We start from the raw sequence: 243793 nt of genomic DNA on the forward strand, positions 1-243793 counted from the left end.
GACTTGTCTAAACAGCTGCACCAGAGCAATCAGTATTCCACTCAAATCTGCCGCTGTGTGAAAATGAGTGACTCAGCTGAGTTCCTTGGGAAGCCTTTGTTCTTGTTTTAAGGCCAGTCCTCATATTCTCTTGCATCCAAAAAGAAAAAAAAAAGAAAAAAAAAGCAACTCCAAAGCCACTGCCATTAGGTTTTAGGGAATAAACTTTGCTTACAGATGTAGTATTTCGCTCTGCCTACCTCCTTTCTCCAGCTCCGTCTCCTCAACTTTCTGCCCCTCGTCTTATCCAGAGCAATTTGACATCTTTCTGCAAATTTGCACCTTGAATAGTAAGCTCTCTGAAATGTAGAGAGCGCCTGGGGAGGCACATGAGCTAATTGTCAGCTGAGTCCAGTGGCAGCAGGTATGCTGTCAGCCTGACCTTTTAGCTCAGGCGCCAGGGGGTGGGTTTCACCACTAAGTTCAGCCAGACGCCAGGAACGGACGCAATTATCCGGGCTCAGCCAGGAGTGACAATTACAAAGAAGCCACAAGAATGAAGAATTGCAGCTTGATCTTTAACCGTGATTTCACATGATTTCCTCTGTCTTAAACTCTAGTAAAACTTCCTGGAATCATGCTGTATCTAATAAAGGTACTGCACTAGCTCTAGGTCACTGTCTCTCCACCCAAGAACAGTGTCCCACCTGGTCCCAGCTTTCCCTCCTGTCTCTATGTCTATCTCTTTCTTTTTCTCAATCCCCAGTCGCCCCTACTCGGGACGTGTCCGCTCTCTAGCCGTGCTGGTCGCGGCCAAGAGAGAACACTTATGCTGAAATATAAAATTTCCTGAACCAGGCAGTCATCTGCCTAAAAGACTCTGAGATTCTGGTGGGGAGACGAAGCGGGAACTTGCTGGAAGTTTGAGTTTGGAAAGTGGCACTCCCCATCCTGATTCTCAATGTCCATTTCTTCTCAGAGCACGAATGCTTGTCCTATAGCTGGTTAAAAATGGTTATGGACATAATCAAATATGAAATGGAAGGTTCCAGAGAAAAAAACTCTCCCTCATGTAAAGGAAAACAGAACTCTGTGGTGAGAAAACAAAACAAAAGCCAGCGTTCCTGTTTGGTCTTGCTGGCTAACTCCCAGCACCATTTTGCTTAGTATTTCTTTCTTTTTTTAAAAAAATATATTTTATTGATTTTTTACACAGAGGAAGGGAGAGGGAGAGAGAGTTAGAAACATCGATGAGAGAGAAACATGGATCAGCTGCCTCCTGCACACTCCCCACCGGGGATGTGCCTGCAACCAAGGTACATGCCCTTGACCAGAATCGAACCCGGGACCCTTGAGTCCACAGGCTGACGCTCTATCCACTGAGCCAAACCGGTTAGGGCTTGCTTAGTATTTCTGATGGAGAGCCCACACCTGATACCTCTGAGAATGCTTCTTGGGTCACTGTGGATCCAGGGTCAAGCTACACAGTAAGAATGAGACCGTTTTACAGTCTCGTAAAACTAGCCAGTCCTGCACCGAAACCTTCCTTATCTACCATTCCTCTCCTTCCTATAGAGCCTGTCCTTAAGAATTTAAACCCAACCAGTTTTTCTCCTGCTCCAAGTTTGAAATGAAACTTTGACACATGCTAACAATCTAACTTATCTGAGCTGCTTGGCTTTAAATAGTGATTCAAGGTGTTAAACAAACTCAAGAGTTGGGAGGCTTTGCTAGAAATAAATGATAGACTTATTCAAAGGTCCCAGGGTTTGCAAACTGGCAACCAACTGGGCAATAGAGAGTGTTCCAAAGAAGAAAGACAAGCTGAAGGTTCTTTTAGTAAAAAGTACATTCCTTTTTTAAAAAAATATGTTAATGATTTCAGAGAGAGGAAGGGAGAGTGAGAGAAGCAGAAACATCAATGACTAGAGCTATTGATCTGCTGCATCCTGCACGCCCCCCGACTGGGGATGGAACCGGCAACCGGGTTCATGGGCGCATGCTCAACCCGAGCCACACCTGCGGGGCAAAAGTACATTCTTTTTTTTAAAAAAAAAAATATTTTATTGATTTTTTACAGAGAGGAAGGGAGAGGGACAGAGAGTTAGAAACATCGATGAGAGAGAAACATGGATCAGCTGCCTCCTGCACATCTTCTACTGGGTATGTGCCTGCAACCAAGGTACATGCCCTTGACCAGAATCAAACCCGGGACCCTTCAGTCTGCAGGCCGACGCTCCATCCACTGAGCCAAACCGGCCAGGGCCGAAAGTACATTCTTGAGAAGAAACAGTCTGCATTCTTAGCCTCTGCACTGGTCCCAGAGGGTGACCCTCCGGAAGACAGGTGGTTTGGACCATAGGTGTCAAGTGGCCTGGGTACCTGAACATCCTTTCCTCAGTCCTTCGGGGGTAACCAGAGGGTTATCTGGAGGTTTGATGTGTGTCAGGCATTGAGGCAGGACTGGAAAGTCCAAAAGTTCAAGTTCCTAGGATAGTTAAAACAAGAATAGAATCCTTTCCTCACCCCTCAACCGGCTTGATTGACAAAAGCGAGTACATTTTTCTTTCTTCACCCTATCCCTCGGAGGGGTAACCTAGGACAGGCGCTCTTACAAACAAAACACCAGATGGGAGGAAAGAACCCCAAATCGGCGTCCTATCTTTCAGTGCCTCTTAAAGCCCTGTTGCGTCTTGCAGAGCCCTTGTGGCAACAATGGGCTTGATGACTGTTTCTTGACTACAGCTGCAGCCCTGACGAAAAACGCTGCCCAAGGCACAGCGAGGGTGTCCTTGACTTACATCCTGTTTTCTGGGAAGAGATGGCCACCGCAGTAACTGAGCTGGGAAGCAGACAGATTGCTCTTGGCGACGTCCACAGCGGTTCAAAGTACCGCCGTTGACCGGAATCACACTCTGCAGTTCTCCCTCCTCCTGTGTGTGTGCAAGATGCCAACAGAGAGAGCACTGCACCAGCAGATTATCCGCAAGATCGGTGCCGGGGGTGGGGTGGGGTGGGTTGGGGGGGCTGTAAGAGAATCTCAGCCCCTGATGGAGTTACCCAAAGAGGGGGAAGGCCCGGAACCCCGAGGCCGGCCGACCCGGGACCCGCGGGCGGCGCAGGATGATTGATTTATTTACTCGGTTGGCAGCGCCCGTCGCCGGCTGGAGCCCAGGGTGACATCACGGGCTGGGGCGCGGGTCACGTGGCCCCGGCCGCCCCGCCTCCGCCCGCCCCTCCTTCTCCCGCCGCCTCCGGAGCGCAGGGTCCAGCCGCCGCAGTAGCTCGGAGCTTTCGGAGAGGCGCGCAGCCAGGGTCGGGGGGTGAGTCAACGAGGGGGCCGGAGCCGGAGCCGGAGCCGGAGCCCGAGAAGCCGAGGAGCAGCAGCCCCGCGCGGCGGCCGGAGCGACGCGCCGAGGGTCCCGCAAACTTGAGCGGCGCTCGCGCCCCTGCCCGCGGTCGGAGCGATGAAGATGGTCGCGCCCTGGACGCGGTTCTACTCCAACAGCTGCTGCCTGTGCTGCCATGTGCGCACGGGCACCATCCTGCTCGGCGTCTCGTACCTGGTGAGCGCGGAGGGCCGTGGGGACGCGCGGGCGCACCTGCGGGAGGAGGCGCCGGGGACCCCGGGCCCGGCCCGCGCCGCGCCGTTCAGGCCGCGAGTTGGCTCCGGGCTCGGCCTTGGGTTGTCTGATCCGAAGGCCGAACGCTAATCCGCCTCAAGTTACATGATTAGAAACTTAATTCTTGGCCGCGGCTGCCCCGGCTCGGCCAACCTGTGGCGGGTTCGGGTCAGGGCTGGGAGTTGGGGGCGTTCCGGGGTCCCGGGTGGGCGGGGGCGCGCGCCCCAAAGCCACGGGCACAGAGCGCGCTGCGGCCGCGGTTCCGGATGGAAGTGCGCTTGGTGGCCGGAGACCTCGGGTCTTATCCGAGGAGCACGTGTTTTCCTCCCTTTCCTCCTGACACCCGGTGGGCTTTGTGTCCCCACGGGTCTGGACGGCGCCGTGGGGTGACTGGGCACGTTAGTCACCGGTGCGCCCCAGCTCTGCCCGCACCTGGCCTCGGGCTGCTCGCGTTCGGGGCCGAGATGAAATGGTTGAGGGTTTCTGTCGCTCCGTGGACGGCTCCCCCCGCCACCCCGTCTGTTGTAAAGTCCTAGGAAGGGATTTACTTGATTTACTGCCTTCCGATCAGCCCGGGGAAGCCATTTTACACCCATTTTCCTGCTCATCGACAGGTGATCCCTATACCTTTCTTATCAGACCGCAGGCAAGTCTGATTTCCTTCTTAAGGCTGGAACTTTTAAAGATGCTGTTTGTATGGGAGCAACGATTCTCGGGGGCGGTGAGGAAACCTGAGGCTCCTCCCAGTACCTGCTCCAGGTACTCTGTGGGCACCCCTAGGCTGCGCCAACGTGGAGTGGGGTCCCCTTGCATTTCAATTTCAGGTTTTGTGACATCTTGATGGAGGGTTACACCTGAGCCGCTTTTCAGGTGAATAATACCACGGCATCACGAGGAAATACCTTAAACACGGTAGTTAAGATAGCATGCAGGACTTCGTTAGTGAGAACACAATTTTCTTAATTATCAGAGTTTTTTTGTTGTTGAAAGATATTCAGGATATATATATATATATATATATATATATCATTATATCGAATTGTGTAGTTGTGCCATTTTAAGCAAAACATTTTCTCCCAGGGACTGTGGTCTTCTCTGTGCTATTTATAGTTTCAACTTTCCTTTAGTGGGTGCCCAGGACACACAATAGAACTTTTTGGCCTTGAAAGGTTTCAGGCAGATCTTTGGTATGTGTGGGGTTTACTATTGTTCAGTGCGAATGCAGATACTAGTTAGAACCTCAGTGTCTTGACTCAACCCTACCTTTGCTACAAACCAGGAAATCCTTTAGAGAAATGTAAAATGACTGTCTTAGCAAACAGATAGGAGGAGACTTCAGAATTTTTCCTGCTCTTACTGATAATCAAGACAGACTCTTTTATACAAACGACTTGTGTCCTCCTTGCAAACATTCAGATTTGCAGACTTGCACGTACATCAGTGAATGTGATTTGCAAAATCTAGGGCACCGCATTAGGCAAATGCACTTCGTGATGTGATCTGTGCAAAGGATCAATCTACTTGAGCCCACTGCTGGCGGAGAGCCAACCCGGCGGTCTCCGCGTGCTAAAAGGAGAACACTCCGCTGGTTTCTCCACCAGGGAGCATGCTCTTTGTGGAAAGTGGTGCTTGGGGTGCATGTCTTAGCATTTGGAAATATGTGGCCCTGTGAAAGGTTAGAAAACTGCCCAGCAGGTGTAAGAATGCCACCTTAGGGAAACCTAGTTCATGGGAAACCTGGCTTAAGTACTGGTGATCGTTATTAAAAGTATTTTTTATTTCATAAAACAATTTTAGGCTTTTTTAAAAACAGTGAGAGTTTTCCTCATACTTTTACATATAATTTGCTTATCCAAAACTTTGATTTACAGGAACAGTGTTAAGCCAGGGCCACGGAAGAACAAGGCATCTCTCCCTCCTTCCCCCACCCGCCCCTCCTCTCACCAGCCACGTGGCTGGAATGCCATCAGTTATCAGGAAGGGGCAGGTTTTCAGGAAAAAAAGGGTAGGCTTCTGGGAAGATGTTCAAGTAAGAGTCCCTGGAAGGGTTCTTTCTTAAACTTATAAACCATTGCCAGGTAGGTACAATGGACCTTATGGACCTTATTCATGCATTTTCTAATTGTTTCTTACCACCACCATTTATTAAGGTTCAGTGTGCCAGGTACTATGCTAGATTTGCATAACCTTAATTTTTATGTAACCCTGTAATTATTTCATTACAATTTTTTTAAATTGATCTTTTTCTTTGTTTCTTTAGAGAGGGGGGAAGAGGAGGAGGAGGAGGAGAGAGAGAGAAAGAGAGAGAGAGAGAGAGAGAGAAAGAAAGAGAGAGAAAGAAAACAAACTTTGATCGTTTGCCTCCTGCACCCACCCCTACTGCACAGGAAGGACCACGCTCCAACCAACTGAGCCACACCACTCAGGCCTCTTCCTCCCATTTTGTAGATGAGAAAACCGAGGCCAGGAGAGCTCAGGTGGTTTACATTAGGTCCCATTGTTTTTTTTGTTTTTTTAAATAATATTTTTTTTTTTTTTTTAAGGAAATAATCTCCCCAAATCACATCATCCTATAATTCTTTTTTTTTTAAATATTTTATTGATTTTTTACAGAGAGAAAGGGAGAGAGATAGAGAGTTAGAAACATCGATGAGAGAGAAACATCGATCAGCTGCCTCCTGCACATCTCCTACTGGGGATGTGCCCACAACCCAGGTACATGCCCTTGACCGGAATCGAACCTGGGACCTTTCAGTCCGCAGGCCGACGCTCTATCCACTGAGCCAAACCGGTTTCGGCATCCCATTGTTGATTCGTAGTCTGAGGAATGTTTCAGTCCAGTGGTCGGCAAACTCATTAGTCAACAGAGCCAAATATCAACAGTACAACGATTGAAATTTCTTTTGAGAGCCAAATTTTTTAAACTTAAACTATATAGGTAGGTACATTGTTATTACCTTAATTAGGGTACTCCTAAGGCTTAGGAAGAGCCACACTCAAGGGGCCAAAGAGCCGCACGTGGCTCTCGAGCCGCAGTTTGCTGACCACGGCTCCTGTTTTCACCGTTTTACTTTTTAAAAGTTGTGTGTGTGTCTTTTGTTTTTGCCTTGGAATGGTAAAGGTTTCCTTCGGTCCAGTAACAAAGCATATTGATTCAGGTATTTATATTGGAGATATTTTTATTTGTCTTTGTTTTATTTTTTTCTTTCTTTTATTGAGGCCTAATTCACATGTGGTGAAATTCACAGAAATTCACAGTACAGTTCATTAAGCTGACAAATGCAGGTGCCTGTGTAACCCACATCCCTAGAGAACATTTCCAAAAAGTTCCCTTGTGTCTCTTCCCAAGTTAATCCCTGCCACACACATCCCCACTCCACAGCCGAGTCTTACCCGTTCATAAAAGTGGGATTAGTATTGTGTGTATTCTTTTGTATCTAGTTTCTTTCACTTATAACCATTTATGTTGTTGGGGCATATTAGTGGCTTGTTCCTTTTTATTGCTGAGTGTTACATTATTGTAGGAATATACTGCAATTCGTTTATCCATTTGCCAGACAATGGACATTTGGATCGTTTCCAGTTTGGGGCTGTTATGGATAAAGCCGCTCTGAATATTCTTGCACGAGACTTTTTGTGGACGTATATGTTTTTATTTCTCTTGAGTAAATACCTAGATACGGAATTGCTGGTCATTGAGTAGATAGATGTATGTTTACTTTGTAGGCAAGTGCCAACCAGTTTTCCAACGCAGTTCTGCCATTTTACACTCCAGCCAGCAATGTATGAAGTTCCAGTTGCCCCATCCACATCCTTGTCAGCATTTGGTGGTGTTAGTCTTTTTCATTTTAGCCATTTTGGTGGGTGTGTGGTGGCAGCCCAGAGTGACTTTAGTTTGCATTTCCTCATGACAAATGATGTGGAAAGTTTATCTTTGTTTATTGGCCAATCCTATATCTTCCTTTATGAAGTGCTATTTATAGCCTATTTTGGAGGGTTTTGTCTTTTTTATTGATTTGTAAGAACTGTCCGTGTTCAAATCTGTAGACAATTTTTATGAGTTTATTTGAGCCAAACTGAAGACAATTGCTGGGAAGCAAAATCTCAACGGATAAAACAAAATGTTCCGGAAAATGGCAGTTTTACCACTGATTTTATACATCAAAATAAAAGGGGGAGATGTAAGAGAGTTACATCATGAAATCCATTGGTGATAGATTCGGGAGGTGGGGGAAAGTAACGCAGGGAAACCTCTGGGATTGGATAAGAAGTAAAATGCATAGCCTGGCAGTGGCTGAGCGTTGATCCATCAACCAGGAGGTCCAGTGAAACCGGACAACCAGTGGGTCCAAGCTGCCCATCACACTACTTGAGCCAATTAAGCAGATGGGGTTGAATCCTGTATGAGCATTTATTCCGATAATGCCTTCGGTATGGGAGAGCAGTAGGTCACCTACAAAAATCTGCTCTCCCCCTCCCCCATAAACCAGATGCTTATATGGGTAGAAGGACAGAGATTACGTGGGAAAGTCGGAATTACAGGCCTGGGGAAATGGGCACGGTTTAATCACCTCAGGTTACAAATCGTGTGGTCTGTGGGGGGAGGGGGGTGTCGAAGGACCAGATTACAGGCTGGGTTGTAAAGAGCAGGTGCCTCCAGGACTAGATTGTTTGGGCCATTTCCATAATGATAGGCCGTTGGGGAAAGAAGGATGGGCTGCATTCTGCTGTCAGTGCTCAGGTCCCAGAGCATGCGGGTCCCAGAGCATGCAACTCTCAGCCAGGTTAGAATGTGCTTGCCCGAATCAGACCAGAACCATCCTGGTTAACAGAGCATGATTAATAGTTCTTATTTCATTTCTTATAACTAGTAGCTGGTCCCCAGTATTATATTTCTGCCCCGGACAGAGGTTCGATTCCTGGTCAGGGCACATACCCAGGTTGCCCGCAAAATCCCCCATAGGGGGTGTGCGGGAGGCAGCTGATTGATGATTCTCAATCTCTCTCCCTTCCTCTCTGAAATCAATAAAAACATACCTTTTTTTTTTTATGTAGGTGGGTACAGGATAGTTAACAGTCAACAAGGAACACAGAACAATAACTAGTAAGGGATTTGTGGTCTCCCCTATGGTGCTTTGGGGGCGGAGGAAAGGAAATTACTTTTTTGTTATTCTAACGGCTTGTTATCAGGTATGTTATCCTGATGCAAAATGACAACAAACAGACAGTTCAGGGGAAGATTGACTTTGGTTAGGGAAAAATACTGCCCTAGGACATGACCTCCTCCTCCTCCAACTGCTTTTAGAAAACTACCAGAAACGGTCCTGGTAGTTGAAAGCTTCTGTCTTTGGTACCAGGCATGGGTCATCCTTTATGCATGTTATCCTTTTTGTCATCATCCAAGTGTGTGTTTCTTAAATCCTCATTCTGAGGCTCGTAAGCCAGGACTAGGTAATAGGGAAACTGAGACAGGTAGTTGAACAGCAGTTTGCAGCCACCTAGTAAATCCTATCTTCCCTAAGCCGGGACACTTAAGAGTAAATGGTTTGCACTTCTCCTCCCCAACCACCCTATGCAGGGAGACAGGGTCAGAAATCTAATTAGTGCTATTTGCCAACCAGGCTCAAGGACAAATGAAAATAAACCTCATGTTGGTCCATCAGCATAAAGCTGATGAATATTCTGTTGAAACCTTCCCTGAGCCCTGCCCTAAGATTTCCACCTGCCAGAGAGAGATAAAAGCCTCCAGACAAAGGACCCAGCGTGTGCTCTCCTTCCCAGGAGCTTGCTCATGCCCTTCCCCCTCCCCTCTTCTGCCCTTCTCCTCCTTCCCCCACAGGCATGCACCTCCTAAACTCTCAGGGACCCCACGAGGCTTGCAACCAGGGCAGCCATGGGCAGTGGCAGGTCATCCCAGGCAACCCCCCTGAGCCTGTCCCCAAGGCCTCCTTTTCTCTGACTTCTTAGCCAAAGCAGCCTGGCCTGGGCTCCACTTCCCAGCCCTTCCTTGTTTCACGTTCCCAGCTTTAACACACGCCCTCTAAACTCACCTGGACTGCTGTTGTGAACTTTTTCCTGCACGAAGTCAAGAACCCACACACCACTGCTGGCCCTAGGCAGACCCGCTCAGGGCCGGGTCCTCTTTCTGGTGTTAATGTAAAAAACCATTGAAACCTGTAAAGAATTTTTGTGAGTTTATTTGAGCCAAACTGTCGACATATGCCGGGAAGCAGAACCTCAACGAATTGAGATAGTGCTCCGGAGAATGGCAGGGTTACATCCATATTTATACATGAAATTCATAGGTGACAGATTTAAGGAGGTGGGATTAAGCGAAGCGGGGGGGGGGGGGGGTGTGGAACCTCTGTGATAGGATAAAAAGTAAAATGATGGACACATACTTAGGTGGGTGCAGGATCAATTAACATGATAATGAAGGAATTTGTAGTATCTGTCCTGGCGCCCAGAACATTTGGTTGTGCCCCAGGGGCTCCAGAATAAGGGAAGTTACAAGTTACCCAGACATTTCAAGGGAATGTTATCTTAGAGGCAAAAAGGCAAATGGGCTCAGTAAGGATCAAAGTTGATCTTGTCAGTGAAGATACTGGCTTAGGACATAACTGCCCACCATAACTGCTTTTAGTTAAAGTTTAATTTCAGACCATCCTTTGTGGTTATTTTAGGTCTCTGAGTCTGCTAGGCTGCCACGCAGGCCTTCCCTGAGCTTGTCAGGTCAGCGTGTGGCCCCTTTCGTCCACACTGGTAACAGTTCCAGGATATGTCTGTCTGTCTGTCTGTGTCTCTCTCTCTCTCTCTCTCTCTCTCTCTCTATATATATATATATATATATATAAATTTTTTTTATTCATTTGAGAGAAAGAGAAAGAGAAAGAAAGGAACATTGATCAGTTGCCTCTGGTACACGCGACAGTAGAATTGAACCCCAAACCTGGGCATGTGCCCTGACTGGGAACTGAAGCCGCCACCTTCTGGTGTATGGGACGACACTCCAGTCAACGGAGCCACACCAGCCAGGGCTTATCCAAGTGTATTTTAGGAACTTAGTCATTCAGCAGAAACATACTGAATGCACCTCCTTGTGCCAGATACTATTCCTAGGGTCGTTGGCCACGTATCAGATGATCGAGGATGAAAGCTCGGAGTAGCTGGTCTCATTGGCTTTATGACCTGGCCTTTCAGATAATCAACTAGTTCACTTTGAAGGTCACAGCTTTTTGTGTGCCCGAGCCTGATAGGGTCTCTGTATCCCGGGAAGCTCTGGTGCAATAACGATTGATTTCTGTCTGGGCAGTAAAACTGACATCTTGTATTTGTCAAGTGATTGATAGTTGTTTTCAGTGGGTTTTCACATTTGTTCTCATTTAGGCCTCAAAGCTGCCCCTAGGGACGGGCACAGGAGATGGGGATATAGGTTCTTTAAAGATTAATAGTTTCTTTCCAGCTGTCGGTCTGGAACTAGGTCCATGCAGAATATGGACCAACGCATAGTAATTTATGTCATCCTTATTGTCTAGTGCTTCCCATATTACAGAAGATTGTAAAAGACTGAAAGACTAGGCTAAAGTCTGAACATTACTCTGTAGGTAGTGGGGAGGCCTTGAAGAATTACCCATGGGAGTGATAGGATAAGAACAGTTTTTAAGGAATATTCAAAGGGCAGGCTGTTTTAAGTAGCTGGGAAACCGGAAAGGGTATGTCACAGGCCTCTAGCTATGGGGTACTGCAGCAGGCACAAGTCTTTCCAGCACAAGTCTTTCTTTCTTTTTTTTTTTTTAAGATTTTATTGATATTTTACAGAGAGGAAGGGAGAGGGATAGAGAGCCAGAAACACTGATGAGAGAGAAACATCAATCAGCTGCCTCCTGCACAGCCCCCACTGGGGATGTGCCCGCAACCAAGGTACATGCCCTTGACCGGAATCGAACCTAGGACCCTTCAGTCCACAGGCCGATATACTCTATCCACTGAGCCAAATCGGTTAGGGCCCAGCACAAGTCTTTCATTTGCTAATGGTGCAAAGGATATGGATGGGAATTGTTACTCCTTAGCAAACGATCCAAGTCTCTGTTGTCAGCCAGACTTTTTTGATCTGCATTCAGAAATTGAATAAATTTGAATAGTGAGGGCTACCAGATTTGTGAGATATCTCCAATAAGCCCTTTATAAAAGTTCAGCCCCCCTCCCCCATACTCCTCCCCAACCTAATATAAAGGATCCAGGGCAGTTCTATAAAATATTGGCTAGTGAAGATTTCAGTGGTATTTCATATCCTTTTTATATTTCGATGCACATTATAGTAGATATGCATCAGAAAGTTTTGAAGACCTGACCAACGTGGTTCAGTTGGTTGGAGCATCGTCCTGTACACCAAAAGGTGGTGGGTTCGATTCCCAGTCGGGGCACATACCCAGGTTGCGGGTTCGATTGCCCCATCAGGGTGTGTGCAGGAGGCCGCTGATGATGTTTCTCTCTCTCCCTCGCTTTAAAATCAATAAAAAAAAATTTTTTTAAAGGAACCTTTTAAGGATGGGCTGGCCAAGAAGTAAAGATCGCCACCACAGCTGTTTTATTAACCATTTATTTGTACGCCATAAGCGTCTATGGACACAAGTGGTGGACCTTTTGAAATGAAATTCAAAATACCGTTGCAGTTAACTGGTTAATAATATTACTCTCCCTCGTACCCACTTTAACTATATCTCACTTACTAATAAAGTGTCAAGTATTGAAGTGGTCCACATGTATTTTGCACACTAGGTTGTGTATTATGTTTAACTAAATGTGCAGTGTCTTTGTTTTGCCAGTTTACTTTGAATCTTTGCCAGGAAGGACCAGGCCACAGTTAGTTTCTCCTTTGCCACCCCACCCCCTTTGGCCAGATATATTATTATGTTCATCAAGGGATAATGGAAATAATGTGTGAGCCTTAGCCGCATAATCCCTGCTTTCTCCTCCCTCCCAGCTCCATGGGCTCTTCGAGCTTCTGGAGCCTTAAGAGTTCTGGAAGAGCTATCAAGTGGTTAACCCATTTTACTTAAAGCAAAGTAAAAGTTAAGCCAAGATCATACTTCTTCAATTGTTCTTACACTTTTAAAGGTTTAGCGTTGCCTCTTTGCAGTTGCAGCTTGCAAGGAAAAGTTATTTCTCAGGGAAATAATGTGGGGGCCAAAAAATGTGTGAATGAATGCAATTTCAAATTATTAGTGAGAGTAAGTGTGAGCTTATTTCTTTCATTAGCCTTGAGCTGCTAGAATTACGTGGCTCCTTGGTTCCAGAGTGCAGAGATGGTGAAGCAGCCATACTTGGCATATAGCAGGTACTCCCATTTGTGTCGACTAACAACAGAAGGCTGAAGGGTTGCAAAAATGGAGGCATTGTAGGTTGGGGGGAAAAGAAGCACTTATGGGGTCACCCAGGGAAGACCAGATGGGATGCAGCAGAATTAGGCCCTTTCTTAGTGCATCCTCAGCCTTCCTGGACCAGAGATGGGATCTTGTATTTTGTTTATTAATGTATTTTTTATTGATTTCAGAGAGGAAGGGAGAGGGAGAGAGAAATAGAAACATCAATGATGAGAAAGAATCATTGATTGGCTGTCTCCTGCATGCCCGCCTACTGGGGATGGAGCCTGCACCCTGGGCATGTGTCTTGACCAGGAATCGAACAGTGACCTCCTGGTCCATAGGTCGATGCTCAACCACTGAGCCACGCTGGTTGAGCGCTTAATGATTTTTATTAGTGTGAAAATCTGATTCTCAAGAAAGAAAAAGAAATGAAGGTTATGACAGCCTCAGACGAGTACCTAAAAGATCATGATTTCTTCTAACCCTTTAGTGCTTGATACTTGTTTTAAATACAGTTTACGTCTCGATAGCCCATCCTAAACTAGGCTGTGGGCTAGGCCTGTCTTTTCACATTCAGAGGCCCAGAGTGTTCTTTAAGAAATACTTGTTCTCCCCTTCGCCCCCATCCCCTTCCCAGAGTTTCCCCAAGGCCCTTGGACTGCATTCCTCTTTCTGGTCTCAACCCGGGGACCATCCTTTGCCTCTGTTCGCTGTCCAGACACCTTTCCATTTATCATGTGGACCCTGGATTCTTGGAGAATATAGTGGTGTCTCAGCCCGCGAGTGAAGATCAGAATGCAGCCAAGTCCATCCAGAGATACTGCGGTAGCTGCTGCTGGGTGGCAAGTCGGTTTCCTCTTGCTTGCCAGCCTCCTGTCGCCGGGAGCGCGGCTGTCCAGAGCCCTCCCTCGGAAAGAATTCTGAGCCTGCTGACAGGTGGCTGGTTGGCAGGACCAGCCAGGGCTTGTGAATGCAATGTGGTGACTTCTTGGGAGGAGCCTGAGTTACTGGAAAGACCGTGGGTGATAGTTGTAATCAAAGGACCCAGGATCGAGTCCATAATCCTGGACCATTATATGCGCTTGATCAGGCTTTCTCTGAAGTCCAAGAGTCTCCATCTATAGCAGCGGTTCTCAACCTGTGGGTCGCGACCCCTTTGGGGGGGGGGGTCGAACGACCCCTTCAGGAGTCGCCTAAGACCGTCGGAAAACATATTTAATGACATATTGTTTTTGTGATTAATCACTATGCTTTAATTATGTTCCATTTGTAACAATGAAATTGGGGGCCACCACAACATGAGGAACTGAATTAAAGGGTCGCGGCATCAGGAAGGTTGAGAACCACTGGTCTATAGAATGGTGTCATAGAGGAGGAAGAAGTGCTTCAGTGATACAGGTGGTAGGTGTGGTGGGCTCTTCATCACCCAGGAGGAAGACATGCTGAAAGGATGGCGGTTGTGGGCCACAGGTCAGTCCAAGGGCTTTGTTGAATATTAAAATTTTGCCTGTTGAAATGGGGTTCTAATAGAGGTACAAGTTCCATTTTACTGCCTTTTAAAAAAAATATATTTTATTGATTTTTCTACAGAGAGGAAGGGAGAGGGATAGAGAGTCAGAAACATCGATGAGAGAGAAACATTGATCAGCTGCCTCCTGCACACCTCCTACTGGGGATGTGCCCGCAACCAAGGTACATGCCTCTGACCAGAATCGAACCTGGGACCCTTCAGTCCGCAGGCTGACGCTCTATCCACTGAGCCAAACCGGTTAGGGCTCCATTTTACTGCTTTATCTTTTTACCTCGGTATGTAACTTAGAGACTGCCATATTGGCTGTAATGATACTCTAACTCAGGGGTCCTCAAACTACGGCCCGCGGGCCACATGCAAATACAAATCTTGTATTTGTTCCCGTTTTGTTTTTTTACTTCAAAATAAGATATGTGCAGTGTGCATAGGAATTTGTTCATAGTGTTTTTTTTAAACTATAGTCCGGCCCTCCAACGGTCTGAGGGACAGTGAACTGGCCCCCTGTTTAAAAAGTTTGAGGACCCCTGCTCTAACTCATAGTTACATTATAGCTCTAACTTTGAGTTAGATTATAATTAGCAGAGTAGCTCATTTTTATGCTTTTGTTTCCTTGGACTTTCTCTTAACTTTTAATTCTTTTTAAAATATATATATTTTATTGACTTTTTTACAGAGAGGAAGGGAGAGGGAAAGAGAGTCAGTCAGAAACATCGATGAGAGAGAAACATCGATCAGCTGCCTCCTGCACGCCCCCTCCTGGGGATGTGCCCGCAACCAAGGTACATGCCCTTGACCGAATCGAACTTGGGACCCTTGAGTCCGCAGGCCGGTGCTCTATTCACTGAGCCAAACTGGTTAGGCTTAACTTTTAATTCTTAGTCACTTAGTCACTTAGTCATATCCTAAAATGAATTGTGCTGTAATCTTGGTCTATCAGGATTTCCAAAAGTCTCTTGCTTTCTGTTAACAAAAGTCATCTCCCTGTGAAGTCTTCTTGACTAGTGTATATAGTAGCAGAGCAGAATTCCTGTTCAGCCAGTGTATTTGACTATCTTCCCCACTAGACTATAAGCTACCTCGAGGGGTTTGCCAGAATAATGTGATGCTTAACATAATGCCAGGCATATATTTGTTGCCTAATAGATAATTTTTGAATTGATTAATATATTAGAATTTACTTGGCTATTGACATGTGTTTACCCCACTGGACTACTAATCCTTGGGGGGAAAGGACCATGTCTTATTCATTTTTGCGTAACCCAGTTTTAAGTAGAGTGTTGGACACAGTAGGTGTCTTCCTGTGTTCAGGACATTGTATTTGAAAACTGAAGAAGTGATTTGAGGCGTAGTGTGATCTCTTTATCGACTAAGGGTTTTGGTAGCTTCTGATAGGGTTCTGGCATCTGGGGATCTCCTTAATCCCAGCGCAGGATTCAGAGGATGCACAGCGGACTGTGTCTCTCTCTTTAGTCTCCTCCACTTCTGTTCACCTTCCTTCCTTGGTTATGTCCCTCAGGGTCTCAATGGCAAAGCCCCGGGAAGTCTGCCCTCCACCCCCCAGCCAGCAGGCCTTGTGCTCCAGGTTTGGCACCCTGACCCAGCAGACTGTCAGGGGTGCTGCTCAAGCCTTTGCTCTCATCATCTTTTCTGGAAATCAACAGATGCCCCCGGGGTATTGCTGCCTTGTCTTGGAATCTTGCTTCGCCTGGTAATTCTTCACTTCCTTGTCAGTTCTCTAAATCCTTCTCACAGACATTTGCTTATATTTCATCCAGATTTTCTAGTTGTCCTCAGCGAACCTAGTTCATATCACTGCAAGTGGCAGATCCCTTCATTGTTATTATTCTCTTTTACTCTGACATTTCTCCCCTATTATGCCTATTTCCAAGTTTTGACTTAAATGCCAGCCAGATTTGTTATTGGTCATCTTCTTATCACTATTGTTTCTCTGTAGAGAGTCAGGTTTAATAATAATTTTCTATAACATTTTAATAATAACATTCTGTAATATATTTAATAATAATAATTTGTAGTATATTTTGTAATAAAGCTTAAAATATCTTTGAAGCTTTAAATATTTTTTCCGGACTCTGAAAACAGACACTCTGGAAAAATATAAAAAAATATAGTGATAATTAAAGGTACAAGTCATCTACAAACCTACCACTTGGATTATAACATTGTATGTTTTAGTGTTTTTAGTCTGTTATCTATACATGTGAGCATATTCCAAATGTAAGTAATAAAATTCTAATCAGAGAACATTTTTAGACTGCAGTGTTCATTTAACATTAGAGTACTGTGAACATTTTCTCGTCGTTAGTGTTTTTTGAATATGATTTTTTGATGCTTAGTTTGGATTCTGTTATTCGGTTGTAATGTTATTTAGCCATTCTCCTACTTCTGTTTCAACTTTTCATAAAAGATAAGTCTGCAGAGATCATTTTTGGACACAACTTTCTGTGCCAATTATTGTGTCATTACTCTCAGTGGGTTTGAGTGTTCTTAAGTTTGTTTTATTGAGGCTTTGAAAAAGGGATAATTACATTTTACAGTTTCACTGGTTTAGATTCCAGCTGAAAGTGTCACTGTTCATCTAGGACAGTGGTTCTCAACCTTCTGGCCCTTTAAATACAGTTCCTCATGTTGTGACCCAACCATAAAATTATTTTCGTTGCTACTTCATAACTGTAATGTTGCTACTGTTATGAATCGTCATGTAAATATCTGATATGCAGGATGGTCTTAGGCGACCCCTGTGAAAGGGTCGTTCGACCGCCAAAGGGGTCGCCACCCACAGGTTGAGAACCGCTGATCTAGGATCTGCTATGACAAGAGTGAAGTGCACTTTGGATTCCAGGAGGATCTATGAGGAACTAGATAAATGCCGCCTTAAGTAATTGGGAGGAAGTTGAATTGAGTTACATATGGAAGTAATCATTGTCAAGAACAAGAAAAAATATGTGACACCCCAGGAACACTTTGTAAACAGAATAGGAACAGTGTGTACACCACCTACCAGAACAGACGAAGCAAGTCCAAATGTACCCTCAATGAGCACTAACTGAATGGGAAATTAAATACACCCTCTCTTGCTTTTCCATGTAGATTGGCTGTGGCCATTACATAGTCTGCTGCTGGCCGGCCTTACCATCTTCCTGGTTCTCATTTGTGGTGACATTTCATTCTTAGAACTGATGATTGGGTAATTTTCATTTTCTCTCTTTGGTGAAGTTCTTCTCACCCAGTGTTTGTGGGCCTTTCACTTTAATTGACCTTTTCCATCTGACCCTGCTCAGTTAGTTGTTTCCATGGCTTGTCCTGCCCCCTCCCCCTCCCCCCCCTTCCTTGCACAGACCTGGGTCCTCCTGGATCACCCTATCACCCTGCTGCATTCACATCACCCATGGCATGCCAAATTCCACCCAACAGTTGGGGTTTTGCATAATTTTACGGTAAATATGTGTCAACACACCCCTTCTATTATGAAATACTCTGTGATTAAAAGAGCACAGTGGTGAGTCATATGTGCTGTGTCCTGACCTTACCATCACATCTTAATTTTTTTTAAATTAATATATTTTTATTAATTTCAGGGAGGAAGGGAGGGGGAGAGAGAGATAGAAACATCAATGATGAGAGAGAATCATTGATCGGCTGCCTCCTGCACGCCCCTTACCGGGGAGTCGAGCCCACAACCTGGGCATGTGTGCTTGACTGGAATCGAACCTGGGACCCTTCAGTCTGCACGCCAACATTCTATCCATTGAGCCAAACCAGCCAGGGCCATCATATCTTCATTTCGCTTCTTTCTCTGGACTGTCTCATGAACAAGGGCACCTGGAAGGGGGCGTGGCCCCAGGACTGTGATCTATGGCTTGTGAGCACAGAGAGAAGGGCCATCGGGCTAGTGGAGCAGCAGCCAGTGATAGTTACGGGAGCAGCTAGGGCACAGCCCGGTGTCGGAACCAGGGCCCACTCTGGAGTGAGAAGAACACACCAGCCCATAGCCAGGACAGCGTCGTCAGGAATGATGTGATGTGTTCAGGACTGGACACAAGACGAGGTGGTGGCAGTCCTCTGTCAGAGCGGGAGGAGGAGGCCTGGGAACCAAAGGATGAGTACAAAGAGGATCAGAGGCCAGATGGACTTGGACGCCTGCGCGTACTCTTCAACACACTGTGTCTAGAATCCGCCTTGTCAGAGTCCTTCACACGCTCTTCCTTATTTCTGATGATGACAAGATGTATCTGGTCGCCCAGGTTTGAAATCTGAGAGTCTTGTTTGCTTCCCTTTATCTTTGCATCTAGTCACTTTCTAAGTCTCTGAAAATTCCACCTCCATGTGGACAAGCCTGGGGTTCAAACCAGGGCTCTTCCACACACAGGACCTAGCATAGTCCCTTAACCTTTCAAGCTGACGTGTAAGATGACAATTAGAGGTGAGCAGGTGCCACCTTATCAGCTCTCAGTCGGACTATTGCAGTGGCTTCCAGGTGGGTTCCTCATCCACGTGAGCCTCCCCGTCTCCTCCAGCTTGAACTTCTGATGACATAGCTCTGATCATGGCAGATCGCACCTCAGAAACCTTTAAGGCATCTTCATTAACTGTGAATAAAGCCCCAAATTCCTTCCTATCCTGGTGTGGAGGACCCTCTACCATGTGGTGCCGCTTGCATTCCTAGCTTCGCTCCCTAACTGTCCCATCCCTATACTGTGTTCCAACCAAGTTGGACCATTTGCTGTTTTTAGCACAGGCTCCTGTCCCAGTGGCCTTGCTCATATCTGAGCTTGTTCTTTATGCCTCTGAGGTTCCCACACCTTCTCTGCTTCCCGGGCCCTGTCCAAATACTACCCCGGTTGCACCTCCCAGCGACCCCTCTCAGCCATAGGCCTCAGTAATGTCTTCCTTGGAGCTTCGGCTCCTTCTCTGGATTTTTGTCGTGTTTACTGCTTGTCGCTCTGTGTTATTTGGGTCCGTGACTTGTTTAACTTCCTGTTCTCAGTCCTGGAGAGCTCTTCCTAAGCGCTCAGCAGATGCCTGGTCTGTTATAGGCAGTTAGTAAAATGTATTGTCAGTAAGCCAGGCAAGGGCATAGCAACATGCTGATTAAGGGGTGATAGGTCCCTGGGAACTGAAAGGACAGGAAAGTCCTGAATAACCCTGGCTCAGGAGAGCTGATGCCAGCCAAGACCTTTTTATATGGTTCTTGCTGAGGTGTGAAGAGGCGAGGGAAATGCCCTGGTCGGGTAGCTCAGTTGGTGAGAGTGCCTTCCCTATATGCCAAGGCTGCAGGTACGATCCCTGGCCAGGGCACATACAAGAATCAACCAATGAATGCATGAATAAGGGGAACAACAAATCGATCAGGGGGAAAAGGAGATAAGGGAACTCACTTGAGGGGCTGTTATATGCCAGTCACTCTGCCAGGCTTTTTACCATAAATTTTGCATGTGAATGCCCATCGGATCTTATTCTTCCTTAGTGTTCTCCACTGGTGCCTGTTACACTTACACAATCCATCTCCACACCCAGCCCTGTGGGATGCCCAAGTCTGGACCTTCTGAGACTAGACAAACCTTACCACCTCCTCACTTTTCCTCTTTTCTCTTCCCTTCCCTATTACACCCCTTCATGAACGCACAGCCCGTGAATCCCAAAAGTACGTCTTTCCTTTTCAGCCGTGAAGCTGACCTCATTGTGAGGGTATTTTTTTCCATTGGTTTTTCAGAGAGAGAGTGGAAGGGCAGGGGAGAAACAGAAACATCGGTGTGAGAGAGACACATTGATTGGTTGCCTCCTGCACGCGCCCCAACCAGCGCCAGGGATCGAGCCTGCAACCCAGGACCGAGCCCTTGACTGGAATTGAACCTGAGACCCTTCAGTCCATGGGCCAATGCTCTATAAGGATTGAGCCAAACCGGCTAGGCGGGCATGGGCAGTGTTCTTAACCCTGAGCCTCAGTTCTTTCATCTATAAAATGGGATAATACAGCACCTACTTCATTAGGTTATTGCAGAGAAGATCCACATAAAGCACTTAGCACAGTGCCGGAGTGTTTTCCATGTTGAATCTTTAGTAGTGATGCTATTTTTTAAGATAGAGAACAGAATAAGAAGCACAGAGGTGGGAGATCTTCAGGAAGATGATTTCCTCTCAGATGAGCTGAGCTTGAAGTGCCCAAGGGAGATGCATTCGGCAATACCTAGGAGACAAGTGTGGGCCCGGGACAGAGAGGGGCTCGTGTGCTACTGCAGGATCCAGGATCCTGGCAGTGCCGCTGAGCTTGGCCCCCCTCTCTGACCCTTTCCTGCATCTCAGAACTCTGCCTGAGCTTGTGAAACACGTCTCATCACCTGCAGACACTCGCTCATGCGCACGTACGGGGCTAAGTGCTGGAGGCCCGTTGTGCGTTTCCAACCGCCCGCTGCTGCGGGTGCTCGTGCTGGGTGCTCGCTGCTCCGGATGCGGGCTGAGCGGGCAGTGAGGTCTCTGGAGGTTAAATCCCCTGTGGTCAGTGTACTTGTCTTTGGTAGGGACTGTCCGCAGGGAACGTGACTCACATGTTTTCTTTCTGACTGCGTGCAGGTCATCAATGCCGTGGTGCTGTTGATTCTGCTGGGCTCCCTGGCGGATCCCGGCCAGCGTCGCTTTTCGAGTTCGGAGCTGGGAGGTGACTTAGAGTTCATGGATGACGCCAGTAAGTACATCAGGCGGCAAGTGTAGACATTTTGGTATTTGCAAGGGCAGGGAATCCGGCTTCCAGTCCTTCCTATTGAATTACAAGTATTGACTCGTGGGCCCATAGGAACTGATATTTAACTTCCCATCGTTACAAACCAAATCAAATAAGTCTTTGTGTGCTGCTGTCTGTGTCCTCAGTGTAGGAGTCTAAATAAGGCTTCTTTTTCCTGTTTTCGTCTTACATTAACTTGCCCCTTTTAAAAACGAATTGCTTTGTCATCATCTTTTTTACCCTGGCCTTTGGGTCTTTTAGGGAGGAGGCGGGATAGAGATAAATGGCAGGATGGAAGGTTAAAAGGCTAATGCAGGTCTTACTGCGTCTGCTATTGTTTCAGTATTTACCTTTCTTCCAGGAGGTGATCATTCTCCGCCTGGAAACCATGTTGGTGGTGATTGGGTGGATTTGAGGCCTTTTTCTGATAAATAGAAGCATAAGCCAGGCACCCAGCTTTAAGGTCACAGAAATCTGAATATTTTATTATCACAGTCTCACTGTGTCCTTTCTGTGCCTAGTCCCAGACAAAAGGTCATGCAAATGTATTTCTCACTGGCTTTGAGAAATACATTTTAAATACATTTGGGGGAAAAAAAAATTGTTGCTGGGCAAATAAGAGGGGAGGGAGAATGGCTCAAGAAGCAGTTTTAGAGACTGGGAGTATTTGTTGACCATAAACAAATAGCCAGTTATTTCTCCAGCAAAATGGGTTTATTCCAGAATAACCAGGAATTGCAATTCAAGACATGGGGTCTAATGGTGAACCACCTCAGATCCAGAGAAAGGACATCAAAACATGTGAAAAGGAAATACAAGATAAAGGAAGTTTAGTTAAAAAACAAATCATTCAAATGACAGAGCAGGAAGAGCCTTCCTCTGCGGTGCCTGCAGCCATGTGGAAAGCCCCAGCTGACCAAACTTTTTCTTTTTTTCCCTATTTTGCAGATTTTTTTCTAATTGTGCAGATTTGTCTTTCTAGTCAGCCGTATTTGTATTTTATTCACTGGGTAGATGCATCTGATTAGGAAAAGATACCGCTCCATTTATTGGAGAAAGGATGGTCTTTTCAATAAATGGTTTATGTAACATCTCATCCTCTGCTTACTAGCTGGGCAGCCTTGGGCAAGTTTTCCTTTTTCTCTAAAAGGTAATCATAGTACCTACCTTTTAAGGGTGCCATAAGGATTAAATGAAATAACAATGCCTAGTTCACTGAGGAGAATGGGGAAAAGAGAAAGCAGACCGCGTACATCCCACTGTGCTCAGAGCTTTATGCAGGACGAGCATGCGCTGGAATGGGCGTGTGTAACCCGAGACGTTCCCTTTGCATTTAAGGCATTTAAAATGCATTCACGTTTACTCCCTCCCCTGGCTCTACAAGAATGCGATGAGGCATTCATGAAATTCCCGTGTGGGTACTTCTTTCCTCACTAGAGGGAAAAGGTACATTAGTTTAGCGTTGAAATTATAACATAAACTATAAATATGTATGTATTCCAAAAGAAATCATGATCTTTTAGGTACTAGTCTGAGGCTATCCTAACCTTCATTTCTTTTTCTTTCTTGAGAATCAGATTTTCACTCTAATAAAAATCATTAGCGCCCAGCCCAGCCAGTGTGGCTCAGTGGTTGAGCCACTGACCTATGAACCAAGAGGTCATGGTTCGATTCCCGGTCAGGGCACAAGCCGGGTTTCCAGCTTGATCCCCAGTAAGGGGCGTGCAGGAGGCAGCCAATCCATGATACGCTCTCATCATTGATGTTTCTCTCCCCTTCTCTGATCCTCTCTGAAATCAATAAAAAAATTTTTTACAAAATCGTTAGTATTGTTATAAATTTACTGCATTAAATCTGTAGAACAAACTGAGGAACGTTCATTTTTTAAGATGGCAAATGGTCTTGGTTGACGTGTTTGCATTTCTGTCCTAGCATATACTTCCACCCTGTGCTTCTGTTCTTAAACCTCCTGCTTAAATGTTGAGGCTAAAGAGAGGATGGTTCTGCACTGGAATCCTTTCCTTTGGAGAAATCCCCTGTAGGAAGTCAGCAGCCTGGCTGGCTCATGGTCACTATTCAAAGGTTAGATAGAAGTGGCATGTACAGTAGAAAGAGCCCGAGATGGCAATCGTAAGAGCAGCGTTAGTCATCGTTCAGCTTTCTGTGCAAATGCTCTCAGCAAGTTACATAACCTCTGAGCCCTAGTTTCATAATCTGCTCTGTGGGAACAGTAGCATGCCTGGGAGTTAGGGCGACTGAAGGAGATGTCCGTGAAATGGCTCAGAAACTGTCGCATTGGACAGACCTTTCCTGCGTGTCATCAGTATAACAATTATTAAGGAGATATTTTATATTCTCTCCTTTTTTTTTTTTTTTTAAACTAATTCCTTGGAATCCGGAGTATACTTTAATCTTACAGCACATCTCCATTCAGATTGACCTCATTCCAGATGCTCAGTGTCCGCACGTGGCCAGTAGCTACCATACGGGCTCTCTGTCCTCTTCTCAGAGTTGAGGTCGTAGTTGTGAACAAGATGTAGAAAGCCTTTTCCCTCCCCAGGTTCCTCTAGCGGAGGGAGACAGACAACACACCACAAATGTGGGTACGATCACAGCGACATGCCATAAAGAAAATGCAGTCGTGATGTGGGCGTGCCTGGGAGGTGTTGCATCGAGCTGGGGCCTGCCCGGTTCAGAAGGCAGAGCCAGCCCTGTGAAAATCTGAGTGACGTTTCTTCCAGTCAGTGGGCGTGGCCTCAGGTGGGATGGGTGATCTTGTGTTCAATGAACCAAATGGCACGGCTGGATCTTAGAGAACAAGAAGGTGGGATGAGGTCTGAAGAGACTGGAGGAGTAGACCTGCTTTATCGTTTCTCGCTTGTTTTGTTAATCCTCACTTGAGGATTTTTTTTCCCCCCCATTGGTTTTTAGAGAGAGTGGAAGGGAGGGGTAGAGACCGTGGGAAACACCGATGTGAGAGAGACTGGGCCTGGGGATCGAGCCTGCAATCGAGGTTCGTGCCCTTGACCGGAATCAAAGCCGCAACCCTTCAGTCCAAAGGCCGAGACGCTGTAACCACTGAGCCAAGCCGGCTGGGGCTAGACCTGCTTTAGAATAAGCAGAGACAGGAAGGCCATGATAAGAAACTGAGGTTTTATATTAAATGAGATGGGAAGCCAGTGGAGGGTTTTAATAGGGGCATGAGGCACACATGAGTGTATAAAATACAAGTTAGACACCTACATATTTTAAAAAACAACAGCTATCATATAATTCAGTGGACCAGACGTCCAACTTTTTAGATCTATCTCTAACCAATATCGCTTTCCCATTTTTGAAATAAACTTATATGTAAACCAGTCTCTCACCTACAGGCATTTCTATGATTTAGGGAGAACATCTTTTGAGCCTCACTTTCCTTAACTCTCATCTTCTCAAATTCCAAAAGATCTCTGCTGCTTTACTTAGTATGAAGGGCCCTCACTTTGTAATTGGTTTAGAGACAAAGTGCCTTTGTGGAGAGACTAAAGAAATGCTTAGACAATGGATCTACTGATTTTTTTTTTTTTTTAACCTTTGGCAGACATGTGCATTGCTATCGCAATTTCTCTTCTCATGATCCTGATATGTGCAATGGCCACTTATGGAGCGTACAAGGTAAGCAGCTTTGCAGTCAGCGGAGCCTTCGGGAGGCTCAGACACAAAGCCCACTCCCGGAGGGGACTCTGGCCATGTCGCCCTGGCCCAGCGTAAATTAAGTCTAGTGAACAGGAGGGCCTCGGGCCCTGGCCTGTTGGCTAGATGCCCTCGATGCCCCATTGTTCCTGAGCTGCCTAACCAGAATTTCTTGCCAGGTGTGTTCAGCTCTTCCTCAACCCCCTGTAAGCCACTCATCCTCACTTCGGAAGTCCAATACCTCTTCCTCCCCTTTTTTTGTCCAAAATATGTCATAATACACCCAATGTTGCCTCAATTCCTCCCCATGAGCATGGATTAAAAGTCTGATTTTTTTTTCCTGTTTAAAAAAAAAAAAATGGAACGAAGCGGGGCCTTTCCTCCATCCCTTGCATGTGTGATCTGTACAGCTGTCCGTAAGGAGTCCGATGCCTTCACTCTAGGTTTTCTGAGCGGATCTTTGAGAGTGTAAGTCTCTCGTGAATATGGTGTCGTACTAGGAAAACCAATGTAGTCTCAGAGATGTTCGCTGCATTTCTTCATTGACTTCCATTTGGCTTACCAGTTGCCCTCGTGGCCTGGCTTAGTGGATGCTATTTCTCCGTTTCCCTTCAGATTAAGAAAAAGTCTCTCTGAAGGAAAAGAAATCCCGTTTGGTGATTTTGAACGTGATGGGCATTAACGTCCTGTTTTCTGTTTTCTCCAGCGACGTGCTGCCTGGATCGTCCCTTTCTTCTGTTACCAGATCTTTGACTTTGCTCTGAGCGCCTTGGTCGCCATCACTGTGCTGGTTTATCCGAACTCCATTCAGGAGTACATACGACAGCTGGTATGTGGCCGCCCCCGTCACTGCATCTCTTCCCGAGGCAAACCTGGTTAAGTAGCAGATAAGAGGTATCCAGATAGGCATGCACACATATTAATTTGTGGATTTTTTTTTAAGTCAGTATTGTAACTTTTTAAAAAATATGTGTTTTTATTGATTTCAGAGAGGAAGGGAGGAGAGAGAGATAGAAACATCAATGATGAGAGAGAATCATTGATCACTGCCTCCTGCACACCCTCCACTGGGGATTGATCCCGCAACCCGGCCATATGCCCTCGACCAGAATCGAACCCAGGACCCTTCAGTCCACATTCTATCCACTGAGCCAAATTGGTTAGGGCTAATTTGTGGATTTTTAACTTGCATCTGAGTTAGTGATTAGAGGCTTTTTGATGTTACCACGGAGATAAGATTTTTGGTTTGTTAGAGCACTCTTTGGAAAACCAACCTCCTGAGATAAGTTGGTGGCTGAGGTGATGGTATTAGATGCACCTCCCTGACTTATAAGCTGGTTGCTAATTGTCCTATTTTTGTGAAATGGAATTTGCTCAGTTAGCAGCAAAGGGTAGCTTTTTGCCTCAGCTGCTGTACGGGAAAAGTGGGACTTGGCTACATGCTGCGTCCCAGACTTATGTGGCCACAGAGCTTTCTTCCCCCAGCAGTTTTTTAGACCAGTTTTCTGCATGTCCTTTGTAACCATTATGCAAATATTGAGGGCTGGGTTTTGAGAAGTTTGGGAAGGGTGTGAGAATAGAATACTTCTGTCTTTTACATTTAAAAAAAATATTTTTATTGATTTTTAGAGAGAGAGGAAGAAGGGAGGAGGGATAGAGGGATAGAAATATCATTAATCAGCTGCCTCCTGCACGCCCCCTACTGGGGATCGAGCCCGTAACCCGGGCATGTGCCCTGACCAGGAATCGAACCAGCGACTTCTTGGCTCATAGTTTGACACTCAACCCCTGAGCCATGCCTGCTGGGCTGTTTTTATTATTACTTATTAGTTATTGTATTATTTTCCATACAGGCGACCTTTTTTTGCCCCACCCTGTGTATGACCCACAGGTTGTACAGAATCCTCTGTCTTGAAGGACGTGTGTGTTTACTCAGGGATGATGATCTGGTGCTGGGGTCCGGACGTCCCCCTCGGAGGTGTGGAGGGAGCATGATCTCCACGGAGCCTGCCATGTGCGGGCCTGGGAAAGGGGTGCTGAGTCTGTTGTGTGCTCCAGCCCATCCCTTGGCAGAGATTTATAAATAGGACCGGAGAGCCTCATGGGCAGGCCAGCGTTCAGAGCACTGCGGATACTGCCTAGACTTACTGCTGTGCCCACAGGGCTCAGTCACTCGGTACTCATTCTGGAGCTGCTGGTAGTAAAATGACGATATTGTTCATGCTGGCAGGAATTGTAATAGCAAAAAAACCCCCCATCTACTTCTATTTGTAATTACAAACCAAATAAAACAAGTGAGGACTTTGTACTTAGAGATCCGCCTGGGCTGAAAGAGTGAATGAAGCCTACAGACGGTCTCAGTGCCTGCGAGACAGTAATGAGAGGACAGTCGGGAGCCGCCGATTCAGAGGCCCTTGTTGACACGTTGAGAAATAATGAGTCCGAGAGACGGTTGTCTGAGGCGGTGGGGGAAGGCACCCACCACGCCTTTTCTGTTTACGTGGAGCCTTGTGAAATGTCGCTGAAACGAGCTGTGTGCGTGTGTGGGTCTCAGCTGGACTCAGACACCCCCGCCACTTTCCTGGGGGAATGAGCGTAAAGTCTTTATGGAAAAGGGTCCCATGCTTCCACTTTCATCCTTTTTTACGAGACACGGAAACCATATGATTTCATGTTCTCTGTGAACAGCAGCTGGTTTTATTCTTACCCGATACGCTAAGGACTCCGAAACCCTTCCGGGCTCCCCGGGAAGGGACCCGTTTCACGGGCCGATCACCAAGAATGACTTAGGTTTATTTCTTACATGTTTTGCCCACAGTGAAAGGAGACTCTGAACATCACTGAGTGGTGCTCACCCCCCGGGAGGTGGAACCAAGCCCGGGGTGGGGAGGGGGGTAGTTACGAGTTTTCTCTGGATCCTTCCTTATCATTTGGGACGACTCTTTTGTGTCTCAGGGTATGGCTAATACGGAGTCCAAATACATAGCCCTGGCCGGTGAAGCGATGAAAGGCCACAGTGCACTGGGCAGCCTTCCCGCGCCCTTTCCTCAGCCAGTTAAACGCTGGGCTTGGCTCAGTGCCGGCCGGTGTTTCATGGCAAAGCTCCATCTCCACGCCACCCCCCTCCTCCCCCTCGCCCCAGCCCCCCAGAGCACCAGATTTTACTCTTCCTGAAAACTTTCCTTTGACCTGGTGGTTAATCAGTGGAACTTGATTATTCTTAGCAAAGATTCTGCTCTTTGAGGAAAATAGCATCAATAAAAGTGGTCTATATAAAGAAGATACCAACTTTATTTTATTTATTTTAAAATATATTTTTCCTTTATTTCCGAGAAGAAGGGAGAGGGAGAGAGAGAGGCAAACATCAATGATGAGAGAGAATCATTGATCACCTGACTCCTACACACCCCCTCCTGGGGATCGAGCCCACATTCCGGGCGTGTGCCCTGACTGGGATTTGAACCATGACCTCCTGGTTCATAGGTTGACGTTCAACCACTGAGCCACACTGAGCGGGCAAGAAGACTAATTTTAATAGTTTTTTCCCCTTTGCCCTGCACAAGCTCTTGAGCCAGAATTCGCAGGCAAATCCAAGTATCAGAGGTGTGTAAAGACTACTGCCTTTCAGTTTTTTGTATAGTAGGAGGGCACAGGTATGTTTTCAGGTCTCAGGAATCTTCCTCTGATTGTTCTTTTTGAGAGTAATTGCCTGAATTATGAGTGGACTAGCCTCTCCTTACCACGCCGTTTGTAGCTTTTCATTCGGAGAAGTAGGCTAGACATTCTAGGGGTCTTTAATAGCTGCCTGCCCTCACTGTTTTCATAAGCACATGTGATTAATGCCTAGGGAATATAATTCTGAGTGTTAATGCGTTTTGCTAATGAGGCACTTTCCTTTTGCAGCCTCCTAACTTTCCCTACAAAGAGGATGCCATGTCAGTGAATTCTACCTGTTTGGTCCTTGTTGTTCTTCTGTTTATCAGCGTTCTCTTGGCTTTCAAGGTAAGAATAAAGATTTTACTTCTTGCCTTATTGTTAAACGTATTCACAAATGCCACAGAAGTACACAGACTTCAGTCAGCTCATTCTCTTGCTTAGATATCTGAACTGCTTTTGGATTTCCTGACATTCTGTTCCTTCTCTTATCTGCATGAGATAAACACTCACCAAACTTCCATAGGCCCATCCAGTCAAGGGTTATTCCAAAATCTATTAGGATGAGAAAAAAATTAATGTCATTCCTTATGTAATATCCTATATAATAAAAGCCTAATATGCAAATCGGCCGAATGCAGAAAGACCCTAGGAACGACCGATTGCTATGACGCTCACTGACCACCAGGGAGCAGACGCTCAACGCAGGAGCTGCCCACAGGCCCCAGGCCAGCCAAGGCAGGTGTGAGCAGGGCCCCCCTCCAATCGCCCTGCAGAGGGAGGCAACTGGTGGCGGAAGGGGGCAGGGCTGGCCAAGGTGGGTGCCAGCAGGGCCCCCCCCCCCAATCACCCTGCTGGTCACCCCACAGATGGGCCCTGATTGCCGGCCAGGCCTAGGGACCCTACCCATGCATGAATTTCATGCACCTGGTCTCTGGTATATTATATGCTGCAACATTTATTTCAGGGTTTTTAATTTGTTTTTAAAATGCAATATATTCTGAACATCATTGTTGAACAGTCTATTATATCAACTTATCATTATTTAATAAATTACTTGTTGGACATTGAGACAGTTTCTACTTTTTCACTTATTAATATTGCTACAATGAATGCATTTAGATACATCTTTTGTATAGTTAGGCGTTCCGCAAGATGCATTTCGTAAAATTAGAGGGAATGCATAATTCAAAGGCTTTTGACAGGCTGCCAAATTGAGCTCCACAGAAGTTGAATGACAGTACTCCTGTCAGCAAGTGTTCCTCATTTGTTTTCACCTTGTAAACCTGATAATAGACACATCACTATAATCTATTCATGTGTGCTACTAATAAGTAGAAAATTCTCAGTTTATTGTTGGACTTTGAACTTTTAATTCTTAATATCATAAAAATCACCCAATTCTTCAAAAAAAATCAAACCTCAGGAAGCTTGAGGAAGCTGTGTTTAGGGAGAAAAATCATTTTAAATAGGTAATATGATGAAGTGGCTCCTTCAAAGAAAAGGATTCATTGAAAATCATTTAGGTCTACATTTCCCCTTACAAAACAGAGTATGTTGATATTGCATGTGTAGTTTGGTAGTCAAGGATTTGGGTGCATTTTATGCACAAATGTTGAGGCTTACTGCTTCTGCAGCTCCTCCCCTTCTCTCCCCCAACTTCCTGGCTGCTCTGTCAACCCCAACTACTGTCCTTGGCCACCCGACCACCCAGGCTGTGTGTAGATATGGCAGGACCCCAGGCCAAAGGCCACAGACTCTCAAATCCCACTTAGTGCCTTTGTCTTTGAAGGGTAGATTCCCTGTAGCTTAGCTTCTGCCTGGTATTGGTGCTTTTCCCTTGCTTTTACATTATGTGTGTGTGTGTGTGTGTGTGTGTGTGTGTGTGTGTGTGTGTGTTTCTGGCTTTATCAGTTTTACCTGCAAGAAGAAGGTTCATCTGACAAGCTACTCTCTGCCATTACCAAAGGCTCAGAGGCTGGAGCCTCCCAGTGCTCGTAAGAAAGGCATTTTCATTTATATTGAAAATGCTTACTTGAGATTTTGCGTCAGAGCACCTAGATTTACCTCCTATCACTGCTATTTCCAACTGTGACCATGGCCTTGGTGTCTTCATTTATCAAATAGCAGTGGTAGTTCAGAAAACAATCTGTAGGGGACTGTGAGGTTTAAGTGAGGGAACGCACATATGGCAAGATCCATTGTTCCTTCATTTATTCAGTAACTATTTATGAAGGGTCTCCTATGTGGCTTCACATAGGAATATACCCAGGAGTGTCCCCGATTAGTGGCCTCACGACCTACTTTTCTCTGTTACTCATCGATAAGGTTTGTCACCACTCCAGTTCCCTGGGAGTCGACACCAGCACACGACAGTTGCACTTGGTCCTAGGACAGTAGAGGGAGCTATGCTTACCTCCTAGCTCTGCTGGACAGAAGTAGTCAGTGCAGGTTTATTTGGGAAATCCACTAAATTCTCTTCCAGGTTACAGAAATGTCAAATAAGAAATAAAGTCACTGAAATAATCATTGGGTTTTTAGAGACAGTAGACCCGAAGTTTCCCATTGGAATGTTTATTGAGTGAATGCTGCTGACTGGGAATTTGGGAGCAATAAATGTGTTTGGCAATTGCTACTACCTTTTCTTTCAATTTCTTGTTCTGCTCTCAGCCCCTCTCTACTTCCACCACCTACAGAGGTGGTGTGATAGAAAAAGGCTAGCGTGGCACCCTTTGCCAGAAAGGTAGTGTACCCAATATTTGTAAGTTTAAAGTCTTTTTAGTGTAGAAGAGTCAACATGATGCGTTTATAATTTATGTACATAAAGGGTTTGTAATGTGGCTTTATCTATGGTGACATTTGACGTCTGAAATTTGAAAATTAAAGATCATATAATCACTACTACTTCCAGGGTTACTTGATTAGCTGCGTTTGGAACTGCTACCGGTACATCAACGGCAGGAACAACTCCGATGTCCTGGTGTATGTTACCAGCAATGACAGCACGGTAGGTGCCACAGTTACTGCAGGGGTCTCTACATGTCTGAGGGTTTCCGCATGTTTCTAGCGTTGGCTCCGTTTTCACAGTTGTTGAAACATTATCATGAACTGCTTAGTCATGAGAGGATTGGTAGTTGAATGAAATGTTTCATTTTCCTTAAAGTATGTTAAAATTCAGATCACTCAACTTCTGGTTTATTTTAAAAAACCATTACAGATAGAAAATATATGAACCTTCTCCATATTTATGTATCTTAAACCTGAGTTATTAAACCATGGTCTATAAATAATTCTGCATAGTGTGACTATGTTATCTCACTTAACATATGAAATAAAACCTAGAAAAGTGGTGTGATAGGTGGGGAAATCAGAATGGCAGAGGAACTATGTCTTTAAAACTTGCCCTGCATAGGGAAACCTCCGTAAAAGAATTTAGGTGATCTCTGTTCTGGTCATCGTTGTGCCTCTCAAATATGATTTTTGGAGCACATGTCTTCTCTGGAAGAGTCTTGGAAATCATTTGCAGTTTATGCCATTTATTTTACACTGACCGCTCACGGTAAGGTAAAAGTGTGAGTCCTCCAGGTGTTAACATCATGTCTGTCCACCGCCTTTGCATTGAGCACAGTGCCTGGCGCTGTGATCTGTACAGGTACGAGCTCAAGGAGTAGCTAACAAAAAGGATGGGGCTGAGCATGTGGGCGGAGGGGGTGGGGGGGTGGGACGGACGCGGGGATGGGTACTATTGCAGGGGATAGAATGGACAGGACAAAAGAAGGGTAAATATGAATGGCAGGCCAACTCTAAAGTAGAATAGGGTTTTATATTTTGCTTTGTTTTTTGAGTTCTGTAACCTGTCCCTGCCTTTACTTTCCTGTGTATAAAATGGGGAGAAAACAATTTCAGACTTTATGTCAAATACAGAAGCACGGTGATGTTGCTGAGGACTCTGGGCTTTCTGAAAGCATGTTATTCACGAATAGTTTTCTTAAGTACTCACCAAGCATTTGTTGAGTTGAATCAAATATGCATGGGCAGAGGTTTAAGAAGAGGCTTCGCCTTGAACAGAGGCACAAAACCCAGCATGCCCAGGTGCTGAGGGACCCTTTCCGGGGTCTGCAGGATGCTATGCACTGATTACAGTAAACACATATTCGACTCAACTTCCTGAAGAATTTTGCTTGAATCAGTAAGCTTCTTTAAAGAAATGACTTCAATTCAAAGTCATTATAATTTTGATAAAATTGCTAGCTTAAGAGAATGTTTTTCCTTCCAAGTTTCTAGGTTTTTATTTTATCTATAAGTCTCTCTCTTTCTTCTTTTCCTTTAAATCTGTATACACATATTGTCCTGCTTGACTAATGAAAAGTCTAAACAAAGTTTGAGATTTTTGAGTTTGAGGAACCAATGAAGTTACTAAACAGGCAAGATCTATCAGAAACTTTCCCTAAATATCGTGATGGGTAGGACTTAAAAAGCTATACTATTTTAGAAGTTCCTCAGAGAAGATAATGTCCATATTGCATGTCTTTGGCATACACTTGGCGGTGGTTTTTTAGTGCTTGCTTAAGGGTTGTATGTGTATTTTTAATAGAAGCAAAGTGGAAAGACTACAAAAATACACACATTTACAATATACTTCAAATCAAAGGATATTCTGAAATTTGTAGGAATTGAGGTGCTTAGAGAACTTAAGAACTATTAAGTCCCCAAAATACATCCAAAGAACTTTTTAGAGGAAACTTATTTTTCTCCATTGGAAAGATTCACAATTAGATATGGAGGAACAGTTAAGTTTCATGTAGGCCAACATCAACTCAAAATCGTTGTGCATTTCAACGGGACATCCCCAGCTCTTCTAATAATAGACCTCTTTCCTCAGAAAGGCTTCCGGCTTGGCAGTAGCTTGTAGTAAGGAGGACGGGGGGCCGTGGACTCGTGCCAGCCCCGGTTGCTCCCTGGTGTGTTGGCATGAGATGCTGGGGGATTGCTTGAGGGTTATTGTTGGTCATTATCTCCCCAGTCATTCTGTGTCAACTTGCCCTTTTTAAGGAAGCTGAGTTGCTGCTGATAATGTGACTACTTTGTCAAAGTTCTCAGTGAGCCTTTTTAGGTTTTTAAAATTTTTTGAAGAATGGTATTCCTGGGAAAGGAAGATTTATCATGTCTCATAACTCAATTGCATTGATTGTTTATTCCAAAATATAGGGATAGGTCACTACTTGAAGTCTCAGCTCTCTGACAGTATTTTAAAATGTTTTAACAAAACACAGAATGGTATTGTGGTTATTTATTTTTTAAAAAAATATATTTTATTGATTTTTTTACAGAGAGGAAGGGAGAGGGATAGTTAGAAACATCGATGAGAGAGAAGCATTGATCAGCTGCCTCCTGCACGCCCCCTACTGGGGATGTGCCCGCAACGAAGGTACATGCCCTTGACTGGAATCGAACCCGGGAGTCTTCAGTCCCCAGGCCGACACTCTCTCCAGTGAGCCAAACCGGCCAGGGCTGTGGTTATTTTTTAAGCATACTTATATATAAAATAATTTTTATACGAGGTAATTTCTTAACATCAGAAAATACCCAGTAAGTGCTCAGATTCCTAATTGTCCCATAAATGTCATATTTTTCTAGCAGTTTCTTTGAAACAGAACCTATGGCTCAATACAGGGGGTGGATAAAAGTAGGTTCACAGTTGTGAGTCTGTGGAAGTTGATTCTTGTATTGTTATTTACTAATTATTGTAGTAACTTTCCATACAAACAACTTACTTTTGCCCACCCCTGTATGTATTTTAAGTCTCTGTAAGTTTTTTGTTAAAGAAATTGGTTTGTCCTACAGACTAGGTTTTTCTGATTGTAGTCCTTTGACTTTCCAGTAAGTTAGATCTAGAGCAGTGGTTCTCAACCTTCCTGATGCCGCGACCCTTTAATTCAGTTCCTCATGTTGTGGTGACCCCCAATTTCATTGTTACAAATGGAACATAATTAAAGCATAGTGATTAATCACAAAAACAATATGTAATTATATATGTGTTTTCCGATGGTCTTAGGCGACCCCTGTGAAAGGGTCGTGCGACCCCCAAAGGGGTCGCGACCCATAGGTTGAGAATCGCTGATCTAGAGGCTCCCCTATTCCTATTCCCACTTTTTCCCCCAAGATTACTTCACAGTTGATTATTTGTTCTTCCACCAGGAGGCATATGATACCTGGTTGACGATGTCTTTCTGGGATGTCAGCAGCCATTGCATCCTAATGCCTAGGTTCATTGGTTCTTTAGGGGTTATATTACTATGACATTCTCTCATTCTTTTTTTCACTTATTACTGGGAATGTTTATAGGGAGAAACTTTCCCTCCTGTACCAATTGGCTACGCAGTTGTATTTGTGCCATCGATAAATACACTTAGCTTTGTTCTTTTTTGTCAGTTTTCAGAATGCTAAGTTGGTTCATTATTCTCTAGTGGTAACCAGTGAGGAGCAGGGTTTTTTGTTTGTTTTTGTGAAGTGTGTTTTTCCCCCAAAGGTTTCTTTTTTAAAAAAAAAATATATTTTTTTATTGATTTCAGAGAGGAAGGGAGAGGGAGAGAAACATTAATGATGAGAGAAGCATTCATTGGCTGCCTCCTGCACGCCCCCTACTGGGGATGGGCCTGCAGCCCAGGCATGTGCCTTGACCAGGAATTGAACCAGGACCCCCTGATTCATAGGTGGACACATGGGCATGAGGTGTGTTTTTAAGTAATAAATAAACTCATAAAAAGAGGCCTATTATTATAAGAGCCAGCTGTAGAAATACAACTGTTTTGATAAACTTTATCAGTAAGCCTAAATAATTATTATTGACACTTTCAAAGGGGGAAAAGGAAAGCTTTCTCTTAGGACTTGGTACATTATAGTTGCTCAAATTGTACGACGATTAGCCCTTTGGAGCCTCTTCGGGTTGGAGCCTGGAACTTCGGACACAGTCTTCGGTAGCGCCTTGCTGTCTGGTAAGACAAGGTGTTCCTCGCTCGTCTTGGGCATTGCCTGCCCCGACACGGAATCGGCCATTTCTCCAAGGAGCGCGGCCTCCTTTTGCTGGACACCACAGCCTGGGGTTGCAGGGTGGGAGGACAGGTTTCTTTTTTTGAAGCAGGGCTCTTCGTGTTTAAAGACTGATTTAACTAGAACTAAATGGAGGCGTTCATATAAACATACTGGGGCCTCACTCTGAGATCTAAGGGGGTTGGACTGATGGAGTCCTGTCATTTTCCCTGTCTCCATAGCTATATTAAGATCCTCCTCGTGTGTAATGTACGCTTATCTTTTGTCCGGGTCTTTTTTGGGAATCTACACAGACACGGTAACATGTTGTGTCTTTCGCTTCCTGTCAGAGAGGCCAGATGGCTGTTCTCCCAGATTAAACAGTCTCAAGGTGACCTCTGTGGGGAGATCCCAGGGCTCTGGTTGGTAGACGATAAGTGTGCCCCCTTTTTTTTTCTCTATAAAACAATACACATTATTGACCAGACATATACTTTCCTAAATCCTACTCAGGGAGACTAGATAAAGAGTAATTTAATTAGGTATTGGAGAGCATGCTGTGGGTTACTCTTTCCTCTAGTTTCCCAACCAAATCAAAGCAAAAAAAAACCTTTAAAAGAAATGCCTAAGATAAAAAGGTCACTAACTCTTCTCGGTCTGAGCGCCTAGGGTCTCAGTATTTTGTTCATGGCACCCTTATGTCAAAAGAAGTACCTGACCGCTCGTGTCATTAAGCGGTCGGGTCCAGGTAAGAGTAGTAGCTAGTGTCGTGTATCACAGGTGTTGCCTTGACAATTTAAAATAATGCTGAGGGGTTCTTTGACCGAAGGACACGGTTGGGTACCCGAGGCAGGTGCACCCTTCCTTTCAGAACATGGTGGTAGACTTGACATTCGGAAAATAGCCCTCTATTTTTATTGTTTTACTTTAAAACACACACAGGACTTGACTTCTTATTTATCATAAGTGTCCAAAATAAGAGTTCATATTGAATGTGGCCTGGTTCAACCCAGAAAACTTCTCCCCACCCCTCACTCCCACCCCACACGTGCTGGGTCCCCAGCCTTGCGGAGGGGACCTCTCCGTTCTTATCTTGAGTACCTCACTCAGCACTAATGTCCCTTAGAGTTCTGTCACCACCCCCCCACCCCCACCCCTTAGCTATTTCCCCTCCAGTGCCCGGTTAATCATTCTTTATGAAACTCTCTTTTTAAATGACTGGGTGGTATCTGGCCCTGGATTGGACCCTAACCAGTATAGATGCCTAGAACGCCAGGCTCCATTTCCCCACCAGATGAACCATACAGGTCCTCCAGGGCCAGCCTAAATGACGCTTCCCCCAGCGTGTGAGTTCCTCTGTCAGGTGCTGGCCCCGCTGCGGTTACAACAGACAGGGTTCAGCTCAAGAGGAGCATCAGGACTAGAAGAAGAGCAGGATAAGTGGTCAGTGGGTTGAGTAGAGAGAAGGGTGTGTGTGTGGCGGGGGGTTGGGGGGGGCGGGTAGGGTGGTGGTGGTTGGGGGTGTAGGGATGACAAAAACTTAAAAAGAATATTTTAGTGTGTGTCTAGAAGTCAAAGGATAGATAAATGAAAATTCATGACATTGATAAACATTAACCACTTTAATGTCCATAATAGAAAAAGTACCAGGACGTGGTTTGGTTTTGTTCCTTTGTGAATATTCTTTCTCTTTTGACAAAGTATTTGAAGTGGGTGACACTTTACTTTCATCTCATCGCTGAATTCCCAAGGACGGGTACTGCATTTTATTTCAATTATCTTGCACCTACACTGCCTGTCACATAGTCGGTACATAGTAAATGTCAGTTGACTGATTAAAAGGCTAATTACATTAGTCGATAATCCTCTTGTGTTTTGTTTTCTACTCCAAGAAAGCCAGAATCAGCCGATGTTTTCTTATGCTGACAGTTCATAAACAATTACACGTGGTGGTTTTCATACTGGACATGTGAACAAAGGTTACCGATCAGTTTACTGTTTGTTTCTCCCGCCATTTACAGGTGCCATCTTGCCACTTCAGGCGCGCGTCACGCGTGTGTTAGGGACGTTATAGCACTCTCATTCTCAAGGGCCCTCATTTTACAGACGTGGAAATTGGGAATAAGTGACCCACCCAAGACCACACCGAGAAAGTGTGGCTGAGCCAGGCTTTGAGTCCAGTGACCCCCTGGCCCTGCGTGCTCCACTCTGCTGTCCGATCTCACACGCGTGGCTCCCGGGGTCACTCGGGTGCCTGCCCTGCTTGTGTGCCCACAGACATAACCCCCGGGCCTTTTCCCTCCCAGACACACAGCCTTGCACCCTCCGTGCACCGTGGCGTCCAGGCCCTTGTGAGCAGGGCGTGGAAATCTCCGAAAAGGCCACACGTCTCTTCCCATTTGCTTCTTTAACCCTTTGCGGTCGTTTGTCTGCTCTCAGCCACCACAGCAAGGAACCGTACGAATCTTAACTCTATTCATTCATGTACCAGTTCATCATTTCTCTGAAAGCTCTTAAGTGTCTAAGTGACCTTGTCACGAACCAAAACACTGCCCCGACAAATCGAAGCTATCGAAACTCAATATAAACAAGCGCGGTCGTTCCACACTCGCCATGCAAAACACCGTGGCGAGTCAGACGCCTTTTGAGAGTGAAGGAATCGACAAGCTTCGGAGATACTTCGCAGAATTTCAAATAAAGCTTTACAAATTACGTTTAACTGTAATTAGGCATTCTCGCTTGTTAAGATATTTCAAAATAATACTCCAAAATGGCAAAAAGAAAGTTACCGAAAGAAGCGTACTGCGAATCTGAAAGTAACGACGAAGAGTTTTATTTTGGCACCTTGGATACGGACTCTGACGTAGAAAGTGATAACGTTTGTAGTGATTCTACTAGTAGTGACGTAGTTCCAAAAAAGAATTAATAAATCTTGTTTATCCTTCATAATCTCGCATGTTATGTATCACTGCTCTTTCAGTGGAAATTAATTCCGACCAGTACGACACCCATGTCCAAATTGAATACGACCGCAAAGGGTTAAAGATGCCAAAAGGCTCACCCTGGCCCGGTAGCTCAGTTGGTTCGAGTGTCGTCCCCATACGCCAAGGGTGGGGGTTTGATTTCCGGTCAGAACACATACGAGAATCAACCACTGAATGCATAAATCAGCGAACAAGTAACCGATGTGTCTCTCGCTCCCTTTCTCTCTCTGTAAACTCAATAAATGAAACTTAAAAAGGATTCAGCAATCTCATCAAAGTCTGGCCACCTGCTGGAAAATTGAAATGGGTCCAGGTTATGGGAAACATTTCATTACATAAAAGTCCAATGGAAGTTAAAGCTCAGGAGAACCTACGTGCACTTTTCAACACTGACCCCCAGCTTCTCTCTCTCTCCTTAGGTGCTGTTACCCCCGTACGATGATGCCACTGTGACCAGCGCAGCCAAGGAGCCGCCCCCCCCTTACGTATCTGCCTGAGCCCGACGGTGGGCGGAGCAGAGCAGAGCAGAGCTTGGCTTTGCAGACATCGAGGCATTAGTTCTTTCTCTTCTGAGATGCGCTCTCCGAGTTATTTGTTGCTGAGATGTTGCAACTTAAATTTTTAGCGTTAAGTTGAAACCCTCTGTATTTTTAAACGTATGCTTTAGCTAGAGCACTGTGATAGGTTAGCTTCCCCGGACGCCCTGGGCGCCGATTCCCGGCAGTCTGGGTGGACTTGAGGCAGAGAAGTCTGGTTTTGTACCCCTAGGCCTCAAGTTGGGGGGATTCATCACATTTTTTTTCCTCTCTGTTCCCTCTGTCTCTTTCAAAAGTATCAAATAAAATCAAAATGAAACAATACTTTTCTTAAGCCTCTCCGGTGTGTGGAAGAAATCCTTGAGAGAGCAGGGCTGTTAATGGTGAATCAGTGCTCCAGTTGGGGAAATAGGAGTCCATTAGTGTGTCTAAATAAAACAGGAATTTCCTTAAGAGCCTTGATGGCATCAATTCAGGGACCATTTAGATTTGTCCATGGGCTAAATTGAGACTCTCTGACAATCCCCGGCAGTGAGAGAGCAGCCATGGCACGTGGCTGTTCCGGGCACCCCGGGTCAGCGGTCATGGAGGGGAGTGTCTCGTCCGAGTGACGGGGCGAACCGATGTGTTAGGCGCTGCACGGCACCCCGCGCTCCCTGTCTCCAGGTATCCTATCCCCGCCCGGCCCTCTCACTGCATGGTCTGGCCCGGCCTGCCTCCGGGATGTCCGTCTCACTTTGTCAGGGGGCACTGCTGGTGGGTACTTACAAAATCCTATAAGAAGGTTTCTTCTCTCCCCGCCAGGCACATCCTACTGCTTGGAACTTCCAGCTATGCCTAGTCATCTTTCAAAGTGAGTGTAGAATGATCTGCAGAAAAATGAGAAGGGGCGCTTTTCTAGGGACCCCCCCCCCCCACCTTGACTACCTGGATTTCAGGGGACTTTTATGTATTCGTAGATGGAAGAGTCCCAGCTCCTGTTTTGTTTTTTTTTCTGTTTTTTTTCCCCATTATTCGATGTGCTGTACATGAAGGCTTTTACAATTAAAGTGAGATTTGCCCACACCCAAGAATTGGCTCTGGCGGCTGTGCCTTGGGACCCTTTCCGCCCACATGGCCGAGCCTAAGGAGGAGGTTTATGGCTTGTTTCACACACGGGCTCTTTAATATTTCAGTGCTGATGAAATCAGAACGCCTTCGGCCAAGAGAAATGGAGACAAACAGACCTGAGCCTCCAGCATTCCTAACCCTGGCCTCTACCAAGCTCCGTGTGCTGAGCTGTTTTGCATGTGGTTGCTTTGTGTTCCGAAGTGCACTTTTAATGTGCAGCTCAGATTTTACTACAGTGGGAGGGAGATTAAACGTTAAAGAGAGGTGGGGGTGGGGGGAGATCTGTATACCTGAGAGTCAGCCTCAGTTATTTCTCATGACATACCTCTTTAGTGTTTCTGTATAAACTCAACCTAAGAAGTTCTGTTCCTTGGTGATTTATGCCCATAAGATTCACACTGAGTTCATCATAAGGGTCATTAGGGGTGGAAAAGGCCTATCAGGTCGTTTCACTGATCCCTTGTGTAAGGCATGTTGCTATCCATCATCTTCTAGCTTTTTTGCATAATTTTGCAGCATGAAGAACAGCACATGGTAAACGGAGAGAAGTGCTGATTCTGAGTCCCTGGAGGGTGGTCTGAGAAGTTCTTGTTCACGTGACAAACAGCACCATAGACGTCAGGATACCACTTCCTACTCGGGTCCCAGGTGCTGCTGGTGCGTGACCCAGGCTACGCTGCAGAGCTGCCTCTACAAAGTAAGGAATTGCCGCCACCGTGGGAGGTGGTGATGTGGAGAGCGCACTCCATGCTTCAGGAGATCGTCCGGTCTTTGTCTCGTTGCTGATCCAGATACTCATCTTTACACCCCACTTTAATATCTAGCTTCTTTTTCCTGTTGTCTATAGAGAAACAAGAATACTTACTGCCCCAATTGTTCTCATGCCTCTATACCTCTGGTCACTTTCCTGATGAGACAGGCATCCTTGGTTTTTTCCATCTCGACCCTTTCTCCATCCCCCACCTTCACCTCCCCCACCCCCCCTCCACCAATTCCTTATTTTAAGGTCATGGACATTCCGCTCAGCCCCACGAGGTGTCCACCAGCCCTCAGCCCTTGCCAGAGAGAAAGCCATAAGTAAGTCCATCTGCTGGGGCAGAGGGAAGAGGAAAATGTGCTCCTTTGGCTTAGGCTGTGGACTGTCCACCTGAGAGACCGAGCTGCTGTTTGTTGAACAAGCCAGCCAGACTTCCAGAGTGCCGGGTCCCGGGCGAGTCTGAAGGCCGATAGACCACCCCCCCCCCCCCCACCTTCCCTTCCCCTCTTTTGCACCTGCCTGCATAGACATGTGCAGGATCCCCGCCCGCCCATCTTCTCTCCTTGTCCCTGCCCCCCACCCCCTGAAAATCTAAGACTTTCCCCTTCCTTTCTGCACTCTCTCTCTCTCTCTCTCTCTCTTTTTTTTTAAATATATTTTATTGATTTTTTACAGAGAGGAAGGGAGAGAGATAGAGAGTCAGAAACTGCCTCCTGCACATTTCCCACTGGGGATGTGCCCGCAACCCAGGTACATGCCCTTGACCGGAATCGAACCTGGGACCTTTCAGTCTGCAGGCCAACACTCTAGCCACTGAGCCAAACCGGTTTCAGCTGCACTCTCTCTTTTTACTCTGTTCTGGCCCTAAACACTTTTTTAGTTGGACTGCTTAACCAAGCCACACCTAGTTTCATTTGTCTTTTCCTCTCCACCCTCAGGCCGCTAATACATTGGACTAATGATTTCCGTAAACCTTCTTTATAGACTTGTAACCATTAAAGTTGTTTTCTCCATAGAGGGATGCACTGTATTTGAAATAGCCTTCAAGACAATAATCCTGCTGTGCAAACAGAGCTTCTGTGGTAGAGGGAAACAAATGAGATTGATAAAGACATTATTTCCACTTCTGAAGAATGATGTGTTCGTTTTTGCAGCTGCCCTGGAAACGGACTTAAACACCATGAGACAATGTTTCTGCGGGTCACGTAGGCATCTGATGTCCTGGAGGGTTGAAGGCAGGGCCTTGGCCAAGGTCTGGGAAGAACTCGGGCAAAAGTGCTGCCCACCTTCAGACCTAACGGGCACCCAGAGTCGTGCCTGTGGCTGTGTGAAATGGGCGTTTGGCAGCTCAGACGCACCTTCTAAAAGGGAAGGAAAAAGGCATTGCGAGGATGTCTCCACGCCCATGGAATTCACTGGAAGTGTTTCTGCCCACTGGCCAAGTTCTCAGCCAGATGACTGGTGTGCGGAAGCCAGCCAGAGCTGCGACTTTCTGTCCAGAAGCCCGCGCATGCCTCGGACTATGGTACGCAGAGAACAGAGAGAAGCTGGCTGGCCAACCCAGAAGTTACATCAAAGCAAAAGTCTCAGCACTATACACCCATCGACGTGGTCCTAATTAGCAAGCAGAATGAAGAGTTTGGCTTAACACCATGGAATCAAGTTTTGTTTGTTTTATCCCATCTAAAACTCGCACTTAAAAAAAAAAAAAAGTCATTAACAGTACAAACACAGTTTTTCACTTAAGTAAACTTACCAAGATGGGAACCTCTTAAACTCGACAAATAAAATGACAACTAACATATAGTCCTTACTGTATGTCGGGTATAATGTTGCAAAGAGTTGGAGGGAGTTGTGTGGGCTTGAGCCAAATTTCCTGAGAGGCTGGGATTGACTGTGTCATCATCTTGTCTGCTACTTGCTGGTCACAGGCCTGGTGCTGTGACGTCTCAGCTCCCGTTATGCTTGCTCAAACTTGAAAAGTCACTTGAAGAGTGGCAGGTCCTGCATTCCTGGGACCCTAGAGTCATTCAGTGCACCGGATCTCCAGAGCCAATAGGGTTTCCACCGTGGCCTCCCTGCTTGAGGAGACCCCATCTTGGCTCCAGGGAGAAAAAGGGACAATGGGTCTGCCCTCTGTGACCAGCAGCAGTACAAAGGACCCTGTGTCCTGCACGGTGGGGACGCCTCCCTGACCCAGTGGCATTTGTGTGATGTCATTTTTCACCCAGAATTCATTTTCCCTAAAGGAATGCCGTGTTAATGACTCTTTGTCACCATTTTACTTTCATGGGATGTCTCTTAGCTTTAAGCCTTTTTATTACATTGATCTTTTCTACCATACTGGCAGCTCTGGCCCTGTTTTTGTCAATGATCCCAGTCTTTCCTATCTCAATCTATTGACATTTCATATTGTGCCCAAAATGGAAACTTGGCCTCAATTTCCCCTGCATCTGCTTCTGTGGATTTGTGTAGCTGTTGGTGGCTTCTCCCTCATTCCAGGCATCTCGGCTTGAGGCCATAGGCCTTCTTTATTCTTGTCCCTCTGTCTCTCCTCAGATCAACCCAGTCCCAAGCCCTGTGGCTTCTGCCTCTATCCGGGTAGAATGACATTTGCCATTTACTGAGCCCTTTCCATGTGCCAGCCATGCTGCTGAGCATTTTACATGTTTTAAATTATCTTACGGATGAGGATATTGAGGCCAAGGAAAATTAACTTGTTGGTCCCCAGTCATGCCAGTTATTGGCAGAGCCAGGATTGAAATGCTAATGGGTGTTTCATCCTTTGGAGATATCTATAATTTTGGGATTCTGTACATAACCTCTCACTTCTTACTAACAGCGGTTGACTTCTGATAAGAGCGATCTCTCCCGAGAAGGAAAGGAAGTCATGCGAAGCCGTGTGAGCTTTGTAAACTTGGGGTTTGCGTTACCTACCCAAGTAAAGCTATCAGTGTCCTATTTAATTAGACTAGGAAATGCTCTGCAAGCATCAGCTTTTAATGGTCACAAAGAGTTTATTCAGGCAGGAAGAAAGATCAACCGAGATGGGCCTTTCAGGGGGTTCATTGCTTCAAGTGAACAGTTTCCTTCTGAGGAACTTAGCTGACATCTTAACCCCTAGGGTGCCGGGGAGCGCCTTCGCGCGCCTCCTGTCTTTCGCCAAAAGTGCTGGGAGCACTTTCGCGCTCCTCCTGCAGTGTCACTATTAGATGCTAGTAGTTCACTCTTTATGTGGGGAAAAAAAATTTAAAAACCTTAACTCAAAATGCCTTGGCAATTTTAGCATAGTTCCTAGGATATTGATTGGCACTCAAAGGGTTAAACTGCACTGATTTATCTTTTTTGAGAAGAATATACATATTGAATTTTCAAACGGAACTCGGAACTCGGGCTAGTGAGTAGAACATGATTTGTTTGCACTGTCTTAGAGGACTAGTGGGGGCCTCAAGACTCAACTTCCTTCCCTCCGCTTCCCCTGCTGTATCCCAGTGTCTGTTTTCACACCTACCAAGCAGAATGGAGCACGCCTTTCCCTGGCGGCTGTAGGCTCTGTCCTGTGATCTCAGCACCACGTGTCCCTGAGAACCAGCTTCTTAATAGAGAATGCAGATATAACTTGGGCATCAGGAAAATTGTAAACCTGTGGGCTTTTAAAAAATTACTACATCAGTAGCTGGGCCAGTGTGGCTCCATGGTTGAGCAACGACCTAGGAACCAAGACATCACGGTTCAATTCCCCAGTAGGAGGCATGCAGGAGGCAGCCAGTTGATGGTGTTTCTCATCGATGTTTCCATCTATCCCTCTCTAAAAATCAATAAAAAAAATTAAAATTACATAAGTAATGTGTTGCAAAAAAAACCAAAAAAGCCAATAACATCCTTTTGAGTAGGGTATTTGATTTATGTTCTACCATAGCCTATCCAGTGTCCCAATCGATACACACCTTGCACTCATGGTTCCTGTCGCTTTTCTTGTCTGTATTACCCAGGAGATTAGACACGTACGGTCTGTATCTGTGTTCTGCCCTCAGCCCCTGGCACTTATCTGGCAAACAGAAGGAACCCCAAAATGGTTACATTTAGAATAAGAATAAACATGAGAGAAATTTAAGCCGCCTATACGGTTACCTGTGGCAATTGGGACAAATTCTCTAGGAACAACTCAGCAGGGTTGAAGCTTCACAGAAATCACTTCTCACAGAAGCACCCACTGGGGAAAAATCGTTTCTATAAACCGTGCAAGGACAGAAAGGGAGGGTCACTCCAGCAAACCCCACCAACGCTCAGCAGGACTGTGTTTATTACATAGGGGGGGGGGGCAGAAGGGGCCCCCTTGGCTTCTAGAGGAAAGTGGTGAAGGTGACAGGCAGAAACCAGCAACTTGGTGATAAAAAAGGATTGATCTGCAAAGAGATTAAAGGATGGCTCAGATGAGAGGCTTGCTAATGCTCTGCTTCAATTTGAAATCAAAAGGAACCAGCATACTTAGCTCTTAGGATTCTTGTGATCAGGTTCCTTTTATGTGAGCTTGATTCAGTAGGGCTCTGAATGAAGAATTAAATCACTAAATGTGCCTCTCTCTCAGAGCTCTCCTTTTCTGTTCCTAGTAGATCATTGTATCGTTAGAGCAATCAATGGCCAGACCTGAGATGCTGTGGCGTCCTGAGGACTTGGTTATACGGGGCGGGGAAATGCCGACCAGCTAACACACTGAAATAGAGTGATGTGTCCACCACTTCCTGGCCTCTGCAGCTGTAAATAACCCCTGAAAAACTATGTGTGATAAAGCATGTTTGCCTTTCCTCCTTTACAAGAACATCACAAGATCCGACACTAGTACAGAAGTCCCTGCTGATGGCTGCTACTTGTGCTGGGCTTGAAGGTGCCCAGGTGAGGCCAAGCTGTGAACAAATGTCGGCTTCCACTAGTGCCAGGTTGAGGCCACTTAGTGAGGGATACACGGCATGCAGCACGTTGAGGCCAGATGCTGCTTGTTTGATAGATTTTAGGGAAGTCTGGAGTAGGAGCTGTGACAGGCCATTCATATGGAAAAGCCACTGGAAACTAGGTGTGCCTGTGTGTTGGGTAGAGTGGGTCTCAGGTAATCACCAGGGTTGGATGAACAGGGATATCCAGGTTAATGGAGACTCAGATATGGTGCCTGCCTGCTGGCTTTGTGGAGGAAGGGCTTAGCAAGGGAGCAATGGCCTCTGCCAGCACTTCTGTCTGGGAGAAAGCTGTCTCTCCAGCTCTTGCCCTGATGCCAGACACTTCAGCTCCTCCCCATATGACCCTGGCGCCTTTTGAGTTGCTGCCCCAGTGCTGGAGCTCAGAGCGAGTGAGTCCAAGTAAGTCTGTTACTGCGCCCTTTGAGAGGAACTGCCTGGGACTCCAGCAACCCTTGTCTCACTCAAGCACAAGCCCCACTGGTTTTCACAGCCAGAAGTTATGGCGATTTTTCTTTCCAACACTGGAACCCTAAGCTGAGGGGCTGGGACTTCTCACTCTTCAAGGGGTACCTCTGCAGCTGAAATATCCCACCTGGTTTTTATCCACATGTGGTTCCAGGACCAGCCTGTTCCTGTCTCCACCCCTCCTACCAGTCTCTATGTAGCTTCTTTAAATCCCTAGTTGTGGGACTTCAATTCTGCTGGACTTCAGGTGGTTCTGAATGATGGTTGTTGAGTTGTATTACATATAACTTTTGACTCTCCTAAAACTTAACTACAATCATCCCTTTGTATCCGCAGGAGATTGGTTCCAGGACTCTCCCCACTCCCTGCCGTAGATAACAAAATCCACAGGTGCTAAAGTCTTTTATATAAAAGGTGTAGAACAGCCCTGGCCGGCGTGCTCAATGGTTACAGCATTGGCCTGTGCACCCAATGGTCATGGGCTCAATTCCTGGTCAAGAGCATATACCTGGGTTGCAGATTTGATCCTTGGCCTGGGTTGAGGCACCAATCAATGTGTCTCTCCCACATCAATGTTTCTCTCTAAAATATATTTCTCAGATGAGGATTAAAAAAATAAAAATAAATCAATAAGATGGTGTAGAACAATGCATACAGTCAGCCTTCTGCAGCTGTGGATTCCCAACTGTGGATCGAAAATACTGTTTTGATCTGCAATTGATTTTAATCTGCAGATGTGAAACCCGGGGATATGGGGGACAGACTGTATAGTTATTGAAAAAAATCTGCATGTAAGTGGACACATGCAAGTCAAACCCACGTTGCTCAGTAGTCAACTGCAATTGACTTTCAAAAATTGTTCTAACATCCTATTCTGCCCCACGTATAGGCCAGAGCTAAAGGTGAAGCAGTGCTAGTCAGTGCCCTCTGTTAGGCCTGGCCAGGGGTGCTGAGCTGTCTTAGGAATTTTGCTCTAACTAAAGGAAACTTTCTACACTTTAAAACTTTGGTTTTTGCAATATCTTTTTATTCACAGATAGTGTACTTGTAGATAGTAATGTTCTGGCACTTTCCATACTTGGGAATTGCTTTGTCAATTCTTATTTTAAATGAGTCAAGACATTTCCATTACTTCTTTTCAGAGATGCTCTACCAATGAAATTGTCCACTTTATTGCACTCCATCTTATTTTTCTCCATCTTGATTTATTGTGGCTCTCAGCAGTTCGTCCCCTTATTCTTTCTACTGGACCATCTGAAGTGTTTCTCCTTCTGTTGGAATCAGGTAATAACCATGTCCTAGTTATTTTCTTCAGCAAGAGAGACCGTGGAAAAGTCCTGACTTCTGATATTGTTGTTATTCTTCAGTTGCCATTTACTGAGCTCTGCCAGCATGCTGAAGGGTTTTATAGGACAGAAACACACACTCATTGCCCAAGTATCTTGCAATCTGATTTCATACCAGGCAGCTAATGCAGACATACTCATGCATGGCATTGCGAGAGGATAGCTGAGTGTCACAGGCATGAGACTACTGGCTTCTAACCATAGACCACTTTGATCTAACGCTAGGTTTAGGAATGAAAGAAGCAGTCATCTGTGTTGCTGATACTTCCATAAATAGCAGACTCTCCCTCGCTTCAAAAGTGGGAACTAGTCTCCAGGGAGACAGGTGGTGGTTCAGCCTTGTCAATATCCAAGAAAACAAGTCAGATATTTACTCATTCTCGCTTATGCCTTAAGGCTCCCCACTCCATCCTGTTATGCCAATTATATATATGTATATGTGTGTGTGTGTGTGTGTGTGATGATGAGAATCATTGATTGATTGGCTGCCTCATGCACGCCCCCCACTGGGGATCGAGCCCGCAACCCCGGCATGTGCCCTTGATTGGAATCAAACCTGGGACCCTTCAGTCTGCAGGCTGACGCTCTATCCACCGAGCCAAACCGGCTCGGGCCTGTTATGCCATTCTTAATAAGTAGCCTCATCAACCCGATTCCACAAACACTACAAGGCTGTAAACTCCAGGTTAAACCAACAGCAGCCCAGGCCCTTCCTTCCACAGCACAGCCCACGGCAGTATCTATCAAGTAGAAGGCCTGGCCCCTGCCCTCGGGAGCAAATGGTCCAGGTTCAGGATCACGTATAAACATCTGCATCTTCTTTGAAATACTATTGTTTTCCCAAATTTCTGACTTGCTATAGTTTTCCTCTGGTCACTCTCATCCTGTCTTTCCAAAGTGGGATGATGCTTGTTTAGAAATGATTTCCCCTGGGACAATGGTGCCATCAGCCAGCCTGTCCTCAAGGGGACCCCCTGGACACGGAGCCAGCTGTCCATGTTGATGGGGCACCCAGTACGTAAGAGAGGTGCCCCAGCTAGGAGAGCACCCCGCCCTGGGCTGCCGTGGAAACCCAGCCACTATCTTGCAGCGCTCTCCTCTCAACCCCCTATCTCCAGAGCCAACCAGTTGGCAGCTGGCCCAAAGGGAAGATGTCCCCTCTTCCAGGTGTCCTTCTACCTGAGTGAGAGGGGGAGGAGCCCCAACAGTTTATATGGGACATCACCAGTCCCCTGGAGAAAAAGTGCAAGTGAGGTGACTTGCAATTTTACATTTCTCCTCCCTCATTCAGTACAGGGTTTATCTTAGGCTAGGAGTCTGTGAGCCGACATGTCTGCTCTATGGTTTCCTTATGCTCTGATGACCTCATTTCAATCTGCCCTCTCGGAAGCAAAACACAACAGAAGGTTCTGTTGTTTACAAGGAACAAATGAACGCGTCTGTCGAAAGTCTGTATTTGAGGCCGTTCGTGAATGAGACCTGGGTCAAACAACACCCCTCCCCCTACCACCGCCACCACCAAACCCTTACTCCACAATAGACTCCATGGAGAGATAGACTGAGAGTCGAACCCAGTAGAGCTACTAAGGTGTACTTAGAACAGTTACACATTCCAACTAACTCTTGACCTCGCAGATACTTCACACCCTAATTCTTGTCTGCTTGCTTGAGTGCCCACATGAGAGCTAAAAACCATAACCACACACTTCTGAGTAAGGTTCTCTGTACACTAAGCTGGGCGCAGGCCCTCTGGCAGAAAGGGCAACTTTGGGCGTTTCCCCCGCAGCCTTTATTATTATTCATTTGTATTCACTCCAAAGGTAATCGGGAAATGAAGGCGTGGCTTTTTCTGACTCGATATTTCAATACATTGAGCTCCCTTTTGCTTCGTTTTCCTCCTGGCAGACCTGAAGATCCTTTTACAAGGTCGAACAACTCATTGACCTATTTGACTTGGCCCCAGGCGTGCTTCACACAGATTTCCTAATCTGAAGAACTGGGATAGAACTCCCTGGGGGAAGACACCCATTTTAATTGGCATACAACAGTCGTAGAATCGGTTACCACATTACAATTCCTTAATATTTGGAAGGATTTCAGAATTGCTATTGTTTTCCTGGTAAATGATTGGATCGTACCGGTTGTCTTGGAATAAAGGCAACACAGTTTAAATGTAAGTTTCCATAAACTGTAACTCACTTCCTCAGCTCCTAGGGGATTTTCCCTGGCCCAGATTCAGGAAGCGTTTTCATCAGTGGGATCCAAGACCAAGCATTTCCTGAAGACTTGCCTCTGCTTTCTGACCTCTACCTACCTCCTCCCCAAGAAATACAAAGAAACCATTTCTCATCAGTGCAGGCAGAGGCAGGCTGTGCCAAGTCGACCTAAGGTGCAGGGTAAGGAAGGGAACACGAATCCAAGATTCTTTCCTGGCATTGTGGCACCTGAGGGCTTGAGTGCGTTAACCTCTTGCTTTGCGGCTGCAATTTTAATTACCCTCCTCTGCAGCTTTTCTGAAGAACTGACTTTGTACATGGTGCCTTTTCATATTCCAGAAACCAACGATCATCACATAGGAGTGATGGTTAGGAGTCAGGGCAGCCAAGAACACTTAAACGATCAGACTCTGGCACATGCAGAGGTTTTGAAACTCATTAACTCAGTTCTGCTGCCTCTTCCCCCACAGCTTGTTAAAACCTGACCTGGGTGCGTGGGGTTATTGGTTTGGGGGTAGAATTTTGGAGCCAGTATTAGGAGACGTCCTGGCCTGTTGTGTGGAACCCAGTCACCCCATCTGGACAGGAGCAGGGAGAGCTGGTAGAGTGATATGCCAGGCCCTTTCCCTGCCACCGAGCAGTCCTCTGGTCTCCATCCCTCCCAAGTTCTGTGGGGACCTTCAAGGTCATGTTCTCCCACTTTACAAAACTGCAAATATCTTCCCGCATAATTTCAAAAGTCTTGTCTGAACTAGACTTTTTCTGCTGCTTTAGGGTAGGACTTTGCTTCCTCTCCATCCGGGGACCCTCCCTCAACGCATTCCTGGGCCTGGTCCCTGGCCAGTGGACGCTCTGTTCATGGGACTTCGCGCTGGTGGGGTGTTCTAGGCACTGCCAAGACACCTCCTGGCACTTGCCACCAATTATCCCAATTCTCATCACATCTTTCCTGGTCTTTGTCAATGGATGCCTCTTGTCAATCATGACCCCAAGTTCAGGATACAGGACCCCTGCCGGCCTCCGGTCTCCCTGGAGATGCTCTCCTGCCTTCCACGCCCCTCACCACGCCATCCAAGCTCCCCGCAGTGCTGAGCCTGCGGCGGCCAGGGACCCCTGGAGTCACAGTCCCGCCTGGGCTTGCAGCCGGGCCGAGCGGAGCCAGGTGGCGGCAGGCAGGGTGCACGGCCAGGGTGCCCGGCTCCGGGGCTGTCTGCAGGGTGGGGCCGTCCTCGCGGCCGCTCCCTCTCCACGCCTTCCCCATCCCCAAAGAGGACACCCCTTCTTCCGCCGCCGCGGCGCCGCCTCCCCCCCGCCCCCCGCCCGCCCGCGCTGGCCCGGAGCCCTCCAGGCAGCCAGCGAGCGAGCGTGGGGAGCGCTTGGGGATGGGACTTGGAGGCGGCGCCCACGGAAAAGACAGCGGCAGCGGCGCGGGCTTCTCGCGCGGCTCCCACGAGCGCTCCCCGAGGCCAGCGCGGCTCCCGACCCGGCGAGGGCCCCACGAGGAAGACCCAGGTGGCCGCTCCCCGGGCGCCGGCGGCTGCAGGTGAGCAGGGCGCGCTTCCCCGGGTTCCGCCCCGCCGCGCCGACCCGGGGCGCAGACAGACGGACCCGCCGACCGACTGACAGGCAGACCGGCCGGCAGAGCTGGGGCTCCCTGACGTCCGCGGCGGGAGCGCGCCACCCCCCTCCACCCCCGGACCCGGCGGCTCCGCGCGCCCCGAGCGCCAGGCGCCCCTTCAGCCCCGGGGCCCATCGCTTAGACCCCCCCCCCCCCCCCGGGCCGCGCGCGACAGGCTGGGCCGCGCTGCCCGGACCCCTGGCCGGGGGCAGCCAGGCCACCCCGCCGGGCGAGCTGGGCGCGTTCCTCGCAGGGCCCGGTGGGGGCGCTGTGTCCCGCCGCGGGGGCGCCCGACCTGGTCTCCGTGCGCCGAGGAAGGGAGACTTGTTGAGCCGGCCAGCCGGGTGGATTGAGCCGATCCCCGCGGCAGCTGAAGCGCCAGCTCCCCGTCCTCGTGGAGAAAGGAGAGGGAGGGAGGGAGGGCACTGCAGGGTAGTTGGCTAGAAACCCCGAGAATAGTTTGGAAGGGGCAGAAAAATGGAGACTCCCTGGCGAAGGTGTCCAGGACTGGAAGCAGGGGAGGGTGGCTCCTCAGGAACTCGCCCGCCCACCTGCACACAGTTCCCAAGCGCCGTGACCGCGGCGCGGGGAGGCATCCGCACCAGGTGCGTTTAACCGGCCTCCCAGGTGCGGGGCAGCCGGGAGACAACCACGAAGCTGCGCGGGGCTGCGGTCGGAGCAGGGGCTGAGGTTGGCCTGCCCAGGTGGCCTGGGTTAGTAACTTTGGAGCTACCCAGCTCCTCTGTCCTCAGTTTCCTCATCTGTTTAATGGGATAGTACCCACAGGGCTGTGAGGATCAGCCTCAGCACAGTTCCAGGTACACCCTAAGGTGAGGGGTGAGCTCCATCACCCGTCTTTCCAGAAAAAGCCAGGAGTTCCTCGGAGCAGTCACCCCTCTCCAAGCTCAGGAGGACGGCCTCCCCCTGCGTCCATGAAGGCGGCAGGTAAACCGCATGCGTTTAACTGGAGTTTTCCATGAGGAGTCCACGCTTGCACCGTTCCCCCTGCCTGCTTTCAAAGTGACAGCGTCACAAAACCCTGTCCAGATACCAAGATGGGTTTATGGTTTGGAAAGTTTCCTCTCAGGCCCTGACTCTTGGTGCCTTAGACTCACTCCCCCGTGGAGAAAGCAGAGGCTGGAGGCTCTTCGCCCTCTATTTCCTTCTCTGTTTATACGCTTATCTGGGCCGGTAGAATTCGGCCCCCGGCCCCCAGTTTGCCAGGCTGCAAGATTCTTGGCTTCCGGAGTCCACGGCCAGGCGAACTGGGGCCACTGGGGCCTGCGCTCACTCACTGGAGGTGCCAGCGTGGGGCCCACCTCCCAGGTCCCTCAGAGGGTGGTCGTGCCAGAAGCTCTTACACCGCTGTCAGCAAGAGGTAGTTGCAGTGAGGCCCAAGATTTAAAGAAAAGGAGATAGATAATGGACCCTTGAAAGATAGAGAAGGAATAAGAAAGTTGTTGAAAGTTCTAGAAAGAAATCCCACTGTTTGCTTAGAAACAGCACTGACTGGTGCCTAAGAGAAGGCAGAGGGTGAGGCCGGGGTGGGGAAGGGGAAAGGGTCAGGCCTGGGACAAGCAGGCCCAAGAGGGTGTGGTGGGTGCAAACGCTGGCCTTTGCAAGGTGTTGGGTATGAAGCGGGGTGGCAGTGAGAGAGGCCAGGAGAGAACCCCAGGGTGAGAGTTGAGTTTAAGAGCAGCCAATGAACACCATAAACTGATGAGCAAAAACAGAACCAGAGTCATAGAAGCATCGAATAGAGTCTGTGGTCGCCAACCTTTCAGACCTCACAGACTACCAGTGGTCTGCGGACCACCGGTTGGCGACCACTGGAATAGACTGTCCAACCTGTGAGGGAGGGCAGGGGGTGGGGGTGGGGGGTAAGAGATCAACCAAAGGACTTATATGCATGTATATGAGCATAACCAATGGACACATATGGAGGGGGGGGGTGTTGAAGGCATGTGCTGGGTGTTGGGGCGGCCAGGGAGAAGCCAATGGGGGAAAAAGGAGACTTATGTAATACGTTAAACAATAAAGAACTTAAATTAAAAAAAAAAAAAGAGCAGTCAAGTGGGTGAGAGCCCTATTGCTTTCCTGGACCTTGGTCTGCAGCACATGCCCCCTTGAGAGAGCCCTCCGCTGGGACTCCCTGTTCTTGGGGAAGCGCTGGAGCCCCCGCTGCCTATGGGAGTAACTGGGGAGGCTCAGGGGGACGGGGGGCTGAGGTGCCAAGTTGGGAGTGGACCATGGCATCACTGTTGCTAGCAAACAGGCCAGGGAAGCCCTTCCAGGAACCAGTTTCCCTTGGAGCTACAGCCATGAGGTCACTTTGAACCTTGCCCTGTGGCTCAGCAGATAGCCACCACTGCCTTACTCAGCAGGGCCCCAAAGGGGACTCAGAGGGAAAGGCAGGGCTGGGCTCCATCCCAGAGGCATCTGCTGTTGTCGTCTGGAATTAAGTGGGAATGATGGTGACATGATGAGAGGTAGCGGGGGTACAACCCAGAGCATGTTGATCTTGGCACCAGAAGGATCTGGGTTCCAGTCTGGGCCCTGCCAGTCACCACCTGTAAGGATTTTGAAAAGTTGCTTAAACTCTCTGTGCCTCCGTTTTCTTACCTGTAAATAGGGACTAGGATTGTTGGAAAAATTGAATTAGTTAACACACTAATTTAACTGAAATACACACGTGAAATGCTTCGTGCCTGGCTGAGAGTTAAGTGCTCAATATTTACTAGCTCTACATATTATTATCTGAGCCTCAGTTGTGTAATCCATCAAATGGGCGTGCTATTATCTGTGCCCTAGGATTGGTGTGAGGGTTAAATGAGATAATATGAATTAATTCACCGGTGTGTAGTAATGCTCAGGGTGAGTAGGTTGAAACTGAAAATTCTACCAGAATATTTGCATGTAAAGTCAGTGGCAGAGCAAGCATTTTTGGAAAGTTCTTCGAAGAGTATTGTCAGAGGAACCTTTATCTACTGTTGGAGAGGGCGGCTCACTCCCCACTGGAATCCCCCATTACTGTTTTAGGTTATTGCCTCAGTTTCCTATGGCTGCTGTAAGAAATTACCGTAAACTTTGTGCTTAAGCACAACACAAATCTATTCTCCTGCAGTTCTGGAGGTCAGAGTCTGAGATGGGTCTCCCAGGGCTAAAAGGAAGGTGCTGGCAAGGTTATGTTCCTTCTGGAGGCTCTGGGGGAAGTCTGTTCCCTTACCCTTTGGCTTCTAAAAACTGCCTGTTCTTCTTGGTTCCTAGCCTCTTCTCCATCTTCAAAAGACAGCAACTTCCAATCTCCCTGTCTTCCTCTCCTTTCCCCCTCCTTTCTACCTCCCCATCTTTCTCTTTCTCTCCCTCTCTCCTCTCCCTTGCCCCTTCATCCCCCTCTTATAAAGACCTTGTGACTATATTGTGCCCACTTGGATAATCCAGACTAATTTCTCATCTCAAGGTCTTTCATTTAATCATAGCTGCAAAGTCCCTTTTGCCACATAAGGTAACATATTCACCCACCCGTTATCTCAGTTGTCATAACTCAATCCAACCAGCAAAAAGTAAGGGGCATTGTGCAGAGCTACTGGGCTGGAATTGAGGGTTAATGTGTGTGTGTGTGTGTGTGTGTGTGTGTGTGTGTGTGTGTGTGTGTGTGTGTGTTGGTGGGGCGGGTTGGGGGAGAGTTGTTGAGGTTAGCATTGTAACATAGGGCCGGATTATGGGGCTTTGACTGATAAGCTAAGGAATCTAGATTTTTATCTTAATGGTATGTGGAAGTCACGGGCAGTTTTTGAGTAGGAGCGTGAGAAGCATGATACTGTGTTGGGAAGAATGAATTCAGTGCTGGTGCCAGATGGATTCCACAGGAGAGACTTAGACACAGTCTGTTAATGAGGGTTGTGTTCAGTGTCAAGTTACAGAAAAATGTAAGTGACAGTGGCTTCAAGAAGGAAGCTTATTTCTGTGTTGTGTTCTAGAAGTCTGAAGGCGGTGTGTCCGAAGGGAGAGTGGGGTCAGGGACCCACGCCCCTGTGCCTCATTGCTCTTACCATGCAGCCTGCCTTCCACTTCCATGGTGCCTCGTGGTTCAGAATAACTGCTGGGTCTCCAGCCAGGATGTCCTCATTCCAGCCAGCATCGAGAAAAAAGCAAGGATGCTCCTGTTCTAGGAGATAGTCACTGGTGTCGCCAACATTCAGGCAAATACAATAGAGAGGAACACTCGGGTTTGGCCTTGGCAGTTGTCTGGTGCCGAATTAGGGCCAGTTTGCTGAAACATTTATTGGTCTTTTTTTGTTGATTTATTTATTATTTTTATATATATTTTATTGGTTTTTTACAGGGAAGAAGGGAGAGAGATAGTTAGAAACATTGATGAGAGAGAAACATCGATGAGCTGCCTCCTGCACACCCCCTACTGGGGATGTGCCCGCAACCAAGGTACATGCCCTTGACCGGAATCGAACCTGGGATCCTTCAGTCCGCAGGCTGACGCTCTATCCACTGAGCCAAACTGGCTAGGGCTGGTCTTTTTTTGATCAATAAATGTGTTAATTCAACTTTTATCTGTCTTTTAAAAATTTATTTATAAAATTCAGCGCCCAGCATGTGAGGAATACAGGCATGACCAGGTGCAGTCCCAAGGAACAGCTCACAGTCTAAGCAGGGAGACCGATATGGCAGCAAGGAAAAGAAACCAAGTGTTCCCAGTCTGGTGGCTGAGCAGATGAGTTATCTTCACAGTGAAAGGACTCGAGAGGAAGATGACTTGGTCACTTAACTAGCTCTGAGGCTCGGAGACTGTCTTTCTGTCCATGAATCTTAGTGTTCCACCCATTAATTTGCGAACTTGTCTACCTCACAGAGTGATTGTAGGGACCAATCAAGATGGAAAATATACGAACGCCCAGATCATTGCCTGGCCCATAGTAGGCACTTAAAAGATATTAGTGTCCTCTGTCCTTTCTCTTCCTGTCCGGAGGCAGAGTTTACCGCCTCGTAGATGTCATGCCCTCCTTCTTCAGGATAGCAGGGTCGTATCTCCTCTGCTCAGCCACCAGACTGGAGACTGAGAGCCTGAGGTCTGTTCCAGGCCACGCCTCTCATTTTAAGGCTCACTAATGAAAGCCCAGAGAGTTAAGTCACTCAGCTGAGGTCACACATTGTGTGGAAACTGAGCCAGGCCTCTCCTCTGGCCTGGGGTTGGTTCTGGGGGGAATCTCCTTGCCTGTCAATGTACTTGGAACAGTGGTGCTTAGAAGAACCCACGGCTAAGAGGGTCAGAACAGTCTCTTCTCCCTTCCTGGACCCCCTTGGTAATGCTAAATGACAAGACTCATTGTCACAGGGAGAAGAGAAAAATTGCTGAAACAAAAGTCAAAGCTGTTGTATTTTTAAAAGCTATTCTCTCCATGCTCCCAAACGCTTTGTATGGAATCTGTTCAGATTGAATTAACCTCTATTTCTCAGCACAACAATTCTCCCATGCTCCTAGATGAAAAGAACTGGTTTTTGAACATCATTCTGTTTTCCAGTTAGAATTGGCTCCTGTTCTACAAATGCTACCAGTTTTAAATGCCAAACTGAGAAACAACTATTAATATCGGCTACATGCACTGACATGCACTGACTTATTTTTTTCTTGTTTCGCTGCAATTGTATTTTAAAAAATATGTTGTGTTTTTTTAGTTGTTTTTTAAAATTGATTTCAGAGAGAGGAAGGGAGGGAGAGATAAAAAACGTCAATGATGCGAGAGTATCATTGATCGTCTGCTTCCTGCACGCCCCCTACTGGGGATCGAGCCCACAATCTGGGCATGTGTCCCGACCCAGAATCGGACTGTGACCTCCTGGTTCATAGGTCGATGCTCAACTGAGCTACACTGACCAGGTGCATCACTTTATCTATCTATCTATCTATCTATCTATCTATCTATCTATCTATCTATCTATTATTTATGTTTTTGAGGGGGGGGGGAGGGAGAGAGAGAGAAACATTGATGTGAAAGTGAAATATTCATCTGCTGTCTCCTGCACACCCCCTACCAGGGATTGAGCCTGCAACCCGGAAATGTGCACCAACAAGGAATTGAAGAACTGTTACCTTTTGATGCATGGGAGGACATGTAACCAACTGAGCCAAACCGGCCAGGGCTGACATTGAATTTTTAAAAAAAATCTATCTTGTCTGATATTAATATTGCCATATTGGTTTTATGTTGTCATGAAAACAGTATCCTTGTCCCCATTCCTGTAGTTTCTTTAGGTACCTTTTTTGGAATATAACTTATATACAGTAGAATTCATCACTTTTTATTTATTATTTTTTAAATATTTATTATTGAGATTATTACTAGTACAGATGTCCCTCTTTTTAACTCCCATTGTACCCCTCCATCCGGTTCCCCCCCCCCCCCCGCCCCAGGCCTTTGTCACCCTAGTGTCTGTGTCCATAGGTAATGCACATATGCATATAAGATCTTTGTTTAATCTCTTCCCGCCCTGCCACCCCACTTCCCTTTGAGAATCGTCAGTTTGTTCCATCTCCGTGCCTCTGATTCCATTTTATTCACCAGTTTATTCTGTTCATTAGATTTCTTATTTGTTTATTTTGATTTTTAGATTCAGTTGTTGATAGGCATGTATTTGTTGCCATTTTGTTCATATTTTTGATCTTTTTCTTTTTCTTCTTCTTCATCTTCTTAAAGAATACCATTCAACTTTTCATATAATACTGGTTTGGTGGTATTGAACTCCTTTAGCTTTTTCTTGTCTGTGAAGCTCTTTATCTGATCTTCAGTTCTGAATGATAGCTTTGCTGGGTAGAGTAATCTTGGTTGTAGGACCTTGTTATTCATCTCTTTGAATATTTCTCCCATCTGGCCTGCATAGTTTTTGTTGAGAAATCATCTAACAGTCGTATGGGCATTCCCTTGTAGGTAACTAACTGCTTTTCTCTTGCTACTTTTAAGATTTTCTCTTTGTCTTTAGTCCTTGGCATTTTAATTATGATGTGTCTTGGTGTGGTCCTCTTTGGGTTCCTCTTGTTTGGGACACTATGCTTCCTGGATTTGTAAGTCTATTTCTTTCACCAGGTGGGGGAAGTTTTCTGTCATTATTTCTTCAAATGGGTTTTCAATATCTTGCTCTCTCTCTTCTTCTGGCAGCCCCATAATTCGGATGTTGGTACGCTTGAAGTTGTCCTAGAGGCTCCTTACACTGTCTTCATATTTATGGATTCTTTTTTCTTTTTGCTTTTCTGGGTGGGTGTTTTTTGCTTCCTTATATTTCAAATCGTTGATTTGGTTTTCAGAATCCTCTAGTCTGCTGTTGAATCCCTATATATTATTCTTTATTGCAGTCAGTGTATGCTTAATTTCTGACTGGTCCTTTTCCATTTTTTTTTTTTTTTTTGGAGGTTTTTAGAAGATTCTTGAGTAACCTCATAACCGTGGTTTTGAACTCTATATCCAATAGTTTGCCTTTTTCCATTTCTTTCATTTGTGACATTTTTCTTTGTCTCTGCATTTTGGCTGCTTTCCTGTGTTTGTTTGTATGTACTGGGTAGAGCTGCTATGTCTCCTTGAGTTGGTAGAGTGGTCTTGTATAGTAGGTGTCCTATTAGGGCCCAGTGGCTCAGCTTCCCCAGTCACCTGAGCTGGGAGTTCTAGGTGCACCACTTTGTGGGTTGTGAGCACAGTCTTGCTGTAGTTGAGATTTGATTGCTGTTGTTGTCACTGGGAGGAATTGACCTCCAGGCCAATTGGCTGTGAGGACCAGCTGTGACTACAGTGGGAGAACTGCTGTTCAGGAGACACCCCATATGGAGCAGGACTTGCTTCAGTGGGGCTTTGGTGCTCACCGAGTCTGCCCCTTGAGTGTGTTGCTTACGGATGTGTAAAGTTGTAATCTGGTATGGTCTGACACTGACCACTGGTACACTGGCTCTTGGGTGTCCAGGGAGGTGCAAAGTCAGCCACTGCCTGGGGCCACCCAGCAGGCCCTACAGAAAGATCAGCAGATTCCTTCTCTTTGTATCTGGTTTGGAAGTGCCCAGATGAGACCCAGCTGTGAAACAAGGCAGGCTGGTGCTGGTGCTGGGTCTTGGGTCTTTTATAGATAGGCTTGGGGCTTCCTGACCCAGCTGCAGCTTGTTTGAGAGTATTTAACCTGAGCAAGGACAGGCTATTCATATGCAAAAGCTGCTGCATGCAGTTTGGATGGGGTTGTAAATTGGATGAGGCAGGGTCTTAGGGAATTACCAGGGTGGAGCAAACAGAAATGGCTTCCAGTCAGCCCTGGGACCTGGGAGGTCCCAGCATGGGAACAGTGATCTCTGCGAGCACCTCCATCTGGGAGAAAGCTGCCCCCAAGTTCCTGCCCAGATGCCAGACAGTCCAGTTTCTTTTTGTATGTGTCTGTGTTCCCCAGAGCCTCACCCTGGTACTGGAGCTCAGAGGAAGCAGGACTTTGTAAGTTCAGTTCATGGTACCAGCCTTTTAAGAGGAATAGCTGGGTCTCCAGCAGCCTCTGTGTCACTGAGCCCCAATCCACACTGGTTTTTACAGCCTGTAGTTCTTATTGCCCATAAGGACTTCTTTTCCCAGCTCTAGGAACCCAGGCTGGGGGTCTGGTGTGGGGCTGGGACGCCTTGCTCCTGTGGGCGGCCTCTGCAGAGACGATTAAAAAAGTGGCCCTCGCCTCAGCACCTCCTACCAGGCTTTCTTCTTTACTTCTCTAGTTGTAGGACTTCCATTTAGCCAGCTTTCCAGCGGTTCTGGATGATGATTGTACTGTATTTTAGTTGTAATTTTGATGTGGTTGTGGGAGGCGGCGAGTACAGGCATTTACCTACCTGCCATCTTCCTTTTTTCCTCAGGTTAGAATTTGTTATGTACATGAGACCTTTTTACTCAACATCTGGTTTGACCCTATTCTTCTCTTGTCCCTTAGCTTCTTTGCTTGTTTGGTTGTTCCTACACCCCCCCCCCCCGCACCCCCCTTTGCCCCCAGTGTGCCGGGCACTGTTCTGAATGCTGTAGTTACATGTATTAACTCATCCTGTTAACTAATATTATCCCATATTCCCCTAAGGCTTGGGAAGGATAAGTAGTTCACCCAAGGTCACACAGGGCAGAGCCAAGATTCAAAGTCAGGTGGTCTGGTGCCAGGGCCTGAGCCCTTCACCACTGCGCCATGCTCCCTCTTAGGAGGCGGAGAGGCTGACCCTGTGTGGGAGGCGGAGAGGCTGACCCTGTGATGCGACCTTATGCCACCTATACATGAATCCCTGGGAAAATGTATATATATTAATTTGTGCCATTCACTATTATTAGACGGAAAGAATATTGTCACTTGGAGTCTTCAGATGTGGTTTTCCCTTCTTCAAATCCAAGATCGAGAATGGGACTACGAATAATTGATAATAAACTTAATTGCGAAGAAACTTCAGGATAGATTTTTTTTCCCCTTACAGTTTTCCGTTCAGTCTTACAGTGACCAAAGTGAGGAAAAATCCCAGCTATGCGTGCCCTGCTCAGAGTACCTACCAGTGGGGGTTGGTTGCCTGCGTTCTTCAGGCTCACACACACAGATGTGTTTTACATACCCGTGGCACGTGTGAAACACGAGAAGACGGGGAGGCAGCCTGCTGCACCCAGAGTCCCGGGAGACCCAGACATCTCACCCTGCCCCCTTCTCCTGTTGTGTTTGTCACAGCCACGCCCCCCTTCCAGTTCTTGAAGATGGAGAAGATGCTGGTGGGCTGCTTTCTGCTGCTCCTCGGGCAGATCCTCCTCCTCCCTGCTGAGGCCAGGCAGCGGCCACGCTCCAGGTCCATCTCCAGAGGCAGACACTCGCGGACCCACCCCCAGACGGCTCTGCTGGGTGAGTGACGGGGCACCACCTGCAGAAGCAGGCCAGCATGGGTGGGTAAGGCACCCAAGTACCAACCTCCCCTCTGTCTTTGCCAGTCAAAATCACAAGCCCTTTAATGATGAGGCCTCTGCCCCTGGACCCCCGGTTGGGTGTGCTGGGGGAGAGCGGATCTATCTCACTGGCCATGAACGCATCCTGAGTTGTACACGGGTTTTCAAAATGATACAACGTCTTTTCTAGTTCAAAGTCTTCCATTTAATCGGAAACTCATGATTTTTCTCTAAGATGCAAGGGCAGGATTTTCCATCTGTAAAGGTCCTTGTTGGACTTCTTTGGATAAGAGTGTTATGAGAATTTTTTATGGTATTTGTGCAGCTAATCTATGTTACTGATGCTGCACTGCTTGGCAGCATGGGGACCAAGCAGGGGGCGTGTGGGAGACAGGAGCGGGCACAGAGAGAGGTGGGGACGTCATGAGCCGAGTGGAACAGGAAAAGGTCAGGGGCCTTGATTCCAACCCAGTGAACATGTTTTCTTCAGGTGAATTTTCTTCTTTCTCCGAGAGAAAGAAAAGGTCACGAAAACACACAGAATACAGATGAATTGTTCCTAGTTGCAAATATGGGCTCTGGTAAGCCTAGGATGTGGGGGTAATGGGAAGGTTGGCCAGTGGAAGAGAGTGGGTTTTAGCGTAGACCTGGGTTCAAGTCCTGGCAGATAACATACACTTAGGTAGTGTGATCTCTTTCAAGTTCATTTTCCTCATCCATAACATGGGAGTGTTAATGCTGTCCTTGGAGTATTTTTCTGAGGAGAATACCGGGGTGGGCAAAAGTAGGTTTACAGTTATAATATAATACAATCCTATATAATAAAGATGTAATATGCAAATGGTCATTACGCCTTGATGCGTAACGACCGACTGGGTAACGACTCACGGATCAGCAGAAGGGTGGGGCAGCGAGCTACAAGCAGGCGGTGGAGAGCTACAGGAGGGGGCAGGGCAGCAAGCTATGAGGGGGGGCAGGGGAGCGGGAGGAGCTACAGGAGGTCAGCGCAGTGGGCGGAGAGCTACTGGAGGGTGGCAGCCAGCTACTGATGCACGGATTTGTGTGCAGGGCTACTAGTAATAAATAACGATACAAGAATACACTCAGTATTTCACATGCTTACAGCTGTAAACCTACTTTGATCACCCCTATATATGTAAATTGTACATATGCAATGAATAATAGGTTTACCAGGACTCTCATTCCGGGAAGTCATTTTCTGAAACTGTTTTACATGTACATGCTCTTGACCAGCCGCTGAGAGAACTGCCTGGTTGCCTAGTATCCTCTGTGTCCCAAATTACTTGTCTTTCTCTGACTGGCTTATTTCGCTTGGCATAATTCTCTCCAGGTCTCATCATGCTGTCTCAAAGGGTAAGAGGTCCTTCTTTTTGACAGCTGCATAGTATTCCATTGTGTAAATGTACCAAAGCATATTCCTTCCCTTGGCTCAAAAATCAATCAATCAATAAATCTCTGTCACACAAACACACACACACACACACACACTCACACCCCAGGACCTTCCCCAGTTGGTAGCATTCACTGCCATCTTTGGCCCTTAGCTCAGGCCTGAAGTGGAAGCCTCTGATGTCTCAGGTAAGAGCTAGAAGCTGTTTTGCCAAAGGCATGAACCCTACATCCGGTACTGCCTCCTGCTTCTTATTTTGCCAGAGGATGTTTTGAGGACAAATAGTAGGATGGAACATGGCACATCTCCCTGCCCCAGGGAGTGGGGCGAGGGCTCGACTTAGGAGCACGGTTGAGTAAGTGAGAACCAGGAGACTGGACGGCAGACACCGCGACCTTGGCCTGCATTCTTAAGAGCACTCTGCTCTTGGTCTCGCTCTGACAGGGCACAGGGCGCGGAGATGGAGATGCCATGCTTGTTGTCATCCTCGCCCTGAGTTTGAACAACCTTCTCTTCGTTCTTAGAATACGGTATCTTGTGTTTTATGGGTGTGTGCTTTTCTCGGCCTTCGTTTCCTGTTCAGAACATTGCTTAGGCCCTGTGGCGCTTTTTGTGTGGCTGTATTTATGATGTCCGGCGGCATAGTGCATTTCACTGGTTACTTCATTGCGAGGGTGTCTCTGAAAGTTTAACAGAGTAGAAGCGGAGTTGCATCTTAGGTTAATTTCTGTTTGAATTTTTGGATTTTATTTTTTAAGTTTCTATTTTATATCTCGATTCAGGTCGGAGTTCCTAGTAACAACCTGAGTCAATTAAGAAAATATAAGCCCTGGCTGGTTTGGCTCAGCGGAAGGTCCCAGGTTTGATTCCAGTCAAGGGCACGTGCCCGGGTTGCGGGTTTGATCCCCACTGGAGGGCGTGCAGGAGGCGGCCAATCGATGATGCTCTGTCATCATTGATGTTTCTATCTCTCTCTCCCTTCCTCTCTGAAATCAATAAAAATATATTAAAAAAAAAAAAAGAAAATATAAGGCAGTGATCTGCTCCTTCTGTGAATGGTTACAGGCTGCTCGAGGGCAGCCTGGGAGGCGGGTCCATGGGGCTTATCTCTCACTTCGTTCTGTTGTCTGGACTTTCTGGGGTTTGAAGAACAACCACCGTCAGCAAGCGCTCATGCAGTGGGGGAGGCAGGCATGTGAAAAATGGTGGCTTTGGTGGGCTGTGTGCACAACAGTGGAGGCGAGCTCAGTGACAGTCCACACTGCCTGCGGAGGACACAGTAAAAGGCAGTGGGTCTCAGACTTTTAGTCTCAGGACTCTGTTACATTAAAAAAAATGATTGAGGATCCGAAAGAGCTTTTCTGTACGTGGGTTGGAGTTCAATCTATCAGGATTTACTGGATCAGAAAGAGACACAGAGAACTTCAAAAGCTAGTAATTAATTAAAGAATACCAAGAATAAACTCGTAACATAACAACCTATCATAGAAATAAGATATTTGTATAAGAGACAGTATTTCCTAAATTTAAAAAAAATCAGTGAGAAGAATAGCACTGTTCTACACTTTCACACATCTGGTTCATGCCTGGCTTAATGGGAGACAGCTGGGTTCTCATTTCTCATCCATTCAATCTGTTATGAAATGTTGTTTTGGTTGGACTACATGAAGAAAATATGACCCCACACAGATATGTAGTCAGAAGGAGGAGGAGCATTTTAATATGTTTTTCATATAATTGTGGGTATTCTTGTTCGATGGAAACTAAAAGATGGCAAATGGTAGGTTGAAATGTGGAATCTAAACCATCATTAAACTTTTGCTACTTCTACACTCATTAGACAGGCAAACATTGGTGCCATTGTAAAAATAGTTCTGACCTCATGGACCCTCTGAAAAAGGCCGTTCCCAAAGCACAGTCGGAAACGGCTGGTTTAGGGAAGCGTTCCTGGTGAAGGTTTTGACAGTGTGAGCCCCCAGGGTCCAGGGGGCAGGAGAGGAGTGAGGATGGAACGTGGAGGCGGGACCTGGGATGTCAAGCCTGCAAGGCGGGTGGTCTGAGCTGGAGACAAGCCCGGAGGAGGCTGGCACCAGATCACGTAGGACCTAGGGTTCCCACAGAGTTCAGGCTTCATTCCGCAGGGCTGGGAGCAGGCAGCGGTGTTGATCACTGCTTACTCCCTCTCCACCCATTGTGCCTTCCGAGAGCCCGGCCTCCCTGGGCTCTGGCAAAGGCCAGGGAGAGCCTACCGTTCAGGTCACTCGGAGAATGAACGAATGAGCACTCTCCAGCCCAAATCTTTCTAGGCAGCCATGCTGGCAGGTAGAGTGGGAACAGCAGGGTCCCTGCACCCAGAACATTTGCTCATGGCAGCCTCAGAGTCTTCCCCTCTGCACCCATCCCCCATCCTTTACCAGTGGCACGGGTGCCCTCCCCAACTCCCTCAGCCCCTCCAGGTGGGGCCGACTGGAAGTCATGCTGCTCCCACACCCCTCTAATGACTGCCTGCTTTGCTTGTGCACATTCTCTCTTTATTATATCACTGACACATGGGGGTGGGTCTGTCACCAGGGCAACCAGTGAGGGCATATCAGCCTTTTTTTCTTAATCCTCACCCAAGGATATGTTTCTTTTGTTGATTTTAGAGAGAGAGGAAGGGAGAGAGAGAGAAACACTGAACCTGCAACCTAGGCATGTGCCCTGATGGGGAATTGAATCTTCAAACTTTTGGTGTACGGGACGACACTCCAACCAACTGAGCCCCCAGTGGGCCAGGGCATATCAGCCATTTAAAAAATTTTTTTTAAAAAAAATTGATTTCAGAGAGAAAGGGAGAGGGAGAGAGAGATAGAAACATCAATGATGAGAATCATTGATCAGCTGCCTCCTACTGGGGATCGAGCCCGCAACCCAGGCATGTGCCCTTGGCCAGAATCGAACCCAGGACCCTTCAGTCCGCAGGCCAACACTCTATCTGCAGAGCCAAACCAGCTAGGGCCACACATCAGCCTTTTTGAAACCTTCACCTCCTTGCCCAAACTCCCACTGTATTCTAGACTCCCTTCAGTCCTGGAATGTACACAAACCGTCCGCCACACTTCCACCGGCTGGCTCTCCCTGTTTCGTCTGTCTTTTACGAGGCCTTAATTGACATGTGTGTTCTTTTCTAAATTTTCCAACCTAGCTCATTTGATTTCTTCTAACTTCGAAACCTTTTCCTTCTGATCAGTAGCGCCCATGCAGAATTCGTGTTTGTGCAGTAAGAAAGCACTTTGTGATGCTTCAAGAAGTGGGAGGTGAGAGGAGGTCAGTGGGGCGGACAAAAGGGACATATGTAATACTTTCAACAAAAAAGATTTTTTTTTTAAAAAAAAGAAGTGGGTGGTGGAGATTTAAAAGGCCACTGGCCCCATAGTGTGGTCAGGGGCTAATGGAAGCTGAACCCCCTGCAACCCCCTCTACACACACTGCTAGGAAAAATCCAGAGGGTGGCAGTTAATCCAGAAGCCACAGAATTTAGTGACATTTCTTCACAACAGTTAATTTGTTACTAAAAATAAAGCGAATGAAGACAGCCTGAGACTCAGCTCACTGTCTGCAGCCCCGGCTCTGCTGCTTGGAAGTCACAGGACACGATGAGGCGCTTCTTTCCGTTTGTGCACCATCTCTCAGTAAGCCTGGCGTCCACACACGGGTAAAAGCACAGTGTGCTTCAAGGAGGTGAAACCTCCCCAATTACTGAGGTGATGGAAGGAGTTGGCCGCCTGGAGCATTAGGTGTGAGAGTGTCCCGTTCTGTGTGGCCAGTGCAGATGTGTGCCTGGGTTGGGAATTATTACCATTTTCAAGCATTGGCTGCTAGAGAATGAGCTGCTACTTTCTCAAACAGTCCCCTCGTTGGCATTGGTTGGCGCCCTCAGTGAGGGAGGAAGGAGGGCAGATGCTAGAAGCCAGCAGAGCTTCTGGCTCCTGGAGAGATGCCCACTGTGGCCACCAGGCTCATGCCCGGAAGCCACTTTGTCAAGGTCAGAACTTTCGCCTCCTTCCCTGAGCTTCCCCAGCGCCCTCTTCCTTCCACCTGGAATAGTTGTCCTGGGCCCAGGCCAGGTCAGATGCCACCTCCTTCTGATCCTAAGCCTTTCAGATCAGGGACCCAAGGCAAGATCCTTCCGCCCAGTGCCATTCGCGCTGATAGAGGAAGACTGAGCTTGGGAAAGCAGGGCAGAAGCTTGATTCTTTGATTGAGACTTGGAGAAGGCACCTTCTCCCCACCCTGTGCCCTGATGGGGAATTGAATCTGCTTACAGGCTGTGGGGTGGTGAGCACGTGGGTAGCTGCTCTTCGGTTGCACGCGGCCCTTTTTGCACACGATGCCATCTTCGTTTTCGCTCAGGCCCCTTGGTCTTTGTGCTTAGCCCTCTTTGTTTTGTGGTTGGAAATCCTTTTCAGTTCCTGTAAGCAAGTGTAGTTCATGACATAGTTTAGGTGTTGAGAAAAGCTAGCAGCTTTTGGATGACAGCCTGATGACACTTTCTCTTGCAGCCAGGCTGGACCCTCCCACGACCGCCCCCCATCCCCTACACGCTGGGTCCCTGCTGAAGCTTCAGCTCTGCCTGCCTTGCATTCCAAGGCATAAGGGTGGCATGTGCCTAAGGGGGAATTCCTCTTTTGGTCACTTTTGCACTCACCTCATTTTTACCGCGAGACCGTAAACCCTGGAAGATAGGGGCCAAGTGTTTTCCATTGCTCAGTGCACGCGTGGAGGGCACGCTCATTTACTGCTTAGAAAGCTGAGCTCAGAGAGGCTGAGTGATTTGCAAAGTTGTCAAGGCTTCTGCAGACTGTCCGCCAACGGTCACTGGTGCCAAATGACACCAACAGGAATCCCCAATTTGGGGGCAGTGAAAAAGGAAACTTTATTCCGTGCAAACAGCTCAACTGTGACAAGGCTGTGAAAACAGCATGGCTGGAGGTGGCCCTGGGAGGAGGTGGCCCTGGGGCCAGGCCCCTTCGGGCAGACAGCTCTGCTTTGCTGGTCTGCTCCGGCTGCTCCTGTCCACTGCGTCCTGCCCTGCTCTGTTCCCGAGCCAGTCTCCGGTGTTTCAGCTTCAGCAGGAGGAACACAGCCTTATCTTTGGTGGAAAAGTGCATTCTCTGGGCCACAGGACTCCAAATCCTCCAAGTTTGGTTGGTCCAAAAGGCACTGTCCTGATTGGTCAGGATGAAGTTGCTGTGCTTGGTCAGGAAAGATGCTGATGGAGGGGGTGGGATTGAGCTGCACAGCTGTGATTGGACAGGGAAGGCCTCAGTCCTGTTTAAAATCGGATCCCAGGAACTCCTTTATAAGGGCTGGCTCGGTGCAGGCAGGTAGTTCAGTGCAGGAGGCAGACAGCTTAGTGCAGGCTGCTCCCTGAAGTGTGGTTGGCACGACAGGCCTCTGTGTAGAAGTGACTGCTAGGCTCTGTTTTTTTAAATTTGAGCCCAGTTAGCCACCAGGAGCCCTTCTTAGTAGGCCTCTCTTTTCTCAGGGTCCACAAAACTTAGAACAGAAGAAAAGGTTACACCTCCTCCCCCTTTCCTGTCCCCCTCCTCGCCTCCCCGTCCCAGTTTTGGAAAGGGAAAAAATAAAAAAGCAAGGGTTAGGGCCAGATGTGCCTTTGAGCAAAGAAAAAGGCACCTCACACTTGAGTCTACTGATTTTTTTTCTTTTTTACATTCGCTTCATTGATATATGGGAGAGAGAGAGAAATTTGTTGTTCCACTTATTTATGCTTCATTGGTGGATTCTTGTGTGTACCCTGGCTGGGATTGAACCTGCAACCTTGGTGTATGTGGACAATGCTCTAACCAACTGAGCTATGCAGCAGCCAGTGCCTTGAGCCTACTGATTTCAGACCCGGCTTGCTCCTGGACTAGGAGTTGTGAGCAGACCGGGAAATGCCCAGCTGTGCTTAGAGGTGTTACCCTTGCTGCTGGCTGTACATGAGGTCACCAGACCTCAAGGCCTGACCATGGTCCTGCCCACAGCAAAAACTCAGTATGTGCTGAACGACTGGGCGAACAACTGATTTGGACGATTCATTTGGATGGTTTTCCAGTCTTGATTTGACTTAATTAGCAAGTGACTCTGTTCAAGTCTCCTTTCTTCTCCATTTATTCATCTATTAAGGGAGCTGGTTGAAGTCAGTGATCTCAGGTCTTATCTGGAATGTGATGACAATCACCGACTCCTCTGCCTTCCAGATGCCCCTTCTCTGGTTCCTCTGATGGGTTGGCTTTCACTCTGTCCAGGTGGGAGAGCCAAGGTGGACCCATACTCTGGAGGCCAAGGAGGGAGAAGTTTTGAGACAGAAGGGGTGGGATAGTAGAATCAGGCTGGTGAGTAGGGGTGGGGCAGTAGGATTAGGCAGGGCTTGGGTGTGGGTCAGTAGGATCTGGCAGGGTTGAGCTTTAGGCCAGGCAGCTGAGCAGTGGTTCTCCAATTTCATTGTGCATCGGAAGCTCCTGGAAGGCTTATCGGAACACAGGCTACTGGTCCCTATGCCCAGAGCGTCTGACTCAGTAGGTCTAGGTTGGGGCCTGAGAAGTTAAATTTCCGGAGACCTCAGTTTGAAGAAGAGAAATCAGGAGATGGGATGTGGATGGGCGGGAGGAAAAGATTTTTTAGGAAGAGGCACGGTGGGGCATGAGCCAGAAAGACAATGCAGGATGAGGAACATCTGCAGGGAAATTTGCAGCTGGAGAGTATAAACTAACTAGCCTGCGTCCGCCCCTTCTGACGCTTTGCAAAAAAGCCCCTAGCGTTTTCCTACCCAGAGGATTTGCCAGAGATGGACCTCAAGCCTGTACAGGGAGCCAGCCTCTCGCAGCACAGGGTTTCACAACGCATGTCTGAGGAACTGAGTGCCTGGTGTGTGTCTGTACCATCGGAACTGATTGTCTTGGCTGCTGCTCAGCCGGGGCGAGCTGTTCCCCATAAAATGCATCTCTTCATGCATAGGCTGTTGTGTGTGTAAGCCAACGTCTCTGTTAGCATTCACTTTTAAATAAACTGTACGAAGTGCATTCCTCATTCCTATCTTGTGATTAACACTGGGAGAAACCAAAAAAGCATAGTATCTGACTTCCAATAAGCCACGAGGTTAAACGCTTTCCTAGCCAATGAATAAATAAGATTCTTTTTTCAGATTCTTTCTCTCCCTTTCTCTCTTCCTTTTTCTTTTCTATGGAACTGTTTATGCCCTTTCTTTTTTGTAACTTCTTTAGCTCTTCTTTTTGTTAAAAAAAACAACACACAACAAAAAACAAGACCACAGGCTCCAAGTGGAATTGTTTATGTTAATCCCTGTCACCAAACCGAGGCTTAATTACAGTTTCAGCTCTCCAAGAAATGGAATCTTAAACCAGTCTGTCAGGAATCGCCTGACCAGCACTAGTTGGATATTCTGCCTCATAATCCCCTGCCATACCCTAAAGAAAAGCGACCTTGTGATAATCAACCAGCTTTTTGCCTAGTATAACTTCTTGTTACTGCTCCCATCTTACCTAATAATAGACGAACATGTAAATTGACCATACCTTCGCTACGCTAACCAGCCAATCAGGAGAGTATGCAAATTAACCCAACAAAGATGGCGGTTAATTTGCATATGTAGGCTCCAAGTGGCAGAGCGAAGACTGAAGGAAAGCTGGAGCATCGAAGACGGAAGACGGAAGGCGGCTCTGGCCAGAGCAGTGAAGACGGAAGACGGAAGACGGCTCCGGCCAAAGCGAAGGCCTGGGTCCCGGGTGCCAGAGGAAAACCGGTTCCGGCAGCCAGGAGAAGGGAAGGCCTATTGCACAAATCTCTTCGTGCAACAGGCCTCTAGTCTATTATAAAAAGCCTGTGCCCGTCACACCATCATGCCGATCAGCAGGAGGCTGCGTGCGTGGGGTGGGCGGGGCGGCAAGGCGCGCAGAGTCAGCACAGAGGCCTGACTCTGGAGGACTTGACTGGAGGTGCGGGTGGGTTTCTGGGTCCCACTGGGGCAGTGGGCGGGTTTCTGGGTCTCTCCTCCCGCAGCGGTGGTGGCGGCCACCGCAAGACTCTTTCTGGGTCCCGCCCAGCTGTGGGACCCTGGGTCCTGGGTCTCGCGCGATTTCGCGCGCTGGCCCCCTAGTCTGTCTATAAATGTCTTTCATTTTTGTCCAGATCCTCAGAGCTCCTTCCTATCTGCTAGAGGGGATGCTGCCCAATTCAAATTGAGTTTTGCTCAAATAAACATTAAAATTTTTCAGCTTATCTTCTAACACTCCCATACTCTCCCTCCCTCCCTCCTTTTCTTCTTTAGTTCTAGGATATTCTGCCCTCAGCTTGCCTGTGTGTTTGGTACCTGCAGCGTATATGTGTGTGGGGATGGCGGTGGTGGGGGGCGTCTCCCAGTGGGGGACATAGGCACTGTTCGCTTCTTTGATGGCTGGTGCTCATGGGGGTGACGGGTGCGAAGCTTACACGGAGCCAGTCCGTCAGGCACTGTGCTGGGCAGTTCACACGTCACTCTGTTTATTATCCCCATTTTGCACACGAAGAAACCGAGGCTTAGAGAGGTTCGATGTGTTGCTCAAGGTCATTCATTGAGAAGCCAACTTGCCATTTCCTCTGCTCGAACCCTTTGCGACAACCCTGCCTCCTCTGCCTCGGCCAGCAGCAGTGGACCCATCGTCAGGTCTCCATGAATGGAAGCATTGCTGACCTTCTTAGCTGGGGGGGTTTAATCCCCCGACACTGCCTTCCCCCAGCAGGCACTGTCCCAGCACAGCACTGCTCAGCCCACTCAGAGGTCTTCTGCTGAATTGTCTATGTTGTATCGCAGGTGTTTAGAACCGCACCAGGTACACAGCAGGCACTCAATAGACACCTAGAGAGGCAGTCAGGAGCCAACAGATGAGCCACTGGGCCAGTGATGGCGAACCTCTGACACGCGAACTCATTTTTTTGGTTGATTTTTCTTTGTTAAATGGCATTTAAGTATATAAAATAAATATCAAAAATATAAGTCTTTGTTTTACTATGGTTGCAAATATCAGGAAAGTTCTATATGTGACACGGCACCAGAGTTAAGTTAGGGTTTTTCAAAATGCTGACACGCCGAGCTCTAAAGGTTCGCCATCACTGCACTGGGCTGTGAAGGTTTCCAGAGCCAGGACAGGTGAACGACCCCAGGCTATTTAGCTTGAAAAACAACAACAAAGCAAAACAGGAGATGCAGGGCTCTCTGGCAGCTGCTGTGAGAGAGTTTAGATTATTATTAAGACTTAAAGAGGTGATGCAGCCCTGGCCAGTGTGAGTCGGTTGGAGCATCATCCCATATACCAAAAGGGGGGATGCGATCCCCAGTCCAGGCGCTTGTGGGAGGCAACTGATTGATGTCTCTCTCTCTCTGAAAAAAACAAACCACAAAAAAACAAAAACAACAGTGCCAAGCACCTGTGCTTTTCTTCTGTATGAAACTTTATAGCCACCAACGAAATGGCTCCTCAGGCATCAGGGACGTGGAAGGCCTTGGGTGTAGAGGGTTGAATACATCTCTGATCAGCAAACTCCTACCTTCCGGGAGTCTGTGGAGGTGCCTGGAGGATTCAGAAATGAACCAGAAGATGGGGACTTTCTCCTCCATTTAAAAAAAAAAGCTAAATATTTGCTTTCTAAGAAAACTGTGCCTTAGGAGCCTTTGAAATAACGTTTTTCTAAACAAGGAAGAAGTTGAGAAATTTTTAGTGACTGGCAACATATAATTTGTGGAGTTCCAGGGTTTCACTTCTGGTAATATTAAAGGCATGAAGTAATGATCACAGGTGACTTGCACTAGGTTTTCGGTTAATTCATGTAGAGCTTATAGTCAAGGAAAATCACTAAAGCTTTATTAGGCATGGCTTAATAGCTGTCATATAGCAAACTTTTAAAACGTAAGTGGAATACTTTACATTTTTGTATTAAATTTTATCGCCTTCATTTAGGTTAATCATTCTTGATTAATATCTTTTTTTCTCCTTAGCGAGTTAGAATCATTTGCAAATTCGATAAAATGATTTCTATAATCTTTCAAGCCCCCACTGAAAGTATTGAAAGAGTATTTTATATTCTTTGGAAATGATTATAAAGCTTTACTTTAAAAAGTTCATGCCCAAATATTTAAATCTATTAGATACTGATGCCCTAGCTCTGTGGTCAGCAAACTGTGGCTCGCGAGCCACATGCGGCTCTTTGGCCCCTTGAGTGTGGCTCTTCCTAAGCCTTAGGAAGTACCCTAATTAAGTTAATAACAATGTACCTACCTATATAGTTTAAGTTAAAAAAATTTGGCTCTCAAAAGAAATTTTAATCGTTGTACTGTTGATATTTGGCTCTGTTGACTAATGAGTTTGCCGACCACTGCCCTAGCTGGTTTGGCTCAGTGGATAGAGTGTCCGCCTGTGGACTGAAAGGTCCCAGGTTCGATTCTGGTCAAGGGCACATGCCCGGGTCGTGGGCTCGATCCCCAGTGGGGATCATCTCTCTCATCATTGATGTTTCTATCTCTTTCTCCCTCTCCCTTCCTCTCTGAAATCAATAAAAATAAATCAATAAAAATAAATCTATTAGATACTGAGTATACAAGGGAAGCTAGTTCAATGAGTTGCTTGAATGATCAACCAAAAACATTTCATGTATCCTTGAGAGAGCTGATAGAGACCTGAGTTCTGTATGAGTTTTCCAGGGCTGTCATCACACAAGCCCAGGCTGGTGGCTTGCACAACAGAACTTCATTTTCTCATAGTTCTGGAGGCGAGAAGTTCAAGGTTAAGGTGCTGGCAGGGTTGGTCTCCTGTCCTTGGCTTGCAGGTGGCTGCCATCTCTCCGTGTCCTCACATGGTCTGCTCTCCATGCCTGTCTGCATCCTTATTTCCTCTTCTTAGAAGGACACTAGTCATGTTGGATTAGGGCTCACCCATGACTTCATTTTATCTTTTAAAAAAATTTTTAAAAATATATTTTAATTGATTTCAGAGAGGAAGGGAGAGAGAGAGAGAGAAACGTCAATGGTGAGAGAGAATCATTGATCCTCCTGCCTCCTGCACACCCCACACTGGGGAGCGAGCTTGCAGCCTGGGCACCTGCCCTTGATCGGAATGGAACCCAGGATCCTTCAGTCCTCAGGCTGATGCTGTATCCACTGAGCCAAACCTGGTAGGGCTCATGTTATCTTAAGTACTTCTTTAAGGACCTCCATCTCTTCATACAGTCACATCCTAAGGTCCTGGGAGTTAGGACTTAAACACATTTCAGGGGACACAGTCCAGCCCATAACACAGTTCAGCTCACATGGTCTTCTCTCCATGCCTGTCTGCATCCTTGCTTCGCTTTCCACATTCCTAGACTGAGGAGGACAATATGACTCCTCTGACAGCCTAAATAGCATCCTTTCGCTTCCTGGTTCACTTGATGTTCCCGTTTCAGGATGATGTAACTGTTACTGACACGGGGAAGCATGTTCCAAGCCTTCGCAGTGCGGTACCTATTCGCTTAGCATCACATATTTCTAAGTCCTCAAAGCAGGTTGGACAAGCACAGTAGGTCGGCCTGCCAAGCTCCAAAGGCTGCCGAGGGGAACCGGTGCGATTCAGCCAGGACTTGAAACCAAGTCCAAGTTCGATTTGTCGAAAGCCAAGAATTCGATCCACTAGTTCAGAAAAGCCTTCTTCCAGTGTGTGCAGAGGAGGCTGACTTACAGGGGAAGATGAAAGGAGGGCGCTGTGTGTATTTTGGCTGCTCAGACGACAGCGGGGCTGGGAAGGGAGGAGGAGAGAGGAGTTATCATTAGCCCACAGCCAGCCAATGAGGGAGCACATCAAAGAGGAGGCCAACTGGCCAGATGTGCAAAGAGCTGGTGCAGGGAAGGGGCGGGAGGCCTGACGAATGCACGCGTGCGAGGACTCAGGCTCAGAGCCAGGAGGGGCCTGTGGAGAGAAGGCAGGAGCGGGCAGAGCAGTGCGGGCATCTGGCCGTGAGAAGCCCTAGGAGGACGAGCCCAGAGGCCTGAAGTCAGGATGGACCACGGGGTCAGCTGCAGAGGAATCCCATCTGGAGGGCTCAGCTCTGGCAAAGGCTGTGAGAAGCTGCTTGCCATCGTCAGCTCTTTTTTTTTTAAATCATTTTTTATTTTTCAATTACAGTTGACAAACAATGTATTAGTTTTAGGTGTCCACCGCAGTGATGAGACCTTATATCACTAAGTGATCGTCGTCATCTCTTAATTCCCAACCCGGACCCCCAGCTTGGTCCAGTCTACTCCATCCATCCATTGAGCAAATGTGCACTGAGAATCCATGCTCCAGATGCCATGGCAGGCCCAGTGCAAGACCTGGAATTCTTAAATCATAGGGCTGGTTGGTGGGGCGCCCAGGAGTGCATTCTCTCCTCCTAGAGGTCCCATTCACCCTTCTGTGCCCAGATGCCAGTGTCCCTGTGGCTGTCCTTGTGACTGTCTCATCCACTGAAGGAAGCAGGCTCCTCCACTCCCCACTTCCAATCAAACTTGGGTTTTCACCAAAATGAAGAGGACGAGGAAAACCATTAATTTTATCTAGCTGTTTTTCTGCACCAAAATTGTGTAGTCCTAATACACTATTTTTTTTTGTTTCATTTGCCTCAGTTTTGTCATTCGTTCATTCAACACATACTTGTCTGATATTAATATCTATAGTGTGCAAGGCATTGTTCTGGGTGCTAGGGGAGGGGGAAGGTGTCTCTGTTGACTCTTAATGTTTCCCTGTTGATTCCTGGCACTTAGAAAATATTGTAGTTTTACAAAACAGCTGTTGCTTGCCTTGTCTCCCTTTCCCTCCCAAAGCCCCTCCTTCTTTCAAATTTATTTTATCGTGTACAGTATTACAGATTTCCCCCATTTTCTCCCTTTTTGCCCCCATCCCAATCCCCGCCCCACTCCAGGCCTATTGTCTGTCCATGGGTTACGCATTTATGTTCTTTGGTTAATCTCTTGCTGTCCCCTCCCCCCACTCTACCCCCACTGAAATCTGCTGTTCTGTTCTGTGCATCCATACCTCTGGCCCTTTTTTGTCTGTCAGTTTATTTTGTTGTTTAGATTCCACTTATAAGCGAGATCATGTGATATTTGTCTTTCTCTGACTGGCTTATTTCACTTAGCATAATACTCTCCAGGTCTCTCCATGCTGTCTCAAAGGGTAAGAGAGCCTCTTTTTTTTTTATTTTTTTTTATTTTTTTTACAGCTGCATAGTATTCCATTCATAAAGCCCTTGAATGGTAGATTTTATAACAGTTCCCAATTACAGATAAGAAAAATCTGATTAGAGAAGTGACTTTATTAATGAAATAGAAATGAAGCCAGATCACACGGTTTTAATTAGAAGACAGTTTAGAGGTGTCTAGTTGAGAGGTTTTACATCTGGAGTCCAAAGGACCCCAAAGAGCCTCAGATAGACTTCAATCAGTCCATGACTTAGATGAGAAAAAATTATATCCTTCTGACTAACCTCTCTTAACTGCAGTGTCGCCTTTCCTCCTATTAGGATTACAAACCACAAACCGCAGGCATTTTCGTGGCACGTTATAGTCGACAGGGATAACTCACAGTGGTGTTCACACTCACCACTGCTTCAGAACCTACACCAGTCAGTGGACACACCTTTCATCTTGTCGTTTAGTGTTACTCTGAAAAACATATGTTGTTATATTTTCCAGTTTTTTTCTTTTTAGTATCTTGATAACTGCAGTTCAGACGATGGGCTTCCTTGCTAACCCTTCGCATGTGTTCATTATTTGTTTGTTTATTGTGGGAACATATACCTCACACACGACGCACCATTTTAAAGTGCACCGTTCAGTGGCGTTTAGTACGTGCACATTGTTGTGCAACCGTCATCGCTATTTCCAGAACTTTTTCATCATCCCCAACAGCAACTCTCCTCACATTAGGAAACAACTCTCCATCCCCTTCCTCCACCCCCCAGAAACCTCTGCTCTACTTTCTTTCTCTACAGAATTGCCTAGCCTGGATGCCTTATATAAGTGGGATGCTATACTATTTCTTCTTTTGTGTCTGGCTTTTTTCACTTAATATTTTCAAGGCTCATCCGCATTGTAGCATGTATTAGAACTTCATTTTTCAAAAATGTATCTTTATTGTTGAAAGTATTACAGATGCCCCCTTCCCCCTCCCCCCAGTAGCCCTCTCAACCCCACTCCTGTCCTTCCCTAGGCCTTCCCCGCATAGACAACACTTTGGGGAGCTTCACTCTTTAATTCTTTTTTTTTTAATATATTTTTTTATTGATTTTTTACAGAGAGGAAGAGAGAGAGATAGAGAGTTAGAAACATCGATGAGAGAGAAACATCGATCAGCTGCCTCCTGCACATACCCCACTGGGGAAGTGCCCACAACCCAGGTACATGCCCTTGACTGGAATTGGACCCAGGACCCTTCAGTCCGCAGGCCGACGCTCTATCCACTGAGCTAAACCGGTTTTGGCAACTCTTTAATTCTTGCTGAATTGTTGCTGGATACTTGGGTTGCTTGCACTCTTTTGGCTACGGTGAATGATGCCGTTACGAACACTGGCGTACAAATACCGTTTGAGTCCCTGCTTTCCATTTTTTGGATCCGTGACAAGGGTGGCATTGCTGGGAGACAGGGCAACTCGACGCTGAGCCTCTTGAGGAACTGCCAGACTCTTCCACAGCAGCTGCACTGCTCTACATTCCCACGGCAACGTGTGACAGGTCCAATTTCTCCAAATCTTTACCCACGCTTATTATTCTCCATCTTTAAACAAAAAAATAGCAGCCATCCTAGAGGGTGTTGCGTTTTATTTTATTCAGAGAAGGGGCCCTGGCTTCTCCAGCCTGCCATGGAGGGTTAAGAAGCTGGGATGAGGGAAGCAGAGCCCAAAGCTATTGCTACTCGTCCAACGTGAAGTGGAGGACCCGCCGCAGCCCAGGACTCGGAACCACGTCTCCCCCCTCTTCCCACACGGTCATGGTCATTCTCACGTAGACACTTGCCCAGCCAGTGGTCAGACTGAGTCAGGGCTGGAACGAAACCACCAGCCAGCCAGCCAGCCGCTGAGGTGAGGCCAAGCCCCAGACACGGGCGAGACGGGCATGACTCCCGTCTGCAAACCTCTGCTCCATAAAACCACCACCAACCACAGCAGCTACAACTTGACTCGCTCAACACATATACACCGAGTGCCGTGTGAGATCCAACCCCGTGTTCACTTGGGGGCTCGGGGAGACGTCCGAAGGGCCACCCCTTCGAGGTGCTCAGCTGGCAGGAGAGAGGAATAACCTGCGGATGTTCCCCTTAAGTACAGAAGGGTCTCCTGGACTGTCGCTTCTCCACCAGGAGCCTGTATCCTGCAGAGTACAGCCCCGATGGCTTCCTGTTCCTGACAGTGTCATCGCCCCATTTTCTCACTAAGCTCTGACCACGGTGACCCCTGGGCCTTCCCACACTTGTCAGCCTGGTTTTAAAAACAACAGTAGCTGACTTTTAACTAGTGTGAACTCTGGCTTTTCACTGAGTGGGCGCGAATAAATAACATCACCACTCTACACCCCAGGGGTCCCACTTGTGAAATGGGAGTGATAGGGTGCCTCCCTGGCAGAGTGGGAATGAGGATGGGAGGGGATCACGCAGATAAAGGACTGGGCCTGGAGTAGGCATTCAGCAATGCTTGTTGCTCTTACTGTTGACTTAAAGATATGCTGTTAAAAAACACTCCAGACATTACAACGTGCTGTGAACTGATCCTACTCTACCCTTTCAGACTAGGAATTAGGTCTTTTCATCTGTAGTCTAAGCGTCCACATAGTAGCCCTTCACTGTTGTGTACTGAGTAAATGAATGAAAGATGACATTCCTTAATATTAATTTATCTGTTTGAACACCTACTGTTTTAAATATAAATGGCAGTTTATTCTTTTCCGGCCTTAAATCAGATACTGGTTCCCTAGCTGGTCTGACTCAGTAGATAGGGTGTTAGCCTGCAGACTGAAGGGCCCCAGGTTCAATCCCAGTCAAGGGCACAAGTTGTACCTTGGTTGCAGGCTCGATCTCCAACCCTGGTCAAGGCATGTGCGGGGGGCAACCAATAGATCTGTCTCTTTCACATTGATGTTTCTGTCTCTTCCTCTCCCATCCACTCTCTCTAAAAATCATTGAAAAAAATATCTTCAAGTGAGCATCCACAACAACAACAAATCAGATACTGGTTTTAGAGAAAAACCTCTATAGAACTGATTGCATGAGAATTGATTACAGTATGTATAATTAGCATAACAGTTTAATAACTTTTGTTTTTAAAATGTCAGAAGTTGTAGCATCAGATTCATGCATACATGCAACACCTTTTTGTTGAGCAGCTACTCTGCACTAGGCTTGATGCCAGTGATGAAATCTCCTGGCGTGAGGGAGGGTGCAATGGCTTAAGCTAACAGTGGTTTTATTAGGACAGATTTAAGCATTTCATGAGAAGCCTGGAGGTCATTGATTCCCAGTTTGTGGCAGGGTCTCAGCTTTTAAATTGAGACCATGGCTCTTTCCAGCTTTCAGCTGTGCCATCCCAGGAGACAGACTTTCCTTCCTGAGACATCTGCTTCTACTCACAAGATGGCTACGACAGCCCCAAGCATCACACCCTTCTGTGGTCACGGTCAAGGCAAGGAGAGTACAGGTGGACTTTCATCCATGGGTTCATGCCTTTTATCAGAGCCAAAAATCTCTCTTAAAACCAGTAGACTTTCCCTTACTCTCCACTGTCCAAATCTGGATTGCATGCCCACCTCAACTACCTCCTCTGGGGAGTGGGGTAACCAGGACTCACTTCATCAGTAAAAAGTCATGTCTGGTCGGGTGTAGGGCCTGCCCTAGCAGAGCTCATGGCCCCGCCCTACTGCTTGGAATCCTAACAAGGGAGCAGGAAGGGGCCAGGAAGAGAAGTGAATTTGAAGTAGGTAACCACTGGTGTCATCTGCTCTACTGGGTTGTCATTTTCTTGAAAGTATACAAAATGGAAAAAGGGCAGTAGTAGTTAAGGTGAAAGATTGGGAAGACAAGAAAAAAATGACCCAAATGGTGATGCATGTTAAAAACAAACGAGAATGTCAAAGGGTCAAACTTTAATACATTTTTTTTTTTTTGCAATTTAAAACTTGTATGGTAAATGAAAATGCATTAAACACAATGCCAATGTCTTTAATGCAATTTAAAATGCCCTGTAAATTCTTCTAGGCACCATGAGGAACAGCCGGCACATTGCTGATTCTGTACACACTGTCCTACTCTATAGTTGGCTGAGGTCTCCCCTAGAACTTCCAGCCTTCAGGGCTGGTTTTGTGCCAAGAGCTAGCGGAGTAAACATCCATCTCCCACCTCCCCTTTTAAAATATCTGAACATTTTCTCTTTAGGAAAGTAATGTATGCTCATTTTTGTTCTCTTTTAAATTAATTTTTTATTTCAGAGAGGGAGGGAGAGGGGGAGATAGAAACATTAATGATGAGAGAGAATCATCAATTGGCTGCCCCCTGCACGCCCTCCATTAGGGACCTTGCCTACAACCTGGGCACGTGCCCCAACTAAGAATCGAACCAACCGAGACACTCCGGCTGGGTTTTGCTCCCTTTTTAAATCTATTGGAGTCTTAGAGGTTCTCTCATGCAAGAGTAGAGCAATCCTGCTTCTGCAGAATTAAAGAATATGAACATCTAGATTTAAGTGTTTTTTCCAGGACTAACATTTGACAGGGGAAAGGAGGGTTGGAAGAAATCTTCAGGGCACAGTCTGATGCTGTCCTCTTGAGTCGCAGGACCCCAGGTAGAGCCTATTCATCCATCCTTTCATCCATCCATCCGTCCGTCCGTCCGTCCATCCATCCATCCATCCATCCATCCATCCATCCAGCAAATGCCTGTGGAGGCGCCTGCTCAGGAGTGTGGAGAACACTGCAGAGAACAAAATAGGCAAAATGCCTGCCTCATGGATCATATGTTATAACATGAGAACAAACAATAAAAAACAAGTGCTATGGAGGAGAGCAAGGCAGGAAGAGGGATAGGAGTGCTGGGAGTAGGGAATGTGAATCAGAGGTCTCCCCGTGAAGGCAAGTTTTCTACACACCCTTGAAGGCAGCGAAGGGACAGGTCACTGACGCCAGGGAAGAATGTTCCAGGCCAAGGGAACAGCAGGTGGAAGCAGCCAATGTCCCATGGATCAGAGAAGTAACATGAGAGCCCTTGGGGCCATCGTGGATTTTTCTCTGAGAGAGGTGGGAGCCATCGGAGGGCTTTAAAGGAGTGAGGTGACTGCACCTGTGTCTGAAGAATCACTGGCTGCTGCACGGAGAACCTCTGCAGAGGGGCAAAAGCAAACACCGGGGAGGAGGCTAATGCTAGCATCCAGATGAGGGGTGTTGGTGGGGTGATCATCTCTGGAGCGTAAGGAAGAACTAATAATTATTTTATCTTGTGGCAAGTTCTCCGAAGCCTTCTTGTACCAGTTGCTGGGGATTTATGGAGACAGCTCACAGGGAACCCTACAGGTACAACTAGGGAACATGGATGTACTAGAAAGTCATGCAGGCTGTACCCTGTATAGTTGTGTGTACGTCTGTGTTTCCTGAAAGTTCATCGGGAAGAGTATGACTTTGAGACTCAGATTGCTGGGTTCAGCTCCTGGCTCCACCACTTCCGCACGGGTGACCTTGGGCAAGTTAAACTCTCCGAGCCACAGTTTGCCACCTCACAAAAGGTGGTTGTGAGAAGCAACAGAGCATACTAGAGCTGGAAAGGAACTGAGAGGCACCATTCAGCTCAGTCCTAAAGATCCAAGCGCCATAGGCAACAAGGAAAGAGAAGGTTGTGTGGCTAAGAGTCACCTAGCTGGTGGCAGGGTGGGGGCCAGGACATGGGTCTCTGGACTCCCAGGCCAGTGCTTTCTTTGCAGGGGCACATTGCTACCATATAGTTCGCAACACAATACCAGCTGGGCATAATAATAATAATAATAATAATAATAATAATAATAACAAAAAACATAAATGATTATTTGACTCTGTGCCAGGCACCATTATATTGCTACATATAGTCACTCATTTAATCTTCATGACAACCCTATGAGGCAGCTACAATCATCCAGAAGAGAAAACCGAACGTTGGAGAGAGTGACCGGCCCAGGGTGGAGAATGTGTGTGCTGTGGGGGAACATGGGCGTCCTGGGAGACAGAAGGCTGCCCCACCTTTGCACCGCGTGACCTTCCTTTTCCATTTGTGGAATAAGGAAATTGAATGCAGTCTTTAAGGTCCCTTTTCAGCTTTGAAATACATATCCAAGTGCTTTGCAATGGTCAGGTCTGTATGTAATTCTATTTCAGTTCATTAAACTTGCGGTCTTATTAACTGATCTTCATCTTCATGGTTAGCTGCAGGGAAGACTATTTGTAGAACAGCCTAGAAACCAAAGTCACCAAGGGTGTGAGGGATTCCTGAAATGTTATTTCTGACTTCCATAGCAACCCTCACATTTGGCGTGAAGCTTAGCGGAGTCAGCTACAGCAGCTGGGGCTGAGCACTTGCTCAAGCAAACACTGTGCGATGAGGGAACAAATTGCTGGCTCCACCGTTCTCCTTTTGTGTATTAAACCCTCTCAGTGTACTGTAGGGAGTGGAAACCTAAGCCAAGTTAAGTAAGAATGGAGGAAAGGAAGCGTCGTATCAAAGTGGGGAGAGAGGACAAGTTTCCAAATGAATGGGAGAGTGAGAGCGATCAAGGTGCCCGGGGAGGAGGCTAATGCTAGCATCCAGATGAGGGGTGTTGGTGGAGGTGATCATCTCTGTAGAGAAGCATGGAGGTAGGCATGCAGAGGTTTTGGGGGAGGGGAGGAGAGGGGCCCCATTTTCACAAAGCTTGGGTGGAAGGGGACTTTCGGGGAGCTCTGTGAAGCAGACTGAGCATGCCTAGTTGTATTTTTTGTTCCAATGTATTGGAGTTCTCAGCAGGGACTCACTGTGGATGAGTGGGGCATTTAAAGCAGAGAGACTTCAGACACGAAATTAGGTGATTACATAATTGTTGGAAAGGTTGGGGGATTTTAATATATTTTTATTGATTTCAGAGAGGAAGGGAGAGGGAGAGAGAGATAGAAATATCAATGATGAGCCCTGACCGGTTTGGCTCAGTGGATAGAGCGGCGCCCTGCAGACTCAAGGGTCCCCCAGGTTCGATTCCGGTCAAGGGCATGTGCCTTGGTTGCAGGCACATCCCCAGTGGGAGGTGTGCAGGAGGCAGGTGATTGATGTTTCTCTCTCATCGATGTTTCTAACTCTCTATCCCTCTCACTTCCTCTCTGTAAAAAATTAATAAAATATATTTAAAAAAAAAGAAATATCAATGATGAGAGAGAATCATTGATTGGCTGCCTCCTGCCTGCCCCTTCAGTCCCCCAGCTGATGCTCTATCCACTGAGCCAAACCAGCTAGAGCCCAAGTCTGTCTTTCTACAACCTTGCTTGCCTACAGAAACAGCCTCCACCCCCCTTTCTACTTTGTGAGTGCAGCTAATTGGTGTTACCTAATTCTTACCCAGAACCCTAGCTGCAAGGGAATCTGGGAAATATGGTTTTTGTCTTTAGCTTCTGCAGTACTGGAAGACTCATAGAGAGAGATAGGAGTTCACGCTGAGTGCCAACTGACATTCAATCAATAGTTATTTCATTTGAAATTGGAATTATCTCAGAAGAGTGACAGAGGTAAAGGAGTTGAACACCTAAGAGGGATGCGTTGGAAGGGTCCAATCTCTGACCCCACATCATCTGCTCCACCAGCTGGAAGTCCTTCACTTCAGGCAGACTCACTTCAGGGTCAAATAACAAAGACACTTGACAAAGGAGTTGGCTTAAAATTCTCTGGCGTCTTCTTTATTAGCGTATATACAGTGGACGTTAATTTACACCTGAGACCAGGCTGGGGTCTCGGATGGAAGGGAAAACAGGGGTGGGGCCAGGGTGGAGAGAATGAAGTCAGGGCTGAGTCAGAAGCCCTTAGAATGTTCCCTAAAGGAGGATGGGCATATTTAAAACCCTTCAGTGGCTCCCCATTGACTCCTAACTGAAGTCTGAACTTCTTAATAGAAGGCACATGCAGCCCTCCTTTCATGCCCTGTCATCCCCATCCTGTCCCTTTTTTAAAAAAATATATATTTTATTGATTTTTCACAGAGAGGAAGGGAGAGGGATAGAGAGTTAGAAATATCAATGAGAGAGAAACATCAATCAGTTGCCTCCTGCACACCCCCCACTAAGAATGTGCCTGCAACCGAGGTACATGCCCTTGACTGGAATCGAACCTGGGACCCTCGAGTCCGCAGGCTGACGCTCTATCCACTGAGCCAAACCGGTCAGGGCCCCATCCTGTCCTTTTAAGAGTCAGCCAAACCACAGCACCTGCAGCTGCCCATGTACATGTGCACCCCCTGTGCTCTGGCCTCCAGGCCTTTGCTCGTGCTGACCCTTTGCCTAAAATGCCCATCCCAACTCTGCCAGGCCAATACCTGCTCATCCTGCAATAACAGGATACTATAAAATAATATAATATTGTACATCAGCTTCTCCGGCTATCTCCCCACCCACCGTCTTGGGACCAGTGCTCTCGTTGTTCGTGTTTTTATCAATCTGCCTTCTCTACCAGGCTGTAAGCTCCTTCCAGGCCGAGCTTGGTTCTTGTCCCTTATAACCAGCACCTTGCACAAAGGGGGTTTACAGTGTTTGCATAGCTCCACCAAACCAAAATGATGGCGGGAGTGTCTCAAAGACTGGCTTTGCCCCTCCTCCTTTAGGGAGCATTCTAAGGGCTTCTGACTCAGCCTTGCCTTTGCTGGTAGAGGGCTGAGGAACCTTCTGCCCCAGCCTCCTGTGTGTCCACACCCCTCCCCTTCCAGGGAGAGACTGCAGGGCTGCAGGGAGCCAGGTGCGACGTGTCGGGGCCTCTCCCTCCTGGCTCTCCTCTCTCTCTCTCTGCCCGCTGGGCACTGCATTGCTATTCTCCAGTCTGGACTCGGCTGCTGACTTCCATTGGCTGAGCTCTCAGAAAGCAGACCAGGCAGTGCCCAACTTAGGAAGTTTCAAATCCTCCCATGGGTCCGATGCCAGTTTGCTTTTTAAAAGCCACTTAACCCCGTTTTTCACTTCGCAGAAAGAAGAAACCACCTAGATGTGTCCCAGTCCTTTCTACCATCTTAGCCTGGGGGACAGGCCGCGTGTGTGTGTGTGTGAGTGTGAGTGTGTGTGTGTGTGAGTGTGTGTGTGTGTGAGAGTGTGTGTGTGTGTGTGTGTGAGAGTGTGTGTGTGTGTGAGTGTGTGTGTGAGTGTGTGTGAGTGTGTGTGTGAGTGTGTGTGTGTGTGAGTGTGAGTGTGTGTGTGTGTGAGTGTGTGTGTGTGTGTGAGAGTGTGTGTGTGAGTGTGTGTGTGTGAGTGTGTGTGTGAGTGTGTGTGTGTGTGTGTGAGTGTGTGTGTGTGAGTGTGTGTGTGTGTGTGAGTGTGTGTGTATGTGAGTGTGTGTGTGAGTGTGTGTGTGAGTGTGTGTGTGTGTGTGTGTGTGTTACAGTTCTAAGATATGAGTCATTGCTCAATTGGAGAAAGGCAGGAAGATGGCGAGAGGGGTTTTAATAGAGAATACCAAACCTATTCTGTAAGCCATCAACTATTTCAGGGCTTCTTTATGCTTCTCTTTAGCAATTAAGAGGAAGCCTATTGTCAGATATACTCTGAGAGGAGGCTTTTTTTTTTTTTTTTTTTTTTTTTTTTTTAGTGAAACTTTAGCAAACTGCTTTACCTTGCGAGGAAATTCAATTCCCTGGAAACTGCCTTTTCCAGGGTTAACCTGGGGCAGCTTTCTCTTTGGCTCCCTCGCAAAGAAAATTGTCCAGGGTTCTGGAAACCATAGTTGTTGAGCCTCATGCGATGTCTCTTTTCTCTCGGCTCATGTAGCAGTGACTAGAGGAGACTGGTGTGATGTGGCATATATTTTTTCTCTCTTTTCCATTGTGCTGGCGCGTCGGTGCACACGCTCCCTGAGGGCCTCCGAGAGCTGTGTTCCTAAAGGAATTTATGACAGTCAGCAGGGGCAACTGAAATTTGAGCTCGTGTCAAGCCAGAATTCCTTGGGGCCCCGTTGACCCATGTCTGCGGTTTATGGAGCACCACTGCTACCCGAAGATGCAGGCTCATTCACAGAACCTTCTTTAAACACACAGAGAAAAAAACCCTCATGACATTGGCAAGTGCATTTTGCTTAAAAACTTTGCAGTGTGGCCAGCTGGTGTGGCTCAGTTGGTGAGGTGTCAGCCCATGTGCCAGGAGGTCTTTGGTTCCATTCCCTGTCAGGGCACATTCCCACGTTTCAGGCTTGACCCCCAGTAGGGGGCGTGCAGGAGGCAGCCCATTGATGATTCTCTCACATTGATGTTTCTATCGCTCTCTCCCTCCACCTCCTCTCTCTAGAATCAATGAAAACATTATAAAGCGCGCGCACACACACACACACACACACACACACACACACACACACACACACACACACTTTGCAGGTGTATCTCCACAGCCAGGTAGACTCCATCCCTCCCCGGATGCCCTTCTCTCTCTGCTCTGCAAATGCTCTTGGAAACGGCTGGTAAAGTGCACACAGAGCAGACCTGACAGTGCGAAAGCCCAGCAGCTGCCCGTGAGCTGTCGTTCTGCTCGTAGGTGTTGGAAAGAACTTAGTAGAATGGAGGTTGACTTTGAGGCCATATCTCATGTGTCCCGAGAGAAGCACATGGTGCGTGACCCCCTGAGTGGTGTCAGGGGCTTTTCCCACAGCTCACTGGGACAGGTGGGTCTCTGGTGAAAATCCCACAAGCCCAGAGGAGAAAGCCAAGAGCTCTGGGAGTACAGGGAACCCACCAGCCACAGCGCTCCTTCCCCCAGTCATCTCCCACTTCCTCGCGTCTCTGGCCAGGCATTCAGAGCAGGTGTATGGGGGGTGGGGGTGGGGGGTGGGAGGCGGGGAGACTGCAGAAATCCCCTCCACCTGCAGGTACATTGTTACTCTTATTCTGAGTGGTTGTCCAAGCAGTAGAGAGATTTCAGTAGGCAACCTTTATCTGGGGGGATATGTTCAAGACCCCCAGTGGACACCTGAAACCGTGGATAGTACCAAATCCTTCTTATGTTTTTCCCTATCCACATATACCTATGATAAAGTTTAACTTATAAATTAGGCACAGTAAGAGATTGACAATAATAAAATAGAAAAAATTATGATGATGTACTATAATAAAGTTATGTGAATGTGATCTCTCTCTCTCCTCTCTCTAATTGAGACTTAGCTATTAGAGACGGATGGGCAGGGAGCAAATACAATGGGGATACCCTGGAAAAAAGGATGATTCGCTTCCCAATGGAACGTTGCGAGATTTCATCATGCTTCTCAGAATAGCATTAAATTTAAAAGTGACAAATTGTTTAATGCTGAAAATTCCCACTTAATATTTTCAGTCTGTGGTTGACCGTGGGTAAGTGACACTGCAGACGGCGGGGGACTGCTGCATTTGCTCTATGTCGTTGCTGGGTACATGCCTCCTCCTTCAGAAGTTCAGTCTGTAGTGACTGTTCTTTGTGATTGAGGCTGTCCGGGCTAAGATAGGTTATGATTAGGATCATCAAACACTAATTCATCTGACCCTGCCTCATTCTGCAGTTATTTGTATGCATGGCTTGCTGGCCCCCGGGGCTGTAAGCCCCCCGAGGCTGGGCACTGCGTCTTCTCTCTGGCAGCGTCCCCATAGCTCCCGCTCTGTATTCTGCCTTCACTGCCTTCCGTGTGCCAGCCCCGAGCCAGGCATGGGTGGGATGGAGGTGAAGAAGGACCAGTCCTGACCTCAGAGGTTTGCATTATGATTTGAGGGAGTTCACAGGCCAGTAAATATGGTGTTTGGGGGATGACATCGCTGCATGTTAAGGTACCAGTCGTGCTTACTGTCATCACTACCTCATGCAGCAGAAGTGGGGGCTGAGGTGGGTGCAGCAGGTGCATCTCTGGAGCCTAAGGCACAGGGACTCCCCGGGGCACTGCTCAGGGCAGGGGCTGAAGAGGCCGTTTACACTTAGGGAGTGTGCCTTGTTGGGCTGTCACTCCTGGTCGTAGTCCAGGCTGCAGTTAGTCCTGCCCACATTTATCTGGGGGTGGATCTGTTAACCAGTATCTGGGAGGGTGACGGGTAAGGCTCTTCGCTGGGACATTTTCCTGTTCAGAGGAGACTCTTCACTCCAGGTCACCCACTGGGGAACAGCTGGAAATGCAGGTGCTAGAGGCAGACCAGCTGACTGAGGCCCCTGTTCCACCCCCGCTCACATGCTCTGTGCCCGTGGACTCGATACGATACGTAACCTCTCTAAGCCTCGGGGTCCTCATCTGTAAGTTAGGGTACTAATGGTGCCCGCCTTGCTGATGTTCTGAGCCTAATGGAAAGCCAGGCCGTACCTGACACACACATTGAAACAGAACGTGGATGAGAACACAGGAGAGAAGCCAGGGTGTGTGGCTGCCACATTTCCAGTCGCTCCTGGTGGTGGGTGGGTGCCGGGTCCCCTGGCACCATCTTTTCCTCGGGACTTGTGGCTCCGTGACAGGTGGTCTCCCAGGCTGGCACGCCCCTTTGGATAGAGTTCTCAGGTCTGTTGGGCCCAAGAATCACCTGGAGCAATTATAAGTGCTGATTCCTGGGCCCCGACCTAGAGATTCCGACCCACTGGGTCTAGGGTACGGCCTAGGACTCGGCATTTTAAATAAACACCCCAGGCATTTCTGATGTCATCAAGGCCTCAGGATCCCCATTTGGGCTCTTCTTTATGTGCCTCCACTGGCCAACCCTCCCAGCCCCCTCCAGCTCATGGGCAGGTATCTGCAACCTCTGCCTTTCCCGCCCTCCCCACCCGCATGTGCACGTCGAAGGGAAGAAGCAAGGACCCTGATGGGGCATCTATGTGCCTGACACTATGCTGGGTACAAGGAATCCATAGAAGACACCACCTGGGGCTGGGTAGCTCCATGTGAGGCGCTGGTGGGAGGTCCCAGGGGGCTCCTGGGAAGGCCATTTAGGCCATTGGAGGGGGCCCAACAAGGAAAGGTTTTCAGAAATAGGGTTGAAGACCACAGAGCTGAGTCTTAAACCGAGGAGGCATCAGAGGGGATGGGTGCAGGGAACTGCAGACCTCTTGATATCAGTGGGGTGTCGGGTAGAGGGCAGGGAGTGGTGGGCCAAGGAGCTCATTCCTCGAGGAATGTCAGTGACCCTTCTGACAGCAGCCCTTAGGATCGTGGCTTTTGAAGAAATTGCTCTGATGAAACAGCATCCTGAGGCTCGATAATACCGGGAATTTACAGCTGCCAGATGCAGCTGTTGTGACTGATCGGTGAGACTTACCAAATTATTCATTTATAGGAAAGTTTTGCAGCAAAGACAAGAAGGCTCTGGGCCATTTGTTGAGTCTCTCCACTCTCCCAGGCCAGGGAAGCCACCGATGAGATGACTGGCCATGGAGGTTGGGAGGGATCACATGGGGGTGATTGGAAAGGGTCTGATTGACAAATAGGTTTCATTCCCCAAGCCTCCTCCAGGCACCAGGGAATGGGGACTTGGGGTGCTGTGTTGAGAGGAGTCCTGTGGCTGAACTTTGCTTTTGAGTTTGGCCGCGGGGGGGCGGTGGGGGGAGGTCTCACAGGTCCTGAGGCTGGGGGCCACATGCAAGGCTTGGGATTTGCCATCCGGGTTTGAGATTTTATCATGCAACTGGCTGTCGATCCAGTTGTCTCCTTTCCTGTGGGTTATACAGTCGGGTTTTTGAGCCTTACATGCAGGACTTGACATTTATAGCAATTAGTTTTCTTCTTGTTAGTTTTGACTTATTATTTTGGCTCTCAGAATCCTTTCTGGTCCTGACTCTGTTATTCAGCTTATTTGAAATTTCTTCCAGCATCGTATGTATTCGTGTCGAGAGAACAAGTGTTCCCAAATTTGGACAAATGTCTGGAAAATGTTACCAAGCAGGGATTGATTTGCTAATGAATCTAAGCCATGTCTTAGATCCCATTAAGAAGTCTAGGGTGTCTCCCTAATACAATGCGATGGCGTTTTCAGGCCATTCCCCGGGGGTTCTTTGGGAAGATGTGAGTAGAGCAGGACTGATTCAAAGAAAGCCATAGCTCATCAAGCACTGTGACGTGTCTGGCACGAGGTTATGCAGCAGCTGGTGGCTGACTAATGAAGACACTGGAGAGGGAAACATTGGCTGTGGCCTTTCCAGCCCTGACCAAGGACCATGGGCCCCAGTCAAGTGCCATAAATACTGGGACTTGTAGGTTAAGTCACACTGGGGGCAAAAAGAAAGATAGTCCGAATTGCCTCTGAAATATCCTTGAAATCACCTATAATCTCAAGAGCTAGTAGTCACAGTCTGGAGGTACGTGGGGAAGGAACCACAGGAGGTGGCACAGGGCCACATCTCAGGCGCCTGTGGGCACAAGCTCACCCCGCACTAAGGCAGATGGGACTGCAGTGCTGTGCTACATGGTCGTCTTTCCTCTCCGTCTAAGGGTCTCTCTCTTTCTCTGACCAGCCCATAACGTCCAATTCACACAAACCAAATGCTCACGGGATGCAATTTTCCTGAGCGATTTATTTATTCTTATAATAGTAGGTAAGCACCACTGTTACAGTTTGAGGCGACTAATTCTTATGATCTTTCTCTTTTCTTTGCTCTGACCCCTGGCCTGCCTAACAGCCCTCTGTCGTGAATGGGGCTTTATCTGGAAGGTTATGTGTGCACTGTTGATGTGGCCAGTCTTGTCTGCCCACCCTTCTTATTTCTCATTGAAAAATAATGTTGGCGCTAATAATCAGTGTCTCGTGAGTACAGTTGACCCATGAGCAACGCAGAGGTTAGAGGCGCCAACCCCCTGCAGTTGAAATCATGAATAACTTTGGACTCCCCCAAAACTTAACTGCTGACAGCCCCATGTTGACCGGAAGCCTTACCGATAACACAGTCAATAAACACGTCCTTGGTATGTTGTGTGTATTATATACTGTACAAATACTGAGAATAAAGGAAGCTAGAGAAAAGAAAGCGTTATTAAGAAAATCATGAAGAAGAGCAAATACGTTTACGGTATTTATTTATTTATTTATTTATTTATTTTTTAAAAATATATTTTATTGATTTTTTACAGAGAGGAAGGGAGAGAGATAGAGAGTTAGAAACATCGATGAGAGAGGAACATCGATCAGCTGCCTCCTGCACATCTCCCACTGGGGGATGTGCCCGCAACCCAGGTACATGCCCTTGACCGGAATCGAACCTGGGACCCCTCAGTCCGCAAGCCGACGCTCTATCCACTGAGCCAAACCGGTTTCGGCACGGTATTTATTTAAGAAAATCCATGTATAAGTGGGCCTGTGCAGTTCAAACCTGTGTTTTCAAGGGCCGAATGTATAATGAGCTAATTTACCTGTTTTTCGGTTTCTTGGAAATAGATAAAATTGAGTACCTCAGTCTTTGTTGTAGAGCACCGGACACTAAAACCAGGTTGGTAAAATGAGTCAATTTCCTGTGCCAACTGCAGTAGATTGTAGGATCCTGAGGCTGAGTGCTGGCCGAGGGGGAGAGTGATGTCTGACAGAGATGACGAGTAAAGGGCATTGCTAAGCCTGCCCTCCGCCAGGCAGTCACGCAGAGAGGAAGTCAGCATCCTCCCACCCCCTCCCTCGCACTCCGTCTTTATAGTCTACCTATTTCCCTGTATCCTGCTATTATTTGTCTGTATGCCTGCCTTTCACAATTGGGAGTCTTTCCTTCATTGTATTCCCAGAGCCTGACACACAGTAGGTACTCACTAAATATTTGTTGAATGTCTGGCTTTCCCTAACTGGTGAATGTGGAATCTTCATTTCTTCCCCTAGAATCAATCATTTGCATGGCTGACATCCAAACATAGAATTCCCGACTCACCTGATCCATCCCATCTAGGAATGAAAACATAAATTATATATGTGTTCCCCCTTCTTACACTCCTGCTGGCTCCCTCTTTCTTTCCTTTTTTAAAAATATATTTTTATTGACTTCAGAGAGGAAAGGGAAGGAGAGAAACATCAACGATGAGCGAGAATCATTGATCGGCTGCCTCCTGCACGCCCCTCACTGGGGATCAAGCCTGTAATCCCGGCATGTGCCCTGACCGGGAATTGAACTGTGACCTCCTGGTTCATAGATCCATGCTCAACCACTGAGCCATGCCAGCCAGGCTCTCTCTCCCTTTGTCCCTCTCCCTCTCTCTCATTATAAAGCAGCCTTAATTTTTCTCCCCAGGGTCCCTTTGAAACTTTCGATGAGCTAGTTTTTTCTCTGTCCCTTTATGACATTTTCATCTGCTTCTTAGTGTTTCTGTTCCTTCTTTAGGAATTTAAAAAGCAACAACCATGATTATTCCTAGAACAGTTTTAGCCTCTGGCTCACTGCCACCTTCTCCAACGTTACTCTTGCCATAATTCTTGGTGATTTCAATATCCATATGAATGATCCCTCAATAGCTTTGACTTTCTTTCCTCCAATATTCTTATCCTCCACTATCTCTCAGCTATTGCCCCTCTTATCATACTCTTGACCCTGTGATTATAATGATTGCAGTCCCGCCATAATCTCAGTTCAAACCTCCTATCTTCCCAGCTCACCCCTTGTAATACCTTCCAGTATTCCAACGTCAATAACTGTGACCTTACCTGGACTTCCAGTCCATTGATCCTGCTGCTGCTTCTCTGTCCTTCATCCCCTCATTTCTTCTACCCCCCTGCTCCCCCAGTGTAATTCCACAGGAAATCATTGTAGTCTTCCTGTCGATTGCTTTTGCCTGATTCATCACTCTCGCTTGGCTAACTGACAGCTCTGGTTAAATCAACTTTTGCCTGTTATCCTCCTACACCTGTAGCTGTAGCAAAACATACACCATGTTATTGATCTCATTTCAATTCCATGATCACCACCCTCAAGTCATCCTTTAATGCTGCCCAGAAATCCTACTCTGGTTGCCTAGTCCATATAATATACCCTTATACTGTTCTAGAAATGGTCACTTTTTTCCACTTGTATCATTCCATTTTCTACAGTTTTTTTTAAGTGCCCACAAACCATCTGCCTGTGGGGACTTTGCTGGGAATGAATATGAAATATCACATTTTCTGAAATCTGTCTCCCTTCCCCACTCCACCCTGGGCGTTTGCCTATTGTCTGGGCCACATCCCTCCTGTTCCCCACAGTCCCTCAAAGACCCATGGCCTCAGCTCCATCTCTCCTGCCCCACCCTGAACAGGCTCCATGGCCTTGCTCCTCTGACCTCTCAATAAGCATGTGCCAAGGGGATGAGAATGGGAACAGCTTGCAGCCTGATCTCGGGAGGCGAGCATCTGTTTTCATGCTTTTATTAAATAAAAAAATACAAGTAGACATTTAGCAGAGGAGAAGCACTTGGCAGGAGGCACACAAGTTTGGGCCATAGTTTTCAGTCCCTGTGAATCCAGGGAAGGAAAGAACTGGCCCCAGAGAGCCGGTACAGTCTAAGTCCGCCTCGAGCACACTGAGGGCCGGCGAAGTCCCAGGGCACCTGCAGCACGCTGAGGGCCGTGCAGCACGCTGAGGGCCGTGCGGTCCCAGTGCACCTGCAGCACGCTGAGGGCCGTGCCGCATGCTGAGGGCCGTGCAGCACGCTGAGGGCCGTGCGGCCCCAGTGCACCTGCAGCACGCTGAGGGCCGTGCGGTCCCAGTGCACAGGCAGCACGCTGAGGGCCGTGCAGCACGCTGAGGGCCGTGCGGTCCCAGTGCACAGGCAGCACGCTGAGGGCCGTGCGGTCCCAGTGCACCTGCAGCACGCTGAGGGCCGTGCGGTCCCAGTGCACAGGCAGCACGCTGAGGGCCGTGCAGCACGCTGAGGGCCGTGCGGTCCCAGTGCACCTGCAGCACGCTGAGGGCCGTGCGGTCCCAGTGCACCTGCAGCACGCTGAGGGCCGTGCGGTCCCAGTGCACCTGCAGCACGCTGAGGGCCGTGCGGCCCCAGTGCACCTGCAGCACGCTGAGGGCCGTGCGGTCCCAGTGCACCTGCAGCACGCTGAGGGCCGTGCGGTCCCAGTGCACAGGCAGCACGCTGAGGGCCGTGCAGCACGCTGAGGGCCGTGCGGTCCCAGTGCACCTGCAGCACGCTGAGGGCCGTGCGGTCCCAGTGCACAGGCAGCACGCTGAGGGCCGTGCGGTCCCAGTGCTCCTGCAGCACGCTGAGGGCCGTGCAGCACGCTGAGGGCCGTGCGGTCCCAGTGCACCTGCAGCACGCTGAGGGCTGTGCGGTCCCAGTGCACCTGCAGCACGCTGAGGGCCGTGCGGTCCCAGTGCACCTGCAGCACGCTGAGGGCCGTGCGGTCCCAGTGCTCCTGCAGCACGCTGAGGGCCGTGCGGTCCCAGTGCACCTGCAGCACGCTGAGGGCCGTGCGGTCCCAGTGCACCTGCAGCACGCTGAGGGCCGTGCGGTCCCAGTGCACCTGCAGCACGCTGAGGGCCGTGCGGTCCCAGTGCACAGGCAGCACGCTGAGGGCCGTGCAGCACGCTGAGGGCCGTGCGGTCCCAGTGCACCTGCAGCACGCTGAGGGCCGTGCAGCACGCTGAGGGCCGGCGAGGTCCCAGTGCTCCTGCAGCACGCTGAGGGCCGTGCGGTCCCAGTGCTCCTGCAGCATGCTGAGGGCCGTGCGGTCCCAGTGCACCTGCAGCACGCTGGGAGTGGCAGGTCTAAATGACACAATCATTTCTGAGCTTTGCTTGGTAGTAAAAAGCATGGGCTACAGAGCCAGACAAGATAGATGGGATTCAGATCCTGGCCGCTCTACTCCCTAAGTATGAGACCCAGAGCTAGTTACTTAACCTTTCTGGACTCACTGTCCTCATCTGCAAAATGGGACTAGTAACAGTCCCTATGCCCTAAGGCAAGTGGGGAAAATAAATAAGCCAACATAAGGAAAGCTGTCAGAACAAGGCCTCGTACTTACTAAGTGCTCAGTAAACAGTAGGTATAAATTATTATTATATTCTCTTTCGAGTCCTACAGCAGCCCGGTGAGGTATTATCCCCATTCACAGAAGAGCAGATGGTGGGTTAAAGAGGTCAAGGAGAGGCTCAAGACCACATGGACAGAAAGTGGTGGAGGCTAGACTTGCACTAAGATCATAGGACTCAGCCCGGCTGGCCGGGCTCAGTGGTTGAGTGTTAGCCTATGATTCCAGGTCAGGGCATATGCCCGGGTTGTGGGTTCAATCCCCAGTGTGTGTGTGGGGGGGGGAGCGTGCAGGAGGCAACCGATTAATGATTCTCTCTCATTGATGTTTCTATCTCTCTCCCTCTCCCTTCCAAAAAATAAAAAATAAATCATAGGGCTCCCTTGCTGAGCATTTCAGAGCTCCCTCCCAGCCTCTGGATGACATTATTTTACCCTGATCATAGAGATTCGCATCACTCCCTTCTCCAGACAAGCCCGGATCTCCCCAGGCAGATGGCACCAAGTATTTACTGTACAATTGCACGGTCATGATTGAGTGTAGCCGGAACGAGGGGGGAGGCTGATTGGTGACAAGTCAGCAACCCTGAGAGGAGGAAATAGTTCCAAGGTTGCACACAATCTTTGATGCGGGCTTACTGTGTATCTGACTGCTAGGTTACCCGGATGGATGGATGGATGAGGTGCGTTTCCCGCTTTGGGGAATTCGCAGTGAGATAGTGCGGCACTGACTCGCCAGAACTCCTTTTCTGGTGGTTCTCAGAGTGTGGTCCCTGGAGCAGCGGTATCACCTGGGAACTTGCAAGAAATGCACATTTTCAGGTTCCACCCTAAACCTATAGAATCAGAAGCTCTGAGGGTGCAGCAAGTTAGTTATCAGCAAGTTCTCCAGGGAATTGGGAGGCGCCCCAAGCTTGAGACCACTGACGGGACCCTTTCAGGGACAAACCGTGAGACTGGTGGTGAGCCCTCCAGGGACCCGAGGAGACGTCTTAAAGGAAACTGGGTCACTTTGGCTGCCAGGACTCATTGTCAACTCACAGTCCCAGCTCCCTTGTCACCTCCAACAACATTTTGAACCTTTGTGGTATTTTGCAGGAATGCATCCATTTAGCACACTGTTCCCTGCAGGGTTTCCAGGCTTCCCTGTAAACTGATCGTGATGCTTGGTGGATGTTGACACCGTGACCAAGACCCAAGACCCGCAGTAGGAATCCCAGTCCCAGGAGGACTCACTTCCTGTTTCCAAAGAGGAAGTGCATTCTCAGGGGAACAGTCGCTGTCTGCCTCCCTCCCTTCCCAGGGGCCTTCCATGCATCTCCTCCTCCCTGGCAGGGTCTGGGCCTGGTCCCAGTTCTCAGCAGGTGGAGAGCATTGGGCCACATTCTCCCTGAAGTAACTTCACACATCAATCAAAGGTGGGAGATATGGGGGAGAGGGGTGCAGGTAAGGCTCCTAGAAAGGGCTCAGCCTTGCTCCTGGGCCCTGCCTTCTTTCTTGGAACCCGTGGGTCTGCATTCACTGCTCCAACCCAGGGCCATGTGCTAGACTATGGCGCCTTCGTGAGCCTTAGAAAAAGGCACCCCTTCCAGGTGTCTCTCGGGGTGGGCGCCGCCCCCGGGGCTCAGGGCTGGACTGGATTGTTTTCTTAAATTCTCACAACCACCCAATCAGGTGGGTATCCATGTTGTCTCCCTGTAGTTTTTTTCTTTTTCTTAATTATAAGAGGTTTCCAAACTCTCAGCACCTCCATTCTCTCATCTGCCCAATGGATGTGATACCCCTGGCTCTTTTCTCGAGAGCTTGCTCTGCAGATCGAATGAGATCATAATGATAATAGGCCTCTGGAAAAAGGATTTTAAAACATCCTACAAATGCCAGGTTTTACATGGATCTTCTCCCAGAGTCCTCAAAGACAGTGTCCGGGGCCCGCGGGGGCCTTCCATTCACACAGCCCCCAATCCTACACGTGGGTGTGGCAGAAGGTGGGTTTCCTGCCAGGATGCTGGCGTTTGGGAGTGTTTCCTCCCCTCAAATTGTTAGACGTGTGAGGCTGCAGTGGATGAGGTGTGGGTGCAGGCGCTCAGGCGAGTCACGGCCTGGCAAGCCGGCCTGGACGGGATGACCTCATGGGCCTTTCTTAGTTCTCATTCTAATGACTGGGTTCACTGTTTCATTTCTGGCTTTCTCTCTCCTTCTTGCAGCTGTGGTGTTTGGGAATTAGGGCAAGCATTTGAGATTCCTTTTCTAATCCCTATCAAATGTGGATTTAGTGGCAAAGACTGGGGAACGGAGGAGGGACTCCCCCTGGCTGGAGGCAGTCACTCCGAACATCTGAGAAATTCCAGCAGGAATGCCCACTTCCGCCCTCTGGGGTAGGAGGTCTCTCATGTCACCCAATAGCATCCTTCCCCCAGAATGCAGTGCGTTCCATCTGCGGACTTAAGCCTCACATAGCCTTCTTCTTGGGTGCTTAAGGAATAAGTCTGGTGGTGGTTGTGATAAGGAAGAGACTTAACATTTGCCTTTTCCCAGCTTAACTGTGTCCTTTGATGAAATGCTTCTTGGCGGGTCCCTTAGCCATTTCCACCACTGCCCTGACTGAGATTGAGCCCCCCCACCCTCAGCCAAATTAGTGCAGCAGTGGTCTGATCACCCACCTTGCAAACCACTACGACATCAATTGGCTTTTTATTACATGACTTATCTGCAGAAGACGTAAGTTACATCATATGATGCTAATCATATTACGTCCACCCCTTGTGGTATCACGTACAAATTTCTCAGTCTGAATTTAAAGGCCTTTTATCACTGGCTTCAGGCAACCCCTCCAACTTAATTCCTACCTGTGACTCCTAGCAGTCCCTCTATCACTTATTCTGTCATCCACCCTCTCCATTGGTGCCTTCTCTCAATTCCGAGCTGGCACCCCAAATACGAGCTGGCACCCACAAGGCCAGCTCGTATCAGGACCTTGAACCCAGCCCACTCATGTCTCTGTTTGTCAGCACCACCCAGTTTCATACCAGCTGCTCTTCCACTTGTCCCATTAGCTAAGTCTCCCCAGGTAGACGGTGGTCCCTATCATTGACATTGGTCTCTATCCTAGCTTCTTCCTCATTTCCTGCAGGATCTGGGCAAGCTTCTGTGGCATACAGTAAATAATGAAATCATTTTGACCCCGATCAGGTGTTTGGCCACCCGAAAACTGGATTGATGACTTTCTAGGAAACGAAAGTGTTCGTTTTTTCTTGTGAAAAGAAATAGCATTTGTTTGTAGCCAATACTCACGATCACCCGGACGTGCACATGCACCTGCAACTTTCACAGACACCCTTACAACTTTTCCAGGTGTGAAGAGAAACCGGTGGAGATTGGTGATATGGTTTCCCACAATAGCCAACTTGTACTGCGTTCCTCACGCTCTTCTAACGCGTGTGACCCTCCTCTTTCCCCAGAGAGCTCCTGTGAAAATAAGCGGGCAGACCTGGTCTTCATCATCGACAGCTCCCGCAGCGTCAACACCCACGACTACGCCAAGGTCAAGGAGTTCATCCTGGACATCCTGCAGTTCTTGGACATTGGCCCTGACATCACCAGGGTGGGCCTGCTCCAATATGGCAGCACCGTGAAGAACGAGTTCTCCCTCAAGACCTTCAAGAGGAAGTCCGAGGTGGAGCGCGCCGTCAAGAGGATGAGGCACCTGTCCACGGGCACCATGACCGGGCTGGCCATCCAGTACGCCCTGAACATCGCTTTCTCGGAAGCGGAGGGGGCCCGGCCCCTGCGGGAGAATGTGCCACGGGTCATAATGATCGTGACGGATGGGAGGCCCCAGGACTCTGTGGCCGAGGTGGCTGCAAAGGCACGGGACACAGGCATCCTGATCTTCGCCATCGGTGTGGGCCAGGTGGACCTCAACACGCTGAAGGCCATCGGGAGCGAGCCTCACGAGGACCACGTCTTCCTGGTGGCCAACTTCAGCCAGATGGAGTCGCTGACCTCCGTGTTCCAGAACAAGCTGTGCAGTAAGTCCTGCCCCGTGGCTCTCCCAGGGGCATCATGTGGGTCTCTTTGTTCATCTTCCAGGTTCAGTCTGTGCTGCCTCGTCCCAGGGACTGTGCCTGCAAGGGGTTCAGCAAAGGCCAAAGTAGACATGGCACCGAAGGGTCTTGGGTTCGATTTCTGGTCAAGGGCACGTACCTGGGTTGCCGGTTTGCTCCCAGCTCCCAGTCATGTGGGAGGCAGCCAATTGATATGTCTCTCTCACATTGATGTCTCTCTCTCTCTCCCCTCTTTCCTCCCTTCCTTTCACTCTCTCTGAAAAGCAATGGAAAAATATCCTCAGGGGAGGATTAACACACAAACAAAAAAGCCTGGGTCCACCTAGGGGCTCCAGGAGAGCTTTAAGCAGGGGATAATAATCAATCACTAACGTTTATTGATCTTAAATATGTGCTGTTTTGAGCTATTAGCATATGTTAACTCATTTTATTCACACAACAAACCTGTGAAGTAGGTGCTAGTTGTAATTCCCGTTTTATAGAAAAGGGAACTGAGACCCAGGGAGATTTAGTAACTTGTCCAGGGTCACACAGCACTAAGTGGTTGAGATGTGAATGAACCCAGGCATCCTGGCTCTGAACCTACGTCGTAACCACTGTGTGCCACACAGACTTGAAAGATGAGCAGGAGTTCACCGGCTATGTAGTGGGACGACTGCCCTAAGCCAGGAAAGGAATGATAATTTCTATTGTTTCTTTCTATTTCACTTAAAAACCACCACAACAAAAAACGAGTCCTGATTCCCTGTTAATTTGGTGACCTGCTGAGGAGTCATGACCCACAGTTTGAAAAGTGCTGGTGAGGGACAGGCAGGGAGGGGTGGCCATGGCACCCAGGGACAGGGTTTCAGAGGGAGGTAGGGCTGCCGTGCAGGTGCTCAGACGGAGCTGCGAGCGCTGCTGGGTCTCGGTCTCTCAGTGCGAGTGAGGCGGGAACCTTGGTCAAGCCGCCAGGAAGAGATGCGCTCTGGAGTCAGGCTGCCCTTGAGTGGGAGTCCTGGCTCTGGCTCTCACTGGCTCTGTGGGCGTGAACTTGGACACAGAGGTGGCTTTATAGCCATGGGCAGTGAATTCCCTCACCAGCCACAGCAGGGTGGGGTAGGCCTCCTGAGGCGGCATTCCCAGGCCACCCCTGAGACCACCAGAGAAACTTGGAGGCCAGCTGTCCTGTGATTGACACCCTGTCTACAAGGTGACCAAAACCTACACATCTTGGGGTCCACCACTTTTGCCACCCAGTGAGAGAGGACCCAGAAATTAGGGGCTGAAAATGCGTGTCTATCCCTGAAAACTCATTATAACCGGGGCAGGGCTGCTTTTAATTAACCTTCTGGTACCTGCTTTATCAACCTAGCCTGGTATTTGGAGCCCAGAGGCTGGCCGTTCCTACCCTAGTTGCCCCACCCACCCCACCCCACCCAGGCCAGTCTCAATGTCAGGCCCTGAAAGTGTTCCTCAGACACACCTTTCACCAACCAACCTGGGCAAAGTCTACACTTACTGCACCCTTTGAGGCCCTGTTGTGTTAATTGGGAGGGCAGATTGGCTTCAACAGATGTTGACTTTACATGCCCGGTCATTGTTCCTTTCAAGAGCCCCAGTCAGCCCCACCACTCCTTTGATGATCCCTTTAATCATTCATGCATTCATTAATAAACATTTGTGAACATTCATATTTCCTGGTTAAAAAAAATCCAGTCCTGCCAATGGCAGTCTGCTGATGAATGATTCCTCCCCCTGAACACAAAGCCTTGACCCAGTTTCAACCCCTGAGAAATGAGACCACTCGCAGGCCAGGCGAGGAGGCAGGGCTGGCACGTCCCCACCAGTCACGTCACAAAGGCCCCGCCCAGGGGAGAGCCAGGCATCCGGGCCCGATGCTCATGGACTCACTGCACACTAACCCAGAGAGTTTTGCCGATGGAAACTTTTTATCCTACCTTAGTAAAAATGTCTGGGACTCTTTTGGTTGAAAGTAGTAGAAATTCAACTTGGACTAGGTTGAGAAAGGAGGGGTTGCATGATATTACTCATGGAATTATGGAGAAGAGTAATGATTGACAGTCCTGCCTTCTCTCTATCTCTTCCCTCTGCTTCCCCATGGACTCCTGTGGTCCATGGGCACAGAGCATATCAGCCCATGGACCACCATTGCCTGTGGGTTTTTTTGTTTGTTTGTTTGTTTTTTGTTTTTTAAAAAATATATTTTTATTGATTTTTTACAGAGAGGAAGGGAGAGAGATAGAGAGCCAGACACATCGACGAGAGAGAAACACCGATCAGCTGCCTCCTGCACATCTCCCACTGGGGATGTGCCCGCAACCCAGGCACATGCCCTTGACCGGAATCGAACCCGGGACCCTTCAGTCCGCAGGCCGATGCTCTATCCACTGAGCCAAACCGGTCTCGGCTTGCCTGTGGTTTAAGCCCCCTTTTTCTCAGTTCTGGTTCCTAAATGCCAAGAAAGGACTCTGATTGTCAAACCCTGTCCCACCAGCAGCGGCCAGGAGAGGGGCTGCCTCAGACCCACACCGCAGCTCCCACAGTTCCCATGCATTTGGAGTGAGAAGGGCAGTTTCTAGAAAAAGGGGGTGCTACACAGATGAAACAATTTCAGTGCATATACTGAGGGTCCCTAGACACTGCTCCTGCCTTTATTCTACAGGTAAAGACATAAAGAAAAAGGAGTTACCCAATGTACCTGAACTCCCTCCTTTGTTTGGGGTTGAGGGGAGCTGGAACACAAAGTCTGGCCTCTCGCCCAGCGCTTTTCCATTACACTGAGCTACGGTCTCCTGGTTCCAGGGTCTTCTATGGTGCACAGCCCAAACCAGCCTCAGTGACACGCTGTCACTCTAAAACTATGCAGTAGTTCTTTTAATTCCCCCATCTGACAGGTGAAGGAAGTGGAGTTTCAGTGGTCCTCAACCTTCTGGCCCTTTAACTACAGTTCCTCATGTTGTGACCCAACCATAAAATTATTTTCGTTGCTACTTCATCACTGTAATGTCGCTACTGTTATGAATCGTCATGTAAATATCTGATATGCAGGATGGTCTTAGGCGACCCCTGTGAAAGGGTTGTTCTACCGCCAAAGGGGTCGCGACCCACAGGTTGAGAACCACTGGTTTAGAGACATTAGGTAATTCTGACGAGGCCATGCATGGTAAGTGGCGAAGCTGGGCGCTGGTCTGTTTCCAGAAGCCATCCTCTTCATCACTGTGCTGTCTGCTCGCACAGGTACTTTCTCTGCCCCACATCTCCTGTCTGTGTTCCTTTTCCATCTGCCAGGGTCCCCGGGGCTCATCACTTGGGCCTTGCACCAATTCTTTTTTTATTTTTAATGTTTTTTTTTTTTATTGATTTTTAGAGAGAGGGGAAGGGAGAGGGAGAAGGGAGAGATAGAAACATCAGTGAGAGAGAAATAAGGGTCGGCTGCACCCCCTGCACGCCTCCCACTGAGGATGGAGCCGAAACCGGGCATGTGCCCTGACCAGAAACTGAACCAGTGACCTCCCCGGTGCACAGGACAATGGTCAACCACTGAGCCACAGCAGCCAGGCCTTGCACCAGTTCTAAGTGCTGCGTAGCTGGTTTCCTGGACTTCAGACCTCCTTCATTATAAAGGGAAACAGTGACACGCTGAGGGTTCATCAGGAATGCTCTGTGCCCGTGGGGAACTTGACTCCGGCAGTAGTAAAAGCAGAGAGCTTTCCAGGCGCAAAGCAAATGCACATTCAAAACAGGATGGTGATTTCCCCTCACAATTCTGTGAAGAACTTGGAGTCGATCAGGCTGAGTGCTGAGGTTTGGAGGGGGTTGGACATACTCTCAGGCATTGCTGGTGAGAGCCACCTTGCCAGGCAATCGGCTGTGTCCATCAGACTAGGACGCAGTCCAGGAGAAACAGTTGTGCGTGTGTCTGAGGAGGTGTGTTTGGGAATGTTCATCAGAGGATTGCGAAAGCAAAGATTTGGGACCTGCTCAGATGTCAACCAATGGGGAAGTGGCCAAGTACAATGAATCATATGAACAAGGGGTAAAGCGATTGAAAGGAATCAATGAGCGTTAATGTATTTGATCACATGTAAGATATACAGTTGATTCTCATTATTTCAGCAATTATCTATAATAATAAAAGCATAATATGCTAATTAGACCAGATGTTCTTCCAGACGAAGCCAGTGCTTCGAGGGAAGCCGGTGCCAGCAGCTGGGGGAAGGAAGGCCTACTCTTGCACGAATTTCATGCATCGGGGCCTCTAGTGTTCTATAAAAGTAATGGTGAACACAATTAGCGAATACTGGTTCATTGCTCCTAGGAGCGGAACAGGTTCCTGTGAGGCTCTGGTCACATGTTTGTCACCTGATCAACACATAACCTTGTTTTATGTGTGTTTTTTGTTTAAAGACTTCATTTAATACCGATTGTTGATTCACTAGCTTGGACCTCAGAGCCCACAGCACTATCACTCATGCCTGAACGAAATTTATCTGATGCACATTTTCTCCATAAATGGCATCGCAGCCTCTTGCACTTGGGACACGAGACACACTTCACTAGCACTCAGCAAACGCTAGCACTACGCTTGGGGCCACCTTCCACAGCAGAACACCAGCAAAGAGCACACAGACGCCAAAGCCATGGCACTAAGTAGACCTTGAAAAGGACACTTGCCTACAGTCTGAGAGCAGGAGCTCAAGGCCGAGCAGCGCCTTGATCGACCCCAGCCGGCAGCATGCGCACCAGGCGGCTCAGACGTCCCCTCGCTCTGAGCCTGTCCACGAAGGACTGTGAAAGCACTGTGCGTATTGGCTGCAGGGTTACAAATACCTTTTAGCCAGGAGGCGAATGCGCAAATACAGGATCCGCAAATAACGAGTCTCACCTGTATGTGTCCTCTCATTTTAACAACTCTGAAATGGGGGTGCATCTCGGGTTCCGTGAAAGATGGTCTATACATCAGCACAGATAGACTCTGTGAGTAATGTTCAGTGAAAACCAAGCTGAGGATCAACATATAGGGCGAGCCCATGTATGTAAAACGAAACAGAAGGCCATCATGCCTGCCCTTAGCTGCGTAACGGTTAACACGCCTGCGCACTCATCCCCCAGGTACTGGGCACTGTTCTGAGCACTTTATTATTGATTATTTTAACCCTTACAAGGCCCTTATGAGGTAGGTGCTGTTATTATCTTCACTTTCTGCACAGAGATGACTGAAGTTGCCCATGGCCACAGAAACAGAAATTTATTTCACACCGAAGTAAAAATGATTGATTGTATTTCCTCTATGAACTTTCCTAACGTGACCTGTGTCTTATTTGTATCCTGGGAGCTTATAGTCATAAACTCAGAATGATCATTCTGAATCGTATTGTTATGAAATAAATAAGTTTTACTCCCCTCCTCCTTCATATAGTGCTCACCATGTTTCTTACTTAGAAGTAAGGAGACATACACCTGCGTTATACCGGCGCTTTCACTGGTAGCTGAGTTTTTCTAAGCAATGGATTAATGGGGTTGTTCTTAGCTTTTGAAAGCTTCTTTTGTTTTAGTTTCTACAAATATATTTCTACATATGGTCATCTTTCTTGTTTTTGAGAACACTTGCATAACTTGTTTATACTGATGTTTGTAAGTTTTAAATATGTTCAAGTTGCATGATTTTGAGTACAGTAATAAATTAAAATATTTAAAAAAATAAGAATTTTTATGAGCTCCAGACAGATTTATGCAAGAACTGATATGTCTGAAAGCTGAGATACTTCAAAAACTAATTGCAGAAATATTTTAAAATGAGACATAAAGCTTATGAAATATGGAACATATGAATGCATTATTTTACTCTCAAAATTCAGCATAACTTTTGCATATTAAAAACATTACACTATTCTTGGGATTTATGATCCTGAGAAACTGTTGATACTTTTTTGGTTGTTGTTAATACTCACCCGAGGATATTTTTTCTATTGATTTTTTTTTTTTTAAGAGGGAATGGAAGGGAAGAAGGGGGAAAGAAAGAAACAGAATGAATGGGAGAGAACCAAGATGGCGGCATAGGTTAATGCCGGAGTTTGCTGCTTTGAACAACTACTTCAAAAGTGAAACCAAAAAACGGAAGGGACATCACCCAGAACCACAGGAACGCTGGCTGAGTGGAAATCCTACAACTAGGAGGAAAGAGAAACGCATACGGACACTCAGAGGAGGCGCAGTGCTGAAGTCAAGTTCTGAGGTGCGGAGTGCGCGGAGCTGGCTGGCGGCGGAGGGCGCGGTTGGCGTTTTCAATCGGGTGGGAGTAGCAGACTCTGAGCTCCAGATCCGGGCGAGTCTTTAGGGACCCAGACTCAAACGGGAGAAGCGGGACTGTCTGGCTTCGGTCAGAGCGAGTGCAGCTTTCTCTCTGAGCTTTGCAGCGGGTGCTGGGACTCAGAGAGGCAGAGCCCCTGGGGACAGGACTGAGAGCCGCCATAACTGCTCTCTCCGGCCCACCCTGTAGATCCTGTGCGACCCGCCCCGCCCAAGCCCTGCACAGAGGCTTTTGCCGGATAGCCTCAGGCAAAGGCTAGATTAGCACCTCCCTAGAGGACAGAAGTTCTCTCACTGCTGACACAGCTGATCCTCATAGCCACTTGGCCTGGAGGTCAAACCCTCCCTGGAATTAGCTACAACAATCAAGATTTAACTATAAGACTGCGCACAAAGACCACTAGGGGGTGCACCAAGGAAGCATAACAAAATGCGGAGACAAAGAAACAGGACAAAATTGTCAATGGAAGATATAGAGTTCAGAACCACACTTTTAAGGTCTCTCAAGAACTGTTTAGAAGCCGCCGATAAACTTAACGAGATCTACAAGAAAACTAATAAGACCCTCGATCTTATATTGGGGAACCAACTAGAAATTAAGCATACACGGACTGAAATAACGAATATTATACAGACTCCCGACAGCAGACCAGAGGAGCGCAAGAATCAAGTCAATGATTTGAAATGCGAGGAAGCAAAAAACACCCAACCGGAAAAGCAAAATGAAAAAAGAATCCAAAAATGCGAGCATAGTGTAAGGAGCCTCTGGGACAGCTTCAAGTGTACCAACATCAGAATTATAGGGGTGCCAGAAGATGAGAGAGACCAAGATATTGAAAACCTATTTGAAGAAATAATGACAGAAAACTTCCCCCACCTGGTGAAAGAAATGGACTTACAGGTCCAAGAAGGGCGGAGAACCCCAAACAAAAGGAATCCAAAGAGGACCACACCAAGACACATCATAATTAAAATGCCAAGAGCAAAAGATAAAGAGAGAATCTTAAAAACAGCAAGAGAAAGAAACTCAGTTACCTACAAGGGAATACCCATACGACTGTCAGCTGATTTCTCAACAGAAACTTTGCAGGCCAGAAGGGAGTGGCAAGAAATATTCAAAGTGATGAATACCAAGAACCTACAACCAAGATTACTTTATCCAGCAAAGCTATCATTCAGAATTGAAGGTCAGATAAAGAGCTTCACAGATAAGGAAAAGCTAAAGGAGTTCATCACCACCAAACCAGGATTATATGAAATGCTGAAAGGTATCCTTTAAGAAGAGGAAGAGGAAGAGGAAGAAAAAGGTAAAGATACAAATTATGAACAACAAATAATGCATCTATCAACAAGTGAATCTAAGAATCAAGTGAATAAATAATCTGATGAACAGAATGAACTGGTGATTATAATAGAATCAGGGACATAGAAAGGGAATGGACTGACTATTCCTGGGGGGGAAAGGGGTGTGGGAGATGCGGGAAGAGACTGGACAAAAATCGTGCACCTATGGATGAGGACAGTGGGTGGGGAGTGAGGGCAGAGGGTAGGGCGGGAACTGGGAGGAGGGGAGTTATGGGGGGAAAAAAAAGAGGAACAAATGTAATAATCTGAACAATAAAGATTTAATTAAAAAAAAAAAAGAATCGCTGTGAGGAGAATGTAAGAATGGGTGTATCTGGTACAGTCGCAGTTCAATAAACCTTAGTTATTCTCACCCAAAAAAAAAAAAAAAAAAAAAAAAAAAAAAAGAGAGAAACAATAATGGGAGAGAGACACAGCAATTGGTTGCCTGCTGCACGCACCCCTACTGGGGCTTGGGATCAAACCTACAACCCAGGTACATGCCCTTGACCAGGAATCAAACCTGCAGCCTTCCATGTGCAGGGTCATGCACTAACCACTGAGCAACACAGGGCAGGGCAAAACTGTTGATTCTTCTCATTTAACTAATAGTTTTTCCTCCAACTCCATTGCTGCCTACTGAAATCCACACGTTTGCCAAAGCCCCCTCTGGTATCAGCAGGCTTTGTGATCTTCCTACTCACCAGTCGGGTATTATTAATTGAACCAGAACATTTCTCCTTTTGTTGGTCATTTAGACCTGGTTTTAGTTGGATGTTGGCAATTTTATATGGCTTAGCCTCACGTCATTTCCCTTTAGCCCTCCATGGTCCTTTATCTGGGTATGGCGGATAGCATCTTATCTAGAACTATCTCATCTGACCAGAGGCTGTGAACCCCTGTGAGGGTGGGGACCGAAGCTTGTTTCTCTTTGGGCCCTGCTCTCTCACCCCAGAGTAGGTTATGAATAAATGTTGGCAGGGTGCATGAAGTTAGAGAAGGCGTCATCGTTGCCTTAACTTGCTGTATGTTTCTTTCCAGTGGCCCACATGTGCAGCCTCCTGGAGCATAACTGTGCCCACTTCTGCATCAACACCCCTGGCTCGTACGTCTGCAGGTGCAAACAAGGATACATCCTCAACGCGGATCAGACAACTTGCAGAAGTAAGATTGCTTGGCTGATGCATCCACGCTGTCCTCCTCTTTTCTCCCGCTCCCTCTACCTTCATCTGGGCCCATTTAAGTCATCCGTGGCCCCTCACCCAGCCAAGTCGTTGCCTCCCTAACAATAGAAACCAGGTTTTGTAATTCATATATTTTGTGTTGACCGCCACCCCCCACACTGCCATCATAGTGCCTAGGCCAGAGTCAAGCACATAGTAGGCCATCAGGAAGAGTGTGGAAGAGGGTTGGAGGTACTTCCCAGAAATAGCCGCCTTGAATTCATGAGCTGGTGTCTTTTACTTTTCAGCGAGCTGTTCTTTGGGGAGAACTGCTACCGAGCCTTTCCATCCCCTGTCTCTATTAACTGTTCCCTGAGGGACTGTCTCCATATTTTAGTTTCTCCTCGGAAGCGTGGACTCAGGCTGAGTTAGTAACATGGGCTGGGGATGATTATTCAAGTTCTGCTTTAGATGTGCACCGGGATCTACTTGCTCTGGTGAAGGACACTTTATAGGATCCTAAGGAGAAAAGGGCAAACAGATATGTGCGAATGGGATCCACGTTCTTTTTGGCCAAGCCCGAAAACTAGACAGAGTGCCTTTGAGCCAGCACGAGGTAACCCACCTCTCGGAGGAGAGAGTTACTCAAATGCTGACGGTTGTACGCGTCCCTTTTTCAAGTTGTAAATAAAGCCACTGCATTGGTCAGGACACCCAGGCTACCAAAGCAAGGAAGACGGGCCCACATGGAGGCAGATGAAACCCGGCTAACCGGACGGGTAGTCATGCAGTGCGTAACTGTGATTATACCGCAAGGTAAGCAATGAAGCACTAATGCAGCGGTTCTCAACCTGTGGGTCGTGACCCCTTTGGCGGTAGAACGACCCTTTCACAGGGGTCGCCTCAGACCATCCTGCATATCAGATATTTACATTACGATTCATAATTCATAACAGTAGCGACATTACAGTTAGGAAGTAGCAACGAAAATAATTTTATGGTTGGGTCACAACATGAGCAACTGTAAGTAAAGGGCCAGAAGGTTGAGAACCACGGCACTGATGGGAGCCATTTGCACCAACGGCTGTAATTAGTATGGCATTTATAGAGCCAAACCGCGTTTTCCTCTCGTCTTCTCACTTTTCAGTTTTGGGGTTGAGAGTGGTTGGCAGCCTCCCCGCCGACCCCCCGAGATTAGGGAACACCTGCCTGCCTCCTCGGCTCCCTGGCCGTGGAGCCCAGGGCTGTGTCCTCGCTCCTCTCAGACCCTCGGATCCCAGGGTGTTGAGAGCAGCCTGACTCATCCTGATCCGCTGGAACCTCTGACTCTTCCTGTTTTCACATCACAAACTACTCGCACCAAAGACTCGGGGGGGTTGAGTCGAGTTACTAGGCAACTGGGAGAGCCCGGGCAAGGTCACCTCGCCCGCTGCTCAGCAAGCCACCTAAACAGCTTTTTGGGCACGCTCCATCCTCTCCCGGTGCTCTCCCCCGTCTCCTGCTCCAGCGTCTTCAGGACCCCCCCCCACCCCCACCCCGAAGGAACTTCTTCACAGAAGGCTCAGCCACCACCTCCTTGCTAACTCCCTTCCTGCCTTCCCTCTTAGGAGCACAGAAGTTCCTGTCCTTGTCTCCTGCCCCGTGACCTGCTGGGATCTGGGCATCTGCCCATGTCCATTGTCTGTGGGCTGGCTTAGTGAAGCCAGAGGACTTGGAGGCCAGCAAATAAAAATAGAAACTTCTCCCCTGATGTCCTGAGCAAGGCCTTCCCCACCCGCCAGGCTTTCCAACCTCAAGCTGTGAGGCCCCGGGGTGCCCCCAGTGATGGTCTGGCCTGGGCTCCCTCCTGTGCAGAACTGTGGCTGCAAAGAGCATGAAGCAGAAGCTGCTGGGCTGAATTCAGACAGACTGATGGAGGGGCAAGGAGGCCCAGGGGGTGGAGGGATGTGAGTGAACCCAGGAGGTGGTTCAAGCTTCTGTAACTACCGGAGCCGACCCCTGGGCCTCACCCCAGGGATTCAGAGTCAGCAGATCTGGCATGGGGCCCAGGACTCTGCATTATCAGTGAACTTCTGACATAGATTGCTGCCCCGCTTTGAGAGTCACTGGTGTCCAGCAGCGAGGGAAGAGGGGGCAGGAGGGAAGGGAGAGAAGGGCTTCTAGTTAAGGGACAAGGGATGGAGCTGGAGCCAGGGCTGAGCCGGCCCATCTGACCCAGCCCTGCAGTCGCTCTGAAGCAGTTCAGCTGCCTTTGCCATCAGCTTAGCACCAGACTCATATGTACAGTCAGAAAGAGCAGTTCTCACTCTCTCAGAAAAAGATAATAACTCTGTTGCTTGCCTGCCTGAAATTGGTATACCAGTGGCCTTGCAGAAAGGACAGGGCCTTTATAGTCCACAGACCCGGGTTCGAATCCTGACATCATCAGTCCTGGGCTGTGGCTCTCTCACCCTGAGCTGTTATTTAAACTCCTTGACTCAACTTCCTCACCCATTAAACGGAAGGGTGGTGACAAATGAAGACCTATCTCATTGGTGAGCCCATGTTAGTCCATGGTTTTGGTCGGTAGACAGTTAAAAGCTGTGCCCAGGGGAGGCTGGGCCATACCTGACCTCTGCTTATGAGCTGCTTGTGGGGACCAGTCCCTGCCAGCACCGAGAGGGACTCAGTGGGCCTGGCCAGGAATAAGATGTGCCGGGCAGCGTGCAAATTGCTGGAAATAAGACAGTGAATAAGCCAGCAGTGCCCCTGCTCTCTCAGAGCTCACGTTCTCGCACGAGAGTAAATCAGATCAGCGATCAAGGTTATTGCCACCGAAAGCGATCGCAGCCCTTGCCCAGCTCGGTGTGCTGTACACCGTCAGGCTGACTGTCGCCTCTTCCTAAGTGTGTACCACGTGCCAGGGCTCTCCTCCGTGCTGCATATTGTTATCTAACAACAGCTCTTACTCATCATTCTCATGTACAGATAAGGAAAACACGGTACAAAAAAGCTTAGACCATTTACTGGAGGCTGTATGGCTCTTAATGTGACCAAACCAGAATACCAATCCTGCTATGTGTGACTCCATAGTCCTAGCTCTTAATCACCATGGACACTGTCTCATGATCCTTGCGGGCCCCGATATGGCAGCAGAGTAACCCCACAACCAGAGACACTCCTCCAATCCCAGGAAACAGGCAGGTTCAGAAGCTCATCGATCTCAGGGGGAATTCAGGACGAATTCACCAGGACTAACAGTCAAATGATTGTCATCACCCTCCTTCCCCCAAGACAGCTACCAGCTGCTGTGATATGTCATTTTACATGATGATTGTGACAGTGCCTCCGAGGTGACTGCCTTCACACACACACACACACACACACACACACACACACACCATCTCCGCCATGTTCTATGCATACTCTGTGGAGAGAGGAGGCGGACACAGCTCATTTGTAGGCTCTTCAAGTGGAAATGGCCCTTGGCTGTCAGACCTGTAGCTCCCTCCCCCACATAGCCCAGGAGCTGTGCTCCCTCCTGGAGCCCCAGATGGGCAGGTCCACCACGCTCGCTCCCTGGGACACCAGGTCCTTGCAAAGCCCCTGCTTCCCCCTCCAGCCTGGATCAGTGGTTGAGCTGATAGCCTACTCCCCGTAATGCCCACCCTTGATGGGACCTCTGCCATCTGAAGCCATATACTAAAATGTGTAATTCCCTTTCCAAATAAAAAGAGAGGGCCCTTTCATTTTGGAAGAGTATTATCTACCCCCCACCCCCATTGATTTCCTCTTTTTCAGAAGAAGTGTACATACATCTTTTGGTGACCTGGTGTTGGGTCTCTTCATTATCCAGATAACTCTTTTCTGGGCACCAGTTGGCCAGTGGCTCAGAAGGTGCCCTTCCATTCAAAGACTAGCTGAAGCACATGAAATAATCTTACCTTCAAACTTCTGTCCACATGGGCAACTTGAAATAAGCTGGAGGTCAACACTGTGGAGTCTTCTGTTCTCCAAAAAGTCTTCCCCATCCAATACCATCCTATGAGGTATATGCAAATGTGTTAGCATAATGCCTAGCTCACAGGGTTCAGTAGAAGTTTATCTCTTCCCCTTTCCCCCCAAAAAAGGGGCTGGCGGGGGGTGGGGGGATCCTCATGAAATGGGCCTGTCTTCATACCCCTGTTTCCCCCATCATTCCCTTCCCCTTGAATTCCTACTAATAAGAAAGAATTTTATCTTGTTTCCTTTTCTTTGTTTTTTTATTTTTTAAACAAAGAATTTTTTTTCCCTTTCCTTCCTTCTAGAATAATTAATCTATCTGGAAGAATAATGACAATGCAACATTTAGAAAACTTCACTTGGCAAAAAAATGTAAACGTCCTTGTCCAACTTTCACATATTTTTCTCTCTGAAGAACCATGCTAAATGTATTTTATTGCTTTCATTCTTCAGGTATGTCCCTGACATTATTTTTCCCAAGATACTTAAGTAATTTAATAGCTTTTATATTACAGTTTAATCAAGGGGCTTGAGCTAGAAAAACAGTCCCATTATTAAAGTGAGAAAGCTATAACCAACATTCCTCATCAATTTAGATGCAGAAATTCTTAAAAACTTGGCAAATAGAATCTATATATAATCAAATCCAAAAAACCCCAAGCGATATAATTAACCATACTGACAGATTTTTAAAAAGACATGATTATTTCAATATATGCAGAAAAAACCTTGGATAATACCCACCATTCATTCATTATAAACACTTTCAGAAACTAGGAATAAAGGGGAAATTCCTCAACCTAATAAAAGGCATCTATGAAAAAGCCTCTAGTTAATATCATACCCAAGAGTGTGCATGAGCCCGACTAAATGCTTTCCTCCTAAGTAAGGAACAAGGCAGTATGTCCACTCTCATTACTTCTACTCGACACTGTCCTGGAGGTTCTAACTCAGTGGTTCTCAGCCTTGGCTGCACATGAGAATCACCTTGGGAATCTTCTTAAAATCCTGATTTCTGGGCCTCATCCTCCGGAAATTCTGTTTTCTTTGTTATGAAGTGGGGCCACAACATTAGTAACAAAGAAGCAGAATTTCTGGAGGATGAGGCCCAGAAATCAGGATTTAAAAAAGATCCCCAAGGTGATTCTAATGTGCAGCCAAGGTTGAGAACCACTGTTCTAATATTATAGTGAAATAAAAAGATTCCATTTATATAAAAATTCAGGAAATGCCAACTTTAGAAGGTGGTTGCCTGGGGCCGGGGGGAGGGTAAGGGCAGGAGGAGGGATTACCAAGAGGCAGGGGAGAGTTTGGAGGGTTTAGGGTGATGGATATGTCATTACCTCGGTTATGGCGATATGTTGAGATGTCAGATTTATTAAATTGTATGCGTAGCCCCATGGCTTCACTAGAGCTACATTTAAGTCAGTGTCCAGAGTTTCCATTCCATGTTAGGACAGTCCCACTCAGCATCAGGCTAGTTTAGCTTGTGTTCCCCACTGCAGTCCATCAGTCCACTGCATGCGGGGTCCACAGGGCCACATGGCTATGGAGGAAATACAGGTGAATGCAAGGTAGCAGGAACAAGAGCCAAGGACTAAGAGAGAGAATCCCTTCGTTTTGGGGATTATATATTCACACATTTTCATGGGCTTGCAGTGGCCATGCCCATTCTGGCCAATGATCTCTGTTCCCAGGTGTGACTGACAAGAACCTTCCCTAGTCGCCCCAACTTCACTGGGCATATCCATCTCTCCTTTATTGAGCCCCATCCCCCAGTGATTTGCAGGGGATGGGCCAGCGGTTCCCTGGGCAGTGTGAAATTGCAGCTTCCTGGTGAAGTTGGCCAAATGACATGCCTATGTCTGGCCTCCCCTTTGCTCCTTTCCTATCTATAATTATAAAAGCATAATATGCTAATTAGACCGGACGACCTTCCGGACGAAGCCGGGGCTGCAAGGGAAGACCGGGAAGCCTGGGTCCCAAGTGCTGGCCGGCGGCCAGAGAGAAGCCAGTGCCGGCAGCTGGGGGAAGGAAGGCCTACTCTTGCATGAATTTTGTGCATCGGGCCTCTAGTTATTAATAACTAGCTAATTACAACAGTGTCGCATCCATTCATTCATTTATTCATTCAGTACTTATTGACTCTTTTCAATGGGCCAGGCATCCTTAGGGGATGGGGGGCAGGAGAAAAGTAAGTGTTTCTCTTACATGTTCAAGACCCAAGAAATACTCAGATCTTGGCTTCCCTTGTGCTGCCCACATGGGGAGCAGAATAGGAAATATGCAATTAGGTTGCAATTCTAATCAATCAGTTCAGTCAACATGTATTCAGTGCACATGTTTCTTATACCCATAGAATTAATTAGGCGACCACAGCCGTCATCTCTGCGCCAGGGAGGAGTGTATGACATCAGATGGGGGAATAGCTTCAGAGAGGAAACCTGGTTTTGAGAGAAAATGAGTGACTGCGGGAAAGAGCCCACACAAGTGGCTGGGTGCAGCCGGAGATGGAGGGTCAGAGTTCACGGAAATGCCTAGCTGGATGTGCGGGGTGGCGCTCACTGACCCTGCAAATGGATGAGTCTTGGAGGGAGAAAGAGAAGGTCAGGGCCTGAGCTCCGGGGCAGCCCACAACAGAGTGTGGAGCACACAGGCTCCGGGTAAACAGCTGAGACCGCCTGAGCAGAAGCAGAGACTTGCTGAGCAGAGGAGCGTCGGTCATGGGGCTCCTGCTTAGCCGAGCTGCTGGGCCCGGAACTGGGACAGCATTGCATGCAGTGTGCTCTGGCTGTGCCTGGGAGCAGGATTTGAAAGTGGGGGGGAGGTTAATCTGGATGAGTAGGGCCCCGTGGGAGAACTGAACTGACTAAATGTGAGTGGAGAAATCCCAGCTGTGAAAGAATTATTACACGGCAGGGAGAAGTGAGTTTGAATCTTGGAGAGCTTCTGTGATTTCTTATTTTCAAGTGGTTCTCAAAGTGGGGTCCCCCAACGGCAGCATCAACTTTGTGGGGAAACGTGTTGAAAATTCAAATTCCCAGGCCCTACCCTAGACTCAGAGTGAGGCTTAGAAATGTGTTTTATTTTATTTATTTTTTTATTTCAGAGGGAGAGAGAGAGAGAAAAATCAATGATGAGAGAGAATCACTGATTGGCTGCCTCCTGCACGTTCCCTACTGGGGATGGAGCCTGCAACCCGGACATATGCCCTGACTGGGAATGCAACAGTGACCTCCTGGTTCATAGGTTGATGCTCAACCACTGAGCCACACCGATGGGGCAGGGATGTGTGTTTTAACAGGCCCTCTAGGGGCTTCTGAGGTAAGCTCAAGTTTGGAAACCACTAACCTAAATGTTTTAAAGTCTATCTCTCCCTGGGAGATCCCATCAGTAGGAGGTTTATACCAAGGATGTGATGACGTGACAGCCCTTTGCACATTGCAAAGCTCTATAGGAGAGTATGGCGTTATTCGCTCACGTTTATGATTTGGATCAACTGAATTCAATCAGATTTACTTATGTTCTAAGGCTTTATTTTGGGGATCCCCCCTTCTTTTCCATTCTCGGGAGAAAACTGAAATCTTGATAGCTAGCGTGCAGGTGAATTGGTGGGGAACGAATGGAACCGCTGGGGGAGAGAAGGGCGTGAGCGCAGCTGGAGTGTGCCTGGCGGACAGGTGGTTTTTCTCCGGACAGTCGGCTTGTTTTGCTTCTCCCAGCCTAGAAGCGCAAGGCTGATGACTCACAGTTACTGTCGAAGGTCTTTAAATCCAGCTGTCAAAATAAGATTAGTGCTTTCAGGCATGATAAAAGAAGGGAACCGGTCCCCCGCACGCACACTTGGGTTTTTCCTGTGTTTGTGGAGCCGTAACTCTGACGAGCTTTTGAGTTTGAGCAGGTGGCGATCCCACAGGTTCCCACCCGAGTGAAATCTATAATAATAAAAGCGTAATATGCTAATTAGACTGGACGTCCTTCCAGACATCCTTCTGGATGAAGCTGGGGCTGCAAGGGAAGCCTGGGTCCCAGGTGCCGGCGGGAGGAAGGCCTACTCTTGCACGAATTCCGTGCATCGGGCCTTTAGCAGCCCTAATAATACTCTTCTCTCCTCCGTTGTGTGGTCGATCAGTTTTGATTTTTACATCTTAGCGTAAATAACAGCAGGAGCATGTCTTTAAGGGTGTTCATTTTGCTTTAACTCCAAAAGGAGAGATTAAATTGTCATTGATGTCAACAGTATGCAATGTGGCTTGCCTAAAATTCTGAAACGTCAGTAAAAGCCCTCGGATTTCACCCAGGATGACGTCAGCTACAGCAGCCACAGTCTTTGTCCCGTGCTCTGGTCCAGTGTAACCAGATGAAAGTGGTCCAAGTTCTCTGGGCAAAGGCACCAGGCCAGGGTTTCGAGATCACAAATGAAGGAAGGCACTGAAATCTACGGTGCATGGGAGAGGCTGGGGACACACTGAGGAGGGATTTGAGCACAACTTTCCCTCCTAAAATTCTCCAGGAACTAAGAGAAACAAGCACATTTTGCGGACTCTCAGCCAGTGCTAAGGATCGCTCTCTGGCGAGGCATGGCTTGAGTGTGGTGAGTGAGGTCTTTCGTTATAAAACTCAGAATTTCCTACTTTGCTGTATCAGATCAATTCAGAATAGAACTCACAGGCCAAAACTTGGTCAGAGATACATGACATTATTTAAAGGAGCCAGAATCTAAGGGCCGTGTGTAAGGTTTTCATAGGCACCCAACAAAGTGACACTACTAGTAATTAGAATTGGGATGTCGGCAACATGTGGGTGGGGCTCACCTCTCCTCCATGCTTAACTAGGCCCACACCACCAAGACCTGTCTTTACCCCAGTCTAAGGAAGAAGGAGGCTAATGTCTGCTGAGTACCTACCAGCTGCAATAAGACGTCCTCGCCACTTAATTATTTAACCTCCAGGAAAATTAAATCTTACAAAAATCACCCAGCTGCAGCCAGGTTTGGCTCCAGAGGCAATATTCTCTCACTCGATCTGATCACCTTCCCCCCCCACCCCCCCACCCCCCAAGTCTAAGGAAACCTGTCTTCCCTTTATCTCCTCCTGCCAGGTTCCAGTCCCTGCTTTTCCACATTACCTCCTTCAGGTCCATGTATAAAATAATCTTTCCAGTGAGATGACCTTCTGACCACACTATTTAAAACAGAAGCTCCTTACTCTCCACACTCCCAACCCCCTTTTCCTGTTAATTTTGTTCTGCAGCGAACTCATTTTTTTGGTTGATTTTTCTTTGTTAAATGGCATTTACGTATATAAAATAAATATCAAAAATATAAGTCTTTGTTTCACTATGGTTGCAAATATCAGAAAATTTCTCTATGTGACACGGCACCAGAGTTAAGTTAGGGTTTTTCAAAATGCTGACACGCCGAGCTCAAAAGGTTCGCCATCACTGACCTCGAGCATCTAACATAATATGTGGTTTTCCCTCCTTGTTTTGTTTATGCCTGGCTCCTCTCAGTGGGAAAAGCTCTCCAGGGGGAAAAGCTCTGATTTGAATTGTTCACCAATTCCTGTGGTGTAAATACCGCCACCGCCGCTGATTTCAAGAAATGCACTTGGCCTTGATGACTGTGGAGTTGGGAAGAGGTGTGCAGTCTGGCGTGTGAGTTGGTAGGAACTGGCTCCTACACAGCACTGGCTCCATGGGGACAGGGATCGGGCGACCGATGTTTTAAATCTATTTTATTCCCTGTTGTTTTTCTAGCAGTTTGAACAGATTTGACTAATTCAGTCAGTCATATAAATATATAGGGTGTCCCCCCCCCCCAATGTACACACACACTTTGAATCAGTGTAAAGGCAGTGTTTATTAGAATAGATTTCATTTTCAAAATTAAAGTATGTATACATTTTGGGGGCTCACCCTCTATTTTTAAAAGTGGACCATATGTCAGACACCATGCTAGATATGTGAGCTAAAAGACTGAGCAAAACAAGCATCGCCTCATAGGATAGGGGAAAGAGACATTCAATAATCAATTGCACATTGTGTTAGATTAGTGGTAGGAGAAACTATGTGGGGCCCTGGACCTCTAATAGGCTGGTGGCTGTCAAGTCAGATCAACCAGTGCCCATTAAGCACCTTCTGTATGAGGCGCGTGGTGTTACTCAGCAGCCTGAGGAAAGAGAAGACACCCAGTTAGTCTCAGAGCTTACGGCCTCGGTGAGATTGGCGAGGGAGTTTGCCCGGTCAGTCCTGTGTTTGCGTTGCATGGATGTGGGTTCATTGGTCCATTCACGAGTGCCTATGGAACACCTGCACTGTGCCAGGCGCTGTGCTAGGCACTGGGGATGCCGCAGACGCAAGGCAGCGGGTCTTTAGCTGTTGCGATCATTTTCCTGGTGTCTGCAGCCGGGGGCTGGTTCCCAGATGTCATTGTGCTCTGAGCTCTCTCTTCCTCAAGATGAGGAGAGGGAGGAGTCCTGTTCCCTTCTCTCTCGTCTTCCCATGACCCCGCTTCTGATGGAGGAGAGTATTTTTAGGACTTGAGGAACATCTGAGAGTTGGGAGGCAGGGGCCTGGACCTTGGCCACTGTTCATTCAGCAGATGAACACGTATGGAGCACCAGCTACACGCACGAGGACACGGAACTAGGCTCTGGAGAATCCAAACTGAGGCAGACCAAGCTCACGTGCCGGTGGAGCAGACAGACTGCAACCAGGTCCTTCCAATACCCTGGGGAAAATGCAGAGGAGCAAGAGTAGAGCCGCATGTACGGTGCCAGGGATTTGGAGGAAGGCGTCCAGCCAACCTGGGAAGGCTGCCTGGAGGAGGTGACATTGGACTGAAGTTGTGAGCCACGAGTTGGGGGGGGAGGTCATCAGGTAAAGAAGATCTGGAAGGCTAATGGCAGCTCTGAATCCAGTGCTTCTGCCGCCCCCAGGGTTTTATCACCCTTCAGTGAAACGCTCCCAGGCTGTTAGAAAAAGAAGGGCTGTTTTTCAAAAGCATAAGGAATCATCCAAAAAAAAGTCTGTATTTGTTTCAAATGGAAGTGACCGCTGCCAAAAAAACAACCGTTGTTTTGTCAGGACCTCGTCTGTATTTATTCCGTGTCTTTAATGAATTTTATCCCATGGTTTCCCTCGGGACAGTGCAGCTCACCAGTGGCCATAAATCCCCAGCCTCCTGGAAACAGCATGAAAGGCCACGGCCATGAAGCCAACGGGCAGGCCTGCTGTTTGTGGGACTGTCCTTCTGAAATCCGAGCCGTTATCCTTCCGTTCCCACCACCCTCAGCACCCTCACGGCGTGTCCGAGGGGACCAAGGACTGCAGTAATTCTGAGATTTGTTCAAAGAAGGAAACTGAGCCCAGCCGGTATGGCTCAGTGGTTGAGCGTCGACCTATGTACCAGGAGGTCACGGTTCGATTCCCGGTCAGGGCACATGCCGGGGTTGCAGGCTCGATCCCCAGTGTGTGTGTGGGGGGGGTACAGGAGGCAGCCGGTCAATGATTCTCTCTCACTGTTGATGTTTCTATCTCTCTCTGCCCCTTCCTCTCTGAAATCAATAAAAAGATATATATATATATTTTTAAAAAAGACGGAAATGGAGGCTGGCGGTCTTAGTTAATAAATGGAGTTAATAAAGGGGGGACTGACTTCTGGGTCAGGGCACCGTCTTCTTGGAGGATTGTGAGGACTTTAGTCCAGAAGGTTCAATGACTTTCAACCTGGCTGCACACTGGAGTTACCTGTGAGCTGCCGGCATCCCACCCCTGCGAGTCCCATTTAGGGAGGGTGGAGCTGGGCTTGGAGATTTTCTAAAGGTCCCCAGATGGCTCTAAGGCAGTGGTTCTCAACCTTCTGGCCCTTTAAATACAGTTCCTCATGTTGTGGTGACCCCCAACCATAAAATTATTTTCGTTGCTACTTCATAACGTAATGTTGCTACTGTTAGGAATCGTAATGTAAATATCTGATATGCAGGATGGCCTTAGGTGACCCCTGTGAAAGCTCCCATCCTATCCTATCCCGGTCAGGGTGCCTAGAGGGAGACACAGGTAAGACATGGCTGCGTCAGGCCACTGCGATCCGCGCCAAGAGGGGAACGCACAGGGCTGCGCTGACTGCTGGTGGGCGAGACCAAGGCTCTGAAGAACAGTTGAAGGGCCTCATCTCAAGAGGTTAATTTTCCCGTCCATGTGCAAGCCAGCCAAGGCCCTTCAGCCTGAGATTCAGAAAACTGCAGCTGTTCCCCGCAAAGCAGCGCTCTTCATTTCGCTGTGCTGGAAGTCCTCTACGTTCCCGGGCGGAGAGGGGCTGTGATACTCCGAGACGTGTCTTTCTAAAGCGCGACTCAGGGGAAGTGGCGCCTCCCTTTTCAAGGAATTGACCTCGAGTCGTCCCCACGGCCTGCCGAGTGGAGTTGAGGGTACCCAGCCTGGGGCCAGGCCCTCTGCCATCCGAAGTCAGTTGTCCTCCAGGTCCTCCCTCCTGCTACTTGCCTTGGACTTGCGAGTGATATTCAACTCCCATGCCTGTCCTGCTGTCCTCCATTTCCGCAGTTACTCACACTGGTCCCTCGGCCACTTCCCTTTCTCTACTCTCAGGCTTCCCTGTCAGCCGGTCAGGTTCACTGTTGACCAGGGCCAACTAATCTCCTTTCTGAACGACTACTGTAGTGTCAGCATCTCTCGTGTGGGTGTCTAGCATAATCTATCTTATATTTTAGTTATTCAGGGTGTGTCTGATGGCCACTCTGGCCTTTCCGGTCCTCAGATGGGCTAGTTTGTTCTACCTCAGGACCTTTGCACGTGCTGTTCTTTCAGTCAGGAACACTCCTCCTAGAGCTTCCCGTTACCCCTAGAACACAAGCTGGTGACTGACTGCAGGAACCCCTTTGTCTGTTTGGTTCACCCCTGTATCTCCAGTGCCTGGGACAAAGTTAGTGCTTTATTGATTGAATAAATGAAGACCATCCTATAATTCCGATTTTCCTTAGGTATCTGGTCTAGGCTTGGAACTAACTGTAGTTTTTGTTATTCTTTAATAATTTTTGCATGAGCTGAAGGTGTTTTTGGTTACTGGTGCTTTCCTTGTATCTAAATTCATTGGAAATCTCAATTGGATTTCCCAATTGGAAATCTAAGGTACAATTATTCTGGTAGGAAATAGAGGAATTTGCATTTAGAATTTTAAAAAATCTACTTTATTGATTTGGAACGAAAATACCTCTTTTAACATTTTACAACCAGAATCCTATTTGTGGGATCTTAGACTTAAGCATTTTTAATGTTATGATGTAGATTTTATTTTTTAAAATTATATAATGCATTTAGTAGGCAATGAATTAATCAGCATTTATCTTTATCAATTTGATATTTTATATTTATCTAAAAGCATAATAAACTATAAAATTCAAAGACCTAGGAAATGATGTTAAAGTATAGCTATTGGATTTAGGCATTAATCAGACTTTCTAGTTAATTCATAGCTGTCATATTAACCCGAGAAAATTATTATTTTTTTAATATATTCAATCCATTTATTATCTTTGATTTTTCCTCCAACTTTAATGGTGGAGTTACTGGAAGACCTACTTATGAAACCAAGTCATTCTCCTTGCTGGGAAATAATGGCATCCTGTTAGCCTTTTTCTGCAAAGGAGAGACTGAAGCAGTGATGGACTGGAAATGCCTTTAACCTTTCACCCTCTCACATAGTCCTAGTTCCACTGCAGTAAATGCGTTCCTGAGGTGCATTCTTTTTTTGTATATGTTTTTCTATTGATTTTTTAGAGAGAGGAAGGGAGTGGGGGAGAGAGATAGAAACATCAATAAGAGAGAAACATTGATCGCTGCCTCCTGCACCCCCCTTACTGGGGATGGAGCTAGAAACTTGGGCATGTGCCCTGACCGGGAATTGAACCGGCAACCTTTTGGTGCACGAGATGACGTTCAACCAAATGAGCCACACTGGCCAGGGCCTACAGTGCATTCTCTCATTGCATTTTAATAAATAGCCAGGGCTCAGTGCTGTGTGGACATATGATAAATATTTGACCGAAATAGGACTGACCAGTGATAACCATACATCCATTTCTCCCTGGTAAACTTTACCTCCCTGACCTCCTCTGGCTTCCCATTGTCCTCATTTGTTACTGGGGTGAATACATACATGGCAAAGAGGATTTTCAAAGCTCCTTCTGGCGGACGCATGCAATGAGGAGGATGAACAACGGGGCCGATGCAGACTTGGGAGTGAGGGGCTCTTCTTGGACCTGCCGTGTTTTGGGTGGAGTAGCAGGCCTTTCCTCTGTGCCCTCTCTCAGCTTCCCATCTACAAAATGTTGAAGACAGCGTCAGATTATTCCGTATAAATTGCCGAGACTGACTACAAAGCACTTGGTTCTCAAAGAGTAGGAATGGAACCGGCGGCAGACCGGCGCAGTGCCTGCCCGTGGCAGCTCACCACCGCTCACAGTGTTTCCAGGGCACTTTCAGTGGCACGCAGGGAGTAAAAACGGCTGTGAATTTAAAATTACTTAATGCATTTAATAGAGGTGAATAATTTCAACTTGGAAAAGTATGCGTATACATGCTCACCAGAATGTTAACAGCGGTGGCCTCTGGGTGGCAGATTGCATGAAGAGGGGATGGGGGGCTTACAGGTGGATTTTCTTTTATCGGTTGTTCTATGTTTCCCAAGTTTTCCGCGATGATCGTATATCAATGCTTTCGATGTTTTCAAAAGTTATTTAGCGTGTGCTGCGTGGCTGCGTGTCGCATGCTCTGTGCAGAAGGTGGCCCTCGGCCGTTCTAATGCTGTGACTTTGCCTCAGTCCAGGACCTGTGCGCGGCCGAGGACCACGGCTGCGAGCAGCTCTGTGTGAACCTGCTGGGCTCCTTTGTCTGCCAGTGCTACAGCGGCTACTCCCTGGCCGAGGACGGGAAAAGGTGTGTGGGTGAGTATTCCCTGCCGCCCGCCCGCCCGGAGTGAGGAGGAAGGACTCGCCTGCATAGTAAGCAGGAGGGGGAGCCCCCAACCCCCACCCCACATACCCAGTCACTCTCCTGTGAGTTTTGGCAAAGTGCTCAGTCCTCTGGTCTCGTGGTTAGAATTGGAACTTTAAAGACTTCATTCATGCCTGAAGTTGGCCTTTTCTCATTCCGGGTGCTCAGCAAAAGGCAGGTTTATGATAATCTGTGTACATATCGCTGTCTGTTACGGCAACCCTTGGAAAGGACTGGGCGGACTTTCATCCAGGGAAAATGGGTGGGCGTTTGGGATGGCCCGACGTAGACATAGCTCATGTGTCATGTGCGTGAAGGTCACCCGGTGGCGTGCTGCCTTGCGGAGTGGCACCTCAAAGTGCTAGACCTGCGGCTCAGGGCAGGCCAGGGAAAACAACAAGGAGCCTCAGACAGAAGCCCCAGCCACGGAGTGTCAAGGGCAGTGCGTGGAACTTGCAATCAGTTGAGCAGTGTCCCGCGTGGCGACCCCACAGCCGGGTGAGAGGGCGGAGAGGTGGGGTGACACCTGATTTCTTCAGTGATGGAGACTGGCTCCCTCCAGCACCTGCCGAGCAGCTGGCAAATCCCCAATGGTACCTCCCAGTTTGTCTGCAAAGCCCTTGAAACTTGCACAGCCTCATCCTTCCATGAACGAACACTGCCTGGCAAATAGTAGGCGTTAAGTAAAGTGAACTGAAAACTTAGGAGGCAGAAAATCTGAAGGAAAGGAAGGAAAAGGTCTCCACTGGTATCAGAACGGGAACCTACATTTTCTGACTCTGCTAGTAAATCCTGCATTTTCTCCTTCATATCCTATTGTTGTGTCTTGCTCCCCACAAAACAATGAACGATTTTTTTTTTCCACATAGAATTTACATCTTCCAGCTACCTTGATCTTAGGTAAGGATGTGGAAGGAAAAAGCAACAAAACATGAAGTAGAGGCGACGGCCTGCTCTTTGCAGGGGAGGGGTGAGCATCCGGGGTTTGTTTGTTGCGACAAACTGATGGGCTGAAAGCCTCCTCACGAGAGGGCCACAGGCGGAATTGGTCTCCTGGGCGTTAGGGTTGATGTTTTTATTAATCTGCTGGTGGTGACCACGCTAGGTGGCAGGGCACCACGTCCACGAAGACTGGCAAAACAAGTCAACATAGTGCCCTGACCCGTTTGGCTCAGTGGATAGAGCGTCGGCCTGTGCACCTAAAGGTCCCAGGTTCGATTCCGGTCAAGGGCATGTACCTTGGTTGCAGGCACATCCCCAGTAAGAGGTGTGCAGGAGGCAGCGGATCGATGTTTCTCTCTCACTGATGTTTCTAACTCTCTATCCCTCTCCCTTCCTCTCTGTAAAAAACCAATAAAATACATATTTTTTTTAAAAAAAGACAACATAGTAAGCACCAACTCTTATGATGTTTGCTTCATTAATGTTTATCATGCAAGTCACATACTTTTGTCGAGGAAATTAAACAGATGAGAAAATCACTAATAGTTTGTTGTATTTTTTGCCAGACTTTGCCCCATATAAATATCCACCTCAAGACATTTTTGTTAATGTTCAACAAAATGAGGTCACGCTATCTTTCTCCCTTACCGGTTGTCAAATGAGTAGAAGCTTTGGGTGCTACAGGGTAGAAGGAAGCCAGGCCGTGGGGAGTAAGACCGACCAGGAAACAGGCTGAGGGTGTCTGGTAGAGGAGGGGGCGGGGAGGGACAGGGCGCGTCAGAGCCTGTGAGGGTGACAGTGAGTAGATAGGACGGGCAGTGAGGGCCACACCGGGGTTGGGGGTCTGCCTTGTCCCTTGGGAAACTCGAGGGCAATGAGGAACCCAGTTCTCTGAGTGTGGCCAGATAATTGCCTAATTGTCCCTTGTAGTAGAGAACCTTTGTGTGTCTGAGGGTTTTGCTATAACTTCTGGAATTTGACATTTATTGAAGAGCATTAGGCATGAAAGTAGATTTGTGGTTGCCAGGGAGCTGTTGTGGGCCGTGTTTATTAGAGATGGCATTTCTCTTGCTGCTGTTATCAGCATTTAAGAATGTCTGCCTTTCCTCAGAGGGGTAGTCCAAGCAGAAGGGTGGGAAAAGAGGAGGGACCATGTGCGACCCAGGTCTTATCATCCATCACGTGTTCCTGTCATCCTCCTCCTCAGCCAAGAGCCAGACCTGTTAGAGGCTGGGAGTGAGATGATTAAGCGATAGTGGACCTTTGTTGCCAGTGACCTTGGTTAGAGAGACTGAACTAATTCTCAGAAGGTCGGTTGCTGCTCAGTGGGGCTGTGCTGAGTCCAAAGCAAATGAGAGAGGTAATGGGGACTACAGAAGGGACATCCCAAATGGCTGGGGTGGGGAAGATCCGGGCAAGGAAGTAAGGGTAGCAACTGGACAGATGTCCGAGGAAGAGGAGACAGGAAGGACAGTGATGGTGTGGAGGTGGCAGTGCTCTCAAAGTTTGGGGGCTGAGGCTGCGCTAGGAGGGGCAAGCCTTGAGCTGGTGGATCAGGAAGAGGCTCATGGGGAGAAGGTCAAATTGAAAGCTACACAGGCAGCCCAGCCCAAGAATATCAGTCTGGAGGGGCTGGTCAAGTTGGAGACTCCCAGCCCTCCGACTCAGAGCTGGAGATTGAGAGGAGAGCAAAGGCTGGGAGGGATCCTGGAATAATCCCGTCAGCAGCTGGCCGGGGTGGCCTGTATGTAGATGGGCAAGGAACGTTAAGAATATGGTGACCATAAATCCCAGCTGGCCCAGGACGAGCCCAGTGCGTGCCTGTTGGCTCAGTTCTCAGTCGCACGCCCTTTCCCTTTCCGATGGGTTCCAGATTGACAATAAATTATATGATCCCGCTAGTTAAGGCTCCTAAGCTTGACTTACACAGTTGAGGAGACCAGCTCTGTTGAAGCAGAGCCTTCCTGCAGGTGTGAGGTAGGTTAAGATACCAGGGGCAACCAGACTGTTCAGAGCTTTGAAAATCACAGAAAGAGTATAGGCGTCCCCTCTGAAAAAGAGCTCCTGAAGGACTTGTATTTGGGAGTGACAAAGGCAAAGCCTCCTCTTAGGAAACTTAACCTTGTGGTGAACTGCAGCATGAGTTCCAGGAGGAAGGTGGTGAGGGATGGGAAGACCATGGGAGTCTATGGTCACGATCAGGCGAGAGGGGACAAGAGCCAGAGTTTGAGTAGCGACTGGAGGAATGGAGAGGGATGGAGTGGGGATGAAAGAAAATGGATAAATAAAAGGGGGGGAGAAGAGTCACTAGTGACTGCTGAGTTGGAGCTTCCATGACTCTGAGTGATGACAACAGTGATGGAAAAGTGATGGGAACAGATTTTTAGAAAAGATAATGAGTCGTTTTCGACAAGGTGAGTCTGAGGTTGAGGTGGGTCACCAGTAGGGACATGTCAAGAGGGCAGCAGAAAACAGCACTCGTACGACGGGGAGAGGTTAGAACCAGGACGCAGTCAGGAAGCGGCATAGCCCATTTCTTCCTAAATGTTCATTTCTGTCTGTTTTTCATTTTGAATGTTTCTGTGGTTTTGTTTGTTTTGAAGGCATCTGGACCTTCAATACAGTAAGACCTGGGCTTACATCCAGTCCTGCTATTGCTAGTCATGTGTCTTTGCAGAAATCGTTTAACTTCTGCAGTTTTTTTTCATCCATAATGTAGAGTAAGGCAATTTATTACTACTCCTACTTCTACCAACACTACTTCCTGGGTATCCGAAGTGTGGAGTGAGGGAGAGTGAGGGTTTGCATCTTGGGTTGTAGCCACATGTAGGGAGTCTAGTAGCCATCTGTCCCTGTCAAACTGTACCTTTTTCAAAGCCCATTTTTGAGGGTGAATTTTCTGCTGTATGTGCTCACACCTGGTGGTTACTGACAGCCTTGTCTTTCAGGGTAACTTTGATCCTATTTTCTATCCTCTCTGAGCAAGCAGATTGTAAGCCAGAGGCCACTGCCCTTTTCATCTTTCAAAGAGTGGACTTGCCATTCATTTTCTTTTTTGAATCATTGGCTATGGTTGATTGATGGATTGCAAATGAATTGGTTCTGCCATTTCTCTAAATGATGAGTTTGAAACCCAAATGCTCCTCTCTAAAATACCCTGCTTCTGCTAATCAGAGACTGTCAATCTTAGGCTATCTTTGCTTGCACCAAAGTATTATCCTTAAAGACAGCGATGGATTTCCCTCATAGGCGGCTGAGACTGACCATGTTGAGAGGGCTTTGACCCTGAGATCTTAGCAGTTTGTGATCGGGAGGACCAAAGAGCTATAGCCAGGGAATTATAGTAGTTACCCCGTAGTCACGGTTTCCCTTTCCATGGCTTCAGTTACCCACAGTCAGCCATTGTCTGAAAATATTGAATGGAATGTTTCAGAAATAAACAATTGATAAGTTTTTTTAAAAAAATTACATTTATGGGGGTGACATTGGTTCACAATTCATAAGTTTTCAATTGCATGCCACTCTGCCCAGTTGGTGTGGCTCAGTCAGGGCACATGCCAAGGGTTTGGGCTCAATCCCCAGTAGTGGGTATGCAGGAGGCAGCCCATAGATGTTTCTATCTCTCTCTCCCTCTCCCTTTCTCTCTCTCTAAAACCATTAAAAAAAAAAAACACGATATTTTTTAAAAACTGCATGCCATTCTGAGTAGCGTGATAAAACCTTGAGCCATCGAATTCTTTTCTGCCAGGCCATGAATTGTCCCATTTGCTCAGCATATCCACGCTACATAATCTGCCCTGCACATTAGTCACTTGTAGCCATAGTGTCAGAAGGCCAGTTGTGTCCTAATGAAGTGTCAATACCTGCGTCATTCACCTCACTTCATCTCATATGTAGGTATTGTATCATATGACCACATCTCAAGAGTACAGTGCAGTAACTTTTATTACAGTATACTATTATAATTATTCTATTTGGTTATTAGTTATTGCTGTTAGTTTCTTACTGTGCCTAATTTATAAATTAAATGTTATCACCGGTAGGTATGTATAGGAGAAAACAGAATATGTGGGGTTCAGTACTATCTGTGGTTTCAAGCATCCGCTGGGAGTCTTGGAATGTACCCCCTGTGGATAAGGGGGGACGGCTGTATTCTTTCTGTTTGTAAAGGGGAGGGTAGAAATTTCAGACAAAATGACCAAGAAAGGATGTTGTTGAAGTAGATGAGGACTTGGAATAGCAGAGGCATCGCTGGGTTATACACATAAATCACCTTCTTTCATCTGCCCCCTAAGCTGGGCCTCTCTTTTCAATTTTGCAATCAAGGAAGTTATGCAGAGAACCCACACGCGCATCCAAGGATGTCAGGGTTGAGTGGACTGGAACGCTCTTGGCCTTAAAAAGCTTTTAGGTTCACATGCCTGGAAGTTGGCTCCTCCGTGTTTAACGCTGGTCTTATCTGCTGTCCCCAGTGAGTGGCTGGCCTTCAGGTCAGGGGGGATTTGACACCTTGGGTTTTTTCTAGGACAGGTCTCAGGACCCAGTGATGCCTGAATCCTGTCTCTCCCTCTCCTTTCCTCTCTCTCTAAAACCAATAAAAAAACATATTTTTTAAAAAATCGTGAGTAGTGTGATAAAACCTTGAGCCATCGAATTCTTTTCTGCCAGGCCATGAATCGAACCGGTGACCTATTGGTGCACTGGAGGATGCTCAACCAACCAAGCCGCACCGGCCAGGGTGCCACCGTTGATTTTAGCTTAGCCTTAATTTTGCGGTTTAGTAGATGTAAGTGTGCCTTGTGATTGTTTTGGTTTGCATTTCTTTACCGTTTAAATACAATGCTTTATGTGTCCTTTAGTTTATCTTCTGGTGTAAGTTGCCTGATCTAGGCTCCTGGTGTTTATGTTTGCGGGAGGGAGGCCTTCGGTTCATGTTTATTTACTCATACTCCTTTTGGGGCAACAATATTAATCCCTATTTCTGTTTCCTGTAAGTCAGCTTCCATTCTACCATCCCCTTTACCCCAGTTCGTGCTTCTACTTCAACTCTGTGTTTTCATCTTTACAGCTGTGGACTACTGCGCCTCAGAAAACCACGGATGCGAGCACGAGTGTGTGAACGCTGACGGCTCCTACTCTTGCCGGTGCCCTAAAGGATTTTCTCTTAATCCAGATAAAAAAACGTGCACGAGTAAGTCACAGACAACAGCCAAAAAACGTTTTGGGCTGGGCACTGTGTCCATGGAAACCTCCCAAACATAGAGAAGCGTGGGATTATGTGCGGAGGGGTGCCATCCCGTCTGCCGCCGTTCCTCCTCTGTCAGGCCTTTCTTAATTCGTCCTAAGACGGTCGCTCACGCTATCTCAGAGTCACCCTCCCAGGCACCTAATGAAGGTGTCCTTCTCAGAGACCACACGTGGGGCTGTTCTTTCAGCCTCTGCCAAGCGAGCGTGGGGACAGTCAGACTCTGACTTCGCGCTGACGCAGCCTGGCCGTGCCCGTCAGTGTCAATGGGCTCACGGAATCCTTTCACTGACGCTTCGTGGCTTGTGGGCCTCAGCTCCGACTCCGCACGAGTTCAGGACGATCGCTGAGCCAGAAGGAGTTGCATGTGGTTGTCCTGGGTGGGGGAGGGTGGCTGCAGGGAACGAACAGCTCGTTTTTTGTCTTAGCGACATAGTTCTATTTGACACACAAACCAGAATTACGTTGAGCCTCCAGATATCTGACCATAAAGATCTATAAGCTAAAGGTGATCACGAGTTTACAAGAGAATTCCAGAAGTGTTCTTTTAAATGTAAAGGTATGTCACAACACGTAAGTGATCATGTGGTGCGTTATTAAACTCCCATAGAGAGGTTCACCTGAGAGGAGCTTATTCCTAAAGTATTAGGGCCCAGCATTGGTTGGTTTGTTTTTTAAAAAATATGTTTTTTATTGATTTCAGAGAGAGGAAGGGAGAGGGAGAGAGAGAGAGAGAGAGAGAGAAACATCAATGATGAAAGAGAACCATTGATCGGCTGCCTCCTGCACGCCCCCTATTGGAGATCGAGCCCGAAACCCAGGCGTGTGCCCTGACTGGGAATCGAACTGTGACCTCCTGGTTCATGGGTTGGCACTCAACCACTGAGCCACACCAGATGGGCCCCAGCATTTTTTAAAACGTGTAGTTTAATAGCAATTTAAAATAAGTCATCTCTCAAACAAACATCAATGAGAAAGTAGGATTTCAATTTACAAAAAGTTCATGTATTCATAATCTTTCTAAAATACCTCTATTATGTGTTTTAGCACATACTGCATAGTTTTTTTAAAAAAAAAACATCCCCCCCCAAACTCCTGAAACATAAGCTTGCTTGCCAATCTCTACATATCAACAGCTTGCAAGCAGCAGAGCTGGAAGGAGGGGTGGAGTATGGAACTGTAAGGGACACAGTACATCAAAACATACATTTCTGGATTCCCAACCATGTGCCAATAGCAGTGAATAAGGCAAGGAGCTGGGGGCAGCCAGGAGGAGGAAGATGTGCAAAGATCTGAGCCCTCAGGCTCATAGCCACACCCAGCACATCACGAAGAGAACAAGTAAATGAGTGAATGGACTGTTCCTGGTCTCCCTTCTTTCTGAAGATCCTGAACTATAAGCCAGCAGCCTGCACTGTGGAATGGCTTGGGAATTGTGGTTGCTGGTCTGATGAGTCAGTTCTCTCCTTCAAAGGGGCAGCCTCGGCCTCAGTTCACATCCCAGCTCCTCTGCTTTTTGCCTGGGTGACGTTGGGCAAGGTCTTTATGCCTCAGTTTCCTCCCTACAATAGGGGATGATAATATTGCTCATTTCCTAGCATTGTCTTGAAGACGAAATGAGCTCATCCATATCAACCCTTTGGCAAATTGCCTGGTGCCGAGCAGATTTTTTTAAGGGATGATACTGGCTTCAGAGACTTTAAATCGGTATTTATTGAGCATATACCAGGAGCCTGAGCTAAGTTAGCACAAGTGTGTTAAAGGGATGATTCCTATTGTTGCCCAAACAGTGCATAAAAATTCAAGACTTGGCCCCAGGCTTCCCCTGGAAGCTGGTTGGGGACACAGCACACGGAGCAGCTTGGTCACCACACGAATTGTTATATGACCGAGGGCTGACCGTGTGAGGCACACAAACCCCCAACAGGAGTTAAGGGAAGGAGGGGACCAGCTGGGCTGGCACAGGTGGGGAGGCTGCAGCCGCCCCGGGACGAGGCCTGGAGGAAAGCACATCTATCCAGCCTCCTTCCTGCCTGAACAGAGGTCCTTCCCCGGCTGGGTCACCTCGTTGCCTCCTCCAGCCCCAACCCCAGGGCCTCACCATCACCCCCACACTGAGGCCCCACGTGTCTCCTGTCCTGGGATCTCTTGGGACGTGGAGAATTGCACGCCCCGAGATGGTGCAGGCCTGGAGACCCTGGAAGTAGATAGTGCAGTGCAGAGGGCTGGAGCGGAGGTCTGGCTGGGCGGCAGGGGAGGGGCTGCTCCAGCTGTGAGGTCTCACCACCGAGGCGTGGAGCCCACCCATTCAGCAGTCTTGGGCTCGGAGTCAAGACCCAGAAATGGGCCGCCCCAACACGTGGGCAGAGAAGGTGCTGGCACTCAGGGAGTTCTGGCAGGGAGCCGTGTCCCCTAGAAGAAGGGCCCCCCTCCCACCATGTTTGGGGGCAGGGCAGGGAGCCAGGCCTCGGGAGGAGGGGCCGGTAAGAGAAAGGAGACCCCAGAGTCCTTGGAAAGCTGTGAGCGTAAGAAATGGGCGAAGTCCAGTTGTCAGAACTGAGACACTTGACAGATCCTGCCAGGGACGGGAGCAAGAACTGGGAAATGGAGACCAGTTAAAAGGACAGACGGATGGGATGGAGGTAAAGGCCCAGAATCAAGGCAGGCATCGTTTTTTTTACATTATTCCTCAGTGAGGGTATTTTTTTCCACTGATTTTTAGACAGTGGAAGGGAGGGACGGGGGGCGGAAGAGAGAGAGAAACATCAATGTGAGAGAGACACATCAAATGGTTGCCTCCTGCACGCACCTCAATCAGGCCCAGAGATCAAACCTGCAACCCAAGTATGTGCCCTTAACCGGGAATCGAACCCATGACCCTTCAGTGCCCAGGTCAACACTCTAACCCAGTGGTTCTCAACCTTCTGGCCCTTTAAATACAGTTCCTTATGTTGTGACCCAACCATAAAATTATTTTCGTTGCTACTTCATAACTGTAATGTTGCTACTGTTATGAATCGTAATGTAAATATCTGATATGCAGGAAGGTCTTAGGCGACCCCTGTGAAAGGGTCATTTGACCGCCAAAGGGGTCGCGACCCACAGGTTGAGAACGGCTGCTCTAACCACTGAGGACATGTCAAGAAAATTCTATTCTTGAGGCCCATATCCCTAAATATGGAAATTGTTAAGACTGGAAACCCCTTGGTTTTCCTATGCTAGGTTTATTGCTTTTTTTAATTATTATTAATATGATTTTTCCTTCTTTCCAGAGATAGACTACTGTGCCTCTCCGAATCATGGATGTCAGCACGAGTGTGTGAACACGGATGATTCCTATTCCTGCCGCTGCCTAAAAGGCTTTACCCTGAATCCAGATCAGAAAACCTGCAGAAGTAAGTGCCTGGGTGTTGGCAAAGGGCTCGTCCCGCTAAAAGCTCCGCAAGTTTCCTTTTGATGGCAGATCTCAAGCAAGACACACACGACATTTATGTCTCCCGATATTCTCTGGCCCTCTATCTTACCGTTGTCTCGGGATCCTGTGATGGGATGGCTTTTATAAAGAGATGGAATAGACAGGTGTGCCCATTGGATTCCTTTAGCGATGTCGAGCCCAAGCTGAAGCTCTCGCCTGCCTAAAGTGGGGGTGCACTCTCCCTCCTTCTTACCCCCACAGCACGTATGTGGGACTTTGAGAAAGAAACGACTGGACCCCGAGACAGGAGGTGACAGGAGCTGGTTTCTCCCAGTCCTTCAAGGGAAGGCACTGGTAGCTGCTAAGAGGGGGACATTGCAGCTCTACCCTCTTGGAGATGAAGGAAGGAACAAAATAAGGGTCCAAGCAGCCCCATCCCATTCAGGCGTACGTGGTGCCAGCAGGATGATACTAAGGGTGTGCTGAGTGACTCCAATGCCTGCCAGCTGGCACTTCAAAGGGCCTGCCTGGGGATCTCGGGCATGGACCCCCACGTGGGATCTCTTTAAATCAGACTAGACTGTTCCCGAGGGACCACTAGACTGGAAATTCCACAAGGACAGAGATTCTACCCTTTTCTCATTCTTGAATCCTCAACAACTCGAAGTTTTGGCCCATGGAGGTCTGACACAATTTATCGAATGAATGAATGAGTCCATGGGTCTCTCTGAGATTCGTCATCCTGGAGAAATTGCAACCATTATTTGAATGACTCGATCTTGTTGAGAAGATGGCCTTTTTAAGGCCTGCACGTTGCGAATGTCTTCAGAAAGTACTCCCATCGTCAGTCCACACTTAGACACACTGAATAGTTCGCGTTCTCCTGACAGTCGGTGCATAGAACTCCCGGGAGCTCCCATGTAGGGGTGTATATTCTCATGTGTTCCTTCTCCCACCTGTTCCTGGTGGTGTATACAGCAGTTCCACACATCACAGGACTGAGCGTACGAAGGTTTGACCGCAGATCTCTTTGGAAAAGCACTGGTGACTATCTAACTAAACCCAGCTCCGCCACATCCTGCTTATAGCCTATGTCCGCTTGCACACTCTCTGTAATGAGCGTTACACCTGGTACGCTGGCAGGTGGCTGCAGAGCCCATACGTTGAAACTGAGCCTCTCTTATGGAAAGATAATTCCCGTTGCCTTGCCAGGATGCAAACCCTGGAAACACTCAAGCATTAAATGGGAATTTTAACTGAGAACATACAGAATGTAAAAACAATCGGACGGAATGTTTTCCATTAGACCACACATGCACGCCATGTGGTAGAGGGCCACGTTTTCTGGCCTGGCCCCACTCTTCTCTGCTATTCACACCTTTTTTTCCGGCGGGGGGGGCGGGTAAATGTGTCTATGGCTGACTACGCCCAGGGAAAATCACTTGCAGGTGGACTCATATTTGTGGACCAAAAGCTCGTATGTGGGGGATAATTAGATCTGGTTCCACTCAGGCACGCATTGTGTTCCTGCAAGCTTCTTCACATTACTAACGGAGGGGAGAGGGGACAAGTCAGGCATGGGGGTCAGTGGAGGGCATCTGCTTGAAGCTCTGCATCTCATGCCAGTCATCTGAGATTCCCTCCACCCGGCCACTCCCTCCACATCCTGTCTGGAGAGGCACTAGGAATAAGAGTAGGGCCGGAGGCAGTGCACGCATCATCAAGAGAGGAGGGAGGCCAGGAACCAAGGGGCGAGAGGAAATGGCCATCCAGGAGTAGTTTGACCACCAAAAACTGGCCCACAGATGGGCCTGTTTGCGGGCTTTGGCCCAGTCCAGAGTCCCTAATACTCATTAACATAGTATCTTCAGCGATTATAGTTCCATTTCCTCTCTAGCCAGGTGCCCTACTTTTTCACCCAAGAGAAATGGAACTTGTTCCTAAACCCGATGTCCTCATCAGCCCTTCTCCCAGCGTCCTGCCTCATCGCTGCATTTTCCAGTGTCTTTGCTGCAGACCCAGCCCTCGGGTCCTGAGGTCAGCCTCTTAGAGCTGCCCCTGACTACTGTCCGTGGTGGCATCCCGCTGTTCATGGAAGCGAGCGCTCACTGTCTCTCCGGAGCATGACGTGCAAGAGGGAAGCAAAGAAACTGGCTTTAAAATCTGGAGTTTGTTAGTAGGAGTCTGAGGATCTCAAGAGCATTACAAATCTTGAGCTAAGGGTACAGCCATTTACGTTTAATAGGCGGTTAATGGATGTGGGCTATTTTCAAATTTAATAAGAAATCTATTTTTCAAAGGAATTTGATGTCATCCAATTAAACTGGGGGAAAAAATGTTCAAGCAGAATACTACTGAAGCAAAGACCCTTGGCCAGGACTCATTCTTTTTCCTCATCTGGGCACAATTTCTTTTTCTGAAGAGTGCTGTCAACGATTTAAGGCATAAATTTATTAAGGCGGCCGTGCAAAGCACAGACTCCAGGACTGGCCTGGCTGTCTAGCTGGGGCCGGGGGTGGAACCGGACGTGGGTGTGACCCATGTGCTCCAGGGTTGCTTGTGCTGGTACCACCGCTGGTCGCTGGAGACCAGGGGTGGGGTCCACATCTGGACTGAGCTGGGAGGTGTGAGAGCCGGTCTTGGCAGTGTCACTCATACTGGCCGTGTGACCTGGCTGCTTTTTTTTTCAGCACCTGGATTTCCTAGACCAAAGGACCACGACTTCCTGCTTTAACATTTTGTAGCCTAATCTTTTCAAAACTATATGTGCCACTCAGTTGGCCTTATAATTCCTTCTCTCGGGTCACTGATCTTCCATGTTTTTCTGTCTTACCTCTCAGTGAGGTCTCCAACTCATCAGCGCTGTTTAATTTGTTACCTGACAGTTCTGCCTCACAGGGGCGTACTGGACATTCTCAGCTTTGCCAGATAAAGCTACACCCTAGCTTGGCCCACGTGTAGCACTTCCCAGTTAGTGATGGGACCGAGCCAGATATGGGGTGCATAGTAGCTACTCAATAAAAACCAATTGAATGAATAAATAAGCAAATGAATATTTAAGTAACACACATGTGAAGAAATATGACCCAAGTGTGTAAAGAAGGCAAAGATCTACAGTTAAACCTCTGCTATAAGCAACCACTTGAAGAAGAGTCATTTTTGAATTGCTTTTTGCCAAATATCGGAGTGATAACCTCTTCAAGAATCTAGATGGTTTTTAGTTTATCAACAGGGTGGGGCAGTTGCTTCTGCCTGGGGGCTAATGGTTATTCTCAGTCTCTTATTGAACCTTAGAAATTCCGAACTTTGAGGCAAGGTGTTTTCCAATAGAGTCAACTGTCTTCCCCCCAGGCAAAGCTGTCTGTATAGACAGGAAGCAAAGTAGGAAAAAGCACTTTTCTTTATACATCTTTGTCTTTTCAGGAAGGAAAATTTTTCCCAGGGGCCCCTCAAGAAACTCCTTATGTCTCATTGGCTAGAACTAGGGCATATCCCCACCCCTAGACCAATCACTGACAAAGGAGAACATGGTTGCTGGGCTGGCTTAGACCAGCCATGATTCATGAGGATCAGGGTTCTAGTCCCAAGAAGCCGGGAATGATTGTTGGCAAGGCAACCAGCAGTGTCTGTCACATCCCCAGAAAAAAGAACCATGCAGTTCAACTGATCCAGCCCAGCCCCTGAGGTTAGTTGTGACCTTCCACGCCAACACGAACCTCATAAAAGCCCTCCACACACTCATTTGATTCCCTTTCACCGTTCTCCATCTCTCCCATGACCAGCTCAGTGTGGGGCCTTGTGGTTTTAGCATTTTCTACCAGGAAAGGAAACTGCTAAATAGCTTGAACAGGGTGACTGTCACTCTAGGACAGTGGTCGGCAAACTCATTAGTCAACAGAGCCAAATATCAACAGTACAATGATTAAAATTTCTTTTGAGAGCCACATTTTTTAAAAAATGTATTTGATTGATTTTTTACAGAGAGGAAAGGAGAGGGATAGAGAGTTAGAAACATTGATGAGAGAGAAGCATCGATCAGTTGCCTCCTGCACACCTCCTATTGGGGATGTGCCTGCAACCAAGGTACATGCCCTTGACCAGAATCGAACCCGGGACTCTTCAATCCCCAGGCTGACGCTCTATCCAGTGAGCCAAACCAGCTAGGGCAGAGAGCCAAATTTTTTAAACTTAAACTATATAGGTAGGTACATTGTTATTAACTTAAATAGGGTACTCCTAAGCTGGCCTTTGCTAAAAATGTCCTCAGTCTGAGGGGTCGACCTCAGCAAACATACCCCCACTTCTTCTAATGCCACTTCTTCAAAATAGACTGGCCCAGGCCAAAAACCGACTTCTGCGCATGGGCCACGAAGTTTCAATCGCACTGTACGTGCGCGCCCGCATGTGGTATTTTGTGGAGGAGCCACTCTCAAGGGGCCAAAGAGCCGCATGTGGGTCGTGAGCCGCGGTTTGCCAACCACTGCTCTGGTTGTCAAACTGCAACATGGGCGGTGGCATCCGAGACGTCTCTTCTCCAGGTGCTTGATATGGGTGCTGTCCTGGCCTCACTCAGAGCGAGGGTGAGCATGTGGATCCTTCGTGATCTAACTGCCAGGTCCTGCCTCTGCTAAGCAGCTGGTTATCTTGCAAGATGAGCTGTTGTTTACTCTATCTTCGTGCTGTGCAAGGTCACTGTCAAATGCACTGTGGGTGGCAGCGCCCTCCTTGCTTAGGAGCCCTAGTGATCAGGTTAATTGGAAGAAGAGTCTGCTGAGTTTTCTCAGCGTCCCCATCTTTCTTGGATGGGGTGAGGCTGGGGACTGTGGCCCTCAGCCCATTTTTCGGCTCTTCGGCCATCCAAGGGAAAGACCCGTGCTGGAGAGGCCACTTCAGGTACCAGGTTCTCCTTCAGACAAGCTCTGGAGAGCAGAGCGGTGTTTCCCGTGTCCCCCGGAGCACCTTATTTCCGGAATAGTTCCTGTGAGGGGCTGACCTCACAGCCCTGGGACAGCCCAGAGCCTGACGCGGGACCTGCCTTTACTCCCCCAGGGATCAACTACTGCGCGCTGAAGAAGCCGGGCTGTGAGCACGAGTGTGTCAACACGGAGGAGGGCTACTACTGCCGCTGCCACCGGGGCTACACCCTGGACCCCAACGGCAAGACCTGCAGCCGTGAGTGTGCCAGGGGCGGGGATGCTGATGGCGGGAAGAGGCCATGCCAGGCCCCCGGGCTCACCAGCAGCCAACGACTTCTGGAGTTCCTGGGTGTCCCGTGGGCCTGATGATCTGACGGACGAAACCTTCCTTGCCTCAGTTTCATCATCCATAAAATGGGGCTACCTACCTCATAGATTGCATTGTGAGGATTAGAAGAGTCAGTACATATAAAACACTTAGAAAAGTGCTGCTAGACATGTAATAAGCACTCAGTAAATATTAGTTAATGTTATTATTCGCTGTTAAGAGCACCGATGAAGTCAGACCCGTCCTGAAGCCAAATCCACGCTCTCCCAAACACGGGACATGTGGCCCAAGGCACATGCTTTAACTTTGCCAGGCTTTGATTTCTCCATCTGTTTAAGAAAGTGAAGATAATAGTAGGGTTGATCTTCTCGAGTCGTTAGGGCGAATAATCAGGACCCTTTCAATCTCTTAAACTGTGCCTGGCACAAGGAAAACACACGGTTACAGATAACAGTTCATGCTTGTCATGGAGCCTGGGGGAGGGACGAGTGCCGGCCCCCGCGTGGGACCAGCGGCCGAGGCACAGAGCTCGGGCAGACTTGGGCTACCACCGAGCTCATCTGAGGGCGGAGCTGGGAAACATGGGAGTTTGTGTGAAGCCTTTTCTTAATTTTCTTGTGTAAGAAGCGCAACAAAGCTCCATTTGGTGATGTAAACGCATGGAAACTTGCCGGCTTTGCCAGCTGGACGGCTCCGGCCTTTTTCAGGAGGCCCAGTCTGCGTGGTCCAGGCCAGCAGGGGTGGGGGCGCCTGAGCCCGTGGGAGAGGCCTGTGACCCTGGTGGGAACCCCAGCTGGGAGAGGGGCTTGGCGGCACGGCCCGCACAGAAGGCGCCCTTTGTGTGGCTTCTCACCCAGCGGGCCACACATCTGCTCCCGCTTCGGGGACAGAGATGGCCTGTGCGCGAGAACAGTGCAGCTGTTCAGCGTTTGCACCCTCAGCTGCCGGGAGGGGAAGGAAGCCTCACAGATGAAGCATCAGGTCCAGGGCAGCCCTCGGGGAACCTGTGCCCTCAGCCTTTAGAGGGGACACCGTGCCTCGAGGAGGTGGTCTGAGGACGGGTCTCAGGGGCCAAGGAGCTTTGGGACCAGGACGCTGGCCCTGCCATGCGTGTGCCTCTGGGTGCTCTGAGGCCTCCCCAGTGGGAGCGGGGAGCAGGAGGTCTTCCACTCGACAGGGAGATGCCCCGGTGAGGGCGGTTTGAGTACTGGCGGCCTTCTTCCAGGAGTGTGGGGTCTGCCAGCTGACAAGGCCTGGCAGGTGTCCCGGGGCAGGCCGGGCGCAACCTGGCTGAGCCCACCTGGAGCCCAAGGGCCGTGGCCTGCCTCTCCCTCCCCGCATTCCTTGGGAGACCTAGAAGAGCTCAGAGGAGAGGCCAGAAGAGATTGGGCTGTTTTTTCTCTCTGGAATCTAATAAGAAGGACCACCTAGTCAGCTTGAAGAAAGTATAAAGCAACTCATTTCTTCCTCAGAGTCCCCTGAGGAAGCCATGGTATTCCACTCCCCTGGAGGGCTCAGGGAGCCCCAGGCCCTCGTGGCAACAAGCCCCTACGGGCCTCCCTCTGGGCCTGCACTGTTGTGAGCATTTCCCAGGTATTCACTCACCTTATCCTACAACAGCCTTGGGAGGCATCGACATTCTCACCGCTGTCTAAAGATGGGGAAACTCGCACAAAAAGAGTAAGCAACTTCGTTGGAGTCACATGACTGGTAAATGGTGGAACAAGGATGTGAATACAGGCCGCTGGCTCCTGGGATCCTGCAAATGTTTGCAGAAGGCACGTCCACCAGTGGAATGTTCCAGAAGCATCAGTCCCAGGCCCCGTGGGAGTCAAACAGGCCCACTTGCTGGCCCTGCACAAGGCCTCCAGAGTCCTGCAGTCTCTGGGTTTGCATTTTCTCCATCAAGAAAATCTGGAGGCAGCCTGCAGGGCTGTCTGTGGGAGCCGGTCACCCCAGCTGTGTCCAGGGCCTTTGGTACTCACTGCCCAGCGGGCCAGCTGTGCAGGGCGGGGGCACCAGCTGTGCAGCAACGGGAAGGGGGGGGGGGGGCAGCAGCAGCCACACATGCAGGCCCGGCTTTGGTTTGTTTTCTGAATCTGGGTGTCCTGGTTGGCGGTGGGAACCTTTTCCTTTTTCAGATAGAAATGTAACCGGACCATTAATCCCTACTCAGCGCTGCTTAATAATAAGCATTCAGTCAGCAGCGAGTGGGCGCCAGCTGCTGCTCTGCGGGCCTCACCTGTCGGCTCCTCTAAGAGCAGCCCCACCATCCCATTTCGCAGCCGGGGCAGTGGCCCCGCGCCCATGGCTAGGCATGGAGGCTGGGATTGGATCCCCAGTAGTCGATGCCAGAACCCTTGCTCATGCTGGGCCCTGCCCTGTCCGCTGTGTGGCTCTGGGCTGCAGCATGACCTTTGTGACCTTCAAGCCTCGCTTTCCCCGAGGTGAGACGGGGCTGCACCTGCCCCCGCATGGCCCTGGGGTCTCAGCTGATGGTGCCGGACCTTGTGCAGGGCCAGCAAGTGGACCTGTTTGACTCCCACGGGGCCTGGGACTGATGCTTCTGGAACATTCCACTGGTGGATGTGCCTCCTGCAAACATTTGCAGGATCCCAGGAGCCAGCGGCCTGTGTTCACATCCTTGTCCCACCATGTACCAGTCATGTGACTCCAACGAAGTTGCTTACTCTTTTTGTGCGGCAGTTTCCCCATCTTTAGACAGTGGTGAGAATGCAGATGCCTCCTAAGGCTGTTGTAGGATGAGGTGAGTGAATACCTGGGAAATGCTCAGAGTGAGGCCTGTAAGGGCTGGTTGTCAAGGCCGCCGGCACTCCCTGCACAGGAGTGGTACCTGCTTCTACTCTTCAAAGAAATGGGAAAACAACAAACAAACAAACAAACAGGAAGGCGTGACATCCTAGAGGCCGGCCGCGCAGGTGGAGTAAGGGAAAGGGCTCCCAGGGCGGCCTGCGAGGCGGGCTTGCTGCTCCCGTGTGCCCGCAGGGGTGGACCACTGCGCGGAGCAGGACCACGGCTGCGAGCAGCTGTGTCTGAACACGGAGACGTCCTTCGTGTGCCAGTGCTCGGAAGGCTTCCTCATCAACGAGGACCTCAAGACCTGCTCGCGTGAGTCCCCGCTCCCTGAGGGGCGAGGTGTGCCACGGGAGTGAGAGTGTGAGGGCTGTGAAGGGGGTGGGGGGGTGCCCAGCACCTTTCCTCCGCCCTTTGCTCAGGGGGATCAGTGCCCTCTGGGGACCGCCCGCCTGGGGGAGGCGGGAGAAAGCCCGGGGCCGCTGACACCTGCTGCCTGTGGCTCCCAGGGGCTGACTACTGCTTGCTAAGCGACCACGGCTGCGAGTACTCCTGCGTCAACACAGACCGATCCTTCGCCTGTCAGTGCCCCGAGGGCCACGCGCTCCGCGGTGACGGGAAGACCTGTGCCAGTGAGTGTCCCCGGGCTGGGGGTCCCTGGGTGATGGGCGATGCCAGGGGAGGTGCGCTGTGGGACAGGCAGGGCCCGTGCGTCCCTTCCGGGTGGGTTTCCCGGGCAGTCAGGGTGCAGAAAGCCTCTCAGTGCTGGGAGCCTGGCGCTGCTCCCCTTCCCGCCCCCCCGCCCCCCCGGCTTCCTTCTCCAGCCCCGGGAGATGGCTTTGCCCATGTCCACAGTTGCGGGGCCCTTTGAGGCTGGGCAGGGCCCTGTTTCTTAGCTCTCACTTCTCTACCCCCGCAATCTGGCTGCAAGAGGTAGCCCGCCCAGCCGGATGGCACCAGAGCAATAATAATACCGTGGACGTGGACGTCTGGGTGACTGCTGGCTTCCTGCTGGGCACGGTGCTGCACACCAGCATCGCCCGTCCCCGCACCCCGGGGAGGCCCATCCTGCCTGTGAAACCACAGCGCAGATTGAGTAAAGAGCCTGAGGTTGCCAGCGGTTCGTAGAGGGTTCAGACTCTGGTCTGTGTGAGTCCAGTCAGTTCTGGGAGGAGGGGAGACCCCGGGGAAACCTTCCCTCCCGCGACCGCGATGGTCCGGCTTCAGGTGGTGAGGCTGGCACCATGCTTCCTGGGTACGCGCTCCTTGCAGCTGGTCCCAGCGTCAGCTTCCATTCATTTTAAAAATGAAAAGCTCCCAGGCCTTTCTCTCAAAAACATGCTGTTTTCTGCCCTGCAATCCCATTTCCAAGATGAAAACTAAAACTAAAGTCATTTTGAGAGAAGGGACCAGAAACGGAGGCATTTACCTTCCCCATCCTGCTGGTTGCAGAGTCAAGTGTCCGGGCCCCTGATGCGATTGTGGCCACCACCTAGTTTATCCACCTTTGTACTCGGTACACTCACGTGGGCAGGTGAGCCGGCTGCCCAGCGGGGTGTGCCCTGAGTGTGCGGCCTGGGAGAAATGTTGCCCTAGTTTGAGACAGATTCTGAGTCTTGGTACATGGATTCCCCATCTTGGAGCTTTGCTGCCAGTGGCTGCCTGCCCAGCGGCCTCCTGGGCTGCTCCAGCTGGCATGGGAGGGTGTGGGCAGTTGGGGCGCAGAGAGCATGGGTGTGTCGAATTGCATCGACCTCTGACAGCATGCCAAAGCCAGAGCCATGGCTCTTTATTGGTTTGTTTTAATTCCCCATCATCGTAGATGATTCATGCCCTTCCTGGGTCCTCCCTCTTACTGTGGTCACCAAGAACTGACTCCAAGATGCTTGCAGGCCTTCTAAGAAATTCTCACGGTCCTTCCCAACAAAGGCCGCCCCTTTTCCTTAAAATCGCGTGCCCATTCTCCCTCCCTCCCGACCTGGGTCCACACCTGGGTTAGGCCATGACACTTAGAAATGTTGCCCATTTTCTCATTTAAAGTGTGTTTGTAACTAATGGTGACATTGTCTATCTGATCACATGTTCAGCAGTGCAGTTAGAAGTGAATTTTCACGTGTGTGTTGTCACTATATGAAAACTTAGGAGATAATCAGATGGGTTAGAATTGTCCTCAGAGAATGGTGGTCCCTAAGAGATGCATTTCCCCCACCAGCTGGTACCTATGCGTCGAGCTATTCCCCTAAGTCAGTGGTTCTCAACCTTCCTAATGCCGCGACCCTTTAATACAGTTCCTCATGTTGTGGTGACCCCCAACCATAAAATTATTTTCGTTGCTACATTCATAACTGTCATGTTGCTACTGTTATGAATCGTAATGTAAATATCTGATATGCAGGATGGTCTTAGGTGACCCTTGTGAAAGGGTCGTTCGACCGCCAAAGGAGTCGCAACCCCCAGGTTGAGAACCGCTGCCCTAAGAGAAGGCCCTCTGTCGGCCCCAGGATGCTGCAGTCCAGCTGCCCTGTCCTGTGATGACGGGCTGTGTTTTCGGGGTGTCCGTATCCTGAGGGTTGGGATGTACGTTTCCCAGCTGTGTGCCAGATGATGAAGGTCCTGATGGTATGACTGCACCATTTTGGAAATACCAGCTGGAGGTCAGCCAGGCCTGGCTCAGCAGATAAGGGTGTCCTTGGCCCTTCATCAGGCAGCCTTCACCTAGAGCTTTTGCAGCAGGGGGCCCTGAAGAACCCTTCACTCACCTTCCAGAAGGTTCTCCGAAGCATAGACTAATTGGCACTGTTACCCCCGCAGGCCCCTTGGGCTCTGCCACATCTGGAGTGAAGCCGTTCTCCCTTCCTCCTGCCCCTGGCCCTCCAGATGTGATTGCCCAGATTCTGCCCAGGAGCCTCCCTTGCTTTGGGGGGCTGATGCACATATTAGGGAGGGGATTGTAGCTGAGAGGCCTCCTTCCCTCCCTAGTCCCTGGAAAATTCCCTGAGACAGACCTTACGCAGGGCATCCCAGCACAAGGGAAGACTCCACAGGCTACAGGTACACGGAACACAGCCCACTGGCCTGCCGGCCCCCGGAGGGTGTGGCCAGGTCTTTCTTGGCCCACGGGAGATGCTCAGGAGAGTTCAGTTAGTGAATGTCAGAGACCAGCTGCCTGTTCATCGTGCAGAACCTGGCACGGGGCCCACTCCCTGCTCAGCGTCCGTCACTGGCTCTCCACTGGCTCTCCAAATCCATGTCCAGTCCCACTCCTCGATTTGGCAGTGTCTCAGCACCCTTCCTCCACGCCTGGAGCCCATCCTAAGTCTTCCTTAATCCCTCTAGTTCTTCAGGTGGCTCTTCTTATGAAGGCACTAATGCCCCATGGGGGCTCCACCCTCATGACCTCGCCCAAACCTAAGGAACTCCCAAAGGTTCTACCTCCAAATTTCTATCACATCGGGGCAGGGGCAGGGGGGTAGGACTTCAACATATGGATCTGGAGGGGACAGATGGTTTGGTGGAACAGAAGGAAGTGCAGAGATCTCCCCTTTCTTTTGTGGGAAACAACACAGGTAGGAAATTGGCACCTCCAGGCTGGCCTCAGGGGTCAGTGGCAGAGTCAGGACTAGAACCCGGGTTACCTAATGTAGGATCTCTTGCCCTGAGTGAGTGAGTGAGATGCCCTCGAAAAGTACGGCTAAGCCCTAGCCTAACTGGTTTGGCTCAGTGGATAGAGCGTTGGCCTGCAGACTAAAGGGTCCCAGGTTTGATTCCAGCCAAGGGCACATACCTCGGTTGCAGGCTCAATCCCCGGACCCCAGGGGCGAGGGGCCAGTGTGGGAGGCAACCAATTGATGTGTCTCTCTCACATCGATGTTTCTCTCTGTCTCTCCCTGTCCCTTCCATTCTCTCTAAAAATCAGTGGGAAAATATCATCTGGCTGGCTCACTCCATCAGTCTCTAGGTGAGGACACACACACACACACACACACACACACACACACACACACAGTGTGGCTCAGTCCAGCAGCTGCTTGGTTTGTCTGAGCCAGCGCCTCTATGGAGTTAGTGAACACTTGGCTGCTCCTGGTCTCATTATAAGAAAAGCCGGGAAACAGCGTCCTTCTGTCTCTCGGCCTTGGTTACCCTCCGTGGCTTTCTCCCCCTGGGTTTGCGGTGGTTTTAATAACCTCCTACGCAGAGCCCCAGGCACAGGATAGCTGTCTGTCATCGCCGCAGAGGTGCGAGTCCACGGAGCACATTACCCCATGATTGCCGCCCCACCGGCGTCCGTGACTCACCAGATGTGGAATCCAGATGTGGGGAGCACAGGCTGTGTCAGCACGCAGGGCTGCCAGAGGGGCCCTGAAAACCTGCACTATGCCCTGAAACGTCTGGTCACCCTGAGCCCAGATTGCGGACCCCATCATGACGAGGGCTCAATGCACGTGTGCTCCTGCCCCCTCCGCGTGAGAGGAGGAGGGTCCGCTGTTTGAGGGCAATGTTTTCCTCCTGCCTGAGCGTCCTCATACGTCCTGTTACCCTTTTCCCTTCAGCGGTGGCTCCCGGGCGAGGCTGCTCTCACTCCTGTCTCTGGGTTGGAGTCGAGGTACTTCCTTAAGCTGGGTCTGGTTATCCTTCTCACACGTGTGGGCCCTGTTCCTGCAGTGTGCTGGGCGTGTCGTGCTGAGTGTGGGCATCCCTGGGTGGATGCGGGTCCAGTTTCTGGCTCAGTTTAAAGTTTCTCTGGGAAGATGAAATTAAAAACGTAATATCACCCGCTCCGTGTGATGAGAGTTGTGATGTGGAAAGAACAGTGCCATAGAGGATGTGACGGGGGGGGGGGGGGGGGGGGCGGGGACAGGGAGGGAGGAGGGACCACCGCCTGGTCTAGAGAAAGCCTCCTGAGAAAGGTGTTTGGCCTGGCGCCTGGAGACGGATGGTGAGCGAGCAGAGGTGGGCGGTGTTAGGGACTAGGTGTTTGTGTCCTCCCCGAACTCCTCGTTGGAATCCTAGCTGCCCAAGAGTGATGGTAGTGGGCGCTGGGGCTTTGGGGTGATTAGGTCATGAGCGTGGAGCCCTCGTGAATGGGATTTGTGCTTTTAGGAAAGAGACCCCACAGAGCTCCCTAGTCCTGTCCGCATGTGAGGGACCTGGAAGGGGGCCCTCACCCAACTATGTGGGCTCCCTGATCTCAGACTTCCGGCCTCCAGAACTGTGATCATATGTTTGCTGTTGTAAGCCGCCCGTGTGTAGTATGTTGTTACAGCACCACCGCGGACTAAGACAGGGTGGAGCTCTTCCCAGGCACAGGAAACGGCACACGGAAGCCCAGGTCCCGAGAGGGCACTGAAGATTGAGTTTTGAGTGTGAGAGGGAGACGTGAGAGATGAGCTGGGAGAAGCAGGCGGGACAGGTCGCCTACAGCGCTCAGGGTCGCAGTAAACCATTTGGAGGCCTGGCCTCCCTTGAGAAAACGATTTTGTTTTCTGAGAACCGACCAGCCTGTGAGCAGACTGCCGACCTAGGATGGCCATTGGATGTGCATCTGGACCAGGGAATTTGGAGGTGATAGATTGGTGAACTCATCACACCTCTGCCCCCGCACAGCTGACACGAGTCACCTCCGCAGATTCAGGGACCTGGGCGAGTCACCTCCCTTCTCTGGCCATCATTTTCTCATCTCTGAAACAATGGCGTTGGGCCACGTCCTCTCCAAGGTCCCTTTCAGACCGAAAATAAAGGTAGCGCCTGGCACAGAGTCAGGGCTCCATAAATGCTTGCTGAATGAATGGACTCCTTGCTGGGGTGCCCACGGTTCTCCACGGGCGAAGGCACCCCATCCTAGCGAGTCAGGGCAGGTGGCTGTCTTTGCCTGTTAGGGACCCACTGAAGTACTTCCCTAGAGGGGAGTACCTTTGGCTCTGGGGAGAAGCTGGCTCAAGTTGGTTTCCAGACTTGGCGAGTAGAAAGCAGCGCCAGCCTGGTCAGGAGTCAGCGGCAGTATAACTTGGGCATTGTCCAGTTTGCCGTGTGTGGTTCTTTAATTTGTGAGGGATCCCGAATGCCCCCGACATGCGGAAACTGGACACTTTGCTGAACAAATGTGAACTGTGCACTCTGCAAGGCGGGTGTGTGGGAGAGGGCGGAGCCCAGCTGGCTGCCAGCAGCCACACCCACTGGTTCTCATGTAAAACAGCTGCACAGAATCCCCAGGAGGCGGGTCTAGTATTACCCTCGCTTTTCAGAGGGGAAAACTGAGGGGGGTTTCCTTCTGCTCAGTGGGTACTCACCGGGGCCTGCTGTGTGCCAGGCCCTGAGCTGATGCTGGGAGGTGCCGGAGAGAAGGCGCATCCAGGCCAGGCCCTCTGGAGATCAGAGCCACGGGAGCACGCTGCAGGGAGGAGGCGGCAGAAACCCAACCCACCCACATACGGACCGTTCAGTGACAAGTGTGACACCACCAGAGGGGCAGATGCCTGGGCTCTGAGGCCCTGTGCCGGGAGGTCGGGGAGACATCTGGAGGTGGTGAAGGAGGAAGGAGTCCCCAGGCAGAGGCCTGGCCTTGTAGAGCCCTGTGGTGGGAGGGATTCTGGCTCAGCACCCAAGTACTGAGGCCCTAAAGAAAGTTCTCGGAGCCGGGGGAGAGGGCCAGGTGAGGCGCAGGGTTCCTGCGAACCTTGCCAAGGATTCTGTCTCATCCCAAGACTCTCAGGAAGCAGTAAAGGCTGGAAAGGGGACACAGGCTGAGGGGGTAGGGGTGGGAGGATGGATGGGAGGCGGTGAAAGTGGGCGTGCAGAACCCGTCAGTAAATGATGCCACAGCCCAAGACACAGATGATGGCGTTTGGTTCATGATGGTGGAGGCACAGAATAATCTGGACACTTGGGAGGGTCTCTGAACATAAGGGCTGGGTCAGAGTATGTCACCCCACTGCTCATCCCCCCCCCCCCCCCCCCCGCCCAGTGAGCCTTTCTCACTTAGATGCAACCACTGCCTATGCTCCCAGGTGATCTGCCCCCATCCTCCCCTGCCAGCCTGGGTCAGACTGGTCTCTGCTTGTTCTGAAACATGCCAAGATGCGTCTACCTCTGCCGTTTGCAAATTCTTTCTTGGGGGCGCTGTTCTTCCCCAGATACCATACACTCAGTCATCTCTTTCTTCAGGGCTCTGCTCAGTGCCCCTTACCTGACTGCAAATGACAAGTGCTCCCCTGGCTCCAGCCCAGCAGGCATGCTCTAGCCCCTCAGCCTGCTTTTCCTCCAAAGCACCTTTCCCCGTCTGACACATATTTGTCTGTCTATTGATGGTCTTCCCCCACCCCCCACCCTTCCCACCCCTGCTGCCAAGTGTAAGCTTCACAAAGACAGAAACTGTCTCACCTGCCTGGAAGAGTGCCTGACTCACACAGTAAGGACTCGTGAAATATTGTTAACCAAGTGAAAAGATGAATGAATGGGCTACCTTAGTGTGACACATACCTGCATATTTATTTATTTACATGATATGATAACCAATGAAGTTGAACTCATTTTCTGATACTTAGAGGCCATTCGTATCTCTCCTTTGTAAATTGTCATTTCATGTCTTCTGTTCGTTCTCCCTGTGAAGATGATGGTACCGTTCAATTTATGTGCTCTTCATATATTACGAATAGACATGCTTCCTACTTTGAAATGTGCGTTAGGGAATTAGATCCTGTTTTAGTTGAAGGTGTCTGGAGTGCCTTTAAGGTTGAAGAAGTCACTGATGTCCAAATCATTTCCTCCCCGTTTCTCTCATTCCACGTGGTTCGCAGAATTGGACGCGTGTGCCCTCGGGGACCACGGCTGTGAGCATTCCTGTGTGAGCAGCGGAGACTCCTTCGTGTGCCAGTGCTTTGAGGGGTACCTGCTCCGGGCGGACGGGAAGACCTGCCGAAGTAAGTGTTTAGCGGAGTTGGCTCCATCAGTGGGTCTGACCTCCGCATGAAACCCACCATCCCGATCTCTGGTTCATCAGTTGCTCTCAGTTCAGTGCCGCATGACCACCAAATGCAAGGTGGGGTCCTGGGTGGGATCTTGGATCAGAAAAGTGACAGCAGGTTAAAATTAAGGAAATGCAGCCCTCGCTGGTTTGGCTCAGTGGAGAGAGCATCGGCCTGCGGACTGAAGGGTCCCGGTTTCGGTTGCAGTCAGGGGTACGTGCCCAGGTTGTGGGTTCGATCCCCAGTAGGGGGCGTGCAGGAGGCAGCCGGTCAGTGATTCTATCTCATCATTGATGTTTCTATCTCTCTCTCCCTCTCCCTTTCTCTCTGAAATCAACACAAATATTTATTCAACAAAAAAATTAAGGAAATGCAAACAAACTATGGACTTTAGTGGATATTAGTTGTTGTATCAATATTGGTCTGTGAATTTTATAACATGTATTACACTAAATGAAAATGTTATAGGGGAAACTGGGAATGGGGGCTTACGGGAGCTTTCTGTACTATCTTTTCAATTTTTCGGTGCATCTAAAACTCTCCTAAACAATCAAGTCCAGTACAAAGAGCACAAGCAAATGCACAAAGGAGAAGAGTCATGGCCAGAGCTGTAACGGAAGTTGCTCACTAATGCCTGAGGCAAGAGGCAGTGGGTTAGTAGCATGGCTTCACGGGAAGACGTACAGTCTGGAACCCAGGGTTCTGTCAACTTCTGTCGCTGCCGTTTATTACGGGGGCGAGTTGCTTAACTTCTCTGCGCCTTTGTTTCTTTATTTCTAATAATGCTGTTGTTTCCGGGAGCACCGATCCCTCAGAGAGACCGCCGTGTGAGGAGGCCATTCTCACGCCTCAGAAAGCAAAGCCTCTTAGATGGGCCAAGTCCCGTCTCTGTATAGTCAAAGGGGAGTGTGACGCTGAGCAAGGGATTTCCATCCCTAGCCATCACCCTTTCTCAAGCTGCTCAGGGCACTGTTCAAAGGGCAGGCCATGTTGACAGAGATGGGTAACTGGAATGACTACTCTGGTTTTTCAGACAGGAGAGGTAAGGCTCCAGAGGGTGACGTGACTCTGAGTCACGTCATGTGTCGGGGACAAGGCCAAACTTAGATTTCAGTGCTGCTCATCGAAATGGAGGTTTACTTTCCTAAGTAAACACCAAAAGTGCTTCCCTTCCGATAGAAGAAACTGCATCTGCAGAAAGCTGGTGAGGGACTGCATTTTTTAAATATATATATATATTTTATTGATTTTTTTACAGAGAGGAAGGGAGAAGGATAGAGAGCCAGAAACATCGATGAGAGAGCAACATCGATCAGCTGCCTCCTGCACGCCCCCTACTGGGGATGTGCCCGCAACCCAGGTACATGCCCTTGACCAGAATCGAACCTGGGAGACCTTTCAGTCCGCAAGCCGATGCTCTATCCACTGAGCCAAACCGGTTCTGGCAAGACTGCATTTTTATGAGATGCTGAATTAGATGCTGGTGAGTGAGGACAGTGACGACAGTGAGGAGGTTTGAGTTGGGCCACATCAGAGCCCCCGAACTTCATCCTCAAGTTCACCCTCCTCCCCACGGGCCACTGAGCTCAGGGGACTCTGGAGCCTGGGGCTGAGATGAATGGACCCTCTGAGGTGACGCTGGGGAAAGTTTACGTTGATGAAATTGTTTTAAGTTGCTCTGCTGTCCTCAGGGAAAGACGTCTGCCAAGCAGTAGACCACGGCTGTGAGCACGTGTGTGTGAACAGCGGGGAGTCCTACATCTGCAAGTGCTCAGAGGGCTTCCGGCTGGCTGAGGACGGGAAACGCTGCAGAAGTGAGTGACCTCCAGTGGAGCTGAACTTGTCCCTCTGTGGGATGTGGTTATATAACTTCGTTTAATCTTAAAGCTCTTCCTTTGCAATTCATGTCGCAGTGACAAGTTCCTGCCGTGGGCACTCTGAAGGGTTTTGCTCGTGATCAGGACAGGAGACCCTTAGTTGTTAGGAATTTCTCAGTCGAGGTCCCAAGACGTCAGGCTCTTTGCTGCTTTTCGTCCTCTGCCCGCTGTTGGCCCTCTTCACAGGAGCTCTGTGGGTGCTCAGAGCCTCGCACAGTGCCTGGCTACTCATGGGACTGCGTTAGAATCTCTGTGAGCAGTTGTCCTGGGGATCAGAGGTTAATTATGGTGCTTTTTCTTTTTGGAGGCCCTCAGAAGTAAAGGTAGTGTGTGTGTGTGTCTGTGTGTGTGTGTGTCTGTGTGTGTGTCTGTGTGTCTGTGTGTGTGTCTGTGTGTCTGTGTGTGTGTGTGTGTGTGTGTGTGTGATGGATGGATGGATGGATGGATGGATGGATGGATGGATAGAATATGACTATGGGGTTTGGCAAGTCTGATGTCTGCAGGGCAGGCTGGAGCTCCAGGGAAGAGCTAATGTAGTTCTTATCCAAAGGCAGTCTGCTAGCAGAATTCCCTCTTTCAGGGGGGCATTAGTCTTTTTAAAAAATATTTTTTTTTTATTGATTTCAGAGAGGAAGGGAGAGGGAGAAATAGAAACATCAATGATGAGAATCATTGATTGGCTGCCTCCTGCATGCCTCCTACTGGGGACCAAGCCCACAACCTGGGCACCTGGGCATGTGCCCTTGACTGAAATCGAACCCAGGACCAAGTCCTGCAGGCTGTCACTCTATCCACTGAGCAAAACCCGCTAGGGCTCCCCCCTCCCCTCCTTAAAGCCTTCTACTGACTAGGTGAGGTCCACCACAATATGGAAGATACCCTACTTTACTCAGAGTCTACTGATTTAAATGTTAATCTCATCTGAACAATAGCTTCATTGCAACATCTAGACTGCTGTTTGACCGTAGCACAGAAATTAACCATCACAGTACCCAAAGAAAGACAGGACGCGAGCTCAGTGAGGTGGGCATTGGCAGAGCACAGGGCACCCTGACTGGGTGGCTCAGTTGGTTGGAGCATCATCCTGCACACAAGGTTCTGAGTGCTTGACAGGTTGCAGGTTTGATTGCTGGTCAGGGCAGATTCCTAGGTTCTGGGGTGCATGGGGAAGGTAACCAATCAATGTTTTTCTCTCTCCTTTCCTCTCTCAAGTCAATAAATATATACTCGGGTGAGGGGGGAAAAAAAGAGCTCAGGACAAAGATTTTTCTCCACAGTGAGATTCTGAGCTGTTAATCCTACTTTGGGGCAGGGGAGGGGCTGGGTTTCAACACTGTCTACCTGCTTTTGTGAGCTTCTGTTCCAGTGGGCAGAATGGCCCTTTTTACATCAAGGCACAATAAACTCATTTGCTTTTGAGGTGGATTTGGGGGAATTTCCTCATACTCCTTTGAGGTAATTGGGGTCATGCCATGTGTCAACAAAGCTGGGTTAGATGTAACTCATTGCTCTCCTCTTCCACCAGCAAGAAGGGCTCCTACCTTGAGCGGGAACTCGGGGTGCCTGCGGGACCCTGGCCTAGCCCTGCAGGGCTCGCGAAGGACCCTGTTCTGCCCCCCACATAGCAGCATCCTTTCTACGGAGACCATGTCTACAATTCTGCCCAGTATGCCTGCCCAAGCTGTTGGCGCCTGCTTTTATTTCTATTTCTATAAATGCAAGCGTACACACAGGCACCATTTATTCACTCAGCACATATGTTGCTTAGTTGGTACAACTTCTACCTTTGGAATTTAATTGCTAAATCAAATCCCTCCATTCCAGTTCTAGACCAGTGGTTCTCAACCTTCTGGCCCTTTAAAAACAGTTCCTCGTGTTGTGACCCAACCATAAAATTATTTTCGTTGCTACTTCATAACTGTAATGTTGCTAGTGTTATGTAATGTAAATATCTGATATGCAGGATGGTCTTAGGCGACCCCTGTGAAAGGGTGGTTCGACCGCCAAAGGGGTCGCGACCCACAGGTTGAGACCGCTGTTCTAGAGGGATCTGTAGTACAGCGTGTTTGGAGGAAACCTCCCCTTAAGGGAGCTAATGACAGGAAAGAGCCACAGGCTTTCTCGCCGTGGAGGGGGAGGACTCCAGACGGTGCCTCATCCGTGTCCTCAGCTTGCTGCGCTCTGGCATCTGTGGCACTTTCTGAGCCTTTTCATTGTACATTGGTACAGTTAGTTATTCCTGCCTTCCTCTTATCACGGGACGTCGTGAAGATCAAAGGGCTGTAACTACTTTGAAGAGTTTAAAAATGAGAAATATTGATTAGGCTATTAAAACAGGAGTGCTGGGGATGTCTATGGGGAAAAATCAGTAGTTTGGGAAAATCAAAATCCAGTGCAGGTCGAACAATTCGAAAAATTAATAATAAATTCAGGACACCGGTTACCCATCTTACCTACCATTTAGGCTTGGGGGAGTGAGAGCTTTCTGCGGGGCGTGTCCCCTCCCCCTGCCCTGTCCTGGGCATTAGACTGAAAGGGGATGCGTAGAGGAGGTTTGAGCAGAGATGGGAAATGGATCGCTTCCGCGATCTCTCTGGACATGACTATTCCACCCAACTCGTATCTGCGCTGATGGGACTGCTCGGCTCTGTGTTTCCCTCAGGGAAGGATGTCTGCAAGTCGACCCACCATGGCTGCGAGCACATTTGTGTTCATCGTGGCGATTCCTACATCTGCAAATGCTCAGAGGGGTATATTCTAGCTGAGGATGGCAGACGGTGCAAGAGTAAGTGATCTGAACTTGGCTTTGTGTTGGGAGTGTGTCTGAATTGGTGCAACATTTAGAAGGACCATTTGGCAATTATTTAAAGGCAATTCAGCTTGTCGGAGTTTATCCAATGACTATGTGCATGTAGTCCCAAAGCTATAGACTGTATATAAGAACATTTTGTGCAGTATTGTTTGTATCAGCAAAAATTTGGGAACAAGGTCAATGTCCATCCATAAGAGACTGATCAGGTAAATTATGGTGCAGCTATACAGTAGAATACTATACAGCTGTTAAGAGTGAAGCAGCTCTAGATGTATTCCCAGGGTGTTTTAGCTGAAAAAAGCATGGAGCTCAATGGTTTTTATAGTATATTACCATTGATATATGTCGTAGAGGCTCTCTCTACCATACCATGTATGGTGAGAGAGAGGACACACAAACACACACACAGATACACATACACATACAGACATACACATATATACATACTTTTTGGTAATGTTTGAATTTGTTCCATGTGCATATATTATCTTGTAGAAAAAAGTTAAGAAAAAGGATAGAGACAAAATTTAGAAAGCATCAGTGGTGAGGAAGCTCAGTATGGTGATGAGTCAAAAATAAAGGAAGAAACTGGGGTCTTTGTAGAAAAAAAGACTTGAGGCACCATTCAAATACCTCAGCCATGATTTCTAACCCCCCTCCCCCCCTCTCCACCCTCCCCAGCGGGGAAAAGGTCCCCGGGAGAAGCTGCAGCTCAGCATGAGGACAAAGACGCTTTCCCACAGGGCAGCCGTGTGATTAATTAGTGAAGACCGTGAACTTTGGGTCAGACGGGTCTGGATTTAAACCCCATTCATACACTTGTGTGAATTGGACAGATAGTTTAGCTTCTCTGAGTCTCCATTCTTTTGTATCTAGAGTATGAAGAATAAATAAGGTCATATATTTAAAGGTGCTTAGCCCAGTGTTGTCCCATTCTGAGTGCTTGACAAATGATAGCTATTGCCATCAAGGGCAGAGCTGTCCGGAGAGGGGCCTCAGGGAGAGGGATGGGTGCCTCAGGAGAGGTGCTCAGCCCTCTGAATGGCCGCCTGCCAGGGATGTCGCAAAGATGTCAGCAGCAGGGGGGCTGCACAAGGCGACCTTTAAAGGTTCTATTCAACCGCACGTGGGCTGCAGCCCTCCCGGATCCGAGGGCAGAAGTCAGGCACCTCTCCCCCGACACCCTTCCCTCTACCCCGCGCTCGTTTCCTGGAGAAGCTCCTGTGCCCCTCTGTGCGCCCAGCCGCTGCGTGTGTTCTGTGAGGAAAGGGTGGAGGAGGAAGAGGAGAAAAGGCACTCGCTGCTAGAAAACTATTCAGTGTTTCTGGAATCTGCCAGAGATCCACACGCACTCCGCCTGAGCGGCTTTTTGTTTGTTTGTGGGGTGTTTTGTTGTTGTTGTTTTGGTTGATTCAGGAACAGGCTATGAATGTACGTGAAGCTCTGAATTGGCCTTTTCCTCCTTCACTAATAAAGAATCAATAAGGTGAGTGATGAGGACAAGCTCTTAATGGAGAAAGAGAGGGACCCAACCCCCAACACACACACACACACACACACACACACACACACACACACACACACATTAACAGGTCACTCAGGCCAGGCGTAGACATATTTCTGCATGTGTGTGCCTTGTTTATTTATTGTGCTTCATGTTCAAAGATTAGACAGCTGCTTGATATATAACAGAGAATGTTATGAGATCATCCATTTGGATCTGTAAATGTCTTATGCAGCCCTAAGTAACAAAAAAAAAAAACAACTCTCCACACCCGGATTGCTTAAGTATTTGCATAAAGCTTTTACTGTCAACCATCTGCATTGCCTGGAAAGCTTTCGTGTAGATAAAGAATTCCCAGTGATAATTCATTTTTAAGTTTTTATAGATCAGTAGGGCACTCACAGGCGTGCTACCCAATGGACACCACCTCCTTTATTTTGTCAACAAGCATTTGTGAATACCTACTGTGTGCCAGGTTTGGGGGGTACAGAGATGAATGAGATAGGGCCCCCGATGTGGAGGAACTGGCAAGCTGGAAGAGGAGACCGCACATGATCAGCTCTCACCCAGCGTGTGGGGTGCCCTGGACAACACGCAGCGGGGAGCCGGGGTTCGCCTTGGTCTCCATCGCAGTCCTGCTGCGCCTCCTGCCTTGCATGAAGCACATGCTCAATAAGCAGGTTTTTGTCGAATAAATGTGCGTGTGTGAGGGGGGCACACAGAGTAACTGGTACAAACTGGGTTACTGTGACGCTCCCTGGAAAAGGTGCTGGCTGAGCTGCATTTAAGGATTTCCATCTCCGCTGTCTGTCAGAATGCCAGCACTGGGTGGGGTCAGCCTCCTGGAGTAAAGTTACAGAAGCTTTTGGGTGTTGACAGGCCCTTCAGTGTCCTTTACACAAGTCCCTCCAGACCTGGCCGTCAGAGCCCAGGGTGCAGGGGGCCTGGTTCCCTAGTGTATGCCTCTGCCGTGCGTCTCTCCCAGCACCTCATGGCTGTATGTTATCTCGAGAACAAAGGTGGTTCTCCAAAGTGGCCGTGCCTCCAACTGAAGCGTAATTGTCTCCTACTCCTGTGCATAAATAATTGTTTAAAAATCATTTACCTATCTCAGCTTTCCTTTCGTTCTTATAGGATGCTCCGAAGGCCCAATTGATCTGGTCTTTGTGATCGATGGATCCAAGAGCCTCGGAGAAGATAACTTTGAGATCGTGAAGCAGTTTGTCACTGGAATTATAGATTCCCTGGTGATTTCCCCCAAAGCTGCTCGAGTGGGGCTGCTCCAATATTCCACGCAGGTCCGCACGGAGTTTACCCTGAGAAACTTCAGCTCGGCCAAGGACATGAAAAAAGCCGTGGCCCACATGAAATACATGGGCAAGGGCTCCATGACGGGGCTGGCCCTGAAACACATGTTTGAGAGGAGTTTCACGCAGGCAGAAGGGGCCAGGCCTCTCTCCGCACGGGTGCCCCGGGTGGCCATCGTGTTCACCGATGGACGGGCTCAGGATGATGTCGCCGAGTGGGCCAGTAAAGCCAAGGACAATGGTAATGTGGATGCAGGAGCGGCGGACACCACTCCAGGTTCAGGTTGCTTAGGCTCACGTGGTGGTCACAGCTGGCCACCGGGGTGAGATTCTGAGGGTACAGACTGCTGTTAAACACCTCTCCCAAACTGCCCTCTAGAGGCCTTCAGGGGAGTTACGGACGGGAAGGATGCAGAAGGGTTGCAGAACGGAGATGAGCCCAGACACAGACCCCACCCCCGAGAAGTCATCTACTGCAGTTCACCAGCCGGGTGTGACCTCCCGTGGAGAGAATCAATCCTACACGTGCTATTTGCCCAGATAAATACACAACAGTCCCCACACTGGTAAAAATAGATTCCTGGTGGAACTTTTCATTTAAAAAAAATGTTTTTGTTGGTTTTAGAGAGGGAGAGGGGTAGAGAGATACACTGATGAGAGAGAAATTTCATCAATAAGCTGCCTCCTGCACTACCCGCACTGAACCAAGCCCACAGCCCGGGCATGTGCCCTGACCAGGAGTCAAACTGGTGACCTGTTGGTTCCTGGGTCGACACTCAATCCCTGAGCCAGACTGGCCAGGCTGATACTTTAAAAAAACAAACACCCCTAGCTGGGTTGGCTCAGTGGGTAGAGCACTGGCTTGTGGACTGAAGGGTCCCAGGTTCGATTCTGGTCAAGTGCACATGCCCAGGTTTCAGGCTCAATCCCCAGTAGGGGGTGTGCAGGAGGCAGCCGATCAATGATTCTCTCTTATCATTGATGTTTCTATCTCTCTCTCCCTCTCCCTTTCTCTCTGAAATCAATAAAAATATATTTTAAAAAATAAATAAATAAACAAAACTAATACTGCAAGTGAACGGGGAAAGCACCACAGCCTCGGGAGAGCAAATACTCTTGTGTTTGCAAGAGGCAAAAGTTAGCTTTTGAGAAAATCCAACTGTAGGAGATTATGACTAAGCTCTCACTGCTCAGTAGAACTCGCCTCTTCTCCGAGTTGTATGATGCAGGGGGACAGGGGGTTACTTTATGGTGGGCGGATGTGAAGTGTGACAGGAGTTTGGCCCTGGGAAAAGGGAAACCCAAAAGCTAGGTGGTTGGTAGAGACAGCTTAAGGCAAAGTGTCCGAATTCTTTGGGGAGATGAGAAAACCTGAGGTTGTGAAGCTGTTTGCGGAAAAGCCACTTTCTTTAGGAACGTGGTGAGGGCACGTGGCTTTAGCAGGTCCTACAGAGCGGGGAAGGGGAGGCACAGGGCTTCGTCTGAGACTTTCCAGACCCAGTGCTGGGCATGGAGCACCTGCGTGACTAGTACTTGCTGAATGAACAAGGAGGGGAAGTGCCAGCGAGCCCCGGGGCGAGCTCCATCCTCCAGAAAGGCTGGTTCACGTCGGCCTCCAGTCACTCTTTGTAAGGAGGCCAACGCAGGGATATTGCTTCCCCCACTAGTCACACCGTTTTTCTGTGCTCGAGAGTAGTAGCCACGAAGTGTCCTGCCTCAATCATCTGGTGTCCGCTCACTCCCTGCTCCTCTGCTTCTAGACTAGCTTGTAAAAGCTCATGTCAAACCCATGGGCCCCTAGAGCTGCCCCCTCAAAATACTGGGGAAAGCATCCGTCTCCAAAGACCGTGGTTGGCCCTTTCATTTGTCACATTGAGATCAACCTACCTTTCTTTTTCGCCAACTCACATTTCCACAAGCCACCCCAAGGCAGGTGGTAGGAGAAACACGTTTATTTGGTTCTTGAATCGAGAAATGTATCTGAAGTGACATCTTCTAATGAATTTAATTATTCCTATGCCTAGCTAACACAATCTTAAAATAGTAATTATCCTTTTTAGGAAGTTGTACATAAACTCACGGGGCTCTTAGACAAGTATGCTGAACTTGACTACTGACCTTACATAGACTTAGAACAAGGCAAAACTCTTGCCCCTTGGCTTAAAGAGCCATTTTTATGTGTATTTTTAAAAAATATCTAGTTTAATGAATTAGCCATAATAAGATATCAGTGCTGAAAAATTTTGACAATCAAGTAGAACTTAAGTTCTTATTATTTTACTTTCAAATACAGAGTATACAGGGCAGGGAGTCTAATGATTGATCATTTGAAAAGCTTTTGGAGCCATCTCGTATCTCTTTGAATATCTAATGTTGATTCTTGGTTTGTTCTTTTTTTCCTGACTTTGGGGCTTTCCAGTCTGCGGGTCTGCGGGTCCTTTTCAGCTTGGCACCTCCTCCCAAGGCTTTGTCTTCCCAAGGGCGGTGGGCAGAAGGCAGCCTCACCTGGCCCAGGTCACTTACGCTCCTCTCCAGTACCACTGAGAAGTAGAAACTGTTATGAGGTCATAAAATGCCTGTCTCTTAGACTTCTCCCAGGAGATTCCCCTTCAGTCATCCATAGCTCTTTCCTCTCTATCCACAGGCTAACTCAAGGAAAAAGTAAGATTTGTTAAGTGACCTTCCCCAGAGCCAAGCAACAGGATGGTGGTCTAGCTCCCAGACCTCTCTTGGATTCCTGTCTTTTGCTCACAGAGCCAACATAAAAATGGTGAAAAAATAAAGTGAGGTTGACAGGGAAATGACACCATTTAACATCTAGCTTTGGGTGCAGTATACACAACTTCCAGGCCATGGGAACACAGCCCTAACCACCTTGTTCTTACTTCTCTGCACTGTAGGTATAACCATGTATGCTGTCGGGGTAGGAAAAGCCATCGAGGAAGAACTGCAAGAGATTGCCTCCAAGCCCACGGACAAGCATCTCTTCTACGCCGAGGACTTCAGCACGATGGGCGAGATAAGTGAAAAGCTAAAGAAAGGCATATGTGAAGGTACGAGAGCTTATGTCTAGGAGAGAGCTTAGCAAACGGGGCAGCTGAACCCTTGAATGAGAAATTCTCAACCCCTTCCCTCAAGGGGCTCAGAAAAGCGTCTCCCTGCGGAGCAGGGCCAGTGACACCTGTAAACACTCCGCACAGAGGGCGGGGGAGGGTCAGAGGAGACAACAGTAACGGCCAGCGAGGGTGGTGATGCCGTGCTGAGCGGCCTGAGGGCGCTTTGACACACTGGCATACTCGATCCTCACAAGACTCCTTTGGAGATGGCCATGTAAGAAACCATTTTCTACATCGGGAGGGCTGATGCGCACCTTCAGGGTCTGGCTGTAAGTGGGTGGGAAGGGACGGGAGCCCTTTCTAGTCCAGTCGAAATGAAAGAGTGTCTCCGGGCCTGGGCTCCATCTGCTTGTAGAACATGAGGCTGCCCTTTAGGATTTAGATTTATGGACAGGAGCTCCCTCTGCGTTTCTCGTTTACTGTGCCACGTCAGGCCTGCTGACAGGCAGCGGTTCTGCCCATTTTCCCTTTTCTCCTGTCCCAGGTTCAGTCACCAATAAAATCCCCGTCTAAGTGACATACCTTATTCCTCTCTAAAAGAAGGGGACCGGGAGGGAAGGCCTTTCAGGTTTCTAATCTGAGTAGATAATGTTTTGCCTCCAGGCCAGGGGTGGGGAACATTTTTCCTGCTAAGGGCCATTTGGATATTTGTAACATCATTCACTCAACACACTGCTGACCAGTAGTTTTATTGCTAGTTTTACCCAGTGGCCAGATAAGTTACTGTGGAACGAGTACAAAAAACGTTTTATATAAATGTTAAAGACACACTTGAAAATTAAATACCCATTGCATTTTGAAGTTATTTATTACATGTTCTTACAAGCTAATATCTCTTTAAAGTATGATACTTTGTAAAACACTGTAATATGAAGCGAGAATTCTCATGATCCGTCCGCATAATATATTTAAAATACATTTATGTTGCTATAGACAAAGCTCCTAGATTTATTGAATTTTGAGCCTGACCTGTGGTTGCCTGGCAGGGCCAGACCAAATGATAAGGCCCATTCCAGTGGAAAAGCCTCAAGAAGAGCATGGCCACTGCAACTTGATGCTTGAACTTCCCCACCTCACCTCCCACACACGGTGTTTGGGGCATTCTTAAGCAGCACGTAAGGGGCCAGGCTTCCCCCAGTAGCGAACTCTCGAGGGGTCTCGTAGCCAAGTGCTCTTTGGATCTGTGGTGTTAGCAAATGAAACTGAAAAGCCCTGGGTTCCATCAGGTAGGTAAGGAGCTGGTCTGGGACCAGTTTCCCGAATGACATGTGTGCATGCGGACAACTGTCACCCCTTCTGGTCATCTTTTCCCTCTCAGCTCTGGAAGACTCTGACGGAAGTCAGGACTCCCCAGCTGGGGAATTGCCAAAGAGGGGTCACCAGCCAACAGGTAAGTAAAAAGCAGTGTTCTCAGAGCCTTCGGTGGAAGCTCCCACCATGGCTTCCCCCCAGACAAAAATTGTAAAGAGATGAAAGCAAGAGCTGAACTATATGGCTCTTCCCCTCGATCAGATAGGAAACACTGACTTCACACCTTAAGCCATGTTTGGTAATAGCCTCTCTGAGTCTCATTGCCAAAGTTTTTCCAAAGTCAAGTAGTGTGCCCCGAGTTAGGAATACCACGTACCTTACTCTGACCACTGGCAGCTTTTTACACCACAGCGGTATTAGGCAGGGTTGACTTCACTTGTCTTTCTCTTTACAGAATCTGAGCCAGTCACCATAAATATCCAAGACCTACTTTCCTGTTCTAATTTTGCAGTGCAACACAGGTATCTGTTTGAAGAAGACAGTCTTTCACGGTCTGCACAAAAACTGTTCCATTCCACAAAATCTTCAGGTAATTCCTAGTAGAACATGAGTAGAGGTCAGTGATGGCGAACCTATGACACGCGTGTCAGAGGTGACACGCGAACTCATTTTTTTGGTTGATTTTTGTTAAATGGCATTTAAATATATAAAATAAATATCAAAAATATAGGTCTTTGTTTTACTATGGTTGCAAATATCAAAAAATTTCTATATGTGACACGGCACCAGAGTTAAGTTAGGGTTTTTCAAAATACTGACACGCCGAGCTCAAAAGGTTCGCCATCACTGCTATAGGTTATCTTGATAACAGCCTCTCCGCTTGCCAACAAACTCAGTGTAAGAGAGGAAAGGAAAGGAGGAATGAGGAAATCAGGTGGGGAAAAGAGAATGTAAGTAAAATGAGATCTAAAAAGAGGAACTGAAGTGGTCTCCCCATCCACAGTGCAGGCCACTTCGGAGCTGGAAGGCTTCCCTGGGTTTACGGGATCTGGCTGTGTGGAAAAAGTTGAACATTTCTTTCATTACGGTTTCCTCCATGTGCTGATTCAGTCCCATTATTATGCGTCTGGGAAATCTGGTGGGCTCACAGAGGTGAACGCTTTCCATCTGCTTTCTCAGGAAGTCCTTTGGAAGACAAACCTGATGAGTGCAAATGTGAAAACCTCATAATGTTCCAGACCCTTGCAAATGAGGAAGTAAGAAAATTAACACAACGCTATATCCTTTTCTGGTTTGTGCTTCTGTATGGAATGCAGAGACATTATCAAACCACCCCAAGCACAAAGGAAGTCATTTCCATGATGCCAAGAGCAGTGAGCTCCGGGGAAGGCTTCTTTCTCAAGCAGCCTGATAGGATCTGGGAGCCAAGGGCGAGCCCAGCTTAGTGCAAGGCTCAACCACGGAGCTGAGCTGCCGTCTGCTGTTCTGGAGGGCTTAGCAGGAAGGCCAGTTGGCCAGTCAGTATGCGGAGGAAAGAAACACACATGTAAGGAACTCCCTCTTTGCTGGGAGAAAATGGAAGTTACGTCCCGATAGGAAGTATACCAAAGGTCTAGTATCAGGAGCAAAGCACGTTGTGGAACCAAGAGGTTTCAAAGTCCCTCTAAACGCCAAGCTTTTCCTTTGGCCCCAACCCACACTGTAGCCACATTTGGTCAGTGTTTAGTTTCTAGAGGACTGGGGTTGGGTTTTTTTGTTTTTGGTTTGGCAGCAAAGATCTTTTATATCAGCACTCTAAGATGAAACATTCCACCAAGGGAACAGCAGGATCCAGATTCATTAAAACAATATTACAAATAAGAGGAATGCTTTGGGATAACGGAGAAATGAAGATTTAGCACTTTACACACGGAACAGCCTGCCAACTGCTCTGAACTTATTAATCAGCGTACTAAAGCTGGCTTGTATCTATCTCAACATGGATCAATCAGCCAGTCAGTAGGGAAATGGTTTAATTCAGAACTATTTGTGTCAGTGGGTTTCTGTAAGGAACAACATATAGCAATTACCTTTCTGAAAACTGGAAATATGGTCCCCTAAAAAAATATGACTGATTAACACATCAGGGCTCTCATTCTGCCAGCAAGAGGGTGGGTTAAGGTATTAAGGAGCTTCCAGGAAGACAAGTGCCTATTCAAATGAGCCTCTCCTCTTCCTTTTTCCCGCCTCAACTCCGAGGGTCTACTTCACAAGAGACTAAGAAGTTTTATATCAAAGAGCACAGGTCAGCAGTCTTCAAGGTTGCTACCCTTTGGCCATACCTGACCTAAGTGAAAACTCCCCATTTCTCTCCTGACTTGAGAGATGGCCATATCTTACTTTCCAAGGCTTAATGCTTTTATTCTCTTCACTACATCACCAATATTATCAATTCCGGCTCACAGAGGTGTGTTACTGCAAACTAATTTATAAGTAAGAAGTCTGATTAGAAATTAAAAAAAAAAAAAAAGTTGAACCAAGCTATCCTGCTTTGATGTTTTAACTCCAAAACAGTTTTGGTAGCATGTGTTAATAGTATAAATTTACAAGTCAGGTTTTAAACTTACTTAACAGAAGCAGGAGGGGAAAAGCCTTATATTTTTAGGACAAATTTTTATGTAGGTAAATCAAGTGATATTTAAATGTAAATAAAAATGAGCGATTCCTCTTCCTTAATTTGAGATGTACTAGAAGAAATGACACAGAGAATGGAAGCCCTAGAAAATCGTCTGAGATACAGATGAAGATTGGAAATACTCTGTATTTGTATGTCATTGTATCAAGGACTACAACGAAAGCGGTTCAGAGCCCCAAAGCTCAGGCTATCGCTAATTCTGTAAGGTTGTTAACATGGTTAGTACTGAGAAAGCTGGTTCGCTATGGCACAGAGGCAAAAAGTAGACACTAACTTGTATAAACTTAATGAGAAAAAAAATCCTTCAGATTCCTAAAATGAGTTTACCAAATGAGAACACATAAGCTATGCAAGATACTCTGTACCATACTGTGGACATGATCTGCTTTTGCCCCGTCCTCCCTTAGAATGTTGCAATTGCATTGGACTACAAAGTAAAGTTTGCACGGTCTTACTGCTGTAGAACACTGGCCATAGGAAAAGCTATTTTTTGTATTGGACTTTACCTTGATATATGTATATGGACGTATGCATAAAATCATAGGACATGTACTTGTGTAACAAGTTGTTTTTTTAATACAATATTAAAATTCACTTCAGAGATGGCACTCTGTGTAAAATTCTTAGTTTAACTTTAAATGCATGGTGTAAACATGAGATATGACCAATATGCGTATGAAAGAAATGTTGAATCTCACTGGTAATCAGGAAAATGCAGGTTAAAACAATAGCTTGGCAAAAATGAGTATGTCTTACTCTAACACGTGTTGGTAAGGATGTGGAAATCTGGGGCTCTTGTACAACGTACACAACCTTGTACTCTCGCCTCGCCTCGGCATTTTAGCAGGAATGAGACCTATGCAAGAATGTTGCTACAGTTTACCAAAGTCACATATTAGAAACAATCTGACCATCAGGAGGGTAACTGATGAACTGTGGCATAATCCATCATTCAGAAATAATATACAGCATTTAAAAGTAACACACCTACATGCATACCGGTTAAACTAAAAAGCAAAGTTAAATTTAAAAAGCCAATATTAAAGTACGTTTAGCGTACCATTTCTGTAAATGTAAAGAAACCCTCAAACACAACTATTGGTTCAGATACATAAATATGTACATTTAAGTACAAAGAAATGTTCTGGAAGGATTTATACAATAGTGGTTGTCCCTGGGAAAAAGAAGTGGGAATGGGGACAAGGCCAAAGGAGACTTCAGGTGGATCAGGTCAAGGCATCTAGAGCAGCAAGAAAACACCGCAGGTGGCAGCTTCATTAGGAAATGAAGACACCCCAAAGATATCCACCCATCGACTCGGGAGGCCAATTGATGCCTTACAAAGTACCTTGAATAAGCTTTTGTTTAAATTATTTCAAGACAGCCCAGCTGGTGTGGCTCAGTGGTTGAGCATCAACTCATGAACCAGGTCATGGTTTGATTCCTGACCACGGCACATGCCAGGGTTTGGGGCTCAATCCCCAGTAAGTAGCGTGCATGAGGCGACTGGTGATGTTTCTCTCTCCCTCCCTGAAATCAGTAAGAGCACATTTAAAAAAAATTATAAAAAAGTTTTTTATTTCAAGGCAAGTGTTTCCATCAGAATGTTCTCCCACAGGGCAGTGTGGTACAGTAGGAACACCTAGGCTCAGTCGTATCTGAAAATGATTCTTTCCAAGTATAAAATGAATAATTCAAAGTCTAGTTTATACTTGAGTCATCCACTTGATCCAGTAAACAGATTTTCATTAGGAAGCATTGATTTGGGTTGGCATTACCCTTTGAGATGTAATTGACTCCATTCTACTTCACTTTCTGTTGAGTCCTGGCTCCCTCTAGTGGAGGAAGTACATTATATAATGGTTAATGTTCAAGATGTTCAAGACCCATTATCAACAAGATGAAGATGAAATTCTGGACTAGAAAGCCACAACCATATCAATGAGAATTAAGTAAAGGTTTAAGCCCTAAAAGTCATTATTCATTATGGTTTTTGAATTTTTATTATGTGCCAACCACATAATCAATGATAAAATGTTGAAAATATTAAGTCCCAGGGAGTGGGCTGGAGGGGGTCAATGGGGGAAAAAGGGTGACATATGTAACCTTCAACAATAAAGATTAAAAAAAGAAAGAAAAAAAATGTTAAGTCCCTATTCTCTGGAACCTTAGTTTAATGAGACGGATGTGAATGCCATAAGGTTCCATGGTAACTCAGAGGCACCCAATCTAGGCTGGGAGAGGATGTTGGGGTGACCTGAAAGGGGAAAGAAACCAGATACCACAAGCAGAGGGAGCAGCAAGTCTAAGTTGGAAATAACAATTGCAAGAGAGAATATCAGAGAACTGTTTTCCATGAACCAGATACTATCTTCCAGAAAGTCCAACGAAGTTTGGTTTCTTCTCTATTTAACTTTTGCTCCTGCTATACCATACGGACTGCAATTAACACTCAAAATCCAACCTCTTCTTTGGGACATTTAGAAAAAAATATCTCTCAACATAGGTATGGGACTAAATATAATTGGCTGGAACATCTAGTACCCTATATACACCGGCTTTCCAGCCAAATATAATCAGAACATTTAAAAATATCACCTGGGTGGGCAAACTTTTTGACTCGAGGGCCGTAATGGGTTCTTAAACTGGACTCAGAAGGAGCTGCAGCCGTGTTTCCCGACGTTGCCATGTTAACACTGCTGCTGGTGAAGGAGCGGAGGGGAGAGCAAGAGAACCCTCCGCTCTTTCGGCTCCTCGGGCCGGATAGAAGAGCCGAACGGGCCGGATCTGGCCCGCGGGCCGTAGTTTGCCCAGGGCTGCCTTAGACCTTCCCAGATCTTAGCTTTAAAAAAAACATATTTTATTGATTTCAGAGAGGAAGGAAAGGGAGAGAAACATCAATGATGAGTCATTTATCGGCTGCCTCCTGCATGCCCCCCACTGAGGATGGAGTCCACAACCTGGGCAAATGCCCTTGACTGGAATCAAACCCCAGACCCTTCAGTCTGCAGGCTGATGCTCTACCCACTGAGCAAAACCAGCTAGGGCCAGATCTTGGCATTTTTTAAAAATTGTGGCAGCACTTGAATGGCATTTTATCACAGCTGCCTTGGACCATAATAAGGTGTTTTGTCTTTTGCTTAAAACTTCCTTTCTTGAACTTAAAAACCCTTTCTTGCTAAAACAATCGTGAGTGCACAAGCATATATAAAATGGTGAAAGCCTGCTCATCCGGTGTGGCTCAGAGGTAGAGCATTGACCTATGAACCAGGAGGTCATAGTTCGATTTTCGGTCAGGGCACATGCCTGGGTTTTGGGCTCAATCCCCAATGTGGGTCATGCAGAAGGCAGCCGATCAATGATTCTCTCTCACCACTGATGTTTCTATTATCTCTCCCTTACCCTTTCTCTCAGAAATCATTAAAAAATATATTTCAAAAAAGTAATAAGGTAAAAGCTAAATGATCGTATAGCATATTATCATCACTACCTAGGAGAAGACCCTAGAAATCATAAAGTATTTCCTAAAATCCATCATTAAAAAAATGCCACAGCCAATACTGGAACCTACACTACTTGTATTCTTCAGGTCGCCACCCCTTAAGAAATTAAATTGGAAACAGTCAACCTGTAGGGACAAAGTAATTAGCTGCAAGGTCAATCTGAAAGGAGAAATTGAACAAGTAGGTGGAAAATACCTGCATAAGATCGAAACATTTTGAACCACAGAAACAGACTAATAACATTAGACCAGCAGTATTCTAAGCAATTCTTATCAAGGATAAAGATTTCAAACACTTTAAACCATCTTGGGTACACCAGTGTTTGTATATGCACACATGAGCACCTCTGGACACTTACAAATTTTTGTAACTCTGTGGTTCTTAACCGAGAGATGATACTTTGAAACTATGGGGTGACACGTGGAGGAGTTAGTGACAAAGAAGGAAAACCAGGAATAGCCTGTAGTATCCACAACAAAGAACTGTCCCACTGAAAAACGTTCAGTTCTCCCAAACTGAGTAACTGAACCAGTAAAACTCTAGTTCATAACAGCTAATCCCCAAATGATGTCCATAAACTCAGATTAACATCAGAGATAAAAATCATGGCATATTAGCCTGAAAAAGACCAATTCCCTCACTTGTGAAACTGGGAATTTGACTTACCCATTGTTATGTAACTATTATAAGAGGGAGTCTTTTGCCTCCAAGTTCAGCAAATACCTCACTTCCTAGATAATGTACTGAAAGGCATCCTAATCTATCTTCACTCTTCTACCATCAAAACCTCCCTGACAAAGCTGACTGATTCCGAAGTCCAAAGACATGGTCATTTCTGACACCTCTGCAACCTCCCTTCGAGCCCAAGCAGACTGTGTAGGGTACCAGCACCATTCAACTCTGTAAATTGCGAAGTATATAAATCAGTACCCCCCACACCAAGATTAATTCCTCTGAATGTTTTTTCAAGCGATATTAACAGACATACCTGGGAGATGTAATATGCAGCGACAAAACTTGGGGCAGGTGGAACATATTCTTTGATACTCAGATTTGGTAGATTTAAGGTGAATTATTAATTGTAATTGTGTTTCGAATCTACTGCCTCTCAAACACATTCAAATATAAATGCCAACAATGTCCTGAGACTGGAATCATGAAAATCAAGTCTCTTAAAAATCCAGTACAGGAAAGGAACTCAGTGTGGGACCTGGGATTTACAGCTTTTAACCTAAAGGTCTTGCCACATCTAGCTGCCTCCTCCTTTAATCCTATCTTCGGGAAAGTGTAGTGAAACAAGAAGGTACAAAAATAAGGGAAGTGAATGCAGTTTTTAAACCAAGCTCTGGCCAATTTTATTAAAGAAAAATTTCCCATGATTTACTTTTCACCAGTCTGTTCTGGCATGCTTCTAATGATATCAGAATCACCTGGAAAAGAAAACAATAATAATTTTACAATTCATTTAATGGCAACTGGTAATCATGAAATTAACAGTGGTTATCTTCAAGTTATTGCACGAACTGTCCTGCCATTTCCTGAGGTTGATCATATATATCAGACTTGGTTTATCACCAGCATTTAGAAAACCAGACCTAGGGAAAGAACTAGGTCTGGGGACACATGCATGGTCTTAATATAGCGAATGTTTAGCCTGCCCTGATTATCACAAAATCAGAACAGCGAGAATATTCGCAGTATTTTATGAATTAAAACTTCTTAAGTTCAAAACACGTGCAGTTGACCCTTGAAATCAGGGATTAGGGGTGCCGACCCCTATGTGTAACTTAAGTCGGCCTTCTACACATGTATTCCCAACCACAGATTGAAACTACTGTCTTTGTGCTATAGTTGGTGAATCCACGGATGGGAAACCCATAGAAAGAAATCTGTATATGTGACTCATGAAGTTCAAACTTGTGTTTTTCAAGAGTCAATTGCTTTCAACCAATGTTTCCTCTCTGTTTAAGCAGCCAGTAGAGATTACTTTCCTCTATTCACCTGATACTTTTCCCCTTTTATAATGTCATCTTTTACCAAGGCCCTCAATCATTATGTTGAGAGATCAAATAAAATTCACAATCTCAAAGTACAGAAAAAAAAGAATTCACTTATAGCAAAGCCAATGTACTGACTCTTGTCAATTCTCTATGAAATAAGGATATCCTTTAATATATCCAAATTATCACCATCTGAACTCAGGAATCAGTATAGCAAATACTTGTATTACATTATAAAGAAAAGAATATACAATTTAAGAAGCATACCTGGATCAATGATAGCCAGTGTGCATACCCTGTAGTATTTTCCACACGCTGTGCCCAATTCAATATTATTGCCACTGTAGTGATGGACACCAGTCTTGGCCAACATGGCATAGTACTCTATTTCAGATTTCCTTTGGGAACAAAAAAGGGCAAATAAATGCCATACCAAATGACTGACAGACTTAAGTATTTACCACCTCTCTCATTAGTTTTAATGCTGGTGAGGCCTTCCAACAGTAAATAAGCCAGTTATTACTATTTTTATCCAGTTATTACTCTTAAGAACCTATTTCATTGGCCAATACAAACCATCCTTTACTTGGATCCCTTACAAAAGATATGAGACAACCAGCAAAAATCTACCAAACACCTACGTTTAAGACGGCATCTATGCTCATGGAAAAGAGGGTAGGGTGCAAAACCAAAGCATTATTTACTTAGTGTTTACTGCATACCGGATACTTTACAGAATAAGAAATGGAGGAATCAGAATTCAAACTTATGTTACCCTGAAAAGATGGTCCATTGCTATCACCCTTTGATGCGGAATCGTAGATTGGAGGTGATATTACCCAGAATTAACGTTTGTAGCAATTGAGTAGGTAGATATTAGTGGCTTCACAAATTTGACGGGAGTTCTAACAGAACTTTGCTCCAACTCAAAGTGTGGATCCAGACCAGCAGTGGTGTCAAAAGGGGCTTGTTAGAAATGCATCATCTCAGGCCCATTCAGACCCCAAATCAGAATCAGCAATTCACTCCTGGGTTCATGTCTGAGAAGCACTGCTATAGACAGCAGACTAAAGAGGAATGCCTGAAACAAGACCAAACTATGGGGTGGGGAGCACTCCCGTCAGTACATACATCCCTATAAAATGCTACGTGATGCATCATCACTGAAAACCAACGTGGGGAGGGGGCTGATCATGGCTTATACTCTGTAAGTTCAAAGTTTCCTTTCCTTATTTACAATGCCCACTACATTCAATTTTAAAAGTTGAAAAAACGGTGGCTGAGAACTGGCACGGGAGGATGAACTAAGTGATTCTATGACAGCCTGCAACTCCACCGTCAGCCTGAACTTCCCTGAACTAGCTTTTCTACACCAAAGCGAGCTCAGACAATGAAGCACTTTTAGAGCATCTCAAAGCTAAATGACCAAAGACACAGCACAAAATACATGTAAAAACAACATCGATGTATGTGCTCCCCTCAAACGTTTGACATTCTGTGGTCTTTACCAATTCTGCCCCATTTCTCCAGTTAAGGTAAGCTTACACGGGGAGAAAACATGCTTGGGGGGGGGGCGTGTGGAATTTGAATCCAGAGCCAAACACCGTAACAGCTAAGTCATTCCCAATAGCAGCCTCCCGCCAAGTGTTCGCTTATAAGACACATCTCATCTCGAGTGCAGGCCACCCACACTGCCGGTCTGCACGCCGCCCATTCGCTCCCGACGACCTGGCAGGGAGCGCACACACCTCAAGGCCGGGCAGTTGTTGGCCAGGATGACCAGCTTCGCTTTGCCCTGTCGGATCATCTTCAGCGTCTGCTTGTACCCCAGCACGTACTTCCCGCTTTTCATCACCAGCTGGAGCCTGGAGTTGATCGACTCCAACGACTTTTTCTACAAAGCAAACATTTGCCGTGCATCTGAAAGGCCTGGTTCGGAACCACCGCAAAACTGGACCCAGCTTTCTGCAAGCCGGGACCATGAATAAACCCTCCGAAGGCCAGGTCCCAAGTCCTTGAAAGGCCCAATCGGGTTCCTTTTGGGAGCCCCCCCCGAATCCATCGGGCGTGCTGTCTCCCCAGGGTGCTCCCCTGCCCACCCCGCCGCCGAGACAGCTCCCCACGTGAACCGGCTTCCGGCCCGGCCCGCTCCACTCACCGTCTTCTTTGCGGCCACCATCTTCCTGCCTCAAGTGCGGGACGGCCCCCAACCTACAACACACGGAGCACAGGAAAGGGAGCTCAGGAACCCGAGGTCCAATGGCAACCCGCGGGGCCCCCCGCGAGGCGAAAGCGCCAGCCGCTGGAGCCCACTCACCAGATGCAGCCGCCAAGATGGCCGGGGAGCGAGAAAGGAAGTAGTTCCCACAATGCAAAGCTCTTCACCACCCAGCCGGGAGCCCCGACCGGAAGCGGAAGCAGATCGCAAGCGGAAGAGGCGGGGCAAGAAGGGAAGGACCGCTCCGGTTGCTATAGGTACCGCTGGGGAGGGCGGCGCGGGTGTTGTGAGCTGAAACCGGCCAAGTGCCTGAGGTCGGCCCTGCTCGTGGCTCTGGCTTCCAGCTGCGGCCTGAGGAGCCGCGGTCGGCGGAGCTGGCTGGGAGCTGGAGAACCGGCTGAAGGTGAGGCGGGAGGAGCGGCGAGCAGAGGCGGCGCGGCTGCACCACGGTCTCCGCGCGGCTGCTCTTCTCTGCCCGAAGCCGAGGCTCTCGGAGAGCGGGAGGACGGCGGCGCGGGTCTGCCCTCGCCGTCCCTGTCGGCATTTCCTGGGCCGACGCAGCTGCCTGCCCGCCCCTGCCCTCGCCCTGGTTGCTGGTTCCTCCAAGAACCGTAGCGCCCCGCCCTGGCTTCCCCAAACCCACCTCTTTCTTGGCCGTGTTGGTGTCAAACTTGTAAGCCGAATTTACACAGAGGAGGAATAATAACTTACTTATTTTTAAAAATAAGTTTTTACTGATTTTAGAGAGAGGAAGGGAGAGGGAAACATCCATTGACCAGAGATCGAATCCACAACCGGGCATGTACCCTGAGCGGGAATCGAACCCGCCACCTCCTGGTGTACGGGATGCTCCAACTAAGCTCCAACCAACTGAGCAATACTGGCCAGGGCTCAGATAAACTTATGAGAATCCTCTACATGTTTGGATGCATTATTATTATTTTTTAATGTATTTTTATTGATTTCAGAGAGGGAAGAAGAGGGAGAGAGAGGTAGAAACATCAGTGGAGAGAGAGAATCATTGATCGGCTGCCTCCTGCTTGCCCCCTCCTTGAGGATCAAGCCTGCAACCCGGGCATGTGCCCTTGACTGGAAGTGAACCCGGGACTCTTCAGTCCGCAGACCGATGCTCCATTCACTGAGCCAAACCTGCTAGGGCTGGTTGTATTATTTAACATCAATGCACACCCTGAGCCCAAAACCACTCTGGTGTACAGGGTGATGCCAACCAACTGAGCCATGCCAGCCATTCTTAACCAATATATACATATTTGTATATGCATGTAAAGTTCAAGTCTGGAAAGCTAATTAGCAAACTTTTCTCGGAATGAAAGATGAGAAAAGTAGATGGTAAGGAGGGGATATTTACTATTTATGCATTCCAGTAGTGCTTAAATTGTTTCACATTAAATTATTTTACAGCATGCATTAGTTATGTGAAAAGCTCCTTTTAATAATGTGGTTATTTTAATTAGATCTTGTGAAACATCAATTATATCTTCAAGCAGTATGGCTCTCAAATCACCTGATTCAGAATCACCTTGAATTCTGACTCCTGGGCCCCACCCAGGTCAGTAGAAGAGATCTCTGGACGTGGGGCCTTGGAATCTGAGTTTAATAAGCAGCCTTGAAGGTGCCTATCAATACTAAAATTTGAGAAAGATAAAGAATGAGATAGCCAAATTAGTTTTGAGGCAAACCTGCTTAGATAGAGATATAAACTAAAAAAAATGATGCCTTACACTTTTATATTGAGCTCTATATTTTCAGAGCTTTTTGATATTTTCCAAGGTAATCAGAATATTACCCCCATTGTAGAGAGTGAATGATTACAGCACTAGCGATGACTTTCCTGAGATGATTTTCATTATGATACCAAGTTTCTGGTCCTTGGTGTATGTTTTTACTATACATTAAAGAAAGGGTTAGTTACTTTCTCTCGGCGATCGTAGGGTGTTTTGTACTAGAAGCCAGAGAAGCCCAGCACACAGTGTGTATGAATTATGACCACAAAATGGCTGAGCAGCCTTCTAGGGAATCTTAACTGATTCTGCTGACTCTCTTTGGGACAGACTTAGGATCTTTGTTTTTCTATTTAATGCCTGCATGACTTTGGGCAAATCTCAGTTTCTTCAATAAAACTAGAATAATAATGTCTACCTCATAGTATTGTGAGGATCATAATAAACGTACCAGTGTATAAAGCACCTAGCACAGGGTCCTGTACAGAATAAGTGTATAGTGTATGTTAGTTCCCTTCCTCAGTCTCACTGCTACCTCCCCAACCTCGCCATCACAGCCACCTGCCCACAGCTGAAGTCACCCACATCACAACACCTATGCACTAGAGCAGTGGTTCTCAACCTTGGCTGCACATTAGAATCTTTGTTACTAATGTTGTGGCCCCGCCCCATAACAAAGAAACAGAATTTCCGGAGGATGAGGCCCAGAAATCAGGATTTTAAAAAGATTCCCAGGTGATTCTAATGTGCAGCCAAGGTTGAGAACCACTGCACTAGAGGAAGAAACACTTGCCATGCAAGAATTGACAGTCGCCAAAACCAGTTTGGCTCAGTGGATAGAGCGTCGGCCTGCGGACTGAAGGGTCCCAGGTTCGGTTCTGGTCAAGGGCATGTACCAGGGTTGCGGGCACATCCCCAGTGGGAGATGTGCAGGAGGCAGCTGATAGATGTTTCTCTCTCATCGATGTTTCTAACTCTCTATCTCTCTCCCTTCCTCTCTGTAAAAAATCAATAAAATATATTTAAAAAAAAAAAAAAAAGAATTGACAGTCAAATCCTTTGGCTCATGAAGATTTTGTAAATATTTTCACATTTATATTTATTAGAGCAGGAGTTGGCAAACTTTTTCTGTACAGACCAAACAGTAAGAATGTTATGCCTTTTAAGCCATATGGTCTCTGTGCAACTACTGGATTGTAGTGTAGCGCAAAAGCAGCCACAGACGATATGTAAATGAGTGAGTGTGGCTGTGTTCCAATAAGACCTTATTTACAAAATCAGGCAGCTGTCCGGACTTGGTCATATGGGTGAGCCCCAATCCAATAGGATTGGTGTCCTTATGAGATGAGAGTAGGACACAGACACGCATGGCAGGAAGACCACGTGAAGACACATGGAGACTGCCATCCACCAGCCAAGGAGAGAGGCCTCTGAGTGAAACTAACCCCACTGACACCTTGATTTTACTTCTAGCCTCAGAATTGTGAGAAAATAAGTTTCTGTTAAGTCATCCGATCTCTGGTACCTTGTTTTATAGCAGCCTTAACAAACTAACACAGATAATAACATAACCATTGAATAATGTAAAAATTCATGGGTATCCACTGATACAAGTGAATTTTAAAGGGAGGAAAAGGGAAAATGCTCCCTTAATACAGAATTCAGAAGGAATAGTGTAATTAAAATGATCACATTTCATAACCATCATAAACATAATTGACCCAAATAAGATTAATATACTAGAGGCCCAGTGCATGAAATTCGTGCATGAAGGGGGTCCCCTCAGCCCAGCATGCACCCTCTCCAATCCAGGATCCCTCTCACAATCCAGGACCGCTGGCTCCTAACTGCTCACCTGCCTGCCTGCCTGATCACCCTAACTGCGCCCCCCCCCCCCCCCCACCAGCCTGATCACCCCTAACCATCTCTGCCTGCCGGCCTGATCACTCCTAACTGCCCCCCCTGCTGGCCTGGTTGCCCCCACTGGCCCCCCCCCCCACTGGCCTGGTCGCCCCCAACTGCCCCCTCCTGCCTGCCTGGTCACCCCATGCAGCCTGCTGTTCGGTTGTCCATCCAGTTGTTTTGGTTGTGACAGCCCCTGGCTTTTTATATATTAGGATGCTGGAAGTGGGAGATAAAAGTTTGATGAGAAATAGGATGTTTACTTAAAGTCTCCCCCATAAATTACAGATTTAAAAAGTAACTTTTTAATAAAAAAACTTGGCAGACATTGTCTTAATTACAAGCCTCTTCATAGGAATACACAAACAACATAATGTGTTCCAGCCCAAAGTGCATCACCTGAAAGTAATCAGGAGAAAACAGACAAACCCAAACTGAGAAAGGTTCTGCGAAATAAATGGCCTGTTCTCTTTAAAAATGTCAAGGCCATGAAAGACAGACTGGGGGAATGACTTCAGATGAAAGCAAACTAAAGAGAGGTACAACAGGCCCTAGCGGGTTTGCTCAGTGGATAGAGCGTCAGCCTGTGGACTGAAAGGTCCCAGGTTCGATTGGGGCCAAGGGCACATGCCTGGCTTGTGGGAATCCAACCTCAGTAGGGGGTGTGCAGGAGGCAGACTCACTGATGTTTCTATCTCTCCCTTCCTCTCTGAAATCAAATAAAAAAATTTTTTTTTTTTTTAAAAAAAGAAAGGTACAACAAGTAAATGCAACATGTGGTTCTGGGTTGGACAACTGACCCAAGACCCAAGTTGAATACGAGGGTGGATTAAGTAGAACTATATCCGCGTTAAACTTCCTTGTGGTAACTGTACTAAAGTTAGGTAAGATTAAAACTGCATCGCAAGTGTAGTCCACCAATCAATAGCCACTGATCTCCTCTCCCCAGCTGCTTAGTGATGATTCAGAGAATCCCTCCACCCTCTTCCCAACATCATTTCTATTCCTGCTGTCCGGCCTTTCCTACCCGTCCAGCTTCTCCTCTCCCACCTTCTCCTCCCCCGACTCCTGGCCCCTGTCCTCTCCCTCTGGCTGCTCTGCGCTCCTGGCTCCTAGCTCTCGGCGGCTCCTTCCCCTCCAGGTGCGCCCCGCCGCCCCGCCGCCCCGCCGCCCCGCCGTGCGCTTGCGCTCTGCAGCCGCGGGAGCCGGCCCCGGAGTTGCAGGAACTTCTGCGCTGCGGAGCCGTCGCGCGGGACCCAGGCTCCCGGGCGGATACCGCGTGGGGCCGGGAGCGGTGGCCGCACTCGCCCTCCGGGCCGCGCTCCTGCCCGCGGCGGCGGCGCCACGATGGGCTGCTCCAGCAGCGCCCTCAGCCAGGCCGGCGACAGCCGCGGACGCCGCAGCGGTGAGCAGGGATTCGGGTCGGCTCGCTCCCCGGGGTCCGAAAGGTGCGACTGGTGCCCACCCGCCCGGCAGGGGGCGGGCTCCTCCCCGAGGATGGGAGTGGAACCCTCTCCGAGCGCCGCTGCTGACCCGGGGGGCGGCGGTCCGCGTGCGCCCCGCGCGCCCCGATGCGCGAGGCCAGGGTCCGGCGCTGGGGTTACTCCGTCTCCGGTGTGCTCGCGGGCATTATATCCCGAAATCTCTTAAACATATGAGTAATTTCCTGTCCTTAACAATAGATGCTATTTAATTTACCAAAAGAACGAAACTTCAGATTATAGAACAGTGTGAATTCCATTTCGTTGTGGTCGTAAGGGGGGATGTATACCCGTTTTCTACCCAGGCCTTCTATCTCCGCCTTGAAGGGTCAGTGTTTCAGCACTGGCGAAGGCAAGTGCAGAAAGTACAGACGGACAGTCGCTGCTTCACATAGGTCCCTGCACTTTTGAAGAGGTCAGATGCACTTTCCCCATTCCTTGACAAATGCGCAAGGGATGAAAAGTGGCCATCACTTGAGTCTTATAAAGAAATTCAACGAGTATATTTTGAGCGTCACGTATACAGTATAATAGTCAGGTGCTTGGCTAGATGCTGGCGACCCAAGTGACTCTCCTCTCCTCCCCTCCCCCCATCACCACAGAGACTCTGCTTTTGGAGTTTGGAGGTGGAAGAGGCAGACAATAAACAAGTTAAACAAATGACTAAGATAGTTTCTGACAGTGATAAGGGCTGTGAAAAGAATAAAAGCAGATTAATGGAGTAGAGAATAACTGGGTTTTACAGCTGACTCACTTCTTAGGTTTTGAATGGCTAACGTTTTGGACAAACCTCTGAAGGTTAGTAAGCAAATTCCTTCAAGCTAGTATACAGTCTTCAAGACTAACTTTAGGGAAATTTTGTACTCTGATGAATTCCTTTTCACAGGTCTTCTTTTCGCACCTTATGTTATTCCTAAAACAAATATCTTCCTCTGATTTTGTAGTACGGTTTCCATGAATGCTGTTTCAAAGCTCAGATGCTGATTCCTAGACAGAAATGTTTTATTGGAGTCGTTTTCATGGTCTATGATCATTTATTTCTAGCTTCAGTAGGTAACAGATAGCAGTAAAAAATTTAAAAATAGGCAAAAAACTAAAGCCATATATAAAAGTGACTCCAAACCCCTCGTGACTGACAACAATGTGAAGAGATGGAAACCCATTCCTGATGTACCAACCTTTCTCCCAAAGAGACGAAAGCCGCTGTACACCAAATATGCTCTCAGGAGGCCAGTGCAAGGAACAATTTCCTTGATGTCTCATGTTTTATCTTGTGAAACCAGGTTGCTTTTGCATTCTGTTCCGAGGGAAAAGCTTGAGGAAGATACAGCATATTATTTTGGCTCCTCCTATCCCCTGCCATGTCCCAGGTAACCTAGAGTTAGCATCCTGGTTTCAACAGCAGAGCATGAAATCATCATTATCAATTTTTAAATTGATAAAAACATGTATTGTAGGGAATGTCGCCCTTGGGGAGGGGCAAAAGTATCTAATAGATGGAATGGAGTTTTTAATCCTCTCATAAAATAGTGAGTGACCTTTGAAAAATTATCACTAATATTAATAACCATAAACTTGAGTCACACACACTCTCTGTGTTTATTCATGCTTTCATTGCTGTTCTAAGTTTACACATATGTTGTTCTGAAAGAAATGTTAAAATACCTGACCATCAGTTTCAATGCATAGAATATGCTGCATAATATGCTCAATGCACAGATTGAGTCAATCAACAGGTGTTTTGCTTCTGAGCCTCATTCAGACAATACTCTCATGTAATTGGATACTATTGTACGTTCATCACCATTTCACCTCCATGATACTGGAGGCCAGATAAATAATTCATTCCTGTTTCTGCAGGTCAAAACTTCTTGATATAAAATCTCAAGTGTGTATGCACTTTTAGATAAAAAACAGTCCAAGTTTGCCCTAGCTGGTTTGGCTCAATGGATAGAGCGTCGGCCTGCAGACTGAATGGTCCCAGGTTCGATTCCGGCCAAGGGCACATGACTGGGTTGCAGACTCGATCCCCAGTAGGGGGCATGCAGGAGGCAGCCAATCAATGATTCTCTCTCATCATTGATGTTTCTATCTCCCTCTCCCTTCCTGTCTAAAATCAATAAAATATATTTAAAAAACCCCCCAAAAAACCAGTCCAAGTTTATTAAATGTCCTGTACATACATTTACTTCCTGTGCCCCCCAGTGCCTAACAATGGTTGGTATAGAATTGGTGAATGAATTACTTTATTTAATCCTTACAACAGTGCTATGACTTTGAGTCTTATGATTTCTCCATTTTATAGAAAAGAGTAAATAATTTGCCCAAGGTTATGGAGCTCCTTAAGAGTCAGAGCTGGGCTTTGAATTCAGGTACTCTGATTCCAGAACTTGACCTATTCCTCCGTAAACCAGCTTGTGATAACTAGATTTAAATCTGTTTTGACCTTACATCACCCTTGATTGCCATTAGAGGGTGGTTATCCACTATGCAAACAATAAAAGAAATATAAAGTATAATAGAGTATTTATTGTGATCTCTAAATTAGATATACTGTATATTATAGTAAGTATACAAATATGATATATGTAATTCATACATATATAAATACTATAACTATAATGTTATAATAGATATTTATCTCTAAATAAGAGTCAGTAAAATATGAAGTTTATATTTGCTTCCAAGTTTAACTGGAAATATTTGGAGGACATTTAGCCTTAGAGATATTTTAAACAGAGTATATAAGATATGAAGAAACTTCCGATGGCTTCCCACAGAGATACAGATAATCTTTATATCATAAGATATTCTTTTAAATTCACAATATCAACCTTCGAACCCCATGGGTTAAAGCTAAAATACAGCAAGTAGCCTGAAGACTGGATTTACGTTGACAGTTCCACCTAACAACTTTCTGCTACTGGCTTAAGAACTGTTTGTTATACATGATGCAGTATTATCAGCAAAAGAATCATAAATAATGGGTTGAACTAGATTACCTCTTAAGATCTTATAGCTCTTACATCTTGTAAAACTAAAATATGAAGGTACTTATTTTCTGGGCTCCAATTTAAATCTAATAGCAGCTCTTGGTCAGGGAGCTGCTATGCTGAATAGGAAAACCCATTCACATGACGACATTAGTCTGACCCATCAATCCTCAATTCCACCGAGCTCCCATCACCTCCAAGACCACTGGCGAGGGAAAGAAGTAGAGAGTGGCCTATGATTGTAAGTCATTAATTAGTGCTACTCAAAGTATAGAACAGTGCCTGGTACCTGATAGTCACAGATTTTTACTGAATGCTCCCCCCTCCCCAAAGGACAATTAGAGTTGGAATTTCTTGTTTGTGGAAGCAAGTTGTAAATATTAGGGTGATTTCTATCCTTTCCAGTGCCATGAGTAGCCGTTGGACTCTGAACACAAAGGTTTTGCTGACTTCACAGACGTTAATGGACCGGAAGCTTTGGCCTGGGAACCCTCGTCCCTCCTCCCAGTGCTTCCAGCCCCTGGTTTCATGGGTAACTCTTTCCCAAACTCTTTTCTAAAATGAATGCCGTCCACTTGGGAGGCTTCTTCCTGAGGTTTTACAGCTTAAGCATAAAAGTAGACAAAGTAAATAGGTGGTAATTATTGACAAATTCATTGCTAGGTTAATGTGTACATTTCCACTCACAGGCAGTCATTTGTTTGTTCTAGCCTCAACCCCGACTGTGAGGAGCACCTGCTGCCAAGACAGTCAGATGAGGCTTGGATTTCACACAGTTATGTCCATTGTTATTTGTATAGTGGAGATCCCTTCAGTCTTCAACCAGTGTTTTTACACAGTGAATTTCAGTCCTAAGTAGACATTTTTTTTTTAATTAAAGAACAAACATCAGTAACACTAGCATGAATTTTTATAGGCTTTTCTTGCATATAGATATTATACAAATGGGATTTCTGTCTTTTAAATGCTAGAACTCTCTGACGAGATCGGGCGCGTTCAGGGTGGTATGGCCGTAGACTGCTAGAACTCTCTGAATTTTTTAAAAAATATATTTTTTTTAAATATATTTTTTTATTGATTTCAGAGAGGAAGGGAGAGGGAGAAAGAGATAGAAACATCAGTGATTAGGGAGAATCATTGATCAGCTGCCTCCGGGGTGCCCCACACTGGGGATCGAGCGCGAAACCCAGGCATGTGCCCTGACTGGGAATCAAACCGTGACCTCCTGGTTCATAGGTCAGTACTCAACCATTGAGCCACACTGGCTAGGCTGGACTGAGTCTTGTATGTCTTTGTGTTCCCTTGAGAGCCTGGCACGCAGAGAATGTTTGGTAAGTCTTTGCGGTAGGCCTGGTTATTATGTACAGTGAATTAAAACGGAATCTAAGAACTACATATATGGCTCAAAAAAAAGAAAACATTTGAAAAATGAATACAATGCAAATCATACCTCCTACCCACCATCTGCTTAGTTCTGATCTCACCTAAGAGTAAAAAAATTTTCTGTGTATTCTTCCAAAGTTTCTTTATAGAGTAAAATACCATTTCTCTCTCCCATCTTTTTTCATGAAATATAGTGTATTATAACCAATAGTCTTGACCTTGTTTTTTTCACCTACCAATAAGGAGATCTTTCTATATTGGTATATAGAGAACTTTCTCCTTTTTAATGCTTGTTTAAAGAATGCAGTGTGTGATTTCCTTAACCAGTCCCCTATTTGTTTTCAGTCTTTTCCTGTTGCAAATGGCTGCTATTGAATTCCTTTACACAGACGTCATTTTGAATGTGTGCAAGCGTGACTGTAGACAGTTTCCCAGAAGTGGGAGAGGGCACGTGCATTTATAATTCGATAGATAACTGCCTCAGTGACTTCTCAGGGTTAGACTAGTTTACACTCTCATCAACAGTACAATAAATCTTTTCCTAAAATTGAAGGCTTTAGTGCAGCTGCATCAAAACATGGGAACAGAGCAGGAATCAGGAGATAAGATAGGAGTACCCACTTGTTTCCAAGATTTTTAGCCGTGATCTCATTTAGTTCCTACAAGAGCCGTATAAATAAAGCAAACATTAGATAACCGAACAGCTGAAAACCGCAGCTCAGTGAGGATGCATAACTTGCCCAAGGTCTCACAGCTAGTAAGTGATGGGGTTGGGGCTTAGTATGTGAGGCTCTGAACCCCTGCTCTTCTTACAGACTCCAGTCCCATCTGGGGTCTAGGTTCGGTTCTGCCAGAGCTCGTCATGTCACCTTACACCTAGGAGGAATGCAGTGCGTTTCTGTAGAGTGTGTGGATGGGTGAATGAATGAGTAAACAGAGATGGGAATTTAGCGGGGTGGGAGTACTACTTAGAAAAGCAGAGAGAGAATGGGAATCGGGACCCATAGAATACAGAAACTGGAAAGTCATTTTAGCCAAAATGGGCTTGGGAAGAGAGTGTTGGGTTATTAAGAGGGTCTTCTAGTCAGACAGGAAAAGGTCAACACAGCAAAACAAAGTTTTATTGTGTTCTGCTAAATCATGCTCCTGTAAGGTTGCCACCTGTCCCAGCTCCTGTGTACAGTTTCACTTATGTTAATGTTTTACAACATCAAGTTTAAAATAAAAACCTAATACTTGTGGGGGGGTTACTGAAAGGCTCACCAAAACTGATAAAAGCATCGAACTTGGCTAGGCTTCAAATCCTGGTGTGTACAAGTGTAGGTAGTACTGGGTAATGATTGGTTTTTTTAAAATCCAAATACCAGACTAAAGCTCGGCAAGTGGGTGTTAATGTCTGGAAAATACCCTAATGACCTCAAAGCTTCTCTACTGTCAGGGCTGTTACTATTGTTCATTCCTTGAACCCCTCCTTGGGAACTGCCCAGGGGGTCAGAGCTTTGCCCTTTAAGGATGAAGACTGAAACAAACAAACAAACACCCACATTGTTTTTTGTTTTTGTTGTTTTTTTTTTAAATATATTCCACTGATTTTTTACAGAGAGGAAGGGAGAGAGATAGAGAGCTAGAAACATCGATGAGAGAGAAACATCGATTCAGCTGCCTCCTGCACATCTCCCACTGGGGATGTGCCCACAACCCAGGTGCATGCCCCTGACCGGAATCGAACCTGGGACCCTTCAGTCCGCAGGCCGACCCTCTATCCACTGAGCCAAACCGGTTTCGGCCCACATTGTTTTTAACAGTTAAAATTCCACGGGAATTACGTGTGCTTATCAAGCGTTCTGAGGTGTCTTTCCAACCATATGTTCTTGTTTCTCTGTAGTTAAATTTAAAAATTAGGTTTACCTTCAAACTTTATTGCGTTTACCTTGTGATGGTCAAAACTGATTTTAAATAAGCAAGTCCAAGTATTTCTACTATAAAAGAAAAGTGGCTTGTCCGATTTTTATTTGCCCTCTATAGGATTTTTTAAAAATTGTTTTTATTGATGGTTTTATACTTCCCTACGTGGGATATTGCTTAGGTTCACCTCTCTTCAAAATGAGTGCCTTGTTAACATCTGTTGACCAACAGAATGCGCCTTTGGGGATTAGCGTGTGCACCATGGCACACGAGGACAGCATTTCTACGTACACCGATGAGGGGAAGGGGCAGACATATGTAGAATAGCGTCACAGTTAACTCCACAAATGCTTGTTGGATGGGCGGATAAAGAAATGAATGGGACTGAGGAGAAAGCAAAGTAAAAATAGGAGCGGGAAGATGACTAGGCTCTGCCCTTGAGCTGACTCATGCTGCATCCCTGGTTCCCGAAGGTCAAAACCTACGAGAACCTAGAGATGGTGGCAACAAGGAAAAAATACCAAGATCTCCCTTTCTCACTGATTCTCTAGAAAACCCTGCAGACAGGCCGGTGAGGTCTTTGGGATGTCTGATCTGTTACCCCGGGGGTAGGACATACTGCTCAAGGTTTCCTCCTTGCTGGGTAGAAACTTGTCATTTCTGATTAGGGTAACTTGTTCTAATAAACACTTTATATGCATTATTTAATTTGATTAGCCCAATGGTGAGTGCTGGTTTTTTAACTTGTATATCAATTATTTTCTTATTTTTAGCATATGCTCCTCATAATCATCTTTTTTTTATGGTACAGTCACATTTCATCCAGTAGAATATTTATCTTTTCCCACAATTTTTAGATTTTAAGTTGTTCTCCAGCTTTTGCTATTATAAAGAATACTGGGATGATATACTTTCCCCCAAAGCATTTCCCTGACATTTATGCTTTTAGGATAAATTTCCAGGATCACTGGGTCAAAGAGTATAGGCATGTATTGTCACAATGACTTTTCATTCATTGTTTAATGTGAGGTGATGGCTCATGGAACTCTGAGACAGGTGGGAGAGACAGGTTCACTGCCATTTTACAGACGAGATCATTGGGAGCTAAGTTCCCCAGGTCATACAGTTAGAGGAAGAGCCATCATTAAAATGCATGCTTCTCAGATCTCTCCTAATTTGTCTTCCCAGTGCGCCCCCAAAATGAAATGAACTGAACACGCCACTTTCCTTCCCAGGCATTTTAGTCTTGACCTAATGGGGCTTCTCTGTCAGGAGGCCTCCTCCTTTCACTCAGGGTCCTTCTACTTTAGAAGGAAAGTAAGACATTTCAAGCAGCCCAAGGACCACACATGGTAAAATCTTCAGCTACATCTAAGGAGGAAGAAAGGTGGAACAGGGACAAGAACATGAGAAAACAAAATGTACTAAATTAGAATATGGGACAGGAACCATGAGAAAGTGCATAAGGAGCAAACAGGAAAAACACACTGTGCTTTTGAAGGACCTTCATGCTCAGGATGAGGTGTGTGAGCTGAAGACAGCAGAGAGACTTGAATTAGGGAGTGTTAGGGTCATGGTAATGGCCTTTCTGTACTCAATTGCACCCAAGACTGTCTTGAACTGTCAAATCTACTTCTTGATAGCAATATACTTTCTCAAGATAGAAACTGAACAAGAATGTGTATTTTCTTTTTATTTTTCAAATGAACGATCAAAAAGTAACTTCAGCTATGTATTTCTCAACCACAGAAGAAAGCGAGTCCTGCTTTGTCCAACCCAAACCCCGTACATTGGGAGGAGAATCTACTACTTATGACAAGGCACAAAAGGAAAACCTTCCTCCATTAGAGAAGCTCAAGATTTCAGCAGCGTCTACAGCTAATGGTGTTAAATCCCTTCATGATCAGCCCCTGGCAAAGGATGCTGCAGACCCGCTGGGATCCCCGGAGAAGATTCAGCCTTTAGAGGGACCCCAGGAGTCTGGGCCACTTCAGCAAGATGGCAAAGATGAAACTCCAGGAGCAGGAGGACAGAAAGATGTGGAAGCAGTGACAGAGGCCCAGCCTTTAGAAGGAAATGCCGAGACGGAACCTTTAGGAACAGAAGCCAGGCATCAGCCTTTGAGGACAGCCGGCGAGAGGGACTCCCCTGGAGCCGTAGGAGACACCGAGACTCCACAGACTGCCAGAGAGATGAAACCTCTAAGAAGAGCTGGAAAAATCCCACCTCTGGAAGCAGGTAGAGAGTCACAACCTCCAGAAAAGCCCCAACTCCTAGACACCGTTCCCACGGAGACGGAAGCTCCAGAAATATTGGAAGGACGTCAGCCTGTTGAAACAGCTGAGGAACATCAACTTCAAGAAACACTGGGGAGGGATGAGCAATCCCAACTTCTAGAAACAATGTCCAAAGGGAAAGGATTTCTGGAAATATCGGAAGGAAGTCAGCTTGTGGAAGCAGCTGTAAAGAACGATTTGATTCCTAAAACTCCTGAAGGTCTGGTAAACATGGAGCAGATTCAACCTGAAGGAATAGTCGGAAGCGTGGAGCGTCCAGCGGGAACTCTGGAAACAGGGACAAACATGGAAATGGTCAGGAAAATTCACACCAAAAAGGAGGACCAAAACATTGAAGGTAAGAGATGCTGTGAGAGATTCAGGATGTTTAGATGGGCTTCATAAGAGGTCATCTTGGCGGGCGGGGGAGGGGGGGGGCAAGGATGGGGGGGAGGATGTGGCTTCTACATACACTGAAGTATCTATTACAGGTGGTTGAAGTTCGTTTGACCCAAGTCAAGAAGGTTTCCATATCTGGAAAACAGGCGTTTGGCTTTCCAGCAAACTTTTCTAAAGCACATTGTGTGTCCAGATTTCTAACCTAGTTTCATCATTGGAGAGAACCGAATATTGAAGCCAACATGTTAAAATTTCTGGACTTTCCCATGTTTACTCTTCATCAGGTCCCATGTGAGGGGTGAGGTTCCAAAGGAAAGATGAATAGATGGTTAGTGGAGGAATTGATGTCCTAAGGAAAGAACACACAAATAATGGATCTTACAGTGTAATTTTTATCTTTGCCAGTTTTATCCTTAGAAAATTACTCTGCCCTTGTCCTCCTATACGCTTTTTACCTTTAAGAGAATACTAGAGGAAATGGATTGTTTTGGCATATGGTGTTTTTTAAGTGTATCTTACCAGAGAAAAATAAATGGTGCCTATACTGTACTTTATTGGAGTTATTGTAAAAAATAACATTTCTTCTGGGGCATGATTTACATTTTGGCTAATTTTAGCTTCACCCTATAATTAAGTGAAGCATTTATCCCTCTGTTGCTTAATTCTTTCATTTATTAGCGCAGTGGTTGTTGTGCTTAATCATATGGGAGGCGCTTGGGTTCAGGAGGAGTAAGAGATTGCTCCTGTTCTCAAGGGGGTCACAGTCTAGTGGGAAGAAGGCAGAATTTAAACAAATTGCCACAACCTATTGAGATAAGCACTTTGATGAAGATATGTACAAGTACTCTGGGAGTAACAAGGGAGAAACAAGAAATAGCAGATATTTGTTAGACCAGGGCTGGCAAAGTCAAGTCTTTAGGGCCTAGGATAATGAGAGGGAGTGAAGGGAGGGGCACATGGAAGGTCCGGCAGAGCTCACAGGGACTTTGGTCAATAGGAACATGGTCCCTATCGAAGAGGCAGCTGCTCTTGGCTCCACCATGAGCATGGGGCCAGTGCTGTCCAAACCGACTTCTTAGGGAAATAGATTGGTATGTGCAGTGTCCAGATTCAGAAGTGTTGTTATTGGCATTCAGAGCATCTGAGAGAACCAGGGTGATCACCTGTCTTGAAACCACCAAAAAAATGTATTGTTTAGACCTAAAGAGTAGGAGCTGTCCCCAGCCCTGGCCAGTGTAGCAATGGTTGAGTGTCGGCCTGGGAACTGAAGGGTTCAGGGTTATATTCTCTATTGGGGCATGTGCAGGAGGCAACCAATCGATGTGTCTTGCTCACATCGATGTTTCTCTCTTTCCCTCCCTCTCTTCCATTCTCTCTAAAAAATGAACGGGAAAAAATATTCTTGGGTGAGGATTAACAACAACAAAAATCTGTCCCCATTGGCAACCAGCTGTGGGTACTTTATTGTTAATGCTAAATAAGCATCTCTTAATATCTCCTGTGGTTACTTTTCCAGGCGAGACAGGCGAAGAGGTTGGAACAGAGATGGAGAAAGTTAGTGAAAGAGCGGAAACAAAAGGAGAAGAAACAGGAGGAGCTGTGGATCTTCCAGCAGCCACCTAGATAGGTATGGTGATGGAAGGGTGAATGGACACAGAGTGTCATCACAGAGGACAGAAAGATGTAGGGAAGCTTGTGGTTACAGATCTCACCTTAATGACAATAGCCAGAGCCAGTAACAACTAGGGTTTATGATCAGTAAAGAGTTTGAGGGTGTTTTCTTCATTGTGGCAATGGGTCAATTCAATTTAGAAAATGAGACCCCAAAATGAAAATATAAACCTTTAGCTACTGGTGGCTGGAGGAGGGAGTTAGCAAATATTAGGGAGCTCAGGATAATAAAGTCACACAGTTATAATTACTATGGAATAAGAATGAACAACAAAATGATGCAAACTATACCTAGGATGTCTTTCCTACAACAGAAAGGCTGGTAAAAACCTTAGAAAGTATGTCATCTAATTACCTTCTCTTCTAGAGTCTATCTACTACTGTAGAGCTTTATTCATCATGTTATGTTAAAAATGTTAACAAAATCCTTGTCAAAGGAATTCAAACTCTGGTGCTGCTGCGAGATGAGGTGTTTTCACAGTGAAAGGCTACACATCTTCCATGTGCCTTTTTGAATTAAGTATAGATTTTACACTCATGTGAGGTATTTCATTTGATCTTACCCTTTTGACTGACATGAAAGGTGTTCTAAATTAATTGAATTTTTAAAATATATTTTATTGATTTTTTTACAGAGAGGAAGGGAGAGGGATAGAGAGTTAGAAACATCGATGAGAGAGAAACATCGATTCAGCTGCCTCCTGCATACCCCCTACTGGGGATGTGCCCGCAACCAAGGTACATGCCCTTGACCGGAATCAAACCTGGGACCCTTCAATCTGCAGGTCGACGCTCTATCCACTGAGCCAAACCGGTTAGGGCAATTAATTGACTTTTTAAAGTATTTCAGCCCTAGCCAGTTTGGCTCAAGCTCAGTAACAAGCTATATATTTGGTGTAGTTCCAAAAAGAGCAATATTTTTAGGTCAGAAAGTTATATAAATTGGAACTGATATAAACATATTTCAAGCTACATTTTGTAATGCAAAGATGTTTTTCATGACCAAAAGGTATTTTTATATAGATATCTACTAAGTAGAAAATATCAAAGCTTAGTGTAAAATATGAATGATCACCTTAAAAAGTGGAATTATACTTTTATCAAGTACTGAAATAGTAGGATTCATTTACTTAACAGGCATAAAGGGATTTTTATGCCTATTAAGTAAATGTGGATTTTTTTCAATATGTAACAGTTAGAGATCTGTTCAGAACTCATGCCTGAAAGAACTCTTTCTCAAAAACATTATTATATAGTTGTAATGTACAAGTTTTCAAATGTTTTTATTAATCCCATTATTTTCCATTAATAACTAAAATCATTCTCAGAAAAATTTGGAACTTTGTATAAATTTATGGTACTTTTTGTACTTTTGTCTTTGGTCTTTAATGTAGTTACTAACACCTTTTTAGAAACTATTCTTATTCTTTTAGATAATATTAAGTTTTTAATTCAAAACTTATAAAGAAAATGAAAATGTTCTATAATATTTGACTAGTTCAAAGTTGAAGTATTCCATATAAGTAATCTGTTAATTTTTAAAAACAAAATTAAGGTAATGAATGTCTATAGTAAAACTCAATACAGAAAGGTATAAAATGGGCAGTGAACTTCTCCCTCCCACATCCCTTACTTAGTGCTTCTACAAAGAGGTAATAAAGTTTCTTGTGTATACTTCCAAAAGGTCATGTCTATGCCAGGCTATATGTATATGCTAAAACAAAAGTGTATATTTACATATCCACATCGTAAAACACAAATGACAATTTACATAGCCCTTGCGTTGTGAGAAGCGCTTGTAAAACCACTGATCTATCCTTTCCTATGTTAGATTGTTTTTCTTTTGCCAAAGACAGATAGACTTAGCATAGCAAAGTGCATTCTGGTCCTAAGTCCCCAGACTCTGACAAGAGATGATCAATTTTGCCTCCAGATTAAAAATGTACAAGCTGGACAGAAGGCTTGAGCTCTTCGTAATGAATGAATAGAACAACTATCATCAGGGCTGGATTTTCTAATCCCGGGTGCTGTATAGCCACTTTGTAGCCCAGTTTGTGTTATACTAAGATAATTTTAGTATTTTCTATTCCTGACTGGAGGGAAATGGTGAGCAAATGATTTGCCAGCGAGCAGCCCCAGTAGGGAGAGAACCTTTGCATTCACCAGCAGAGGGTGCAATTGCAAACCGGGGAGCTCTCCCGCCCAGACTGCAACACTGTCGGCAGGAAGTGCTCTGTATCTCGCCTCCTGGGGGACCCACAGGATCGGAGCATGTGGTCCACCTGTGACCTTATTGCTTTTCTCATTTAGACTTCGGAGTCAGAGCTCCTAGAGAAGCTAATGGCCTTTGAACAGTCAAAACACCCACATCGCTTTTTAACAAACACTTCATTGCACACTTGCTTTTGGATTATGAATGGCTTTTAAAGGAAAATGTCTTTTTCCACATTTAACTAGGTAAAGAGTGTTGGATGGTCATGGTCCAATAATCCTAGTAGGATTTACACCTGTGCTCATTTGGAAACTGCAATAGCTTGTTAGAGCATCTAATATTATAAGCATCTCAGTTTTATAAAGGTAATGTGGTGACCCAGTTAGTTCTGAATTGTTCCACAAAAGCCACCATAAAGCCATTCATGTGGCCCACACACATCTGTACGGTAAAAGGAGAGTGATCCTCTTCTCTGTTTCCTCCCACCAAACTGCAAGGCATGGCTGTGTCTGAATAGCTGAAAGCATTTACTTACAGGATGTCATTGAATCTAACACTTCATCAGCTCCTCTCCTCCCCAGAGCTTATCAAGTTAATGAGCATCTGGTTATCATTTCAAGGTTTTAATCGCAGAAACAGAATCAGTGTAATTTCAGAGAGCAGCTGACAGGTGTGTCATTTCTCTTTTCAGTTCTTGTTACTACCAACTAAAGTTAGGGAACTACGTGGTGGAATTAATTCACACGGAGTAAAATTGGAGGCCTTTGGCTTTATTTCAGAAATACCACTCGGCTAACTTACTGGACAATATTTGGGATATTGCAAGCTAACAATAATATCATGATTTCTGTGCCTAATAAAAGAAGTCTCCAAACATCAAATCCAGGCTTTAATAACTTTTGAAAGTAGAAGAAGGGCCAGTCCATATTCTATTAATCTAAATTGCCCTTTCAGCTTAATAATGTGCTACTGACATGAATAAACATGCTACACTATCAACTGTTGAGCACAGAGATCTGCAAGCCTCAACAGTTTCTAGGGTAAGAGTTCTGAGAGGCCACTTACGGATACTAATTTTGGTTTGACATCTGCCTCATTTTTTTTCCTTGTAGAATATAGATAGTTGTCAAATTTTTCTTAATAAAACAAAAGTAACTGTAGCAACATACCATTCATACTATTATCTACATTTATGAAAATAATTATGCGTATTATATTGAATTGACTTACGCAACCCTGATTCCAAACACTTAAAAAAAATTATTCAGTTGATTCCAAACACTTAAAAAATATTATTCAGTGACAAGAAAAGAGGCTTCTATGGTAGCTGCACTGTGTGGCTTTGGGTTGGGAGGGAGTGTCAGCCCCAGTACATCACTGGTCAGGGCACAAACCTGGGTTTCGGGTTCAATCCCCAGTTGGGGTGAGTATGTGAGGAAACTGATCGATGTTTCCCTCTCACATTGATGTTTTTCTCTTTCTCTGTCTCCTTCCCTCTCTCCCTCTCTCTCAGCATGTCCTTGAGTGAGGATTAAAAAATAATAATAAAACAACTTTTTTAAAAAGTGTTTATCATTGCAAATATCTAGCCCTGAATGTTTGATAGAGTTTACCTATATATATTTTTTTATCATTTACTTAATGATAACACACTTCAAAGAGATTGCTCTCTGAATGTTTGATAGGCTAACATAAGTGTTCCTTTTCACATGTAGCAAAATCTAGTGATTCTCCTTTAGAGTGGAAAGAAGACTCAAACTCCCAACCCAGCCACTAACAAGCCAACAGCTTGGGTACCAGCACTTTATTTCCACCTCTTTAACTCTAGGGTTTGAATTTGAAGTCATGACCTATCCGTGACCTAAGTATGCCCCTTAGGCCCAGCCTAGACAGAGTATCTAATTTCCTGGCTATATTATTTTACTGTTTTTTAATCAAAGAAAACACCAAGCCCAATTTTATAGGTAAACTCTCTATTTTATAATAGAAAAAAATATTTAAACTACTGATTCCATTTCTTTCATGGTAAAAGGAACATTCAGATTTTCTAGTTTTTTCTTCAGTCAGTTTTTCTTCAGTCATTTACATTGTAGAATTTGTGCACTTCATCTAAATTTTCATATCTGTAGGCATCTTTTTCATCTCTTCTGGCTATATTCAAGTGCCCCTTTTCATCTAAGATTGCTTATTTAGGATTCTTCCTTTTTTAATTCAGTCTTGCTCAGAGGTTGATCAATTTTGGTTTGGTTGATCTTATTTTCTTTTTCTTTTATCATTCACTAGAGGCCTGGTGCACGAATTTGTGCACGGATGGGGTCCCTCGGCCTGGCTGGCAATCGAGGCCGTCTCTCCCAGTCCTGATCAGGGCGATTGGGGCCGGCTGGCTTGGGGGAGGGACCGCGGGAGGTTGGCTGTGGGAGCACACTGACCACCGGGGGGCAGCTCCTGCATTGAGCATCTGCCCCCTGGTGGTCAGTGCACATCATAGCTACTGGCCGGTCATCCAGTCATAAAGGTTGCTTAGGCTTTTATATATATAGATTTCTTCTCTGAATCCTATTATCTCCAGCTCCTTGATATCTCTGGCAAAGCCTCTGATTGGTCCAGCTCAGGTTAGGGGCCCCTTCCTAAATCAATCACTATAGCCAGGAAATCAGATCCTCTGTCTAGGCTGGGCCTAAGGAGCATACTTATGGATAGGTCTTGACTGGAAATTCAAACCCTAGAGTTAAAGAGCTGGAAATAAACTGCTGGTACCCAAGCTGTTGGCTTGTTAGTGGCTGGGTTGAAGTTTGAGTCTTCTTTCCACTCTGAAGGAGAGTCACTAGACTTTGTTACATCTGAAAAGGAACACTTACGTTAGCCTATCAAACATTCAGACAGCAATCTCTTTGAAGTGTTTATCATTAAATAAATGATCATGAAATGTCTAAAATGTTAAAAAATATTTAAAACCACAACCCATACTGAGTGAAAAAAGCAAGTAAGTTGACTATATTCAGTATGGCCTTAGCAATATATAATACAAAAGCAGGCAAAACTAAATGATCATTTGTATGCGTAACTTCTGTGTGGCAAAACTATCAAGAAAAGCAAGAATGATTAACCCAAAATTTAGGATTGCAGTGATCTTTGGGAAAAGCGAGGAAAATGGGCTGAGAATGGCTTATGCTGGGCTTCGAAAGTATTGGTGGTGGTCCTTTTTTAAACCCTGAGTATACATGAATAGCTTCTTTGATAACTATGAAGTAGTTAATAATAAACTGGGTTTGATGGGTAACTTAATTCCAGGTGTTATCCTCAACAAATTTCATCACCTGTCAATATTTTTCTAGGCACATTTTGTTGGGGGAGATGTTTGTCACTTATTGATTTTCCTGTCTTTATATTTGTAGGAGATTCCATTTAACTATGAGCAAAACTTGTTGTTGTTGTTAATCCTCACATGCGGATATTTTCCCCCCATTGCTTTTCAGAGACAGTGAAGGGGGTGGGGAAGGGGGAGAGAGAGAAACATTGATGTGAGAGAGAGTCACATCAACTGGTTGCCTCCTGCATGTACCCCCCACTGGGGGTGGGGAGCAAACCAGCAACCCAGGTATGTGCCCTTGACCAGGAATTCTACCCACAACCCTTGGTGAGTGGGCTGATGCTTTAACCACTTAGGAACATGGGTCAGGTGAATGAGCAACATTTTTTCAATGGAAGGGGAAACCTTTCACTTAAGGCTCTACCACAGACTGCATTACTAAAGTCTCTAACAAAAAGACTTAAATGTTATAGGGCATTTTTACATAGAGTGTACCAAAATTCTCCTCCTCCCCACTGTGCAGTTCCCCTATTACTAAGATCCTTCATTAGTGTGATACATTTGTTACAATTGATGACTTCTCTAGTTTATATTAGGCTTCGCTTGGGGTTGTGCATTCCATGGTTCTTGACAATTGCATAATGACACGTATCCACCATTACGGTATCACACAGAATAGTTTCCCCGCCTTAAAAACTCCTGTGCTCCACCTATGCATCCCTCACCTTCCATGTCCCCCAAATCCTTGGCAACCACTAATCTTTTTTGTTTTTTGGCCTTTTCCAGGATGTCATACAGTTGGGATCATGCTGTATGTAGCCTTTTAGACGAAGTCAGAAATAAGTTTTGAGAAAAAAATAGTTGGCATTTTAACTTCATGGTCCCATATCTTTAATCAGGTAATGTGCTCTAATGTAGAAATTAAACTGTTAAAAAAAATAAGAGAACAGAATCACACCATGGAAAATCTGCATGTCTACTTTATTTCCATTAGAAAAATATTAGCTATATAGAATTTTGGTCCACTTTCTTCTCCTTTACGTCTACCATTCAAACTTAAATTTTTAATTTTACTCAAGTAAAAGCAGAATCATATATCTGACATGAGAATTGAATATTTCACAACATTAAATTAAAAGGGTTTAACTGAATTAGCTATACTCTTTTTTTCTCACTTATGAGTATGCATAAATGAAATTTATATCACTAACCGGATTCATCACCTCATTTTCAATTCATGTTCAATTGCCCTTATTATAATGGTATTTCCATAATACTTCAGATATTTTAGTCAGTCTTATACTTTCCAACATCGATTGTAAAAATTAAGATGTTAATTCACAAAAATTATTAGAATTCCAGACTCAGTAACCCCGGGCCCACTTATAGTCATGCTGATGTGAGAGGGCCTTGGACAGCTACGGCTTCAATCTCAACACGGCCTCCCTGTGAGGAAAAGGAACGGGCAATGTGAAGGCCATTGTTTACGAATTAGGAGAGCGCCATAATGCCTACGAAAAACATACAGCAATACAGCATTTTTAACATTAAACTTCTTTTTGTTGTTAAATACGGTTTTATTGATTTTTAGAGAGAGAGGAAGGGGGAGAGATAGAAACATCGATGAGAGAGAACAGCATCCATCAGCTGCCTCCTGCATGCACCCCTACTGGGGATGGCGCCCGCAAACTGGGCATGTGACTGACTGGGAATCAAACCGGTGACCTTTTGGTTCGTGGGTCGACACTCAACTGCTGAGCCCCGCCAGCTGGGCTAACATTGAACTCTTCAAAGAAGGCAAGGAGAGGGAGACCTTCACTGCGAGCCTCTGAAAGGCGGGCGGCCATGCTGATCGCGTTCGTGTGCATCAGCTCCTGTGGCTCGCACAGCGGCTGTCAGACAGGGTTCTCTCCTCAGTTCAGAGGTTGACACACTGATGTTAGAGAGGTTATTCAGCCTGTCCCAGGACACAAAGCTAAATGGTCGAGGTTCACACCCACACCTGTGCCTCCAAGTTCAGAGCGCCTGCTGCTATACCCATCTATACTAATAATAGAGGAATATGCAAATTGTCTGGGACACCGTCACAGTAACAGTAATGACCGAACAGCAGGCTGTGTGGAGCTGGCAGGGGGGTTAGTGAGGGATGACCAAATGACTGAATAGCAGGCTGCGTGGGGTGACCAGGCCGGTGGGGGGGTGGGGTACAGTTAGGGGCGATCAGGCAGGCAGGCAGATGAGCAGTTAGGAACCAGCGGTCCCGGATTGTGAGAGGGATGTCCGACTGCCTAAACCGGAAGTCGGACATCCTCTTAATCTCTGCCACCCCATGCATGTAATACTGAGTGTTTCCTTTTAGACCTTAAGTCCCTGGAAAGCTGGAACTGCTGCTTCTTTTAAAGGAGTTTCCTGCTACAGGGCTTAGTTTGTTCTCTTCAGAAAGCAGTGTAGATAGAAATTTAAAATTGTGCACATTAGACATCTTAAGGTGTACTTACTCTAGGCAAAGCAGCAACCTGGTAAGCAGCTCTCGCGGGAAAATGGCTCTTGAAATCTGCATGTAACAGAATTGCGTTTTAGCTCTCAGATGCTGTATTGGTACCCAGCCCTGCAGAACCTGAGCTCTGGGAAGCGCTTCACAGGCTTCTTGGTCCTTAGATACGTGCGACACCAGACAAAGGAGTCACACTCGTGTTTGTTTGGTAAAATATTTTGCCATATGAGTCCTATGCAATATTCTAGTACTTTTTAAAATGTCTTTGTTTTCGGGGGGGAAAGTGAAAATACTCACTTTGATCTTATTTGATGTGAAGGGGGTTATTTTTAAAGTTATAAAACAATTATCTAAATGGGGAAGAGCTGCCCATCCCCAGCGATTCTGGCAGGCACCGCGTCTGTCACTTCGGTTTCCTCTAGCCATTTCTTCACCATAGTACAAAATGATGCTTTTTCCAAGTTACACCTTAGTCTCATCTCACCAGTTGGTAGGGACACCCATATTCTCCATGAAGACAACAATGTTAATAGATAGATAACATTTACTAAGTGCTTCCAACACAATGGCATCTGTTCTAATATGTTTATATAGTTGTATTGACTCTCTGAGGCATTCCAACAACCCTATTAGGTTTTATCCCTGTTTTATATATGAGGAAGCCAAGCACAGAAATGTTCAGTCACTAAACAGTTGATGATTCTGAGAGCCAAAAAAGAGATGGTGGCTAGACCATATCATAGTGATAATAAATACAATCTATGTTCAAAAACCATTAGGAGGGCTTAAAAAGCCTGATAAAGGTGTAACAAAATTAAGCTTTAGGAAAATGGATTTATAGGGCTGTAGTACATTATTCTAGGGAATAGAATATAAATAAATGTCTTGGATTTTCTCATGGAGGCACACTATATGACCATTTTTTTTTTAGCATCTCCTCTCTTAATTCATAATGCATACTCATTGAAGCTAATACATTCATTTCTATTTAAAATGGAAAATGGCAATAAAACTGAATTACTTACACTCTTTGTAGATATCATTGACAGTATTGAAGTCATTTATGTCAGCCAGCAAAACAGTTGTTTTGACCACTAGAAGATACATACATTGTCATTACGGTTAGCTTTTTGGTCTAATCCAAAACATTACTTAAAAAACAATGTATAGTTCTATGACTGTCTTGATTAAAATGGGACTGAAATTAAAATTATTTTAATAAGCAACAAAGATATGGCATGACATATTATGGGATGTCATGTGTTCTCCAAAGAGAGCAAAGAAATACCCAACAGAAACGGGAGTAATACCAAGTTGCTCACCATTACTGAAGTCACAGCCTGCAGCTTTCAGAATTTCACCCATGTTTGTAAGAGCCTGTGAAGCAAGGCAAGAAGGCCTAAGGCATGGATGTTACATTAAAGCAGTAATTCCATCCAATCAATCATCTTTTGCTAATACTTCCTTCAATTGCTTATGTTGCAGAAAAATGTCCCTCTTTTAGGAAATTATACTCTTTCTAGGCCACCTCTAAATAAATCTAAAATAAATCACACTAGATCTATACAACTAAATTAATATGAAAAGGTCAACACATACAGAGTTACATGATGAAATAAAACCAAGATGCAGAATAGCATGCACAATAAGTCATAAGTGTGTGTGTGTGTGTGTGTGTGTACATTTATGCCGGGGTAGGCAATGACTGTCTGTGGAAGGACATACTGGTATAAAGAACAATAATGAAGGAACCTGGGAAGAGGGGGACTAAGGGTGGGATATATCTTTTCACTGCATATTCTTTTTATAGCTTTTGAATTTTTTGCCTCATTTATGTGTTACCTATTTAGATTAATTATTTTTTAAAGAACAAAAAAAATCATCAAATATTATAATGTGACTAGTAAAGCAGAGAGGAAGAATGAATTGACAAAATAATGTTAAAGACAAAGGTGAAAAATTGGTGTTTTTCCAAAGGCCAGAGTGCCAAACATATATAATTTACTAATACTTATTGATTTTTTGAGAAAAAGGAAAAAGAACTCTTCAAAATCAAATATTACTTTAAAAGAAAACATGTTTTAATGCCTGTTAGCTCATACTTATGGTAGCAAAGTGATAGAGCATAGGAACCCCAGAAATCATTTCTGTTTTAGTTTACTGAACTTCACACATTCTAGCACTGAGGAAGCGACTTTTTATTCACAAAAGGAGATCATGGCTCATCCCATTTCAGGCAGATCATTCAATTGGAGGAAGGCCAAGAAGCGATTCACTTATAAGAATTATTGAACTGCCCAGCCAGTGTGGCTCAGTAGTTGAGCATCAACCTATGAACCAGGAGGCTGTGGTTTGATTCCAGGTTGGGGTACATACCTAGGGTTGTGGGCTCGATCCCCAATGGGAGGCATGCAGGAGGCAGCTGTCAATGATGATTCTCTTTCATCATTTGTGTTTCTATTCTCTCTCCCTCTCCCTTCCTTTCTGAAATCGATAAAACTATATTTTTAAAAAATTAAAAAGGTAGACCAGTTTAGGAAGCTTTTTTTAAAAAAAATTATGATTTAACCGGATCTTTATGGATATTACAAATGACTCCATGAATGCATTAAATTATAACTTAATTCCACTTATTGGATTAAACTGTATTCCCCAGTATTACTTAGAAAACATACTGCATGTAATCTTTGATATTTTTCTCTTACTAACAAATGCTGACTTCTACTTCTGTGGTGGTGAGGTTGTTTATGTGCGTCAGTGGTCCTGATAAAAAAAATTTCCCAATCCTATGGAAGTGGCAAGGTGCTATCTGATTTCATTAATTCAGGGGCTCCCACCCCCAGTTTTATTAAAATATAATTGACATATAACATTGTACTAGTTGTAGGTGTATAACATGATAATTTGATAGAAGTATTATTGTGAAATGATTACTATAATAAGCTTAGTTAACAGCCAGTAATTCAGATTTAAAGTCACTTTGGAAGGAATAATCTTTTTGTTTGTATATTTGTTTTACTGGTTGGTTGTTAAATGATTCATTAAATTTCCAACTTTTGCCCTGACTGGGTAGCTCAATACGATAAGGTTGCAAGTTCGATCCCTGGTCAGGGCACATACAAGAATCAACGAATAAATGCATAAACAAGTTAGAATAGCAAATAGATGTTTCTCTCTCTCTCTCTCTCTCTCCCCCTCTCTCTCTCTCTCTCTCTCTCCCTTTCTCTCCCTCCCTCCCTCCCTCTCCTTCTCCCTCTCCCTCTCCCCCCCTTTCTCTTTCTAAAATCAATTTTAAAAAATTAATTTTTCCCCCCTTTCTACTGACATGCAATTGTCTTAAATCAATCAGTAAGTAACTTAAAAAGCATTTATCTGGTAATTTATCTAAAACAAACCAGCCAAGTGGGTTTTTAATACTCCTCAAAATTAAAAAGTAATAGGGAAGAAAACATCAAATGTGGAAAATGACCTACTTGTTTAGCTTCCTCTTTCACCCCTCCTGGCACAAGCTGTCCACTGGAAGGGTCCATGCCCAGCTGTCCTGAGATGTAAAGGGTCCTGTCGACTAACACAGCTTGACTGCAGTGAACAGATAGATAAAATAGAAACAGAAAATGCAGGGCTGAAAGATTTCTTTGCTAGGACACAAGCACAAAATGTAAAATTAAAAAAATGATCAACTTTATTAAAATTGAAACCTTTTGCTTACTGAAAAATGTCATCAGGAAAACGAAACACAAGTCACACGGAGAAAATATTTGTAAAACATATACCTTAAAAAGGACTTGTCTACAGAATGTATAAAAAAACTCTTATAACAATAATACGAAGACAAATAACCCAATAAAAAATGGGCAAATGAAGTATAAATAGTTTATGTTCCGTTTTCATTGTTGCTACATATGGAGATATACCAGTTTTTCATGGAAAAGAATTAAGGAAAATTTACCATGCCATCTGTATTTATGCAGAGTCTCGTTTAAATGGAAACATGTTTTAAAAATACAATAAAAAAGAAAAAGTAGGACAAAAATTGTGTGTCCTCTGATCTTGCTCTAAAGATTGAGTGTGCAGGGATACAATGCTTTTTCTTGCTGGCAAGGTTCTTGCTAATAGAAGCCAGAACCAACAAAGCTGGAGAAGCCTCTATGTCTGCCCAGCCAGGAAGTATCTGGGCAGTAGGCACTGTTTTGCTAAGAAGGTGGCTTAATTTTAAAAAGGCTAGAACCTTCCCTAAATCTGTTTTCACCCCAACACAAAAGCCTTGTTTTACAAAATCGTGTAAGCAAGATTAATGATATGATAGGAGAGATTCACCCCAACACAAAAGCCATATTTTACAAAATCTTGTAAGCAATTCGTGATATGATAGGAGAGGCCTTGGTGAAGCTCTCTGAACTCTGGATGATTTGTGATTGGGAGCGGAACAATGAAGGCCTCTTTCGGTGACATTCTTCAAGTCTCTCAAGTCAAGGCTTTAAAGGAATTGTTATGTGAAAGTAATGCTGTTTTCTTTCAGCATGTACCCGAATGGAATTCTGATGCTTCTTAGTGAAGCTGGTTCTCTTTTTTGTCCTTTCAGAGCATGCTGATGCCATCAAGAATTGTTTTGCGAACCCACCTTGGAAACGGGAAAGACCATAGAGATCAAACAGTGAAACGTGGCTTGTCATTAAAACCGCCGGAGCGCCTGGTAACACGGCTGGTTTTGCTGCTTTGGTGAAGGAAGGCGCTCCCTAGGTCGCTGTGAATCACTGCTTTTACATTAGCATCAAAGACTGGCCTAATGATCATGAAAGAAGTCTTTCCATTGTCTTAAGAGCCACACTTTATTTGAATCACTGACCTGTTAAGAGCTTCTCTAAAAAAAATAAATTACAAAAAGGGAGAATATAAAGTTGTTTTCTATTGCAGATAAATTCACTGATTCTCCAAAGAACAAGCCTCTTTGCTCTGTGGAATTTGGAGGCCACTTGCCGCTTATGTAAAACTTGGTGAATCAGGGAGCCCAGAAAGCTTGTAGCAGTCTACGGGATTGTTTCGGCCACCGGGGTGTTAAAAACCATTGTGCTCACTGCTCCAGCTCTTTATTTAAGAGAAACAGTAGCACCCTTCTAACTGATGTTGATTTTTGTGGAATTAATTTTAATTTTCTTTTAATTCTAATATTCCTCCTAGTCTAAGCATCCTTTTTAAATTGGGAGAGTTTAATCTGTTTAAAATAATGTGTTCATTCATATACTTAATTATTTCTGTTATCTTATTCTTAGCTTTTCCATGTCTTATTCTTTGACTCTCCCCTTTTCTGACTTCTGAAGTATTGATTGAGTTTTTCTTATTTCCTAAAATTCTGGTTTGGCAATAACATATTTTTTCTAATTTAGTAATTACTCTTGCATTATTACATACATATTTGACTTAAATTCTCACGTTTATCCAGCTTCCTCTGAGTAGTACGAGGACTTAGAACTCCAACTCAGCTCTCCTCTCCTGTTAGTTCTATTTTAGTTCTACCGCATTTCCACTTCACCTCTTCCCAAGCCCCTAGCCCCCAACTTCGTATATTTTTAGTTTCTTCACAGTCAGGCTTATTTAGATTTACTTACATGATTTTTTGCACACACTCCTTATTGCGGTATAGTGTGTGTGTGTGTGTGTGTGTGTGTGTTTCCAGCAGGGGCTTGTTTATATTATTTTTTTTCCACTTTGAAGAATTCTTTATGGTCCTCTGCCTTGGTCATTGCTGACTTGGTGTTTGCTGTCAGTGATGTCTTGCCTTTCTAGGTAGTCTGTTTCCTCCCTGTTTGATGTTAAGGGTTTCTCTCTGCCTTTGATGTGTTCTGCATACAGTATAACACAAGGCCCCAGGACATGCAGCAACCTTTCTTACTGCTTTGCCAGGCTAGTGGAGTTTCCTAGTCCTCTTCCACCGCTTCTCACTGTAGCCCTTCCTAGGCTGTTGAGGGGTCTCTTCCCAGTACCTCAAACTTACACACCCAGGACATTGTCTTCTAAAGTAGGAATTTTAGGACTCCAGCCCCTAGGGCCTGTATCTAGGTCTCAAATCCCCATGGACTTCATATTTCAGCTCATTCTTTTGGCTCTGATTCGATTTCTCTGTTTGTTCCTGGCACTTGGGACTCTCCCTTTTCAGATTCACCATTTAAAATGTGTTTAACAGGAGGAGAAATGGCCTTGAAAACAAGAGTTCTTTTCTTTCTTTCTTAAGAGTTATTTTCTAGTGGAATCAAAGACTCTGAGACAAGGAGACTTTCAGAGTGCTATTGTAAGTGTTAGCTGAAGTGTATAATATGCCCACAGCTCTAACTTCTTACTGATTGCTTGTCTGCCTAGTCTGCCCAGGGACTTCAAGGGCTCTTTCTCATATATGCGTTACCTGTTGAACTTGAGGAGTCTGTTGAAGCCTGTGATCATCTCAGGCATGTCCAGATTATATCGGACTAACTACTCTAGAAAGAGTATGCGATGCTTCTGTAAACTGATCTTTCTACAGAAAAACTCTGCCATGATCTAAGGCAGCGGTTCTCCCAGGGCGTCCCTGAATCCTCAGAAGCCACATTACCTGGGATGGTACAGTGCACACTGTTCCCATGCCATTGGTTAGACATCTTCTTCATCATGATTCTTAAGTTAAAGTTTGAGAAAATGTTTGAACTCAGGGTGGTCCAGTGATGGATACTTTGAATAAATAGGTGAAGTATGAAAAAAAAGTGGGCAAATGATTTGAACAGATAAAAGAAGACCTATGAAGAGCTAGGGAGTTCTGCATATGAAAGACACCCAACATATTAGCTATTTACAGAAATGTAAACCAGAACCACAATAAGACACCACCACACACAATAGGACATGATTGACAGTAAATATTGGTGAGGATGTGGGGCTCCTGGAACCCTCATACATTGTTGATGGGAATGTAAATAGTATAGACACTTTGGAAAATAGTTTGGCAGTTTCTTAAAATTTTAACATACAATCCAGCATTTTCTTTCCCAGGCAAGAAAAATTAAAAGTCTAAAGACTTTACATGAATATTAAGAACATCATTATTATTGACAGCAAAAATTAAAATTTTTTTAAAACAACCACAGATAGATTCAACTAAAGGCTATATATTATTTGATTCTATTTATATGAAATTCTAGAAAAGATAAAGGAATAGCAGCAGAAATTAGACTATTGGCTGCCTGGGCCCATAGGAACAAGGGAATTTTTCTTTTGCGGGGGGGGGGGGGGGGGGGGGAATGTTTAAAAAATTTTTTCCTTTATACTTTTAAATATAAAATTTATAATTTTTTAAACAAGAGAACATTCACATGGTTCAAACATCCAGAAACTATACAAAGAATCACAGTGTAAAGTCTCTCTTCTATCCTTATCCTCTATCTTTTCAGTTCCCAGCCCTACAGATAACCATTACTCTTCTCTATACATTCTCCCAAAGTTTCCTCATGCACATGTGAATAAAAATGTTCTCTCCCCATTTACACTACACCTAGTATGCTTTATTCACTCCACAGTATATCATGATTTTCCCAGACATATACAGGGTGTCTCCCAAAAATGTATAAACACTTCAACAACTGATAGCTCAATTCAGAAAATGAAATGTATTTTAATAAACACTGCGTTTATAATTATTCAAAGTGTGTGTATACATTTTGGGGGGACAACTCCATGTGTAGACTGCTTCCTCATTCTTTTGACAGTGGCACATTTCATTGTCTGCATCTACTTTAACTATTTACATTGATTCCAATATTTTGCTACTGTAAACACAACTACATTGAAAACCATCTCTCTCTCTCACACACACACACACACACACACACACACACACACACACACACGTTTTTCCTAAGCAAAGCTAAGCCTTTCTGTCTTCTGAGCCCCAGAGGTCCTCTGGTAAAGCCTTTCTTATACCAGGCACAGGGGGATATAGTTAGTTCTATTCTTATCCTAACTCCCGGGTGTGCCCGACTGTAAACTCCTTGAAGGCAGGGGCAGTGCCTTCTTATGTCTCTGGCTGTGCAGGGCCTAGGTCAGGGGTCCTCAAACTTTTTAAACGGGGCCAGCTCACTGTCCCTCAGACCGTTGGAGGGCCGGACTATAGTTTAAAAAAAACAACTATGAACAAATTCCTATGCATACTGCACATATCTTATTTTGAAGTAAAAAAACAAAAACGGGAACAAATACAATATTTGTATTTGCATGTGGCCTGCGGGCCGTAGTTTGAGGACCCCTGGCCTGGGTGATTCCTTACACATAGCGGGAACATGGTAACTTCTTGATGTTTTGTTCTCTAACCACTTGGCAGCTTCAACAACCTGGACTTTCACTAAAGTATCTTTTTTGGAGGACCTACTGGCTTTTAGTGTGGGTTGTGGAGAACTGAAGAGGTTAACTTTAAACTTGGTAACAGGATTTAGACAGTCTGGGAATTCTTCTCCACCATCTGGCTTCACCCTAGCCCACACATAGGTAACTGCTGAGTTTGTTAATGTGTCAGCTTTTCTTGGGTTAAATAGTACTGCCAGCTAGCATTGTCTTTATTAACTGTTCTGTGCAGAATGAGGCTATCCTCGGCCCTTCAAAAAGTACCTTTAACCTTCCCCATATCTGAAATGTAGTTTAAGCCCATACGCATTATCATTAAAATATTTTTTCCACCATAAAAAGGAACTCATTTATTCTCAGAAAATCTAAAATAAGCCCTGGACTTCTGAGATGATCAGAGCTATGTGAGTTATCTCTTTTTTTTTTTTTAAATCCTCTGATGAGGATTTTTTTTTAAAATATATTTTATTGATTTTTTACAGAGAGGAAGGGAGAGAGATAGAGAGTTAGAAACACCGATGAGAGAGAAACATCGATCAGCTGCCTCCTGCACATCTCCTACTGGGGATGTGCCCGCAACCCAGGTACATGCCCTTGACCGGAATCGAACCTGGGACCTTTCAGTCCACAGGCCGACGCTCTATCCACTGAGCCAAACCGGTTTCGGCGAGTTATCTCTTATGAGTTAGTAGAGGTTGTTCACAAACATAACTGGATAGCTGACACGTCCTGGGCATAAGAATCCTACCTATAGACAAGTCATTAGGCTCCAGAAAATGTAAAAGCATGTTGTTCTACAACCAAGTCAAAGGGTAATAAAACTCTTCAAAAAAAACCTGGTATTAATTCTCACATCATAATCTGTGCCTCCTGGACCATCACTTCAACATTATTACTATTGGATGGTGTGCTAGCAAAAGCAATGCAATAGCAACGTGGTGTGGCAATCTCTCAAGGTTCTGACCTGAAGTCTCCCTGAAATGTGCTGACTGATTAGCTAATTAGTGACAACACCCCATCCATCCCAATGCCAGGGACTGAAAGTTCAACACATCTGAATTCCTCCTGGAGAGGACCCAGAATTTTCAAAAAGTGCACTCCATGCACCAAAACTCTTGTTTCCAAATGGTTATAAAACGTGTCCAATTCACTTCTTCAGGATATAAATTGTTAGTTGGAATTTTTTTTTCTCCATAAAATATTGAAAACTCGTACCATGTGAAGTGGCCTTGTATCATCTTTGGATACAGAAAAGCACAAGATGCACAATGTCCCGAAAAGTCCCCACACAATGAGCTCTGGTTGATGGCTTTCCCCTCGTCCTACTTGCATATTCTCATAAAGATTCCTCTTTTTTGTTGCAGCTTTACAGGTAGTTGAGCCCTGCCTTTGAATCAATCAGGGATATTACTCTCATGCTTTCTTTCTTGAACAAAGTACATACTGGAAGAAGGTGTACGCTCCAGGCTTTATAATCCTCTACCCCTTTTTTTAAAAAAATGTGTTGATTTCAGAGAGAGGGACAGGGCGAGAGGGATAGAAACATCAATGATGAGAGAGAATTATTGATCGACTGCCTTTTGCATGCTCCCTACTGGGGATCGAGGAGGAAGTCTGGGCATGTGCCTGGACTGGGAATTGAACCGTGACCTCCTGGCTCATGGGTTGACATTCAACCACTGAGTCACATCAGCCGGGCTATAACCCCTTTGTTTTTGTTAAGGGTCACGGAAGTAAAACCATTGGGTGATTGAGGGAGAAGGATCAGGGCAGAAGAAAAAAGATGACTGATTTTTACTTTTATTGTATACTCCCTTAACTATTCTTAATGTCTTCTCAAATTACTATAATTCTCTTCTTAAGAGAGATCTGATCTGTGTCAAGAGAAAAGATATTTGTGATGTGCTAAACAAACCTGTGGAGGTGAATTAGCAGCATGACTAACTTAGCCATTGCTGCCAGTCACCTCCAGACAAGTATAAAAAAATAAAAAAGAGGGAGAGAGATCTGATCATGTTACTTCCTCTTTAAAAACATGTGATGGCTCCTCACTGCATACCAAATAGAGTTTATACTCTTTAGTTTATTATTGGAAACCATCACAATCCAGACTTGGCTAAAAGCTAATTTTTAGCAAAAAGCAAAACAAAAATTCAAAGTCTAACTCCTACCCAGTGTTTCCCAAAGTTCAAATGTAAGTCATACATAAACACTGAGTCACAGCAAGGAAAGGATTCCTTTTCGATTCTTCTCCTTCATCTGAAAAACGAGGCTGGGAAGTACCTGTGCACATACAGCACTTAGAACAGTGCCTAGTGCTGAGCAAGCATCAGGAAGTGTTAGCGATTAGAACGTCAGTCCTCTGATTACAGGGAGAAACAACATCCCTTTCAGAAATCAAGCTAAAGAAACCTATCACCTTCACCAAAGAGAGAGCAGGCCTTGGGTTCTGAGCCCACTGCAGGATCTAGCTGGAATTTAATAACATTGTTGGTTTACTCGAGTTTATTTTTTACTGTTACCTTCTATTGGGTCGTTTTCTACTTAGAGTACGGTTGTAAAGTTGCCTTTGTAAATTAAGTAAGCCATCTCAATGACAAGTGTCAAGTAAATTATAATATAGGTGGTACACAGATTTGGCAAATGAATAAAAAAAAGAGAAAAAATGGTGCTTGGATCACTAAAACTTCCTCCACAGACCTTTATGCCATATATTCTTCTACCTCTGTGCCTCAAGTCATTTCCTTTATCTGGAATGGCTTCCCCCCATGACTTCCTGTTGATGTCTTTAACAGAGTACACGTGATCCTTGAACAATGTGAGGATAGGGGCACCCACCCCCACAACATCGGAAAAATCACGTGTAACTTCTGACTTCCCAAAACCTTAACTACTAATAGCCTACTATTGACCGAAAGAGGCCTTACAGGTGATTGACACATATTTTGTATATGTACTATAAACCGTATTCTTACAATAAAGTAAGCTAGAGAAAAGAAAATGTTATTAGGAAAATACATTTACAGTATTGAAAAAAAAGCTGTGCATAAGTGGACTCCCACCGGTCAACCCATGTTGTTCAGGGGTCAACTGTAATTTAAAAATCAAACTTTACAACAGTATTGTAATGGCAAACCCAACCTTCAAAACCCAACTCAAAGACTACCTCCCACGAGGAGTCTTCCTAAGTCTTTTTCTTCCTAAAGGTTAGCATCAATTTTTTTTTCTTTTCCTCTTTTGCCCCTTGCCCCACTCCCCACCTCCTGTACCCCTCACTGCCTTTGCATTTTACTTCTAACCCTACGAGAACAGTTATTGCTCTGCCACACAGAAGTGCTATTTTTCATGACTGTTGGAATAGAAAAGGGAGCTAGAACTGTTCAAAACAAGCTGTCACTTTCATTCACAGACTGATCTTGGACAAGTTCACTTCAAGCTTCAGTTTTCTTTTTGTAAAATGGGAATGGGATTCAGAGAAGAAGGTGGTTGTAATGGTGCCTGCCACACAACATACTCAATTAAAATGTTTCTTTTTTTGCTTCTTACACATTTTTGTATCCCTTGAAGTGCTTGGCAGATGGTGGATACTCAATACATATCTGTCAAAGTTCATGTGTTCCCGCTGCGTAAGTTTACAAGCTGTAGTCCTTTTAACAGTGAACCAACACTATGGACTATTTTAAAAAGGAGAAATGGTTACAGAATATAGTTTAGTGAAGAATTAAAAATAACAAAAATTATATTAGGAAAGTAAAAGTCTACAGGAATGCATATAAGATCCAGTAGTTTAAAGGTTAGACATTTTAAGAAAATAAAGTCTCTTATAAAAGGAATCGACTTTTCTATTTAGCAGCGCTTCTGACAAGTGGAAATAAACATGCCCAGGACAGACTTTCTAACCAGTATGTGTATTTACCTAGAACACGCGGGCACCCTTAGAAACGATCTTAGTCATGATTTGCATTTGACTTTACTAGTGGGAAGTAAGTATGAGCAAATGAATTCAAAACATCACAAAGCATTTGTATAGGTGCTGTAAAAACTAGTATCTTAGGTAGCTGTGCAGGGATTTGCTAAGCATCTGTGCATAGGGTTTACTCCTTCGCATTAACAGAGGGTTAGCCAAACATTATGCTAAATCAGCGATTTTCAACCAGTGTGCGCAATAATTTTCAGAACACCCAATACCGGACTATTTAGTCAGGGGCACTGACCCTCTTTTCCCTTAGACTGTCAAATAACAGAAAGGACAACAGCCAACACAACATCATCTGTCCAGAGTTAATGAATCAAAACGATACCTAATTTTTTTTTTTTTTTTTGGCCAGACTGGCAAAAGTATATTTTTTGGTGTGCCACAGAATTTTAGTAATTAGTTTATGTGCGCTATGAAATGAAAAAGGTTGAAAATGCCGGTGCTAAGTGAAAGATGTTACCAAGGACTCCATATTGTAGGATTCCATTTAGTACAGGAAATGTCCAGAACAGGCAAATCTAGAGAGACCCACAGCGGATTAGCGGTTGCCAGGGGCTGAGGGAAGAGGTGAAAGGGAGTGACTGCTAGTGGGTATAGGGTATCTTTTCCAGGTGATAAAATGTTCTGAGATCACATAGTGGCGATGGCTACACTTTTTTGTGAGTACAGTAAAAGTCACTGAATTGTACAAAGGGATGGATTTTGGGTGTATGTGAATTTAGTTCCCCAAAGCTGTTAAAAAGAAAGAAAGAAAGAAAGAAAAAAGTTCGAAAACAGACCACTTCCAACCGGAGTCACTTGCTGGCTGGCTGGCTGCTAGCGAGGCGCCCCACGTCTGGACGAAGTCCCGGGGAGCGCAGGTCCCCCTCCCATTGTGCTCCTAACTCACTGTGGGTCTCCGGGTGCGTTGCCCCCTTTCCCTGGTTAGGTTTCCTCGCGTGTTGGATGAGGTTGCGGATGAACCCCGAGGTCCTCCCCAGCTCGGATCCCGGGGGGCTCAGTCCCGTACCCCCGATCCCGCACGCCAATGGGGTCCGGCCCGCTCCACACGTTGAATTACCTGTAGGGACCAATGGCCTTTGGGGCTTTCGTGGTGCTGATCACCTTTCTGATTAAGGACGACATGGCTAACCCTTTTCTCTTCAGGCCCCTCGGAGAGAACAATCCCGTGCACTCACGCCGTTCGCGTCTCACCGCCCGGGACGAACCAGCACCGGGCAATCCCTGCAGAAACGCTCCGCCCCGGCGGGTTCGCACGGCATTCTGGGAGTTGTAGTCTCTGCGCGGCCCCGGGCCACGTGGAGGCAGCCGCCGCACGGCGCATGCGCCCTCCAGCTCGCTCGCAGCGCACGTCGTTTCGGAGGGGACTGCCGCAGAACCTTGTCATTCTGACCTGGGAAGCCCTAGTTTTCTGCCTCGGATCGACTGGCAGGTGGGTCGTGAGGGACTGGTGGTCTCTAGGGGAGCGTGTGTGTGAGGGCGAGGAGGGGGGGGAAGAGGGGGATCCCTCCCCTGGCACCAGCGCACTGCGCCCCCCACTCCCAGACCCGGCCGACCTCCCCTTTCCTCCCCTTCCCCTGCTGCCAGCTCCTGGGCCTGTCTTGCCGGCTGCACCAGCTTTGCTCCTGCCCGGAGCTCCCTGACTCTGTCATTTTGCTGCATGGCCACATTAGGCGGAGCCCTTTCTGGGAACGGGCGTGTACCCCCTCTCCTTACACCCTAAAGCAGCCATTTTCAACCTTTTTCATCTGCTGGCACACACGAACTAATTACTAAAATTCCATAGCGCGCGCACGCGGGCACACACACACACATATATAATTTTTTGGTTTTGCTGGTCTGACGAAAATAGGTCTAATTTTGATTCATTCAGACCAGGCAGCTATTGTTGTGCTGGCAGTTGTCATTTTTTATTGGCAATCTAAGGGAAAAGAGGTCAGTGTCCCTGATTACGGAGTCAGGTATTGTATGTCTTAAAAGTCCTCGCGGCACACGGGTTGAAAATCGCTGCCCTAAAGCTGCAAGGTGGGTCACTCCCAGGGGACGCGGAGAGCTGGGCGTTTTCGACCTGCCAGCCCCTCCCATGTTCCTTTCTCTTCTAGGGGCTGGGATCTGATTTCAGAAAGGCAGATGGTGCCCTAGCTGGTTTGGCTCAGTGGATAGATATTTAATAATAATAAATAATAATAATAATAATAATAATTTAAAAAAAAAGGCAGATAGTGATCTTGATCCAGCACATGGCCCCAGGGCTGTTTTCTTGGCAGGTACTCAGACATGCGGTGTCGGAAGGGGTGATAGTTGGCTGAATATGTTTTCATTCTGTTTATAGTGCATTGTAGCACGCTTCCCTCTTTCATGTATGCGTGCACGGATGCAGTCAACAAATAGATACTGAGCCCCTACTTTGTGCAAGACACCCTGCTAGGTGCTGGGGTGCAGTAGTGAAAAGGACAGGCAAGATCCCAGTCCTGCCCTGCTCCTAAAATGCAATATAAGAAAGTCCTGTTTACTCCCCCTCATTTTGTCCTACCTACTGCTAAGGTTTTGGCTTTTCTACTTCTGGCTCCAGACCTTTCAGAGCATTTTTATTGTTTCATAATGTCATCTGGTACAGTTGTGAAATATTGAAATACATATTAAATTTTTTTTCTTTTTTTAAAATATTTTTTATTGATTTTTTACAGAGAGGAAGGGAGTGGGATAGAGAGTTAGAAACATCGATCAGCTGCCTCCTGCACACTCCCCACTGGGGATGTGCCCGCAACCAAGGTACATGCCCTTGACCGGAATCGAACCTGGGACCCTTCAGTCCGCAGGCTGACGCTCTATCCACTGAGCCAAACTGGTCAGGGCTAAATTTATTTTCTTTACATTACAGTGAGAGCACATATTGTAAGGCATGTGTTGGCAAAAGTTACAGGTTATAACTGGTAGGTTATGCTATGAGTGAATTTCATTTCAAAATAGAAAACAGGTATTTGAAACTATTGAGGAAAAAAAAGGGGGGGATGTCAAGTTTGAGAATTACTGAGTAAATCCATCAGGCCCCACTAGGTTTTTGTCCTTTATTTTTCGCCCTTCAAATGGAAATTTTTTAGCTGTTACAAATTAAAGGTGCCGCTGGCCTCATCGCAGTAGTAGAAATGAAAACATCAATAATTTATGTTCAGTTTTTGTAGAGGTTATATCAGAATAGTGTGTTCTATATTTCATTGATTCAAGTGGCTTATGTTCACCTAAGAATTTTCTTTAAAAGATTTAAAATACATATATATATATATATATATATATATATATATAGTTGATTTTTTTCACAGAGAGGAAGGGAGAGGGATAGGGAGTTAGAAACATTGATGAGAGAGAAACGTCGACTTTTTGCAGTGTCAACATAGGTTTATGAATTAATTATTTGAAAGCGCAAACTGGAATGTACTAATATAGTCTCTTCCAACAATAAAACATTTTTTTCTATTGAATCAAGTTTTTGGTGTTAATACCATTCATGGCTCCCCTAGAGATTGTCCTGGTTATGAATTTCTGTAGTAAATAAGTATCACGATAACATTTTTATATCAATCCACCTATAAGAAAGATTTATTATATATTGAGTTATGAATATTTATTACATTTATTTTTGAATGGACGTTCCCTTTCCCTGTATTAATTTATTACTTTATTTCCAGAAATGTCTAACGCAAAAGAAAGAAAACATGCTAAGAAGATGAGAAACCAGCCCACCAATGTGACTTTATCCTCTGGCTTTGTGCCTGAGAGAGGTGAAAAGCACCTTAATGGAGGTGGGAAACCTTTCCGAGCTCAGAAACTAGGTGAGATACACACAGTGCTCTCTCCACTCCCATTTGGAGCAAATTGCTTTGGGTATTTTGGGGGTCATTCGTGGGCACGTGCAGAGTGGGGGAAAATTTCAGTTCACCCCAACAGATATTCTCCACTGTAATCCTTATTCCTGATAAGAGTGACATCTTTCTTTCTTTCTTTTTTTTTTTTTTTTTTAATATATTAGATCCTTCTTCTGGAACTTCACGACAGCAGCAAGCCAAAATGGCCCACTATTCACCATCTAGGCCTGATGGGAATGAGCAATCTTCCTCCAAAGTAACGTTTAGAAAGAAGGGAGGATGGAAAGCGGGTCCCGAGGGCACGTCTCAGGAGATTCCAAAGTACATAACAGGTAGGTGTTTGTAAAGAAGTGAGGTTTGGTTGCACTGTGAGCTCTTTGTTGCTCATGCAGCCAGATTTCGAACGTCCTAGCTATGTCTTGGCCCTTCCTCCCCGTATACCTCTCCTCCTCCTGTGCCAAGCCTTTCTCCCCTCCCTTTGGATTTGAGCCTGATTGCTCTCCCTTCTTCAGTTCCTCTCCTTTTCCTTACCTCTCTTCTTAAAAGCCCTTATTTGTGAACTGTTCTACTTTGTCTTAAAATCTTTTCCCCACTCTCTCTTAAAATAGGAAATGCCATTTACACCCCTCGGCATGGAATTCTCCAAAGATGAAACCAAATTTAATGCACTTTCAAGGCAACCCAGATCTTTAAATCCCCTTCTCCAGGTCCTTGCCAGCTCATCCCCCATCGCCCCACCACTCTTACCCCTACCACATGGCCCATACTTCTTGTACGGACCTTATGGGTGCTTCTCTGTATACCTTCTTAGAGGAGTTCACTTAACTTTCCCCAGTACTCTATTTACTATTTACTCTTAAAAAAAAAGTATTTTTCAATAAAGAAAACTATGGTCACATATTTGAAAAAAGAAGAAAATGTTAAGGAAAAAATTCTTGGAATCAAAACCATTGTTAAAATTTTGTTTTTTCTTTGATTTGTTTTGTTTTGTTTTTGGTACTAAAAGCTGGGATTGAACATTTTTTTGTTTTCTTGTGTGATTTATTATACTTAAAAATGGTTGTTATTGTATTGTATGTGGTTCTCTGTCTTAAAAAGCTTTTTTTTGTAATCTTGTCTTTAAAACTTTTTTATTTTTAATGAGAAAGTGGCGCCGAATTCTTATAGAAAACTTGAAAAAACAAAAGTTGAAGAATAGTTTCATAATCTTATAATACAGAAATAAGCACTAATCAGGGGTGGGGGTGGTGGGTGAATCATAAGCTCATGTACTTCAAATCTTTTTTTCTTCTGAAATGTAGCAGGACAGTGTTGATTCAAGGCTAGTTTTTAATGACAGTCCTCTTTGCTTCGACAGCGTCTACTTTTGCTCAGGCCCGAGCTGCTGAAATCAGCGCTATGTTGAAAGCAGTGACTCAGAAGTCTTCAAATTCACTGGTTTTCCAGACTCTGCCACGGCACATGAGGCGAAGAGCCATGAGCCACAATGTCAAACGCCTTCCGAGACGGCTGCAGGAGATTGCGCAGAAAGAGGTATACGGTTTACTTGGTGTAATGTTTAGGTTAGTAGTTCCTAAGAGAAAATGGGAAGTGTTCACCTAATAGAATTTGTTAAAATGAAAACCAAAAACAACAGGCTGACTTTGCATATTTTGTTCTCATGATTTATCCCCCTCCCACCTCCTTATCATCTACCAAATAGTTGTACATTACGGCTGCTTCTAACTATAACAGTTGGAACCCCCCCTTTTAAAAAATATTTTTATTGATTTTTCAGAGAGAGAGAGAGGGAGACATCAATGATGAGATTCATTGATCGGCTGTCTCCTCATGCCCCGTACTGAGGATTGAGCCTGCCACCTGGAAATTGAACCCATGACCTCCTGGTTTATAGGTCGATGCTCAACCACTGAGCCCTGCCAGCCGGGCATGGAGCCCCTTTTAATGGTGTTAAAAAGTTGACATTTCCCTGTCATATTTAAAATATAATACTGACCTTCTTACCAGATAAGCAATTTTAACTCTGCATTTTGGGCTTAGAGTTGGAAGGTTAAAAAAAAAAAAGGTAGCATCATTGCTTAGCACTTGCCTTTTGACTTTTTCAATGTTGAAAAATTGAGCTTGAATTTAAATTTTTTTCAAGTCTAATTGTTTTTGGCTTGGACTTTCTGAGATTGTCTAAGCTACCCATGTCTTTATTAGTTGATTCAGAATTTCTTTGTAATGTACCTTCTATGTACCAGTGCATACTATGTTGGTTGTAGGGTTAGAGTTCATCAAGGTCAAGTCCTTATTTGTAAGGGGCCCACAAACTAATGAAGAGTTTTTTCCACATAAGTTTAGCTTGGCTATGGAAGAGATGAATTGTAAAAACTACACAGGAATTTCATAGTTTCTAGACTTAATGTGAAGTCTGTTTCCCAATGCTAACATTTAGCACTTACCTCTCAGTACCTAACTGACATGAAATGTGTAGTTTTCCTCACTTCTATGTTTTTGGTTCTAAATTTTAGATTTAGCTATAATCTTAGAGGTTAAAAAACAATAAAAAATAACAACAAAAAGCTAGTATAGGGTGTATTCCCTGTTGCTCTCTAATATACTCTTAACAGCCACACTAAGCTTGAGTGCCTGTGGTGAACATGTTATAACTAGTCTAATCTTCGTACTCCATGAAGCTTGCCCATTTAGTAAGTGTCAGGATGTGCTTCCTTAGGTTTTCCACCTCTAAAATCTGCACTCTTTCCATTGCCCCCATCTCAGCTTCCATTGGGGAAGTCACCAAGTTAAACATTTAAGCAAACTAATGTGCTCCACTTAATCTAAAGTTAGTTTAAGTTTGAGTTCCTAACACTTAACTTTGTTTTGAAATGGTCGCACACTGGTTCTGCTTCTCTTCTTGAAACTACAGGCAGAGAAAGCAGTGCATCAGAAGAAAGAACATTCAAAAAACAAGTGCCATAAAGCTCGAAGATGTCACATCAACCGGATGCTGGAATTTAACCGTAGGCAGAGGAAGAACAGATGGTTAGAAACTCACATCTGGCACGCCAAACGGTTTCACATGGTCAAGCAGTGGGGCTACTGCCTCGGGGAGAGGCCGACAGTCAAGAGCCACCGGGCCTGCTATCGAGCCATGACACAACGGTGCCTCCTTCAGGTCTGCTTTCCAGTTCGTTTTCTTTTATATTTGTTTAGACCGTTTCAGATAGAGACGTTTAGAACAGTTCGTGGTAATGCCAAAGCCCTATCTCTGAGATTATTTATTTTAAAAATAATTACTGAGCACCAGGCACTTTGCTAGATGCTGGAGACGAAATGTAAAGGTATTAGGGGAGACTGACATTAATCAAACAATTAGCCAAATAGGCAGTGGTAAGGGATACATAGAACACCATGAGCATGCGTAACAGGGGGCCGAGAAAGCTTCCCCATGGCAGTGTTGTTTGAGCAGAGTTCTAAGGAGTAAGAAAGTGGGAGAGTGGGGGAGGCAGAAGGAAGCCAGGGAGCAGGGAAGAATTGAACTAAATTCCACCCGACGAGAGTGCAGAGAGTCAGAGCGAGGCTAACATGAGGGTGCGGTCAGTTCTAGCGATCATGCGGGGTTTTGTTGGTCATGCCCGAGATGTATTCAGCCTTGGTTCAGTAGGTAGTCATTGACCAGTCACAGGTATCTGAGAACCATCGATGGACCCTGAGCAGTCTTCGAACACTGTTCCAGATGTTTATGATTCAGTGGGAGCCTGTCGTGAACGCTGGCTTCTCCACTTTCTGGTCATGTGGCTTTGTTCAGTAACAGTCTGTCCCACTGCCCTCATCTGTGAAATCCGAGAACAAATGGCACCTGGGTCATCAGGTGTTGGGAAGGTTAAATGACAGTCCGCGTAAGGAGTTAGCCCAGCCCCTGGCACTTGGTAATGCTTTTTTGACTGTACACTGTTACAGTTCTTTAACATATTGATTTTACTAGCTCAGTTTGATCTGTCTTTATCTTTTTTCATTGGTAAGGTCTTACTCTCATTTTCCCTTGTACCTTGTATCAATTTGAATCTATATTATAGTCAAGAATGAGCATGGGAGAAATATGGCATAAATTATTTGGAGCATCATGACTCTCATTTCTAACGTAGATTTCGGGGAAGAATAAGTCTTTACTTAGAGGCAGCAGTTTTTACATTCTGCTTAGACCTTGTCTTTGAATGTGGGACACAACACAGATTTTTTTTTATTTATAAAAAGTAGAAAACTATAACCTATTTAAATGGAAATTCATTTTTATTTTGATTCAAATTGGTTTAAGAATATTTGCTGATGTAACAGGAACAGACAGGTTTCAGATTTTGACTTGTGAAATGATAGCTTTACATAGCAATCTGTTCTGTGTCTTGGACTCTGGGAGTTTTTCTCATGTGACTTTTGGCTTCTTGCAATTTCCCCGTGTAAATGGCTACGTTTTTAATGATATCTCTCTCTCTCTCTCTCTCTCTCTCTCTCTCTCTCTCTCTGTGCAGGATTTATCCTACTACTGTTGTTTGGAGTTGAAGGGCAAAGAGGAAGAAATACTAAAGGCACTTTCTCCAATGTGTAGCATAGACACAGGTAAACTTGTTTCAAATCTGAGTCCTATATTGGTCTGATTATTTCTTTCTTTCATGAAGACGTGTCAGTGCTGTAAGTGTTTGGTAATTTAAACATATATAAAAATGCATGAGAGAGTTTTTGTTCTCCATTGAGTATGTTAATTAAAGGAAAGCTTAGGGCGGCTTTTAAATCAGTTCTAACCTTGTCAAGTGTAAAGTGAGAAGGTCATTATGCTGATGGAGTGAGTGTAGGTAGGCAGAAAAGGAAAACTCATTAAACCACTCATTCCATAAAGTATTTATGGAGAACTTACTGTGTGCCACTTTGATCCAAGCAGTGATCAGAACCTAGACTTTGCACCCCGACCCGGAGAGAGACAATCAATAATAGTCTAGCTGTCGGGAAATACTACTGCAGTCTCAACACTTGAAATAATGGGATTTTGTTTTCGTTTCTGTCAGGGTTGACTTTTGCAGCAGTTCACTGCTTGTCTGGAAAGCGCCAGGGAAGTCTCCTGCTTTACCGGGCACATCAGTACCCCCGAGGCATGCTGGGGCCTGTTTCATTCATTTGGAAGCCGGAGAGGACCCCTGGGGACACCTCTGAGAGCAGGCAGTTGTGGATCTGGCTTCACCCAACGCTTAAACAGGTACTATCCCTGAGCTTGTCTCCCCGTCACTCGTCCCTGCATTCTTTTTTTTTTTTTTTTTTTTTATTGCTTAAAGTAATACAAAGGGTATTACATATGTCTGCATTCTTGATGACTGTTGGAAATCAATACCATAGACATTTAAGTGGCGTAGAAGTTTGGCTGGTAGCTTGGTATTTGAATGTAGGGAAGAAAGTTGCATGTATATTACATGAAGTAAATCTTGACCCCTCACTTTTTTAGTAAGCCATAAGTAGAGATGAAAACCAACCTTATTAGGCAAATGGCTTGAAATGTTGCCTTTGGACAAATGCTTCCACCATGCCTGAATTGGTTCCCTGGTGGCCAGGTGCTTGGTAGAGCCTATTTGATGAGAAGTTGTTTTGATTAAGTCTGAAGATTTTTAACACTGCATTTAGCTTAGTCTCTCTCTTTCTCTTTTTTAGCATACTCACTGATTTATTTGGCAGATGGTAAATTTTCTCCTTAAACTCATTTTTTTTTTAAATGATTTTTGTGTGAGAGAGAGAAACATTGATGTGAGAGAGAAACATTGATCAGTTGCCTCCTGCACACACTCTGACCAGGATCGAACCTGTAACTAGGGCATGTGCCCTGACCAGGAATCAAACCCGCTACCTTTTGAGGTATAGGACGATGTTCCAACCAACTGAGCCACATCAGTCGGGGCTTAAACTCATTTTAAAATATTTGGTCAGAGCAGTCGTATTGTTTTCATTAATCTTTGACATAATCCTTTTTTTTGTTGTTGTTCCAAGTGCCATGCACTACTCAGAAGAACCCAAACCCCATTTTGATAATGATGAATTTAGTTTAATTTGCGAAGGAATACAAATGTAAATTTTTAAAGGGAGGGGAAAAAAATAGACTAAACCACCTTAAATCTGTAACGTATTTACATTTTAAACTTCAAAAGTAAAATGTTTACGTATGTCCTTAGGATATTTTGGAGGAAATAAAAGCAGCGTGCCAGTGTATGGAACCGGTCGAATCAACTACCTGCATCCCTGACCCCCTTCTGGCACCAGCCCAAGAAAAAAGCCAAGCGAAACTGCCCGATGAGAAAATTGGCAAGAAAAGAAAACGGAAGGACGATGGAGAAAACGCTAAACCGGTTAAAAAATTTATGGGGGACGGAACTAGAGCTGCACATGAACCGCATTCTTGGAGCTCCACCACCACAGGCATCGTGATCAGGTACAGGTGGCATTCGCTCAGAACATTTGCTTTGAAGGCTTCCTCTGCTTCTGCCTGTGGCCACAGCCGTCGTATATATCGTGGAAGTTTCCCTTTTCAGACTTTTTCCTCTCTCTTTCAGTGATTTGACGATGGAGATCAACAGGTTCCGCCTGATCGGTCCCCTCTCCCACGCCATCCTCACCGACGCTCTGCAAGCTGCCGCTGTCCACACCGTAAGATTCACCGTGACTGTAACGATACGTTCCAGTCCTGTCTTTCCTCGCGCACCTGTGACACTTCACATACAGTTTGGTAACATTTTGGGCCCTGGCCTATAAGTGTTTATTTCTCTCCGTACGCTTATGATCAAGGACTTTGTCATCTCTTACTTCTCCTGCATGAACAAATCTAAGTGAGTGTGATAAGTGAACCGACTTGTTCTGATTTAAGGACGAGTTATTCTTGCAGCTTGTGAGTTTGCAGAAGGGCCTTACCTTCTCCTCCATAAACAGGCAACAGAGCCCTTAAAACCCCCAGTGTACGGCCATTGTTTTGTTGGTACTTGTGTGATGCGTATTTTCTGGGGTGAGTTTTAAGGTTCTGTGGCCGCTGAGAGGCAAGGAGCCGTGTGTCCCGTGCAGCGCTGTCTAGCAGGCCTTCCTGTGAGGGCGCCGTGCCTGTGCTGTCCAGGGTGGTAGCACTGGCCACGTGTCGCATCGAGCACTTGAAACGCGGCCAGTAGGACTCAGGAGCTGCATTTCCACCTTTACTGAATTTTAAGGAACTGGAAATTACATTCCGGTAACCGTGGCGTGGGGACCGCACAGGTCCAGAGAGCGGAGACCAGATGAGCAGTCAGACGCTCCGGGCTCACGTTTGTCTTGCTGTGTCAGTGCCCTGCGCCTTTCAGCGCCTGTGCCTCTCACAGACGTGACATGGTCAGGGACGATGACAGGTCCGAGCAGCGTTTGGGCTTTTAGAAGAAAAATACTTTAAAAGAGAAAGGCTACTTCTCTCTCTCTCTCCACTGCTTCCCCACCAGCCTCACCCACTCCTATTCTTGCCTGGTCTCTTGAATCGTGTCTGCGATAAAATCCAAAGCCCCGAAGGTGACTGTGTAACCTGTGCCTTTCTGCCTCGTCTCTCAACTCTGCACCTCAGCCAGCCTGGCCTCCTTTCTCCTGGAGATTCCATCTCCTCGAGAGCCTTTGCACCTGCTTTTTTTCCCCACCTGCTTGAACCTTCCACCTCCACCACTCTGCTTGGCTAAACTTCCTCATTCTTCAGGTTTCCACATCCGTCTCATTTCCCTACAGAATCCTCTCCCGATCCCTCAGGGTAAATGATGTCCCTCCCGTGAATTACATTGTATCTCGCACATTTCCTCAGTTTGTATGGCGACCTCTGTGTGTGTATTTATACAGCGTGGCGGCGAGGGCAGGGTCGTTCTGTTCTCTGCTCTGTCCGCAGTGCTTAGCACAGTGCCTGGCACGGGCCAGGTGCTCTGCTCCAGCTGAACGAGTTGCAGAGCAAGGATTTGCACCTAGGGAGTTTGCTTCCAGGGCCTGTACGTGAAACCAGTAAGTGACGCTGCCTGAGTATTTGTGAGAGACCCGGCACATGTTACAGGAGCTTTTGAATCTAGGAGCACGTCCTGCTTTATTCAGTATAGGTGTTCTTTCTTGGCATGCACGTGATACTTGAAATGCTTTTTGAAACCTTGCTCAATTCCTGGATCTGTCAGGAAGAAATGTAAGTAAAATACTTGCGTGTCTTATTTGAAATCTCTAGGCGTACGATAGTCGTCATGTAGCCTTTGGCTAAAGATTTCTTCAGAAGGTATTGGCTTGGTTTTTCCTTGGTGAGGAAGGTTTTATTGCTTAAGTTGCTGGTGATGAAGTTGGCAATAGAGGCAGAGGAGCAAGGAGCTCTTGCAGGCACTGTGCACAGAGGCCTCAGTGTGAAGTGGCTCAGTCTTTCTGAAAGCCATGGGTGTTTTTCTTAGTATGTGAAATCCTTTTTTTTTTTAAAGGTCTCACACATTTATTACTGAACCAACCTACTATTGCAGAAAAAAAAATCAACAGAGCAAAATCATGAGTCCATTAATTTCCCAATTAAAATGTCCCAACTGTCCAGACAGTAGCGGTCTTTTCAATCATTTAAAGGTGGAGGCAACTCAGTCATGTAAAGGTGTGGGCAACCTGGACACAGCAGAAATATGTGAGTCATCTCTCGTGTGATTCCTCATAGGCCCAGTTTGGTTCTTCTCCAATGTCTCCTCTTCGAGCTGTACCGGATTTTATTTCCGGTTTTCATCCGAATCCATTGGGGGATGGGCCGAGTCTGCTTTTGTTTCTTGGCCAGGAACCTCTTGGTCCTGAAAGTCTGTGGGAAGACATGGTGAAGGAGAAGTGAACGCACCTCGATGGCGGAAAAAGAGAGAGAAGGAACTGAAATCCTTTTTTTAAAAAATATTTTTATTGATTTCAGAGAGGAAGGGAGAAGGAGAGAGAGAGAAACATCAGCGATGAGAGAGAATCATTGATCGGCTGCCTCCTGCACGTCCCCCACCGGGGATTGAGCCTGTAACCCGGGGGTGTGCCCTGACCGGGAATCGAACCGTGACCTTCTGGCTCCTAGGTCGACACTCAACCACTGAGCCACACTGGCCGAGCATTATGTGAAATCTTGACAGAAGTGTAGTACTCTATTCTTGCCTCTGATTAGAAGGATAGCTTCTAATTCGAAGGATAGTTAACCTGGTGCTAATTACTGTGTGAAAAACAGTGACAGTTCCCTGGTTCTTCCCTTAAAACGTTCATCCCCACATGCGGAAAAAAGTGGAGGGGGTCAGAATCCCAACCCTAACACGGTTATAATGTCTGGTTCGTTATTGGTTGGTAACCAGGAGTTGCTGTTTTTCAGGAGGGAGAGGACACAGAGGACACTCCGCACCATTGGTGGACTGAAACCTGTAGGAATCCTGACACGGTTTCCCTCCACCACAGACAAGAGGCCGTGTTTGACTTGTTGGGAGGTATGCGCAGGGGATGCTGGCCTGTGCTGGGAAAGGAGCCGGCTGTCGGACGTGGGTAGGAAGGCTGCCCACGTGCGGTGGTGCTTTTTAACTTTAACTCTTTGTTGTAATATAGCCAGAAAGCAAGTCAGAGAGTGAGTAGGGAAAACACTATTTGAGTTTGCTTATGAAACAACAAACAAAGGAGATGTTAGTATTCTGAATAGCTGGCATTCTGATATTACAGTCAGTGCATATACCAGGCACTAAACTGAAATTGATTCTTTTTTTTTTTTTAAATATATTTTATTGATTTTTTACAGAGAGGAAGGGAGAGAGAGATAGAGAGTTAGAAACATCGATGGGAGAGAAACATCGATCAGCCGCCTCCTGCACATCTCCTACTGGGGATGTGCCTGCAACCCAGGTACATGCCCTTGACCGGAATCGAACCTGGGACCTTTCAGTCCGCAGGCCGACGCTCTATCCAGTGAGCCAAACCGGTTTCGGCTGAAATTGATTCTTAAGTGGACATGAGTGCTTTTGTGTGTGAAGCTACGATAGTCATCAATGAAACATGTTTACGTTTGTAAAATGTCTATAATGTTAAATGAATGTTTTTCATAAAAAGAAAGTTTCTCTTTATGAATGTTAATTTATTCTCTAAAAGTATCAATGGGAAAAAAAAGGAAAAACATGTTTTTTGTTGTTGTTCATCCTCACTTGAAGATATTTTTTTCCATTGATTTTTAGAGAGAGAGTAGAAGTAGGGAGAGAGAGAAACATCGATGTGAGAAAGACACATGGACTGGTTGCCTCCTACATGTGCCCAAACAGGGCTAGTGATCACACCTGCAACCCAGGTATGTGCTCTTGACCCGAAATCAAACCGGGGACCCTTCGGTGGGAGGGCTGATGCTCTAACCATTGGGCTTTACCGGCCAGCATGGGAATACATGTTTTCAAGTAAAATAGCCCAAGATGAAAGTTTTATTAGAAAAATTTGAAAAATACAAGCAAATATGTATACACTGTGAATGCCTCTTTTTAAACTTGCATTTTATTGTTTGTTTATTGCTCAAGGAATAACATCACCAGCAGAAATTCCAGCAGGTACTATTCTGGGACTGACAGTTGGGGATCCTCGAATAAATTTGCCTCAAAAGAGGTCCAAAGTTTTGCCCAATCCAGAAAAATGCCAAGGTAAAGTTCTTGAAATATTCCTGGTTTTCTTACTATTTTGAGCAGTCTAGTCCCAGTTGTGTTAGTGACACCTGTGCAGTAACTTCACCTCTAGGAAATGAGTGTGATCTTTACCTGGCTACTTTCAAGGTGGTTATGGTCACAGGAGGTGTGTGTGGGAGTGTCATTTAGCTGTGTAACACGTAGCTTGATCCTTACGTTCATTTCATTGCTAGTATCTAGTAAAACCTGTCTTTCTGTCAAATGGGTTCTCTGAAAATGCCTGGCATTTCAGAATTTTCATATGAGGAAGGGATGTGCACCTGCAGCTGGTCTTGTGCTCATTGGAAGCCTCTGTCTGACCAAACAGATGATCCAGGTTCGAATCCTGGCAAGGCCATCCCAGGTGCTGGAAGGTAAGATGTCTTGGTTTAGACTCAGTTGAGTGGCCCAAGGGAGTTGTTTGGCTGGAGTGGCCTAGGAGGGTGTGTAGGACTGGCTAAAATTTTAGTCTGATCTGGGACATGCAGCAGTTGTGATAATGTCTTATTGTATTTGCTGTCATTTAAGTATGGTTTTTTTTTGGGGGGGGTGGGGGAAGAATCATTAAAATTACCTTGTGAATTTTTGGAGAAAAATATAGGTGTGTGTTATGACTATAATTTTTTTTTAACCTCCGTGCATAGTTAGCTAGCTTATTAAGGGCTTAGAAGGTCACATGAAAGGTGGATTGAATGAGAGGAGTTTGAAGATACGTCGGTAAGTTAGTTAATTATGGAGTCTCAGACTTTAACCAATGAGGTGTTGCTTCTTTCTTTTCTTTTTCAGTAGCAATATGCTCTGGTGCAGCCATGAAAACTGCAGCGTCAGCCACACCATTAAATGGTGACTCCCATAATAGCCTTGAAGCTGTAATTTAATTCTACTCAATTTCTCTTGCTTCCTCAAATTCTTTTTTAAAATAAGGCAGTTTTATATTAAAATGCTTTCTAAGGCTTTATATTAATTCTAGAGGCCCGGTGCACGAATTTGTGCACCAGTGGAGTCCCTCGGCCTGGCCTGCGGGATCAGGCTGCAACTGGCTCTCTGGGGTCCTGGATTGTGAGAGGGTGCAGGTCAGGCTGACAGATCCCACCGGTGCACGATCGGGGCCAAGGAAGGACGTGGGAGGTTGGCCAGCTGGGGAGGGAACCCAGGAGGGCTCCAGGGTGTGTCTGGCCCATCCCCCCCAGTCCTGATCTGCCGGATCCCAGCAGCTAGCTAACCTACCAGTTGGAGCGTCTACCCCCTGGTGGTCAGTGTACGTCATAGCGACCAGTTGAGCAGCTTTAGAATAACATTAGCATATTATGTTTTGATTGGTTGAACAGCCGACTGGTTGACTGGACACTTAGCATATTAGGCTTTTATTATATAGGATTATTATATAGGATGAATCAATTCAAAGAAAATGAAAGTTTCTCAAACATTTAATTTCTATTATAAAAGCTTATCCTTTTGTTAGTCATTGTGGACTTTCATTAAAACCGATTTTAAGTGATTTCTTTGAAGAAGTATTGATTGGCATGTGAACTAGATATAGAAGTAAACTTTTGAGAGATCCAGGATGGCAGCAGAGTAGGTGGAAGCTACACTCACCTCCTCCCAGGACCAAACTGGGATTACAGCTAAACATAGAAGAATCATCCTGAATAACCAGCTGAAGACTAGCCGAAAAGAAGTCTTATAACCAAGTTATTCACAGAAGAAGCCACATCGAGACTGGTAGGAAGGGCAGAGAAGCAGAAAGGGCCGACCCCACTCCCAGGGCAGCGGCAAAGGTTCCAGAGGGATATCTCAGCTGTGGGGGTTCTCCCTGAGAAGCATGGGGTCTAAACCCCCTGCCGGGCTCCCCCGCCCACAGCAACAAGGCCCGGAAGAGGCGCCCACGTAACATCTGCCTGTGAAAAGTAACGGGGTTGTTGTCCGCCAGAAAGAGATGGGAGTCCTCTAGAGATACAGGCACCCTCTTAAAGGGCCAACACAGACTTTTGTTTGTAGCCACTCACCCTGTGCTCTAGGGGAGGGAGGGTGGAGTGGACTACAGGTGGATGAGGAAAGACTGGAGTTTGTGGCTCTGGGGAGGGAGCGGAAGGGAGAGCCGCCAGGTCCCTATGCTGAGTCCATCTCCCACACTCCAGGTGCCGTCTTCCTTCTGTGGAATCAGCCTGGGGAAAGCAACAGCCACCCCCTCTGGGCTCCCTCCCGCCCCACTCTGTGGAGCTTATGCCCTGCTGAGGAGTATAGCCCAAGTCCCTTTCAGTGCCTGAGTCTCACAGGTAGCCAGCGGGTAGAGGGGGTTCTTGGGGTGTCTTGGGACTTCTGCTAACCTGACCCGGACCCGATGATGGTAAAAGCCTGCTTGGGTGCACAGCTTGGTCCTTCCCACGCACACCCAGGCCCAACACTGGCAGCTACACCTTGTGGATCACTTATAGCTCCAAATAGGTTGCTCAGGGTAAGTCACAGGTAGCATCTGATTTTGGCCTGCAGCAGAGACTCCCTCCCAAGAAGCCCAGAACCAACGCACCCAGTGACCAGCTTCAGACAACACGAGAGCAGGGTTACAAGCAGCACACCCAAAGGGAGATATCGCACGCACCAAGCCCCGCTGAGGCAAATTCGCTTCATGCGGTCAGCCCGTGCACAGCAGCTTGCAGGCCATGGTCGGGATTGAGACTCACAGTCGGGCAGCCTGCGGGTCGATCCCGTGCACGAAGGGGCCAGTAGCAGTCAAGACTCAATTACAACAGGAGGGCCCACATAACCCACTCAAGGTACATTCCCGGAGTACCCAGCTCAGGTGATCAAGGAGGCTGCACCGCTGGGTCCCACAGGACACCTACTACATAAGGACTCCCCCCGAAGACTGGGAGTCACAGTAGACCTATCTGATACTAACACAAAGAGGCAGACAAAACGGGGAGACCTCACTCACCCCTATCAGCATGGCTCTCATCAATAAATCAACAAACAGGAGTTGGCGAGGATGTGGAGAAAAGGAAGTCTTCGTGCCCTATCGGTGGGACTGCAGATTGGTGCCACCAATGCAGAAAGCAGTGTGGAGTTACCGCAAAAAATACAAAATGGAGCTGCCTCACGACCCAGCGAATCCACTTCTGGGAAAGTACCTGAAGAAACCCGAAACACTAATTTGAAAGAATATATGCACCCCTATGTGCATTGCAGCGTTATTTACAGGAGCCAAGATCTGGAAGCAGCCCGGGTGTCCAGTAGCTGAGTGGATAGGAAAGCTGTGTTCCATTTACATGACAGAATACTCCTCAGCTATAAAAAAAAGGAAAGAAATCTTACCCTTTGTAAGAAATCTTACCCTTCGTGACAGCATGGATGGACCTGGAGATGATTGTGCTAAGTGAAGTAAGCCAGTCAGAAGGCAAGCACCATATGATTTCACTCAGATGCGGAATTTACTGAACAAAATGAACTAACGAGCAAAATGGAGACAGTCAGAGAGAGCAGGCTGACAGTTTTTAGAATGGGGGCAGGGGTGGTAGTGGAGGGATTGAGCATAAAAGAAAGAAAAAGAGAAAAAAAACGCAGGAACACAGACAACAGTGTGGTGATTGCCAGGACGGGGGAGAGGGGTAGGAGGAGGCGGAGGAGGGTATAGGGGGTAAAATGGTGATGAACGGAGACTGGAATTGAGGTGGTGAACGCACAATACAGTGTACAGAGGATTGTTGTATAATTGTGCCCCTGAAACCTGCATAATTTTGTTAACCAGTGTCATCCCGATAAATTCAATAAAAAGGAAAAAAAGAGAAGTAAACGTTTTTTATTCTTAATCTTCACCTAAGGATATTTTTCCCACTGATTTCTAGAGAGAGTGGAAGGGAAAAAGAGTGGTGGGAAATAGAGACAGAGAAGCGTTGCTGTGAGAGACACATTAATTGGTAGCCTCCTGTGTGAGCACCGACAGGGGTAGGGGATTGAAATTGCAACCCAGGTACGTGCCCTTGACCAGGCATCGAACCCTGGACCCTTTGTTATGTGGACTGGCGCTCTAACCACTGAGCACCAGCCAGGGCAAGAAGTCAGCTTTTTAAAGAGGTTGCGTTATACTGATATTATTAACACATGTAATGTATCATTTAGAAAGACAGTTCAGAACTGAAGTTAGCCCTGGCCAGTGTGGCTCAACGGTTCGATTTCCTTTCAAGGGCATGTACCTGGGTTGTAGGTTCGATCCCCAGTCCCAGTCAGGGCTTGTAGGGGAGGTAGTCAGTTGATGTGTCTCTCCCACATCTATCTCTCTCTCTCTCTCTCTCTCTCTCTCCCTCCCTCCCCTCCCTCCCCTACACTCTCTCTAAAAAGCAATGGAGCCCTAGCTGATTTGGCTCAGTGGATAGAGCATCAGCCTGTGGACTGAAGGGTCCCAGGTTTGATTCTGGTCATGCCTGGGTTGCGGGCTCCATCCCCAGTGGGGGGGGGGGGGGGGTGTAGGACACAGCCTATCAGTGATGCTCTCTCATTATCTCTCTCTCCCTCTCCCTTCCTCTCTGCAATCAATTAAAAAAAAAAAAAAAAACAACGGAAAAATATCCTTGGGTGAGGATTTAAAAACAAACAAAAAACTAAAGTTAGAAGTATACTCTATTCTCCCCTGAAATCTCTCACATTATGGACCAGTCACTTCCAACTTACGTTTTTTCCAGCCGTCAGACCCACGCAGGTATGTGCCTTGGAGTGGCCTTTCTGTGGTGGCATTTGAGGACCGTAGTCGAAACTCATGGATTGTCTGACTTTTTCTTTTAATTTTTCCGTCCAACGAAAGTAGATTTTGGAAGATTTTTCAGCCCCTGAGTGAGTACACGACTGTAGGAAGTCTCTACTATCCATGTGTATGTTCCTCACCTGAAAAGTTCCTCCTCTTTCCCCCCGAGGGTTCATCATGGTTGGCATGGTGTGGCTTCTTTAAAGGAATGAAATGATAATGTTTCACAGGAAATATGCTCCTTTTAAAGGAAGGAAACAGTATGTTCAATAGGAAGGGTCTATCAGAAACTTGAAATAATAGGGCTGAAGAAATCGTACCTGTTGTCTCGGCACCACTGGGCCAGGAGTAACATAAAGAGCCCGGAAGACAGCAGTCGGAACATGGCTTGTGGCCCAGCCGGCGTGGCTCAGTGGTTGAGCATCGACCTATGAACCAGGAGATCACGGTTCCATTCCTGCTCAGGGCTCAATCCCCAGTGGGGGGCATGCAGGAGGCAGCTGATCAATGATTCTCTCATTGATATTTCTATCTCTCCCTCTCCCTTACTCTCTGAAAGCAATAAAAATGTATTAAAAAGAAAAAAGAATATGGCTCATGCTGTCATTGCGTATTAACGTCTGCCTCTGCGGTGGTTCCTAGCCTTCGATCATCCTAACTGTGGGATTAGGCGGGTATTTAAAGGGAGTTGCATGTGATATTTCTATCTTCTCCACTAAACCTAAATGTTCAAAAACGAAGTGTAGGAGCCTTTGCTACTTCACAGATTATGAAACCAACTGTAAGAATAATTTCTAGCCAAGCGTATTCTTCTAGAGAAGTAAGTGCCTATCAGATATTTTCTTGTAACAATGGGCACGTTTAGACTTTGACTTCACTGACCTCGAGGATGTGGTTTGAAGGCTCTTTCTTTTCCCTCTCAGATAATGAGGAAGTTAGACAGCTGCGTCTGGAGGGTGTGCCCGTGGAGTGTGCGCATAGCTTTATTTGGAGCCAAGCTGTCTGTAAGAGTGTCACAGAGAATAAAATTTCGGATCAGGTAACTAATGGCGTAAGGGTTGTTGGTAAAGTCATGAAGACAGGTTGAAGTTCGTCACTTGAGAGGACGTAAAGGTTGCTTTGTACTCTGTAGAGTCCCATAGACTTCCTTTTATTTTCAGACAATTTACTGGTCCCTTACTTATGATAAATACTTTGTTTGTTTGTTTTCTGTTCTTAAAGAAAAAGAATCCCTAGAAAAAGTTAACACAAAGACTTTTTCTTGAAATGATAATCTTAGGATTTAAATACATGTCTTTCTTTTATTGTTTTTTATTTTTTCCCCCCATTAAGTGTTCTCTGTCTTTGTTGATTTATTTGTTCTCCGGCCTTTAATTAGCCAGTGATTGTGCTCCCACAGGTATTGTATCAGGTGATGGGGGAGATGACTGTTAGATACACTCAAAGAAGTACGGGCCACAAAGGAAGCCCAAAGAAGGGAGACTAAGCCCAGACTCTAGAAATCAGGGGAAGCGTCCTGGACGGAGGGGCTGGTGTTTGAGCTGACCCTCAGGTGGGCTGTTAGAATCAACCAGACCTTTTGGGGCCAGGGACCGAGGCTGCAGTAGAGAAAGGATTGCTGGAAGTGAGAATGAGCAGGGGCCCAGGCCAGATTCAGGACCGTGTGTTCAGGAATCTTCAATAGATCAGTAGCTTGGACTCAGAGATGAAACTGAAGAGGGAATAAGGACCAGGGCATAGAAGAAGACCTTGGGGCACTTCAGGGATCTGGACCGAAGACAGAGGGCACCGTGGGAAGTTTTAAGCGGGGCCGTGACATGATGGCATTTCTCTCCAGCAGCACCGTGGAGGGGATTTGGGTGGAGGAGCCGGAGAGAGGGCTTGTGACTGGATGGCCTTAAAAGAGACCCTGGAAATAGCCCCTAATGTAGGGCACGACGGGGGCCTGAATTGTGGCCGTGCCCTGGAGTGCAGGACCACAAATGTGTATTTATCTGGAGGGTAAAATTGGCAAGACTCAGTGGTTCATTGGAAGGTGGGTGGTGAGAAAGGAGGAGACGGTCTGGTTTGGGTTTGGGAGCTCAGCTAAGAGCCAGAGCCAGGCCTGACCTGCCCCAGCTGTATCCTGAGTCCTAGGAAAGCGTTCAGCACATGGCGGGTGCTCAGGGCGTATTCGAATGAAAGAGTGAATGAATGACCAGTAAATGTTTGCACGGGTGAATGAATGAGGGAACGAACTGTGAGCATCATGGCATCAGATGGCGGGGAGCGAATGCAGTGGGAAGGACGAGTGCCATCTTGGATAATTGAGTTGGAGGGGCCTCGGGACTTTCAGGACAGAGGTTTCGATCCCAGGAGCCAAAGTCGGGGTGGGGGAGAGAGATTTTTGGAATTACAACAGGTAGATGGTAGAGGAAACTCAAGAAGGAGAGAGAGAGAAAAGTGAAGAAGGAGATTCGGGGTCTGGTCCTGGCGCGAAGGCATCCGTGAGGCGGCAGTTAGCTGTAGCGTGGAGGCCGTCCTCGGACAGTTTCTCAGTTGAGTGAGTGGGAGGCGTCTCCCTACCCGTTCATCTCTTTGAATAGCTGGCAAGAAAAGTCTGGAAGAATGGTAGCTACTCCCTGCAGTCTACTTGACAAATAATTTACAGCGCCTCCTATTTCACTTTTTTTTGGGGGGGCGGGGGGAGGGCACCTTCTATTTTGAATCCTGAAGACTGGGCGAGAAATTTTCTCAAGGGAGAAGTTGTTAATTGTGCCTTTTTTTTTTTTCTTTTTACTTCATGACAAATCTTAACCAAAGTAAATGTAGGGACAGAGTATCAAAGTATAAGATTAACCCTGAGATGAGAAATTAGTGGAATGCATGTGTATTTTGTAACTTTGAATCCTCTAGTATATTCTTGCCCATATTTAAGGTAATTTGCCATTTCTACCGAACCACTTATATAAAGGAAAATCGTCGTAGGAGGGACTACTTTGTGCTTAAAATAGCTCACATGTATGTTTTTCTTGCGTTTTAAAAGAGCATGTAACTTCCTAAAGCTACTTGTAGGGAGACCCAGTAGCATCTCCCAGAAGACTAGGGTTGTTTGTCTTGAATGATTTTCTCCCACTGTAGGACTTAAACCGGAAGAGAAGTGAATTGCTGGTGCCCGGGTCACAGCTGGTTTTAGGTCCCCACGAGTCCAAGATCCCTCTGCTTTTGATTCACCAGCCGGGAAAAGTGACCGGCGACGGCCGACGCGGCTGGGGAAGTGGCTGGGATGTGCTGCTTCCCAAGGCCTGGGGCATGGCTTTCTGGATTCCATTTGTAAGTGACTTTTTTGTTCCGACCAAGAGTGGCGACATTTAAAGTACATCCCTAATCAATACCCAGGGCTGAGAATGTTCCAGACGTGATGCGCACCTTGGGAACTGAGTGCTGTTTTTCTGCCCTCTGAGCCAAATTCCTGATACAAGATACTTCGTACGGTCCCTGGGGCCTGGGTTTTATTAATAAGAGTTGTGCTGATATATTGTGAATATTTGAGGTTTTAAGAGTGGCCTGATAGTTTAAATTTTTAATTATTTATTTTAACATATACATTTCTTTCAGATCTATCGAGGTGCACGGGTGGGAGGACTAAAAGAGACTGTGGTGCATTCCCAGTATAAAAGGTCGCCTTCCATCCCGGGGGATTTCCCAGACTGCTCTGCTGGGATTCTCTTTGCTGAAGAACAAGCCAAGAATCTTCTTGAAAAGTACAAAAGGTGAGAAGCTGCCTTCTCGAGGTTGGGAGTACCTTCAGAGGAAGAGAAGTGCCTACTCACACTGGCCCATAACGTTGGCAGTGGCTTCGGTAACTCTCACTATATAATGTGGAGTTTTCGTAGGCTTTTCCTTGAGTTCAGCGTTACAGGAGACTGTCTCATGTGTGGCGTGTATAGGCCCATCCAGAGCGGGAACCCTTTCCGTAGTCCTTTGCTTACGTTGATGGTGGTGGACACCTACACTGTGGACATGAGTTCCCACTCCCAGTCCTGCCCCCCTCAAAATGGAAATTGAGTTTTTTATAACTGATTATAGAGATGATACATCTGAAATTTCAGTGAAACTACGAAAACATAAAAAAATACTTTATACACTGGAGTATTTTTTTTAAATATATTTTATTGATTTTTTACAGAGAGGAAGGGAGAGGGATAGAGAGTTAGAAACATCGATAAGGGAGAAACATCGATTAGCTGCCTCCTGCAGAACCCCTACTGGGCATGTGCCCGCAACCAAGGTACATGCCCTTAACTGGAATCGAACCCGGGACCTTTCAGTCTGCAGGCCGCCGCTCTATCCACTGAGCCAAACCGGTTAGGGCAGCGGTGGGCAAACTACGGCCCGTGGGCCGGATCCGGCCCGTTTGAAATGAATAAAACTATTGAAACAAAAGACCGTACCCTTTTATGTAATGATGTTTACTTTGAATTTATATTAGTTCACACAAACACTCCATCCATGCTTTTGTTCTGGCCCTCCGGTCCAGTTTAAGAACCCGTTGTGGCCCTCGAGTCAAAAAGTTTGCCCACCCCTGGGTTAGGGCTACACTGGAGTATTTCATTCACAGAGAAAGGCACTGTTTTTACATTTTAGGATCTATCCATCTAGACATCTTTTCTCACCGGGGGGAGTGGGCAGGGAGGGGCTTTATTTTCTTTGTCCTGTGAAGTCCAGGCCAGCACCGGGACCCTGTGGTTCTAGCTCCCCTGCAAGCTCCCGGAAGCACGCTGTGGCATCTGTGGTATTAGCCAGCACCTGGCGCACAGTGAGCCTTACTCCCTGTTACTTTTTGACTCAGGAGGGAGTGAATACTTGAATGTTGTAGTTCCATGACTGTGAGCTGCACAACTGTGCTTTCCTGTTCACGGCTGCAACCACAGAGACCGGCTACTCCCTGCCTGCTGGGGTCAGTGAGAGCCAGAGCAGACCCTGCTCTCACCAGCTTGTGGTGTTTCTCAGAGCTTCCCCCTCACTCAGACATCGCTGGAAAGGTCCGTTGGTGTCACCCTGTGGAGGGCAGTTTGGAAATATCTGTCAAAATTGCAAATGCTGCCCGGCCGGCATGGCTCAGTGGTTGAGCGTCAAGCCATGAACCGGAAGGTTAAGGTTCGATTCCCAGCCAGGGCACATGCCTGGGTTGTAAGCTCAATCCTCAGTGGGTGGCGTGCAGGAGGCAGCCGGTCAGTGATTCTCTCTCATCATTGATGTTTCTATCTCTCTCTCCCTCTCCTTTCCTCTCTCTGAAATCAATTTAAAAAAAAAAATTTCCAATGGTAAAAATACTCTGCGCCTCCACACCCAGGAGTGTATCCTGTGGAGACACTTGTCCTTGTGCAACCTGTTCAAGGTCATTCATTGCAGCTCTGTTTGTAGAAGCAAAAGCTTGAAAATAAGCAAACTGTCCTGCAATAGAGGACTATCTTTTTACAAATAGAATGGGGATCTCTTGATGTACAGGTGAAATGATCTCCAAGATACTTTGTTAAGTGAAAAAAGTAGAGTTAAGCAGAAAAAGACTATGTGGTGTGCCACCATTGTGTAAACATGGGTAGAAGTGAAAGAAGTATGTACGTATCTTCTCTGGAAGGATGAGTGAGAAACTGACTTTGATGCTGTCTCCAGAGGGCAGCTGGTCACTGGGAGTCAAGAGTGAGAGAAAAACCTCACTGCCACCCCTGTGCCCTGAGAGCCGAGAGCCCGTCCATATGCACGGGCGTCATTGCACGGCTCCGGGACGCGCCCTTGTGGTCTCTGGGAATGGCACTCCCTGGGGCTGTGCAGTGGCCACAGGGGGCTACTTGGTGGACTCATCTATTAAAATAAAAACCAGAGGAAACAGAAAAGCATGGCTGGTGCAGTTGGTTATTAATCTTTACTAGAGGCCCGGTGCACAAATTCATGCACGGGTGGGGGCCCTCAGCCTGGCCGGAAATCAAGGCCTAGTGGGGGGCCGGCTGGCTGGTGGGGAGGGACCCCCGGGGAAGTTGGCTGGCTGGGGGTAGGGGCCACGGGAGGCTGCCAGCTGGCAGGGGGGAGGGGCCGTGGGAGGTTGGCTATGGGAGCACACTGACCACCAGGGGGCAGCTCTTGCTTTGAGCGTCTGCCCCCTGGTGGTCAGTGCACATCATAGCGAATGGTCGACCGGTTGTTCGGTTGTAATGGTTGCTTAGGCTTTTATATATATAGATTATATTTCTTAGAAAACTTTCTTTTCTATGTTTGTTTTCTTAAATAGAGATATAGTACAGTAGCTATAGTTATTTTAATTGCCCTATCCTAAATTACTCAGAATTGGCTCTCCTCTTTGGTTTTCATTAGACGCCCTCCTGCAAAACGGCCCAACTACATTAAGCTGGGCACTCTGGCGCCATTCTGCCTGCCCTGGGAGCAGTTAACGCGAGACTGGGAATCGAGAGTCCAGGCCCAAGAGGAACTGTCCGGAGCTTCCTCCTCAAGTGGTGGGGAGAGCGACTCGAGAGACCAGGCGCCCTGTGCTCCCATGCCTGGACAAGCTGCTCAGGGGTCTGGTGGAGGGGGCACAGCCCTGCACAACTCCAGTGAACCCGAGGGAGCGATGGACACAGAGTGTCCAGCTCAGGCCGGGACTGAGCAGGTACCAGGCCAGGATGCCCGTGGCCAGCTCTTCTGCGTTCTCAGGTGAGTGCACACGACTTCCAGATATGTTCTAGGCCATCTCTTTTAATGCCAACCAGGCTACAGGTGTAAACGTAACCACTGTTCTTTTTTTTTTTTTTTTTCATTTATATGTTTATTCAGTCACCGGCTATGTGTTGAGCCTTTACTGTATTAGGAATAAGATATTTTTTTGGTTTGTTTTCTTGGATGATTATGGTAGAGATACAGTATTTGGGAAATGCATCATATTTTCAAGCACCAAATAGACTTTGGACTTTCAATGTTAATATGAAGACATGTTTGTATTTAGGAATGTCTATTAAGCCTTTACTATTTTTAAACACATATTTAGATTACATGGTATAAGATAAACTTTTTTAAAGCTTAGGTACTAGTGAAAACCTGAATAATTGAAAATGTTTTTATTTTAATTTGGTCAGTTCTTCCAATGGTAAGACATAAGGGGGGCATGACTTGGTAGACAGTGAGTATGACTTTTAGAATCTGTTTGCATTCCCCTCTTTAGCAGGTTTATGACAGAATGCTACTATTTTGGCAATTTTTCATGAATTGAAACAGACAGATTCATCCATTGGTTATCATTGATTGATTCTTGTATGTACCCTACCGGCGATTGAACTAAAACATTGGCATTTGGGGACAATGCTCCAACCAGTTGAGCTATGCAGTGTTGTGCCCAGATTTCATGATTCCCAAGAACCCACAGGGAGCCAGCGAGTCCGATGCAAAAGCAAAGAGTCATTCATTTCAAACCTAGGTTTGGCTCCCCTGCCACACTCACCGATGCAACGGTAAGCTCCAGTGGCCGAGAGAGAGAGAACTCTGTGTGGAGAGAGGTTTTATAGGGGTTTGGGGTAAGGGGAGGAGAAAGGACTGTGGGCCCTGCTGATTGGCCAGGCGTGAGTACACAGGATGTGGTCATAGTGATGGCGTGCACTTCCCTTGACAATCTTCCGGGAAGAAGCTTGCTGAGCACATGGCCAAGTTAAGATGAAGGGCATAGCCCTTACCCTGGGGCAAGGTGGAGGGCGTACTCCTCGCCCTTTCATTCCCCCCTTGTCTTGGAACTTCCGGCTCAATCATGAGACGGACTGCATTTCTATTCCACCATTGCTAGAGGCCCATACTGGGCACACAGAACTATCAACTGAACTATCCCTATAAGCTTAACAAATGGCCCGGTGGAAGGGAAAGAAACCATTTTAGATTTAACAACTTCTATTGAAACAGGATTTTTCTTCTTAAAATTCCTCCATGGCTATCAAAAAGCCAAATCAAGATTAATTTATCTACTGTCCTGATGTTTGCATACACACAACAAGAATGGTAACTGACTACCTTTGCTGGAATTTCATGGTTGAATCTTAATGTGCCCCGTATGGCCAGGAAGCCAAGCCATCCAGCTGCCATCAAGCCTGCCTGCAGTATCTGCTGAGTTAGGTGAATCCCTCACCTGTAGCAACTCCACCTGAGCCCACGCTCCAGGCTTTAAGGACCATCTCAGTAGCCCTCCTACTTGTTGCGGCCCAGAGTGTGTGGGGTTCTGCAGGGATGCACAGGCATCTTTACTGCTCCCCTTCTACTCTTACCAACCGCCAGTGATGGTAGGGCATCAGCCTGACGCTCCAGCGCCAGCCATCTTCAGGGCTCCCAAGCAGGATACCAGGCTTTCTTCGTGGCATTTTTACTGGCTTCAAGTCTTTAGAGCTCAGATAGGGCTCTTCGAAACATGATACTCCAGTCAAAGTTTTCCGTTAATAAAACCACTATTAGGAACCAGTCTTACTGAATCTATGCAAAGAAACGTACTTATTTAGCTTTGCCAGATTTCGGAGGAATTACATAAGGAGAAAAACATACTGATCTACTCTAAGATTTTCTGACTTTCCTTGCTAATTCCTTTTCATGGATTTAAAACAAAACAGTAACTGTTGGCATAAAACCTTCTTTCTATGCATAACCATGCCTCAGACCTTCTATTCTAAACAGGCTTTTTCCAGCTTTACTACCCCTGACATGGCATGGTGACTCAGGCCTGCAAGACAGTATTACAGGCTGCCAACTGTTAGCTATCTCTCAAAAGAGACCAAAACCTGATGGGCACCCTTCCCTGTCCAGTTGGGCCCCTGCCCTCTTGGCAGCTAGGCACCCTTTACTTTTGGGGGTCACCCCACACAGCTCCCTTCCAGGACAGCCAACATACATTCAAACCTGCAAAAGAATCAAAGGTTAATATAACATATCAATACAATGAAACATAATATTGGCATCATGGCCGCTTTAGGCAGCCAAATCTTCTGCTACCAAACATGTGATCCTATAAATTGTCCTTGTCTCTTTGGAGCCATGTCCATGAAGATGCAGGCATTATCTAAGTGTATTACACAGTATCGTGGGGGCTCCTGGTGACTGGAGAAATCGCGAGTCATGTTACCGGCATCAGGCAGGTCAAGCACTCCGTAGCTTGAGCTTGAGCGGGTTGCGTTGATCTCGATCGATGCTCCCTTTGGTGATGAAGTCTTTCCAGATGGACCCAGGTCGTGACGCCGTCTACCTTGAGAGCGGTGGGGGTCGTCAGCACCACAATGTAGGGACCCTTCCAACGTGGCCCTAGGGTCTCCCGGCGGTGCCTTCTGACGTAGACCCAATCTCCTGGTCTGTGCTGATGAGGAGTTGGGGTTGGGCTGGTCTCATAGATGGCGCGGAGGCGCGGCCAAATGTCCTCGTGCGCCCTCTGGAGCCCTCTCAAGGAAAGAGATTGTTAAAGAAAAGCCACCCAGTCCTCGCCAGTCTCTGAGTCAGACAGATTCCGCCTCTCTTGGAGAACTTCAAAGTCCTGATGGCTTCTAGGTAACCCTGTTTATCAGTTACAGCAGCAACAGGTACCAAACCCTTTCAGTACATTTGACCAGCTTCATTCCCGCTCACCTTTACAGATTCTAAGGCCCATTGTCTTCCTTTAACCAGCAAGCCAAATGACACTGGCCTGTATTATTTAATTCAGCACAGGCAGGGGGAAGGGCCCATGAAATCTCTGCCCTGAGGAACTGTGAGCCCCACCCTTAAACGTCCCAATCAGACTAGAAAAGCCACAAATACTTTTTAAATCTACCCCAGAATTCCAAAATCACAACCCAGCACTGAATATCACATAGCAAATCAAAGTTCCCAGCAAACAAACAGACAGAGATGTTTACTAGTTAGGTGGGCAGATTCCACCTCGGACAGAGAGCAAGCGCTCTTGGGGCAAGCATGTGCCTTTTTTTTCCCACAGACTTCCACACTTACATGAACAAATAATTATACCCAAGTAGACATACAAACATCAAATAAACATCCAACTTACACCCTTTCAGTGAGCAGACAGGAACAGATGTGGAGGCCTCCCTTTCCCACATCCCAGGACAGGACTTTTGACCTATGTCTCATCCAGATAGAAACGGTACTCATATTGAACAAGGAAATCAAGACTAAATAGACACAATAACTAGATACATTCCCCATTAAGAACTTCGAGGTGCATGCCACATTTATACCACAAAATACCAACAAATCAGTTTCAGTTGTGTCGAGATACAGAACAAGTCCCTGAACAGAGGCAGTAGAAAACTGCCTAGGAATGCTTCTTTTCTACCTTTTTAAAAGATAGGCCAGATCCGAACCCTTAGCCAGTCCGAGCTTTGACTTCCCTCCGGAGATGGTGAATACCATCTAGAAGCCATTCCTCCAGATACAGGACAAGTACCTTAGAGATTCTTGATAATCTACATCAGTAATCCATTCACACAATCCCCCAAAAGTTAAAGAGGAAGGAAAGAACCATTCAATGTCCTTCAAGAGGATTTCGGCGAAACAACAAAATCGACAGATTTAACACATTGGAAAACCAAGGCCAGAAGTACCCTCAGACGTTTCAGGGGTACCAAGGAAGGAGAAGTTAGGCCACGTCCAGCCCTTTTCACAATCCACCATCAGTGACAAGTCCCAGTTCACTGGTTTACCATTTATTTAATATTTCTTTTTCCTCCTATCATACCAAGGCCATGCTTTCCAGGTAGCTAGAACTTTTAAACCACAGTTTCTACCTGAAATAATTGTACTTTACTTTAGAAATTGGATTACTGCTATCCTGGCATCACAATTTTCCTGCTGGGGAATTCAAGAAGCAAACCCATAACTATTAAGGCCAAAACAGTCTCGGGTTTTTATTCTGTACACAGCAAAAGGTCAAGTTCAGCTCAAAACTATGCGCACTCGTTTTTAAACTGGCCTTTTCCTTTACATGTGCACAGAAATCCTGGATGCATTTAAATACAATCTCTATTGTCGGCCCTTATAAAGCCAACTGCTCAAAACATTGGTCTATCATACCACTAAAATTATATTAAGACCGTGATTGCTAATTTAGTATTAAATAAATCTGGGAGGCAGGCACACTTTCTGCCCCATCTGCATTTCCTTAGTAAAACTCCGCCTTAAAACTCCACCCCTGAAATCCCATCCTGCCTCAGTGAGCAGACATTCCTTTTGTGATTGACTAAGTCAGAGGGAGGGGCCTGCTGTTCCAAGATGGTGGCCCCCAGGGGCACGGCATGCCATGCGGCCAACATGGCAGCTGCCAAGTCAGGCAGCTCAACATTGTGGCGGTCTAAACTGTTCTCTGACAGAAAAGATGATTTCCTCATTCTCACAATAAACAAGGGAAGAGCAAATCAAAAACCCTAAAAGAGAGATGGCCAACATTATATTGCAGAACTTTTTAAAATCTTAGGTAGCAAATTAAATATGCTAGCCCAAAACCCTATCCGAAAATGGATGGTGCGCACATTAGTTTTAAGCCAGCTTTTCTCCTAACACGTGCACAGAAATCCCAGACGCATTTACTTGGGGAGGGGGTGACCTATTTCCACAGACCCTCACTCAGGCGGCCGCCCGACCGCCACACAAAGAAGGGGGGAGGGCAATCCCCCTCCCTCCACACTCCCACACTTTCACCAGACATTCATTCAGACTTTAAACAATCCATTCAATTCCTAACAACTTCCCAACTCCTGAGGGAGCTCTAAAGCCTCCCCCAATCTCCTTGAAATGATCAATCACAATACCCAAAGGAGCAGTCTGAGTCCATCCCATAACATCCGTCCAGTACAAACACAGAACACTAAACAGGGCCCGAAAATACAGGCTTCCAACTCCATGGAAGCAACTAGACGTCGGCCTTACGCCAAACCGGCAGGAGCGACCTGCCTCGTCTCAAATCCGCGAGGGGTATATCCATCCCTCGTGAGGGGCATATCCATCCCGCCTGGGGTGAGGGGCATATCCATCCCTCCTGGGGAGCGGAACGTCTTCCAACTCTCCCCCGCCTGTGGTCGTTCACGGCGCGTCCGCCTAGACCCCTCAGGCAATTACAGATTCCAGAAAAGAGCTCACACTGAACAGAACATACAACGACACACACATACCACGGTCAGTCAGACTCTTCGGATCGGGGGTCCCTCGATGGTCTTGGGAATCCCGGACGAGCCCCCAAATGTTGTGCCCAGATTTCATGATTCCCAAGAACCCACAGGGAGCCAGCGAGTCCGATGCAAAAGCAAAGAGTCATTCATTTCAAACCTAGGTTTGGCTCCCCTGCCACACTCACCGATGCAACGGTAAGCTCCAGTGGCCGAGAGAGCACCACTGTTCTTGATGCAAGGCCCAAGTCAAGTTTTGGACTCAGAGAGACACCATGGAAACGGCCACATCACATTAGACGCTAACTTACGAACTGATTTGAAAAATTACCATCCATAGACCCAAACCAAGAGTTTTTTTTCTACCGACATGTTTCAGTCTGCTCACAAAGCAGTACTTTCACGAGTGTTATGTGAGGTGACGACCCCTGCAAATTCCAAGTGAGCACTGTTTGCTTTGAATCACTGAATTTGATTTCTTGTCATTCCTTTTGGATGATCTGAATTTGTGGCCGATTACGTACTGATTTATTGTGATATTGTCATATCATAGACGATAAAATGTGTTCTACTCAGTCCTGCTGCAGGCATTGGATTTTGCTTATCAGTTACCCTTTATTCGGATATTTATTTATTTATTGCTCTGATTTTTATAAGAAGCAGTCACACCTCTTGCCTTATACTTTTTTCCCCATGTAACTTCCTTAGAATTTTTTTTTTTTTAATATTTTTAATTGATTTCAGAGAGGAAGGGAGACGGAGAGAGGGATAGAAACATTAATGGTGAGAGAGAATCATTGATTGGCTGCCTCCTGCATGCCCCCCACTGGGGATTGAGCCTGCAACCCGGGCATGTGCTCTTGACCGGAAACGAAGGCAGGACCCTTCAGTCCGCAGGCTGACACTCTATCCATAGCCAAACCGGCTAGGGCCCTTAGAATTTCTTTTTAATCAAAATATCAATTCCTCCTTAATCCTCTCTGTGATTACAGCCTTAGATTCTACCCCACTGTCTTATTTTTCTCTGCCTTCAACTTCTTAAACCTTTAGTCTTTCTCAGAACAGTAGACACATAAAAAGTAAAATCTGAATACAAAAAGGCATTAATGTTAATTTTTAATTTCTTAAAAACATTAATGGAGTTTTGATCCTTTCCCACAGAGTCTAAAAATTAAATTAACTCTCGCTATGCCTAATCTTCTAATTGCATATTTTCTCCTTGAACAAAATACCCTCAAACGTGTAGGAGCAGAGCATCGCTGAAGCAGCTGTCAGCCTGGTGCCGGCCCAGTTCTGGGGACAGTCGGGCGGCCCAGCGAGCTCCCGGCCGGGGGCAGCAAGAACTGACCGCAGAGGCCCGCCGGTCCCTCCTGGCCCGCTTCCCCAGGGCCCTGGTGTGGGTCAGCCTGTCCCTGCCCGGGAAGGGCAGCCCCGAGCCGCACGCCATGATCTGTGTCCCAGCCCAGGAGGACCTCCTCCAGCTCCGCCGGGACCGGCTGTACTGCGGGCCCCAGGAACCCAAGCACAGCGACCCGTTCAAGAGCCAGATCCGGAAACAGAAGGAGAGGCAGACCCGCGAGAAGAGGCGGCACCTCGGGCGTGCTGCCTCGGAGGACCTGGCAGAGGCGGACCCTGCGGCGGGGCCCCCGGCTCCGACCCTGGGCCTGTGGCCAGGCCCGCTCCCCGACGTGACGGCTCACTGCTCCAGAGTCCTCCTGGGCTTCGTCACCCAGGGAGACTTCTCCATGGCTGTCGGCGGTGGGGAAGCCCTGGGCTTCGTTAGCTTGACGGGCCTGCTGGACATGCTGGCCGGCCAGGCCGCCGCCGAGAGGGGCCTGGTGCTGCTGCGGCCTCCCGCCTCCCCGCAGTACCGGCTCGCGAGGATCGCGGTGGAGGTGTGAAGGCGGGCGTGCGTCCTTGCAGGGGACAGACGGTGGAGGTGTGAAGGCAGGCGTGCATCCTTGCAGGGGACAGATGGTGGAGATGTGAAGGCGGGCGTGCATCCTTGCAGGGGACAGACGGTGGAGGTGTGAAGGCGGGCGTGCATCCTTGCAGGGGACAGACGGTGGAGGTGTGAAGGCGGGCATGCGTCCTTGCAGGGGACAGGCGGTCCCGTTTGCCCAGTCCCACAGCTGGCAAGTTTGGTTTGAGCCGTCTTCTGTTTTGAAATGTCATGTGAAACTGCTTGGAAGCGAGAATAAAAAAAAAGATGCATCATGCACGTGGATGGGATGGATGAGATGTTTATGTCATTCCAGTCACCTCACTGATTTCCATCCTCCTCTGTCCCTGCTGTAGGGCCTTGGAATATGCGGCACATATTTCTATTACGATTTCTTGGTCTGTGTCGTTCTTGCTGGAAACCATTAGCAGCTTTATGTTTCCTCGCCCCCTTTGTCATGGGAAAGCACGGGCTTTCGGGTCTGTGTAGAAACCTTGTCGCCATGTGGTAGGCAGGGTGGTGGTTTGATGATTTGATTGTTGCAGGAGAGGCAAAGGCTGTCAACATCTGGCCACTGCCGTGAGGTGCGGCGCCCGTCTGGCCGGGTGCGAGTCCGCGCTGTGATCAGTGTGCCTCACACTGACTCCCTGAAGGAGGATGCCCTGGAGGATGGGTTGCTGCCCCTTTGCAGGTGGCCCGGGTTGTGGTGAGCGGGTCAGGGTAGAGTGCAGGGGTGGTCTGATTTCATCATCCAGCCTCTGCGTTGCTGACCAGCACGGGATCCTCAAGGCTACTTAATTTTTCTGGGCTTTTTTGCTTCTGCAAAACCATAGAAGAGCATTTTAAAAATATGTTCTGTGAAATGTGTCAAACCCCCGCCTCCCCCCCTCCCCCCGCAAATAGAGTGAGAGAGTCCAAGGTCAGATTGATTGGGGAAACTGGGGTGAACACAGTTAAGCATTTCTTTTTAAAGGACTCCTGGAACCTCCCATGTGATAATGGACATTGTGAATCTCCAGGGTATTGTCCATCGTGTTTTCTAAATCTTTTTGATCCCAAACTCCTTTTGCAAGGAGTAGCACAGGGTAGGATCTGTGTCCTCAGGAACGGGCTTTGTAACCATGGCCTACGGCTGGACGCTCACCTCCAGGGGGCGGTGACCACAGCGATCCGCTGCTGGTACACAGTCGAGCAGCCGCCCTGCCAGGCCACCTGACATTGAGCAGGGCAGCGAGGAGGCCTCGTCCTGGCCCACGGGGAGAGTGGGGGCGTCGCCGCTTGTTTTCACTTGCGAGAAACGAGGTGCTCGTGAACTTCCAGTCGCCACGTGTGTCTCTCACCCCCAGTCCCTTACTGCCCTGGCCTGGATTCCCAGGAGAGCTTGAGGGCGATAGTCTTTAAAATCTAAATTGTCCAGTCGGGCGCTATTTCCTGCAAACGGGTTCTTGCTGTAGCATCTGGCACCGGCTCCTGCGGGGTGATGGGCTGGGGAGGGACACAGAAGGGCTGTAGTAGCCGATGAGACGCCTGGGTTTTCCCTCTCACCAGGCCTCTCCGTGTACTTGTGTCCAACCCCAATGAGACCGGAAAACAGTCTCACTCGGTGGTGTCTGTAAACAATACATTAAGATGTCACCCGATGTCCCGTTGTGAGTATTTACTGGATCGTCCCCCATTTGTCCTGTAGCCTCTCAGCCACGTGGTCTGTGCCTGGCGCCCGTGCCAGCCAGTCTGCTTGTGCTGAGTCATGCCGCCCGCCGCCCGCCCTCCTCACAGGCCACAGCCACGCTCTGCTCTGCGGGGGGAGGTCAGACCCCGCCGAAAGGCAGACGAGCCCTTCCCAAAGCATATCCCTGAGAAAAGGGGTTTCACGGCTACATAAATGGGGGAGCTCTCCGCCGCGTCTCCTGTTGCCGGTTCACTGACTGTTCATCTGTGAGGCTCCGCAGGTCCCTGCAGGCAGGAAATGTCTTTCCCAGACACCCCTTCCCGCTTGCTTGCTTTTTTTCTTTCTACCTTTTTGCATCGCTGTTGTCCAGAGGACACTAGTGTCATGGAATGTGTTTCTTTCGATCCCGCTAGATGCCCGCTGAGCTACCGGATAAGTACAGCATGGCCCGCCCTCTTGTCGAGGGCACGATGGCCAAGTTCACGAAGCCAGGAAGCATCCCGAGGAGCAGGCTAGTGAGCTGAGCTCCCGGAGACCCGCTCCACCCCGAGTTCCCACCACCTTCCCAACAATAACAACTTGCGTCACCCGGTAACCGCTGTACCTTTCTGGTCCACACCCTTCTAGGCTTGGAGATGTGTGGTTTGTCATTTCCTTTTAAGAAAAACAGCATCCGCAATCGCTCATATAAACACCTACGTGTACATGTGCAGCCTGAGTGCCTATGGCCAGTTCCTCACGGAGCTTGATTGGCGGGAGGGACCCTAATGTGCATGCTCCCTCTGTCGGAAACAGGAAGTCAGCAGGCGCGCCTGGCACTCCACGTAGCGTTGCTGTCTTGCCTGCTGCACGCCCAAGGTGAGTGCCTTCTCCCTGGCCAGTGGGAGGTGCGGTGAGGTGGGCAGTGGTGGCCGGATGGACTCCATAGAGCCTTAACGGATGCACTATGGCCAGCCGGTCGGAGGCCCGGGGAGCCCAGAAGCCGGCCCTGCTGGGGGCTGCCCCGCAGATGGTAGAAGGCGACAGAGACTAGCAGCTGCGGTCACTCGGAGCAGCGGTCCCCGTTACGCACTCCCGATCCCGGTCACCCCCGAACCCGGAGGCCCGCAGGTGCAGTCTTTCCTTACACAGCCGTGGCTTCCATTCCTGGCTGCACATGGGAATCACCCGATACCCAAGCTGCCCCTGAGTGTCGGGCTGGGCCAAGCATCAGTATTAGAAGCTCCCAGGCTGTTCTGACGTCTGGGGCCTGCAGCTTGGAGAGGCCCCTGCACTTGGGAAAGCCTGACTGAGGAACGAGGCCAGGGGAACACTGCAACTCTCGTGCGGTTGGGCCCGGCTCACGGGGCCTTTTGTGAAGCAGCCAGGTGGGAACGCATGAGAGCACGCGGCCAGGGCCGCTGGTCAGAGCAGGGACTTGCACCTGGGAAGAGGCCTGGCGTTGCACACGCCCACGGCCTGGCTCAGTACTTGCAGAACTCTGGCTACTGGGGAATATAAAGTGAGGCCTGTCTGTTTGCTCTGGGGGAGTGTCCTTCCAGATCGGCTACTGCTAACCTTGGCTGATCGCGTGGGCCCTTTCCCAGCCTGGAGCCCAGGTGTGGCCCAGACACTGGGATTCCTGAGAGCTCCCAGGTGCTTGCAGCCCGAGCTGAGAACCTCGGCTCTCGGTGTTTAGTCTGAGGTTCCAGTGTCATGAGCCAAGGACACAGAAACGTATCGGTCACGGGGAGCCCTGCAGGGCGGAGCAGATGTAGGCTCCTCGAGTGGGCATGTCGCTGTCACTGATGAATAGATAGGGTCCTGCGGGTCT

General features: G+C 46.9%; 6 protein-coding genes, 1 long non-coding RNA gene and 1 other non-coding gene across 16 annotated transcripts; 4 read left to right on the forward strand and 4 right to left on the reverse strand.

The window, feature by feature from the left end:
* Positions 1–3212: 3212 nt before the first annotated feature.
* On the forward strand, positions 3213–39446 carry LAPTM4B (lysosomal protein transmembrane 4 beta). Of its 2 annotated transcripts, XM_036337824.1 has the most exons (7): positions 3217–3545; positions 21087–21198; positions 24818–24891; positions 25616–25738; positions 28813–28911; positions 31475–31570; positions 38996–39446. In XM_036337824.1, exons 1-7 carry the CDS (start codon positions 3447–3449, stop codon positions 39071–39073), a joined length of 681 nt encoding a protein of 226 aa, XP_036193717.1. In that variant the 5' UTR covers positions 3217–3446; the 3' UTR covers positions 39074–39446. The 2 variants fall into 2 exon arrangements, with proteins under 2 accessions (XP_036193719.1, XP_036193717.1); XM_036337826.1 differs by lacking the exon at positions 31475–31570 and having other exon boundaries at positions 3213–3545.
* Positions 39447–51278: 11832 nt separating this feature from the next.
* MATN2 (matrilin 2) lies at positions 51279–163731 on the forward strand. 4 transcript variants are annotated; one of them, XM_036337827.1, is made up of 19 exons: positions 51280–51501; positions 61297–61464; positions 98546–99115; positions 107849–107971; positions 122790–122912; positions 128972–129094; positions 132421–132543; positions 137613–137735; positions 140814–140936; positions 141131–141253; positions 148415–148537; positions 150274–150396; positions 153122–153244; positions 155910–156323; positions 158983–159135; positions 160517–160588; positions 160904–161038; positions 161629–161727; positions 163177–163731. In XM_036337827.1, the coding sequence occupies exons 2-19, from the start codon at positions 61323–61325 to the stop codon at positions 163230–163232; spliced, it is 2871 nt and encodes a 956-aa protein (XP_036193720.1). In that variant the 5' UTR covers positions 51280–51501; positions 61297–61322; the 3' UTR covers positions 163233–163731. The 4 variants fall into 4 exon arrangements, with proteins under 4 accessions (XP_036193722.1, XP_036193723.1, XP_036193720.1 ...); XM_036337828.1 differs by having other exon boundaries at positions 160961–161038; XM_036337829.1 differs by lacking the exon at positions 153122–153244 and having other exon boundaries at positions 51279–51501.
* A 949-nt stretch (positions 163732–164680) lies between these two features.
* On the reverse strand, positions 164681–165779 carry LOC118670661. The gene is made up of 2 exons (XR_004972421.1): positions 165722–165779; positions 164681–164958 (listed from the first exon to the last, which is right to left on the reverse strand). It is a non-coding gene; the product is annotated as an uncharacterized LOC118670661 (long non-coding RNA).
* A 2172-nt stretch (positions 165780–167951) lies between these two features.
* RPL30 (ribosomal protein L30) lies at positions 167952–171085 on the reverse strand. Its single transcript, XM_036337838.1, has 5 exons — positions 170944–171085; positions 170785–170837; positions 170375–170520; positions 168894–169024; positions 167952–168056 (listed from the first exon to the last, which is right to left on the reverse strand). The coding sequence occupies exons 2-5, from the start codon at positions 170803–170805 to the stop codon at positions 168007–168009; spliced, it is 348 nt and encodes a 115-aa protein (XP_036193731.1). The 5' UTR covers positions 170806–170837; positions 170944–171085; the 3' UTR covers positions 167952–168006.
* Positions 168193–168324, reverse strand: LOC118671085. Its single transcript, XR_004972597.1, has one exon. It is a non-coding gene; the product is annotated as a small nucleolar RNA SNORA72 (small nucleolar RNA).
* On the forward strand, positions 170520–199832 carry ERICH5 (glutamate rich 5). Of its 5 annotated transcripts, XM_036337836.1 has the most exons (5): positions 175677–175893; positions 179368–179494; positions 184000–184884; positions 186442–186552; positions 199195–199830. In XM_036337836.1, exons 2-4 carry the CDS (start codon positions 179491–179493, stop codon positions 186546–186548), a joined length of 996 nt encoding a protein of 331 aa, XP_036193729.1. In that variant the 5' UTR covers positions 175677–175893; positions 179368–179490; the 3' UTR covers positions 186549–186552; positions 199195–199830. The 5 variants fall into 5 exon arrangements, with proteins under 5 accessions (XP_036193724.1, XP_036193725.1, XP_036193726.1 ...); XM_036337831.1 differs by lacking the exons at positions 175677–175893; positions 179368–179494 and adding an exon at positions 170520–171247 and having other exon boundaries at positions 199195–199831; XM_036337833.1 differs by lacking the exons at positions 175677–175893; positions 179368–179494 and adding an exon at positions 170965–171101.
* On the reverse strand, positions 193081–208183 carry RIDA (reactive intermediate imine deaminase A homolog). Its single transcript, XM_036337837.1, has 6 exons — positions 208010–208183; positions 198086–198191; positions 195935–195989; positions 195638–195706; positions 194617–194672; positions 193081–193564 (listed from the first exon to the last, which is right to left on the reverse strand). Exons 1-6 carry the CDS (start codon positions 208072–208074, stop codon positions 193508–193510), a joined length of 408 nt encoding a protein of 135 aa, XP_036193730.1. The 5' UTR covers positions 208075–208183; the 3' UTR covers positions 193081–193507.
* Positions 208184–208252: 69 nt separating this feature from the next.
* POP1 (POP1 homolog, ribonuclease P/MRP subunit) lies at positions 208253–241039 on the forward strand. Its single transcript, XM_036337841.1, has 16 exons — positions 208253–208381; positions 210636–210779; positions 210977–211144; positions 212170–212345; positions 213724–213972; positions 215324–215411; positions 215855–216042; positions 217004–217260; positions 217382–217475; positions 220171–220282; positions 221345–221464; positions 227144–227259; positions 229341–229532; positions 229818–229972; positions 232572–232910; positions 239616–241039. The coding sequence occupies exons 2-16, from the start codon at positions 210638–210640 to the stop codon at positions 240268–240270; spliced, it is 3051 nt and encodes a 1016-aa protein (XP_036193734.1). The 5' UTR covers positions 208253–208381; positions 210636–210637; the 3' UTR covers positions 240271–241039.
* The last annotated feature ends 2754 nt before the right edge of the window (positions 241040–243793 follow it).

This window comes from Myotis myotis, unplaced genomic scaffold (genome assembly GCF_014108235.1).
Source record: "Myotis myotis isolate mMyoMyo1 unplaced genomic scaffold, mMyoMyo1.p scaffold_m19_p_16, whole genome shotgun sequence".
Classification (NCBI taxonomy): domain Eukaryota; kingdom Metazoa; phylum Chordata; class Mammalia; order Chiroptera; family Vespertilionidae; genus Myotis; species Myotis myotis.

Excerpts from the sequence above, each read along its gene's own strand:
- POP1 (XM_036337841.1), top strand. The coding sequence starts at position 210,638 with ATGTCTAACGCAAAAGAAAGAAAACATGCTAAGAAGATGAGAAACCAG. Across the intron at positions 216,043-217,003 it reads TTCACCCAACGCTTAAACAG|GATATTTTGGAGGAAATAAA; the intron begins GTACTATCCCTG and ends GTATGTCCTTAG. Across the intron at positions 227,260-229,340 it reads AGAATAAAATTTCGGATCAG|GACTTAAACCGGAAGAGAAG; the intron begins GTAACTAATGGC and ends CTCCCACTGTAG.
- MATN2 (XM_036337827.1), top strand. The coding sequence starts at position 61,323 with ATGGAGAAGATGCTGGTGGGCTGCTTTCTGCTGCTCCTCGGGCAGATC. Across the intron at positions 153,245-155,909 it reads GGATGGCAGACGGTGCAAGA|GATGCTCCGAAGGCCCAATT; the intron begins GTAAGTGATCTG and ends TCGTTCTTATAG. Across the intron at positions 159,136-160,516 it reads AAAGAAAGGCATATGTGAAG|CTCTGGAAGACTCTGACGGA; the intron begins GTACGAGAGCTT and ends TTTCCCTCTCAG.
- ERICH5 (XM_036337831.1), top strand. The coding sequence starts at position 170,947 with ATGCAGCCGCCAAGATGGCCGGGGAGCGAGAAAGGAAGTAGTTCCCAC. Across the intron at positions 171,248-183,999 it reads AGCTGGAGAACCGGCTGAAG|AAGAAAGCGAGTCCTGCTTT; the intron begins GTGAGGCGGGAG and ends TCTCAACCACAG. Across the intron at positions 184,885-186,441 it reads GGAGGACCAAAACATTGAAG|GCGAGACAGGCGAAGAGGTT; the intron begins GTAAGAGATGCT and ends TTACTTTTCCAG.
- RPL30 (XM_036337838.1), bottom strand. The coding sequence starts at position 170,805 with ATGGTGGCCGCAAAGAAGACG. Across the intron at positions 169,025-170,374 it reads AACAACTGCCCGGCCTTGAG|GAAATCTGAAATAGAGTACT; the intron begins GTGTGTGCGCTC and ends TTGTTCCCAAAG. Across the intron at positions 168,057-168,893 it reads ACTGGCTATCATTGATCCAG|GTGATTCTGATATCATTAGA; the intron begins GTATGCTTCTTA and ends TTTCTTTTCCAG.
- LAPTM4B (XM_036337824.1), top strand. The coding sequence starts at position 3,447 with ATGAAGATGGTCGCGCCCTGGACGCGGTTCTACTCCAACAGCTGCTGC. Across the intron at positions 21,199-24,817 it reads AGAGTTCATGGATGACGCCA|ACATGTGCATTGCTATCGCA; the intron begins GTAAGTACATCA and ends AACCTTTGGCAG. Across the intron at positions 31,571-38,995 it reads TTACCAGCAATGACAGCACG|GTGCTGTTACCCCCGTACGA; the intron begins GTAGGTGCCACA and ends CTCTCTCCTTAG.
- RIDA (XM_036337837.1), bottom strand. The coding sequence starts at position 208,074 with ATGTCGTCCTTAATCAGAAAGGTGATCAGCACCACGAAAGCCCCAAAG. Across the intron at positions 198,192-208,009 it reads AAGGCCATTGGTCCCTACAG|TCAAGCTGTGTTAGTCGACA; the intron begins GTAATTCAACGT and ends TGTTCACTGCAG. Across the intron at positions 194,673-195,637 it reads CAATGATATCTACAAAGAGT|ATTTCAAGAGCCATTTTCCC; the intron begins GTAAGTAATTCA and ends TGTTACATGCAG.